The 265,374-nt window shown below is 39.1% G+C and overlaps 1 protein-coding gene across 1 annotated transcript; it reads left to right on the top strand.

The window, feature by feature from the left end:
* Window positions 1-43,239: 43,239 nt before the first annotated feature.
* Window positions 43,240-193,779, top strand: efnb1 (ephrin-B1). Its single transcript, XM_088344437.1, has 5 exons — window positions 43,240-44,032; window positions 108,323-108,600; window positions 161,519-161,611; window positions 176,883-176,999; window positions 184,143-193,779. Exons 1-5 carry the CDS (start codon window positions 43,917-43,919, stop codon window positions 184,535-184,537), a joined length of 999 nt encoding a protein of 332 aa, XP_088200563.1. The 5' UTR covers window positions 43,240-43,916; the 3' UTR covers window positions 184,538-193,779.
* Window positions 193,780-265,374: the final 71,595 nt, after the last annotated feature.

Genomic DNA, 265,374 nt, shown 5'->3' with positions numbered 1-265,374 from the left:
ATTGATTTAAAATCCCTTGTAATTTACATTTTTCTTGAAATTTACTGTATACAAGAATATTAACATAGTTAATCCACTTCAGGTAGAGGTCAACCCAGAGAAAAGATTTCTTAAAGAGACAATGTATTATTTAGTTATTCCTAGTGTTATATGAAACGGCAATCATTAGAAGATATTGATTTAAACTATGAACAAAATACACATGCTATCATATAAACATGATTTTTTACTTCTATTATTTTATATAAAATGAACCTTACCTTGGGGGAGCTGAATTAATTGTCTACCTTGCTGCCAAAGGTACCCCAAATAAAATTGGTCTCGAAGGCTGGGTAAAAATGGAGTCTCTATATTTTATATTCTTCATTTTGTTTTTTAGCACTCGATTTTGATTGTTCCATAATATGGATGCCAAACTCAGTTTGGGGCTTGATCCAGTCTTTCTATTCTGAGGCAGGCCAGATCAGTAAAAAAAACACGACAACTCTAAATTTTGAGCATTTTTTGATTGTTTTGTTTTAAATATTGTAATCACTCATGACAAGAGGTCTTTTTTAAACACATCCAATTTATTCACAAAAATTGTGGGGAAAATATTTTGATGTTTGTTTAGCATTGAATGTGTTCACTGGTTTATTTTAACAGTTGAGTGAATGCAGTTTTACACCTTATCCAAGTCACCACGCTATATGATCTCAACACTGCCCTCTAGAATTTGGTATGCATTTATTTATGAAATCATAACTTATAATAGAAATGACCTGGAGCCTTTTTTTTTACATACTCGGAAATTTATTGCGGGCCAGATTAATTCATCTAATGGGTGTTTTTATGATAGTATGTGTATTTTTGCTTATTATTTATATTAACATCATTTTTAATTAGGTCATTTTAACTTCTAAAGAACACACAATGTCCCTTTAAGACTTTTTTTGTATTTCTAATTTGAATACATTTTAAAGGGCCATTTTTTTTTACACCTCAAAAATCGCTGTATGGCTCAGTGCAACCAAAAAGGGGTGCTAAAAAGCACAAGGAAGAATACAAAAAATGGTCACTCAAAGTGACCAAATCAAACAATGTTCTTCTCACTTTTTTGACCAGCCTTTTTGAAGATCAGGTCGCAGTAAGATGGCGGGCATTTCTGTCACCTTCGTTTAGGTGGGGCTCATGTTATGTCCTACAAGTATTTTAAAGAATTGCTTGATTATATAATAGGTCATAGATTTTTGCTTATTATTTATATCTTTTTTTTTAATTAAGGTTTTAGGTTTTTTTTACCACTAGGAGGCACTCAATAATACACACTTCCTTTGAGGAATTTAACAAAAATATTGTAAAATTGTATGCCAGTTACTCTACATTGTCTAATTTTAAATGATTAAAAATGCATTGTTTTTGTCTCCTCAATTGAAGACTGTTTTTTCCATAATTATAATGATTTAATATTAATTTGAATAAAATAAAAATTCCATTTCAAAATCGTGTCGCATATTTCACACTGCTTGATTATAACATCACATCTCACATTCTGCATACAAAGTGAGTCTTGTCCTTATCTGCTCTCACATCGCCCTCTTGTGAAAAGCTTATTTCTGAAAGCGAAACCAGTTCTTTGTGTCGCTCAAGCCGTCAGGCCAGTCCTCAAACATTCCAAACCCAACATTATGTCCTCCGCCTGTGGCAAAACAAGTTTTATTTTCTCTTATTCAACACCACATGTGTCAAACTCATGGCCTGCAGGTCAAGTGTGACCCACCACATAATTTTATGTGGAGCTTAGAATTTCTGAGCCTCTAAAAATAAATCGTAAAAAGAGTGTTTGGACCCAAAACTGCATATCCCACGATACCTGATGACTACGATATTCGGGAATCTATGGCTCAGCGCTGCTAGACGCTAGTATTTCCATACAAATATCAATGAGTGGAATTGGAAAATAACTAATCCTAAAAATATCTAAGAAGATTTGTTAGAAGAGTGATCCTTCAATACACGATAATTTCGTTCCCAGGTCGTGCTCGTATCTGGAATTGCTTGTATACTGAGCGAATATTCCCATTAGGAAAGAACTGAAAATTATCAATCCGTTCCCGGGCCTCCCCCCAAAAAACAATATCTATAAATCACATCAACCTAATGAAAATAAATATGAAAACACTTGTAAATAGTAATTTAACATAAAATACAGTAATAGGAGAAGACTCCGCAGTGCATTGTGAGAACAGAGGAAAAGGTCATTGGTGTCCCCCTCCCGCCCCTCCTGGACGTCTACAACTCCCGCCTCACCCGCACAGCCACCAGCATTGAAAGTTATCCCCACACACCCATCTCACAGCCTCTTCAACCTGCCGTCAGGAAAAGACTGCAGTCCCTCAGAGCCAGAACCAGCAGGCTCAAGGACAGTATCAGGACTCCCTGCCCTACCCCCTTCCACCCCTCTGCTTTCTGCCAAACGATTGCAAGACGGCTCTGTTTAGATTCCGGTTGTACTTTGCACATTTTCTTTGTTAAAAACCTATATATTATTTGACATTTGTATATGCATACCTTTTTATTTTTATTTTTTGCGGGCACAAAAACAGACAAAAGAAAACTTGTTTTTTTTTGTTTTTGCCGTTATTTGTATCGTGCCTTATTTATATCATGTTTGCATGCGTCGAAGAGAAAGTAATTTATTCTGTGAATTTTTAACAATTAACCTTCCTTTTAGTCATCATCCTTCCGATCTCCTCTTTCTTCCACTCAGTCGCTTTACTTCCACATCCTCTCACATTTAGTGACCCGATAATTAGGGTTTGCGAGACCTTTCGGTCTCCCACCCCCTTTTCTTTGCCTTGCTGTCTCTTAAGAAGTAGAGATTGATAGGAGAGGATTCTCAGTCTCCTCGCTCCCTCAAAATATTGCCACTTTAGTCGCCTCTTACGACACGTATCGGACCACGGTGGGAGAATTCTCTCACCTCCCGTTTCATCTGGAGGGACGGAAGCATGACCAACTTGGGTGCCGAGGTGCTTAAAATGTTTCGGTGTTTGGGCATTTGGGTTGGCCATGGTCCCAAATAAGTTTGTGTGTGTTTTTGCTACTTTTTCCCTGTTTTTTTATGTTCTTTGTTTTTGTATGTGTTTGTCTTGCTTTGGTCACCCCTCTCAAGGTATATGATCAGGGTAAATGGATAGATAGATATTTGACAATAAGTTTGACATAAGATGTTAGTAAAATTCCTTTAAGTGGTAATGTCGGAAAATTCTCGTAACTTGGGCAAATTCTTAGCTCAGAATACATCTCATATCTTGAATTTTGTAGCTTCATTAGTTCATATGTAGAAGTATCGCTATATTCATTGTTCATGTTGTATATTTGCGGTGAGATTTTTTTTGATACTTCTGTGATGTTTGTGAGTTGAATCTTTGATAAATTCAGAGTGAATTTGCATGAAGGACTTGTTACATTTTTTTGTATACCAATTACCTTTAGTTACATTTAAGTTTCATCAAGCCCTTCGAGGACAGCTTTTACGCTGATATACCACTAGGTGAAAATGAGTCTGAGACCCTTGTTTTAAAGCCGGGTCTGTTATTTCATGTATTTCATTGGTTGGAGGCAACAGCAAACCTAAATCAGAACCACTCGAATGGCTTCCATTTACTCATGATAACCTCCAGCCCTCTGCAGGCCTATCAGTGCCTGAAACGTTAAGCCTGAAGAGGGTCAAGGAGGACCGGGGACCTCGCTTCACACGTTCACACGCAAAAAACACCCCACGAGGAAAAAAAAAGCGCTCTATGAAAATGTAAAAAGCACATGCTGTGTGTTCAACACGAGCTTCCCTTTAATGTTGCGGATGGCGAATCTCGGAGGGGATTTCGAACACCCCGGCTGAGGCTTTCAAGCGTCTGCGGAAAGATAAAGCCAGAAAATGTCGAATTCCGTGAATAAATCATTAATGAGAGCGCTGGCTGTAATCTGTTTGTAAAGGCAGAGCAGCTGATCCTGGAAAATCATTCACCAAGACCTGCTCTAGATTAGAAACACACACACATGCAGTGTTGAAAAAAAGCCATTAGTTACAGTTACTAGTTACTTTATTTAAAAAATAATTGATTGAAGAGGTACTGCAGTGTGCGGTGCAGGACCACCAGGCTCCGCAATAGTCTAGTCCCCCTGGCCATTAGACTGTTAAATGGTCAATCTAACATATAGTTAACTTAAATCTAAACGGCTGCTAATCTGAATTTTTGCACTACTGGCAGTTTTTTATAGCTTGCCACTCCTTGCACATTGCTCTCTGCACTATTGTAATTACAGCGTTATTGTTACAGTGTTAATGTTACTGTGTACCTGACTTGTTAACCTGACTGCCCATTTTGCACATCTGGTTAGCTACTCTTCTTGCACTATCGGCACCATGGTAAAATACTATACGTAGCCAAAATACAATACAACTTTATTTATATCTGTACATTCAAGGAAACTGTGGGGGTCAGATGCATCGACATTTCGTTCTGTATACACGTGTACTAGAATGACAATAAAGTAGATCTGAATCTGAATCTGAATCTGAATCTGATTTACCACCCCAGATTACTGGCACCCAGAGGTGGGCCATCAGAGCATGCTCTCTGCTGGGCTAAAAATATTTAAATCATGTTACTTTAATAATATTTTGACTATAATTACCTATTAAACAATTCCAAATTGTCTTTCAGCTTCTTTAATTGGTTTTCCCTTGGTTGTGCTGCTTCCAGATGTGTGCTTTAATATTTAGGCACTTGACCAATCACATGTAAGCCATCAGTTTTGGGCAGGGTCTTAAATCTATGCAAGCGTCTTGACAATTAGTTCAGCAGGCACTGAGGCGTGAAATAAGTGATGATCAAACTGTTGGTTTAGCCAACCAGATTTTAAGTTGGCAGAGCCAGGGCCTTCTAGAAGGCCAAGAGTAACGTCAGCGGTTTCATGATTGGCTAGGGGGTGGTAATGGAAACATCACAAAGAAAAGGTAAAAAAATACAGTATCCCGTGTCCACTGCTTCTGTCGAAAGGACATTTTAATCCCTAAATCAAATAGAAACCTTTGCCAGAAATACAACAGGACAGGCTCGGCTTTCAGCATTAGCTTCGATGGCGAAAGAAAAGAACTTCTTGACGGAATTGTAACGCACGGATAATCTGTATGGCAGAGTAATTAACGGAGAAAGGAGGATGGATTTTGTGCACAAATAAAAAGGATTATTGGTGAGTAAAATGTGGCCATATCTCTAAATATATTGCAATTTTATGAGTTGATTATTGGTGTGTTTTTAAACAAAAATATGCGTCACAGATATAGCAGCTTTAAAAGTGTTCTAGCCATGGAATAGTTATTTAAGGTTGGATTGATTCAGACATACTGTAGCATTGCTGAAAGCCTAGGTGTGAAATGCATGACCCGTTACTGCTGTATATACAGTAGGAAGAATATCTACATGATGAGAAATTCAGCACCCTCGTACTCTGTGCTTGAGACAACGCCACCGCAACTGTGTTCAGTTGTACTTTGTAGATAGATATAAACACGGATTGTATGTGACATGGTGAACGAAGCAGTAATATCTATCAAGCAGATGACACCGTATCTCATGATCTGATTTTAGTAAGTAGCAAAGTAACGCGCCATGTTGAGTTTCAGATTTCATTACTAATGCGTTACAGTATTCGTTACCGAGAAAAGTAATTGCGTTCCAGGAACGGGCTCCTTTGTAATCTATTAGTCCCAACACTAGTCACAGCAATGAAAATAATTCAATATATAACGGCTTTGATCTTCATGTGAATTGTGTTCTTTTTGTTTTCTTAGTATTATTACGCGCACAGGCCTCGCCTTGTGGTCCATCCAGCAGCGTTGGATTCCCACCGCTGTCAGACCCAAACATGGATAAAATGGATCGTGGGGATCAGGTGTAAAAACTCTGCCAAGCTCTATCAATCTTAGCGACCTTTCTTTATTTCATGTATTTTGGATGGATTGGTGTAATTTAGTTTGACAAAATCCTGTTTAAAAAGAAACCGGATATGGAAACTCGGATTAAATCCAGTTGACAGTAGTGAAAGGAATTTCGGCTCGTTTTAGACAAGCTGCTCTTTCGGCTCCCAAACAACTCTTCAGGTTTTTTTGTTGCGTTGAAGGGACAGTGTGTATTATTTAGCTCCTCCTACTGGTAAAAAAAACGTCATTCATTAAAAAAAAACAACAACAACAAAACTATATTGATTTAAATAGTTAGCAATAATACATAAACTATCATATAAACATGCAATATCTAAAATACTTGCAGGTTGAGAAATTATTTATTTGACATTACATAAGCCTCACTCAAAGAGAGCGGTCATATTTGTCGTCTTGCTGGTAGGGTACCCAAAAACCTCAAAAAGGCTGGGCAAAAAAAAATAAAATGGTGCTTTCTGGTCACTTTGAGTCACCGTAGTTTGTATTCTTTCTTTTGCTTCTTAGCACTAGTTTGCAGTTGCACTACAACATATAGTGACATGTAGTGGAAAAATAATACACACGGTACCTTTAACGGATATATTACCAATCGTCATGTAACATTACGCTCAAATGACTTAATCATTGAATTTATTGTACTCCCAAAATGATATAGCATTTATTTTTTCACTCCACAGTTAACTTTTAACACATTTAAACTTTTAACTCCTTTATACTAAGCATGTCACGACCGGAACGGAATCAGGATCCAAATGCGTACCGTTAACCACAAGTTTATTAATAGGAAGAGGTCAGGGAGCGCCCGCGATCGGGTACTCGCTGGATGCGGGAAGCAAGCCGCTTATGCAATCGGATTGTGATCCGAATACGGAAGGGAATCTTCCGGGGCGCGAGATGGCGGTGTCAAGGACGGAAAAACAGGTCAATAGCCAGGACAGGAGAGCAAAAACGTGCTCGGGATCAAAAACGGGTCGTAAGCCGGGACGGGACAGAAAACGTGGACGGAATCAAAAACAGGTCGGAGCCGGAGACAAACGGGGAGATCAGGAACGGACGGGTGGAAAAATGGGTGCAAAAATGGGACAGGCGGGAGTCAGGGTCAAAATGCTTGCCTTGTAACAACAAAGGTTCGCTGACGGACTGACAACCGGAGAGTGAAAGGACTGGGCTTAAAAAGGGACAAGGAACCAATCAGGTAGCCCGCAGCGGCTGACGCCAAATGAGCGGACACAGGTGATACTAATCCGTAATCATGACAAAGCAACTGAAAAACACATGAAACAACAAACCTTAAATTGAAATATTTATTTTTCATCGCTAAAACGAATAAACTATATAATGCGAGAATACACTTGAATGTTTTTCTGTTTAAGAAAAAAAGCTGCTGGTAATTGTGAAACACAGTATCCCTGAAAAACACAGAAAAATAAGATTAGAATATTTACAAAAATATGAAAATAAATTATAAAATACAAAATGTTTTACTTTGTATATACTTACATATTTCTCAAGGATAGGGCCCCTGATTGAATGTAAAAATTCAGCTAATGTTTAAAAAGGAAATCCATAAATCTCAAAGTTAAAAGAGAAAAAACCTTAACACTAAATGAAAAGAACCATGTATGACATTTTTATTTTCATATTTACATAGTAGCAGTTGATGCGGTGCACGTCACTGCACCACATGATGTACTTCACAATACACAAGTAATAGTCATGCTACTATGTAGATATGAAAATAAAAATGTCATACATGGTTCTTTTCATTCAGTGTTAAAGTTCTTTCTCTTTTAACTTTGTAATTTATGGATTTCCTTTTTAAAAATTTGGGAGCCTGTTAATGTCTTCAAAGAGAGAGCTCATAGCCCTTTTATACTGTATTTGTATTTTATTTACATTTATTTTTTGTTCACTTTTGCTTTGATTTAGTAAAAGTACTTTATCTTAAATAGTGTTAAGAGGATTTTCTTATATCACGACAACCCTGTATGTAACCTCCCACATGCCGACATTTCTTGTGTAAATACCATGTAAATTATAACTTTAGCCTTATCCCCCTTGTCTTATAACATTATCTTCTCTGTTCCTTTATCTTCTTGCTCATACCTCACTATGAATGTGTAAAACTGGAGTGTCATGCCCAATTTCGTTGTCACAATATGTTAGCCCATTTGTAACAATGACAATAAAGGTATATTCTATTCTATTCTATTCTATTCTATATTGTAATGTTACACAACTATTTGCACTTTTATAGTTTATTTTCAAAATATTGTGCCATGGAAGGTATTACAGTTGTCATGTTGACATTGTTATATTTACATTTTAGTTACAATGCTGCTTTTTTGGTTGGACACTGGTTTTTTGTTCAGAAAACCGTTGTAAAAGAAATATTTATTGGTACTTTTTTATAATGCTTTCATTATAATTATTTAACGATGTTAATTAGTGCCTAATTTCCTTGTGTGCTGTCACAAATGTAACTAAAGGACATTTTGTGTGTTTGTTTTATTCAATGATGAAAAAACTATCGGTAACGCATCAATATTAATCAATACTACCCTGTATTTACTTGGATCAGATAAATAACCAAAAACTCCCATCATCGTCCAAGGTTATAAATGTTGTGCTATAAACCAGCTAGCTAGCACATTGGCACAATACATTCCCACGCACCCCTGTAGTCATCTTCATGCTTTGGAATGATCCAATCCTGTGCTTTTTGAAATATTATTCCAAGCATTTTGTGGTGTACATGTGCTTTGTATTTTGTTTTGGAAAATGGGGAAGAGAACAATTGAAGTGAGTCATTCACCACAATCAAAATGACAAGCAGAGTTTCCAATCGCTACCACATGAGCTAAGGATTGTTAGCGTAGCCTGTTGTTTACCCTGCACAGCAGTACTAGTTCTTTCCTTTTTTAATTTCCTGGCAGTCTGGATGCCTTCAGGCATGTTCTGGATTGGGGGAGGAGGCTCGGTTATCTCCAGCACACCAAATTAAGGAAAACACACTTTGCGAGAGTGTTCTTGTCATGTGTGAGGTCTCTCTCATTGGAGCAGTTCCTAATGCCACCTCAAAATTGTGATACTGGCTACTAGGAGTGGGCTGAGATTTTTTAATTGATCTGATACAAGTAAATACTTGGTGGTATTGATCGATACCAATCCGATACTGATACATTTTGCTTGGAAATGAAAGCCTTAAAAAATTGAACCCTAACCCTTGAGTTGGTTAATATTAATGATAAAGATAGTACAGAGATTTTAGACACAAATAATTTTTACCTTTTTACTAACCAACTACAATTCAAACTTTAACAATATAAATAGAAGTACTTATGTTACAAGCCGGCACGGCGGATAAGTGGCTAGCGCGTCTGCGGCACAGTTCTGAGGTCATGGGTTCAAATCCAGCGAGCAAGCTTCCTCTACGGAGTTTGCATGTCCTCCCCGTGCCTGCTTGGGTTTCCTCCAGCAGACTGGTTTCCTCCCACATTCCAAAAACATGCATGGCACGTCAATTGGTGGCTCCAAATTGTCCCTACTTATGAGTGAGTGTACGAAATATTGTCTGTCTCAGTGTGCCCTGCAACTGACTGGCATCCAGTTTAGGGTGATAATAGATGGATGGATTTATAAGGTTTTTTAAAAAAAGCCAAAAGAGTCAAATAAAAAAGTAGCAATGTAAGGAAAATACAAATATAACAATCTCAACATGTCAGCTCTACCTTCCATAGCACAATATTTTTTTAAAAAAAGTCATTAAGTGCAAATAATGTGAACCATACAATCTAAACACTTTTAATAATAAAAAAAAAACCCTTCTACTACAACAACTCCTACAAAGCAAAGGTCCAGAGAGTCAGAGCAAATAGTAACGAACAGGCCGTTTGGCTATTTTGCCACTGTGACAATGAATTAACTGGTTTTTGTTCAGGAACAGTAACAGGTCTACACTTTTGGTTGCAGCATGTTGCTCTGTTTGGGGTAAAAAAAATCTTCATTTTTATGTTTCATATTTCACGCATGTAAACTTTCTGTTCAAATTCGAGCCAAAAATAGACCAATGATAGATGACTTCATAGATGCCGCAACAACCTTCATCCAACACAAACTTCTGCCGCTTTCAGCCTATGTGGGATTGGTGTAACAAGGCTTTAATTCCTCAGCATTACAGCTAGTGTTGGTTCCTACAGCTTCCTGGCACGGTTTTTGTGACCCATTAACTTTAGCATTGCAGTAAAAAAAGTGTTGAGCAAATAAAACCAAGGAATGTGTTTTGAATCATGGGGCGGAAGCACAGTTAATGCAACTGTAAAGCGAGTAAAGGATCAATGCCCTTCAATGGCGAAGAGCTGCTTTGGCGAGACAGGCCAGAACAGGTCGGAGATAATGAATAAGAGCGCCGTGGGAACTTTCAAGTTTTTGTTGCGCACTGACATGCAGGCGTCAACGCGGCTAAAGGTGCGCACGAGTGACAGGACTGTTGACCTTAGAAGACTCAAGCAGTGGGATTAGCGGCGAGGTCCGAGATGGTCCGAGCGTGTGGAGGGAATCTGTCATCAGCGGAGCTGCAGGTGGTCCAAAGGTCTGAGCGGGCCGTTCAGCCCCGCCGGGCGAGAAAACAAGAAGACTTTTCAGCGGGGACAAGAAGGATATTTACCCTGGAATCGGATTCTCTCAAGCTTCCCGCCTGGTGTCGCGTTATTAGTGCCGGGCCGCTTTTCTTCCTTCCCGCTGGGTCTTGGCTTAAGCGACGAGGATTATAACAGTTCCTCATGCAGAAAGGAGAAGCACTACAGTCATTTTACAGTTTAAATCAGGCATGTGAAGACCTCCACTTGTGCGCTTTCTCTTCCCTGATCTCTCAAAGCTTACTCAAAGGTGACCCGTGGATGACTGAATGCCTTGCTGGGCCGAGATGCTCGGCTAAATCATGAGTCCCGCTAAAGTTTGGATGAGTGTCTTATAAGGAATGATGAGACAGGTCTCATAAAGATGACGAAAAGCTCCGAGTGTCACTAAGCCCTTGCCAGGAAACGCCGGTGATTAACGAGAGCCGAGACACCGTCGCTAATAAGACTCGTCTCTTTAATTGGCTCGATGGGGTACGTGTGTAATGGCCCAGGGTGTAGATGTGGGTTAATGCAACGTCTGTCGGCTTGTGTGTGTTCTCAAATTGATTCCCTTCTTAGGACCAGTTCAGGATTTTTACAACCATTGTGGGGAACTCTAGTCCTTATTTGGACATTTTGGTAGTTCAAATGTGTGTAGATCCCTATTTTAAAACTGAAACTTGGTTTGAGAGTTTAGGTTTTGTTTGGACTTTGGTTGGGGTAAGACTTACGGTTGGAATGATGCAATCTATCAAAATGGTCAAAGTTAGAATAAGGACCTAAGAAAACCATTAGGTCAACGGAATGTCTCAAGTAGGACAAAAAGACAAAACTCAAGTCAAGTCACATTTGTTTGTATAACCCTCAATCACAAAGAGTCTCAAAGGGCTCCACAATTATATTAGCCCCTGATCCGAAACATACATGAGGGCAGGAAAAAAAAACAGCATGAGTAAAATAAGAAACCTTGAGAAGGGGCTGCACATGAGGTAATCCTCTTTTAGGTTGACCAGGCTGCAATGGGTGTTGCATAGGCACCAATAATTTGTTTTTTCGTCAACATGAACAAAAAACACAAGTGATGAATGAAATTGTGTACAAAGTTTCCCTTCTCATTTAACCAATACAATCTGATGAGCGCATGCTTTAGGTCCAGGATGCTGGTCCGCTGACTCATCCTGGTTAGTCTTCTCTCTCCCTCAGCCACCAGCCAGGCAAAGGCAAAAGACAAGCAAGCAATACTATGAGGTCGGCATCGATCATAAACTGTAGAATATACGTGTGTTTTAAGTCTAGATTTAAACACTTTTAAACACTGAGGTTGCATCTTATCTCAGAGGGCAACTCTCGAACCGGCGGATTTCTTATTAACTCTTGAAATCACAAATAGGCCAGCATTTTCTGATCAACCCTTTTTGTCCTAGTTAAAAGCCTCACTGTTGCATTTTGATACCGCTGACAACTTTTGATTCTAGACACCGGGAGATCAGAGGGAAACACATGACTCTAATGGAGCTAAAAAGTAACAAACGCATGAATTATAATATCAGCATCAGATTGAGACAGCATTGGGGGGGATCATTGCAATATTGCAAAGATGAAAAAAGCTATTCTGGTAATATATTCACATGCAAATGAAATGGCAGATTAGAGTAAAATATTTGATGGATTTATGACCAAGTCAATCTGCCAGATATTACATCTGTCAAGGTAATAGGATGTGTGTCCTTCTACATGTTACTTTGTGAGTACTAGAATAAGTTTCAACCCACTGTGTGAGGACATACAGTATTTTCCAAGTAAGAACATTTTGGCTGTAACAAAACTTGGTCTTAGAGTTTAGGTCTGAGTTTAAGAGTAGAGGTAAGATTGGGCCTAAAAAAAACCTCAGCCTGACCAGACCCAGGCCTGCATGCAATAAGGAGACCATAGGAGAGGTGATTTATGATAACAAATTAAAGCCTGTTTTGTAAACGAAATCTAAGTTAAACGAGACTGTATAAACATTTACATATTGTATAATTCTGTGTCTGCAGAGGTTACATTAAAGGACACTTTTCCATAATTGATGGATTTTTTAAAAATAGAGTTGACTGTAAAAAGCTGTCAATTCGACAGGTTGAAAATTGGGCCAAACACAGCTCCAGTATGTCCTTAAGAATATAGGGCGGCGCTTTAAGAGAATGAAAGGTAGAGAGACAAAGAAGAATGGTGAATAATGAAAACATAAAAAGTCAGCGAGAGAGAGAAGCCTGGCCAGACCGGATTGTGATGATTGATGTTTTAGGTCAGGTTCGGACTCGATCTTGGTCTTACGATCCTACCTCTAGTTTAGGGTAGGTAATCGTTTGTGGTGGTTAAGGTAAAGGCCTATGAATGTCCTTACAAAATGTGTTCAAAAATGTGTGTGTGTGCGTGTATGTGTGTGCGTATGGCAGACCATGCACGTGCCAGTGATTAGCTTTTCACTTGTGTGTGACTGAGCCAGCGATGAGGTAGGCTCGCCTCATTAGAAAGGGTGCACTTCAATGGTTGGCCGGGATTTAACACCCTGAGAACTAACAACCTCTCCCTATACGCGGCTTCATTCAATTTATTCTCCACTATTGCACACGCTGGTAGACAAGGGGTCAGATGATGCAATAGTGCCTAGTTTGACTGTGATATGATGATGATTATAAATCCAAAGGAGGGGACAGATGGTGAGGTACTTTAAAGGTTCAACGACTGCCTGGCAGGAGAAAGGGGCGGGTTCAAATTAGCCAGAGCCAAAGACAAGACGAGAGAGTCCAGGCACAGTAAAATAAGAGCTGTTCCTTGTTAGCACGCAATTCATCAGTCTTGTGAGGTCAAGGTTCACGCAGGCCTAAGGGGCAGAGTGTGACACCCCCGCACCTTTCACCCGTGACCCCGATCCCAGCACCTGGAGCCGAGGTATTTCCTCATAACATTTATGCGCAACATTTTGTCTCAAAAAACACATTTGAGACCCTGGGGGTGCGTTTTTGGGGGGCTCTTGTTCACTTTGAACAAGCGGGGCCACATACTGCAGGCCGGTAGCTCGATATCATAGCAGGCGCTGGTTTTTCCTCGGACTGGGTAGCACGGAGAGAAGCCGGGTAAAGGAAAAGCAGGAGTAAGGATGGGGGTTGTGCAATAAAGAGGTCACAATGAAAGATGTTGCGCCGGTGTGGGTGTGAGCAAAATAAACACCCCCCCGGAAAATAGTTTGTAGACTTGTTCATCTGTCACCTGTGTCGTTTCTGTCATGAGTGAGCAATGTGTTGCTTGATCACAAAGCAGGAAATGTCTAACGTCTCGCAAAGTGGGTTAACAATGTAAAAAATGTGTCCACCGGCAACGGTAGCAGTCAGGTCAAATAGATCAAGGAAAAATAAGCATTTTTCTTTCACTAATCTATGTTCGATGAGAGAGCGGTTTGCACATCTGACTTCTGGTTCTCAGGTTTAGAATGCAACATTGGCTTTCCTGTGGATTTTACATGTCTGTTGTCCAACATTAGGGTTGCGCGGATCGATGCAAATATTGATATTATTGATCCTAAGTAAGTACTTAGATTGGATCGATACTATTGTCCTAGGATCGATACTTTGCTCGTCCACAAATTTCCTCAAAGCGCTGGTACTTTCTCACCCTCGGCCACTCTCTAATTTTACGCCTGAGTCGTGACTGACAGGCAAACATTTAGGACATCTTCCGACCTGGCCTGCTGTGCATCTTGCCTTCCAGCTAATAGAGTGGGCCAAATCTATGCCCTTTTCCCTACCAGAAGATAAAAATTAGGCAAACAGGCAGCGCAGAGCAGTGTGGACTTTTTTTTATCAACTACAAAAGGACAATGCTGAGTGTAATTTGTGTGTTAAAGTGGTCCGCTGTGGCAACAACACAAATCTACATACACACATGAAAAAAATAAATACTGCAGAGAGAAATGAGCTGCAACCCAAAAATATAAACATGTAACTGTCCCTAAACCAAAACCTGTAAATCCATCATCATAGTGGCTAAAGAGCCAATGAGAGACAATCGTCTTTATTTTTTTACATTCCTTTCTTTTCTAGATATTGTGCAGTTGTAAAATGGATATTTATATTATTTTTGGCACTGTTAAAATTTGCATAATACTTATTCAATAAAACTGATTGTTTTAAGAGCCTAAAATATTTGTGCTATGTTTATCATGGGGGAGTGTTTCAATTATTCAATCATTTCCCAGCAAAAAAATTGGTACCAGTTCAATATCGATCGATACTCCCACGTATTTACTTGAATCGGATCCATATTCAATTCCCAGTATCGCCATACCCCTGGTTAGCACATCTGACTTCTCGTTTTTAGGTTTAGATTGCATCGTTGGCTTTCTGTGGATTTTGCATGTTTGTTGTCGAAATGGGTGGATGTTAACCACAATGCCCTAAACATGGCATTCTGATTCATTTTTGTTTGTGGGATATGAGTCAAACAGCAAAATATGACGGTTCTGAGTCATCATAAGAGGTGCCATTTTGTCACTCTCTGTTAGCTGAAAATAACATCACCATTCCTCAGGGTTCAGTACCGTTCCATACACATGCTTTCTTTTGACCCTACAATAAATTGGAAAAGGCGATGACAGTAGCTTGCCTGGAGATAACCCATGCTAGTACTGCGTCTGTTTTTCCTCTCATGTATCCTGTGAGAATACTGAAATCTGTTACTACCAGGGATAGGCATGCTACCGATTAACAGTAATTAGTTACAATTTCTAGTTTCTTGATTTTAAAAAGTAATCCAGTTACCGCCCAGATTACTTTAAAAGTAACTGTCTGGTTCCAAATTAGCGTGTATAATCACATAGGAACCAACCCCTTTAAACTGCTTTAACCTCTCAAGACCTGGCATCCACATGAGTGGACATAAATGGACATCAAACTAGGAGCTTGGGTCTTAGGGAATGAAATGGCCATTTAATAAAAAAATACTAAAATGTCTACTGGAAGCAGTAAAGCCTCATATTTCTTGGCCTGTGCATTCTTGAAAGCTTGCAAATTAACACTTAACTGAGACCGTCCATCTCCATTTTCTCTCTGGGCTTCAAACCACTCAAAGATCTTTTTCTTCATTTCTAGGTAAGGACCAGCTATCTTTTTGTTCCACTTATGATGTATTACAAAATGTATTTTTGAGATAAAACATTCCAAAATTTCACCGTCAGTTTTTGGTTCCTGTATAAGCATGGCCCAAAGTATTTACGGTAGGGTAAATATCTCCATGAGGAGAAATTCATCTTCCTTGTATTCTGTGCATGAGGGGCCTCAACTACAAATTTATTTAGTTGTACTCTGTGATCAAAATTAACAATCACATCCCAAATGGTGCTTGACTGGTGGATTGAAAGTTGTATTTGACAATGTGAGTAATACAGTAGTAATCAATAAACAAAGGGCACTAATACTTAATGTGCATTAAATAAGTAGGTCAAATATCACTGTAACGCACCATTTAGTAACGACAGTAGAGTTACAAAATTGCATTAATAGCGAGTTACAGTACTTGTTACAAAGAACACGTTACAATGGAGAATGTTAGTCCCAACACTGGTCATTGTCATAATCGTGCGAGTTTACCCGTTATATCCTTTCGGCTATTCTTTTAGATCATCCACCAATATTTTGCTCTAGTTAATTATTTTGGTGTAATAAATAATCATCATTAGCCATGAATTTGAATTTACGTATTTACTTTTTATCACATGTCGCCACAATGCAGCAATTTATCTACTTTTTATACAGTCTCTACATTCTTATAAAACCACCAACTGGATTTAGTATGGACAAAGGACTGGTTTGGAGCCTGGGGAATTTTCCACTAAAAACCGTGTTGTGGCCCTTTGATTTGTGAATGATTGTTGGGCATTTTGAAAGCGCCCTTGTGAAACTATTACAGCCTTGTTCTGCACTCACAAGCCCCAGAATATTCCCTTTTATTTCTTTTATTGTAATAAAAACTTCAAACTGATGGCAAAAGCTCTTGTTTTTCTCAGCCTAGTCTTACGACCCAGATGTTGATTCGAACACATGAAGGAATAAAGTCCGTCATCATTCAATTGCAATTATAGTGATCACTACACACAGTAAAATAACATTAAAAATGTACCTCAAGCAAATGTCAAATTCTAAACTGCTTCCTTGTTATGAAGTGTTGGGCTGTTAGCTAGCTGTTAAGCATCACGGACACTTTCAATACTGATCCCTATTTCACATGCATCATGACTATTACTTCTGTATTCATGTGGTGCAGTGACGTGCACCGCATCAACTGCTACTATGTAAATATGAAAATAAAAATGTCATACATGGTTCTTTTCATTCAGTGTTAAAGTTTTTTCTCTTTTAACTTTGTAATTTATGGATTTCCTTTTTAAAAATTTGGCGAATTTTTACATTATATTATGAATATTATTCATATGATTAGTATGTAAAGTATTAATGTGCAGAGTGTGCAGATGCAGAGTGAGGCACACAATTCTTTTGCATCATGGCAGAGGGCGCACACATCAACCTCAAACTATAAAATTAGTGATAGTATTAGCAAGCTAACAACAAATCAAGCCATCCCGTATTTTTTTTCTCGTTGCATGACTTTTTTTCATTGATGCTTTAATTCAAAAAGAGCATTGCTTGGACTTCATTCGTAAGTTAAAATAAGAAAAAATATATTTTTTCTATGATAAAGATTGTACATTGCTTTTTTTTGCTCTGCCAATCAAACAATGTAGGTTTATTTATTTGTATATCTGACTGTGTCTCACTGACACATGCCTCACTTCACGTCACTGATGTGGTGCATTATTATGGTTGATCTGTTTTTTGGAGCTTGGATTGGCTGTTACTTAAGTAATAGCAAGTAAAACATGGCTGCACATTAATTGGATTTTGGTACCTCTATAGACAAAATAATAATCAAAATAAACTTGTGTTAAAAATCGTCGTCTGTATGTAGCATATCAAAAATATGTTTGGCTTAACCTCCTTTTTTAAGAAAATCCTGGTTGTCATAACATCCTGTTTGTGGCACGCTTCATCAAAATATCCCAAGGATTTAGAATAATTTATCACATTTCTTGCCATATTTAAATTAACATCTTCTATGGGTTGATTTGTCAAGTGCAGTGAGCCATCCTTCATTGCGGCCCACACAGTGCCTGCAGCACCACTCAGTGTGACATATAAAACCACCAAAAACAAATATAGAAAGCACTAAACTGACTGTTATTGCAACAATTTTTTGGAAAGGTAATGCAAGTTACGCAATCAATGCAGTTAATCCTTGATAACATTGTAACCCTTAAAGTTGGGTGTACTTTTTGTCATGGAAGCAGTACCATTGCATTTTAGCTACATTGGTCATTTTTGCACACACTAGGCAGTGTTACCAGTTAAGGGGTGAAAGTGGCTACAGGGCTGAAGATTTGTGTAAAGAAGCTGAGAAGACAACCTAAACATTCCTGTTAGTTGTGATATTTCTATTACCAACTACTAGCCAATCATAATCAAACCACTGACATCACCCTTGGCCTTTGAGAAGGCCATAGCTACGCCAACTCGGAATCTGATTGGCTAAACCAACAGCTTTATCGTTACTTGTATTATGCCGCAGGGCCTGCAGAACTGATTGTGAAGGCCTCCCGGTAGATTTCTGACCCTGGCAACAAGTGATGGCTGAAATGTTATAGGTTAAATGCTTGAATATGAAAACACATATCTTTAAGCAGTGACACCGGGGAAAAAGCAATGAAAGAAAATTGACAGACATTTGGTATTATTTAATAGGTATTAATGGACCAAATCTAATTAACATCACACAATGAAGTGTACTAAGAAGGCTTATTAGGAGCTTCCTCTGGATGGAAACTGAACATGCCAGAGAGGCATAGATGATAGACTCTTCTTTCTGGAATAAAAATTTATCGAACTGCATCGCGTAGTCGGCCACGAGAATTTGTACTGTTTGCAGACAAGATGGCTAGACTGCGAACCCGGATATAATAGCAGACAAAGGTTAACATCTCCCTCTGGGGGCCATTGAAAAAACTTCCGGTCCAGCTTGACGGCCGCGAGGGCAGGGCGCATCACACAACAGTAGCAATGTCATATAAATGTCCTATTTAAAAGTACCTCAACCACATTAGATGAGGTGAACACAATGACTGTATTTGGACTAAATGTTGTCTTCGCTTCACTCAACATAGTTCTAGACATCAATTTAGGGACTAAATTATGTCTAAAATGGACCACAACAAAATTAGCACAAAACCTAATGCCTAAAACACAACAAGTAGTGCGTGGGAAGAAGCATTTATGGAACAAGCATCTATCAGTTCCATAAATGTACAGTTAAAGACACATAATATTAAATCGACACCTCATATCAATTAGTTAAAACAATGAAGATGTGAACAGTCAGCCATCTGAGAGTGCTCATCTGACCCTTAACACTGAAACTTAATGTCTCAGGGGGAAAGTGCGTTATGGTCGTAGAGTGGATGCAGACACGTACATGTCGGTAAAAATGTCCCAAGGAGGACAAAGAAAAACGACACACTTCAGAGAAAACCAATGCAAACACTAGGGAGGGAGATTAGATTACATCGTCGTTTTATGTCTTGTTTCCTTGTTTGCCAATATGACGGTCTTTGAGGTTGACTCATGAACACAACGGCTGTATTTTTGTTTGTTCTTTTGTTGAGTAATGGTAACATTGAAACAAGTTACCGTCAAGGTAGTGCTCAAGTCCCTACCTGTAATTCAAACGATGATAGTACTGAACAATGTTGAGGTTCGTGTGATGTGATGCGTTTGGACTGAGACATGTTTGTTGTGCCTTGCGGCTAGCAAATCCAATACTGCAACCCCGGATTATAAGCACCAAAAGACTGCCAAAACCCAAAACAGTTCTGAGTGTGTCCTTGTATTAGGAGTTTGCCAATCGATCGCAACCTGGAACCAGATCTAAGGTCGTCCTCTGCAGGAGAGATTTTACCCTTGTTATTTATTGAAAAGAAGCCAGCACACTCCGGTGAGGCAGAAGGATGAATTAACTCTGACGTGAATCTCCTGGACACATATTTCTCAAGTGTTATCTTGTTCAACCTAAAAACTTTGAATGAAACCTTGTGGTTTGATTTCACAGAGGAACTTATCTGGTGTTTATGTAAAAACAAACCTTCCTTGTTAGCCCCTTTTTAAAAATGTTTTAGAGCCCCCCCCCCCTCAATCCACTGTTTATTCAACACAAAGACAAAAAAACAACTTCAGGGCTCCAAAACTCTATTGTTATATAAACAAAATGTCGAAAAACTTCCTCTGCCCCTGTTTTTGGTTTTAAAGAAGCGACCTAATTGAGATCACAGACCTTTTCGCAGACAACCCCGCTAATAAATATGACACAGTGGCCTTCACTTGCATGGTCTCCACCCACTGACTGTTGAACTCTGACCTTCTACCTAAACCAGGGTTGTTGACATTTTCTTTGGTGCTCATCCTAGTTTCCTGTGAAAAGTATTAACTTTTGAGAAAAATAGATTTGGCGTATTATTTCTTGTAGATTGACAGATTGCAATACAAATGAGCCAAAATGCTTGGGGCTAATGAGACAATCAGAGACACACCCTTGTGCATCCCTCTGCCTATCTTTTTTTCTGTCTGCTTCTTGCTATGCTGCCTTTTGGTCTTTTCGCCGCCCCTCCCACTTTTTTTATGCCTGCAGAGCCACTTTGTTGTGCTTTTAGAGGTTTGGTTTGTAGTTGGAGCAGATGCTGAGGCTGATATTCCCAGATCCTGCAGCGAGTGGAGATAAGAGCAGATTTATGCCAGAGTCAAGGAGCATGGGAGTAATTGCTGACGCTTTGATGCTGAGGCTGTGTGTGTTTGCGTACCTTCCGCTGTTTACCAACAAGGACACCTCTAGATTTAAGTTTAAACAACCTTATTTGTGTCTGGAGCATTAGACACCAACGATGTGTCCATAGCCCGAAACGACATCTAAAACAACACATTTCTCTTTTTAATGTTTAAAATGCTTAGTTTTGGAAAACAAAAGTATCCATATGGAACACTTAAATCAGCAAACAAATGAGCCGATTCAGAACTGGGCAAGACCTGAGCAAAATATGCAGCAAAAAAGGGATGGAACAACATAGATGCCTCTAATCGTCATCGAGACAGTGCTGCTAATCTGCAGTTAGGTGCATGTGTCCTTCTAAACTTTTCTATTATCTTAATGTTAGCAGGCTAAACTTGCATGATTTTCCAATATTTTAAAGAAACATTTTCAGAAATTTTAAGACCTTAACTGGTTAACTACAAGCGTTAAATAATGATCTCTTTTGCAATGGTGATTTCTTTTTCTTTTTTCTGGAGATGATTCTCAAGGAAGAGAATTCTGTGTTGTTTATGGAAACCACACTTCTCTTAAGCAAAACACTCAGTGGTATTCTGCACTGTACTCACGATGCGTTCAAAGACTTGACATGCAGCCGGTACTTTTAAATATTCAAAGTGTATACTCCATGGCATAGAAATTTCCTTTTTTTTCCAAATTATGTTTACGATTTTCAATGTCAAAGAAATTCTTTTGACCATAAGATTCACTCAATAAAAGCTAAGGGTATTAGTATATTGCATGCATGAAAGAGAAAATAAACTCCTTGTAGAGGGTCTCCACAAAAATATGCACCCAGACATTTTTACAAGCGAGAGATCACTGATGATTGGAGCAAAACCATGTTGACTACATATTAAGTGAGGCAATGGCCAAAAGCTCCAAAATGTTGATTCAGCTTGATATGTCTTATTTGATCTTAATTTGTTTATCTGAGGTCAGCACAGTGGTTGGCGTGTGTACGGCACAGTTCTGTCTCCCTGTGCTTGCGTGGGTTTCCTCTGGGCACTCCGGTTTCCTCCCACAGTCCAAGAACATGGATGTCAGGTTAATTGGCCGGTCCAAATTTTCCCTAGGTGTGAGTGAGCGAGTGAGTTGTCAGTCCCTGTGTGCCCTGCAACTGGCTGGCAACCGATTCAAGGTGTCCTCTGCCCACTGCCCGAAGATAGCTGGGATGGGCTCCAGCACCCCCTGTGACCCTACTGAGGATAATGGATGGATGTTACTGTTATTGAAAAAAGGCAATGCACTGTCATGATTACTCATTGCCCTCACCTGTGCCCGCCCGTTTGGCGCCAGCTGCTGCCTGTTGCCTGAATGATTCCCCTCCTATTGATACCCAGTACACCAGTCACTCCTTGTCAGTCCGTCGGCGAACCTCTGCATACGCAAGGCAAGCACTTCGACTCTGGCTCCCGTTGGTCCCCTCTTCCTCTGTTTCCTACTCGTCTGTTCCTGATTTTCCCGTTTATCTCTGAATATTGACCCGTTTTGTCCATCTGACCACGCTCTGATCTCCCGCATTCCGATCCCGCTCCGATCCCATGAGCTGCTTGCTCCTCCTGTCCAGCAATCACCGGATCGCTGATGTTTGTATCCCAATAAACTTTTGTATGAAACGTTACGCGAGTGGGTCTACCATTTGTTCTGGTTCTGACATGCACGTGGCAATTCTACTGAAAGTTAAGTGAATTTTCATTGCATTTCATTGAGTGGATATCGGGTCAGCATACATTAAGGCGTGAATAACATGACTCTTTTCCTACAACTTTATACCTAAACAAACTCTTCAATTGGCCTTGTGTAATGAGAAACATTCTGATTTATTCAGCTGCTTTATTTTTATGCTATTTGTACTTTAAAATTGTTGTTGAACAAAAGATGCTGTACTGCATCTGCATTTGGCAGTACAACAGACCTATTAAACTACAAAATTAGTCGGAAACATTTTTCTATCAGGTAGCGCCAGAGAAGTTCAGCAACCAGGAAATGACAGCTAAAACAAACATTTTGAACCACGAATCAACTTTTATAAGCACTTATTGAGCTCATTTATCTTTTTTAAAGCATGTTTTGAGGGCTAAACAGGTTAGTTCTCACTTTATTATTTTGAAGTTCAAAAGTGCCTATCCCAGTGTTTTTACCTTTTAGTTCTGGTAGCCATGTGCAGAAACTATGAAAACAAATAGAAAGATTCTATGATATCTACTTGAAGAATGTTTATACACATCACCCCTCAACATTCATGAACCACGAATACTTTTCAAGATAGTAAGCCTTGAACCTTTTGATTGCAATTTGGTGGAACTGTAGGTTTGGGGTTTCTCCATCGGTAGTGATTAAGCTGGAGCTAGTTGACGTTAGCTTTCAGCTAGCCATATGGGCTTGCGGCTTGATTACTGCTGAGTTGAGTTAACAATTACAAAAACAAGGAGTCTTGCTAAAACAACCATTGTGTTAGGAAATGAATGGGAACTGAGCTCTAAGTGTACTGAAAATAATTAAAATTACATTTCTTCGCAGGCCCATGCAGGCCAAGTCACAATCCTGCACTCACGTTCCTGTTTTCTGTATGTTTCTCCAACTCGCTCCTCTTTCCTATATCTCTCGACCTTACCTTATTTTGCCACTCACTTCCAGGTTCAAATTTCCTCCTCAAAGGTTTAGTAACATCTTTTGATTTCTCCACGGTTTTTCCCATATCACAACTCTTCTTCCCTTCATTAGTACTCTATCCCAATGGTCCCTTGCTAGTTTGTGTTCTTCCTCATCTCGTCCCAAGCACCCTTGTCTTGGCTCCTTGTTCTTCACAGTGTACCACTCCCTGCCTGCCCTTCTGGAATGTTCCCTTCAATGCTTGGGTTTACTGGAACACCGACGACTTGCCTCTTTCTTGGATCACGATTGTTGCCTCTGGGGTTCCAAATACTGTTGCCTAGCTATTCGACTTGTGTGTACCAAACCCTGCCCGAATGAAAGACTGGAGTTTAATAAACTAATGTGAGTTTCTGTGCTTCCACACCATCCCAAGTGGGTTCTTGACAATATCTGTGGAAAAGCTAATTACAGTCATAATAAAATTGTATTTATGAATCAACAGCAATGTTTTTCTAATTTTAGACCAGGGTGTGGAAACGAAATTCACATAAACAAAGAAGAAAATGAGAAGATTTCTGTAAAGTTATAGATTTACATATACCACACACGTCCCATCATGTTACAATTAAAGAAAGGGTCATTCACATTCACAGTATCCAGTTCGAGTATCCAAACTATATTAGATAAATATTTCCCGATAAATTCACTAAGTTCCTATTGGAACTGATATTACTCTGTTGAATGTGCTCCGGCTTTATTTCAAGAATAAGACACTAGACAGTAATGTAATGATTTTATCTGTTCGTTTTCAGGTTATTCTCAAGTAACTGTGTCAACTCGCAGTTTTTTTTCCATTATGTCTGGCCATTTACATCATGTGGGCACTGCCTTCAGGAATGTTTATGGCTATTGTATTTATAGCCACTGTGGAAACACATGACATCATCAGAAGGACAGATAACGTATCTTATGATAAGGTTATCTCGGTGGGGATTTTTGGTGGCTCAAGTACAAGTGTATTTTCCCAGAAGCAGATGATGGATGTTGGAAAACATTTTGGGGGAAAATATACAATGCTAGGTTTATTAAAATAGAAAGGTTAATCAAACCCTACTATTACTTCTTGGCATTCAGTTTATATGATCAAAGTCACAGTCGACCTCTTGTCAGCACCTACCGGCGTAAAATAGAACTCCGATAAGGACACTTTATTCAGTCCTCAGATTAGAGGTGGAGTATTATGGCTCTCGAATTCAGTTAGGCAGTGCAGTGAATCATGCGCTCCTGAATCCCGAGTGATGATGTCACCAAGGACGTGTCGCTGACACCAGGCAGCAAAGATGACACGTTAATCCCACAAGCTTTGGAAGCCAAACCTGACTCTTGACTTGTACAAGTGGGCTCATACTGGACAACATACACAAACACATACACATTTACCGTATTTTACGGACTATACGGTGCACCCAAAAAAAAAACAATTTGGAACATGCACCTCTTAAATCGGTGCGCCTTACATGCAGGCATGATTGCACATACGTTACAATTTGTGTAATTATTGATCAGTCAATAAAGTTTATTACTGATCAAAAGTACATAACAATTGTAGTAGCGCGAATTGAACCAAGGTGGCAGGGGCAAAGACCAAGGATTCTGTTTACTGAACACATAGTGATAGAAACAATCCATTGTAAGCCATAAACTGATTAAAATTAGTACAACGTTTTGTTTCAATTTATCTCAGCTCAAACTAAGCATTGTAACTAAACAATGTGCGACCATGAGTATGTTCATATCTTTCAGGGGACTGGATTACTTCCCACAATGCCTTCTGCTTCATTCAGTTCAGAGTGGCCGGATTACTTCCCAAAATGCCTTTCTTATTTATTTCTGAATCTCACTTCGTAAAGACTTTGTGACTCAGCGATTCAATACTGGATTCCAATGGTCCCCAAACCTTTCCGTACCACATTCCTGTTTAATATCTGACAATATTCTCATGGCCCGATCTAATAATAACATCAAGAATTTCATACCGTGACTAAAAATAGTTTGATGATCAGATAATACCTAATACCTTTTCGTTTGTTATCCATTGAGCTCCCTTCCCTGGTCCATGTTTGAGCCTTGTTACTTTTTGAGAAGGGTTGTTCAAACCTCACATTGTGTTTGCTGTTAAAAACGTCATATTGAAATATAATAGTGTGAATGTGCTTAATTGCTGTTGAGATTGTCATGATTGTTTTCTGTTATCAGTGTCAATAAATTTGTTCAAACCAAAAAAAAACAGGCAATGTCATATTCGAAACTACCATCCATGACCTTGGCTGCCTGATGGATGGGACTTGATAATCTTACCATTGCTACTCAGTTTGATCCTGCTTCCCCCATTATTAAGATAGGCCTAACATTGCTGTCTGGAGTACTACCAACCACTATCCGGGTTTGATTCCCATTGCATTCAGTCTTTTCCCCTTGTGATCAGTGATTGTTCCAATAGATCGAAAGTAAAAATACTGAACTTTTATATTTATTGAGCAACCCTAGCCCTGTGTGGTTTTAATTCAAAATACCACCTATATGAAAAATAATCACAACAGACTAATTTTTGAGGAGGTGCGCTTTATAGTGCAGGAAATACAGTGCACAGGCGTGCACACACTTGTTACAAATCTTATCTTCCTTCTTTCGACTTGGCCCTCACCCTCACCCTTTCCTGTTTATTCTGGAGTAGAACTGCGAGAGGAAACATTTTAAAGAGAAGCTGGAGAAGAGTGGATGTTCAGAAGCTCAAGCTAGATGGAATAATGACTAATTGGATGACTCACTACGTGAGATCTTGGAGCCAAAATCAGCAAGTATCAAATGAGATGCGAAATCCCTCCGTGTCATTTAGTGGCAATCATGTCTTCAGCACGTTAGCCCTGCGGGCTTCTTCTTTTTCTCCCGGTCATGCCAAAGAGAAACGGAGCTCAGTATAGAGAGAGCGATGTGAAAAGGGGGAGTTGGTTTGGGGTTTGGGAGCAATGAGTCAGATCCTCCGCTCCAATTATTTCTGCATCCTGCAATGCACCCTTAAAAGCATAACAACCTCCTGACTAAGAAAAATACACATCCGCTAAGCAACATTTACTCTGAAACGCATTTTTGGTTCTTGCAGGAAAACAAAACGAGAATCTGACACCTTTGTTGGGTGCATTTCTGAAAAAAAGTTATTAGTTACATTTACTTGTTAATTAATTTAAAAAGTAAATGTTTTACACCCCAGATTACTGACACCCGAAAATAGCATGTATATCTGGAAGTGACTAGTTACAAATTACCGTATTCAGATTCAAACTACTTAGAAATAACCTCATATTAAAATAAAGAAAACATGTACTCCAACCAGCGGCAGCACTGCGGCGCGGTGGTTAACGTGTGTGCGGCACAGTTCTGAGGTTATGGGTTTAAATCCAGCCACCAACCTTCCTGTGCGGAGTTTGCATGTTCTTCCCGTGCTTGCGTGGGTTTCCTCTGGGCACTCCAGTTTCCTCCCACATTCCAAAAACATGCATGTCAGGTTAATTGGCCGGTCCAAATTGTCCCTAGGTGTGAATGAGCAAGCGAATTGTCTGTCCCTGTGTGCCCTGCGACTGGCTGGCAACGAGTCCAGGGTGTCCCCTGCCCACTTCCCGGAGATGGCTGGGATGGGCTCCAGCACCCCTGCGACCCTACCGAGGATAAGCGGTGCAGATAATGGATGGATGGATGTACTCCAACCTGTGGAAGCAGTAAACCCTTTATATTTCTTGGCTCTTGCAAACTTGAGGGCTGGCAAACGGTTTTTGAGTTTTTCCTTGTTTTAGATCAGGGGATGGTGTAATAAGAGTCTGTAGTTTGCAATAGTCTGTGGTCTGTGCATCCCTTTGAGACTCCTTGTGATTAAGGGCTATACAAATAAACATGACTTGACTAAACACCCCACATTCATTTTGTTTTCAATCCTGTGTAACTTCCACGACGTTTTCTTCTGTTTCTCTAGGCATATATAGCAAAAATCATTTTACAAATAAAAGGAGGGAAATCCAGAACTCTTTTACTGTTAATTCTATCTGCTTTTGGCCAAACGATTTTGTAGTTCCTGTTTAGGCCACGCCTCCTTCCTACGCGCTGCATATCATTCGCTACTGGTGATACACAATCAAATATGCACATATAAACTTGACCGCCTGATTTCTGTATTGTATAGTGGTATCTTGCCTTTAGATGAGAGTATATTCAGCATGGTGAATATCAGAATATCAGTAGGGAGAAATTACACAACTGCATACTCTTGAGACTCCCCCACTATATTCAGTTGTATTTTGTAGGTACGTATAAGAGGCCCTCCCTTACCGTATTTTAGTGTTGTGATGCTAGTGTATTGCTCCGTGAGCGATGGAAAAACAGTCAATGATCACAAGACAACCTCATCAACGATCTTCTTTAAAAGTAGCGGAGTAACACATCATGTTGTAAAAACAGTTGAGTTACAGAATTTTATCAATAAAGTGTTACAGTACTCTTTACTGAGAAAAGTAGTTGCGTTTCAGGAACGCGTTTCAGGAACGCGTTTGTTTGTAACAATGCTTGTTGGGACGGACTTCATATGGAGAATATCAAAAGATCAGTGCAGAGAATTTACGCATTCTTGAGATGGCACCACCGTAACTGTATGTAGTTGTATTTTGTAGTTTGATATAAACACACCCACCCTATGTATTAAACAGAAATTTGTTGCTGGCGGATTGAGGACGGTAAAATGCTTTGTGGGCGAGGAAGGAAGAGTAGAAGACATTATACCTTGATCTGCTTTTTAAAAGTAGCGGTGTAAAGCCCCATGTTTTAATGACATTTCAGTGGGAAAATTTGATGAGTAATGCCTAACCGTGCTTGTTACCGATAAAACTGCGTTCTTTTGTAAAGCGTTACTCCCAACACTGCGCAAGAAAAGTACACATTCGCTAAGCAAGATAGACTTTGAAACACGTTTTTGTTTGGAGCCGGAAAATAAAATGAGAATCTGAGACACACATACACCCACGCAGCACTCAAACAGGCGTTTGTTGATCATCACACGGCCGAGGGACCGTGATGGGAGGGAAGGGGGCTAAAGGGGAGCGAGCAAGCTCAAAGAGGTCGCTTTGAAGTTTCTATTCAGGTCTTTGTCCCATTCAGCCTGTTGGCAACGGACATCTCTACTTGAGGCTTGTCCCTCCCATCCTCACACCGGCCCTCCATACTCCAAAAGAATAGCAGACATGTCTGGAGGTCCTGTCCATCACGCTGAACGTAATTAGTGTGGATTCAAATGCGGGCCTTTTGTATCCCTTCTCACTCTCTCGTCCTTCTCTCGCCCTTCCAACCTTTGCTCCCGGTTTCCCCTCATCCGAGCTTTTCTCACTTTCGTTGCCTTCTTTTCTTGGCAGGGATCGAGACACCTCTCTCGTGACGATGGGTTGTTCGCAAACAAAACGGCTTTATGAGCCGACTCTTTGAAGTGAAACGGCTCCGCATCAATAAGGAGCCAGCTCCCGTTGAAACGCTCTCCTGCCCTCTCTTCCTCGCTCTTTGTCACTCTCTCTCTCTCTCTCTCTCTCACACTCTCTCTCTCTCTCTGTCTTTCTCCCTATTTGTTGCTCTCTCTTTCTCTCCCTCTCTCTTAATATATAAATATTTCACCATTTATATCGATCGCTATCTATGTTTTTCTTTCTTTCTTTCTCCCCCTCTCTCTCTTTTCCCCTGTTTCAATCTCCTTCCTTCTCTTATTCATTCTCTTTCTTTTTTTCTTTCTTTCTTTCTTTCTTTCTTTCTTTCTTTCTTTCTTTCTTCCTTTCTTTCTTTCTTTCCCTCTTTCTATCTTTTTCTCTCTCTGTTATATTCTCTCTGTTTCTTTCTCTCTAAATCTCCTTTTTGCTTTCTATGTCTTTCTATCCCTCCCTCTTTCTTTATCATTCTCTTTTTTTTCTCATTCTCTCTCTTTCTCTCTCTCTCTCTTTCTTTCTCTCTCTTTTTTCCCTTTTTCCATCATTATCTCTCCCTCTTTATTTCTCTTTTGGTTCTCTCTCTTTCTTTCTGTATTTTTATCTATTTCTCTCTCTTTCATTCCCCCTCTTTCTTTCCTTTTTTTCTCTTTCCTTCTCTCTTCTTTCTTTTTATCTCACTCTCTCTTTTTCTCTCCAGCTTTCTCTATATCTCTCAAATTTGATCTCTCTCTCTCTTTTTCTCACTCACTCACTCACTCACTCACTCACTCACTCACTCACTCACTCACTCACTCACTCACTCACTCACTCACTCACTCACTTACTCACGTTCTCAGGCGCTCATGACTGGTCAATATGAGTGACGTCATCTCTATGTTGGTTGCTTAGTATAAACAATTTTAAAGTTAGAATTGGTTTAATGTTCATTGTATATTCAAACAATAAATCTAAAACAATATAGTAGCATTATTCATTCTCAAAATAAAAATAATTTGATCAATAATTTTTCATAATTATTGGTAATATACCATTCATTCATTTTCTGCACCGCTTATCCTCAGTAGGGTCGCGGGGTGTTAATATATCAATAAAAACAATTAAAGCTGAAGAACCGTTTGTGTACCTTTTCAGTGAGTTTATTTCTAACACCACTCTCCAGACGTTTTCTTTTGTCTGCCCGCAACTCCCCCTCGCTCCTCCTCTACTTTGGGCCTTCTACCACCCGTTTCGGTGCTGAGTGTGACCTAATGCTTGACAGACAAGTAGCCGGGGAGAAGAGACGCATCTCTCACAAGCTCGTAATTCTATTAGAATGGGCAGGGTGTCCCCAGGGTAAACGTTTGGCATATAGTCTCCATCAATTTTGCTCTTCTCTAAGCCCTCCAGGCCAAAGACCTGGAAAACAGAGTTTGCGCTAACAAATAATCAGCCAGTTAATAAAACGTGTGTTTGTTTGCCTCAACTGCGTCTTACCTTTCATTGGGTTTGTGGTTTCCAGTTTGAAAGGACCATTTATCTTCTTTAGATCTATTTTAAAGGAGACATATCAAGCTAAATCAACCGTCAACATGGTGTTTTGTTCTAAACACCCGTCTGTGAGAAATTCCAGAACATTTTTGCGCTCTAATCAACACCCCCTACCATCAGGTCAGCGACGTATGGTGAGGTTCATGTCTGGTGAGGCTTATAAATGAAGTTTATGAGCCGCTTCTTTCGAGTAAAAGCATCAATAGATACGTAATCCTCCAACGAAAAAAATTCCATGCAATAAGAGAAAAAATACCGGATGGTATAGTCACGCCACAAAATTATCAGGACTGGCCAAGATAATTCTCCAGGACACAGTCAAAGGGAGCAGGTTGAGAGGAAGACTTAAAAAGAACTGGGCTGACAACATTAAGGAATGGACTGGTGCCAACTCTGCCATGATCCAAAAAGAGGCCAGGAAACGTCATCAGTGGCAAAAGCTGTTCATAGTTGTATCCTCATTGGTGCCGGGCGGTTAAAAGATCCGTGAACCGTGAATCTTGTTGGGGCATCAGATGATTTGATACAGATAAATCAATAGTTTTTTTTTGCCACTTCGGCCCCTATGCCAAATATTGTAAACCATTGAGGCCCTCGACTCAAAAAGTTTGCCCTCTACTGTTTTATTGTTAAAAAAAACAAAACCACAGGATGTGTCCTTTAACTGCTTCATCCCTTTCATCAAATTTTGATTTCTATCTTCAAAGGACTATCCCTCTTCTTGAAATCTCGTTTTGAGGAGCTCTAATGGCAGGATCAGAGGAGAGGTAAGATTAGAGGATCACTGCCAAACACTATATGGATCGCTATCAAGATGTTTATATGTCGACAAAAACGGTCACATAGAAAACATCTATTGTGAGGGCTGACTATCAGATCCGATTAGCGATATAACAGCGGAAACGGGAGCTCGCCGGGATGTTCCGACGAGCGTATGTTTATCGCTGATGATTATTTCTCTGTAATCAGGCACTAGAAGAGTCAGCTGCCAAATGACTATTGGGGAAGATGCAGGCGGAAGTGAGCAAGGCAGCGAGCAGGAAGATGTCTGGGGCGGCAATCAAGCGCTGCACAAACAGGAAAGGATTGTCCGAGGACGGTGGCGGCTGTTTTGTTTGGTCTTGCCGCTGTTCCAGTTCAATCAAAGCGGAATGAAACAAACAGACGGCAACCAAAATAGCCAGTTTACATTAACTGAGTTTTCCCACTGCTTCAACGGCCTCTTGTTTGGAAAAAGGCCATGCTGTTTATGGGCCGTGTGTATCCGCCAACATAATAGAAAACGCTTAACTCGGCGTGAGACAGATGGCAAATTTGTGCATTAGAGTGTGTTTTAGAGGATGTGTTGTCTCTCTGGTTAATGGCTGTTCGATATTGATTACAGCTGGAACGTCCGAGTCACATGTTCCTTGTCCTCTCTCAGATAACAAGGGTTAACCACTTGACCTCGTGCATGCCGAAGGCCTCGCCTCATACCTGCGTCTGCCCGGCCCGATTATAAGGCCCGGCTCACGCCCGGCTTACCACCCGCCCGGCCCGTAGATCACGGGGGTGTCACACAGCCACACCGCAGGGAGACGTGCCAGACTTCATTAAGTGCAGATTAAAAGCACGAGAAGGCTACTTAAACCGTGATTTATTTTCCCTATGAGGTTGCTGGCTTCCTTATCCAAGAATGATGTCATGGTTTCTGTGTTTGTATAGTGCAAATATCAGATTGAGCAGGGACTTTGTCCTTGGTAGCCAGGTTTGTCTCGGGGGAAACACAAGTGTATCACCTATGCTATTAGGCAGAGGGAAGAAAAGCTACTGAACTAGTTCTGGGTTTGATTAGTGGTGAAAATAAAAAAGGAAACACCAGAGACAAATTAATTTAAACAAAAAAAGGCTATTTAATGAACTACGGACAAGACAATAGAGAACATTTAACACAAATTATAGTAAAATAACTTATTTGATTCAAGTTGTTGGATGAGAAAAATCAAGTTTAGTTAATATTGGCTTACTAACCCTGTTTTATTTCTATTTCAGTTTAATAACCAGTAAGCTACTGTAATTTGGGTTGATAAACCTATTATGTACCAAAAATGTATTTTCATGCGCACCCGTAGGACTTTTAGCGTCCGTGAACAAAGCGCGGGGAATGATAATGTTTATAATGTTTACATTTGGGATCTAAGTAGGGATATCTGTCTATTTTTGTTTGTTTGTCTGATTGTGTGTCTGTCCACCCAGGGAAATGTGGAAGGAATTTAGTTATGACCATCATCTTTCAAAGGCAGGCAGCCATGTAGGTTACCCTAGAAGTGAACAATGCCCCCCAAAAAAGCTTTTGGTTCTATTGACTAAGCACTTTCTCCAGAAAGACATTCCACTCTTCCAGAACACAACAAAATTCAATATCAACATCACCTTTTAGAGGCAGTAAGGTAGGTTACCCCAGATGTGAAAACTGTCCAGAAAAAGCTCACTCTGCATTTTTGGTTTTACTGACTCAACAGCTTTCCCAGAAAGACATTCTAAAATATCAGCCTGGAACAGATTTGGCCAGGATCCCAAACTTTTATAAACAATCAGGTAGATCACTACAAAGGTGAATCACCCTGCAGAAAAAGGAAATGCCACCCAAAAATAGTCTTGTGTCTCAATGCGGGTGATGTTTGTATGGCGCACAAACTAAAGGAATTTTAGTTTTAGAATTTAATGTCACACAATAATACACTTCAAATCAAAATGACAGTTCAAATGAATGACAAGAAGGGTTATCAAATAAGCAAAGCAAACACAATTTATATGTTCTCCAATTCGGGAAATCATAAATCCATGGTTATGTGCTATGACCACTCCTTGATTCTCAAAGTTCATCAGTCCACAGTTTAGAATATAGGAATAAACCAGATACATGTGTGATTCCTAGACTGGGTAGCTCACTGCTCCGAGATATCTTATCGTCTAAGCAATCGGGGAATTTTCCCAGGTGGAAAAAGAAGATGGACAAAACCGTGTTTTTCTTCCATTGTTAATTAATTTGCCGGCTTTTTTCGAACTAAGTTTGACCAACAATGGTCTGCTGGTTTAAAACTATCTGAATTATATTATGAAAATTATATTATGTCCATCAATACTTATTAGATCATTCAAAATTGTCTGTCAGCTTCCTTTCATTGCTTCCCCCTGGTTGCCCAGTGCTTCCAAATGTGTGCTTTCATATTTAAGAACCAATTACATTTCAGCCATTAGTTGTTGCTAGGCTTAGAAATTTACCTGGGGGCCTTTAAAAAAATGTCCCAAAGGCCGTGAACCTTGACATCAGTCTTTGAGAAAGCTGTTGGTTTAGCCAATCAGATTCTGAGTTGGCTACTGAACCCCTGCTAGCAGATGTAGAGTAACGTCACCGGTTTCACAAACTATGATTGCTAAGGGTTGGTAATCCACCAAAGTGATTGCGCCAACAGCTATTAAACTCGAAGAGACCTAATTATACAAGAACAAAAATTGTGTTGATTTAATAGCGAAAGGTCGGACAACCCAGAAGCGAGCAGGCCTTTGGCAAGCGGGAAAAAATTGTGTTCGACACTTTCAACCTAGAGTTGAGATCTTAGGCCCGAGCCCGAGCCCAAGCCTGACCCAACTCGATCTGAATTTCGGGCCCGGTTGGGAGATCAGGTCTTCTCTCTCGCTGGCTTTTTTCAAAAATCCGTCATTGTTTTTCTTTGCCTTTGTTTAAATTAAACCTAGATTTTGTTATAAAAGACAGCCTTTACTTGTTGCGCCCCCCATTCCTTCTCTGGCGCAGTCTGCTTTTTTGACTCCCAGAGTGGACCACGCCTGGCGGCTGCTGTGTCCGGTGGCGTTGGACCCGGAAAACTGGGTGGACGATGGGTGCCAGGGTTGGCAATCACTTCCACTCCACCCCAGTCCTCACAAATAAAATAGGATATTTCACTTCCAAATAGAGCCGGTTTTGCGAACCACACGTCACTAATTGAGACTGGAGCTGGAGGCCTGAGTGTAAACTCCACCGCCCACCACTGATTTTCACTCTTGTGTTTCCTCTAATAATTTGACCAACCATTACACCTAGAACTAGTACCAAACCCTTTCTTCCTTCTAACTAACAGCATAAGGGCTACACAAGACTCAAAAAGCACATACAGTATTCTGCTTTCATTTGATTTGTGTAACTATTATCAGAATAATGGAAAAACCTTTTTAGCACATTAACACGCGATTAAAATCATGCCTGGTTGTTGTGTCGGCTTCTAAGTTAATCCTGAGTATTAATAGAAACACTAATCAGTGCCAAGTACACACATTAACATAATGACCTCATTATAGGGAAATGCCACCATTTCTCTTTGTGAGCGTGTGTGTGGGGCCCTGAGTAAGGGACCCAAAAGCATCATTCAACACCTTCTATTTCTCCATAAGCAAATCGTTGTCTTTAAAACCGTTGTGTTTTTCTGTAGTTCTTTCACATACTTTTGCTAATCCCCAAGAAATAGATACGACGACTTGTTGTTCTTGTTCCAGTGCCACGCGTCTCCATAAACGCCTGCATTCATTTTCATTGCTTCCCACAGCAAATCTTACTGTAATATTGCCCTTGGCAAACAAACAGCTTATTCGGATCCCATGCTACATCTCGACGGTGTTAGTGCTAGATGTGGAATATTAACGCCTCGGAGTCCTGTTCCTATTGGACGGTCGGCGCAGGCTGCGGTAGACCTCAAGCGCTTCCACGCAGGCGGCTTTCTGCAAAGATCAGGTGTCAATCTGAGGCTCGGTGAGGCAAAGGTATCAGGTTAAAGCCCAAATGTCTATGTCTTCAGAGGCTGATATAATTAGTTTCTGGGTATTTGGATAATGTCACTTTGTATTTTTACTTTACAAAGGAAAAAAATGTTTTCAAAAAAACATTTGAGTTTTTTGGACCGTCAGAACGTTTTGAATTTCTTTGGCAGTATCTTTAGAGTCATCATTCATCTCACAGCATAATAAAACTCACACCGTTTACAAATACAAGTTAGTCCAAGATTAATTCTCATACCTCACCTCCATTAGTCTTGATGTGTTATGATTTGGATCAGCGTTTCTTAACCTTTTTGAGCCAATGCACACTTTTTTTTTAATTAAAAAAATCTCAAGGCACACTGTCCATCAAAATATTTTAAAATTATGTCCGTGCACCAATTTTTTTCCCCATAAAAGGTTAAATTAACATGTTGCCTAAATTTACAGTATAAAGTTTTTCGTATCTTTTGAGGGTCATGGGCTCAGTTGCTAATACAGATTATTATTAATTTGGGGGAGTTTCTTTGTCCCGCCCGCTCTCCTTTTCCCTCCCTCTTTCTCTTACTTCTTTATCTCTCTTTTTCTTTCTCTTTAATCTACTAGTCCGGCCCCCGATAGAATGTTTGTTCTATCGTGTGGCCCCCGAGTTAAAATGAGTGATTTGGGATTTCACTACTGTGACACCTCTACGTACAAAATTAATTCATTCTACAATCAGATCGTATCTAGAGCAAATTTTCCCAATATAAAAGCACAGAAAACCAATTAATTTGTTCCCAACCTCTAAAAAGCATCCAAGTTAACCCCCAAAAAAGCTATAAAACACATCTTCCTGATCTTTAAAACACATTCAAATAGTATTTGACGAAAATACAGTAATAAGATAAAAAGGTGATGATAAAGTGACTTTAAAGCACCAGTTTATAGTCATAAGGTCTGGATATCCTTATAACTTTTTTCTAGTATGACAGCAAAAAATGTTCTCGAAAGACATTTCTTGTCTCGAATTTCTCATAGCTCGAATATCTAGTATCACTGTATATTTTTAACCTGTTTTTCATGGGTTAGGTTTATTTTTGTTTAGTAATTTTTGTAGAAAGATGACAAAAATTAATATTTAAAATAGGAAAAAAAGTGTCTGCCAGTGGAAAAAACTACTAGATCTACAACAACTTGCCGGACCCCATCCCAGCTATCTTCAGGGAGTGGGCAGTGGACACCCTGAACTGGTTGCCAGCCAGTCGCAGGGCACACGGAGACAGACAACTCACTCGCTCATTCACACCTAGGGACAATTTGACCGGCCAATAAACCTGACGTGCATGTCTTTGGAATGTGGGAGGAAACCGGGGTGCCCGGAGGAAACCAATGCAAGCACGGAGAGAACTTGCAAACTCCACAAAGGAGGGTAGGTTTTTATGACCGCAGAATAGTGCCGCATATGTGCTAACCACTACGCTGCTGTGCTGCCGCCTGCTCAAATTCCATATCTCCAATATCTCGTAGCTCAAGGAGCTCGTATGTAGACGTATCTTTGTATATATTTAACCTGTTTTTCAGGGGTTAGGTTCATTTCTATTTTTATTTAAAATAATAATAATAATAATATTTCAAATGAGCTGCCAGTGCAACAACAAATGTTTTACTACATCTAAAACAACATTTTTGTTTATTTTGGTATAATAGGTTTTACTTTATTTATTTATTTTATAGTTTTTTGCATTTAGGTCTTAAACAGCTTCATCAAACAAAATAAGTTAGTAGCTATATGTACACTTACTGCCACATGAGTAGATAATTAGTCTATAACAAGAAAAAAACCTTTAAGATACCCTAGTCACTAAAACCGTTTTTATTTTATTTATACAAAAAAATGATGATAATATTAGAATAGGGATCCTTCACAAAATTTGACCACTATATTCGTTTAATAATACAGAAATGCAAGGACAAAATGTGAGTGAGTTAATCACAGAATTCAATCATTATGTTAGTTTGTTTTAAAATTAAATTTCAAAACTGAAAGTGCATCGTGTCATCTGCGTATCATGTGTACTCTCTTACATGGACAAGCAAAAAATTTTTTATTATAGATGCTTTTCCAATTTTTGTGATCTTTTTGTTTGCCGTAGTGAATGTTTGTAGTTCCTATGTGTCATCTTTGGCCGATTGCTCCCATTATTTATGATTTCAATTCCCCACAATAATCGATAATAAACCTTAAAAAAAAAACTACATGGCAAGATAGAGTATGTGGACAAAAAACAAAGATGAATTGTGTAAACGAGTTTTTTTTTAATTTACCAAATAAGTAACAAAATCAATTCTTTCAGCATCTTTCTCAGTTATTTCCTTCCTTGCCGTAAATTCAGTCTTGCTTATTATTTGTGGCTGTCCCGGATTTTCCCGACTTCATTGTTCTACAGATGGTTTTAATCTGTAACAGAAACTGTCACCACTTAGTTTAATTTGCAACAAAGATGTCAGAGTACGAGTTCCCATTGTCTTCCTGTACTTATTATGTACTTTCTCCACATAGCTGAAAACTCTCGCTGTTTTCATTTGAAGTGAGGAAGGCAGAGCAATATCCAGGAAAAAATCAAGCTTGATAGAGGATAATAATTTCTTAGTTAATCGTTACAATATTAGAAATTTACATCAAAGTTGTCATCTGCTGCCAAAGATCGAGACGATCGGGATTAAAGCCAAAATGGGAAAGACGAGACCAGTCTAACAAAAAATAATTTTCCCCCCGTAGAAATTGTTACACAAAGTTCACAATTTGTAATGATCAAAAAACTTACAAAATATGGGGAAACTTATACGTTGACAGGTATGGAACTTACAAACACAACAGACTATGTAAAAACAAAAACAAAGATGATTTCCAGAATTATTTCCAGAAATGACTGCGACCTTCCAGGTGGATTTCTTCCTTTAAGTCTATCATAACAAATAATGTCTATCTTCAAAGTCACTCAAGCTCCTGATACCTTTTCTAAACCACTGATGCCAGCAAACAGGGTCCTCTGATTGGTGCATATTTTTGAATGCACTGGGAAGTTTTTCACATTTCTTGTTATTTCTAACAACCATTTTTTGGATGCTCTAGAATGGGATAGATCGTTCCCCTTGTTATCAGAGGTTTAAGATATTTTATTGGCTTAAAAGGGGAAGTTATATCCTGTTCATTGAGAACCGAATCTCGTTCAGCATTGTTTTCAAACCAATGTTCTCTAAGTTTACACATTTCAGATGAAATATTGTGGTAGTTAATGCATCGGCGTAACGCACCCATTTTTGGGAGTGCTCAAGCAAATTCAACCAAAACACTCCTCAAAACAATAGCATTTATAAATCTCTCTTTTCCTTAATAAATTAAAGGATAGGCTTAAATATGATGAAAAATGCTAGCTAAAATATAAAAAAGTAAAACAAAACAAGAATGCGAATGACACAGTGTTGGAAAAACACGACTGCCTTAAAATGGTTCAGTCCATTTGATTCCTAGCACCGCTCTCTTCCCCCTCCCTGCTCCCTCTTTTGTCCGGCTAGCGTCACTTGCGGCAGAGTGACAGAGTCTGCGGAGGCTGCGGTGTATCACGTTGAGAGTACGTTATTATGGAAGCCCAAAAGTGTCATAATTGGATTACCAAAAAGAACATTCAATTCATAAATACACGCTTTAAACGAACATTCAATTGATAACAACAACCTTTTGAAATAAAAAATCCTTTAGCATAATATTTTAACTAAAATGTTATCATATTCTAAACTCATTTTAAGTGAAAATGAAAACAAAGTTTTTAACCAGCCAGACACTCTGGGTGCTAAGCACCACCAAACCAAACTTAAAATCGCCTGGGTGAACTCCTGAACGTTCCACAGGCCTGCCGCGTCACTGAAATACATCAGGCCGAATAAAATTGGAAAGCTTAAACTCTAGGTATTCAAGGTATGATGACCATTTAAAAATATGCTCATCACAAGAACATCACGATCAAGCTGAAACAAGATACTCGAAAATTATAAAGCCAAAAGTGCGGTTAATCATGACAGGAAAAAAGGTCTGGTTACATTCACAAGAGTTCAGTGAATACTACCATGTACAAAATTACTCCAAAACACATACCGAAGAAGAAAAAAATCTGCCTGAAAGCATTTCTGATTCGTTTGACGATCTTTGTTGTAATCCATCTGTTTGGCTCAAAACTCCCCTTTAAAAATACGTAAACAGACTCGTCAGATGACGTCCAATATAGCTGTTATTCTCTGAACTTTTGATTGATAACCCTTGGCCAATTGAAAGCCTTTTTTCACGGTCCTTTGCTTGTGACAACCTATGATGGCCTGTATTGAAAAACATAAAATAAAACGTTATGATCAATTCGGCTTCAAAACTCTTTAGCCACTATTGACCAATTCAAATGTGGATTGACACATTGTTTAGCCAGTGAAATTCTGCAATCAACATGCATAAACATGCATAAATGCAAACCTGGATCCAATTTTACTCGCGAGTATCACGCAAAAGTGTGCACACTCATGGATTGACTTCTAGAAAGAGAGGTCAAACATTTGCAACTCTTTCCCAATGTCTAAAAGGGGGGCTAAGTAAAATACACAAACGCAACGTTTTTAGGGATGTGAACTGGTTGTCTTCAAATGGCCACTTTTGGAAACAGCTAAATCTGACAACAAAAGGTGTAAAATACAATGTTTGCTTTCTAGAGTTTGATCAAATTTGACAAGGTACAAGATGGCCTAAGTCTTCAGCTATTGTCTCACCTGTTTTTCACCTAAGGTGCCTTTACTACATTAATCTGCAGACATTACATTGGGAAAAAACAGCCTATAAGCCTTCTATTTCTGTGTGTTCCAACTCAGATTGCTTAATGTTAGTAGCATTTGCAGATATCAATGTTTGAAATGATACCAAAACCGTCCATATTCTTAACACGGTTCGAGAACAGCATTCAATTTACTTTGGGTACGTTTTGGATTGGGATTTAAGGCGAATTTCACGGGTACGATAAGGGTTTAAAGTTACTTTCCATTTGTTTTTGGGTTTGATTCGTTTGTTTCCGTTTTTTTTTGTTTGCCGTTGAGAACGCTCTCCTCGCATTCGTTCACTCCATTTCGACCGTTAGGGGGCAGCATTGCTCGACCAAACCCGTTCCGAAATGACTCGCGTCTTCCAAACTAAACACACACACAGCACAACTCACAATGGAGGCAAAGACATGGACATGATCAATTATGTGTCAAGCATTTCTTCCTCACAGAATGAATGGCCTGCCCTGACTATAGGCTACCGGGCTTCCATTGTCTTTAAACACTGGAGGATAAGTTCTCATGCACTTCATTATCCCGAATGGGGACAAGTCGAAAGAGATCCAAAGAGGCCATTAATCACTATTCCCTTCAAAGAAGAAAAAGGCAGGACCAGAATAACTGCCACTGTAATCCAACACTGCCACTTGGAAACATTTGAAACACTCCAAGTGATACAAATTTAGACGTTTTGTTTACATAGAAATGATAGTCGCTAGGTTAGATTTATTTCAGAGTCAACACGAGAGATATGTTTATGGGCGAGTGTTAAAGGGCTATTCCGGCGAAGTTGAATTTATAGGGGGCAGAGTTTAAAGTCCAGCGGGCTGTCACGCACGATGAGGTTTTGATAAGACGAAAAAGTCATAGCAAAGTCCGTTTGAATTTGGGTCGCGGAGATGGTAGCGTGGGGAAGGGCTGAGGATGCGTGGGTGCGTGCGGAACTGGACTCGATGAAAACTGGTTCCAGTGATGTGTCGTTCACAAACAAAACGGTTCCAAGAGCCGGCTCGGTGAAATGAACGTCGGGAGCCAGCTCCCCCACAATCAAGAGCCGATTCTCTTCGAGACGCTGTATTCCCTTCAGTGATTGGTCAACATGCATTTTTTTGTGTTGTTGACTTTAAATTGGTTATTTTGAATGTCCGAAATATAACAAGAAACGGCAAAAAACAAACAAAAGTTGTCCCAAAATGAAATTAATTGACCAAAAAGAAGAAAAGTGACCAGGGAACAACTAAAGTATGACAAAAAGCAACCAAAAAAACGAGTCTAACAGACCGTCACCTCCAAACTGACCAAAAAACGAACAAGAATCGACCCCCAAAAAATGAAGAAAGATTGATAGTGGATAAAATTTGCTAGTTAATCGTGACAATATTAGCAAGCTACATGGATGTTGTCATCTGCTGCCAAAGATCGAGACGATGAACCACCCAAATGCGAAAAGAAACGACAAAACAACAAGAACATTATCAATGAAAATCAATGAAATATATATATATATATATATATATATATATATATATATATATATATATATATATATATATATATATATATGTATATATGAGTGTAAAAGACCAAGAAACAGTCAAAATATGACAAACACGACCAAAAACAGACAAAAGGTTACCAGGAAACATCATACAACACGACAAGAAATGTAAAAAATTTTTTTTTTAAATTGTTCCAAAAAAACAAAAATAATTTTCCCCCAAAAATATTTTTTTTAACCAAAAATGAAAAAAAAGGGGACCAAGAAATGACAAAAATACTGTCAGAACCCGAACAGACGGTGGACCCAAACGCGTAACGTTTTCACACCAAGTTTTATTTTAAGGAAACGGGGCAGTCATGTGTGGGAAAAAAAACGCCAGCGATTCAGCGAACATTGGGCAGAAGAAGTGAGACAGAGAAGTCAGGCGCGGGAAAACAGAAAGCCAGGACAGGACAGAAGGGATCTATACGAGATACAGGCAGGATACACAAGCAGATACCGGACAGGACGGGACAGACGGGATCAATTCCGGATACTGGATACACGAGCAGGACACCGGACAAGACGGGACAGAGTCAAAATGCTTGCCTTGCAAGTGCAGAGGTTCATTGACTGATTGACAAGGAGTGAATGAGAGCACTGAGTTTAAATAGGAGGGGAGCCAATCTGGCAACAAGCAGCAGCTGGCACCAAGCGAGCGGGCACAGGTGAGGGCAATGGGCAATTGTGACAAAAACGACAACCAAAGGACGAGCAAAACAAGAGCAAAACTGCAAAAAAACAACAACAAACAATTATAAATAAAAAAATACAATCATAATCAAGTACCTCAGGAGGTAGAGCGCTCGTCTTGGGATCAAGAGGTCGATTCCCGGCTTCTCAGTGTTATATGTCGAAGTGTCCATGGGCAAGACACTGAATACTTAATGCCCCCAATAAGCAGGTAGTTGCCTTGCATGGCTGACGCTGCTATGGGTTAGTTCGTGTGTAAAAGGGAAAATTGTGAAGCACATTGTAAAGCGCTTTGGGAGGTCATTGACTTGAAAAGCGTTATAGAAATGCAGGCCATTTACCATTTAAAATAATGGATTTTAAAATAAGATACTAATTATGTGCGTAATGTTGCATTATTATGAGTAATATATTTTTCAAACGGACCACCAAACCTGTTTTTAATTTTTTTTTCTAGGTTTTTTTGTTACTTTTTCCCTCTATTTTTGTTTATTTTTTTCTTCTTTTGTTTACTGTTTTCTCAACTTTTTACTACTTTTGTCTTTTTTTAATTTTCCTCTCAGTTTTCCTCATCTCTCATCTCATTAGCTGCACCGCTTATCCTCATGAACTGTGCCGCACATGCGCTAACCACTGCGCCGCCGTGCTGCCCTCTCAGTTTCCTTTCTTATTTTATTTTTGTTCCTTCTTTTTATTTGATTTCCCTCTTTCTTTCCCATTTCTTTTTTGTTTTATTTTCCCCCTACATCTTTACCAGTAGTTTTTAAAATATATTTTGTTGTCCTTCTTTTTTCTCTCCTTTCCCCCTTTTTATTGTATTCTTTTTCTCCTTTGTTTCTTTGTTCCATTTTTTATCTTGTTTGTTGACTTCATTTCACCCCCTTTAAGGGGTAATTTCTTGCATAATGTTACATTATAATTAGTAATATTCGGCTTATAGAAAGAAAAGCAATCTTAAAAGACGTTTGGGAGCTGAAAGCGTCGGCTCTTCTGGTGAGCCGAGCCGAGAGAGCCGTTCCTCAAAATCCAGTCGGAATTTCCATTACTGCTCCTGAAGCAGAGTTTCACGCCCCCCTCCTCTAAATAATCACTTCCTGCTACGAGTCGAAACAGAGTGATGTGATTGGACAATGGCCGCGCGGTGGGCGGTCCCAATGCTTAGCTCTCTTCAACTCGGGTTACAGTCAGGCTTGAGAGCAGCCGTAGTGCGTGCGTTCTGAACACGGACAAAAAAAAGAAAAAAAAAAAAAAAAGAAAATACGCCGGCAAGCAAGGAAGCGGCTGGATTGTGAGCCACTCTGCTTGTGTTTTCCAGGTTTTCATTTTTTAAATTCCGGCACAGGCACGTACTCCATTGCTATTGTTAATAGTTATTTTCCCCTTGTAATCTGGAGCGCGTCAGAGTCGGAGCACAGATCCGGCGGGACTGCACGCCGAGCAGCCCCTGGAGACCGGAGAAATACTTACAATAGAAACTCACTTTATTCGCAATTAGAACAGCGGGTTGTAAAAAAGACCCTTGGAATTTCTTGGAGCTGCTGGACCCCCAACCGGACTTGAGCCTGATGGATGGATGTGGAGGCAGCGACAGGTACCAGTAGATAACCACAGCGAGATTTGACGAAGCTGTAGTTTCTTTTTAGTTGGCTTCTCTTGACCCACAAGACTCTTTATCAAGGCCACTGAGCCCGGACTAGATTTCACCAAGTTGGCCCCAAGGACATGAACGCGATCGCCGGCTCACATGCTCCCGACTGACCGACTCTCACCTTCCCACCCGCCCGCAATCTCATAAAGGCTGCCCCGATTCCGCGCTGCCGTGCTGGGCGTTCGGCTTCAATCTTCTCGGCACACTCTGCACATTCTTCAGCATGGCAGTACTTGGTTGTTGGAAGTATTACCTTTGGATCTTAATCTTGACGTGCAGAACGGTTCTACTTTCAGCCAAGTCTCTGGAGACCATCATTTGGAACTCGCAAAATCCCAAGTAAGTTTTTGCTCTCGTTTATTTTAGTTCTTTACTCATGTTAAGGTTATTAGAAACCTTGCAAGAGTGCAGTCTCTGGTTAAATGTTGTGTGAAATGTGGCAATTATTCACAGCAAATTTGAAACATTGCTTTTTGTGTGTTGATTACATACCTGTCAACTTCAGGCGATTGCTCCCATCACCAACGATTGCAATTCCCCGTTTAAGCGATAATAAATCTTACAAAGACAACTTGGCACCTATTTACTCAAGGCAGACTATGTAAAACAGGAGTCTCAAACACTATTTTCTTGGTGGCCGTCAGAGCTTGGGTTTGGGTGAAGTTGGGCTACAAGAAAAGCATACATAAAATGTTCACAAATATCCTTGAAAAATCTCTACACCAAATTCGTTCTAAAAATGAAAAAATATATACTGAGGACATAGACGTTACCAGCCCGTTTTGGGGGTTGCTCAAAACCCTCTAAATTCAACAGAAGCCTCCCCCAAAATTATTGCGTTTTAAAAATTCTCCTTTATATATTAAAGGACAGGATAGGCTTAAATATGATAAAAAAAAAAAAAAAACGCCAGATGAAAAAAATGTAAATAACGCAACATTGGAAACACTTCACTGCCTTGAAATGGTTCAATCCATTTGATTCCTAGCACCCACTTGCCCCTCTCCCCGCAAATAGAAAGTGACACTCCTGAACAGTGTAGAATGATCCTAAAACCTTTTAAATGAGATATAAAAACAAAAACCAAAAATTACGAGCCAGACACTCAGAATGCTCAGCATCCCAAAACCCTGAGCCTTAAATTGCCCCAGATTGAGAATAAGTTAGAACATAAATAAATAAATCGGGAAACTCTTTATGTGTGAGTCGATAAATTGAAATATTAAAATCGGGTTCTAATGACTGCCTTTTAATGAATGCCTTTAATTTTCTGAATACAAACTGTTCTGGACATAGCTTCTTTTAAAATTATTACTCTTAACATCTAACTTCTGTGATATGTGATGATACAAATAAACCCAAGTTGTTTTTTTATAACCACGATCGAGTTTTTGACACAGAAGAAACTCAACAAAAGTTATACGAGAGGTGCATCCACTGCCCTTTAAGCCTCAGTTCAAAAGCTGGGACCATATCATCCTCGGACGAGGCATCAATATTGAACTCTTACATTAAACTCACATATCAAGGCAGGAGCTACACAACCGGCCCTCCTGCCACATGTATGAGACCCTTCATTTGAATAGAAACAAAGGTAATTCGTGTGAAACATGTTTATATTTGTAAACAACACAAACTTTTTTTAGCATATTTTTTAGCTCTTTCCCTACCTGCAGTAAATACAGTGTTGGTTATTGTACAAAGCAGTATAGATTAAAATGTTAGCTTACTGGACAAAAATGTTTTACGGGGTACTTAATTTGAAATCATCAAAAAATGTTTTAAATAAAGGGAATACTGATAAGTTGACAGGTTTGTGATTAATTTCAACCACCAGCTAGGTGCGCACACACTATAAACAATACCTCACTACAAGCGGCATGATAAATGGTTCATTCTAACAATTTGTATACGCCACATTAAGGACATTTGGGCTGTAATCAAGACTCTGGGCGTTCTCTGAATTTTCCACTCATTTCCTCCTGAATTGTTGCAATCAACAGGATTTCGATTATCAGCGGGTTATTAAACAGTCCAAAGTTGCTGCCCCGTTCAAAAGAATCAAATTTGTCCAAGGTTTTCTGAACTTTGGCTCTTGGAAGGGAAGCTTTGCACCTATCCGACATTGACCCACACATGCGTATGAAGCCGAGGTTTCAGATGGATAAGGGAATACACACTGGGAGCTGAATTGCACTTGTATCTGGCTTGTTGTTTTCTGATCTTAGTTTTCAGATCCTGGGAAAAAGATTGTATTATTCTCCACAAAACGAAGCAGTGTGAGCCCAGACTGCTTATCATAAAATACATTCTGGTAGCGATTATCACCCTCTCAAGCTCAACTCCCGGGTTTTCATGGTGTTGGATGGCGCATGCCTTGTGGGAGATTTCAGTCAAAAAGAAAAAAAAAACACAAAACAAAAAATAACCTCTGTATGCTTGTAGATAGGGAACTGACCTTCAGCAGAAACTGAGGCCGGAATTGATTTATCCCTTAAATGTCACATGTCATAAAGCTCGTTCTGTATACACGTGTACTAGAATGACAATAAAGTAGATCTCTCTCTCTCTCTCTCTCTCTCTTGTTGTGCAGCCGCTGGGTAAGAATATTAGTTGTGTTTGTTTGTGTATTCAAATGTGCACAGAATGACCGCCGACCAGTCTACCTCCATTTACCTTCTAAAGCAATAATCCAACGTCGGATATCCAAGTTTAACTCAATCAAACACCCTCGGCGGGTTGGAGACAAATGAAAAAACAATGTGACATTTATTACTTTTATTGATGTATTGCTGATGTCACCTGAAGGAAATTTCTTCAAAAGTTGCCACGCCGCTTCGGGCGGTCAAAGACGATCCGTCCATCTGTTTCCGGCGTCGATTCCCCAAGCCGGTCGAATATTTCATAAAGTTCACAGTGGAACAATAAAGAGGCTCAGCAAAGTGTTCCCCCCAAATCTAATTATCCCGCTGCTGTGTGCTTTGAAAACAATAGACAATTATCTTGCCGTTCGCAGGCCGGGCAATAACAACAGACAAACCTGTTTTTCTTCTGAAACATATCCGTCAGCAACGCTTTCTGACGGCTAATAAAAAAAGGAACGCTTGTACAGCAATCAGCATTGATGTTGTTGTGTTTTTTGTCTTTAATAAATCCATCTGTGTGCTGGTCTGTATTACACCACTGTGATAACACAGCGCTGTACAATACAGTACACTATCAGGTGACTTATCTGGATTTATTATGTCTTACTTTCTGTTTCTAGTTTGGGGAGAGCTGCTGTCTCAGCTAATAAATTAATACAGCCCTTTGCTTGGACAAAGTACCACGTAGACACCAAATATAACAATACCGGCACCTCCCCACAGGCTATGAGTTATGAGCCTAAGTATAGGAAAGCAGGAGGCCTGGCCCTGTTATTTTTGTTTAGGTGTGAGTGTGCGTTGCTGCTGGTGCGCCATTAGTTATCGATTTGAATGTTTGGAACTCTGGCGCCTGTCTAATCAATAACTGAAGTGTACCTAATTGATTTCTTTACAAAGTCTTTGAAAAGCAAACGTACGTAATGACAAAAGTGCAATGCGGGTGTCATGTTCTTTAAAAGGTATGCCACACAAATTTAAAGAAAGAAGGAATTCTAGGGACTATATAAATAGGACTTACAGGTCTTAGTACTTTTTGAATCATTATCTACTTTCCTTGCTCGGTACCATCGTATTTCTCTGTTGCTCGCGCACCGCCATCATTCCAATCGTCCGGTAAATTTGAAATTTCCCTCTGTTGTTGTCATTAGCTTTCTTGTTATTTTTCAATCAACGCGTGAATATACATTTTCTTGTGTTTTTGATTTTTTGAGGGGTCATAGGTAGCTAGTGCTGTAACACTTCAATGACTGAAGTCTCTGGGAAACATTGATAGACTTTAATTTTTTTCATCTCACACTAATTTCCATTTTGTGAATACATCATTTTCAAAAATATCATTTTATGTCTAAGTTTATGGGATCCACTTTTCTGGTCACACTGGAACATGATAGTGGGAAAGGGTCAAGTGGTTTTCTTCGGGTAATGGATGGTTAATAAGTCAGAAAATTAGGGGGTGAAATGATGACTTGAGTTATTCATGTACCTTGCTGCCTATACCTTATACCTGCTTGTTTACATGCACCATTTAAAACAAATTCAAACTGAATGTAGCAATAATCGCTAATCTGTTTGATACTTTTATAATATCATAATAACATGATAATATTGTGACAAAGCCAACTTGATAATAAACCTTGCTTTACAAAATAACACAGGGGCATCAATGTCTTGGCACACAATTATTTGGAAGTTGTTCTTGGCAGTGTCTTGTTTCGTAACAGCTGACTTGACACAAACTGTTGTGGGGTTTCCCCCAAGTGCTTTTTAAGCCCGGCAGGGCACATGATTTTTGACGTCTCCTGGGGGGGGGCTATCAACGAATAGTAATGCCCAACCAACCACTTTTGTCTAAACTCCATGTTCCCATCCACAACCCCTCTCTTTGTTTTTAATACGTCTCAAGCATCAAACAGAATTTAGGATATGTACGTCTTTTCGAGTTGTTATTTACCAGACAAGGAAGTAGCTTTTTAATTTGTATTCATACATTTCTAAAATAATTTCCTGCTGCTGGATTATTGGAATTATTTTGTAACAATCTTGAAACACCGGTTAACTCAAACCAACTTTGGTGCTGTTGGCCAAGATAGTGGTCCAATGAAGAGCAAAGTAATTGTTCAGAAAACCAACTAGATTCACTGCTCAACAACTGTTTTGAAACAGAAGTTTGCAACGTTCACATGTCCCATTTATGGCAGTGAAGGTAAAATAACATGTTATATTTGATTCATAAATTATTTATTTTATTTTCGAAGGGACGCTGTTTAATATTTGACCACTATATGTTGCTGTATTTTGTAGCGCCAATGTTTTTGAACCCCAGAGCTTCTATTTTGTTACTGAATAGTGCAAAGCACTACCCATTAGAAATGCATTTCCAAAATAGCAACTTATGTTGTTATTGTGTTATTACCAGGTTGCAATTATTAGAAGGCGTTAAAAAAGAACTAGAAACAGACCAAATTTGGTCGGTTGAATTTTTGTCTCAACTTACACGAGACACCAATCGGATGTATTTTAGATGTTTATTGATCAATGGGATTACTTCACTCTAAATGTATTATATCAAATGCTCATTTTTGAAGGAACTATAATGTTTTTCATCTGCCTGAACAAAAGAGTTCTGGAGATAAGTGTTTTTCACATGATTTGCTCTCCGAACTTAATCAAAATAAAAGGTTAATTATGAAAATTATGTTCCTCGCGTGTTTATCATGTTAATTAAAGAGACTGTGTGTTAGAAGATTACAGATACCGGAGACTCAGAGTAAGCAAACTGCTCTACTTTTTGCCCAGCCTTTTGCAAAGAAAGAAGAAAAAAGTAAAGAAAGTTAAAAAAAAACAGAGGAAAAAAGTGAATAAATGAAAAAAGAAATAGAAAGAAAAATAATGAAAAAAACAAAGAATTGAGGAAAAATAAATAAGAGAAACAAAAGAAGAAAAAGAAAGGACAAAGAAAAAAATAAGCCAAAATAAGGAAAAAAGGAAAAAAAGGAATGAAATGGAAATAATCAGTTTTTGGGGGTTCCCGTTGCAGGAAGATGATGAGCAAACATGTCAGCTCCCACTTAGTGAGCCTCATGTTATGTGAAATAAATACTACTATCTCAACCAATGAGAATAAAAAATGCACTCATATATTCATATATAGTTTATATATTTTTGGTTATCGTCCAAAATTAATAGTTTTTTTTCCAACCATTTGGAGGCAACAAATTATACACACTGTCCCTTCAATTAAGAAATTAAAAATTACAAACTTTAAATTTAGTTACTATCTGTAATCCAAGACATTTTATTATCACCTTTTACACTTTTATCACTCACTATCAAAATTTACTTCCTCCTTTGATAAGATGTTAAAGATGAGTACTAATCAAAACCGCAATAGTCATCAAACTTACTGGAGCATTAAAGTCAAGCATTTAAAAGTGAGTCAGACATTGAAGGTCAACACACAGCAACACTCCAAAGGGAAAAAGTTGCAGCAACAAATTATACACACTGTCCCTTCAATTAAGAAATTAAAAATTACAAACTTTAAATTTAGTTACTATCTGTAATCCAAGACATTTTATTATCACCTTTTACACTTTTATCACTCACTATCAAAATTTACTTCCTCCTTTGATAAGATGTTAAAGATGAGTACTAATCAAAACCGCAATAGTCATCAAATTTACTGGAGCATTAAAGTCAAGCATTTAAAAGTGAGTCAGACATTGAAGGTCAACACACAGCAACACTCCAAAGGGAAAAAGTTGCAGCAACAAATTATACACACTGTCCCTTCAATTAAGAAATTAAAAATTACAAACTTTAAATTTAGTTACTATCTGTAATCCAAGACATTTTATTATCACCTTTTACACTTTTATCACTCACTATCAAAATTTACTTCCTCCTTTGATAAGATGTTAAAGATGAGTACTAATCAAAACCGCAATAGTCATCAAATTTACTGGAGCATTAAAGTCAAGCATTTAAAAGTGAGTCAGACATTGAAGGTCAACACACAGCAACACTCCAAAGGGAAAAAGTTGCAGCAACAAATTATACACACTGTCCCTTCAATTAAGAAATTAAAAATTACAAACTTTAAATTTAGTTACTATCTGTAATCCAAGACATTTTATTATCACCTTTTACACTTTTATCACTCACTATCAAAATTTACTTCCTCCTTTGATAAGATGTTAAAGATGAGTACTAATCAAAACCGCAATAGTCATCAAATTTACTGGAGCATTAAAGTCAAGCATTTAAAAGTGAGTCAGACATTGAAGGTCAACACACAGCAACACTCCAAAGGGAAAAAGTTGCAGCAACAAATTATACACACTGTCCCTTCAATTAAGAAATTAAAAATTACAAACTTTAAATTTAGTTACTATCTGTAATCCAAGACATTTTATTATCACCTTTTACACTTTTATCACTCACTATCAAAATTTACTTCCTCCTTTGATAAGATGTTAAAGATGAGTACTAATCAAAACCGCAATAGTCATCAAATTTACTGGAGCATTAAAGTCAAGCATTTAAAAGTGAGTCAGACATTGAAGGTCAACACACAGCAACACTCCAAAGGGAAAAAGTTGCAGCAACAAATTATACACACTGTCCCTTCAATTAAGAAATTAAAAATTACAAACTTTAAATTTAGTTACTATCTGTAATCCAAGACATTTTATTATCACCTTTTACACTTTTATCACTCACTATCAAAATTTACTTCCTCCTTTGATAAGATGTTAAAGATGAGTACTAATCAAAACCGCAATAGTCATCAAATTTACTGGAGCATTAAAGTCAAGCATTTAAAAGTGAGTCAGACATTGAAGGTCAACACACAGCAACACTCCAAAGGGAAAAAGTTGCAGCAACAAATTATACACACTGTCCCTTCAATTAAGAAATTAAAAATTACAAACTTTAAATTTAGTTACTATCTGTAATCCAAGACATTTTATTATCACCTTTTACACTTTTATCACTCACTATCAAAATTTACTTCCTCCTTTGATAAGATGTTAAAGATGAGTACTAATCAAAACCGCAATAGTCATCAAATTTACTGGAGCATTAAAGTCAAGCATTTAAAAGTGAGTCAGACATTGAAGGTCAACACACAGCAACACTCCAAAGGGAAAAAGTTGCAGCAACAAATTATACACACTGTCCCTTCAATTAAGAAATTAAAAATTACAAACTTTAAATTTAGTTACTATCTGTAATCCAAGACATTTTATTATCACCTTTTACACTTTTATCACTCACTATCAAAATTTACTTCCTCCTTTGATAAGATGTTAAAGATGAGTACTAATCAAAACCGCAATAGTCATCAAATTTACTGGAGCATTAAAGTCAAGCATTTAAAAGTGAGTCAGACATTGAAGGTCAACACACAGCAACACTCCAAAGGGAAAAAGTTGCAGCAACAAATTATACACACTGTCCCTTCAATTAAGAAATTAAAAATTACAAACTTTAAATTTAGTTACTATCTGTAATCCAAGACATTTTATTATCACCTTTTACACTTTTATCACTCACTATCAAAATTTACTTCCTCCTTTGATAAGATGTTAAAGATGAGTACTAATCAAAACCGCAATAGTCATCAAATTTACTGGAGCATTAAAGTCAAGCATTTAAAAGTGAGTCAGACATTGAAGGTCAACACACAGCAACACTCCAAAGGGAAAAAGTTGCAGCGAGAGACGCTCTTGTTGACCTTTTCCCAACACAACCCTCTCTTATGCTTTTTTTATTTTTTTTATTTTGTGGGCTTCAAATTTAAGAGGCCCAAAAAAGAGTTTCCAAGCCTCAGCAAAATACGAGTTCAACATCGGCGCAGCCAGTCTGACTTTATTTTTTTCGGAGGTGCGCAAGAATGTTTCCCAGCCTCTCCCATTGAGCTTGTTTGCCTCCTGAGCTGCAGCAAACAGGCTGCAAAGACTTCAGGTCATGAAGTAAATATTAGCTCGGAAGGGGGTAGAACCCGAGGACACTCTTGGCAACCTTGTCCGATTATCGTTAAATTGGCATCGCTGCGGTGTTCCGGGCCACGGTCGGCATGATTTTGTGTGTGCAGCACAGCAAAGGGACGTGATCAGTCATAACAAAGTGACATTTTCTGCAGTAATCCCACTCAGCTAAATGAGGGCTAATCCGATTTGCTGTAATCAAATGCTACTGTCTTTTCAATTTATTTATTATTTTCATTTTTTCCATAAACCAACAAAGACATAGACATATTCAAGATTTTTTTCCAATTTGGTAATAGATAAAAAGATCGGTTAGCTATCGTGATGTAAAAATGGCCAATTATCCAGCATGAAATAATACCATACAATACAATGTAATGTAATGCAATATAAGATATTCTATCCATCCATTATCTGGACCGCTTATCCTCAGTAGGGTCGCGGGGACGCTGGAGCCCATCTCAACTGTCTTCGGGCAGTAGGCAGGGGAAATCCTGCTCGCGGGAGCGACCGAACGGCACCTGCGGTGCGCGCAAGTAAAAACCCTGTCGTGAATTTGTCCCCGATCGTCCCGGGCGGACGTAAAACCGCCCAGCTGTACGACTCTTAGCGGTGGATCACTCGGCTCGTGCGTCGATGAAGAACGCAGCTAGCTGCGAGAACTAATGTGATTTGCTGCTGCGATTGGCTGGCAACCAGTTCAGGGTGTCCCCTGCCCACTGCCCGGAGATGGCTGGGATGGGCTCCGCCCCCCCCGCGACCCTAATAAGGATAAGCGGTGCAGATGATGAGATGAGATGAGATTTTTATTTTTTTTGAAGGGGCGTCGCTACTTCGCAGATTTTCACTTTTAGCGGGTGGTTTTGGTCCCCATTATCTACGATAACCGAGGTCTCACTTTAATATATAAACATATTTGAGTAATGACTGATCAGTCGAAAAATATCGCTGACCACATTTGCCGCGGGATTCAAACCCAGATCGTGGCAGTGAGAAAGCTCATTGTTGGACTTCTAAGAATTTCGAGAGATTTAAGAGAGAAAAGGCTTTAGATTTAACCTCGTCATCACACTATTTTTACCCGGTACCACGTTGTTGAACATGTGGGGCAAATTATTGACAACGTAACCTATGAATACAATATGAAAATTACATTTGACTTAAAATAGTGTGAAACAAAATGCCTTTTCCTATGTCACCTACATCAGTAAATTTAGGCTTATTCTAAAATTATTTTTATTGTTATTATTACTCTTGTTATTTGGGAGTGGCCCACAAGAATATTGCCAGACCTAAAGCCGGTTCCTAGTCCAGAAAAGGACCACTGTTGATCCATTAATGCTCAGTTGGAGTATTTCACCCTCCCGAAAAAGACGAATATGGAAGATATTTTTGTTAAACACGACAGCGACAAAATCAATATTCAAAACACTCCGGTGCTCAGGCGGTTTTAAAAAATGTGCTCGCTAAAGCCGAAACCGCCAGAACCTGTTGAACGAGAAGCAGAACTAGAGCCGGCCCAGCAACAGGATTTGCTCGGTTGCCCTGCCTGCTCCCTTCCACAGGGAGGGTCAGAAGCCTGCTGGCCCCCTTCAGCCCCCGCGATATGCACCTCGCTGCCCCTTTCTCTCCGATTGTGTTTCCCTCCGATAGCGATCTCATGACATGCCGAGAGGACTTAGAGGCCGGCGGCTCCGACCAATGAGGGGAACCTTTGCAAAAGCAACTGGCGGGAGCGCCGCTGCAGGGCCACCCTGCGCCGCAACAGTACGACAGCTGCACAAGCTTTTATGTGCGTGCACTTCTGTTGTTTCAGCCCAGCGACAAACGCACCTGGGCTCCAAAAAAAAAAAAAAAAAAAGAGTAGCAGCTCCTTGGGATACTTTTCTTAGGGTGCAGAAGTGTTTTCTTTTCCTTAATGGTTTCAATCCAGATGGAGTCACTCTATCTGCCGCCACTGAAAACTGATGATACAGATTTCTTCTTCCGTGTTTGTAAACAAGTGTGACGTAGCCAAACTGCGCGCGCATTTTTGAGGCAGAATGGGGGGATTCATGTCAGGTTAAACCTGCTGATTGACAGAAAGGGATCATAGATAGTAACCTCTCAAAAAGGCACAAGGTATCTGCAAGCAGCAAGATAGCCACTTAATTTTAGAGACCAAAGTAAAAAAACAACAAAAAGTTCTTTTGATCGGCGTTCTTTTGATAGTTTTGCGCCTATCCTCAGTAGGGTCACGGGGGTGCTGGAGCCCATCCCAGCCACCTTCAGGCAGAGGGAAGGGGACACCTTGAACTGGTTGCCAGTCAGTTGCAGGGCACACAGAGACAAACAACTCACTCGGTCATTCACCTCTAGGGACAATTTGGATTCAGCCAATTAACCTGACATGCATGTTTATGGAATGTGGAACGGGGAGAACATGCAAACTCTGCATAGGAAGGCTGGTAGCTGGATTTGAACCCATGACCCGAGAACTGTGCCTAACCGCCCTATGTTTATGTGTATGCAGACATTTCTAAAGATGTCCACAGTCCAGTCAGTTGTTTTATGGCTTGCAGCCACTAACTCCTACGGTGCATTTGAAAAAGTCTGTTTCCTATAGAAATTTGAAAAAAATAATGTTCCATAATATTGTGATTTATGCATCTGTACAAACAACAGCTGGGCATGCTGTTTTTGTAAATTGTGACTCCCCGACTCAAAACTCAACTCACCATACAAATCTTCCTTTGCTCTATTCAAACTCGTACTGCGACACCCTGTTTTGGCTCATCAGTGCGCACGCATAGTGTGCTGATCTGGAGATTGCATAGGCTAGAAAGGGTATTTGTGTTTCTGAAGCAGTTGCGTATTCAGCAACTCTGTTCTGTTAAACGACTCATATAATGAAATAAAATAAAATATCTTCCCACGGTACATACTCTGTTCCCGCCCGTCTGATTTGACATGATCTACGGTTTGTTTTTCTTTGAAGGCATATCAGACGACTTATTCCAAACTGGAACAAGAGCTGAATGGAATACATAATTCGAAAAGGCAGGGCCCTTGCCACAATGATTCATCCCATTTTAATTACTTGATGGACAGAACATTAATTGAAATGATCAGCGGCCAATTCTTAAGTCATTCATCACAAAAAGGTACCGTAGTTGTTTATGTAGCAGGTCATTGAGTCTATTTTTCCTCTGAAAGATCTCTCATACAAATTGAGCAATGAGAATGTTACTAATACTGCAATTTTAAAGGGAATGTGTATTATTTGACCACTAGTTGTCAATGTATGGTGTAGTACAACTGAAAATAAGTGCTTAAATTCACATGAAAGAAGACACATTACGGTGGCTCAAAATGACCCAAATGTTCTTCTTTTCTTGTTCTTGTTTTCCCTTCTTTTTTCATTTTTTTTTCATTTGGCATGGAAAGAGACAAAAAATGTTGCGTTTTGGTCGCTTTGAGTCTCCGCAGTTTGTATTCTTCCTTGTGCTTCGTTACGCTCGTTTTTGCTTGCACTACACAACACAGTGACATCTAGTGGTCAGATATTACAGACTGTCCCTTTAGGATGACTATGCCACCAAACTTATGATGAACCCATTTTATTGAGAATGCATTTTTACCACTCAAAGAAAAGGGTGGTACAATACAAGGTCAGACAATTATATTATATTACATTACATTAACTACTGTACTATGGAATTAGAAAAATGTACATGCACTGTACCTTGAAAAAATATTTCCGCTTCTAGATGTTTATACAAAAGCAACAGTACAACAATTATTTTTTTGCCAATTTGGTACAAGTACTTTTATTGGTGCCTTTCAATTAATAATGTTTCCGTTCTTAGATAATATGGCTTATTTTAAATAGTATTATTCTTATTTTACGATATTTCTTCTCTTACTGAACGATATATTTTTCCCTCGAATTTTAACTGGAGTTTTTGCAACAAAAATAACAAAAATGAGAAAAATGTAAAATAATGTTTTGAAAAAGGATAAGACACATTTGTTAAAATGAGCACGATTTTCTAACAACATAACAAAAAACGGGAATATATTCATCGGAAATATTGTCTTGCTTCACTAGTTTCCTCTGATTTTTTAACTTCAGATTTTCACAGCGCTGGATTTTATGAGAAAGTGGAGTCCCCCCAAACGGCCATTAGAGAACCTCCAAGTGCTAATACTGGAGCACTTCTCGGTTGACTGTTGAATTTTGCACATAAAACTACACCTCAACTCTTTACAATCCAGCACATTATTGAGAAGGTATAATCACCATAAAAAGCTGCCAATTTGATTTAAGTGCGCCCGAGGGCCACTCGGAACAAGCGGCGTTGGTACAATTTCTGCTACTGTTGCCGGTTTACGCACACGAGGGCCGCGTGTGAAAGGGGCAAGTGTAAGCTTATGACGGACAGCAAACGAGCGCTTGAGAATGTCGCCAGCCTATTGTTCTTTGTTTAACCGCCGTGCAAAATTAAGGAAGTGTGAGGAGTGTGCCATTGAGGCCTTGTGAAAGTGTTAAGAAAGAATGAAGAGTGGCTATTGCTAAGGGGGTAGTTGATACGGATGAAATATTGTATACCGGATTTATTTGTGTACACCACGCACTCCTGATTTTGGATTCAAAATCGGTATACATTTGTGATTCACTTTTCCTGGGCTCAGCCTTTGCAGATATATGCAACACTAATTGAACCCGGGTCATGGTGGTGAAAGCGCCACATCCTAACCACTGGAGCACCAGTGATTAAGACGTCATCATGAAAGGATTTAGATTTTGTCTCATCATCACGCTATTTCTATTCACGGTCAGAGAAGGAAATTAACTTTGTTTTGCATTTTACATAATACAATGACAATTTATTGTTCTATTTATATTCTTTTCTTTTAATTTGAGCATTGTTGAGTGACGAACGTTGAATTCGTGCGGCAAGGTTTAAAATCATTTAATGACAACTATGAACAACATCAAATTTATTTCATTTAATGTCCTTCCAAGTCCGATTCATGATCAGATGCACCAAATAATTGTTTCCTTCTCATGGTTTTTTGTCTTTCTTTATGTCTTACTTACTGTTTTTGCCATTCTTTAACATTTGTTTTTGGTACTGTGAATAAATACAGTGCGATGATGAAATATATAGGAGATATATATATCATGCCTTTTCGTATATCATCTTTATCACTGGTGGTCCAGTGGATAGCAATCGGCGCTCTCACTGCTGCAATCCGGGTTCTATTATTGTTGCATCCAAGGTTTTGCCATCTTTTTCGACTGACCACTCATTGCACCAATATGGTAATATTCTACCATAAGAGAAGGGATATCTAAAGAAAAGTTGTAAAACAACAATAAAATTAATAAAATGTACAGAGCCACAGCTGCAAAAATATATATTCTTTTGACCCATGAAAAACAATACTTAAGCTCTGAAAGACATTTTTTAAACCATTTTTTACAGTTGCATACATTCCAACATTTTGACATTTAAAAAGCTGTACATGTTATCACACACTCTATTTTTACATCAGAAACAAAATCCGTCTCCAAAATATTAAAAAACAAACAATCATGTGCTTGTTAAAAAAACAGAAGTGGCAAACTTTTGCCAAAGTGGAAATCTAAGACCTCGTCCCGCTCCAAAATAAAGCATCCTTAGACAAAAATACTGGTCTCGAGTCAAGATTTTTGTTGTTGCTTGAATTGAGAAAGCGGTAATTAAAAAAAAAAAAAAGCAGTCGGCGTTTTTAAGAGTAGAAAACTAGTTTGAGGATCTGGTATGCCACCTTTCCCCAGAGGGCTCCTACCGGGTTTGGAACAGGGCACAAGTGTGTTCAATCACCACACACCCGTCCCTAATTATCCTGACCCTTTATAATGACATTTTGGATAAAACGCATCGTCGGGTCACTGTAACTCTTTCTGTCATTGTTACATCAGGTTTTAGTTTTCTGTTTCAGGTTTATACAATTTCATTTTTGTAGATTAGTGCCCTTGTATTAGTTCATCTTTGTTTCTAGCTAGGATTTTGTCAAGTTTGATTTCGTTTTGGACATGCCATTAGTTTTGATAAATGTATACCATCCTGATTTTGAACATCCTGCCTCAGTTCCTGCTTCCCCCCATATGGGTCCACCCCTAAAACCTAAGGGCAGTAGTCTAACGTAAAGTAGTAATGTTATTAGGCATGAGATAGATGTGCCTTGTGATTTCTAGATGAAAAAAAGGGTTTCTTGGCTCACAAAAGGTTGAGAAACGCGGCCATGCATGGTTTGTAATTTTTTCAATCAAAGCCCTTAACATTTTGATATCATCATTGCCCACCATTTTATGTTAGCTACCTGCCTTACTTAAGTTGGCAGTAAGTATAAAGAAGTTCCTTAGGTCATTTTTGCTCGTCTTCTGGTAGACGCTCGGGTATTTAAAAGTGTCACAGCTCAGGGTAACAGGAAGAAGGAGAAAGTTGAATGCGCAAAGTGGGCCTTTGTTTGCCGTTTTCGTCTTTTCCAAAAACGAAAGGGATTAAGCGGCAGAGGAAAGGAAGCTAATATGGAGGGTTGCAACACAGCCCTGGGCTCAACCGCACATCCTTTCAGAGCGCCGTTCAGCTCCCAGATTGCTTCCATGTGTCAGCGCGAGGTGGAAGGCGAGCGAATAAAGAAGGAGAAGGACACGCGGAGAAAAGTTGAGCGCTTGAAAAGCGAGTGCATCGGGATTGCCAGAGATCAGCGCCGGTGTTGGACAGTGGAACGGATCTGTGTGACAGCCATCTCTAAAACCATTACCCTTGCGGCTCCCGTTAGAGAAATCGCCACCTCCTCCTTCGGACTGACTTCATCCGATTTGAGACCCCTTCCAGAGCGAGCGGGGACCACTTCACAGCCAACTGCGCCGTTAAGATGTCACGAGCAGTGTTGGCCGTGTTACTGAAATAGAGTAATTTGTTACATAGACTCGTTATTTTATTTAAAATGTAACCAGTTACCCCGCAGATTATGTATACCCAAAAGTAGCGTGTTATTTTGTAAAAAATAAAAATAAAAAAAATACCTTGTTTAAAAAGACCATATCTACACTCATTTTGACCCCCTAAAACTGCTTAAAAACTACCAACTAAAAAAGAAATAAAAGAAAACGGGTACACGAACCTGTGGAAGCAGTAAACTCTTCATATGTCTTGCCTTGTTCCATCTTGAGAGCTTGCAAACTAACACAGTGTAAGGTTTTGAGGGTGGACCTATTTGGGGGGGAGCAGTAACTATGGCAGGGTTGTTCAAAAAGATGTATTGTGAGAGATGGAGGAAGAGTCAATTAAATAACAAAAGGAGGTTCAAAGTAATAATCAAACAAGTGGTCACAATGCAATGAAATTTCCAAACAAAACTATACGTGACATGATATTCTAACTGAGACAACCACTGAAATTGGAAATGGAAAGGCAAAAAGTCACAAAAATAAAATACAAGCAGGCGCAGAACAACTCAAAAAATGTCTGAAACTAGAAACAGAAAACAAAAACCAAATCAGATGTAGCAACGATAGGAGAAATGAAAAGGGACAGGTGTGTGGTGGGCCAAACCCGGTTGGTGCCCTCTGAAGGGAAGGTGGCATACCAGACTCTAACACACAGCTGAGACAATCCATATCAATTTTGTCTTTTGTCTTCAAACTTCTCAAAGATTTCCTCCATTTGTGGGTAAAGTCCAAGACATTCTTATTTTTCTCAGGCATGGTTATGTGAATGTAATGTAAATGACATGGTGTATTGCAAAAATATTTTTACAGATAAAGGCTAAAATTCAGCCCCCTTTCTCAGAGAAATTTGCTCTCACGTTTGCCCCATTTATTTGGTTGCGCTTTAAACCTACCCCCTGCTTTCAGGATTGTTGTTAACATGGCTTAAAATGAGTCGGAATGGTAGGGTGAAGATCATCAGTAGGGAGAAATTACACTTCCTCGTACTCTATGCTTGAGACAACGCCACCGTATTATAATGTATCTGTAGGTACATATAAACTCCCTTAAACTCCTTTTAGTGTTGTGATGCTGGTGAAACAGGGGTCATATATTGCTTTGTGATTGATGGAAGAAGAGTCAATGAACAGAAGACATCATACCCAACAATTTGCTTTTAGCGGAATAACACACAGTTACAAAATGAGTTACAAAATTTCCTTAACAACCCGTTAGAGTACTCTTTACTGAGAAAAGTAATTGCATTCCAGGAACGCATTCCTTTGTAACACTGCTCGTTCGGAGTGACTTCATTCAATTTGAGAGTTCTTCCCGAACCGCTTCACAGCTGAGTGCGCCGGCCGCATGGTTAAGATGTCGCGATTTGTAGGCAGCAGATGTCTTTTCCTCCGGTTTGTGACACCACAAAGACTTTTGTGGGGACGTTGGTATTTGCTGTGCTTGGACTTGAGAGAAGGGGAACTACAGCGTCCTGCAAAGTCTTGGAAGGACAAATTGTTTTTAGAAATGATCGTTTTCATGACCTCTCTCAAAAAAGTATTACAGTCGCGGAAAAAAATATTTGCCAAACTTTGGAAACTCTGTCGCTATTATAAGAGTTTATGACTTGGAAGTTAAAATACATGCCAATTGATTTCTTCCTCCATAATATAGAAAAAAAAGAAAAAAAAACCCTCATCAATGAAAATTATGCTGAGTACAGGGCCCCTAAAAGGACACTGAGGAAAAGATGGAATGTTCCCTTACAAAAAATGTTTCCATTCTTAAAATAACCTATTCCATTGTAATGATGATGATAATGTCTCGTTGTCTTGTTTTAGTAGGATTTTTTTTTTTTAGAACAGTTTCTTGTTCTAATGAGGAGGAAATAGAAAATATTTCTCACCCAGTCTTGAAACCAACAGCTTACCAACAATTCCAGTAAATGTATTTGTTATATTTTGATACTTTATTTTAAAATTATTCTTAAAATCAAAAGAGAAATAAAAAGAAAGGCTACCCTCCAGAAACTATTTTATCATTCAAACTGGACAATTTGATTTGATTTTCTACAATAAACTTCCTAAGCATTTGGTTTAAATACTTTTTGTATTCACTGAAAAATTAACATTGTGCAAAAGGTTCTGACAACAATAAATACAGCAAAAATGAGCAAATCCTATCCCGTGATTAACTTACTTAAATGGTTTAAATTAACTTACTAAACATGGTTTGATATTCCACACCAGTTTTGAGTACAACGAACTGAATCTTGGCAAACTGAACTTTGCTAAATTTTAAAATAGTTTTTAAAAAGACCAGTTGGCCTGGAGAGGGATGGGCGCCACCAGACTGTACTTGCCCAAGAGACAGGAAATGTCTCTCTCTCTCTCTCTCTCTCTCTCTCTCTCTCTCTCTCTCTCTCTCTCTCTCTCTCTCTCTCTCTCTCTCTCCCCCCTATCTCTCTCTCTCTCTCTACATATATACAAAAGTCAATTCCATTGAAGTTGGGAAAAAGTTTAAAATGTCAGTAAAATTAGAATAGAATGACTTGCAAACCTTTTCTAACCCATATTTAAATGAATACACCACAAAGACAAGATTATCCATGTTCAAACTCATAAACTTTATTTCCATAAGCAAATAATGATAAACTTAGAATTTTATAATTGCAACAAGTGCCAAAGTAGTTGGGAAAGGGGCTTCTTCACCATTGTGTTACATCACCTTTCCTTTTAATAACACTCAATAAACGTTTAGGAAGTGAGGAGACTAGTTGTTGAATCGTTGATAGTGGAATCCTTTCCCATTCTTGCTTTATGTACAGCTTCAGCTGTTCAACAGTCCGGGGTCTCCTTTGTCTTATTCTGCGCTTTATAATGCGCCACACATTTTCAATGGGAGACAGGTCAGGACTGCAGGCAGGCCAGTCAAGCACCCGCACCCTCTTACTACGAAGCCACGCTGTCGTGAGACGTGCAGTGTGTGGCTTGGCATTATCCTGCTGGAAGAAGCAAGGGCGCCCATGGTAAAGATTCTGTTTGGATGGCAACATACTTTGTTCCAAAACCTGAATGTACTTTTCTGCATTAATGGTGCCTTCACAGATGTGCAGGTTACCCATTCCTTGGCCACTCATGCACCCCCATACCATCACAGATGCTGGCTTTTGCACTTTGCGTGCATAACAGTCTGGGTGGTTCTGTTCTTCTTTGGACCGGAGGACACGACGTCCACAATTTCCAAACACAATTTGGAAAACTGACTCATCAGACCACAGAACACTTTTCCACTTTGTATCAGTCCATTTTAGATGGGCTCGGGCCCAGAGAACCCTGCGGCTTTTCTGGATGTTGTTGATGAATGGCTTACGCTTTGCAACATAAAGTTTTAACCCACACTTACGGATATAGCGTCGAACTGTATTGACTGACAGTGGTTTTCCAAAGTGTTCCTGAGCCCATGTGGTGATGTCCTTTACACATTGATGTCGGTTCTTAATGCAGTACCGCTTGAGGGCTCGGAGGTCACGGGCATTCAATAATGGTTTACGGCCATGCCGTTTACGCACAGTGATTTCTCCAGATTCCCTGAACCTTTTCACAATATTATGGACTGTAGATGATGATATCCCTAAATTCCTTGCAATTGTACTTTGAGGAATGTTGTTTTTAAACTGTTCAACAATTTGCTCACGCAGTTGTTCACAAAGAGGTGAACCTCGCCCCATCCTTGCATGTGAATGACTTAGCTTGTTCGGGTCTCCCTTTTTTATACCCAGTAACAACTCTCACCTGTTGCTAATTCATCTGTTCACCTGCAAATAGTTGGTTGATTTCCATTCATCCACTTTCTGAGTAGTTATTGACACCTGTCCCAACTATTTTGGCACGTGTTGCTGTCATCAAATTACAGAGTTGATGATTTTCTCCCAAAACAATAAAGTTTATGAGTGAAGACAATAAATATGTTGTCTTTGCTGTGCATTCATTTAAATATGGGTTGAAAAGAATTTGCAATTTACTTGGATCAATTTTTATTTGCAATTAACACACTTTCCCAACTTCATTGGAATTGAGTTTTGTATATATATATATATATATATATATATATATATATATATATATATATATATATATATATATATAATATATGTATGCGTGTGTATATATATATGTATATATGTATCAAGATCGTTTCAGGGGCAAAAGGTTTGTAGAACATTTTCTCGTGGGCCACATCCAGCCCCCGGGCCTTGACTTAGACATATTTAGAGTAACTAAATCTTTGGAACCTTTCAAAGCACCTGCGCTCTGTAAAACAGAAAGCACATGAAATAAGCACCACCGTACTTTGGGTTAAGAAAGACCTACAAGTATCTCAAGACAGAATGAATCATGGTTTCCTCAAACGAGCTTTGAACATCTCATCAATGATCATCACGGAGCTCTTTGTTCTTGTTATGAGTACACTAATGGAGCCACAGTCTAATTGAATGGAGTGGTAAGATAATAGAATGATAGAATGATAAAGCAAAGGAATCATGTTGTGTAGTATCTCCGCTTCTCCTGAGGGATCGTCCAGTTAAGTGTGTCAGCATGGGCAGTTGGGTGGTCCGCATAACGCACACATGTTCATTAGAACACATCATAATCCATCTACGGCATACAGAGGCAGAGCATGGAGACTATTAGAGAGAGCGTGAAAATAAATGACGCAGTGTATAATCCTCACGACTTTGCCACCATTCGGCTCCCTGCGCCCCACAGCAAAAACATCACTCTTCCGGTCATTTATTTTTTCCCCTTGAAGCTCCTTCTCGCTCATGTGTGAGGCTAGAAATGTTGCCCAAATTTATGGTTGAGCCGATATCCCTCATGCCTGCTGGCGTTAGCCCTACTACCTTTGAATGTTGCCTTTTATGTAGGCACAGCAGAGAAAATCCCGTTAATCATTAATTACAAAAAACAACAATATAATATATGTGCAAAAACAGCTGTTCAATAGAATAATATTAGACATAAACATGTGCCTAAAGTGAGTAGGCTGAAGCCAAAGCTTTGAACTGCTTACTCTTATTTTATATTTTACCTTGTAGTAAAGACATATTCAAAATCATAACAAAAATACAGAACCTTAAACCGCAATGGAAAATTAGAAAACAAAATAAATTACATGTCAGATTTATAATTGTATCGCCAGTGACTCTGTGGTCTGTGCAGCCCTTTGAGACTTAAGAGCTATACAAATAAACATGACTTGACTTGACTCCTATGACTAAGGCTTTCACGATTATGAATTTCTGGGGACGATTATTGTCACACAAATAATCACGATTGACAAATACATTGTCCCCCCCAAAATCCTTTCTGTATTAGGTGCTACTATGATTATATCAGCTTCATGTATACTGTACACCAAGTAAATCATTTTCAGAATTAATCAAGAAATCATTATCGACTTAACATTCTGTTCCTTTTATTAAAACAAATGCAACTGTGCAGCATTTCAGCCTGTTAGGTAAAAACCTTTTGAGGAGCAATGCACAAGTCTTAAGGTCTTTGACTCAACTTTTCAGCAAATACTTAAAGCAAATACAGCAGCAGAGCAGCTAAATGTCTCTGTCTCTTTGCTTCTCTTCAAGTCTGAAGATTTCAACACTTTTAAAGTGAATGCAGCAGCAGCAGACAAATGTCTCATTTCTTGAAGTTCTTAAGCTTTGAAAACAAAGACTAGTAAAAAAGTAAAAGGGGGTATGTAACTAAGTAAACATACAGTTTTTTTTTAGAAACTGAAATAAACAAGGGAGCAACTTAAGTTCTGTTGACATGACATCAACTAGAATATAAACTTGTAAACTTGTTTTGCCTGGTGGGTCGTACAAATGATCAAACTTGTAAAGCATGTCTCTGAACGCCGCTTTGGCAACCCTATCGAACGGCAGCGTTTCAGTAGGAATGTAGGGTGTAATACTATCTGTTTGCGTACGCCATTTTACACGGTCTTGTTTGTAATTCGTGGACGTGTGTAAACGTCACGTATATCCAATTGACAACCCCGGGATTGTTTGCCTTTCTTCCTTAGCTGACTAGTTTGTTGAATTGTACTGTGTGCCTGCTTGAGATTAGTTGTGTTAGCTCCTTTCACCTTCTTGAAACAAGGTTTGCGGACCGCTTCTTCGTTATTTTGGGGCTTACCGCCGTCGCTCGATATAAACCCAAAATGTGTCCAAAATACTGAAGTGGTTTCGAAATTAAAAGTTGCACTGCCATGATGACCACATATAGAGTGCCGATGTTGTCTGCTTGTGCGTCGCTACATGCTGACGTAATTTAATCGACATTTCAGTCAAAGGTGGTCACAAAGGGTGGTTGGAAAGAAAAAAGACTGTAGTCACAAATGTGAAAAACATTTGCAAATATGAAAAATATTCGTGAATAGGCTAGTCTGTCATATTTGCGACAGACCTACCAATAACATACAATACCCCAAGAAACTCTTGATACATGAGCCTTTTTTAAGCATATTTATCTAAAATCTGACTTTTTAAATTGATGATCATAAGGGAATTCTTTAAGGTCATCATCCACATCGTTCCATAAATAAATGCTAATTCAGGTGGCACAATGGCTTTTCAATGTTGTGTGAGAATATTGGACCTTGAAGTTATCGATTCCAACTGAGATAAGGAGTTTCTGCTCTTTTAACATGTTGGATTTTATAAATAATTTATTTGTATGTATTTTCTACCCAGTGTTATTCACAATCCTAATAGCTTTTTTTTCTGTGATTGAATAAGCAGTTCTATATTGCTCTTTTATATGCGTTCCCAAATCTTCATATATATATATGGCAGGTAACCTATGGGTCGCGAGCCTTATATGGCTCTTTTCATAATTACATATGGCTCAGAGATAAAATTAATCTTGTGCAATTGTTAATTACATAGTTTCATGCTACGCCAAATGTAGTACGTGAAAACGCATGACATTACTAATTACAATGGTTTGGTCAAGTATACATAAGACACAATTTTCATAACAGTTTACAGTCAGGGTGTCACACCAGCAGACCCTGTTTTGGCTGTAAATCGCTGTGAATAATCCTTTTTATGGAAGCTCGTTAAACAATTTATGTTCCCTGTTGAGACACTTTACGATACAAACTTTTACCTTAAACAAACAAAATTTTAACCAGAAGCTCAAGCAAAGCAGCTAGAGCAATTCGATTGGAGAAACGGGCGGAGCTATACACTGGACAGGACACAAACACACTTTATCTCCTCTGCACTGGAGGTAAATACGTGTGTATACTCGTTTGCAGTATTTTGTGACATTTTTACAAACTTTGCTTGCACCTTGTTTTGAAAGCGTTATTTATGACAAACATGACAGACAAAATGAGCCTTAACACTCTCAAGTGATTGCGGGAGGGAGTTGAATTTTAAGTGGTATATTTGTATTGATATGGGACACAGCCTCTGGCATTATTATTTCCTAGATTTTATGAAAACATCAAGCATCTCATGCGCTAAAGAGTTACCTTTTGTCAGTAGAGCGGGTTTGATGCTTTTGTTGAATTTTTCTTTCCGAATATATGTCATCGCTCTCTCTAAAAAAAGTAACAAATATATTTGTTTTTATGGCTCTTTGGGTCTAAAAGGTCCGGAACCTCTGTTTGACGCAATTCCGTAAATAAGGAAATTAATGAACTGTACATTAAATGACCGGTTTTTGGTCAAATATGTCTGCATCTACTAATCACTGCAATATTCTTTGCCAATATGGATTGTACTATAAAAATTCTGATCCATGAGTGGTTTTGTATGTGACCTATAGGCCCTGAAACGGCTGAACCCATTTTTGTGAAAATGTACATGGTTGTACTTTAAGCCTCCGTGAGTGTCTTTAGCTAGGTTTTGTGTAAAGGCACCCCCAATAAACACCAACAAAATCGATAAACATCTTCTTTCTTGTGGTCTGCATTTGTGAGGCCTCTACTGCCCTCTGTCTGTCAAATTAGGTCCTGCAGCCTCAGACCACACCAAGCATTCCAATCCCAACTTTTATCAGTTTGGCTGCGCAGGACCATTTTTGCTTGCATACTACAAAAACAATAATGGTCCTAACACAGACCCTTGAGGGAGCTTTTGAGTAAGTCCATGTGTGTGTGTTTTGTGTATGCGTTGGTTAACCCATTCTGCCAAGTCTGGGCTCAGGCTTTTCTAAGCAAACTCCCAGCATGAAGCCGCTCCCCCTTGTGTTAGTGAGGAGTGGGAAGAAAAGGCCTGTGGGGCTCCCGGCACTCCCAGGCCCGGGGCCCAGCCCCTCTACCCCGCGTGGGCCGGTCTTGGGATTTGCTGCGCGCCGGGGTCTTGCCGGGACCCTGCCGGGGCCCTTCGTGGCAGCTGTGACTGACGCTTCAATCGGCGCTCCCCGGGACGCCGCAGCACCAGGCCGCATTCCCTTTCACACCTCGGAAACGGCAGAGAATGACAATTACACACATATTCAGCGACCTCCTTCTCTGCACGCATCTTTGATGTACGGCCATTTAGTAAATCTGGGAAACGGCTCCGAACTTATGTTTTGTAAATAGCAGATATCTCACAAGTACTACTATTCAGTATTTGAGTAAAAGTACTGTTACTATGGTCCTTTCATAAAAAAAAAGAAACACAACTAAAAATGTAGGACTTACGCCAACCTTTTTACATTAAAAAGCAGCAGATTTTATCGTGCACTCTATTTTTACATGCGCAACAAGATCTGTATCCGGTATTTGAAAAAAATATAAAAATAACATGTGATTGTTTGAAACCCAGAGTGACAAACCTTTACCAAAAATGCAAATCTATTTTTAGGTAGAAATGTTGTTATTTTAGTGAATATTGTTTCTAAAATAAATTCTAGTTTCCTATTATCTTTTGAATAGTCTCCCCTATTTCCTTTTTCGCCCTTATCCTACGTTAACGATGTACTAATATTGTTTTAGCCTTTGAATGGCCTCCTTTATTTACTTTTTAGAATCCACGCTAGCCTTACAACATCTTAAAGAATACTATTTGAATATACGGTGCAGTGAATGTAATTGTTTGCTTACTGTATTTAGTTTTACAATTAACTCCAACTAAAGTGTCATAAAACATCTCTAATGTTTCTTCTAAAGCAACGCATTCTCACTCTTCGACTGCATGGTTACTGCCAGGCCTTGTTTTGAACTATCTACTTCTACATTGGTGCATGGGGAGAGGGTGCTACTAAAAATATTACTTTTATCCATTTTATTTAATGTTATATGAATTATAACTCGTGTCTGATGGGGCTTTCAGCTCTTTTGCCACTGAGCAGAAAGGTCCTTGGAATCTTACTGTAGCTCCCCATATAATTGAGACACTTGTTCAGTCATTCCATTGGTATTTTAAAAATATGTAAAAGTAGAGTTGCAAACCACTTAAGTAGGGTTTTGAAGTAAGCGTTCTTAGTATTTTTCCACCTCTGTCAAATGAGTTGAGCTGTCCAGGCTGCCTGTCTTCAGTTTCATTAAAGTTGCCTTTGTTTACCTTTTCCCTCGATTTGTTCCCTCCCTAAGTAAACAGTTAAACTCGGCTATTTCCTTTGAATGTCCTGGGATATTTAGAAAACGTCAGTAATGGAAAAACATTTGAGCCTTAAAGTGGAGTTAATGCTATCATGTATGGATTGTCAGTAAATTGAGTTTGTCTCTGGACTGTCGGAGCAGGCACTGGCAAGGCAGCAGGATTTAAGTCTCTTAATTGAATTATTTTGATTGCCGACTTGATTGATGGAGTCAGATGCGGAGCATTTTCCGCCGGTTTTTGTCCCGCTAATTCGTCTTCCAATGCAGCCGCAGCGGACAGATACAATAGGAACCTGCTATCAATCACACCGACAACCCGGAGCGTTTTGTTTATAGAGAAATGGGCCTGCCATGAGGTCTGAGTTCCACAAGCCCTCCAGACTATGTAAAACCAACAATGACATCAGATAGCTCAGCACACTAAAGTCTAATCTTCTCATAATGCCATGCTAAACCCTGCAGAGACCTACGGCAGGGAAAATGTTTTTTTATCCTTTTTTTTATTTTCAGCTCTGTTGTGCAGTGGTCCCCAACTTTTTCTGCATGACAAACCAGTCTAATGTGTGACAATATTCATGCGGCCTGACTCAATAGTAATATTAGTGATAATAACAATAACAGCAATAATAATAATACGCCTAGATCCACTGTGTAATCACTAGACCACTAGGGAGATAGATTAAGGGGGATCAATCCAAATCAATTTTTATCAATACTGTCTTCCCACTTTAACTATCACAATAATAATTATGTTATTCGGTTGTAACATTACACATACATCAAAACTTTTGAATTCGATCCAATTGTGTTTAAATTTTATTTGAATTATTTTACATTGTTGCTTTTTTACTTTATTGACAAGCATGTGGTATTTCCCTGTTTTACCAAATCATTTTGAATCATTTTAAATTCTTTTATTCCTTGCCCCACATTATCTTCAATGTCATGTGATTATGAAATAAACTCTAAACCTTTTTCCTATCTCGTCTACAACCCTAGTCGTCTAATCGTTAAAAATCAGTGCTCTCACTGCCGTGATCTGGGTTGGATTCCCGTTTTATCTAGTGTTTGTGCAAATGTGGTCTGCAAGTTGTTTGACTGATCCCCGTTGCTCAAATACAGTATAAAATGTGCTTTAAACACAAATATGCAGGGTTTGTATGAGTGCTGGAAATCATTGAAAATGCTTGAACTTTAATGTTGTATTTTCAAAGATTGAAAAGTGCTTGGATTTTGGGTGAAGTGATTGTAAATGCTTGGACTTGTTGTCATGTTTCCCCAAAAGTCTGCTAAAAAAATTACACAGACTCTTTTGGCTTCTCTATGCTATTGTCGTTCTTCTTCGCTTGTAATTAACTGCAGCTGGCATTCGTTTGTAACGCATTGTCCTATTATGCATCATTGCCCCCACACGTCACGCCCAAGAAGACAGGTGCATGCTACATCTAAACAGGGCACTATAAAATGGGTATTTGTGCAAGTAGTATGTATCATTAATGGACATTTATTATAGGTCTTGCAAAACATTTCTGTAGTGTTTACCAGTGGTTAATTGTAATGGAAAGAACTTCCTGTATCTGAAAATGTATGTTTACCCAACACATATACGGACAGAGATGTCTCAAACACAAATACATTTGAGATTTATTCAAGTTCCAAAATGTTTTGGTCTTGATAAATGTGCACGCAAGAATACAAATTGCATATGTATATCTGAAATCTAATTCGGCTTTGCAAAATACACGATTCACACCCGATTTTTTTTTTAATGGTACTGGAGAAATTGTAAAATAGGCCTTAGAAGTCCTTCATAAAGTGCTTGAATTTGGCAATGAAAAAGGTGTATGGACCCTGTATACACACAAAAAATATGGTAAAAGCAAAAAACATTTTGCTTTCTCTCTGTGCACTTAGTACCAAAGTCCCACGCCCAGTACCGATCCGCAGGCCGGTGGTTGCGTACAACTGCTTTTGTGTGTGTGAGAGTGTGTGTCCTCTCATGTTCATAGCAGCGACGAAGAATTCAGGAGTGAATGGAGATGTCACTGTCAGACACAGGCCTCCTCGTGAATCCCCTCTAGAATGACCATATTGGCAGCTGTGTGCATGTCTGCAAGGGAGGGAATGGAGAGGGGGGTCTGTTGCCCTTCCATACCACTCTCCCCCCCATGCCAAGTTCTTACAGCGGTGATTGCAGCGCAGTGGGGCACTCGTCTATATTTCATCCTATTCATATGAGAGGAGGCTGCTTCATCTCTTGCACATGTGCTTCCTATTATACGGGTGTTTATTCTCCCCCGTGATGTGCAGGGCCATGGCAGGCTCTCATTGCTCCTATATTGGAAATAGCAAAGAAAGCCTGATAGAGCAAACACAGTATTTTCAATCTTTGCACCCACCAGATGGAATGCACAGAGGATTCAAATCCAGAAATGTTGCTTGGATGTCCGCAGTTTTGTACGAAAGCGTTGACTGATTTTCAGTACGGGTGGGCGGATCAATCCAAATATTGATGTTATTGATTCTAAGCAAGTACTTGGATCGGATCTATACCCTTGTCCTGGGATCAACACTACTTCATCAAAGCGCTTAGAACAACTATTTCAATAGTTGACAAGTCACCGACTATTGAAACGATTCGCCAATAATGGGATAATCATCATTTAAAAACAATAAATTTATCATGAACTAGATTTACTTATGTGGACAATGATAACAAAGATCTAAAACCAGTTAGGCACAGTGCTCAGTCAGTAGAGAAATAAATCCATAAATAAATCTTGATTTTTAGGGCATAGGGAAATCAGTAATGAATTATAGTCAAGTAAACATTTTTATCCCATTTTTATCCCAACTATTTTAAACCAACAACAGGCTCATTAACAGCAGTAGAACAAAAAATAAAACAAAATAAAACAAAAATTATTTGCATTTTGTGAAGTACATTCAGTGGTCAATTGCAAAGTCTATAACAAAAGAACGTTGACGGTGAAAAAAACAATACAGTAAAAGCCTGTTTTTAACAACTGATGTTTTTAATGTTTCAAAAACTGACGTTTGTTCTTGGTACTGCATGCATTTAATTTCAAGTACCGTATTTTCCGCACTATAAGGCGCACCGGGTTATAGGGCGCACCCCCAAAAAATAGTTTCTGGTCCTATATCTTCCATACATAAGGCGCACCGGATTATATGGCGCTACAATGGGAACGTCGACAAAACAGTCAGATAGTTCAGTCAAACTTATTACCCCCTTAACATTCCGAAAGCTTGCAAAGAAGCAAATACGTGTCGTAGACACGTGCGGCTGCGGTGTCTGTACGATGTCACTCAAATGCATCGTTTCAAATATCATTCGGAAGGTTAAAGTCTTGGGATTCAAGAAATGCCAACCATTCCTTACTTTCTATTTTCTTTTTTGCTCGCAACTTTTCTGTGCATATGACATTAAACACTTGGAATTGAGTTAAATTTAAAAAAAGACCCATCACAGAAACATCGATATCACTCTGAAACAAGATACTGGGAAAATATATAGCTGGAGTAGCTCACCGAAGTCGTTGTGTAAAACGAAACACGTCCGCACGCGATAACAGTTGGTCACGAAAAGAGCGATCTACACCCGTACGCCGCTCAGCATCGCACCCTAGCGTACGCACTCACGCATTAACGGCGTTCGAACTCCAATTTTTGGACCGAACAGCGACGCAAGAATTTCTCGACATTTTTGGTCGGACTCTGATTTGTTCGAACTGAAAGGCGTTCGAAAACTGAGGTTCCACTGTATCACATTTGTTGTAAGCCACCAAGTTGTTAAATCAATGCAAATAAGAGTGCATGGTAGTTGAGGTACCACTATGACCCAAACCGTTTTTATCAAAGTTATCTTACTACTATTTAAATACTAAATATTAAACATTGCATCATTCTTTACAAAATTCACATGAAAGTTTCAACTTTTTGTTCTTAATCAAACAAAGATAACAGTTTTCAAGGGAACAGACGGTTCTGCAGAAATACAGAGGTAAATAAAATAAAGTAAAAAGATAAATAATATAGCATGCTTAAGTCTACACAAGGGACAGATTCCTAAGCATATATCATTTTCATGTTGGGACTGGTCATATTCCAAGATTTAAAAGTGGGTGTTTACATTTTGGGTATATTTGTTATGGATAAAACAAATGCAACACATGAAATAAAAGGTATTGCTTTTTCTTTTTTGTTTTATATGATAAGTCCAAATTTTATATTATCTTTAGATAAGGTGGTAAGAAATGAGTATCTTACATATTTGCAGGTATAAAGTATACATTTTCAAGTTTTTTGTCAAGTTATTTGACAAACACTTTTTTCTTATTGTTTTATATTACAGAATGTTCTGTTGTCTTGTGCACTATTTTTCTGTCTGTCTAAAGCTTCAATATTTGAACAAACAGGAGGAAATTATAATGTCTTCTAGAAATCTGATTAATTAATTAATCGGAATTAAAAAATAAAAAAAATAAAAAAAAAATATATTATATATATTTATTTATGAATGATATTTCTATCATCAACTTTTGTCGACAACGTTGACTAATGGTAGCAGCCCTACTGCTTTTAAGTGTTCTGCTCGTCAGTTTCCCATGGCGAAACATGACAGCACGAGCCGTCACATCACTCCTTTACTCTCCTCCTCCGTCTCTGAGATGAAAGCGATTCTCTGCAGATGGTGGCTTCGTTCACGCAGGGCTTGGCCCGTCTTGCTGTGTTTTGGAACTCCCTGTGCTGTGTTTTTCTCATTTATTTAGGTACGCCCGATTGTTGCACCTCGCGCACATCAGGATTGGTGTGTGCAGGATGTTTTGTGAAGGTTGTGATGTACCGTATTTTTCTGCATTCTGGGGTGCATCTAAAGACCCTAAATTGGGCCGGGACTTTGAATGTGCGCCTTACAACCTTATACCGCAAAATTCTGGTGGATAAAATCAAAATGCATGCAGTATTTAGTCGTGTGAGTTACTACACAAGATTTTACTGTGTACCTCCGTATTTGTGGAATGATTGGTCTTTTGAAAAACATTGCTGTCCAAAATCGCAAAAACCCAGCTCGCGGCGGTGAGAGCGTCAAAACCTAACCACTAGTCTACCGGTGATATAGACTACATACAAAAAAAGCATTGGATTTTATTTCATTATCACACTATCTTTACGGTGCCAAAACAACTGTTTGATGTATCAGATGATAAAACAGACTTTGCAGTTATTTGTATCTTTCAGGAGGACTTTCTGTTTCTTCCATTCTCTAACATTTGTTTCTGGCACCGTGAGTAAAAGTATTGTGATTATGAGATCTGACGAAGATTTGTGTGGTCTGGTCACCAAAGTCTCTGGAGTTTGTAATCTTCCTTGTGCTTTGTAGTACTAGTTTTTAGTTGCACACAGTGTCTACTTAAGCCAAATGAAAATGTTCTTAATTTAATGAACAGCGCAATACATTTCATTTTTGAGTTTTTAAACCCAACATTTTTTGTGTCGATTAGGGTATACAAATGATTTCTCCTTAGGTAGGTTCCTCTAAAAAAAGGATGGGAACAGTGCACACACAGACACTGATTTAGCATTTTACCCCGGGCAGAAAAAAGTCCTTAATTCATTTTATTCAACGTACTCATATTAGACAAGGACTCATTTCAATTCTGGTTGTCAAAGTACTCACATACTGAATGTGCAACTTCAATGATGAACTTCAAGTTCCTCTGCTATCATTGTGGAGGTGGAGGTGAAAAGCAATCGTTTCCATCCCTCGACAAGCAATCTGTGCAACATGTGCGTAAACCATGCGTATTACGGATCAAAGATGATCCGTTGTGCCGCTGATGTATTGTGCAGAAGCCACCGTGCTTCCGAGAGTTTCTCATATCCTGCCACTGTCCAGTTCTGGAACAGATTGGCTTAAATCTTGGAATCCAGCAAAACCAAAAGCACAAAGGTAAGGGAAAGGGAAATGGACCAGGAACACGCATTGTTTCTTCATTTAACACTAAAGTTACAGTCCCCCATTGGGATTCCAGCAAATATGCTCGCACTGGCTAAAAAAAAAAATAGTAAATTGATTTTACTGTTTTATTGATTACTCATTATCCAAATGTTGGAAAATGGATGTATTTTGCTTTTATAACAAAAATATTTTTTTTTTATATTTCGAGTTTGCATTATATTATTTTGGAACAAATTGACTTTGAATAATTCACTTGTACTTTATTATTGTTTTGATTGATCGATTGACATTTTATTTTTTCCCTTTTTTGTCCAAGCACAAAGTAAAAATAAATCAAAAATCAACAGCTTTATGAAAAATTCAAGTCAAGTCATGTTTATATCACGTAGTAATGATGGGAGAGTTAAATGCTTTTATTAATAAAGCATTACAGTATTTGTTTCTGAGATAAGTAACTGCGTTTCGGGAACTTGTCCCTTTGTATCGTGACAGTCCAAACCCTGAAGGTGAAAATGCATAAAGAAAACTAATAAAATACAGTACTTATGCATGAAAAACTAGAAGTCATCTGCCTCTTTTTTTGCCTGTGAGCTGCTGACTTACTATTTCTTAAGTTTAAACTTAAGTAGACACTCAAAATAAGCAGAGAAGACATAATTTGATTTTGAAAGTTGCAAAGAGGAGTACTAGAGGAGCCTTCAGACGGGAGCATTCTATCATATCCTAAAGCACTGTACCCCCCTCTTTTTATTAAATCAAGTTTGGAATAGAAAGAATAGCAAAATGATTGGCCAATTGTGACAATGATGTAATAGTCAAGACAACGAACAACAGTTTGCATCCATCCATCCATTCATTATCTTCACAGCTTATCCTCAGTAGGGTCGCGGGCTGCTGGAGCCCATCCCAGCTATCTTTGGGTACCCTGAACTGGTAGCCAGCCAGTCGCAAAGCATAATAATGGTCAAAATAAGGAAATGGCATCCTATAAGATGTCCTCTGCAGGTGTCCAATGTTAAAAACACTGTAGGTTTGGACTACAGACTATGCATTAAGGCGAATAAACAATATTTCGTTTTCTGTTTAAAACTCACAAAGCAGCGTCAGTATATGCAAACGAAGTTAAAAAGTTCACATTTGTACCAGCGTTTTAGCGGGAATACATCATGAGTCCATCAGAGTCCATTATTACTCCTGCATTGGAGACGCTGCAGCCGTTGCTTCAAAGCAAGCGTATCTGGCTGAGGCTTTAAGCGGCCTTCCCCTTGCATTAGACATGTTGAGCCTTTGAAGGGAGCAAGCATTCCCTGCAGACTCGGACCTCTTTGAGATTGCCCCCTCCTCTCTCTATGAGTAAATGTGTCTGAAGCGAAAACTGCAAAGTGACAACGGAACAGCTGTCGTGTTCGGACGTGCACGTACACTGAAGGTGGCATGGATGCAAGCTCTCGCTCAGCTGTGGTCTGCTCGCAGAGATTAATTCTAGAGCACACGCTTACAGATGGCAGTAATAACCATCAGATAGCCCTTGTAATGGAGACGGCCCTGTTCGTAATGGCTTCCTAAAACAACACATGGAGCGTCTTTACGAGGCCACAATCCGTTCGACTATGGCGGTGCGAATTTGAATACCGTCATGTCAAACAAGCTACAGTGGTACATCTACACATGAGCTTAATTTGTTCCAGGATTGTACCCATAGCTCGGATTGCTGGAGTAACGAGCGAATTTTCCCATCATGAAATAATTTAAAACTAATTGACCCGCCCCCGTCCCCCAAAAGGATCGAGGTTAACTCTAAATAGCCTCTTTCTGATCACCAAAACATTCAAAAAGTAATTTGACATAACAAATACAGTAATAAGTTAAATAACATTGTATGAATGAAATAAATGCGAGTTTATTATTAGAGAGTCACTGTCACAAAGGTGTGTGCGGGGTGCAGAGGTGCGGGAGTAGTAGGAGTGATGGTGCACGACTTTTGATGATATGTAAACAATTTTAAGTGTGCACTTATAATGAGCGTGAGCACACACAATTGTTTCAAAGCACAATTGTTCCATTGTTAATTCATCACTTTCGTTTGCCTTTCTAACTGGACTCGCAACGCTATCACTTTCTACAGGTCGTTTGAAAAGAAATTTATCCAAGGAGATTTGTCTTCGTCTACCCTTAAAAGTTTTACAGAAATGCGTGAAGCAATTGTGAATAAAGAGAGCTGTCGGATGTATTTTTTTTCATCGAAAGCAACAACTTCCTCACACCTAGCCAGCCCCTCTCGAATGTCATTTGTCACTGGCTCATCCTCCTCTTCTCTGTTTTTTGCCACAAGAATATAACCGCCCTCAGAATTTTTTACAGCATAGCGCCGCCTTAATTCTTCCGTGGCTTTGCGATAGGCACTCGTTGCCTCCCGATTGCACTCCTTGGCGTCGTTACTTACACAAACACCGCATATTGTTTTTCTATTATTTCTTGCTGTGTTTCAATTGTCACTATTCTCCTTTTTTTCCTCAGTCACCTTACCGTTTCCCTTTTCAGAAGTCTCGGCTAAAGTCACTAAACGTCAACCACAGGAGATGCTATTTAATGAGAATTAAGAGAACCGATTAAAACAAACTTACTGCAGAATACAGGTGCTCAACAGCTACAACCAAGGAATCAAGTGCCTGATGGCGTTGAATTGACTCGAGTGATCTCTTGTGGTAGCCTCTGGGACTGCACGTGAAATGGATTTTCCCTCGTAAAGCGTGCAAAGTTTGTCAAAAAAAAACCTCGTGTATTGAAAATCTCGTGTGTACAGGTGCTCGTATGAAGAGGTAAAACTGTATTTATTCACACACAAGCATGTTTCATTTTCCTACTGGCAGCCTGCATCTTGCCTGCTGAGTGTTATCAGGCTGCAGCAGTCAGGCAATCCGCCCCCTTTTGCATTGACTGTTAATGAGCCTAATGATGTGTGTCTGTGTGATTGCATCAGTCAATACGATGTTCAATAAGGCCTCTAGAAAGCCACTGACGACTTATGTATGTCTGCTGGGATAAGATCTCCAGACCAACGGAGGCACGGAAGATCAACCAAAATTTGTCTGGTAAGACATGTGTAACTGTCTATTTCTATCAAGAGTTGAGAGTAGCCAGAAAATAGACCTGTCACTCAAATTGCCTGATAAGAGGCTTCTTTTAAGACACACAAGGCAGCTGTGTATTAACAACGTCCCAGTTAGAGGAACACAGCCCGACAGTCTCTCATATGCAGATTTGGTGTTTGTTTCATGTAGTTTGTGGAATTCGACCTGTTTTATGTTTTGCATTTCAAACCGGGCCTTCATTTTGAATATGTCGCCGAGGTTGCTTCAAAGTTAGTTTCGATCTTTAATGTGAGCTAGGAGTATAACACGTCAAGTTGAAATTCCTTATTTGGTTGAAAGGGAAATGGTTCAAGTGAAAGTTTTGCAATGTGTATACAGCCTTTTCTTTGGATGTTTCTTTTTCTTAGGCAGATCAAACACATAAAGCCTAGTATAGTATTCAAATCACACATAAGTTTCCAAACGTGTACAAAGGCACTATATAAAAAGTGGTAAGTTCTTAAGACCGAGCCCGACCCAAATTTCATTCAGGGCCCAAAATGTCAATCATTATGTTCTGGCCGGGCCGGGCTCCTCTCTCGCTGCCTTTTTTTCTTATTATCCACCTGTCATTGTTGTTCTTTGCCTCTCTGACTCTCTCTCTCTCTTAAAGTTACACTCTTAAAGACGTACTGATGCTGTGGTTTCTGGGTCAATTTTAGACCCATCAAAATGAGAGACGGCCTCATAATTTTCCCAACAACTCTTGAAAATAATCTGTCAATCATGGAACATTTTACTTTTTCTTTCAAAATAATGTTTTCTTTTCGGGCAGTGGTTAGCACGTGTGTGGCACTGTTCTGAGGTCATTAGATCAAACCTTCCTGTGTGGAGTTTGCATGGTTTCCCCGTGCTTGCTTGGGTTTCTTCCGGGCACTCCGGTTGCCTCCCACATTCCAAAAACATGCATCTCAGATTAATCGGCCAGTCCAAATTGGCCCAATGTGTGAATGAACGAGTGAGTTGTCTGTCCCTGTGAGCCCTGCGACTGGCTGGCAACCAGTTCAGGCTGTTCCCTGCCCACTGCCCGAAGACAGCTGGGATGGGCTCCAGCTCCCCTGCGACCCTGGTGAGGATAAGTGGTGCAGATAATGGATGGATGTTTTCTTTTCTTTGAATATTGGCAAAAATATTTTAGAAATTTATTTAAAAAAAAAAAAAAAAAAACTAGACAGCAATTCATTACTGCAACGCGGTTTACTTTTCACGGTTTAGCTACTTCACAGAATTGCATAGCTCATTGTGTTCTGCATTCTGTTTAGCTAACCAGTCTCCCTGCTGCTTTAATCTTAATCGTCACTGATAGCAGACGGCAATGTCATCGCAGATTTCTGATATTGTCACAGTATTCCACAGTCTTTCTGTGAGTAAACAGGTGCCGCGTTGTGTTTGTAAGGTTAATTATAACTTCATAAGGGGGAATTTCAATCATTATTAAGGGAAGCATTTGGTCAAGGTTGACAGGTATGATATTTATTTCATGTGAAAGCAAGAAAAGTAACACTGAAAAAAATGCATACACATCTGTCAACAGTATCTTTTTTGACTTGCAGTGTTGCTTTATTTGTATAGTTTGCTTTCTTACCAAAATAGACCCCTTCCCACAATAAAATATAGCGAGCAAATACCCCTGTGAGTGTGATAAAAGGCTTCTATTATAAAGCACACAGCATTTGATTGATCCGTCCTGCGGTCTTGATCCCTGGGCTCGGCTGATTAAACCTATCCATCAGCTTCCCTTATCAGCGTACTCACAGATCGACCACAGGACACTGAACTAACCCCCGTATTGTTGTTACATAGAAAAAGTCAAAGGCTAAGGACAGTGAAGGGAGAGCTTTACCAGAACTCTCTTCAAGGCCGAAACGAAGCAAGAAAAGGGAAAAAGTCAAGCTGAGACCCTATTCAAGAAAATAACCTCACTTTGAAAATGTATTGAATTCAACAAGTGTGCAGTTCAAACAATAGATATTAGAATATATTTCCATTCATTTCGAAATTAAAAGACCAGAAAAAAACAAAACAACTTAAAGTAATAGCTTTGAAAAGACAGTGTGTATTATTTAGCAACTCCTAGTGGTAAAACACGTTTTTTAAATACTGTATGGAAAAATAACACAATGTATTTGAATAATTTGCACGTGTAATACATAAAAACATGCATTACTCAAATACGGCCATCTTGCTGCTAAAAAAAAAACCCCCAAAACTTGCGAAAGGTTTGGCCAAAAATGATGCGGTTTGGTCACTTGGAGTCTCTTTGTATCCATCATTGTGCTTAATAGCATTCGTTTTCGTTTGGACTACATAATAGAGAACATCTAGAAGTCAATATATACACAGTCTCTTTAATACTCAATTAACTCATTTTTAGTGAAATCTAAAATGCTTTAGTAGCTTTGTCTTCAATATCATAAAATTCATATTTCATGCCTTTTACGCTTTATCTGTGTTTGACAATGCTCAACATGTGTAAACTATCTTAGCAAGTCTTTTTCTTTGGTTTAGAATGACTTGTGACAACTCTCATTTGAAGGGCAAATTAATCGTTTTTCGCTGGGGTTGTGTTCCAAAAAGGTCCTGCCATAGTCTAAACTTTCTCTCCTGATGGCAACTCTTCCCATACCAGTTTACAATTCACGGAGAACCTGGTGGCGATCGGCATTTCTTTGTGTTGTCTTGCCTTTCCTCAGAGTCCGATTTAATTTGTTATGATTTTCTTTTCTCAGCATTATTTTGCCTTGGCAAAGGTTTGCGACCAACCGAAAACAGGTCCGCAATTCAAAAGTGGGTCGCAGTTGAGAAACCTTGGTTTAAAAGAAATGGCCTTCTGTAAAAAAGGGGTTTCGGATGAGTAGCCGTCATGGGTGGCGCATTCAGCAGTGAGCGAACACACTTATGCGCCGCCCATATTAGAATAACCTTTCGGAAGAGGTTCAGCAGCATCACTGCACACTGTGACGAGAGTGTTTCCCCTCTAGAGGGAAATCAGAAAGTAATGTTTCCTGTCCACACTGTCAGCTCGCCACGAGTGATGTGACCCTGCACCTGCTCGCCACTCATGCACACATCACACAGATAATAACGTTTCTTTTGCAGACAGCCCTTCACTCACACGCCCCGATCGTGCACGCTCCGAACTGTGCACGCGCAGGTATCGGTTCTGGAATGAGGGCAGACAGTCGGCGTTATGAATCATCGGCTTGATTTGCAAGTCAAATTGCTGCTTTTGTAAGACGTGACAGTTATTTTTATGAAAAACATTTGAATTTCACGTCTTCCCAGTGACTGTTAAGGCAAATGCATCCCGACTACTAAAACCGGGATGATTATATGTCGCTTTACTCTCGTTTAGGTGAAAACATTTATTCCCATCATGTTGTCAAGTAAATGAAAACACGCTTTAAAAGCCTGCAGACGGGCTTTTATGACTTTTAAAGGATGTTTCACAACCACTTGTTTTCAAATCAGTACCAAAGAAGGAAAGAAAGAATGAATAAAAGAACAAATGAAAGAAAGACAGACCCAAAGAAAGAAACAGAAAGAAAGTAAGAAAGAACAAAACGACAAAATAAATAAAAAACAAAACAAAAGAAAGAACAAAAGAAAGAACAAAATAAAACAACAAAAGTAAAAAGAAAGAATGAAAGAAATAATCAAATAATGAAAGAAAGAAAGAGATAGAGGGAGAAAGAGGAAGGAAGGAAGGAGGGAAGGAAGGAAGGAAGGAAAGAAGGAAGGAAGGAAAGAAGGGGGGGAGAAAGGAAGGAAGTAGAAAGAAACAGTAAAAAAAAGAAAAAGGGAGTAAGGAAGGAAGGGAGAAAAAATAAAGAAATAAAGCAAGGGAGACTAGAAGGTAGAAAGAAAAAACAAACAGCTAAACACAATATAAAAAGTTCAAGTATATATATAATATATATATTTATAAATTATTTATTCATTCATTTAAGCTGTATATATTTCATTTTTGGGTTCCGATTGGTTTAGTGTTTGCTATTTTCAAAGGGGACAACGCCATTTGACAAAAGCACGCAATACATTATTAAAACTGATTTATCCTGAAAGGTATTTCACCTGTATTACCCCGTCCAAAACAAAAGGAGACAGAAAAAAACAGTAATAACCATTAAAGAAAATCTCAAACCAACCGATCCCGAATCTTTCATAAATATTAAATAATTATCAAATAGCAAATAAAAAACATCATATTGAAGAGAGTTACATACTTGATAGATAGAATCATAAGGATCGTACCACAGCTTGCATCGCCTCATTGAAATCAGATAATGGTTTGGCTTCCTCACAATCAAAACACTTAGCCGGAATCTGATGTTGACAGGAAATGCCTTATTAAAATCAAGTCGCAGCGTGTTTGGCGCGGGCAGGTGGGGGCCTGCCGGCAAAGCTTTGGGGGCTTGAAGGGGGATTGTGTGAACTTTCCCCAAATGTGAGCCTCCAGAACTCGCCCGCATGGCATATTCATTAACCTGGGAGCCGGACTAATCTCTTTGCCGATTCATTTAGTCCTCGGAGAGCTCCTGTGTATTAATATCCTCTCTGTGTGGCTGCTCACGGGATGCAAAAGGAGCGTCGCCATGGCGATGATTGTGTCATTATTTCGCAGTCAGATGAGTGATATCCCAAAGGGCCGAAGCCGGGTTGTCCGGGGCTGGTTGAGTGGGACTGATTAGAATTGCAAATGTCCGCCAAGTGTTGTGTTTATTGTGTGTCTCAATATTGGAGACAATCAGGCGAATCAAAGCCCTCGGCTCGAGAGATGGGACCGAGGCACTGTGGGCCTCTCTGCTTGGCACCGGCTTCTTCGCCTCCGCTCAACCCCCGCCTCCATCAACCGGGTTGTGTGGCGCACCTAAAAACTCAAAATTGGCCTGAATGTTAGGTTTTGCAGGTGGACCCAAGTGAAGTGAAGCAGGAGCGGAGGCAGGGGTGCTCCAAATGATGATGTTATATAATAACTATATATGAAGAAAATAACAAATAAATTAAAAAAGTCACTAGACAAATAACATATTCAGACAAAAAAAGAACAAAAAAATCAAATCTAACATGCTTGGAGAACGGGCAAATGCAATGACCTAACTCCGTGTGCAAACAGTCATTGGGGGAAGGTTGAGTACCGCATCTTAACACATACATTTGAAAATAAGCTTTACTGTATAACATGGGGGGTGATAGATACAAAATAGTTTAAAATTATTAAGATTAAAATTACCCTCCTCTCTTTTTGCCTGCGCCCTTGGCCACGCTAAGTAAATGCCTGAGTGTGTCACTGACAGGCACATATTTCGCATCCCTCCCTAACTGGCCTGCTGTTGCATCCTGCCTGCAAGGCAGAAGAGAGGGTCAGATCTCTGCACACTACCCTACTAGGAGCTAAAAATGGAAGCTCCAAACAGGAAGCGCAACAACAGAAAGGACAATGCCAGGTGTAATTTGTATGGTGAAGCTACAGTGGCAACACGACTAATTTACATTAACACATAAAAAAGCTCACCCTGGAGAGAGCAATGATCTGCATCCAAAATGTAAACATTTTACTGTTCCTGAATAAAAACCTGTCCATCCGTTGTCACTCTGGCAACAGAGCCAATTACTGACTTTATTTTCAAAATATTGTGCAATGGGATGTATTTTCGTTTTTTAGTTGAAACTGTTATCCAGTTTCTTTATTTTTGTTACAAATGTTGCTACTCTTTTTTGGACTTTTTGGGCTTTTGGTGTAAAACAATTGTAATACAAATATTACTATTTATTTTTTATGCTGTTAGGTTTGAATTGTTAGTTATGGAATAAAAAATGAAATATTTTTAATGCCTAAAATCTTTTTGCTATGATTATCGTAAATATAAACTAATGAAATTATTCACTGATCAAGGCATTTCAAAGAAAAAAATATTGGTATTGGATTGGTATTGGATTGATATATTCATACTACCATGTATTTATTTGAATTGGATTGATACTATAATTCCCAGTATCAAACAAGACTAGTTGTTCCCCTTGTTGTGCTTTTTGCGTTTATTTTCATCCCTTGGGACGACTTTCTGTTTCCTCCATTCTCTAACATTCGTTTCTGGCACCATAAAAGTAGCGTGCTAATGAGATAGAATTTAATGCCTTTTCATATGTTATCTAAATCACAGGTGGTGGTCTAGTGGTATCATTTTGGCATTTTCACTGCCGTGACCTGGGTTCCATTCCTGTTGCATGCAATAATAAACAACTTTTTTTCAGAGTTGCGTCTTATAGTGCGGAATATAAGGTTTGCAGACACAACTGGAGAAAGACAAAGAGACGTAAAAAGAGCCACTAAATCCAGCGTGCTCAATCACTCGTGGCATGGTCGCCCTATCGCACGGCTCGGAAATACTAAACACGTTTTATGATAATGAAAACGCCAGCAATCGACATAAATATGCCCGGCAAAGCTCTAAAGGAATTTAATGTCTTGTACATTTGTTCAAAATAGACATTTGTCATTGATTCCTCCCCTTTTCAGATAATTCCGGGCATCATCATTAGCTTTTCATCGATGGAATTTCAATCTCCAATCCTCAAAGGCCTGCTCGCGTTTAAAGGGACAGTGTGTATTGTTTAATGCTTCCTAGTAATAAAAAACAATATTTTTCATAGTATTAGCCTCATCCAGATGGAGCTGACAGCACTGTGGTCTAGTGGTTAGGATTCGGCGCACAGCCACAATCCAGGTTCAACCTTAATTGGATGCAACCGCAAAGTTGGAGCTGAGATAAAGTGAAACTATAGTTTATATATTAATCAAAAATTAGTTGGTCTGCGTTATACAAGAGTGTGCGTTATACATGAATAAATGCGGTAGGTATGTGATAACAATGCCCACTTAAATTAAAAGAGCCTTTATTCTTGACTTTCCATTGCGCCTATCTCCTTTCCTCTTACTTTTAGCAAAGCTGTTCAGGTTTGAACATAATAGGTAGGAGGTATGGGGCGATGTGGGGAGTGGTGGAGGGTGACATCATGCTCTTCCCCACTGGTTTTGTTGATTTACATGTGTTGCAGATTGTTATTTTTGTTTCATCCATAAAGTGGCGCAGGTTAATTTTTATGTGTATAAAGTTAAGAACGCCTTTGTTATCGTACAGGTATCTTTCTTGGAAGGGCAAAGGGTTTCAAGCGGTATGCTAACATGGAAGCTGGCTTAGTGGTGTCTATTTGGCTCATGTGTGTCTATTGTAATCGGCATATTTTAACAGACTTTCATTCATATGAATAAAATAGTTTTTGTTAACTTGAAAACTGTTGTGTTTCACTTTAGATTGCACTAACATCCACACAGTAAGTACAGTGGCTTGCAAAACTATTTGGCTCCCTTAAACTTTGTGACCTTTTGCCACATTTCATACTTCAAACATCAAGATATACAACTGTAATTTATTTTGAAGAATCAACAATAAGTGGGACACAATCATGAAGTGGAACACACTTTATTGGATATTTCAAACTTCTTTTACAAATAAAAAACAAAAAAGTGGGTGTGCAAAATTATTCAGCCCCATTGAGTTCATACTTTTAGCGCCACCTTTTGCTGCAATTACAGCTACAAGTCGCTGTCAGTTTTGCACATCGAGAAATTGATATTTTTGCCTATTCCTCCTTGCAAAACAGCTCGAGCTCAGTGAGGTTGGATGGAAAGCGTTTGTGAACAGTTAATAAATTATTTGAACGAATAAACAATTCTTTTCAAAACGTGCCTATTTTCGGAGCACCACATTTGTTTTTCAAATAATTATATCAGGGAAACAAACTCTAAAACCTTTTCAGTCTCATAACTTGAAGGATTGGCTACACAAGAATTTTAAGTGAATTATTTTTACTGTTGTTTTTGATAGTTCAATATACTTGAATCAAGAAACACACACTCCTTCAGCAGTCTCCAAGAAATGCGCGTACATCATGAACGAGCTGAAAGGGGCTGCAATGACGACACACGCCAAAAGATGGCCGACATGTTTTAAAAAAGATCCAAATTCCGTTCGGACCCTTTAAGGAAAATGGAGTGTGTACACACTCAGGCGGTATTAAGAGCTCAGGACACCTGCATGCTGTTGTGGAAATAGATCTTGTTGGCCTGGTGCGGTTGTTACGGTGGCTGACGGGCGGTGGTGCAGAGTGCCCTGAGCAAATCACTTGTGAATGTTACTTCCCCGACGATCGGCCATTACCTCATTATTGACTTGCTGTTTGTACAAGATTCCTACCAAATCCATCTGAAAGCCATCCAGCAGTGTTGTGCAAGTCAGCGAGAAGCTGCTTGGGCTCCAGCCATAATTGCGTCTGTCAGTTGCACTTTTTCGAGGCTCTTCCTTGCTGGTGCTGTTGCTGGTGCGCGTTTGAAAGGAATTTGCGGGCACCTACTGTGACGTCATTGCATACATAAGTGAAGGGGGGGGGGGGTTCTGTGCTGCAAATATATTAATAATGTCACATTTGCACATTCCTCACTATTTTCGATTCAGATTGCAGAGTCTTACGAAATTGAGTCAATTAGTAAGAAAACATAACAATGTCATAATATATATATATATATATATATATATATATATATATATATATATATATATATATATATATATATATATATATATATATATATATATATATATAAGTGTGTGTGTGCGTGTGTGTAACTTTCATTTAATTTTAAGTGTATAGTTAGTTCTTACTGATCAACAGTCTAGCGCTCCCTAACTCCTCGTGCACCACGCATACACCTCCTTTATGTTAGCACATGCCGACTTAATCCATGGTAAGTGCTTATAACTTATTATAGTTTAAAGAAGAAAATATTGCTTATTCATCCAATCCGATTTGTTAGTTTTTCAGTAGGTTCAAATCGTTTTACTATATGCACAGTATTGAAGATTTTCAACATTCCGTCAGTCCGTGGCTTGTAGCAACTTTTCTTATTCGTCCCTTCGTCTGTTTGACTTTGACAACCGTGCTTTGAGTCATGCTTGCTGCTTTTATACAGTAGAAGTGCATGACTGGTCCTAACAGGCAGGTGGAGGCCCAGGTATGCGTGCAAAAATATTTCTTCACACTTGTTCCGCTTAAGGCGAAGTGAAAGTTGCGTGAAACATGTTTCCATGGCTAAGACGACATCGACGTTTGATGTGAAGTGATCAAGGATCAGCAGCTACGTAACGCAACAGGAACTTTTGCAGCTTGTGGCCTGTTTCTTGCCTCTGAATTTGACAAGCAGTCAGAAAGAATCCTGGAATTGTTTTCGACGTCTGTGTATGTTCGAGGAGAAAAAAAGAGAATGAGAGGGAGAATTGTGTCGGATTGCAGACTTTGCTCGTGTGTGAAAGCGAGAAGAAAGTTCACGGGGTGACATCTCATCAGCTGTTCGACTTTGCCTAGTTTCCCAGGAAGGAATTTTAAAGAACAATGAGGACGGGAAGAAAAACCTCAACAACAAACGACGATTCATATGCCACACAACGTCACTGTTTGTCATTCGTCTGAATTATTGGCGACGCTTAAAGATTACAGGCATGGGAAACGCATGAGACCAGGCCTGGGTTGCAGTTCGGTATCAGCGAAGCCCATCCAGCTATCCATCTCCCGGTGCTGCTCACAATAGCCGGAATGCATTAAAATAGTTTGTCTGAAGAGAAGGGCACACAAGATAAATATTGTATGTTCCTCCCTCTCACTGCTGTCCCTCATACTGACAGAAAGACAAAGAAAGTATTTTGAACTTTGCTCTCTTGCTATTTTACTTCCATCTTCAGTACAATGAAACCATTGGAGTCTTTGTTTGATTAAAAGTAAATTTCATTTCTTTTTAGTAGTCTAGGATTTCGATTTACTTGTAACAAATACCAGCCACAAAAAAATTGTACTGTATTTTTTTCAACCTAAAAAAACTCAAAGTTTGGGTGCGCATCATACATGAGGTTGTACCAACCATGGGATTACCAGATGACAGATGAAAAACCATTAGGTTTTATCTCATAATCACACAATTTTTAGGACCAGAGACAAATGTTAATTTTGTTGTACATTGACAGTAAATGTGTCACTTATAATACTTAAAACAGAAGACATGAATAGAATATATTGTCATGTGAAATGCACATCAAAATTAACATTTGTTTCTGGTACTGTCACAAAAAATAGTGTGATTATGTGATCAAATATACCGCCTTTTCGGGTGTCATCTTTACCATTGGTAGTACAGTGGTTGGGATTTGGCACTTCCACATCCGTGACCCGGGTTTGATTCGCCTTCCACCCAATTGCAAAGTTTGAACTGAGAAAATGTGAAACCAAACATATGCTTATTTTTGGTCCCCCCAAAAAATCGTGGTGCACGTGATACAAGAGTGCACATTGTACATGAATAAAAAGGGCAATCAAATTAAGAAAAAAATATTTTTCTTCTCAAGCAATACCTTTGCGAGGATTGAAGTTTTTATGAATATTGTTATAGGAATTTACAATGTATAACCAAAAATAATTTCACTAAAATCGTGAAAATAGTTATAATAAAATCACACCTAAAAATAGCAAAATACCTGAGTTTTAAGGATTTTTGGTAATTTCGCTTTTTCTCTACAAAAACATCTAAATATACAGTCCTTTAATTTAAATTGTTAGTTCTTGTGAAAAACGCTTAGTTCTAAAATGCGCTTTTAGGAATATGAAGAAACCCCAGATATCATTCCCCTTGAAATATTTTTTTGCCATGGAAGCAATTATACACTTCATATCAATCACTGTTTAGCGTGAAGGGCTACAAGTTTAAAATGCATTTTTGAAATAATAAGTTATTGTCACAATCACCCGGATCTGGAACACCTGTGCTCAGGATTTGGCGCCAACAGCCAGGACAGCTGATTGGCGCACCCTGTCCATTTAAATCCTCAGCTTCCGGAAACAAGCTGTCTGATTGTACTACGCTACCTGTTGCCATCTGCTCAGAAAGCGCGTACCTCAGACTCTTTGCCTGCCTCCAGTTCTTCTACTTGATCTCCGTTGCCGACCCGTTTCCAAATTTGCCTACGACCTGCCCTGCCCGTCTGATTCCTGATCACATTTCTGAACACGACGATGCCCTTCTTCTACAGCCCCGACCAACAACACAACAATTCCACCTGTCCGCGACAATTCCCGCCAAGCCTTCACCCCCCCTGTCAAGCTTCGGCAATCCGTCAAACAACGGATCGAAGAATCACGCCTTGTCATTCCTTCCTTCCAATAAAAACCGAGAAAAGAGTGCAAGTGATCTCAGTTTTCCTTCCGTCCCACCTGACAGTTATCATGTTATCACTATGTCATTATTATGTGATTGCCAGGTGGCACTAAATAGAAAAATGGTTAAAATAGACTCAGTCAACCACTAAAAGGTCTGACTTGTATGACAGATTTACAAATATAAAATTTATAATAAGTTATTTAAAAAAATATTTCTAGAAGAAATGGCCATGTATGTAAAGCCACTGGTTATGTCCATGATCTCTCATGGCAGTTAAAAAATAAAATTTCCTAGAAATTTACAATGACCTGAGAGCTATTTTCAGAACCGGTCTGCGGGCTATTAAGCTGTTTTTAGAGGGCACAAAGTCAGTGACTCCTGCTCTAAACCGTTAAGAGAGGATTTAGATGAACAAATAATAACATATGATAAAATAAGTATAATACAAATTAGCATCCAAAAGAATAATAACCTATCCATTGACATCCAAAATTAATGATAAAGTAGATTCTGTTGACGTTACTATAGTTATCAACTCAGTCTTGATAATACTTGATATTAATACTCAATATTTGATACCCCATTAAAATAAAAAATATTTGCATTAAAAATTAAATCGCAAAAACTTCATGAATTAAATATGAACTAGAAATCTTCAAATAATACGAACATGAGGAGCCACAAAGGGATTGTAACCGAAAACCTTTAAAATTTAAGCATAAAGGACTTTTTTTTTCTTTTCTTCTTCAACATACAAAGCGCTGTTTTGAGTGGACCGGTCAGCGTTTTCCTTCAGTAAAATCCAAAGTCTGTCCAGACCTCATAAAAATCCATGTTTTATACCGCATTACTTTTATTGAACCTTGTCAAATTGTCGCGGAAGAAGCAGGTGGTAGCAAAGTCAATAAGTAGGCAGTAATACAGAAGAGTGGCTGGATATTTTCAGAAACTGCTGGCAGAGATATTTTCTATTCCCTGATGGCACCCGTTCGTTTCTGCGACTTCACACTTTTGGTTTCACCACAGGTACACATACCAAGTTCTAAAAATAAGTGACTATTATTTGGCTGTCTGGAGAAATCTCTTTTACAAACTCTATATTCATGTCGCATGCATGCTTTTTGATTGACTTCTGAAATCAGAGGAAGATTTACGTGAACTGAGTTTTCTACACAGAATGATGTTTAGGCATGATGAAGTACAATTAGCTGGTAGTTTCAGTGCATTCATCAGACATACACCAGAGCTCTTCAGGTTTATGATTTCGAGGCATTGTTTTATGTTTAGCTATCATCTAAATTGAAACACGCTTCTCTGTATTGTATGTTACTTACAACACATTCATTTTTTCTTTACAGGCACTGGTGGCAGATCATTTTGCTGACTCCTTTTTAATAGGAGTTTTAATGTAATTGGTAATTTTGAATGGATTGGATAGAAAAGGTTTTTCCTGTTGTTTTTTTTTACAACCCACTTGAAAAGATTACATAGAATTATGAGCTCAGTACTTCAAAACTACAATTTTTATTTTACATTAATAGCAGAGAACCTTACAAGGACGCTGTGTAATATTTGACCTCCGGATGTTGCTTCATTTTGTCGTGCAGCTGAAAACGACTGCTACAAAGCACAAAGAAGAATACAAACCACAATTACTCAATGTGAGCATACTGCACCATTTTTCTCATCATCTTTTTGGCCAGCCTTACACACGTGTTTGGGTTTTGGGGGTACCCACAACAGCAAGATGTCGAACAATTATGTCAGCTACCTCTAGGTGAGCTTTTTTGTTTGAACACATCTCTTGACCAAGTGTATTTAAATAATGCACCTTTATATGATTGTTTATGCATTTTTGCTTATTACTCAAATCAATATTATTTTCATTTAATAAAGTTTGTAACTACCACTAGTGCTAAAATATACACAAAGTCCCTTAAAGGAGAAGGTAGTCTAAAGGATTTTAGTATTTTATTGTTTGGGCCCACTCATATATATATATATATATATATATATATATATATATATATATATATATATATATATATTTGTAGAACATGAGTTAGGAAGCAAAATCTAGCCTTCTGAATGGATAACCATTTTACTGGCCCCTTAAAATGTATAGCAATGTTGTCAAGGGCTCAGGGAATCACAGTTCACCTGTTTTCAAAACCTGAGCCTTAAATAGTTATTACTTGAGGAAAGAACAATTATGATGTCATTTTAAGTGGACAGAAAGTAGCAAAATGGCTACTTCATAAGATGAACAAAGCAGGTCTATGTCAGTGCCCATTTCATATATAGCAAACAAATAGCTAGAATGCTTCATTTAGACCTGTTGGCAGGCATTTTTGTAGGAAGGGGAAAAAGGTGCAGGTAAAACCCAGTATTTGAACTGACATATAAGAATTGTCATATCTGTTGAATCTTGTTTTAATTTGCTTGAAAAAAAGCCCTTAAAATGATAACCTTATCAGTAAGTCAGCTAAGCTGAGATAGCTATCTTTGAGCTGTCGACATAGTGTTGATATTATCTGTCGTCTCTCTAGATTCTTGTCACTTAAAAGGATTCACAGCGTGTGTTGTTACATGTCCTGGTGGGTAAAGTAGCCATAAGTTATACTTAAGTAAAAGTAGCTTCTGTTACGATACCTAAAAGAATAACTCGAGTCAAATAAAATTAAAAAATCGGCCTTTAATATTCACATCACTAACAGTTACTTATTTTGTTTTTTCGACAGCTTGCTGAATTGTAAAGCATCTTATTTCTTTTATTACTCTTTCCAAAAATAGTCCAAAATTCCGTGACTCTATGGTCGTTAATATCAAGATTCAACAAATCTGGGGAGAAATTTTGAATAAGCATTGTAGAATTTGGCCTCACCTGAAATATATTTTCTTAATTTAGGCAGAAACAGTATATCTCCTTATATTTTTATTTTTCACTGACTAATTTTGTTTGCTACGCTGTGCTTCAAACACACTGAAAACAAACGTGATTTTTCTCCTCGCTGAAAAAAGAAAAACATCTTCTACAGCTCAAAGTAGAGTAGAGTCTGTCATCTGTGCATTAGGTTTATAGCTGATAAAACACTCAAAATTAGGAGAGAAAACATCAATTAATTTTGAATATGCAAGGAGAGCAGGAGAGGAACAGACAAAACCCTCAGATAAGAAAAATCCAACGTGTAATCTTTTAGATTACAAGTAGCAAATCGCCTCTTAAGGGGGTGGATCTCAAAGAACAGCCACATGTTTGGCCAATAGTAATAATGATGTAAACAGCGCATGATAGTCAAAGTAATGACAACCCTGGCATCCTCTGCAGCTGTATGATAGTAAAAACAGAACAACAGAATAAATGGTTTACTTATCCTCATCTCCTTTTTATGTCACAATAACATAAATTATAGGCAGTTGTATTGCCAAAAACCAAAATATCAAACAAAAAAATATATACTTAACATCCACTTCAGTGCTAATTATGTATTTTTAGCTTAATGCAACTGGAGAAAGATATGCTTTGTAATTATTGTCCTGAAATAAAAATAAAATTCAGTCTCGGTTTATCAAGAAAGTTAGTACATTTATTGAGAAAACATAATTTACCCCTCTAACCTCTGATCTACTCCTATAATGAATATGTAAACCCGGTTATCCTCACCTATTGTGTAAGACACACTCATATTCCGTAAAACCATGTATACTTTGCTTCACCTAATGTTAAAAAAATTATATATATATTTATATATATATATATATATATATATATATATATATATATATATATATATGTAAATTGATTTACATAATGTTGCTCCATAATTGTTGCATCATCACGCTGCAAAATTATCTCCACTAGAATTAAATTAATTTGGTAAACAATTGTTTGGTTTTATGGTGAAGTTTGAATTTTTGTTGAAAAAAAAGTTCCTCTGATATTTTTCAGTTGGTATTATTTGACCAATACATGTTGCTGTATCGTGCAGTGTAACCAACAAATTAATACAACTATGGATAGTCACCAAGTGACCAAAAAGCAATATTTTTCTTCTCATTTTTTGCCCAGCCTTTCGCGACATATAAGGGTTTTTCGGTGAGTTTTATGAAATAAATGCAAAGAATTAACCTACAAGTAAGTAAAAATGCACATGTATATGCCAAACATGCTTTGTGTATTTTTTGCCCGTTGTTTGAATAAATTTAGTTTTTTAATGAAATAAGTATGTTTTTTGCATTTGGAAGCACTAAATAATACTCACCGTCCCTCCATTCGTGTTTTTCCTTATTTAGCTTATATTTATGTATCGATTTTATATTTTTGACTACGGCTAAACTGCCTGCTTTGAATATGGGAATGTTAAAAAATAAATAAAGACTATACATTTTAAGATGTATGAATACATTTAAGTGCAATAATTCCTTATTTAAACCTTTTTAACATTTTCCACAGTGCCTTGAGATTTAATCAATAAAAATAGTGTAACTTGTTTGAGAATTACTGTATTAAACTTGAGAAGTGGAACATGTAAAATATATTCAGTCAAGCAAATTAGGGAATCTTAACTTGAAAATGCAGCTTTTTACCCAATCGCCCTGAACTTTCCCTCATTATTCATTCCAAAAGCGTGATCCCATGAGTTTAAATGAGCCATGTTGAGATAGCAGGGTCAATTGTAAAAAATTGAATTTAACCGTGACTGGCTCTATTGAAGCCTAAAACAATTAAAACTGCGCGGCCGGCTGCGTCGGTACACGAGCGTGCAACGCTTTTATGAGTACACCGATGTGCTGATTAGCTTGCGTCATTAAACGGCTGCTTCATTTTTTGCGGCGATACGGCAAAGAAAATGCCTGCTGGTTAACAGCCTATTCTGTCTGCTTGTCTATGATAATTAATGTATTTTCCGCACTATAAGCGACACTGGATTATAAAGCGTGACCCCCAAAATATTGTCTGGTCATGTATTTTCCATACATAAATCGCACCGGACTATAAGGCGTACTTACATGATCATTTGCAACACATCGTATATAACGGTAATCAAACCTGAGCAGTGATGGTGAGAGGGTTGACACTTTACCACTTGACCACCAGTGGTACAGATGACAGAAAAGGTACTATCTCAGTGTCACACTATTTTTACTCACAATGCCAGAAACAGTGATTTGCATAGTGCATTCCGATGGGAATGTTGCGGGTCAATGTGTATTCTTACGTCAAATAGTTTGTATAGTATTTTGTTGAAAGACTTTTTCTCCACTCTCTAAAACTAATTGGTGAAGAAGTGAAGAGACTGTTTAACCTCGGGTGTCAAACTTATTTTTACTGAGGGCCATCAGAGTAATAGCTGTCCTCAAAGGGCCTGAAGAAACTTATTGACGTAACAAAATGTTATTGAATGATATGTAAAATAAATGGAATTCCTGTTTAATGAAAATAACATATCACACACATTACATTTGCTTTGAAACAAATGTACACACATGCTACACATAATAAACTAAATATATTAACAAAATCTTGGACATTTTTGGCATAATTTCTTTCTTAATTTAACTTATTGGTATTGATACAAAATAATTGCCATAGTGGTGCTGAGCTGTCCCCAACATAGTTCTCAGGCATTTTGGGAAGTGTCGATATTGGTCAAATCCCTCTTGACTAATTTATTTTTAGATGCTCAGATATTTTAACCTTTCGTGGGCCAAATAAATTGATGTTGCTGATCACATTTGGTCTTCAGGGCGTGAGTTTGACACAAGCGAGCCCTTTGAGACTCTTTTTGATTAAGGGCTATACAAATAAACATGACTTGACTTGAGTGCACTATGCAAATCAGTGTTTCTCGCACCGTAAAAATTGTGTGATAATAAGATAACCTCTAATCTCGTTTTGTGTAGTATTTGTACAAATGCTTGTCTAGTGAGAAAGTGTCTGTGCTCTCACCGCTACTACTCGGGTTTGATATCTTTGCTCCAACGTTTTGTGATTTGGGTCAGGGATGTTTATGATTTGAACAATCCTCGCAAAGGTATTGCTTGAATACCGTAGCACCCTGTATAGTAACGCGTATCTATAATTACTGTATTACGTATTCTGCGGTATATAAGCCACACAGGATTATAAATCACACTGGCCAAATTGAGGTTCTTAGGTGCACCAAAAAATACGATATTATGATTCTTTCCCCGTATTTTCCCCCTGAAGTGAGAGTGAAATCCAATCTTTTTGGAACGCGAGATGCTGTTGTCCGTCCGGGAGGTCTTCTTCCTCTCTCTGTTCAGTGCTGATTACAACTTCACATGCCCGTCCAGCTCTCTACTTGGGCTCTGCAGTTCCCGATCCTCAGGGGTCCATCTCTATGTGACTTTCAAGCAGACCTTCTCTCACTCTCTCGTTTTCTCTCCAACTTGCTCCATCACCCGCTCTCGCAGACACCAGTTCTATCACTTCCCACACGGGTGGCGGCAGGCTAGCACAGAGCCGCTTAGACATGTTCGGGCACACATATATCTGCAAACACAGTCGCACATTGAGTGGGTTCTAGCCAGGCGCGTTTTGGCAGCCACTGTAGACTGGGCCTGTGGAGAGATCTTTACGGAGCAAGCAGAGCCCATCTGTGGCTGCTCCTTGGGGATGGAAGGCAGCTGGCTGTATGTGTGTTTGTGAGAGAAAATGTGTGATGACCAAACTTATGTGTGTGTGCGGGTCACAGAGAATGCCCAGAATGAGGCTACACTTGAGAAGAGGAGGCTTTTGCATTGAATGAAAAAGAGTGTAGTGCCATTTTTCACAATGGATATGTGCCTTTCCCACCCACAAATGTGAACATCTGCAATATGGAGAGACAGTGACCATATAAAGCTTTGTCTAATGTTACGTTTGCTTGATTAGGGCAAAGTTTAACGTCATATTTTTGATTGAAAAGCGGTAATCTTAAAAAAAAAAAAAATTCAAATATCTAATATAAGTTTATATATAATATATAAGTTTTTGTGCTCTCCTAAGGTGATTTTTGTAGAAAAATAACTTTTTTTAACTTGCCAACATTAACATTTACGCATATAACTAATGTTTTTCAAACACTGTGGCATAGTAATTAATTGTCGTACTGTGCTGTGGGAAACTATTTGTTTGGTGTGTCTGTGCGGTGTAGCAAAAGCTATCTTTCATTTGGATTTACATTTACCAGGGATGCAACTGCTGGTGTCTGCTGGTGAGTTTTTCAATGAAAGAAAAAACTTTGAAAAGAGCTGCAATCAACTCACCCCTTTCTCCCCTTAAAACCCTTACCATTTTAAAAAAAGAGTACCAATACGAATTCAATCAACCAAATACTTGACTAGAGAGTTCTATTTTTTTCTACAGCTGTTTTATTTCGATGCGAGAGTAAGTCTTTGTTTGTCTAAATAACTCTAACAATTGCATTAGATTTCTTTTTAGTGTTTTGTGTGTAGAAAAATAGTTCGGGACAAAATCTAACGCTTTTTAATGTCAAAAGGTTGGTATTTTGTTCAACAATGCTAAAGTTAATTCACCCTGGTCATCCTGAAAGGGGGATACCACTTGTGAGGTCCATTCTCAAGGTTTCTCTTTTTCCTCACCCTGAGGTTTTGAGTTGTTCCTTGCCCGCATGTTGGTTTAAGATCAGGTAATTGTGTCATTGTAATCCTGTGCAGTCCTTTGAGACATTTTTGTGATTAAGGGTTATATAAATAAATTTAACTTGACTTGACTTAACATTGAACAAAGAAAATTATACGACAAATGTAGGAATGTTGATAAGTTTATAATTTAGTTGACACTCAAAATATGGAGTGAAGGCAACAATGAATTTTAAACGAGTAAGAACAGGAGAGGACTATACAAAAACCCTCATGATGCAAAAATTACAATCCGTTCTAAAGGTCCTTTAACAAAAAGAATCTGATTTCTCAATGTAAGGCTTTTTAATCTGTCCTGCAAAATGTTATTTATCAACAACTTAACAGGACAAGCCAAAATAAACATCTGGCTTTCAAGGAAGGCTAAACAGACGGTCTGTCTTGTAGTATTCAGAAAACGGGAACAGCATGTTTGAAAATCTGTGGTTTTATAACATTGCACAATGCCAAATGTTCAAGCTTTTCTTTCAATAAAACTAAGGAAATTTGGCCTCTCGATATGAATAATCTTTTGTTTGTTTGTTTGTTTGTTTCTGGCTTTATATCCAAGCGCAGCACAAAAACAACATCACTCATTAATTAACAAAAGGAAACAATAAACTATTTGCACAAAAAACAGCTGTACAATACAATAATATTCACGTACAATAGTATTCTTTTTGCTTTATTATTGTATTGTTCTCAGCTCAGGGATGCTGCTGGAAATGTGAATTTCCCTTCGGGGATCAATAAAGTATCTATCTATCTATCTATCTATCTATCTATCTATCTATCTATCTATCTATCTATCTATCTATCTATCTATCTATAATATAACACACAAACATGTGCCAATAGCTTTCATTTGAAATCGAATAAGAGTTTCTATATCAGTCTTTGGTGCATTTCCCCAAATATATTTTCAATAACTTAAAGAAGGCAAAATAACGTATCGTACATTAGGGTTTTTTTTTTGGTAAAATATATGCCTGCATTTACTCATCATGGAAATGTTTTTTGCTATTTCGATTGCATGCTATTTTCATGGGCTCTCCAGCTAATATCATGGCTAAAAACACACCAAGGAACTTAACTTTTTGTATTTTAACATTACCTGTCTTTAATTGTATTTCAATGTCTTTTTGGGGATTTCCCAAATACCATAACCATTTGTTCCCTTTCAAATTAGGACACGTTTACATATTGCGTTTTGCTTGACCGCATGTTTCTTTCTTTGTAAACGGAAGTATTGGAGGTCAAAGATCGCCTATGCGTATTGGGCTGATGGATGCTAAGTGGAATCGCAGCGAGTGAGCGTCTGGGCCTCTTCTCGCTGTCACTGATACGGACGGTGACATTCAATCATGACAGAACGTGGCCGCTCCTGGCGAGAGATGCGAGAAAAAACGCACAGGCCACCAGAAGAAACAGATTAAGCGCCTAGGACTCTGCAATGACTCCTGACACTCGTCTGCCTCTTCAGACTGTGGGTGTGCAACCCGGTCCACTCGTTCTCTCCTCGTGGCGAGGCCATCTGGGTGTCATCTTGTTAGCTCATTACGGCGCCATGTTAGCCCCCCTTGTGACAGTGATGGAGAGCGAGCAAGCACGGAGATTGTTTGGCGAACATGGGAGTTGTGTGCGTGCATGTGCATATGTGCACGTTAAAGCTTGTCCGTGTGCGCCACACAGAATGCGATTTGCTCTGCGTGCCAGCCTGTTGACTAACTGAAGTGTGCGCGTGAGAGAAAGTGAGAGTGTCTGGCTTCACACGTACAAAACCATCTCTCCGCAGGGTGGGAAGCGATTTGTCTTCTATTTCTTTTATTTGTCTATACTCTTCAGTCTCTGGCTGCATTTTACCCATAATGTAGTTTTAGGGAACCGCTAGGTGATACGGTTTTGTAAGTGAATTGAGTCAACAACAATTCCACAGACGTATCGGGTTTTTGTTTTCTTTAATCTGAAAATGCTTGTCTCCACGGCCTTTCTGTGCACTCCTGTCGAGTTCACTTGTTTACTGTGTTTAACGTGAGGAAATCTGTTTGTGTACGCTGCAGGCTGCGTATTTATCAATGTGTGTGTGTAGTCCAAGGGAACATCTGCCCCTGCTTCAGACTGAAACAACCTGGTTATATACACAAACTCTGGTTGGATTTCTGGTCACAAGCTTGAGGAGCAGCATACTTTCCGAAGCCCAACCCTTTAGAGGTCTAAAAATGCCTAATTTTTAAAAATATATTTATACATGCCAATAGGGAAATAATTTATATAAAACATTTCTTAAAAAATATAAGAAAAAATTTACAAACATAACATAAACCTGTAAGAAAACATTTTACAAGAACCCATATCTGTCAACTTACACATTTCCCTCGTATTTTACTGTTTTTTTTTTCGTTGTGTATGCCGGAATACAATTTTTATACGGAAATAAATATATTTTTAAACTCAGTTTTGTTAGACCTATGTGTTCTTGACCATTTTGGCTCCAGTCTGGATCGTCTCTGTCACTGGTAGCTGATGATAACATCATTGAAAATCGCTAATATTGTCTGTTATGCTGTGAGTACATGGAGGCCATGTTGTGTTTGGAAAGTTTATTATTGTTTAATAAGAGGAATTAATGAGGGGAGCAATTAGTTGAGGTTGACAGGTATGGGGATTTTTTTTGAGAAGAACATTATGAAAAGTTTGCAGAATGTCATAAAAAACGTGAATAACAAAGATCCTGAAGAGCAAAGAAAGAATAACAGATGTATAGGTTTTGTTTAAAACATTTTACAATTTCTTTGTAAACATTGGACCACAGCTAGGATGTGAAATCAATGATACACAAAACAGCACAGCCAAAGTCAATACAATCAATACACTGTTAATGTATGCTACATATGAAAGTGAAATTGTAAACATTCTAGAGGATTTTAAGTCTAAAACAATCAATAACTTGGGCATGTCGGTTATTGAGCAAGTAATTGAGAACATTGTAACCCTTCTAAAATATACATTTATTTATCATATACAACTGAACAATTTCCTGAACTAATAAGAGTTAACACGATCATTCCTATATTTAAAGTTGAAACATTCACTCGTTCACAAATGATTGGATGCTATTAATACTTCCCAGCTATCAACAATTCTGGAGAAGCTATCTGTCATACGTTTAAAATGCTTTATTAATAAGCATAAATGACTAAATGATAGTCAATTTGGTTTCAGAAGAGCTCTGGTGGTAATTGATCTTGTAAAAGATATAACTCATAAAAAAAACAACACGTTATATTTCATTGGTATTTTCATATATTTTTTAAAAAAAGCTTTTGACACAATAAATCACAATATATCACTTGAAAGTCACAGCTTTATGCAATGTGAGGACATACTAAGCACTGGTTAAAGTTGTTTCTATCCGATTGCAATATGTACAGATTGGAGACATTGATTCAAGATTTATGATCATCAGCTGTGGAGTTCCTCAAGGGTCTGTGTTAGGTCTTTCATTGTATATAAATAATTTGTGGACGGTGGAATCACAATTTTACAAAATACACACCTGTGCATTGTGTGTGATTGTTGCAGAGTCCTGTGATTCAGGCATCCACCACTTGGCATCTTCCACCCTGTTCTCGTGGCTTTAACTGACCGTTTTTTCACTCTTTTCCCCTTGCTAGACACTTTTTTAGGCCCTTGACCGCGGCTAACCACGTTTGGTATTCTTAGCTGTTACAGGTTGAAAAAGCTTCCCGAGTCTTGAAATGTCACTAGTTGGTCATGCTAGTAAACCACACTGAGTCCCATGATTTATAGTCCTCGTTTACTGACCATTCGAGTAGCTGCTCCTGCTAGCCGCTTAAGTTTTAAACCTAAGTGCAACCTTCCCGAGCTTGTCGCTCTATTTAGCGACTCAGGGTATACCCTGTTTGCGAGTTCTTTCTTTGTGTATTTGCTTTCATGTTCTGTCACTTGCCAAAATTAATCTTTACTCAAGGAAGATTTTATATTTCAGGCTTGGAAATTTTGTGAAGTGGTATCATTTGGGCGTCCATAGCGAGGCTTATTTGAATGTGTAGCTTTGGCTCCATTCTATGCTACAGCAACCTCTAACGGTGAGTTGTAACACGCTGTCACTTTGAGCCTGCGATTGCTGAAGGTAATAACCAAGGAGAGTGGCAGCTCTCAAGACGCGAATGCATCAATCTAAGAGTTCCGAAAGTGACAGCTTTACCACGCAGTCCTGCACCATAATGTGAAATGATCACAGCAGTCAACAAGTCTGTCTTGATCTTAACCACACATGAAGTTCACACATTTTGCTGCTTGAATATCTTCATTGTGTGAGCATCACTGTATCTTTTGTGGATCTCATAATCGTTTGAACCTCAAGCAAGCCCGGACGGGCAAATAATTATTTCGCATTGATCGTGAAGAAGGATAGGCTGTACTTTGTGTGGCTCACGATGAGAAAAGCCCATGGCCATTAGGAATCATTTAATTTGGGTGTCTGCTTATACATGTTACACAAGACTCGAGGGTAGCATTGCAACTGTTTAACGAGCTACATAGACTGGAATGGAATGACTGCTTTCCATGCTAAATTTGACATTAGGTTAAATCAATTCTGTTAATACAACTTCATATACTTTTTGATAGTGACGCCATAATGTAAAATGTTACATATTAAGTAGTTTGAAGTAGGGGAATGATTAGAGAAAATTATTAAAATTATTATTAACACTTTGTTGTGAATGACAGTCATCATGTTTTAAGAAATCCAGGCAATCCTCTTCACCAGGTTAAGACCATCCCTGAAGTAAAGCATTACGGTGGCAGTAACTGGGAGACAAGACAGGATAGAAGGACGGACAATTGCAGCCAGATACAGTGACATCCCAGATGAAAACCTGCTTCAGCGCACTCTTGACTTCATATTAGGGCAACTGTTCATCTTTTAGCTGCGAACCTAAGCCCAGAACAACTATATCAAAGAAGCAGTTTCAGGAGAACTCTCTGAATGTCATTGAATGGCCCTGTTGGAGTCCACACCTGGATCCCATTAAACACCTCTGGAGAGATTTGAGAATGGATTAGCTTTGACGCTTCCCATCTAATTTGATGGAGCTTGAGAGGTGCTGCAAAGAAGCATGGGCAACATTACCCAAAGATAGTTCAGGTACTAGGTATCAGTACTCGCGATGGAAGCCAATGTCCTGTATATTTTTGAAATAGAAGTCCTGGTATACTACCAGCAAACAAATGTATTACTAAAAAATGTGTTTGGGAATTGTGTTGTTTTAAAATGTGATGTTTTTCATATATTGCGGATAAACTGAATTTTATGTACTAACAGTATTGGCATAGTGTACAGGTCTCCATGACTCCATAACACTTTGGTATTGGGGCCAGTCTGTTAAAATATGGCATTGAGCCTCTCATCCCAGACATCATTTTGCACAATCTAGAAAAACCTTAAAGATTTAGCAGATGTTTCGTAGTTTAATGGAACACAGTTAGTTGTTTGGCGCATATTTTCAACTTCAAGTGTTGAAGGATGTGAATATTTTTGTGTAACAGAAATTATTGCAATTATAATAATATTGAACATGGCATTTGAATGAACAATCTCAGATTTGTTAAATTTGTCTTGTTCCCTTACATTTGAAAAGAAAACTACATCATTTAAAAATTGAAATCTGCTGGAAGTTTTGGATTGGAACTAAACTCCATCCTCTGAATTAATAGAATATCGATTGAAATGATCTTAACGGTTGCCTTTGTTTACGTGTCTTCTGTGATAATGTGCAAAGCGGGACTTGGAACCCACACTGATGGTTTATATAATGAGCAAGCGAAATGGTAATTGGGTAGAGAAGATTTTCCTGGTGTGATAATTACCACACTGAAAACGGAGAGCAGTGGAGTACCTGGTATGGCGTTGATTGCATTTGTGTATGTGGGTTTGTTTTCACACTCTTGTCTTCATTTTAAAGGTCACGCAGTAATCCTGCCGCCATGCTGGAGAGAGTGCTTTTTTTCTCGCTTAACTATACCAGCATTAGAACTGTTGGCTGATCACCCTTTGGATGTGTTGTCGTGGAGGTAATTGATTTGTATTGATAAATGTGACATCTTCATGCTGCTGCTCAGGAGGAACAAATCAATGAGATGCTGTTTTGTGGATGCGGGGTGTCTAGGGCTCTTCCTCTCCTAGTTCCTGTGTTTCTGGGTCCGTCCATTCAAGCGATGAAGGCCGCCTGCCAGCACGGCACTCGGGGGCATAGGCCTGAGTTGACTGGATGGGGGGGAATGGGGGACTGAAGAAGAGGGCTGCTTTGAGGCTCCGTGAGGGGTTCTGAGTAGGCTTTCGTGTAGGCGGCGCTTTATATGAAAGTCGTCGAGGGCAGAGCGGATGAATAGGGGTGGCTGGGAAGGTTCAGGATGCACCCCACAGTGCTTTTGTACGTCCTCACATCCATGCGTGTGTATGGGAAAGTGGGCGGGTGAGGCATATGTGAGATCATGTGCTCATATTCACCATTGGAATGTATTAAGATAAATGTTTTTATGCGGGTTTTGGAGGCAGGGGTCGACTCATTTCCACCACTCGGTTGTTTTCTGTGCTGTTTTGTGCTGTTTGTTTAAGTGCTTTACAGGATTGAGCTCACTTCGGAGGCTTCCAGATGAAACACAGCCATCCTCATTCGGTTGTTAGGAAAATAATTCCTTCTATTTTGTTTGGTGAGGGAAGATCCACCTAATCTGACGTTTGGGGATAAAGGCCGGGATTCGCATTGAGGGATTTGCCCCCCTATGAACTTGAGTTTGTATCAGCGGACCCATTCCTTTCTTTTCATCGACATCCTTTGCAAAGTCTCTCAACATCATGAATGAAAGATGCAATTCAACCTCCCTTTTCAAAGCTTCTCTCCCTTTTGACCCCCTCCAAAATACAATCATCTTCAGTCCCGCATCCCCTCCTCTCTGTTGCGTGGCTGTTTTACTGCAATGGATTGCCGCTGATTAAGCCAGCTGAGAGACAAACGGGAGACAAAGTGGCAGCCCCGCCAGTTTAGTTTCACATCCTGGACGCGAGTTGGCATGTGGCTTGCCAAGTGGAAGGCTTTTAAACTGGGCTAAACGCTAATTGCTGCCCCGTTTCTTTTATGTTGCTTCTTTCCCATCTGCGATGGCGCTTCCAGACCTCCGCAACAGCCAGACCCTCATTACAGCAGACAGTCCACAAAGGCTGGGAAACAGAAGCGGGATAGCAATCTAACCGCCGACTCGAAGACAAGCTCGGAAAATTGAATCAATGACGAGGGGGGCCCAGCTTGTGATTAAATCCTTGAGGGATATTAAGACTTCCAGATTTTTAGGAATCTTAATTATTCATCTAAATGGTTGTGGATAGCTTTGATACTGGAACAAACGGTCTGTGAAAACGAAGACTGGTGGCCTTTTTAAGGAGAACACTTACAAATGCAATATCTGAACAAAAGATGAGAAAGGGGCTACTTGTTGAGTGAGACAATTGGAGGTCTAATTGTAAGCTTTCTCAGGTTTTACGCTTATTTGCTGCTTTTTTTCCTCCGTGTGCCCAACCGCAAAGGGTAAGTGGAAGGGGCGCAGCGAAAAAAACACACATAGAAGGTGAATGGGGAAAAGAATAAATCGGGCAATGAAGGGAACGTTTAAAGAAAGAAATCTAGACGATAGCGAGCGAGGGACGGAGCGAAGGCGGGGAGTAGATGGGCCGGTCAACAACAAAGCCTAGCGTTACCATGGAAACATGTTTATGCCTCACTGATGCATCTCGTAGATCCAATTAGGGACCGATTGTGTCCGTGCACCTCACAGACTCGTGCAAGTGGACCCCCACACACACTTGAAGGCCTGCTGTTGCTGCTGAAATGAAGAAAATTATTATCAGAAATCAGACAAAGGAACGGCAGTGTTCTCACTCTTCTAGGCCCTTAAATTAGCGCAAACGCCATACCCTCACCCTCATGTGCAATGGATGATAGCACGTTTGATTTGTGCTCATTCATCATCAGTACAAAATTAAAAAAACATGAGCTTCGGTGGACCTGTGTAGCAGCATGTTGTCAATTTCTTTTACATTTTGTGTGGTTAAAGGAGTTGTATTCAAGCCGAGTCAAGTTATGTTTATTTGTATAAACCTTAATCACAAAAAGTCTCAAAGGGCTGCAAAGACCACCATTACAACATTCCCCTGATCTAAAACCCACATGAGGACGAGGAAAAACTAAAAAACCTAAGGCCAAGGGCCACACATGAGGTAATTCTCCTTCCAGGATGACCAGGCTGCAATGGAATGCTGTAAGGGGATCAACAGACAATACACAGACATCAACATGAAATATAAGTAAAAACAGAATGTCCAGTTGTCAGCTTTTTGCCCCAAAATCTTGACTGATTCAGCAGGGTTTAGCTGACGGCATACATCAGGTTCAAGTGCCAGTACGATGGCTAGAAATGCATGCACTCTGCAGCAGCCAAGCTGATCATTTTCCTCCATGGACAGGAAGACAGGAATATGAGTTAAACATCACTCATAAGCTAGAACATAAGTCTGGATGCAAACACTTCCATTGAGGTTGCAGATTGAATGGAGAATGCTTTTGAACCTGCGGACTTGTTTTTGGCTCTTGGAATCACTAGAAGACGAGCATTTTTGGAGCGAAGCCTCAGAACATAGGGGGAAATGAAATCCGAAAGATATGAGAGGGCAAGTCCATGCATAAATTTGTATAATCCCAACAGAACCTTAAAATCACATCAAACCCTATCAGGGAGCCAGTGCGAGTTAGCTAAAATCATGGTAATGTGATCAATCTCTCTTGTCATAGTTAAAAGCCTCACTGCAGCATTAGGTACCAGCTGCATACTTTTGATCCAAGACATCGAGTGACCAGAGAGTATTACAGTACTGTAGGAGGTATTCAGTAAAGTCACCCATGTAGGATTCTTGGGAATTGCTAAAGACCTTAATCCGATCATGTTCATTTTCACGGGGAGTTATCCTGCTAAAATGCAACATTTAAAATGATTGTTTTTTTTACCTGTCAGCAATATACACAGGAGGCGTAATATCCCCATTATAAACTACTCACATGCTCTTCTGTTTTAGTCATATTAAAATAACTCTCCGGACTCAAGCGAGGTGTCGGTTCTTTACTAGGCCATGATGAAATGCGGGATGCAGATAAGTGAGATTATGCTCTCAAGAGAGAGAGACAGTTCTTCAGCCCCTGATGTCTTGTTAAAATGTGAGGGATCAGAAATAACAACAAATGCATTGCACAGAGCTAAATCCTGCTTAAATCCGCTGGCATGGGCAGATTTTACAGATAGGCGCTCTTGCTGTGCTCACTGTCTGCGACCATAACACACACTGATACACACACGCACTACACACATAAACACACACCCGTGGTCAGTCCGGCTGTCTGGGTTAATGCTTGGCTAACTGGGACAGCAGAGCTGAACCGTGCTGACATTTTAAGCCTCAAACAAGTCCAGAACAATGATTCAGCCCCCCCTGTGCCTCCCCCACTCCCCTTCAGATCGCAACCTCAGCCCATTTTCCTGAAAAAATATTGCACGAATACGCATCAATGCATGCACACGCACACTAACCTGTATGAACACACACAAATACACGACAGCCCAAACACACCGGGTGAAACCGCACCCCCTCCAGTCACATGCATACTCGTCTCCTGCTCGCGAGCTTTAGGCGAACAAAAGAGAATTGAAGCTGATCTGATTGAGTTGGCAGAAGCGAGCGAGGTGGATTGGTACAGTGAGGCCAAATGGATTATCTTAATCCCTGAGCAGATGATCAGGCGGTGGGAAGGTGGACCAGGAAGCCTGACCCTGCGCACCGTTGCCTTCTCATTCTCTGACCTGTGTGGTCAAATTGATATAATGTTCATACCGGCCTCATATGTAAACCTATATTTGTTTACAGTAATGCTAGGATCATACCATTTGACCACTGACCTGCAAATCCATTCTGATGGGTTACTAAATGTGTTTTGTTATTTTTTTCAAACACAGATGGTTCGTGCTTGTAATAATTTTCTGAGTTAAATATTGCACAAGGGGTACTGAGCACTGAAAAAAGGTCGAGAAGCATGGATACTCCATATGCTGCTGTATGCGCTTTGCCAACCCTCATATTCGCTCAAAATGTATTGAACTGTAAATATGAGGCAGAGGAGCTGGCACAGCTAGCTAAATTATATAAAACATTCGATTTGCATGGCAAAAGGTATTGTGAAAAAATTCCACAGTCCCAGTTCGTGCAGTTGCTGATTATAATTAAACAATAATAATAATAAAGTTTTAAATTTATTAGTGTCATGTTGTACTAGTTAGCTATGTCTAAACTACTACTGTCAAGGTGTGCCTCTCCTGTGCAGCATAATGCTAGGATTAACAGCAAAGCTTGGCTGATTTTTTCAACTGGATGCCCAACACTGTATGTTGAGGAAATTATTTACTGTTTGTAATTCTTATTTTCTGAAAATAACAACTGCTATATAATATAATATGCAATATTATATAATATAGTATATTATGTGCTATTTGCACCTTTATCACTCCTGACCATCATGTTGCAAGTCTTTGATTTCCACACCTCTTAGGGTTAAATATATTGATATAAAGAAAAGGGCTCTGGGGAAAACATTTTAAAACAGGTTGGAATTTCTTGTTTGAGGATTGAATACTGTCTTCTCCTGTTCTCCCTGCAAGTTCAAAATCCATGGATGTTTTTTGTCCTTATTTTGAGTGTCTAAAAAACTATAAACCCATTAGTTTATCGTAATGCTCATTAACCAGCTCATCCTTGGTGTAAAACCACAGACACATTTCGGTGTCACATATGCACAGACTTTATCATGTATTGCTGTTTAATCATATCTGTAACATGCTAAGATGTGTTCAGCTTTAATATAAAAGTCTGGCTTGAGACCAGTTTTTAACAGCCAATTAAATTAGAATCTCACTTCAAATGAGCATCTGTTTTGTCTACAGCCCTTGTTGACGGAACATTCCATGCCACGTTTCCTCCAAGCCTTTTTATGGCCACCATTTTGCGTATGGCCCAGTTGTTTTCTTCCTTTGGAGTGCTTTTTTCAGACCTGAGTATGAGAAAGACCCTCTCTGTGCCTGAACATGGTCAAGCCGTAACTTGTCATGTTTTGGGTGCCCGAAATAACAGCTCTGCCTAAAAGCCAACGCTTACACACTTAAAAAAAACATTGAAAAACAAAGAATTAGGATTGTATAAACTATTTGAAATTATGTGGCTGCTTACCAGACTTGCTTTTTGATGTGTTACTTAAAGTCTGTCTTTTTCTTTTGGTCCCACAGATTTATTGCTGGCAAAGGCCTGATTATCTACCCAGACATTGGCGACAAGCTGGATATCATCTGTCCCAGAGCGGACGAAGGCCGAGATTATGAGTACTACAAGCTGTATTTGGTGAAGAGGGAGCAGGCGGAGAGCTGCAGCACAGTTCTTGATCCAAATGTTCTGGTCAACTGCAACAAGCCGGAGAAGGACATCAAGTTCACCATCAAGTTCCAAGAGTTCAGCCCCAATTACATGGGCCTGGAATTCAAGAGGAACGTCAACTATTACATCACCTGTAAGTTTCCTCTGAAATATTTTGAACTGTCATCACAATCACTGTTTGTCATTGGTTTACCACAAGGGGTCTTCAACTCAATTTACCTGGGGGCCACTAAACACAGAGTCTCTGAGTATGGGCGGCATCAGCTTTTTCACAGGAAAATATCTTTATTTTTTATCACAAAATAAAAAAAATGTATAAAAATGAAAATGCATAAGGAAATCAATCAATCAGGTAAATAAATACAATAATAATAATTATACAGGAGATGCAAGCGACTGAAGAAACAACATATAATTATTGACGAAAAAATATATATCTCTTATTATTTAGTTTAATTGCCTGTTTTAACAATTCTTTAACTTATAACTTTTTGAACATGTATTTGACAGTAAACTTAAATTGTTGTGAACAAGGCTTCTCTTGTTTACTTCATCCTGCCATAAAAATGACCCAAAATGACTAATAAACAAGCCTAAAAACTACAACAAAACGACTGAAAAATGAACTTCAAAATGAACTTAAAAATGAAAATCAACCAAAAAATGACCAAAAAACGAAAAGACCAAAAAGGACAAGACCAAAAAGGAGAGCAACGCCCCCCCCCCCAAAAAAGCAAAAAGTACTAAATGTAAAAATGTACAAAATGTACTGAAAGTTGAAAAATTAACTGAAAAAGTACCAAAAGGTACCTAAAAGTATGGAAAATTTAATATCACTCCGCGGGCCACGTGTTCCTCCCCCCCTATTTACCCCATTCTTAAGGAACAAGCAATTCAGTTTGTTTCACGGTCTGTTGATGGCCGACATGTGTGGCCAGGGGGCTCCTTAGTTAAACTGTCCTTTAAAAGTGACTGCGGCATTACTGTGGCAACAGCTCAAAGTGATGTACTTGAAGATTGTTTAAGGTCAAGTGGAAGTGGATTCTTAGTTGGTTTTCTAAATGTTTATAGGAAGAGAATGGCAAGAAGAGTAAAAAAAATCACTTTCATAATGCTTAGCCTTAAATATTCTGAGGTACTTGTAGTGTTCAGGGGTTTTGGGGAGGAAATATTGCAGTGTTTTTACAGCACATAAAGAAAAACATGCATTCCACCACAGCCAGCGCCAACGTTTTATGAGTGTTTACATTAGAAGCCACCCGTAGGAAAAGCAATGAAATCCTACACAATGTTTTAGCGAAAACGTAATGAAACTCTCTGCTTATCAGCATGTTAGGCTCAAGAAATATTTAATGGCCACTCGTAAATAAGATGACTATTTGCTGCCAGGCCGGGGCCATTGTCGAGGTGCCTTTGAGCAATTCAATGCACTGCTTTTCTTGCATGCCATCATTTGAGTGATGTGATTCTCTTTGAGTGCAATACAAATAAAGCAAGTGTAAGTTGAACTCATCCATGAGGAAATATCATCTGCAAAATTAACTTGTATCTTACTATGATTTATTGTTTCATCTCAAATGAATACCTTTCGCTCTCTGCCAATAAAATCTGAGTATTTATACCCTTAGACATGACAGTTAGAGCCATTGTACAGCTTTTCTTTTTGATTGAGCTGGTGGTCATAACATTTTTTGCCACTATTTTAATTAAATGTTGGGTTATGTTTTTTGTGTATAACACAAAATAAATTGGCCATAAAACTGAGCAGTAGGATTACATTGACATATTTAAAATTGTTAATTATAATGTCTTTAATTCAAAAGAAATAATGTATTAAGTTTATTTGACCTGGTGCAGATATTTTTTGCACAATGATTAAATTCTGGGTATATTTCTAGTTGTTACTAGTTGGATCCCTTAACCTCCAGGGTTTAGGGGGAACCATTTCCTCTAGCGTGTCTTGGGCAAGTACAGCCTGGTGCCCATCCCTCTACAGGCCAATTCATGTCTCCACCCGGTCTTGAACTGGGGACCTCTGGCGTGTTAGGCAAATGTGCTAACCACTGCACATTGAGCAATAGACGCTATCGTCTCCCAATGGTAAAAAACAAAATGCAGCGACAACTAGTGGTAAAACTGTACACAGTGCTCCTTTACGGCAAAACTTTTATTCGAATAGCGATTTTTATTACTATAGCTAACCTATGAATGTTATCTTAACTCAACTTTATTCATTAAGCACTTTAAAACAACCACAGCTAAAGACTGAAGTGCTGTACACAAATAAAACATAGTTAACATAAGAACATAAATGGACCATAAAATAATGAAATATGTAAGATGTATGAAAATGATAAAATAATAAAACAGGAACAAAATATAACAAGTATATGTTAAGTCAAGTCAAGTGATGTTTATTTGTATAGCCTTAATCACAAAGAGTCCCAAAGGGCTGCACAGACCACAGATTATTGCAAACCACAGACTATCACTACACCATCCCCTGATCTAAAACCTACATGAGGGCAGGGAAAAACTCAAAAACCTCAACATGAGGAAAATGAAGAAACCTTGAGAAGGGACCGCACATGAGGTAATCCCCCTTCCAGGATGACCAGGCTGCAATGGATGTTGCGATAACAAATAATACACAGATATTGTCAACATAAAATATAGGTTAATCATATGCTATAGAATAGAAGTGTGTTTTAAGCCTAGATTTAAACAGTTCCACTGAGGTTGCAGATCGAATCTCAGGGAGAAGAGCATTCCACAGCACCGAGGCCCGAATGGAGAACACTCTTGAACCTGCGGATCTCTTCTTGGCTCTTGGGATCACTATTAGTATGTTAAAACTGATTCAGAACGAGTTACTGTATTCTTGGATTTATTTTTGCACAGGGTGTTTTTTTAAATACTTTTACATTTCTTTTTCTTTTTTTTTTTATCAAAGTGTCTTTCTATATATGTTTGTTGTGTTGTGTTTATTTTTTTTTCTCTGAAAAGCAATTACTACTGTAAGCACCAAATATGATAAATTAAATTGAGATTTTAATTGTTAGGCTCATCGTTTAGCCCCACTGTGTCATATAACACTATATTATGTATGGTAGGATTTATTTTTTTTAGTTCTTTTAATAACGTTGATTAAGTTTTTTTCCATATTCTGCTTTTGCTGCGGTAGGGAATTTTTATGGCATTCACTTTTGCTGCATTTAAGGAAGTTAGGAATTTGTATTTATCTGGGATTTACGCAATTTTGGCCACAGAGCGTTCACTGCAACTAAATTAAAACAATACAAATCTCGCATTCCCATATATTGTTTGCTTTGCTGATTACATGAACCTCTGCTGCATGTAACATCAACAAAGCATTCCTTCACTTGGAAAAAGGCAATACAATTTTATCAGGTAAAGAACAACATTTCATGTCGATAACGAAATCTTCAAATTTCTTCAGGTTGGACATTTGAATAATTTTATTTAATGGGTAAACTGTACTTAATGTGCGTGGTGTGTTGTATTGCTGCATCACACATCCGCCGTGCATCCATTTTCTTCACTGCTTGTGCTCACCCTCATCAAGGTCACGGCTAAGCCGCATCCTATCTTAGGCGACCTTGAGCGCGTGACGTTTATATTCAGACCGACCAAACAAAAACTCTTTTAGATGTCTCGAGAAAGGAAAACCCCTCTGCTGTTTGTTTTTTAAATAACTCTCACAGTATGTCAGCACCCTGTAAAGTATAGGGTTACTGTACATTAATGCTAATTTAAACAATGTATGCTTGTCTTTTGTTCGGAAGAAATTCTATTCATATTTTGGAACGCTACCTCAAAGGCAGAGTTTAAACGATGCATGACGATGTTTTAAAAGGCCAGGAATTATGTAGGCTCAAAAATGAAAATAACTTTTTATTTTTTTAATACTGAGATGTTTTTAGGAAACACTCGGTGTAATAATACCTCATAGCATATGTTGCTGTTCTATGCTTCATTGACTTTATGATCCCAGCAGTCAACTTTCAGGCCACTCTGGATGAAACAGGATGGGCGTGAGACGATGCTTGTGGGTACAGAATGGCAAAAGTTGATGCAAAGAAAAAGTAGTTGATAAGTTTGTAGTTTAGTAGACACTCAATATAAGGAGAGGAGACGTCAAAGGGTTTTAAACTAGCAATGAGAACGGGGAGACAAGCCAAACCTCAGATAAAAGATTACAACTGGTTCCAAAGTCACCCCCCTGAGCCCTTTCTTTTAAAATCAAAGAAAATCAAAGAATATCAGAATGATTGGCCAATCGTGATAATGATAACAAAGTAATTTTTCATTTATCAATTTTTCTCATTTTAAATATTAGTTTTGTCATTTTTTTAAGAAAGAAATGGATTAAAAAAAATACAAACTGGTAAAATCCCAAATTACAGCAGAATTATTCACCAAAATCAATAACTTGTAATATCTTCAAAGCCATGGTGACCATAAATGGTAATAAAAACATACTCTCAATATAGGCAACATGATAATTCAACCTTTTAAAACAATGTTTTTCAACAGAAATATCAACCTTGGCTTAAAAAAGATTAGGAAACTCTGGTATATCCCATACCATTTGGACTATAGAGTGCACCCGATTATAAGCCGCACCCAGTACATTTTTAAAGGAAAAAAAACATTTTCTACTTACATATGCCACACCTGACTATAGGCCGCATGTGCCCACATTGAAACATGAGATTTATACAAAGAAAGACGGTACACAACAAAAAAATATATACAGTACCTTAATCCCTAGTGTCTCGCCGGCCCGCCGGTGGGCCACGGGACTTTTGATGAACGAATACGCATCTGTATGATGTCACCAGTCACTAAAACATGTCATGCCATATATCATTGGTAAGCTTAAACTCTTGGAATTCAAGATACCTGAAAACTATACAGCCAAGGTGACTCACCTTATGTCCCCTGGCCGTCTTCAACTTCTTTGAATGTCCGTGAAATTGTCTTTGGTACATTAAGTACTATCCATTCCAAAAAACATGATAAAGTCGACAGATACACAGGAACCCGCCATTCATTTCACCATACTATTTCCGCTTACAAATAAACGGACTTAAGAAATGATTCCCAATATGGTAGTTAGCCCTTCCCTTTTGATTGACACCTTTTCCATGATGAGAGTCTGTTCACGATAGTTTCATTCGTGCACAAAGCACCAAGTTACATTAAACACATATACAGAAATATTCCACCTCTCTCACTCTTACCCTTACTGCCCGGGCGCCCCTGACGGTTGTCAGAAAAAATGCCTAAATTAGCCGCATCAATGCCTAAGCTGCAGGGTTTGAAAGCTCGGGGAAAAAGTTACAGCTGATAGTCACAATTTTATGGTAGTTTCATTTAGAGGTGCAAGAGAAGAGAAAACAGACCGTATTTCTAAATCCTTTATTTACAAGCTTATTTACAATAAAAACACAAATCTAAGGGGCCGGTCACACAGACATTTACGGCTGAATCACGGCCAGAAATTTCTGCCTTTGAGGCGGACGCTATTGGACGCATTGAGCTCGCCATTCAGACGAGATACAGCGGTGCTTAACACGAGGTCGGAAATTCGCGCGCGGGTGGCAGCGCGAAAAAGTCTTGCGCTGCTCAATTCTTCAGAGCGCGGGTACACAGCCTTTCACGAACGTATTGAGGCTGAACCACGGCCAGAAATTTCTGGCCGTGAAGCAGATGCTGTTGGGCGCTGTTGGACGTTTTGAGACCGCCATATAGACGAGATAGAGCAGTGCTTTACTCGCGGTCGGAAATTTTCACGTGGTTGGCCGCGTTCAAAACTTTTGAGCTGCTCAAAAGTTTGAGCACGTGTTAAACCGCGTGCCGCACACGTGGTCAACACGAAGTAATGACGCGGAAATGACGCGGAACGACGTGCTCTGGCCGCGGCCAGGGCGTGGTTACACATGGGTAGGACGGGAAATTTCAGCGGGTAATCGTGGGTGGAGCATGGTAATAGCATGTTCTGCGCCTGTATCGCGGTGTTATTACGTGGAATTAGCGTGTTACGCGTGTGACAGTCAAACGCCTTTCTCCGCGTATATACAGCGCGATTTGCCGAGCACACGTCATTTGTGCTCGTAACGTCAAGGGGGTGAACATGGATCCCCGTCAGCGTAGTTTCTCTTCATTTCGAATAAATCTTTCGGCGCATTCGCAGCAAGGCTTTAATTCTGGGACCTTAGCTTTGCCTTTTGGTTGAGAGTAAGAGTCCCGGCTCCAAAGCTTTGTAGCGTATTATGAACTTATCGATAATGGATAATGAATAAAGAAGATAGCACAACACCGGCTCGGGAGCTTTTATACCCGTGGTCCACACGAGAAAATGACGCAGAAATGATGCGATGAGGAAGCGGAACAGTCGGCGGCGTCTGTTTTGCGGGCATACCACCGATGAACAGCGGGTTAGCCAATTTTGCGCATTTTCCATCCCGGGCAACCACGGGCAAAAAAAACCGCAAAATTTTAGCCGTGATTCAGCCGCAAACGGCTGTGTGACCGGCCCCTTATATTAAATTTGTAGAAATCAAATCCACAGTTTAAATCTGTATGTAAGACCAAATCTATCTATACTTTGTATTGATGACAACTTGGGAGCTGAATACTTGGACTGGTATTGGCCTGGAAAATTAGTGTTATAAAATTTGTGGGATTCTACTTAAATTGTTTTTAGTTTTGGAGACTCCTCGCAAAAGGGAATGATGAGAAAAAATGTATTTCGCAAAGCAGGGATATGAAAGATTTCAAGAAACTATTTGTATTTGTAGAGCTGTCTTGACAATAACAACTTTATTGGACATCTCTAATGCGTCCGCCAGGGTATTGACGGCAGCAAGTCGGAGCACTTGCCTGCAGTCTTGCAGCAGACAGGCTGGCTCCACTCAAGTGACGGTGCATCATTATTAGCCTCATATACTGTAAGTCGTCCGTGTCAGCAATAATCAAGAGTTGTATTTGTCTTGCTTGTATGTTAACGCCGTTATCCATTGCTACAGGACAAGCTCACTTTATTTATTACACTGCACAGGCCGGCGCTCGCTTCATCTATCATGTATTCTGTGCAGTATAACAGCTGTGCCAGGTACATGTCAAGTATGCATTTAAAGACATGGAGATAGAGCTGAAAGCATGTTAATGATTTTTTTTGTACGCAGTGGAGTATATTGTGCATGTAAGCCTGCTTCCTTGCATTCAGTGGGCACCTTGTGCGCCTACTCAAACGATGTGAATTCAGGTGTTATGTAGCCTGTTTATTTATTGTAAACATGGGAAAAGGATGCAAAAGTCCACCTGCAGTTTGACCCTCTGGCCCTGTACGGAATGTTTTTTGTGTTCCTCTATTATATGCGGCTGAACAAGCGACAAAAGGCGCGGAGTAAAGTAAGCAACAAATGGTGATCTCGGCTGCCCCCGTCTCTCCGCAGGGGGTGTCCACCCCTTGGTTCCGTGCGTCCCAGGTTTATGTGTGGTGGAGTGCGTGCAGAGGGCAAAGGGACAGTTGTCTGGCTTTTAAGTCAGAACCCACGGACTAAGGGTCAGAGGCAGGGCGGGGGTCAGTAATGATAACCCTGCTCTGATCTAAACTGCAGACTAGCTCCGGCCTGTGCCGTCCATCACTATCTACGTAAGCAAACATCTAACGCATTTCCTTGCGTTGTCCAAACAGAGGATTTAGAAATGAGGTGTTTGTGTTGCAAATTGCAGTTCTAGTTGTAAAGGGTAGTAAGCTACGTGGGGGAGTGACATAAGGAGAAACACACTGTTATTCACAATAAATTAGAGATAAAATTCATAAATATTACCTCTGTGCAAGGCACTGACCTGGGGTGAGGTTTGTGTCTGGTTAGGCACTGTCATAGTTGCAAATAAATGAACCTACATCTAATCATTATTTGTTTGGCAGAGCAAGAAAGCAATATATAAACTTCAGCATAGAAACAGGTTATTTTGTCTTTTAACTTATAAATAAATTTTATGAACTGCTCCTCTTAAATAAAAGCATCAATAAATTACAGTAGGTATGAAAAGGTCTGTGTAACGAGAACAAAAATACTGGATGGATTGACTAGGTGTTAGCTTGCTAATACCATCACTAACTCTATTGTTTGGCGTCCTCTGCCATGAGATAAGATACTTGCGTGCCTTACTCTGCATCTGAAAACGCTCAGCACAGTAATATGTTACATACTGCTCTTTTTGAATAAAAGTGCAAATAGATAAGTTATCCTCCATTTTGGAAAAAAAGTATGTGCAATGAGCAAAAAGTACTGGATGGCTTGACTTGCTGTTAGCTTCCTAGTCACTAATTGTTATTTCAATTCTTTTAGCTTAAAGAGTGGGACAAATGGTATAACTTGGTCTCCCTATCACCACCATTGCATGCCTCACTCTGCAACAGTAGCCACTCAGCCCAGTAATATGTTGCACACTAATAGTATTAAATGTATTTATAATATAAAGTATAAATTTAGCGATTTAGAATTTTAAAAAAATCTAATAATGAATGAGAATGATCTTTAACATTGAAAAAATACCGCTATTTAATATATTTTACGTTTTTATCTTATTGATGACAGGTGAGGCAAAAAAAACAAAAAAAAACAGTATTATTTTGGTGGTGACGAGTTTTGCCAGGAAGTAGAATGGTTTCTTCAGGAAAACTATTCCTCCTCTTAGCAAAACAGACTGGCATTCAACTCAGGACTTGTGCTGCGTTCAAAGACCAGACACACAGTCAGAATGTCCAAATATTGTAAGAGAAATGTCTGTATTCTTAATGTATTTGCTTAAATTATAGTCTAGATGTTTAAAATCTACAAAAATACGTTTTGTTCGTATAAGCTTCATGCCATTAACGCTTATTGTATCCCTGTGAAGCGCATAACTGGGAAAACAAACTCACATTGTAGGAACTAAACAATTGTAGTTCAAAGGTATGCATGAGATGGGAGTAAGCACTGCTTGGAATGCAAGAATGTGCTGGAAGTTTTACAAAACAAAGTTGATTCAGCCCGATATGTTGATCAAGGCAGATGTCAGGTTTTCGCTTCTTTCTGTCTCCTTTTAATTTATTTTCTCTTTCATATTTAAATAAATGAAACGAAATCTAATGTGTTCTTTAAAACCGCAGTTCTCATCTCATCTCATCTCATCAGCTGCAGCTTATCCTCAGTAGGGTCGCGGGGATGCTGGAGCCCATCCCAGCAATCATCGGGCAGTGGGCAGGGGACATCCTGGACTGGTTGCCAGCCAATCGCAGGGCACACAGGAACAGACAACTCACTCGCTCAGTCACACCTAGGGACAATTTGGACCGGCCAATTCACCTGAAATGCATGTTTTTGGAATGTGGGAGGAAACCGGAGTGCCCGGAGGAAACCCACGCAAGCACGGGGAGAACATACAAACTCCGCACAGTAAGGCCGGGAGCTGGATTTGAACCCACTCAGGAGGTTCCCACGACCTCAGAACTGTGCCGCACACGCGCTAACCACTGCGCCGCCGTGCTGCCCAAAACCGCAGTTATTAGATTAAATTTATCGGGGTTAGTCGTACGTTGTATTTTTCTATACACAACACCAAAGCACATTTTTATTGATTCCTTTTGAAAATGCACTGAATGACTACAAAAAAAGACATCTTTGTCATCCTAAAAATGTCTGCATTTCAGCCTGGAAATGAAAAATTCCACTTGTTAGCTGTCTCGGTCTGTGTTTGTATAACATAAAAATCCTCAGAATAAAAACAGCTGGTCGGCCACTGCAGGTGAATGCAAATTGCAGTTTCACTGACCCAATCGGACGTGCTGGAGTTCTCCGTAGTGAACTGCAAAAACTCACTCGGATCCGGTAGGAGTTTTATCTTAAAAAAAAAAGCATCGATATGCAAATTTGCTGCACTAGTGTTGTTTTGGAATAATGTAACAGATGTCAGCAATGGAGGTAGATGTGAGTAATTCACCTGTTGAAGTTGTTTATTACATATTGATACTATAATCATCACAGCTTGGTGAGTCTATTGGGCTGATTTGCAGGAAAACAAAATTAAATTCATTAAAGATTATTTATTGCTCTGGAATTAACTGTTGATATTTTTAAAATGTGTTACTCACATGAAAGAAGCCCCTTAAGCTATTAATTAAATGAAATTTGCTTCTCATTATGACAAGATGCTTTCTAAAGATACAACTCAATAGCAGTTTTTATATGCTGTCACCACATTTTTCATCTTTTACCCCTTTTCTCTCCTCTCTTGGATACACAAAATCCTTGAGGAAACAATTACTTTTGTAGATTTGTGGATCGTTATAAAAGTGTAATTTATCTCGTACCATGCAGTTTCCTTTGCAGGTATCTAATGTTGAACCCCAAATTTTTGAATGTGAGCTGCTGTGACCCTGGTTGAAAAAAGAAAGTCCTTATCCTGACTCCTCATCCAAGTATCAGAACATACTGCTGCTGTGGTTTTACATCCCAATTTTCAACTCGTCTAAATGACGGAAAGCCTTAAAATGTTCCCGTCTTCTCTTAAGAATAAACTGTCAGTGATGGAACATTTTCAGTTACTGTAACCTTGACCGACACAACAACATAAAATGTGTAAATAATGTTAACTTGTTTAACTTAGATTTTATAAGAAAAGACAGGCACTAGTTTGTTATCATAAATCACCTCTTCTCCCGAGTCCTCACAAATAAAATATGACGTTTGAGGTTGGCTTCAGGCTCGGTCTTGTACACCAAGTTAATAGTTCTGGTCCGGGCTGGTTCAAGCTTTAATAACTTTGGGCCTCGCTTGGGTCATCTTTGATTTTTTTAGGCCCAATTGTACCTCTGCTATGTTTTGGTGTGTTGTTTTGAAGACTCGAGGCCATCAGGCAGTAAACGGGAGCAGGCATCCCGTCCTCACGCGCCCTCTCCCCAGCTTCCCCGTGTAGCCGACAGGTTAAGCCTGATCTCACCTGACAGCTGTCACTCTGCATCACAGTTTGCCGTGGCCGTATGAGACATTTGCAGACTTCCACACCTTAAAGCTGCCTCGGCGATCCCCCAAAACTCGTAATGACTCGCAGCAAACGCCAGCGATGTTTGTTGCACTCATCAATCACTTGACGCAAAATCACAAGAATATAGCTCAACTATGAGCTGCAAGGGGACATACGTGTGTCCTGTGACATAGCAGTTACGCAATTGTATCCCCTTTCTCTTTTCTTTTTTGGTGAACCTACGCATGGTTGCTCAAGCTGCTGTTAGACAAAAGAAGACTTTTGACAGCTTTATTTGAGAAGGTGGAATGATCTCAAACACCTGACAGGATTAAAAAAACATTGTGTATTATTTAGCGCCTATTAGTGGTAATTTTATTAAAATTAAAATAACAATATTGACTTGAATAGTACGCAAAAATATTTGAACCATCATATACAGGTGCCAATTTTCAAAGTACTCGTAAGTCAAGAGGTTTTTATTTATTCTAAATAACACTGGGAGCTGCCATGATTGTCCTGCATCTTGCTGCTTCAGGTACCACCCAAAAATACAAAACTTTATGAAAGGCTGGGCAAAAAAATAAGGAAAAATGGTTTGGTTAAGACACTTTGAGTCCCTGTAGTTTGTATTTTCATTGTGTTTAGTAGAACCTTTTGGTTGCATTACCAACATAGCGTCATCTAGTGGACAAATGTCACAGCAGGAATGTCAAACTCAGTTTGGCTCTGGGGCAGGATCCAGACTTTCTGATCTCAGGCAGGCTGGGTTATTGAAAGAATGCCAACCTAAAATGTGCAGCTTACCATTTCTTTTCAGTAACCTACCTTAAATATTATGATCACAGATGATAAGGAATCTTTTCTAAACCCAACACATGTATTCAGCAACAATGGGAGAAAAAGATTTTGATGTTTGGCACTGAATGTGTTAGCTAGTTTTTTTAACAGTCGAGTGGATGCCGTTTTACACCTGAGCCAACTTACCATGCTTTACAAACTCAATACTGCCCTCTTGCAGCTGGAAAGAGCATTTGGTTTCCATTTATTAAAGCAAAGCCCAGCAATACCCGGGACAGCGTGTCGGCAGGATACCGGACAAACATGGCGTCGACTTAAGTGGGGATTCCATGGTGTAAAAGAAATTTCTCGAGCTATGATTTTTTTAAAAATATAAAAGTTAACATTGGCATGACAGTTCTGCCTTGTGTAAGGGCACTGAGTGATATACATATATAAAGTATAGGCTGATTTGAAAACAAAATGTGTAAGAAATAATCAGGGGTTTAAATGAAGTGATCATAAGTTATTTTTCAAATTAAATTTACAAGAAAATCATAATGTCACATCACTGGTGAGCTACTCAGGTCTTCTTAGGGAGCACGTTGGTGACCCCTGCATTACAGTAATCCCCTCATTTAATGCTGGGTTTACGTTCCGAAAATAACCCCTGATAGCAAAATTCGTGTAGAAGAAACTTTTATTTTTTTTTACAATTGCATACTCCATTACACTAAAACCAATGAGCGAACCACCTTTACAGGCTCAAGTATTTGTCTAACAAATAAAGGTACTGTATAAACCTCCAATACAAATCCGTGAAGTTGCAAAACCGTGAAAAGCAAACTGAGTTATAACAATGAATCACTGTATTCCTGTTTTTTTTCTCCCATTGATTTCTGTATAACTGTGCGGTACAATTTTATTTCCTAAAGTAGCTTGGAGTTAAGGTGAAAGGTCAAGTTCTTAATCTCGGACTAGTGTTACATCAATTCACTAAATCCTCCTTATCCTACAGTCACCAGGAATAAACAAATAAACCAACAGGTTCAAATTTGGGCTTCAACAACAAATTGATAAAATCGAATAAAATTGATATTAAAAGTGTTGGCAACGAATTCCATCATTGATTTGTTGCGTCGCACAATGTATGTGTCAGACGTTAATTCAAATATTAGTGCTCTGAATTTTGTTGGGCTGTTGAGAAGACATGCTTGTAGTACTACTTCGATCCAGCACACGGCGACTCAAGATCACATTCTCTCGCGCGATGGCCTCTTGTTCTGGTGACAAGCTGATAGTAGATCTTTGGTCCATCAGAGAATGTATTTTCATCCACAAAGTCCTATTGTTCCAACGAAATACTCACAATTTCCTATGTTGTTTTTTTGTTGCACTTAGTGTCTCAACACTTTAGCGTTCATGGGAATTACGTCAGGTTTAGATTGAGAAAAAAAAAATCTTCTAAAACAAAACCCCAAGACATCAGCTTTTTGCATGAACATGAAATTACCATAATCAAATCTCAGCCTAACCCCTTCACGCCCCCTCCCCATTCAAAACGGCATGCATTTGTCAGCTGCACTCTCTAAAAGACAAAGGCATTTTGAATGTCAGATTATAGAGATGCAAATGACTCACACGTTTTCCAACTTGCTATTAAATGGCTTTTTAACATCTGGTAGCATCCCTCAGTAAAATCACGCAAAGATTTGAATTACAGCAAAGAGACTCTGCTGCAGATTTTCTTTTTGTTCAAATGGTTGAGCCTCATGCATGCTTTTTATCATTGGAGAACAAAGGGAAGACTCTATTATTGCACATTCATCAGGCTGGAGACATTTGAAATTTCTGATAGAACCAGATGCGATATCAGATGGTTGTACTTTTGACTCAAAAGCTAATACGTACAAAAAATACATAACCAGTGTTTCCATAGATACACTGAAAAGGTAACTGATCAACTTCACTGATTTACAAATAAATGAACCTACAATGTGCAATAGATAATAATTCTTGGTCTCACTATCGCCCTCTATAATGAGAAAATTGTGTGTCTCACTCAGCATCTGCAGGCACTCAGCACAGTAATACGTTGCATACTAATTGTATGAATAATAGTCATAATATAATGGGAACATTCAGTGATTTCGAAAAAAGAAAATCCCAAAAATGTTAAGTTAAATGCGAAATTTAATACTGAATAAATGTAACCATTTCATATAGTTGTAATTTTATACTCCATGCTGACAGGTGAGGCACAGCCTCCCCTGACCTTTTGATTTTTTGAGTTACGTTAATTTTACATGCCAACTTTCCTCCTTATTATAAAAATGACACCTGCTTTTGCCGATTGCACGTCAACAAATTAAATTGGAAAAATATGAAAATTTTACTGTAGTAAAATTAGTTCCACTGGATGATTATTTTGATCATTTTAAAATATCTTTAGAGTTTTTTTTTAGTTAAACAGGAAAACAACATTGGATAAAATGAGAATTATTATGTATTTTACAATTTATTTGGAGATTTGTATTCTGTGAATGACCTGAGACTGGGGCGCATGTTCACCTGCCAACAAAACAACGATGCTAAACACAAAGCAAAATCTAAAATTAAACCCAGACAGCAAAGGCGATAGTCTGAAAGTTCATCAGACGGTACTCGAGATCCAGAAGGGGAGCAAAGGATTTGATATATTTGAAAAACAAAAATCTGAGAAAAGGATGCTTGAGATGTGACAGAGAAGACAAGGAACTAGCAAGGAACCAAGGGGAAGGAATACTAATAAAGGTAGAAGGACAAGAGAGAGACACAAAAAACAACATGGGTGCGGGATCGTGACAGTGTGTCAATAACATTGTTGTTTAATATGTACACGTATATGCCAAATTGGGTTTTTGTAACGTAACCCCCGCGACTAACAAGGCTTCACTGTGTGCAATATAGGTGGGTAATGAACAGCCCGATAGCAGGTAGTTGCCCTGCATGGCTGACGCTGCTATCGGTTAGTTAGTGTGTAAAAGGGAAAGGTGTGAGTAAAGTGTTTTGGGAGCTCTTCATTGACTTGAAAAGCGCTATATAAATGCAGATTTACATTACATTTAAAGTACATTACATTTATATTTGTTGGTAGTTAAAAAAAAAAAAAAAATCTGCCATGTGCCACGCAAAAGTTTGGTCGCGATAAGTTTCTGTAGTTCTTTTAAGCGCACTGCAGTTCTTGTTTTCCGTTGCACTACAAAGTAAAGTGACATTTAGTGGTCACATTTTACACAGTATCCCCATAAAATGAGTATAAAATACTGTTTAATTATCTTTTTCAGTAAAATGAAAAACTTTAAAAATAAGGAAAACATTCTTCCATCTGCAAAAATAATTTGTTTAGCTAATTTGAAGTATTTTTCTTTTTTTGCTATTAAAAACATCTTAAATTTGTTTAAAAGAGGAGAAATGATATTTTGAAACATTTCAATTTAAAATATTCTAATTTTTACGGGAAAAACAAGTAAAAGTATACTTAAATGAGAAAATTAATACTTGGATTAAGCAAAACAATGTGGAGATTTGTGTTATTTTTATTCATTTAATTTTAAAAAAATGTGTTGTAAAAGAACAGTTTGTAATATTTAGTGCCTCCTAGTGGAACAAAAAACCTCAAAATCAAACATCCATGGTTTGCCGTGCATCCCCGTCTAGTGGTCGACTATTAAACATCGGAGCCTTAAGTATTTTAAGAGTTACTTTTTTTAATTGAATATTTTTGGTGGTAGAAAGTACTCAATTAGCCTTGAATTCAAACATCACCTGAAAAAAAAAATCCAAGTTGCTCAATGACTTGGGCTAACTGTCATTGATGTCACCGATTAGAGTTTTATGTCGCTAATCAGTAATGCTTAACGGATTTCCTCTTCAAAGTAAAACGGGTCAGGTTAGCCCCAGCGGAGCAACACGGCCCGGCATGAGGAGATTTAACCTCCTTCTGTCTCAGTGTTTATGGAGCAGCAGTGTAATATGTGGCTTTCTGCTTGCTTTGCAAATCTATCCAGCCTGCCGCTGCTACTTCTCCTTTCGATATTTCATTCTGAAGGGGGCATAGCAGGGGCTGCGTTATTGCCTTTCATTTATTACAGAGGAGTTTGTTTAGAGTGGGGTACGTCTCGGGGAGGCGGTAGGCATCCTCGAGGATTCGGTTGCAAAGGAGGGAGGAACCGCTCAGTAGATCGTTGTCATTGGTTACGAGCATAGCTTTCAATCCCAGATGATATATTCATGTATTCGTCTCAATTAGTTTGCAGCACATCCCCTAACACGGGAACTCGGCCGAGATCCACGCTTACCTTATTAAAATACTTTGCCCCCCGCATGGTTCCCTCCCCTCCTCTAATCATCCCAATCGTCATTATTCAGATCTCCAAACGTGTTTACGCCCTTTGCTAAAATTGTGTTTCAGTCATTTCCTCTAACTCGGGGTTCGGCAACCTGCGGTTTAGGAGACACATGCGGCTCTTTAGTGCAAGTGAGTGGCTCCCAGGTGCTTTTCCAAATATGTATACAAATTAAGAAAGATGAGTGTTGTTTTTTGTTATTCTCTCCACTGAAAGGGGCGCCAAGAGAGCAAAAAGCAGGGTTACAGCTCGTAGACTAGTTTTATTTTATTTTTATTTGGATTTACTAGCAGCAGTCACTCGGAAAGACAGACAGTCAACAAGTCTTTTTATTAATCTACAATCCAGTAAAATAATGTATTTCATTGTCCAAGTACCAAACAAAATAAACAAATGAAGCAACTCAAATCATGTTTTAAAAGCAACACCTACTCTCTTAGATCCCGCAACAGCCAACTACAATACCAATAAGCAACCGCAACCCAGTAGTGCGGTCATGTGATTATTCCAATTTTTAAAACATTTACACTTTGTTAACTGCAGAACTCAACTCCCAACCCCGCTCACATAAAGTCAATAGTATCCCAAAATAGCAACCGCTAACCGCATGCTCACAGAAACAATATCAATACAACAATTAGTTAAATCGGAGCAGAATAAAAAAGGGAGAGACTTACTAGTGGTGCTTGTCCGTCTCAATGAGACGCCATGTACGCCAAAAATGCGTGCTCCCATTTTAAACTTTTAAACTCGATGTTCTGAAAGTTCATGGAAGCTGGCTTGCTGTGAAGGCGTGAACCAACCTGTAAGAAAACCACCCACTCACTCATTGGCTATGGTTCTTACCATAAACAGGAACCATATGAATCACAGCCAGGTGAATCCCGTTACAACTCCAGTCACACAGTGAGCAAAACATTGGGGGAGAGAAATATATATTTGTTTTATATGGTCTCTGTAGTAGGACAAACATGTCACAAACACTTAATGTATTCCAATGCTCATAAAATGCAGTGAATACATTTAGAATTTCAACTAGGATTGTAACTATGCAACTATGAAACGAGAAGGAAGATCATCTGGTACAAGTTCACGAGTGGGAAGTGACCAGTTTGAATGCTGCCTCTTACTGGTATCAAGTTGTGAAAACATGAGTTACAGGTGGTTGCCACGAAGCCAGAAAAGTCATATATTGTGGTGTGAAGTTGGGGCTCTTGGGCTTGATCTCCTGCCTGGGGAAACTTGGCTGCAATGCAAAACTGCGGGGCTGCTCTCCTCTGCTTGTTTTCCTCTTTCCCCATGGTCGCATTTTAGATGAGCTACGTGGGGTAAAGTTCCGCCTTTTAAAGGGGCAGCGTCACAAGCCAGGCAGGTAGCTGTTTTCAGCCAACTGGCAGCTGTGTGATCAAGAACCAGGTAAAAAGAGAAAAAACATTGCACAAAACCATACTTAAACTTTATTAATATGATTTTACCTTTTTAAAAGCCTTCTGTTATATTTAATACAAAAAAGTACAAAAGCGCAACGCCTCTATTCTTTGTGTTTGTTGTTTGTTTAGTATTTCTTCTCAACCTTATTTGCCAACCTTGTGCACGATGTTCTTTTTCTCCCTGAGCATTTCTTGAAAGTTGAAAAGAAGCCTTTTTTAATTTTTTTCAATGTGCAATGTCAAAATCCATCCCTGTGCTTTTTTTGGGAAAACCTCAAAATAGCTCCGGGCAAAAAAATAGGAAGAGGAGACGTTTTAAGACCGCTGGAAAGATTAATGTTTGAGGAAGTGATTGTGAAGAAGAGAGTGTCACTGACTTATGGAGGAGAACTTATAATGACGAAACAAATGCGGCTTTTTAACTCATGCAAATAGATGTGTCCTCTTTTAGTTCAGATGTCTGAGGTTGTTCTCGCTGCGCTTTGCTAGCAACGCTTATCCTTTCTTCCTAGGCCAACTTAAGCAAAATCATAGCTCTCCATCGGACTGGGCTTGTTCCCCCCAAGCGGGCCGTAGAGCAGCACTTTCTGTTTTCCAAGGCGCGTTCCAAAGTGACTTGGTTTCCAACTGTCGTACCCTCCTGCCAAAACGTCTTCTGGAACAAGAGCCTGTTTGCTCAATTTCATCGGAGAATTATGGATTTATAATTATGGAGGTTATTAGTTTTAATGTCTTATCCTTTCTGAGGAAAACCGCTGCTGTGGCCACAAATGAGTACTGGTGTGAACATTACAGCAGAAAACCATTTTTCTGGGGTGGGTGGGGGACCAAAAAGAATAGAGTCTGTGTGATGAAAATGAATCTGTTTGGGGAAAGCAAATAAACATGAATCACAAGGCGGTGATAGAGATTGCTGTGGTTCTCCCAACGGATAAATAGGGAAGATAAATACCATTCAGCAGGCCAAGAATGAACTCGTTTCTCCGAATCCGTAGCAAAATGTCGATGTCCCATTCCGGCCTTACCACAGCTGCGGGAACGCGGCAACAGGAGCACACAAACACATGAATGAATAACCTGGAAGCTATGTGAGGACATTTAAACTGGACTCATGATGCGTTCAAAGACCAGACTCGTTGTCATAATTTTCGTTTATTCAAATTAAAAGTTCTGGTAAATTGATGAGTTTATTCTGTTTTTTTTTTTTAATATTGGACACCTGCAGAAGTGATTGCATAGGATGCCAGGATTGTTCGTTATTCTGACCTTTTTTGGTCACTGATGTCCGTTATTTTCATTGTTTTGCACAGTTTACATCTTTGTCACTATTGGCCAGTAATGTTGCTGTTGTTTGATTTCACACTCTTTAGGGCGTATCTGCTTTTGGTAACAAAGTAGATTCAATAAAAAGAAAGAGCTCAGGGGAGGATGTTTAGAAATATTTCAAATTTTGCATTGTGATGATTTGTACAGTCCTGTCCTGGTGTTCTTGCAAGTTCAAAATTGATTCATGTCTTCTCTAGCATTTTATCTTTTGTGAATCTTTGTTTTTATTTCTTTGTTATTTCAGATGTTTGACTTCTTAGTCCTTCTTTATATTTTGTTTGTCATATGAATTTCACTTGATGAATCAAAATGTATCACTTTCACGAGTATGTCAGGGACAACAGATTTATAATCAAGGGTCCTAACGTTTCACCAAGTTTTACCCTTTTGCACTTGGTTTCAAGGGTGCTAGTGGAGCACAGGAATGTGCTGGAATTCTCACTAATGGGTTGTTGGAGAAAAAACATGTTTTTTGTGAGCAACTTGCATAAGATATACAAAGTTGACCCAGATGATAATATGAGCTAAAATGAGGCGAGCAACAAGACTGAAGCTAGCAGCTAGTGGATAGATTGGCAAATGTGTGCGCTAACTCCAGGCCAGAGCTGCCAGAACCAAATATAATAGCCCCCAGAGACAATTTAACAATCTTTCGATTTTTTTGTAATCCCTGTTTGAGTCATTTATGATCTAATATCATCATCTCACCCACCCCCTAATGTGAAGTCACCCATGAATGGGAAAAAAGCTCTGTGCCACGAATAATTTCTGCATGCATGCAAATCTAGTGTGGTAAAGACCAGATCTTTTTGCATTTTGAGTGTGAACGTCAGCGACCGCACTTTCTTCATGTGGATTGACGGATACAGAAAGAAATTGTCATCGAATAAGTATGTGCCTCTTACATGATGCTTTGATTAAAATCCAAACCCACAAGTCCAATTTGGTTCCTTGGTTCTCCTCCTTTCCGCCCCCCCTCCGGCAACATAATCTTGCTCAACTCTCAGCAGCCGCCGCGCTCTTTAGATCTTCCCCACCTCGCCACTCCTGCTGCACACTGACAGATCCTCCAGGAAATTGTTTCGTATCTGCCAGACATTTTTGTGTTGTAGCTGTTTATTTGTATCGGGGTGCTTGGGGAGCCACCGTCACTCCCTCCTATATTGGGAGCGAGGTTAAGCCTCTCGAACTGCGCCAAAAACTGTTGATCCTCGATCAGCGCGGCTTTACCTCGTAACCGATACCGGGATGAGGAGAAAGGAGCGGCGGGAGGACGTAATCAGCGCCTGTTTGTGCACCGGCTACTTGCTTTGTGTGTATTAGTATGTGATCAGCAGCATTTTCTCTCTGGTGTTCTGCACCCTCTGATTGGGCTATTGTGAAAACCGAGTGAAGGGAAGAAAAATCATTTTATTTTCGCCGCAGTGACACTAAATGACCGGAGAGCCTCGCTGAAGTTGGTTAGCTTTTCTGTCGTAAAGGAACATTTGGTTGTGTGCTTAAAATAGCCTGTTCGGTTTAGGTTTTTATTTCATTTCATTTAATTGTTTGTATTTAAGAGACAATGTACATTACGTAGCTTGTATGAGAGTGATTTAACGCGCGTGCTGGTAGTTTTCATTCATTCGAGGATGAAAATGGTCAAATTAAGAAAAGGACTGTTTCAAATATAGTCCAAATACCAACGCAAACTCACAAAAAAATTGTTTATTTGAGTGCTCTTAAGAGAGACGCGCACACGGCAGACAGGCCTCTGATGATTTTAGTCAGAGGATGGCGTCAGTAAGTAGACACTACCTTTTATTCTGTCCGTAATATCAGACACCTGTAAAGGAGTTTGCTGAGGTTGGCTTACTATTTGCTGTTATGACTCATCTCATCTCATCTCATTAGCCGTACCGCTTCTCCTCATTAGGGTCGCGGGTGGGGCTGGAGCCCATCCCAGCCATCTCCAGGCAGTGGGCAGGGGACACCCTGAACTGGTTGCCAGCCAGTCGCAGGGCACACAGGGACAGACAGCTCATTCGCTCATTCACACCTAGGGACAATTTGGACCGGCCAATTCACCTGAAATGCATGTTTTTGGAATGTGGGGGGAAACCGGAGTGCCCGGAGGAAACCCACGCAAGCACAGGGAGAACATACAAACTCCGCACAGGAAGTCTGGAGCTGGATTTGAACCCACGACAGGTTCCCGAGACATTAACTGTGCCGCACAAGCGCTAACCACTGCGCCGCCGTGCTGCCCGCTGTTATGACTGTTGTTTGTTATTTTAAAAAATATACGTTATTTACATCACTGTCATTATTGCCCAATCATGTTGCCGATCTTTGATCTTTTTACAACAGGTTGCAATGTCTTATACCGAAAGCTTTTCTCCCTGTACTCCTCGCAAGTTCGAAATTCATTTATATCTTCTCTCCTTAATGGTTTACAAACGTATCAGTTACAAACACAACTGAACTAAACATATTTTATATTGATAAACAGTCTGTGTATAAGCATACTGTGCCAAGAGGTCCATGGAGACATAGGTTTGTCTCAGTTTTGGTAAAAATAAGATGCTGATTCGTATATTGAGTTGAGGATTTTTTTTCCAGATGTTCTCTCTACAAACCCAAAGGACTCAGTTTGTGCAAGTCCACATGTTTAGTTACAGTGGTTACATGAAGATGCTTGCTAATAAAAACAATTGCTCTTCGTGTTGGATCACTCATATTGTTTCGAAGGAATTTGTAAGTGAACATGCGGTCATGCTAATAACTCAGCGAATAACTGTGCCACTGTTTTCGGTTCAAAAATAATGTATTCCATGAACGATTCTGTGTGAATGAATGTGCTGCTTTTTCCAATTCATTAATGATTTACTCAGTATACGTGCCTCCATTTCCTGTCTATAGACGAATCAGTGAATGAGCGGGATGTCATTTCTGCTTCGCAGACCATTCAGTAAATAGATGTGCTGCTTTTTGGGGGTCTGTGGACAAACCAGTGAGCAAACGATTCAGTGAACTAAGCTGCTCCCGTTTTTTGTTCATAAATGATTTAGAAAGTGGACGTGCTGCTATTTCCGATTCATGAACAAATCAGTGTGTGAATTTGCCGCCATTTATGGTTCCTGGACGATTCAGTGATGGACCATGCTGTAATTTATGTTCCTCGGGCGATTCAGTGAGTGAATGTACTGTCGTTCTCATTCCTGTTCACTCAGTTAAAGCAGAGATTCCATGAGCAACTCAAAATACATCAATAAAACTCTCACCAAAACACGACTCCTTTCTCATTTGCATATACAAGTTTTTATTTGCATCAATGCTTCTCCAAGCTAACAGCTAATATAGAGTCTGTCGAAATACTGAGGGCTAGCACATGACTCATGCAAACAAAAATACAAATGATAGTCGCCGTGAATGACAGTACTGCCATTAATCTTTGTACTTTCTTCATTGTTTTAATAGAAATAATCCAATCACAAATACGATTTGGTAAAACATTATCTTGAACGATTTTTAACGATGCTGTTCACTTTAAAACACTGTAAAGCTCTTGACTAAAATTTACACTCCCACACAAACCTGTTTTTGTCTTTGTTTGACCTACTGGTCTTATTCTCTTCTTAGACTAGATGGAATCTTTTTAGCCCCATCACTTCTTTACTTTTTTAAGCACCAAGTCACAGTAGCAATTATCTCTTGTCTTATAGAGCAGGATTAGCTGCACCATAAATGATTAAAAATATTCCTTGAGTTGGCATTCCGTGACTGTGGAAAAGGAACAATTCTCTCCAGCAAAGAAAAAAATACGAGACTGGGAGTTCATTTGGCAAATATTGACTCATAATTTCCACTTCCTTTACCTTAGTTATTTTTGTAAATGGAGTGTGCTGCATTTGAAAACGTATTAAACAGCAAAGAACCAAGCTAATATTGACTTTAGAGTCCTCGAAGGTACCGTATGGAATAGGCGTCACCATTTATGTGTGGGTCCTGTAATATCAAATCTAGAATCCTAACTTTCAACCTTTTCAGCTTTCGTGCACATACAGTTCACGCTTTACGGATCCCATAACCGGCATGGTCGTCGGGGATACACCTCCTGTGATGTGTCTTAGGCAAGTGAAGCCTGGTAATGACTAACCCTCTCCAGGCCGTTTTTTTGGGTAGGACTTTGCTCCCACACATAAAACAGTTTCCAAGGTTAGCAGTGGCAGGTGAGACCTCTTGATCTGACGCCGATTCTGCAACTTTATCATCTGGTCGCTGTTGGTTTTCGGAGTAAAGCATTATCCCGCTCTTCAGTGGTGAGCCGGAACTTGGCATTGACGTGCAATGGCGTGTAACAATACTGATCTTAGATTCTAAATCACTGTGGTAAAACGATTTTGTTCCGAAATTTTGAGTATCGCATTGTACTAAATGTATTGCATCACTTGGGTCTTTATATTTTTGTTAAAATATCATCTATGTGGCTATGACAAATATAATTTGCTTTGTGACATATTAATGGCTCAAAGACCCTTTTTCTGGGAAAACATTTTGCGTTTTGTATATTTTTGTGCATATATTGAAGCTATTCATGTATTTAATTAAATAAATAATTACCTGGATAAAAATGACAGTTCCTTCAAAAATAAAGAAATAATTATGTAAAATGAGTTAAATAAATAAATAGATAAAACATTTCCATTAAAATGATTTATATAAATCATTAAATTAAATTGTTTTATTAAATATACATAGATGAATAAATATCTAAATAAATACAGTAGATGTGAAATGAAGACTTATTCACTAAGTAACTGTCCACAAAAGTTAAAAATAAAAACAAGAGGACTTAAAAATAATGATTTTTCTTCTACAGTATCTTGTAATTGGTGACTACTCAAGGGTTAAAACAGTGGTTTCAATCGATGATCATTGTACAATTTGATGATGATGCAGTGTCATAATGCGTTTAAGAAAGGATTGTTTCCTCCACTGTTGTTTTCTTTTGTCTTACTTCCTGCCATTGAAAAATGTTTTGCAACCGCCCTGGGTGTTTTTTTCCGACCCCCTGCTCGCGCCGACCCGCAGTGTGTGTTGTTGTTTACTCACATGTTTGTGTGCCATCCTTGACGTGCGTTACTGCAGCTAGGATGGCCCGACTCGGTTGTCATAATTCAGCCTGAAAAGGTCAGTGACGATAAAGTGCCCTTCTCCTGGGTGCATGAACAGAAGCAGTCTTGGGAACAGTGCACACAAATAAGTCACGCACACACATACGCCGACATCAAAGCTCATTTGCATAAATGCACACACAACAGCATTATTTTTTTACACACTTAAGCACTTGTGGCGAGTGGGGATATTTTGTCTTTGTCTCTTCCTTAATGTGTTCCAGCTCCCCAGCTATTTTTTTCATATGTGTTGGGAGTGTGGGTGCAGGGGTAGGGGTTTCACTGCCGCGGTATTGCTCACAGATGAGCTCTTTAGCACGATAGATTTTTGGAGCCTTGTGGCCTTTGACATGCCACTACTATCTCTCATCGCATTCCTATCCATCCCACCGCTCCTTTTATCAGCAACATTGGATGATTTGTGGCTGTTGGACCTCTAGATTGGAGGAGGGTGACTTCTTTTTGGACTCCAGAGTCTTAAACCGCCTTTCATTTTGATAACAAAAAAAATAAGACAAAAGAGGATGAGGATCAGTTTTATCATGTGGAGGGATTTAGCGAGTGAACCGGCGTTCACCTCGTGTGATTATCAGTGCAAATGAGGCTTAAAGAGCAAAACTTCAGTTAGCCTCCTGCTGGGAACAAGCTCACCAGGAGACCCTTTGTCTGCATGAATCTGCCTATTACATAACCAGGCAACAGAACACGACCATCAAATGTGTAGTTTATTGTTGTAGGGAACAGCAATTAGTGTTTTCAAAAAGGTTTACTAAAATAATCTAGTCTGAAAAAAAGTAATGCCTCAAACAAACAAACAAAAAACTGCATTGATGGAAGAACATGCTGAAAGGCAGACATATCGACAAACTGACAGGTAAATTGCTATACATTCCCCCTAAGTAATTATATTAAATTTATGACCTGTTTTCTTGACCACAGACAGACGGGCTGTTAGATTGATAGACAGCTAGTTAGCCTAATAGATTGATGACGGACAGGCAGAAAGACAAAAATATAGAAAGCCAGCTAGATAGTTTGCCAGATAAAGAGCTAGCTGTCTGACAAGAAGATAGACAAACAACTAGGTAAATAGGTGGTCAAGTAGTTGGACGGATGAAAAGCTACTACAGGCAAGCTACTGTGGGTCTGTCTACCTGTGTAACTGTTGGTTAGTACGTCAGACGGACAGACGGACGTACAGACGTACGGATGGATGGACAAGGGGAAGGATGGACAGATAGACAGACGGACGGTTAGTAATTAGCTGGCTCGCTAGCTAGCTAATGAGCCTGTTCTGTATCTCTGATTGAAAGACAGATTTATAAATAGCTATATAGTTTTGACAGACAGACGGTTAGGTAGGTAGTTGAATAGCTAGCTAGGTAATGAGCCAGATTGTTCTGTCAAATAGATATCCATCTGAATAAATAGCAATCTAGTCGGACATAGACAGACTGTTAGGTAGCTAATAAGCTTGATAAATAGTTATCTAGTGAGGCAAAGACAGACAGACAGACAGACTTAAAAAGATACCAACAAGCAAGGTAAATAAAATAACATGTGTAAATCAACGCTGACCAAATTCTGTTTTGTAAGCTAATCAGGGGGTTTGTTTGAATGAAAACATCACTCATAATAGTTTTTTATACCTAAGATTCCACAATTGGGCACAGTGGAGATTTGAGCCTCCTGCTATGAGCGCCTGTAATGAAAGGTTGTCATAAGGAAAATAAGGGTTTTCCATTTGACAGGAAGGCATCGTAAAAAATGAAGGCCTGGATTTATTTGTGCTGCAATAAGAACCTGTCGCCTGCAGCTTGTCATCTCGTCCCCCTCTCACTGATCTGCGCTCTAAAAAAGACGATAAACATCTGTATCGCCATATAAATCAGCAATTCCACACATAGTACTTGGTCTGTAGCATCTCCGGTGTCTGAAAGGAAATGTTTAAAATCCACGACACCTTTTAGCTCCTCTTTTATTCTTCTACATACCTGCTTTGAGCTCGCACACTTTTTTCTTCGAAAAGTCAAATTGTCTAAGGAGGGAAATTAATTCTTCAGTGAGGCTGATAACTCATAATACGTGGCAAGGGGTCACTTACGATTCATTTTACGAGGTGTGTTAATATCACCATGGAAAAAGGACCACTTCTCTTCTCAGTAGCTGCTCCATAATAAAAGGAGTGCATATGCTCTCTTGAAAAGCGCCACTTGACGACCAGAACGTTCTTTCAACATAAAAAAAAGTGCTCCAGCTAGAGTGTGTGCCACGGCCATGTCAAGAGACTTCATTGTCTCTTTCATATGCCCCCTTTGCTGATTTTGTAGTATCAAAGCGTTCTGTTTTTGATTGTTCTGGAAATATTTACTGCAGCCGCCACGAGCAGTTTCGTTTCATTGCAAGGCTCTCTTAGTTTTCCCTCGGTGATACTTTCCTTTCGCCATCAATTTTCTCCCCGCAAGTGTGTTTTTATGCTTAATAGAGAATGAAAATATAATTACATGCTCAATTTAACCGTGTTCGCCATTTTTTTTTAAGGTGGCGGGGTAGACTTTAGGAATTTATCAAAATGTGCATTCGTGTTGCCGATGATGACGACGTGCCAATGATTTCAGATCCCATAAGCTGATGAGAGACTTTTTCATTCCTTGGTGCTATCTCTTGTAAATGATTCAATGGACAAATGTTTAGATACTTTGGCAAATCTTTATATTTATTCAAACAACCGCTGTAGACTCACAAGATGAGATAGAGATAAACAGTAACCAGTAGACCACATGAGCAGTATTAACCTTTTGCTCTTGAGTGAGTGTTTTTTTCTTGCGCCTCAACATGCCTCCAACCAATTGGAAGGTAAAATGACATTTTTTTTTCTCCTGCGTGACCCAGTTTTTCCCCTGCTTATTTCTCTGAACACGCAATATTTCGACTGCCATTAGTTAAACCATGTCACTGTCTGAGGGGGGAGTTTACAAGCAATGTGCACGCTAGTATTTTTCAAGTGCGCTACATTTGCAACGTTTGTTTTGTGTATTCAAGGGCACTCTTGTGTTTCCCCACCAGGACCATGCCCTTTCAACTAAAAAGTAATGACGGCCAAGCGTAAACTAAATATGTTCAAAGGTTATTGAAGTCTTTTTATTTTATGGAATGCTGATCATCAGGACAGTTTGGGCTTGAAATATCCCGATCAGGAATGTTAGTCCCGGATATTGAGTCAGGGTTATATTTCTTTGAAACCAATGCAGATATGGTATTGATCCCGTACCCCTAAATCTGCTTTTCAGATAAAAAAAAAAAAAATCAGATTAACAAAGAAATACATCTGGTATGTGACATTTATCTAGAGTACCAACCGACCTGCCTTTCTACTTACCTAGCTACCTACCTACCTACATCACTTGTGTGTTCACATAAAAAAAATACTTTAAATGTAGCACCAAAGTGTTTCATTTAAATGAATGCTTTGTCCATAGATCTTAAGTGTACAAATAAAACAAATTATTTCTCTTCACCCCAAGTATTTTAATGAATTCAATGCTTTTTATGTTTGGATTTACAGTGGCTTTTTAGGGCACGCCAGTATGGATTGTTGAAAAACTCTGAAATAAGAAAACGTTACAACATTTCAAACTAAACACTTCATGTTTTTTTGTTTGTTTTTATAGTCATATGCATGAGCAAAGCAGTACATATGTGTTCTCGTGATACCTCAAGAGTGTTGGGTTAATTTTTGATAGGTGGATTCAAGGGATAACAATGTTTGGATGAAGAGCTAAATGTAATCAATCCCCACCCTTGTCTTCTTGTCATTGATTTTCAGGCATTATTTTTTAGGATTTTGGCTGTTTCACTATTAGTGATCAAACACTGTTGTTTCACCATGGTTCCTATATTTTAAGCTGTTTTCTATCTTTTAAAATGTACATATCTTGTCAAGCTGCAATATATAGTTAGCTAGCATAGCTAAACAATACATGCATGGTTTCGTTTGGAAATACAGCACTGTATAATAATTTCCTTGGAGTCCGACCCCCAAAAAAAGCTTGCAGATGGCAGATCTTTGCACGGACTTTCTGAAACTAGGCGTAAAGAGAAGTGTGCACCCCCAAATATTGTGAAAATAACACTCATATATTAATCCAAGTTTTGATCCAGAGACCAATTTTATTAAGGATCGAATCAGTAACTAAGTAAGTGTGCCTGATTTCCAAAGTTGTGATCAGATTGGGACATTCTAAATTATCGGGCTGCAGCATCGTTCCCAAATGTGGCGAGGACATTAACTTTTGATGGAGCTCCTAAATCCCGACATCACTCACTAATGTATCATTCAACAACCTTAGTGGCTGGCAGTGTAGAGTATTGTCAAACATTTGGGGAACATGAATGCCTGCTCCAGCTGGCACAACCTCTGCACGACTAACTTTAATGTTTGTTGTGTTGTGACAAGTTGTACACAGTCATCCCCAACTTTTTCTGTGCCATAGGCCGGTTTAATGTCTGACAGCATTTTCATCGCCAGGCCCAAGGTTCGAAAGAAACAGGTTTGCGCTTATTTTCCAAAATACAAATGAATAACATCCATTATGCTAATAATAATCACGCACAATATTTGAATGTCTTTTTAACATTGCACCAACACCACAGGGAATGCGCAACTTTGTGCCAACTCACTGCAACACACTATGTGTCACGATCGGAACAAACAGTGGACCCAAATGCGTAACGTTTAACACAGCACTTTATTACGGGATCGGGGGGATCTGGGAGAGAGGAAAAAACAGCAATCCGGTGCTCGCTGGGCAGGTGGAACAGGAAGCACCGGTGGCAGGTGGCGAGGCGGACAGCCGGGCCCGAAGAGCAGAGCGTGATCGTGCATCGGAGCAAGTCGGGTAGCCGGGACAGGAAAATAGAGTGTGGTCGTGGATCGGAAGCAAGTCGGGTAGCCGGGACAGGAGAACGGAGCGCGGTAGTGGATTGGAAGCAAGTCGGGTAGCTGGGACAGGAGAACGAAGCGTGGTCGGGGATCGGAACAAGTCGGGTATCTGGGACAGGAGATTGAAACGTGGTCGGGGATCGTAACAAATCGGGTAGTCGGGACAGGAGAACGAAGCGTGGTGGTGGATCGGAACGAGTCAGGTAGCCAGGACAGGAGAACGGAGCGTAGTCGTGGATCGAAACAAGTCGGGTAGCCGGGACAGGAGAATGGAGCGTGTTCGTGGATCTTAACAAGTCAGGTAGCCGGGACAGGAGAACGGAGCGTGGTCGTGGATCGATACAAGTCGGGTAGCCGGGACAGAAGAACGAAGCGTGGTCGGGGATCGGAAGCAAGTCAGGGAACCGGGGACGATGGGGAAGCCAGGGGCAGGTTAAACAGGAAGCCCCCGTGGCCGGTGACAGGTGGCGAGACAGACAGTTCGCTGACTCACTGACAAAGAGTGACCGGAGAGGAAGCCCTTGAATTGGGAGAGGGATAATTAGGACACGAGTAGCAGTTGGGGCTGAAGGAGTGAGCGCAGGTGAGGGTAATCAGAGGGCAACTGACAGGATCGTGACACTATGTTTGGTTTTAAAACATTTAAAACAAAATTTCACTTCGAGGCATCTGCCAAATAATCAAAATACACACTCACTCAGGCAACTAACTTAAAATTTCGGTGAATTCAACTATTAAGAAAGGCAATCACTTCATACACGTTCATTTTCAAATAATTTAACACCAACATAATGAACTTTGTTTGCATTGAGATTGGCACTCCAGGGTAAACACCTAATAAAGACATAAAAGAGTAAAACAAAAGAAAATAATTTAAGAATAAATAGACAAGAATATTTGTATGTTAATGTTTGGCAACTGGCCAAAGTTGTAATAATAATGCAATGAATAGTAGTGCAAGAACTTTTAGCAGAAACAAAACATCTCAAAATAAGTCCATGAATATGAATACCCCTTTTGCAATGCAATTTTGCCAGATATACATTTTTCACAGATTGCCGCACTTGTTTAGCGTGGTGATGGCCCTCGGGTAGAAACTGTCTCTGAGATTGTTAGTCCTTGTTTTGAGGAACTTGTAGCGCCGCAGGTAACAGGTCAAAGAGGTGATTGCTGGTAAAGAAAATAGTCCTTTATAATGTTGATGGCTCTCCTGCGGTATCGCAATTTCCTACAGACTTGGTGGAGAGCAACCAATGTTTTTTTGGGCTGTTTTGATTACTCAACACATGTTTTGCCTGTTTGCTGCCATGCGCCCAGCATAAGACACCGTGAGGATGCTCTACAAATGATTTTATTCTACAAATGATCCCATTGCAATATTATTATACTCAATATTGCATTTTCCAAGCATTTTGAAACCCAAATAGATCCCAAGTGAATTGTTCACAACCTAATGCTTATATACGCATTTTTCAGTAAAGTGTGCCTTTACAAAACTTTCTAAACTTTCTTGTCTGCTGAATGGAATCAATGAATCAAAATAGGCATGTACCGTAGTATGCATTGTATTTTCCCTCCGTTTTATTATTATTATTTAGTCCGGCTGCTCACTTTGGCAGGTTATGATTTGCTTGAGAAACCTGGCAAATACGTCCCCCCTTTTTATTAGACCCCTGTCAAGTTTGTAAATGTAGCCTTAAACTGCAAAACACATTAGCGCATTTCTAAATATCACTGCCAGCCTCAAATTGCATGATTTGGATAGAAAGGCTGAGGTTTGTGAAGCCAGGGCTGAATGGTAGCAAAAAGTGCCATTAGAGACAATTAGCTAGCTTGTCATTAGAGAGGCTTGTGTAGGCTACTGCCAATACATTATCTCATTGCTGAAAAAGCCTGTAGAGGTGAATGGTGAAATCACATACAGGGCGATTATGATATTATTAGTGAATAATTCAACTGATGTCGCTCTCTTCCATTAATATGTTGCGCAAGCATGTTAGAATCTTTATAACGTCCTGCAGTTTTTTCTTCTTACTTATTTTCTTAATCTGAAATTTAATCAGAAAAAAAGGTTTATTGGCTATTTAATGTCAAAGTTTGCCTACATTTTTTGGAGACACCCTGTATTTGTGATACAAACACATGGACACATAATACTTGAATTTATGACATAAATGCAATTCATTCATTCATGCTTTTTGTCATGTATTTTGTCACAACTTAATGTGATTTAAATGAGGAAGTGGCCCAAATGCCTGAGCTTATCACCTAATGGTTGATCAGTGAATCAGTGATAGGTGAAACACTCAGCCAGTTTGACCCACCCGCTCATTTGAATACCATTTTGAATAACAAAGTACTAACAAAATAGCATATTTTCCGTATTAAACAGTGCATCAAATTATGAGGAGCACCTTCAAAAAATAGTGTTTTGTTATACAGTTTTTCATATATAAGACAGATTTAGACCTTTCCTGCAGTGCACTCATAACACCCTCTATCCACGTCAATTGCGGCCCTCCTCTTGGTCTCATACCATTTACATCTGCATATATAAGACAAACTGGAATATATCATGCATTGAATTAAAACTACAGTAAGAGCTGCCATAGTTACATGCGTATAATCATTGCACATTTTATATATTTACGGTATATATTAGTGCAATGTCGCCGACCAATATCGCAAAATATTGCATGCAACAGAAATCGAACCTGGGTTGTGGTGTTGAGTGCGCCAAAATCTAACCACTAGACCACCAGCAATACAGATGTTGGATGTTGGACGTTTATTTAAATCTTTCAGGACTACTTCATGTTTTCTCAATTCTCTAACATTTGTTTCTGGTGTGGATGGGCGCCAGTTGGCTGTACTTGCCCGAGACACACCACATGAAGCGGTTCCCTGACGACCAAGGTGGTTAAGCGATCTGTTAACTGTGAACAATAAAAACAGAATGATAATGAGATAAAATCTAGTGCCTTTTCAAATATTACCTGTATCACTGGTGGTGTAGTGGTTAGGTTTATGCACTGTCATCACCACTTCCGAGTGAGCGTTGCAAAGTTTTTGTGTTAAACCGTACACACAAATAGATACTGTATGCATTTTGAATTGTATCCACATATAAGGCACACTGGGCTTCAAATTTATGTCCATTTTTTTTCCCTTTGGTGCACACTATAGTCTAGGAAAAACAGTACGACACAGAAATAAATGCAAAAATACATGACAAAATACACACAAAAAAACCACGACTAAATAAATACTGAAACAAATAAATGACAAAATGCATAAATATATGTATATTTTCAATTTGTGTCATTTTTGGGTATTACGTTACTTATTGATGTGTTCATTTAAATGGCATATATTTCTAGGTATTTAATAATTCATACAATTATTCCTGCATTCGCCTGGGTTGGTCCTCCTTATATCCTACAAGATTTTGTGTGCAACCACACACATTTTAAGCAAGTCTCTTTCGTGCGCTTGCATGCATGTGGATGTGTGTGTGTGCAGTCACACAAGGCAAAGCTTGAGGATGTGATGAGTACGTCCACATCTGTCATATACGAGTGGGCCCAGTCTGCTCCTGTTTGAGATGGATGACTTATTCTGTTCCCCACGTCCTCTCGCTATTCTGCATCCTTCAACCCCCGCTGATCTGACGGGCATCCTGCACCGCTGTGATTTCTTCTCATCCGCGCACGTGGAAAACTTTAAATGCTTCCTGCACAGGACCACCGTCCATCTTCAGGTGTTTGTTTCGCGGGTGCTTTGAGAGCAAGAGGAGGGTGGTGGGGGATTTTGCAGCATGCTGAGTCGGGAAATGGAGAGCGGAGAGTGGCAGGGTGTTAAAGCTCTCCCCTGCCGGATTCAGCACAAGGTGACACGGAGACACGAGCAGCTAAATGATGCAGAGTCTCTCTCTGTCTGCCGGCTGATTCCGCCATTCACACACTCATGCACGCGAGCATAAACTCTGCGAGGTGACGACAGGTCCTCCATGGAGGTTAGAAAGCTTTTATAGGCAGCCATGACTGGTCTTAGAACATATATTTAGACTTGGAACACACATATTGTGAAGAGTCTAAATATACAGACTCACATTCTGATGCATGAAGCAATCTGAAAATAGAGTGAGTGCAGGGTGAGAAAATTGGATTGTGTGAGAGGATCCAATTGGCAGACTTTTATTTTTCTCCCAGACAGAGATCACCTCCCACTTAGTTTTCCTCCCAAACGAACTCGCCTCCTCTAGACTCCTCACTTCATCACCTTTTGAATTTCCCTCACCACTGTCAACTTGGACGCACACCGCCATCATCACTCCAGTTCAAGTCTCACTCCTCCCTGACTTGCACACTTAGCTGTGCTAAAAGAAAAGGAAAAAAAACCTTACATTTTGAAATATAAGTTGCACTATAAATGCTAAAAGGGCCAGACATTTGAAAGTGCACCTTGTTTACCACAAAATATGTTGGATAAGATCAGAAATGCATTGAGTATTTATAGTTTTACGGCATTCTACTGTATTTATACAATGATTGTTTATTGTTAAACATCGCTGACCAAAATCGCAATCAATTCCATGCAACGGGATTCAAACCAGGTTGTGCTAATGTGGAGACTTTACCACTAGACCACCAGTGGTACAGTGACATACAAAAGGAATTAGAGCTAATCTCATATAGATAGATAGATAGATATATACTTTATTCATCCCCGTAGGGAAATTCACACTTCCAGCAGTCTACCCCGTTGTTTATTAACAGATTAACATGATGCCCGAGGGTGCTTGTAGCGGAGTGGATGACGTCACGCCAGTCCAAAAGTTCGACATTCCTGCGGCAGATGGAAATCTTTTCTTTGTGAAAATCCAGGGATACACCACCTCGTGTTAGCAAGTCCGCCTCCTCTCCGATTCCCCCCGGCTTTCATGTCTCTGTTTAGCGACGTTGAAGCCGGATTTCTCCAGGTGGCTCCGGGTGGCTACACGTTAGCGTCCGGAATGCTAAACGTGAGCCACGTTTCCGCAAAACACAGCAACTGCGCTCCCTGTGCGCTTCGATGTTTTCAAAAAGCACTCGATGATCCTATTTGGTCGTGAGTTCGCATTTACCATGATTACGGATGGTACCGAAGACTTATAACGCCGCTAGCCGCTTCGCTAGCTTCGGCTTTTCTTCCACCATGGGCCCCTTCATCACGCCGGCACGAGAATTCCTCAGGGCAAGGAGTTGAAATACACGCATTTCTTGTGCGTTAAAACCCATGTCCATAGGATAGAAGTAATCCATAGTGTAGTTGTCAAAACGGGAGGAAAAAACACCGAAGATAGGAGCAGACAATAAAACAGTTGGGCAGCTGCTGGAAAAGGCAGCCGCTCGTGGCAGCGCCGCTTTGATCTTTTATCACACTATTTGTACCCATGGTGCCAGAAACAAATGTTAAAGAAGGGAGAAAACAGAAAGTCTTACAACAAAATACTATACAAGCTATTTTACTTCCATATACATATTGAACCGCGAGTTTAACTACGCACAGGTATAGTATCGGTTGTACATTGCAGCAATTACTCACAAGTCGACTACTTGTACTGTTATCAGTATGAAAAAACTCTACGATATGGATATATCTATTCAACAACAATTGTGGCATCTGTACTTTGTATATGTATCTACTCCAAACGTTTTAACCTATCAGAATGTACGATGCAAATCAGTGTTTTTGACACCTTAAAAATAGTGTGATAATGAAATTATAATCTAATGCCTTTTGTATCTCATCTGTACCACTGGTGTTGTAGTAGTTAAGTGTCGGCGCTCTCACCACTGCAAACTGCCCCTTGCATACTGTATTTTGCGATGTTGCGACACATAATCAACTGATCAATTATTGCATAATGTCAATAGTGTATAGTGAGTGTAGAAAAGCCCAACAGTTTTACATAGATAAACAAGGTAGCTTTTACTGTAGTCTCAGTTTCCTGTCTGTTTGTATGAAAAAACAATGAGAAAGGACTATTTCTAGGGGGTGCGCCTTATAATCCATTGCACCGTATGGTGTGGAAAATACTGTAGTGAAGGAACCACCGGCTTCCCCCCTTTTACTGATAATTGTCACCGAGCTCTCCTATTTCAATCCATCTCCTCGTCTAGCTCAAAAACATTCACAAACGCAGCCCTCTTTGCATCCCTTACCCCTCCCATCCCGTTCTAGCTCATAGTGCTCTCTGCTGGGAGGATTTAGAGGTACCCTGTAATTTCGATGCCCGGGGAGCTCTTAAGTCCCTCCTGATCTTCTGGCTATGCAGGCAGTCAGCCTGTGGTGTTTGTCCGGCTGTGTAGATTTGAGTGTGTGCATGATGCATGGCTACATTATACTCCCTTTCTGCCGTACGTTTAGGGAGGGATATTCAAGAGGGGTATGGATATCTGGTTAACACCTTCTGAAGGTGTGACAGTGGTCGCTACTGGACAAATCTGCCATTTTAAGTCAAGTCAAGTCAAGTCAAGTCATCTTTATTTGTATAACTTGTTTATGTTTTGTGCAGTTTTAATTTTGGTCTCTAAAAGACAAATAATCATGTTTGTTATTGTTTTTTTTAAAAGGCTCTGTGTAATAATTGTCCACTAAAATTGCTTCATTGATTAGTGTCACCAAAACAAGTGCTTCAAGTGCTAAACCACACAAAATGTATTCTTATTTTCAGCCCTGCCTTGAACCCTGTTAGGCCCAGATACAGAAAATCACTTTTTTTTGACCTTTCAGATATTTCTTTAGGAGACCTCTGATGCAGGAATGAAAGAGTTTTCAAATAAATTGTGGTTTAGTAAGTTTTAAAGAAACATGTTGCCATATGGCATTATTGGGATTTGAGGTGGGCAGGATTTCTTTACCCGTACTCACTTTTGTCTGAACAAATATAAAGAACGTTTTTTTGTTTTTTGAGGGTACCCACGATGTCAGACAATTAAATCTCTTGGTAAATACAAATGAACGTTTGTATGATAGTTCATCTATTTTTGTTTGTTATTCAAATCAATATTGCTATTGGAGGTGCAAACTAATACACAATGCCCCCTAAAGTCATTTGGGAGGTGGATTTTCCTCAAATTGACAAGAAAATCAAAAGAATAGAAAATTTACGAATATGTCATGTTATAAAAACAAATCTATGCTATACAGCTGTACACTTTTTTTCTCTCCTTCAGCGTTGGGGGAAATGTAATGCTTTAAAAATAATATCTCGGGTTTTTAAACTCCTCATACATGAAAATATAGTGGTATTTGATAACCTAGTTAAAAACACTGGTAGTACAGGTATGTTGTGTACTGTTCCTGGTATGGAAGAAGTTGCATTAAACATTCCTTCCCTAACAACATTAGTGGCATCTGTAGCGGAGTACTCATTACTTGTATCGGTATAATAAAATGGTTTGTTAATCAACAACTCTAGTGATTTTTGGGTTTTGTTTGTAGGAGCTGGGATTTGTATGTGTGACAGGATAAATCCTGTGGTAAACAAGATTCCTATTAAACGATGCTATTGTTATCCATGGTTGGTGACGGTGTTTTAATATTGGGATCAATGATATAAACATAAAAAAAGAATCCTCATTTTTGTTATGCTCAATATGTGTGCATCTGTACAAGTTTGTGCTCTGGAATTTGTGTTTTCGTGAATGTTGAAAGATGTGCCCAGTTTGCAAGCAACAGTTGCATACTTGTTGACAAAATGCTTTGTACATCTTAGTTTTGAATACGTTTTTTTTTTACATTTTTTTTTTCAAGCACTGCCAGGATTCATTATAAAAAAGAAACACGATAATGAACTCCAGGTCTGGCTGCGCATTCCTGATTCATCAGAGCTGATATGAAAAGTCGAATATATTTTCCTTTGGGTTTCGGTAAAACCTTTGTGGAAGGCTGTGGCAGCAGAGACGGCAGGCAAAAGGCTGTACGTTGATTGCATATTTCCATTTCTATTTCTAGGGCATGAAAATGAAAGCCTGATAGGATGGGACATCTATTTAGATCCATTTCATTCAGGCGTAATCAGGCTTTGGCCCTGCCCTAATACTCGGGATTAGAAAAGGTTCAAAGTGCAAACATCCATATCCTTCATATTCCAGTCGGCCCATTCTGCTCTTAACATGTCACGTCATGTGTGTACGTGCTAGCATGTGCGTGTGTGTGTGCGTACATGCTTGTATGCATGTCAAGGCTTCAGAGGGGAGGGTTATCTCTGGAATCATGCCCGTAAACCTAATCTAACCCTCTCTGTGCTCATTCATGAGTGAAATATTTGTGCAAATAGCCTCTTTTCACCCTCTTTCCTCCCCCGCTCCTCTTTTGCTTTGTGAGCATAAATAAAAATGAGATGGAAATGTTTGCAGGTATGAGAAGTGGCCATTTCTGTTGTGACGCCATGTTTAATGCACAATGCGCAGCCTTGAGTGCCGCCTGCTTCACATGAGCTGGCCGGTGCTTTGCTTTTATGCTAAGTGTGGCCGATCGCATCGTAGGATTTTTTTCTGTCCATATCGCAAAAATCGACAATGTGACGGGCGCAGCGAGTCGGAATGCTGTGCGGGGCAGTTGTGACGGCGATGTTGGGGCTGAGCACTGTATGAAAGGTAGCCAATGAATGTCACCTCTCATCCACTTTCTCATTAAACAACCTGTTCTATGTCTGTCACAAGGGCTGTCGCTATCTTCTCGTTTTGCGGGCAGATGCCGCACACAACGAGGGCGGGTGTACACACAGGCACCCACACAGACACAGCCGACTGCGCTGTATGGAAGCGAGGCCCCTTGGGCTGGACAGGAATAGTAAGCAGCAGATGATTCATGATGGAGATAGGGAATGTATTCAGTGGGACCACCTGAGTGACCTCATTTAGCGGACCTGAGAATAAATATAGACCAGCGCGATGCGTCGCACTCCGGCCTCAGCGGGTGTCGTGAGGGTCAGCTTCCATGGCGTCTATTGCAAGCATTTGCATCGGAGTGCTCAGACCGCCCCAGGGTGGAGCCACCCAACCTAAAATTGGTGGAATCAAGATACTGTGAAATGTGTCAAGTCAGGTCAGCTTTATTTGTATAGCCCTTGATCACAAAAAGTCTCAAGTGTCACAGAGCCCAATTACAACATCCCCTGATCTGAAACTTACATGAGGGCAAGGTAAAACTAAAAAAACCTCAGCATGCGTAAAATGAAGAAACCTTGGGAAGTGGCTGCATATCCTCTTTCCAAGATGACCAGGTTTCAATGGACTTTGCTAGGGCATCCAGAGACAAAACACAGTTAAACATTGCGTCTGATGAGTCGGATTTACAAACAACGTCTTTATTCATCACTTGATTGGCAGTCTAAGAGCAAGAAAAGAAAAACACGCAATAGGCTCCTGTAACCATCGACAAACTGTAGTAAAGAACATATACATTTAAATGATGTCGTATTCCCTTTACTTATAAAACAAGGCCATGCATTGTTCCTTTTGAATAAAAGTGTCTGTAGATAGTCATGCCACGGATTCTTGTTGAATCCTCAGTGAGCGCTAGCTTCTTCTAAGTATTTAAATGGTAAAAAAAATCTAAAAGGTGAATTTGAAAGAGAACTTAATCAGTGAATATGATTTTCATTTTATATTTCATAAAGAATAGACTGCACGTCAGCGGTGGAATTGTTTTTATGAATAAGTCATGCTAATTCATTTACACAACTGTGCCAAAAGCTTAAAAATTACTGGTTTGGCAATGGCAAATTTACAAACGTAAACTACTGCTAATCATTGAGCTATATATAAATGGGATAAATTGGTTTAAAAGTGGAGCAATTAAATATTTGAGTTGATTCAACTCACCTTGCTAAGATGTTTTGCGCACACCACCCCCCAAATTTGTTTGTTTCGTTCAATAACAAAAAATGGTTTTGTCTTGTACCAAATCAAATGATAATTGTGTTTTTGTTTAAACTCATAGCAAGACATTTTTTTTTTCAACTCAAGCGTTTTTAACAGCGTAAAATGGAGGAACCTTGCGTTGACCCCAAATTGATAACATTGTTAGCATTTATACTCATCCAGCTCTTTTATCATAATGTCAAAATGACTGCTGAGAAAAAGGTCAGCAGCAACCCGTGACTTTTGCACAATAAAGAGAAACCTTTATTACCCGAGAGCACTTTTCACACTGCTAGCAAGACTCGAATGTAGCCACATTTCACCAGAAGAAAAACATCAAGCACACAGACATTAATGCTGCTAGCATGAGGTAATGGTGGAATACTGTAAAAATAAAAAATAAAATATAGAAATAACTTGCTGAATTATTATTTATTTTTGATATACATAAATAATATACACTTTTTAAACTTATCTTAATATATATTTGCTTGGGCAATCGTTTAACACATCTGTGTGCCTAGTTTTGTAAAATATGACACTATTTAAAAAAATTTCAAGAAAAATTCAAATTAAGTTAGTGTCCTATACAGATACATTTTTAAACATGATTTTATTTGTAACTATTTTACTAGGAGATAATTGTTCTCATGTTTTTTATGTTTTTTTTTTAGGAAATTGATATAGTGAAAATGTAATAACAAATATACCTAATAAAATAATAACAGTAATTTGTAATATCTTTAGTATAATTTATATTTCTTGGTTTTTGATACGTTTTAAGCATTATTTTTAGTCACTGGCAAATTGTTGTGGTTATGTTATACATACCGGTAACTTTATTGTAAGACTAATTATGTATTACAAGAAAAACAATTCTTAAAATGTGAAAGCATATCTGCCTTAGAGCAGATAAGTTGGGCTGGAAAATAAACCAGATTTGCGCATTTTATCTTTTTTTTTTTTTTCATTTTAACAATGTGTTAGAAAAAAAGTAATATTTACAAAAAGAAAAATAATAGGCCCGTGTAACAAAAACATTTTACTTTGAGAGTATTTGATTTGTTTTATAGTACTTTACTATAAATTGATTTTAGAGTGCACATTTTTCCTTTTTAGAAACTGAATGCAAACCATCAGACTTCTTGAAAACACTTTGTGAGGACAAATCTATCATGTGGTAGCAATACATTCCAATTATTCATTTTTAAGTCATCCATAATGTATCTGTTAAGTTTTATGAACATGGACCTTAGTGAAGAGTGAAGCAGGAATTGAGGCAGGGAAGTTATTTATCAACAAAACTAGGAACAAAGTAACGAACTAATAAGAGGTCACAAAACAACAAAATGTCCACAAAAATCAGACCTGACAATAGCCCAACCTGAAATGGAAATGCTTGGTACAAAGTAACGAACAGTGGGCGCAAAAAAACTAACAAAATGTCCAAACCAGAAACGGGAAATAAAAGCAAAAACTAATGGAGCAATGACAGCGGAATTGAAAATACCAGACAACTTGGGGTTAGGTGGTGTACCAGATCTTAACAGTCCTTCTTTTACTGATGCTTTGAATGACATGGCTGAACATTACACACATTTTTCAATTTGTTTTTTTTGTTCTCATGTGTTGAATCATTTTTTGAAAAGGCAAACGCTACAAAATTGAATCATACGGAAAAATTGTAAACCTTTGATCATTACTGACTCGAAGTCTCGCCTAAATATGCTGACACGTTCCAAAACTACGACCAAAAAAGTCCTGCTGTACTCAAGACGGATGTCGGCACCGATCAATGCTTGTACGCCGAGCGTTGGAACAGAAATCTGCGCTCAAAGCCGTCTCTTGGCTTCGGCATACAATTTTGGATATTTCCCATCGTGGACATTTGGCACCTGGTTTCTTTTATGACTCCAGCAGCTGTAGATTTTTTGTTCTTCAACCCGTCACTCGGCGGCCAACTATCCACACCCGCAACCAAAGCCTTAAATCATATGTGCATAAACAGCTTCGGAGCTGACTGTTTCATTTTATAAAGCAGCCTTTCTCCATGCTTTGACCACTTCTTTCACTATTCCGGGCCACTTATGTTAATCCGTTTTTCTAAGCCATTATGAACAAATGTGCCTGGCGCCATTTTTGCGGAGAGTGGCTTTGGACCTGCCCGAGAAAATTAGAGCTTTTCTCGGAAATGCCTGATAAATAAAGGTTATCTCATTCTCTGAAGCTCATCAAAACATAATTCCAAACTGTTTTGTTGTTTAAATATGTTGCTTCACAAAACCTCTAGCCACATTTTTTGTTTATTTCACCAAACCTAAAACCAGGAAATCTAATACAACAAACAAATGTTGGGCAAATATTACAGTTATTACACGTTTCACATTATTTGTTGATTAAAACATTGTGAATAATATTGTATATTCTTTGTACTTCGTTTTTGATGGTAACACAGTAAAGATTGTTTGCAATGAGATTCTAAAAGGCCCTCTAGGAGAAACTTGTAATAAAGACGTGAAACAGAAAAATAAGATTAAAAAATGTCAGGATAAATAGGTAGATGTATTTACTGGAAACTGGCCCTAAGTAGTAATGCAAAATAATAATAATGTAATAAAAAGTAGTGCAATAACATTTGGCGTGCTGGATTTTTACAGTTTGTGTGTACTGTAATCACTCATTTTTGGTATGTGTGTTGCATCCTAAAATGGACCCACAGTAGGCAAAATCCACAAAAATAGAGTTATTTTTTTTAGAATTGTTATACAGAGTTGTGGATGGTGCGAGAATGGCGAGTTGTCAGCAGCGACTCTGGACAGGCGCATGGCCCCTTCCCGTGCATTTCCCAGCTAGGCTACCGGACGCTTTAACCGGCGCCTAACAGCTTAGAACTGAATCTCACTGTTAAAACATTAAAACAAAGAATGCTGAGGGTCCGTTTGTCTGGACGGATGGTGATTCCTGCTCTGTGCTCTGAATGTCAAAGTAAAGAAATTCAATGACGCACAGGTGTCTGAGTGTTAGCCAATAAGAATGCAGAGCACAATGCACGATGAAAACTGCAAAAAGTAAATCCCAAGGAATACTGTATTTACTTCGGTGCAATTTTAATCAAGTGGTATTTATTCGTTTTCCAGCTTGTTAGTAAGTTGTCAATCTTGTTGTCCAAAGTATATGTACAGTCAACAAAAGAATCAACGCTTCTTTGAAAGTCCGCAAGTGCTTTTTGTTTTCTCATTTTCATAACTCGCACAAACCGGCAATGAACTCCCACCCGAAAGGCAGAATAGCTCCCTTTTCTTGTCTTCATTCCCGCTTGTCTGCTTTTTTAATCTAAGCGGAGATTCAGGAAGCCCCACTTTCTGCTTTTCAAAAAAACGACATGACCGAATGTTAATATCTGGAAATCCCGATTGGGATTAGCAAGAGTGTGCCGGGATGAAAAGAAAGCGCGGCAGCATGTTGAACGAGGGGAGAAAAAAAGGAGGAAGAGGTGATGGAGTGATTGAGAGGCTTTCAGATTAAATGAAAATCTGACAGCGTGTCCTTGCTGTGTAGTCTGTCTGATGGTTCGCAATCATCTTTTCCCGGGTGAACTTTTGACTTGATCGATGTAAATACGCTGATATCTGACAAGCTTTAATGCCAAACACACTTTCTAACAGTGTGTAAGTCATTTTTCCTTTTGTAAGCACATGATTTGAGCAGTGTTGGTTGCTGAAAAGCACTAGTTAGTTACATCTAATGGTTATTTCATTTAAAAAGTAATTCAGTTTCCTGTTAGATTACTGACTCCTAAAAGTAAGAGAGAGTAACTATCTACTTATAAATTACCGTATATACTCCCATAGAGGCTGACCCCATTTCTTGGCTTGTCGATCTTAAGAGCGAGCAAACAAGCACTTAGCTGATTTTTGTTTTACCTCTTGGCTTCAAACCACTCAAAGATCTCCTCGATTTCTGGGTACTATCCAAGATGTTTGCCCTTTTTTCTCCGGGCATGGTGAATCGAAAATATAATGTTAAAAAATAAAAAGACAAAAAATCAGCACACTTTTACCATAATTTCACACATTTGCACCATTGGTTTACCGTTGGTTTTATTGTTCCTGTATAACCCATGCCCCTTCCCCATACACTGCCTACCATTTGCTATTGGTCACACACAGCCAAGTATGCACAAATAAGCTAACTTCCCGATTTCAGTATTCCATTCTGGTTTAAAAATTCACCTTGAATACAAGTATATACTATGGGGAGAAATTCACCACCCTTGTACTATACTATGTGCTTGAGACAGCGCCTTACTGTATTCAGTTGTACTTTGTAGGTATATGTAGACACACCACCTTTGAGAGAAGTCTGCTGGCAGATTGTATGTTGTTAGGGATTTTGTTAATGATGCAGGAGCATTCAGCTATCAGAAAAAAACAGTAATTCATAATCTGAATTTAGTGGTGGAATAACAAAGTAATGCACTATGTAGTAATAACAATAGAATTAAGTTATTTTTAATCAATAACACGTTACAGGACTTGTTAACGAGATTCTTTTCTTTGAAACACGCTAGTTCGGGTTGGGAGATACCTGGAATTTTGGTATCGATCTGATTCAATTAAATAGGAGTATCGATTTATATCGATCAGACTTTTTGCTTGGAAATGTCACAATTATTAAAAAAAAAGCGACCTCTCTCTGGTTTTGGTTTACTATAATTATTATAGACAAGGCATAAAGATTTTTTTCTATTAAATAACTACAATGCAAATTTTAAAGAGACAGTGTGTATGATTTGACCACTAGATATCACTGTGTTGTGCAGTGCAGCTGAAAACAAGTGCTTAAAAAATGCCAAAATTTTTTGAAAAGTAGTTACATTTGTGATGGCATTTGTGGATTAAAAAGTTTTGCCATACATCAAATAAGATGTACAGACAATTCATCTTTTTTTCTACCACTAGGATGCATTAAATAATTCACACTGTCCCTTTAACAGTGTAATGAATACATATTTCTACTAGATTAGTGTTATTGTCATTACATGTCAAATGCATAATGAAAATAAAATTCACAATTTTTCAGAACAAGAGTCAAATCCAAAAAAGCAGCAATGTAACGAAAATACAAACGTACCCTTGCCAAATTTACCTTCTATTGGACGATATTTTAAAAGTGCAAATAGTGTAAACAATACAATTCTGCGCAGAAAAGTGTCACTTTAGGAAATTGGATGGAGGAGTGATGTATCAATCCCAGGTCAATAGTATTGATCCAATCCAATTACTTGCTTAGTATGGATAATATTAATATTTGGATTAATCTGCCGAACCCCTAACCTTAGTCCAACACTGGAAGTGAGGAAACGTGTTTTCAGAGTTGCTGCTATCCTTATTAATACTCAAGCGTGGGGGCTTTTGCATGTAATAACGCACAAGGAATTGTGGTCACATTTGGACACAGTTAATCTGATTATCATTTCCGCTGGCACAACGAAGGCCGGAATTGTTTGAAACGAACGCAAACATCATATAAAGTGATCGCTTCTCCATAAATTCGGGCTGCCTCCGGCTGTTGGCTCGAACCGGCGCCTCAAAGGGCAAAGCTATCATGGTGCCACATCGGTAACGCTGGAACCTGTTCAGCCTGCAGGAATCGTTCATTTAGACGACAGACTCAAGTTAACACGGGGAAGATTTGCTCTCCCCGAGTGGATATAAAATTCACAGTCTGACGCGCTACTCAATGGCTTTGAGCTCCTTCTTCAAAGAGCTAATTTTTTCGGTTAACTCGGCTTGGCAAATGTAAAAAAAAAGTCTAAAGATGCAAAATTGGGTGGAAAATGCATGACCAAGGGCCCCTGCTGCGGAATGTCAAAGACATTAAGACGGCGGAGAGCTTCACTGTCTTTAACAGTTGTCCTGACATGCTCTTGCCACGGCCTTGAAAGTAATCATAAAAATTCCCCATGTAAAAAAAGCACTTTGGGGGAACAATGACAGTGGAAGTAAGTAACCTTGACTTGAATCACTTTTGTTTTTTACAGCTAGGAATTATATCTGCGTTGTACATTTTGGACCCAGGAAATCTTATAAACAGATACCCTGAAATATATTTTTTATTGTTTTGCTTTACCTTCGTTTTATTTTATTAGAATGATTCATTGAAATTTATTTCACGTTAGTATCTGTAGTGCTATGAAAAATATCATTATGTTTTACCATCAAACGTAGTACAGTAATTTTTCAACACCAGATACCTGAATTAAGCGCGCAAAACTTTTTTTTGGGGGGGTCATTTTTGTTTCTGTTAAATGTTTCTGCACTGCTTTATTTTGCTCTATTGTTACAATGCACATTTTTTTCCATTGAACTCAAGGTTTCTTCATTTTCCTCATGTTGAGGTTTTTGAGTTCTTCCTTGCCCTCGTGGAGGTTTTAGATCAGGGGATGGTGTAATAATAATTTCTAGTTTGCAATAATCTGTGGTCTGTGCAGCCCTTTGAGACTCCTTGTGATTCAAGGCTATACAAATTAAACATTACTTGACTTACTATTATTATAAATAAGACCACTCTCTAATCACTATGTTGAAAAATTTTGCCTATTTATCCAAACTGTCTATTATCTTATTTTTCTCTTCAAAGTCTACTACGTGTTTGCCTTGGAGTACCATGTCTAATATCGTTGCATATCAACGACATTAAAGACAATAGCATCTCCATCCTTGCGGAAAAGTAGTTTTCATCTGCACGAAAAAAAAAAATCTTCTTCTCCCAAATAGCACTGTCTTTTTCCTTGCCGAAAGGTGAAATAGATTTTCTCACTAATTTAACACTGTTGTTACTTGAGCTTAAAAAAATACAACTCATTCATCACAGTAATTTTCTTAAACTTGATTTTTTTTTTAACAATTATCTAAAACAAAAAATACACTTAAAATTGCCAAGATTATCCGCCTTTGCTCTATTATTTTTTTCTCAATTTACCAGAACAAAATCATCCAGCAGAGCTGAGGTAGATAAAAGGATAACAAACCAAACAACTTTAAAGTTAAAGCGTGGTAAAATAAGAAGAACGATAACAATAACTTAAATAGACAGAAATAGTGCCGTGTGCTTTAATGTACTGTTGATATATTTTTAGACACAGTTGAAATAAACATAGCAAATTCTGAGGATGTTGTTCTGTATTGGCTTCACAATCTCCCCTGTTCATTATTTTTTGATGATATAGAAGTTATATGTTAAAAAGAATGAACAACAAATCCTTTTATTAGTGAAATTCATGCTTGAGCCTGTAAAAAGGGTTTGTTCTTGGGTATTTAATTGTTTACTAATTGTAAAAATACTAATGTTTGTACTTCACAAAGTTCTCTCATCACAGGTTTTTTCCGGAATGTAACCCCCTCGATAAACGACGGATTACTGTATTTTACACAGCAAAAAAAAAAAAGATCATATTTTCCAATTTGGAAATATTTTAATTTTCTTCTGAGAAAAATAAGAAACTATACATAGATAATATAAGCAAGATTGTCTATTGGAGCTACTGATATATAATTTTGCTCATTTTAAGTCCTAATATGAGAAAAATTGATGTGAAAAAAAAGATGATTTTGGTTATTTCAAGAAACATTTATTCAGTTATTTTATCCAGCAAAGAAGATTTTTTTATAATGTCAAACACATTCTGACGATGGGGCCATATTTCTTTTGTACTGTGTACTGCTGAAGCGGACTCTTTTTCTAACGTTGATTGCCGCAATGATGCATCAAGAAAGAATACGTTTGATCACAACATACTAACAGAATAGCCTAAATATTACAGATCATGGAAACCACTACAATGTCCAAATATGTTTGAACATATTTTTTTCTTGCCAAATTTCTTTTTTTTTTTACAACCCTGTATGCTGTCTACAAGTGAGGAGTTGCGTCATTGCATTCATTTGCACAAATTACCGCATAGTCAGGCCACACCAATAACTAAATGTTGCGGCTCTTTCCAGAATTTATGAGCCCGACTTAAGATCTGATAATACAACACAATATTACAGTGATATATCATGTTGTCGTCCAAAGCCGAAACTCACTTAAGTCAATATTAATTATGCTTAGGAATGACAAGGCACAAATCAAACGGATGAGTTGTTGAAAACCGCAGACTCAGAAATCCATTTTAACCTGACAAGAAGTTCCAACTACTTGTCGAAAGTGTTGGGTGCATTACTGAAAATCGGTAATTAGGTACCATTACTAATTACTTATGTTTAACCTTTAAAAAGTAAGTCCTTTACCCCCAGATGACTGACACACAAAAGTTGCGTGTTACTCTGAAATCTAGTGACAAATTACCGTAAATACTCCCATTGAACCCGACCCCATTAAACTGCTTCAAAATAGCCACATAATAGAAAAGTAGAAGAAAATGTGGACACCAACCTGTGGAAGTGCTGAATTCATTTGTATTTCCTGGCTTTTTTAATCTTAAAAGCTTGCAAAAAAACACTCATCACATCAATTTTGTCTTTGGGCTTCAGACCACTCACAGACTTTTTTCTCTATTTCTAGTTACTGTCCTAGATGTTTTCTTTTTTTCTCCAACAATACTGTATTGCAAAACAAGAGATTTTACAAATAAAAAAAACAAAACCAAGCACTCTTTTACTGTTAATTCTGTGCTCACATTTCCTCCATTGATTTTGTTGTTCCTGTATAAGCCACGCCCTCCTCTCTACTCTCTGCCTAGCATTCGCTACTGGTGACATACAACAAAATATGTGCATAAAAACGGACCCCCTAAATTCACTATTGTAACTTATAGTTGTAAATACGGCTTGGCTGCGAGTATGTACGGTAGGGAGAATACCTCCGTAAGCAGAAATTCAGCGGCTTCCTAATCAGTTCTTTAGATGGCGCCACTCTGTTCAGTAGTTTTTAACCTTTGCTGGTGAATTTGGGGTTATCCGTCACAGCGTGAGTAAAGGAGGAACAGTTATCAGTCAGAGGTTATTGTAACACACTATGTTGTGACGACAGTTGATTTTGTTAATTTTGTTAATAACGTGTTACTGTACACGTTACAGAGAAAAGTAATAACGTTGTCAGGATCTGGAATACCATCTACCATCTAGAGCAGACCTGGGCACTCTGGTCCTGGAGGGCCGTATGTTCTGCATGATTTTTGAGGTTTCTCTGATCCAATACAGGTGATTCCAATCACCAGTATCGTTAACGAGCACTTGCTAGCTTGCTAACGAGGTTATAATTTGTATCACCTGAGTTAAAGAAGAGCAAACTTCAAAATCTGGCAGGACGTATGGCCCTCCAGGACGGGAGTGCCCAGGTCTGATCTAGAGGGTGCCGGCTGGAAAACAAGACACACCTGAGCCCTAATCATCCAAAGACTTTATAACGACTGCCCGGACACCACACTGGGTCGGGTCATTGATTTTCCCTTTCGGTCCTTGTTTCTGGTTTGGGCATTGTTAGATTGTTTTTTTGTTTAGACGTGTTTCGTGATCTTCGTTTGTTTGTTACTTTGTTCCTTGCATCTCCATTTCAGGTTTGGTCTTTGTTTCTGGTCTGGATATTGTCAGGTTTGATTTTGTTTGGACGTGGTAATTGTTTTGTGACCCCTTTGTAAGTTACTTTGTTCCTGGTTCTGTTATTAAATATCATCCTTATTTTGAGCACTTTAGATCTTGCTTCCAGTCACTTAGCGTAACATGACTTCCAGGAACGTGTTCCTTTGTAACGCCTTAGTCCCAACACTGCTTGCCATTGCAATGACGCATGGAAGAACTCGTTGTATGAGGTCACCCTTTTGCCCAAAACTTGTGTATTTTTCCCTGCTGACTCCCACATGTTTGAAGTTCTATCCGCACTCAGCCACGGATGCCAATACGTTCCCTCCCGACCCGTCACAATCTGATAGTCTCGGTCACCTTTCTCACGTTCTGTCACGATTTTCTAGAAATGAATCATGTATGGGAAACCGCTTGGTTGCACGTTTGTGGCCAGGGCAGTGTCACATAAAACTCAACTGTCAGGCCAAGCTCCAGAATTGGCGTCAGCGCCACTCAATAAATGTTTGATACCTCCTCCATGTGCTGCTACAGCTTATTATGTACTGTCACTTTTACTACTGTTTTGACAATTCAAACATTCTGCTAGTTTTTCATCACGATTACTGCTTATAAAAATTGCTTGTCGTGTAGACCCAAGCGAGGGCCACGGCCGTTTCCTTTTGGCTTAAATTAGGGGCCGTATGAAATCCTTTCACACAAAGCTGTACAATTGAATAGTGTGATCTGATCTAATGCCAGCAGACTCAGTGTATTCCTAAAATCATAAAAAGTCAACATGGGAAGTTTAAAAAAGTTTGAATGTTTGAGGGAATCCAGCGTTTTGTGTTTTGTCTTACAAATCAAGTTTTTTTTAAAGCGCTCAGTGCCGTTCTTATTGGCATACCTCGTAGTTCTTTTAGCATTTAAGTGTTGTTTTTGGCGTAATCTCCTCCTGAGTGTGTCGGTTTAATTTCCTGTTCCTGTCTGCTGCATCGTCCAGATGCAGGGCAGTCATCACCTAATGTAAGCCCATTAACTCATTGCCACACAAAATATTTTCAAACCATTAGAAAATAATTACTATTCTAAAGTACACATTAATTTTATTGTAGGAATTATTTCAGAGAAATATAAATACTGTAGTTGAAAACAATAATGTTGGATTGGAAGAACACTTCATTTTTAAATGCCACAACTTTAAAATAATAAAGTCTTTCAGTTACATTCAAATATACAACTTTTTTTTTAAAGTATTTTTATTTCTTTAATTTCCTGTATTTTGACTGACCTTGTGACTCAACAGGCATCTGGGTTTATAAATGTTTTAAATAAAATCAGTAGTAAAAATGTTACATAGTAGTCAAATGGCTTATTTTATTCAGTCAAACATCTTGAATCATGACTTCTGTGAAATTCATTATTTTTTGTTTAGAAAGCAAATGCACTTGGCCCTTAAAAGACATGTAATGTTGAAACAGTTTAGAAATGATAATTTGTACCAATAACAATTCTGGTAATTACAGTAAGTCATCATTACAGAGTAATACAATAACATTTGTAAAACTGATAGCATTGATTTCTTAATTTTTAAACACAAAATAATACTTTGATTTTAGAGTAGACATTTGTTATGACTTCAAAGAGGAACATGATAATTAAATTTTGTGCCCAAGAGTTTTTTCTTTCCAATATTTTTGTCAATTTCTTTTGTCTCAAATAATGTCTCAAATGTCCAGGGTTTATGAAATATGCTCAAATCACTAAAGCAATTTTTATTATCAACATAATAGTAGAAGTACTTTGCTAAAAATATATTTTACAGGTATCCGTGAAAAAGGTTGTAAAATGCCAACTACTTTTTGAGGTTATTTTTTTTGCCGTGATTAAATAATGTCCCTTTTGGATTCTATGTCTTTCACACGCTGTTGTGTGAGGAATTTTTAGAAACCACCTTAGGCAGTATGAGAGCATTCCACTTTTATCCCCTCATAAAACTATAATATCTGTTTTAAATGAAATAAATACTTTCTGAGTTTTCTGTTGTAACCATCAGGAGGTTGTGCAGCTTTTTTTGCGTTTGTGAGTAGACGCACTGAAACAAACCAAAAACTGCATTGCTGAACGAAAACGTGACTAAAGACTCCCCAAATTATGCGGCCATCTGAAGTTCCTCCGGCAGATTTTGCCGAAGGAGCACAATGAAATAAATAACTCAACGTTAATGTGTAAAAGGAAAAGTCCAAAAAGGTTAAGGCTGAAAAGGAAGAGAAACAGTTTCAGTTGAAGGGAGTATTGTCTAAACAGCACACCCGACGGAGATCATTTGGGGGAATTCCAGATGGAGAGCTTCCCTGCACACACGCATTTGCACAAACTGTCTTGCGCTTAACCGTGCAGCGTTAAGGTCATCGCTCTAGTCCGTCTCCTCAGGTCACTATGAAGGGCCCTAAAATAGACAGCCAATTGTGTGACGGTGCTCGGAGTGAGCGTGACATTGAATAAACAAGCCCTCGACCCTCAGCCCCTAACTCATGTCAAAGCAGAACACATTCTTGAAAAACAAACGGAGAAGCTGACACTCACAATCTGCGCAACTGGACACACATGTCTGCAGACAAATATTATTGTTGCATTTAGTTCTCCGCGCTACCAGCCGCCCTTGGCCCTTGTGGCCCCGAGCTGGGAAAACTGGAGGTGCCGGAACACTGGCTGGCGTGCTTCGTTCCTGCAAATAGATCAGTGCCTCTCAAATAGGGGTACGTAGACACCTTGGGGTACTTGGGGTACGTGAATATGGAGGAACAATCCGGCCATATGTAAAAATGTACAAAAAATATAAAAGTACAAACATATAAAGCATGAAAACATAAATAAATCATATAATACCTAAATGTCAGCTCCAAAATAGCTTGGCTGGGCACGGACTCACTTGGTCTTGCCAGGCACTCGTAACTCATTTCCAATTATTTATATGGCTTATATTTGTAGGCATTTATTTATACATTTAGTTATACATATGTCAGATCAAACACATATAAAAATATTTAAAAATAATTATTAAAATACTTAATTATTTTAGGGATGAATGCTGTTTCAGATGTACAAAAACATAAATTGCTTTTTTAACTTAAATTTACAATAATCCCCAAGGAGAACATTTAATGGTATTTTTTAATGTTTACAACGCAAAACAAAATCGTTTTTGGTTGATTGAAAATTTACCTCTTAAGAGGTATTGATTTTTCGATTAACCATTCACTAAGTGATTGAAGGACAATAATACATAAATTGAGTTAAATGATCTAACATACATAGGAAATATTTGTGTATTTATAGTGTTTAAGTGACGTTAATTCCATGCACACTATACAACTGTACTAATGGAGATGTTCTTGATTAAGTTTACAAATGAATAGGTAATTCCATTCTATTTGATTTTATTTAATTCGATTTGATTGAAATAGTATTAAATGGTTTGAATAATTGTAATTCAAATGATACGTTCCATTATGTTATATTCTTCTAAGTTATTTTAATGTTTTTAAATTATTTAAATAATTGTTAGGTATTCATATTTTAAGAAATCTAAATTAAGTCATATTTTATTATAATATTTTCACAATTGATTAAATCATACATCATATTATATCTCTTCTTTTTAATATTTTTGATATTTCTATTCTATTGTATTTAATATTCTAAATTATTTTGAATAATTGTTAATTAAATCATACATTCTCTTCTATTATATTTTATACTACTTGATTACTCTAAAGTTTAAACTTACTAAAATAGTTCCTAAGTAAATCATACATTATCTATCTATCTATCTATCTATCTATCTATCTATCTATCTATCTATCTATCTATCTATCTATCTATCTATCTATCTATCTATCTATCTATCTATCTATCTATCTATCTATCTATCTATCTATCTATCTATCTATCTATCTATCTATCTATCTATCTATCTATCTATCTATCTATCTATCTATCTATCTATCTATCTATCTATCTATCTATCTATCTATCTATCTATCTATCTATCTATCTATCTATCTATCTATCTATCTATCTCTATCTTCATCAATCTGTCTGTCTGTCTGGATGTTTGTAAGAAAGACAACTGCTGCAGAAATTAATACATTAGATCAAATGTTTATCATTTTAGCATCTTTAACCTCACACCTGCTATAGGTACTGCACTGAAAAAAAAAAGTTTCAAAGTGGCACGTCCCTGAAAAAAGGTTAAGACCGCCAAAATAGAATCACTAACCCTGCATACACCCGGTGACATCCCCCATTGACTCTAAAAATGCCAATCCATTCATTTGGCTTCACTTTATTGTGTTAACAAGGGGATACGGTATAAAGCACCTGACACCAGTTTGAGGGCCAAAACGACTAATCGCTGGAACGGCTAATCAGCGCTTGTCGTAAATATTGATCGCTTCTGCGCCTTGCTCATTAACCGGAGTGTCATGCCTTTCCTTTTCTTTGTAGCCACCTCCAACGGCACCGTGGAGGGTTTGGAAAACCGCGAGGGAGGCGTCTGCAAGAGCCGAGCCATGAAAGTCATCATGAAAGTCGGGCAAGGTAAACCCAAACGCACCTCCCATGTCGGACACAAAGCGGCCGAGCCGGAGCCTCGCGGCCATGTTTCACTTTGCCGTGACATTTTCATTTATCGCCATGTGTGTGTCGAGCGTGACTCTGCCTGGTGCTTGACTCCACCAGGGATACTCCCTATTTTATTATTTTTATTTATATGCCGCACACTTGTCCTGTTACAACACGGAATAGATGGCTGATCTGTCGGGCACACCTGAGTAAAGCTGATAAAAATACATCGGCCCTGTGTAAAAGTGACAGTGTGTGTTATTAGGCCGCTAAATGTCGCTGTTTGGTGTAGTGCAACTGAAAACAAGTGCTAAAAAGCACATGAAGAGTATAAAATATGGAGACTCAAAGGGACCAAAACACATAATTGAACTTCTTGTTTCTTTGCACAGCATTTTTTAGGTTTTTGGGTACAGTTCTTTTATTGTCTTTCTTAGTTCTCTCCCGACCTGCAGTAAATCTTGTGTTGCTTATTATACATACATATGTTAATAATAATAATAATAATAATAATAATTTCCTTTGTATTGTCATTCTTTGTAACAATGTACACAGAACGAAATACGTTTGGGTGTGCGCGTCTGTTTTTCCCCCCAAAAAATTGTTATACTGAGTTCACGATTTGAAATGATCAAATTACGAAAAAAAAAAACAGGGAAAAAGTAGACGGATATTATGTAAAATAATTGCTGTTTTTTCAACCAACAAGTGTTTCCAAAAAATGTTAATTTACAAGGAAGTTAATGTACTTTATGTATGTATAAGCTTATTATTTAAATCAATCAACATGGCGCAAAATAATACACACGGTTCCTTTAAATCCAAGCGTCCATATTCAGATCAATACATGCATTCATAAAATGTATACAACACATTTAAGATTTTTCACAATGTACAATTCAAAATTGGCTGATGAATTTGTTTCTATTAAGGATTATCGTTCTTTTCTTGTTATATTTTTGATGTATTTCTTGATAAGGAATAAAATCCTTAATTGTAATGAAATAATTGTACTCCGAAGATAGCAAAAGGACTGAAAAGGAGTTGAGCCAGTGGTAATAAAATTAAATGAGTAAACAAATGTTTATTTTATTCCAAGAATTCTGAATTTAACTTCATAATCCTTGATTTAAAAAGCAAAATTATAAAATATGACATTATGAGAATACAGTCAAGATATATAATATACTGGACTGTCTCAGAAAATTAGAATATTGTGATAAAGTTCTTTATTTTCTGTAATGCAATTAAAAAAACAAAAATGTCATACATTCTGGATTCATTACACATCAACTGAACTATTTCAAGCCTTTTATTATTTAATATTGCTGATTTTGGCTTACAGCTGAAAAAAACTCAAAAATCCTATCTCAAAATATTAGAATACTTCTCAGACCAAGTAAAAAAATAATTTTATAACAGCAAAACTAAATCAAACATTTGAAAATGTCCATTGATGCACTCAGTACGTGGTTGGGAATCCTTTTGCACGGATTACTGCATCAATCCGGCGTGGCATGGAGGCAATCAGCCTGTGGCATTGCTGAGGTGTTATTGATGCCCAGGATGCTTCGATAGCGGCCTTCAGCTCATTTGCATTTGTAGGTCTGGTGTCTTTCATCTTCTTCTTAACTATACCCCACAAATTCTCGATGGGGTTCAGGTCAGGGGAATTAGCAGGCCAATCAAGGACAGTGATGCCATGGTCAGTGCACCAGTTACTGGTGGTTTTGGCACTGTGGGTAGGTGCCAGATCATGCTGGAAAATGAAATCCTCATCTCCATAGAGCTTTTCAGCAGATGGAAGCATGTAGTGCTCTAAAATCTCTTGGTACTCAGTTGCATTTACTCTGGACTTGATGAAACACAGTGGACCAACACCAGCAGCTGACATGGCTCCCCAAACCATTGCTGACTGTGGGAACTTCACACTGGATTTCAAGCAACTTGGATTTTGCTCCTCTCCAGCCTTTCTCCAGACTCTGGCGCCTTGACTTCCAAATGAAATGCAAAACTTGCTTTCGTCTGAAAAGAGGACTTTGGACCACTCTGCAACTGTCCAGTGCTTCTTCTCCATAGCCCAAGTCAGACGCTTCTTCCGTTGTCTTGAGTTCAGAAGTGGCTTGACCATGGGAATACGGCTATTGTAGCCCATTTCCCGGACACGTCTGTGAACTGTGGCTTTTGATACCTGGACTCCAGCTTCAGCCCACTGTCTTTGAAGCTCCCCCAAATTCTGGAAGCGGCTCTTCTTCACAATTTTGTTAAGGCCATCTCTCTTGGTTGTGCAGCGTTTCTGGCCACATTTTTCCCTTCCAACAGACTTTTTGTGGATATGCTTTGAAACTGCACTCTGTGAACAGCCTGCTCTTTGAGAAATTTATTTTTGTGTCTTACCCTCCTGATGGAGGGAATCAATGATGGTCCTCTGGACAGCAGTCAGATCAGGAGTCTTCCCCATACTTGTGATTTAATTTACTGAACCAAGCTGAGTGTTTTTAAGGCTCAGGATACCCTCGCAAGGTGTTTCGAGTTAATTAGATGATTCAGGTGATTAGTTGAATAGCCTACTTGTATACTTTTTCATGATATTCTAATATTTTGAGATAGGATTTTTGAGTTTTCTTAAGCTGTAAGCCAAATTCAGCAATATTAAAATAATAAAAGGTTTGAAATAGTTCAGTTGATGTGTAATGAATCCAGAATGTATGACATTTTTGTTTTTTTAATTGCATTACAGAAAATAAAGAACTTTATCACAATATTCTAATTTTCTGAGACAGTCCAGTATGTGACAATACTTCACAGACTTGTTTTACTTTATTCTCTAAATTGCGATTTTCAAGACTGACTTTAAGGTCTTAGTTCTGATTTTCAAAGACTTGCTTTTTTTGTCAGAATTTATCCTCATTTAATTCACAGAGAATTATGGTCTCCAGAGACATTCAAAGTTGTTTTGTGCCTGAGTTTATTTCCTCACATTTAGTTACATTCATTTATTTCTAGTCATTGTGATTTTTACCTGCTTACTCTCTCCTTTGCCTGAGGTAAAGTAGTACAGTGATTGCAACAATAGAAAAAAATTCAAAACACTAAATTTTTTCATTGTTATGTTATGATAACGTTCAAATTCATACGTTCCATCCTTTGTAGCAATTAAATGTAAAATCATAAGTTATTAGCATTTACAACCACAACCACATTTTTCCAATAAATCGCCTGTCTCTTCAATAATATAAAACTATTTATCTCCACAATTATGTTGTTGGTAATTAAAACACAGAAAATCATTTGTCCACTATTAACAAGTCACAGTACAAACTTGGTTGCCTTCATTTTTCATCCGGCGTCATTTAACAAGCAAACACTGGCTCGTTTCAGAAAAATAAAGATTTATGATTGCATGCAAGTCACCAGAAAGAAGAGAACGTTCTTGAACTTATACCTCATTATGATGAACATCTCCACTTTTGTACGCTCTTAATGTGCATGCATCATACATCTCGTTTCGGAATTGAGTACAGACAGACAGAGCCAAAGAGAGCGAGGGAGGGAGGGAGGGAGGGAGGGAGAGAGAGAGAGAGAGAGAGAGAGAGAGAGAGAGAGAGAGAGAGAGAGAGAGAGAGAGAGAGAGAGAGAGAGAGAGAGAGAGAGAGAGAGAGAGAGAGAGAGAGAGAGAGAGAGAGAGAGAGAGAGAGAGAGAGAGAGAGAGAGAATTTCCAACTTGCAGGAAGAACAGGAGGGGATTGTACAAAACCCTCTGATAAGAAATTCCAACCTGTTCCAAAAGCCTTCCCCTGAACTCCTCTTTTTATTAATTTCTTCTATGTTAAAAAAAAGCAGATCCACATATCAAAGAACAACAGCATTATTGGCTGTTAGTGACAATCGTGTAGACTGTGCATAATAGTCAAGATAACAAAAAACAATCAGGAATAATTGTCAAAAGAACGAACTGGGATCCTGTACAATCTTCATTGCAAGTGTTTAATATTAAAAACAAAAACAAGCAGAATAAAATTATCACAACCCAAAACATATAACTGTCGTATTAGATTATGTTTCTCATTTTAAGTGCATTTTTCGTATTTCACAAAAAATAACTGCTAAAATTTTTACCTTGAAAGATGAAAGTCATATTAAAATGTGGATAACGATTCAAGCTATCAAACAAGATTTTGTCAAACCAGACTTGTTTAGTAGTTGATGTTTAAAGGTTCAAAAATAAATGTAAATTATTTAGATTTTTGTTTGGATATCTTAAGCCGTACTACAATTTACTTCAAAATCGGTGTCACATTTCCTGAGTAAACAAAAAGAAAGTGTAAACGTGAGCCATCTTCATCACACCCACGCACGCATGCTTGCTAAAGTCGATCAAAGGGCAAGGTCTTGCAGCTAGGATTTGCCTTAAAAGAAGGCAAAAAAAAAGAGTTTGCGTGTTTTTGCAAATTGACGAATGCCGGATAACAGTGTGAGAGCAACATATCCCGGCAGTCGATTGTAAAAGAGAATCTAACGAGCTGCTGATGTTAGCAAGGTCGGAGTCGGAGCAAATTCAGCCGATCCTGTGCAAAAATGCCCACAATCATTTTCGCAAACAAGCGGGCGTTGCAATATTCTCCCATGTAGGTCACTTGAAGCATCCTGCAGGCTGAGATCTCGCCACAAAAAGACAACAAAGCTGCACAGGCACAGGCCAGGTTCCACTTTGGGAATTTAGTGAGGGGAAAACAAATCTGGGGACCTAATGGAAGTTGAAGCAAACATCTGACTGGAAGAAAGTTCTAGGAAAGTATTTTGCAGTTCTTTTATGGGCATGTTGCTCCCGGCTGTATCCCATCTTTTATAGAGTGCGTGCTTATTTCACTAAATGGTTTGAAGTGGTCTGTCGCTTACAATCAGTGTGCCCTGAAAACCTGATTTGAAACATGCAGCCAGCTCCACTTGGTTTCAAACAGTAGATGACTCGCCCGTCCGACAGAGAAACAGTTTTTATATTGGCCTTGGCGTACGTTCCGCTCTTTTACTTCTTTTAAAGTAACATTCAGTAAACCAGTATGCCAAAAATACCCGAAAATGATTAACCATCTATTTGTTATTTGAATTGATGAATGAATGAAACTTTCGAACATGACAAAAGCAAAAACAAAACAACACATCGAAAGAAAAAAAACACAAAGTAAACGTACATGTTTAAAAGGGAGTAGGAAGAAGCATATCCTTATAAAATCCTACCCCCAGACTTCCTTAACAATTGCAGTCCACATCTAGATCCCCTGTGTATTTACATGTAAAAAATAACTTGTAAATATACATATTCACATTGGCTCTGTGGATACACAGTCCCTTCATTGTCATCATCATCACCATCACTACTTCCATTAGTCCTTTTTTACCATCATCATTATCATCATTGCTGTCTCCATACATTTTCGGCATATTATGTACCGGAAATTAGAGTATCTATTATGATAACAATAGTTCTCTTGGGTGCTCACGGGGAAACTGAATGTTTAGTGGTGCATGTTGCCCGTCATACAAGTATCTTTAGGCCTGCTACCTTAGGGGGTCCTCCCCCAGGCATCAGGACCACCATTATTAGTGTCCTGATCCGTGCATTAAAAAGACAAGGTATGGGAGCTTGAGGCAGATGCCTCCAGCCTCAAGCTCCCACTTGTCTGACCTAACTATGAGATGTGCAGATATGTCTAGGTTATGTTCTTTATTAAATATATATCTATGTGATTGTATCCTAATTTATTTAGATTTTGTTTGTTTTTACATGGTGACAGTTATAAAATAACAATGTTCAACAATAGCAATAATAGATATATAGTTGATAATGATAATGATAACAACACTAAACATAATAGTTACATTATGGAATATAACTTGATCAGATGATAAAATGATAAAAATAAACAACTTAAAGGGATACTGCAGCTGGACAACAAACTGGACTGGACTGCCAACACAGAAGCTCTATGTAGGAAAGGGCAAAGCCGACTTTACTTCCTCAGAAGGCTGGCCTCCTTCAACATCTGCAAAAAGCTCCTGAAAATATTCTATGAGACAGTAGTGGCAAGCGCCCTCTTCTATGCGGCAGCGTGTTGGGGAGGCAGCGTCAAGAAGAAGGATGCCTCTCGTCTCAATAAACTGGCTAGGAAAGCGAGCTCTGTTGTGGGCAAAGAGCTGGACAGCCTAACAACAGCAGCTGAGAGACAGGCACTGAAAAAGCTGAGGTCAATCATGGACAATCCATCGCATCCGCTTCACAGCATTATCTCCGGACAGAAGAGCAGTTTCAGTGACAGACTGCTGTCACTGTCTAGTACTACGGACAGACTGAAGAGATCTTTTCTTCCTCATGCCATGAGGCTCTTTAACTCCACCCGGCAGAGTAAAGGCCCACATTAAACCACACCACCTACATTGGATCTTACTGCATTATGTGTTCTGTGTAGCACTATTTAGTTAATCTATACAACATGCTAAAGTGGGCATTTGCACGTCACACTGGGTATTTGAATATTGTTTTCTTTTGGCTTTATTATTGTATTGTTCTCAGCTCAGGGATGCTGCTGGAAATGTGAATTTCCCTTAGGGGATAAAGTATCTATCTATCTATCTATCTATCTATCTACTGTGTATTATTTAGAGCCTCCAATAAGTTTGAATAATAGTAGACACTCAAAATAAGGAGAGAAGATATCTTTGGATTATAAACTTTTAAGAGGAACAGGGGAGAGAGCATTCAGATAAGAAATTTCAATCTGTTCAAAAGGGCTCCTTAGCCTCTTTATTTTTATCAAAACCCCCAGTTTTTCCCTAAAGGCTGTGGAACTCAAAGAACAGCAACACGATTGTCCCAATGTAAACTGTGCCTAATAGTCAAAACAACTAACAGCAATGTGCAATCATAGTCAAATTAGAAAACAGGCACTGGGCAAATATTACACAATGTTGAATAGAGATTGTTTTATTTTTAAAGAATGGTCTTTGTTGTACCACTAGGAGGCACAGAATAATACACACTGTCCCTTTATACAAAAAGTACTTTCGGGAGATTTAGTTCTTTTTCTAAATCTTATGTTTTGTATTATGGTACTAGTAGTGTCTGTGCCTGGTATTGGTGTCTACTCAAGGATTGAGTACTTATAATGGTGTTGGTATTAAAAAAATCGTAACGAACATGCATTTTGGAATCCATGTAAAGATGCATTAGGTAATTGTTATTGAGTTTTCACTGCGTTCTGCTTTTTTTTCCAAATATGTAATAAAATACTTCAATCGATATTTATAGTCATCCATATTTACAATAATAGCTTTAAAAGAAAATTAAGCCTAACAAGTGTAAAGAATGTGCCTGAGTTAATGTTTTCATACTATGGACTTTCTGTCTGTTCGTAAAAGGTCAGACAGAGAGAGACATATTAAATCTCTCGCTCGCTTGTGTGATGTTTAATTGTCAAACGTACACGGCGAGTTAGGGAGGCATCTCCTCCCCGCCGCTTCAATAAAGTGGCTTGCCCCGCAGCCAATTCCTGCTGTGTGGTCTGATGTGCTCATTTAACACCAAATAATATACTTTCAGTCTGGCTCGTCTTCACTGAAGATGTCAGACTGTAAAGTCTAACCCGCTTCCTCATGGTATGACATCCAACGTTCACGATGCATTTATGCCATTTGAATTCTTCCGTGTAGTGTAGTACCGTGAAATAACCTGTATCAATAAAACACCAACAAGGGTCAATTTTAACCCTACCCCAGTAAACATATGGTCTTTATCTACAGTGTAAATGTACACTGAACATAGAGTTACCTTATTTCTGCACTATAAGGTGCACAGATTATAGGGCACACCCCCAAAAAATGATCTTTTGTGATACAAGCAGAACAGCTAGCGTTGTGTTTTGTTAAAACATACAGAAAAAAACATTTGCATGTTTGCAGATGTTAGTTTGATAAAAGATTGGATTCGGCTGCTTGGAATGATCTGTGGTCGGGAGCTGCAGTACCCGATTTTGCCGTCAGAGAGCGTTAAAGACCCCCACAATAGCAGACCACACAAAAGCAGATGTATATCGATTTAGTTGGTATTTATTGGGGGTGCCTTGACTTAAAACCTAGCTAAAGACACCCGTAGAGGACAAAAGTACAACTGTGTCAATTATCACAAAAATCGGTTCAGGAGTTTTGGAACCTATAAGTCACACACACACACACACACACACACACACACACACACACACACACACACACACACACACACACACACACACACACACACACACACACACACACACACACACACACACACACACACACACACGGGGAGAAGTATCCCCATTTTTGCTAGCTAGACAGCAAGTGAATGATGTCCCGAATAACCGGACTTCTTTTGCTGAGTTGCTGTTTATTTGGAGAATGACCTCGACCATTACTCAAACTTTGCGTAAAACTAAAAACAAAGTACAAAATAGTCCCGCTACCTTGCTAACTATAAAGATACATTTCAAGCTAAGCTAAGACATGCTAACAGCTTCTGTACAAAACTTTTCCATATTCAAATATCTTAATTCAAGTAAACGCAATAGATTTCATACTTACAATTATTTGTTGAAAGCAACCACAAAAAGTGCGCTTAGTTCTTAAGAGTCAATTATCTTTTTACACATTCAAGTGACAAATGTGTTCTAAACATTAAAGAGTCATTTATTTTGTACTCTGAAAAGGTGTTTTACTCCTGCTGTTGTTGTATTAACTCTAAAATGAATATGCGAGAGTGACAGTGTAAATCCTATGTCACTCTAGTTGGAGGTGATTCTGTTCCCTTTGACTCTGTCCAGGAGTAAAAACACTTTGACTATGCATATTTAACTCTGGTAAATTTACTGTGTAGCATTAAAAAATCATTTGTATTCGACTTATTGTAGCTTTATGTCTGACTCTTAATCGAGCAGAGTTGTTAATGTTTGTAGGGCAGCTCACAATTCTTCATACGCTGCATTTAATGTAGATGAGGTTGTTCCCTTTTTATCACCATGAAAGAAAAATAGAACTTAAATATGGCGTCATAGATACTCCATAAGTCCTGAATCATAGAAGAATGTCTTTCATCTGCTCCACATTATATTTTCTATCCAAGTGGTTAAAGGGTCAGCGTAAAGGCATCCCTTAATAAAATAGTAGAGCCCATCTAGAAGGCATTTTTGTCTAATTACAAAGCGTTGCGAAATCCGACTTAATTCTCCCAAGATCGGGCACCGCCAAATCATAACAAGGAGCTATCTCAGAGCGTGTTTGATTTGGTCCAAGGTTTGAAACCACACTTCTATTTTTAAGAAAAGCCAAACGCAAGTCAAAACGTCCTTTTTTTTTTCAAACAGGAAGGAAGAAGCAGATGGACTCGAGGCGGGGCAGTCATCTGCCTCCCCCGGCTTGTGGAAAATTTATGAGCTTGGTGTCGTCTGTATTTTGTATTGTGTTGTATAATTGAATATAAGTGGGAGTCCAAAATGCGGAGCCGTGCTTGGCTGTGACCCCAGATGTCATTGTGTTTAATCCACATTCCTTCTGTGTGTGCATCTCCAAGCCAACACTTCCTGTGGCCAAATTTCCCATATGTCCACTACTCTTTCTTTTGCATTTTTCTGTCCAGGCCGCAATTCAGTGACCCGTCGCCTTGTGCAATATGGACATCGTTTTTTTTAAAATGGCGAGCCCCGTGCCGGTGAATCATACCGGATGAAATGATTTTGTGTCTCAAAGTGTTTTTTTCACCTTCAAAAGCTTTGTGTTTAATGCCGTTTAGAAGAGGAGCTGTCCAAATCTCGGGTTCTATTTTCGGTGGAAATATGTTATGATGTGTTGTTGGCGAAAGTAACGGCTGTATGAGCTCTTTGAAGTGAATGACTTCTCACTAATCAACAGCCTCCCTTCATATTTTGTTTCTCCTGTGGATTGGTTAATATCCATATTTTTGCAGGGATTGTATGTTTTTGACTTTATATGAGGTGTAATAAATTTTGAGCTTTTTTACTCGCTACCGTCAACTCATGCATTATCAACACATACTAAATATAGGAAATATTCTACTTTTATCTTTTTTAAGGACACCTTAAAAGACACACCTCTTTTAAACTTGTTGAGTATATAAAAATCAAAATAGTTTTGTATTTTATAATTTACTTTATTTTAGATCTGTAAATATTTTCATTTTCATTTTGTGCCTTACAATTAGCTTTTTTTTTTAATATGGAACAAATTTATTCTCGTATTTCATAGTTTATCTTTTCACTGAAAAGTAAACATTTAAATTTTGTTAGGTCTTGTGTTTTTCAGGTATTCTGTTTTGCTTGAATTTAAAGGTCAGGTGGCTTCAGAAAATTGAGTTAGATATTTTTTTGTTTGAGATCCTGTAGAGTGAAAAAGTAAATGCTATTATAACTTAGTAGTACAGTATAATAGATGTTTTAAATTAATAATTAGGTAATATTATGCATACTGTTATTAGTAATTTGTCATTTATTGAGTAAAGCAACTAAATCAATCTGAAGAGCTCTTTGGGAGCCGAATGAGCTGGCTCTTTTTCAAGAGCTCTGCCGAATTTTGTTGACTCACCTCGTCGCGTGTCACCTTTTAACTCATGCAACTTCATCATAATAACCCCTCCTTTTTGGCGCCTTGGCACTGCTGAGGTAGTCGCCGTTGTTATAGCTAAGGGAAATGTCAGTGCTACGCACGGAAAAATGGGTCAGAACACGCTCGGAAGCAGGATGCACACACTCATGCGGGCAACAGACAGTATTGGGGCGAGTGAATCAGATCGGCATGTCCCCTCGCATGGAGCGTGATGTGCCGATGTTTCCACCTCGTACTCCTGTCTTCTCTCATCAATTATTGACAATCCTCGCCGGCTCACGGCACCGCTCACCAGCGCTAAGCTCCCGGTAAAGTGCTGGTACGAGCATTAGGAAGACAAATGTGTTAATAGTTGGAGGGTGTTTGGGTGCTGGCAAAATTAAAGAACCTGGGCACTGTGAAAAAATATCATTTGATATAAGCTATTTTATACAATAGTTCATGATATACTGAGATACATTTTCAGTTTATATCTATTCACGTTTAGCGCGCACACTTGTATTAAAAATCGGTATAAAATTATGTTTCATGGTTTTTCGTAAGAGACAAATGTTGAAGGGAGAGGGGGGTGTGCAATGGTATGCCCTTGTGGCACTGTTGTGGTGTACGACGTCATGTCGTACACGCAGGATTTCGATACAGTCCAATTTAGCATACACTCAGGTTCTCTGCCTCATTATTATTTTTGCAGATCATACACACACAAACATTGGGGCAAAACAAAGGCGCGACAGGTAGCAGCAGGTAGTGGTAGCAGCGGGGTCGCCAACTGTCTTGCCCGGACAGTTTCTTTCCCCCTATTCTCACCCTCCAGTCCAAGTAATTTGGGTATTGTTACTAAAAATGGTCAAGAGATGTGGCTGCATTCAATGTTTTGCAATTGTGATCAGCTATATCCGACATGATAAATCTTTTTGCAAATACTGTAATGCAAATTTTGATTTTTTTTTAGGGAAAATAATCAGCGCGCAATACTCAAAAAGAGATAAGGATATGTATATATACATTTATATATCGTAACGTGCTATGTAAATGTAACTAGTTTAACAAAAGGAATAGTAGTTTTAATGTTTTGCACACATACTGATTTTCAACTAATTTGGAGTCATAAAAATATAGCTACTTTACTTGTCTACAACAAATTTACCTCCTAGCTAAACAATTAGCTTACGTTCTCTGTATTTTCCTCCATTATTGACTTCTCGTGATCTCTTCAGGAGAACATTAATGCCTCCTCAGAGGACCATGATTATTGAAGTCTCACCAATATGAAGCGTATTTATGCATAATATTAGGTGGCTAGAACTGGTTGCTATCGCAAGCTGCTGTGGTGTAGGTAGCAATGATCTTGGCTTCTAATTTTTTTGTTTTTAGAATGTTTTATGCTACCTTCAAGTGCTATTGTGAAAGTTAGACTATATCGCTCAAAAACATAGGACAGAGCTGTTGTAAAAGATAAAAAAAGAGACATTTACACACTGAATCCACTCAAATAACCACCTTTGGTGCTGCCTCTTTTGTTTGTATAATCAAATATGACAACTGCTAATGACATATATGCACTGAAGTGTTAATAATTCTCACAGTTTATGTATACATTTTTCTTCCACGACCAGATTATTTCGCAAATTTTAGCCTGTATATCTTATCAGTCCATATATATTTAACTTGCTTTTCTTGTAAGGGCCCGGTCACACAGCCGTTTGTGTCTGTATCGCGGGTAAAATTTTGCGTTTTTTTTGCCCGTGGTTGCCCGCGATGGAAAATGCGCAAAATTGGCCAACCCGCTGTTCATCGGTGGTATGCCCGCAAAACAGACGCCGGCGACTGTTCCGCTTCCTCATCGCGTAATTTCCGCGTCATTTTCTCGTGTGGACCACGGGTATAAAAGCTGCCGAGCCGGCGTTATGCCGAGAAATGCATCCTTGCCGAGATTTGCATCCCCTCGCTACTGCAACCACTTTTACCTCGTTTCATCTCACTTTTATATCACTTTTAGGGAATTTAATGGCGAACATATAACCAAAACCACTTCGTCTTGCATTTGTTGGGAATGTAATACAACTTAAACCATTCCGTCTTTGTATTTGTTGTGAATGTAATCGAACGGTAATGCACGCCGTATATAAATCACTTTTGAGCAGGTAACGTGTTTATTTTGCCTTTTTCTATTCAAATCGCTCATATTGAAACTGTTATACATTCTACCATAAAGCTTATTTCTGCATAATAAGCTTTACGGTAGAGTGCATAACAGTTCTCAAAAGTGATTTATATACAGTGTTACTGTTACAACTTGTTACAATCACGTTCTTAAAATTGCCACAAACTTGTTGTGCGTTCGCAAAAATAAAAGCCAAACATTTTGGTTAGAATGAAGTTTATTTTATTTTTTTTGCTGAAGTTTACACGCCCTGGCCGTGGCCATAGCACGTCGTTCCACGTCATTTTCGCGTCATTACCTCGTGTGCCACCCGCGGTTAACACGTGGTCTAAAGTTTTGAGCAGCGCAAAACTTTTTCGCGCGGCCAACCGCGTGTGAATTTCCGACCGCGTGTAAAGCACTGCTGTATCTCGTCTGTATGGCGATCTCAAAGCGTCCAACAGCGTCCGCTTCACAGGCAGAAATTTCTGGCCGTGATTCAGCCTCGATACAGACGCAAACGGCTGTGTGACCGGGCCCTAAAATAAGGCAATAAAACAAAAATCACAAGTAGTAAGTGCTATTTATCTTATTTTATTACATTATTTTTTTAAAATATTGTACTTTAAATGAGCAAAATCAAAGATAGTTCCTAAAAATCTCCATTAAAATATATTGTAAAAAATGTTAATGCGCGCAAAGAAATCTGCCAGCTAGGTAATTTCACTAGTTTTTCTACATGTTCTTTTCTAAACCTCAGAAGAGGACCTTTTGCAGTTCCCTGTGCTGTTTGAAATGAAAAATGTTTTCTTGGGTAAGAAAATCAAACATTTTTTTTTTTACTTAAAAGTGGTGTTCTTGTTTGTTTCGATACCACATGAAGGCATTATATTTTATTACTTTGGTCTGTTGGTGTTCATTCTGCCACCACTGGAATGAGTATAAGTAAAAGCTGTTGTCCAATACACAAAAATAACGATGTCATTCAAATTGTGGGAAAATAGATCAGTAAAAAGGAACATTCACGTATTTATTTGAATTTTTATATTGCCTGGCATCACTGAACTGATTATTATGATAATTTCCCCCCCTTTCTTGTTTCCTGAGGACAGATAATACACACCCCATTGCTCACACGCTTGCAAAACCTGCCTTAAGGGAGTCGCTTGCTCACAAACACTCGTCCTCACTCGTATCCCCAGAGCAAGCCTGGGGCACAAGCAGATAAAAACCCGGACAAACCAAAAGCATCTGATATGGTAGCTTGCGCGGAACTCGCACGGCCTGTCCCGGATAATAGTTTACAAGCGTCTGCCGCCCGTGCCCTCGTAAAAGAAACACGGCCGACCTGCCTACGCTCGCCTTACAAAGACTTCAAAGTGCACGAGTTGAAATCACTACAGACAGACTGATAAACTACCGTATTTTCCAGACTGTAGGGTGCACCTAAAAACCCCAAATCGGGAGGAAATTTGGAAGTGCAGTTCTTAACCCGGTTCAACTTATATACCACAGAATATGGCGGATACGATTGGAAATGCATACGGTAACTATAGGCATGCTTAACAACACAAGGCTTTATGATGATACCATATTTGGGCAATTAATATGCAATGACTGATCATATCAATAATGCGAACCTCCTTTTGCAAAACACTGGAGGCAGCAGGAATCAAGCCTGGGCAGTGGCAATGAGACCACTGGCACTTTACCACTAGACCTCTAGTGGTACAAATGACACATGGACACTGATTTGCATAGTGCATTCTGATGGGTTAAAGGCACTGCATTGATATACTCTGGTACATTTGGAAGCTCTGACTGTTGTCTTAGATTAAGGCACCGTATAGTCCAATGTACTTTATGAATGAAATGTATGTACGACAAAAGGCATTTTTTTAGGGAGTGCTTCTTATGACCCTGTGCGCCATTTAGTGTGGAAAATTCGGTATCTGTTTCCCTCACGTTCCCCTCAGTATTAACCAACCCCCCCTTTTGCTGTTCATCTCACCCTGCCCTCCTTGCTCAAAAGTGTGCCTCTTTTCAGGTCCAGTTAAAGCCTGTGCAATAAATAAGACATATTACGGCCTTTTAACGCGATGAATAATGTAAAGCAATAAAAAGTTAATATATAACTACTTCACCCTCATTCTGCTGCGCCTAAGTGTATTGTAAGTAGAGTTGAGGTTTGCGCCGGTGTCTCGGTGTTAGAAGCGTCTGCTGATGTAGATGTGAGCTCAGTTTTTTACGACAGGACGGGGGATTGCACTGTCTCGTCCTTCCTCTTTCTGTTCTTTCATCGTGACGCTCGCAGCACGTGCAAAGATAGCCTTGTCGAAACAAGGCAGATATATCAAAAGATAAAACGAACCATTCCTCTCTCTTGGCGACGAGAAATGGGATTGTACTTGCACTGCCAAATGCTGACTTGTTTTTTGTTTTTCTCGTTTCCCACAGTTCCAAACGCGGTCAACCCCGCAGTGCCAGAGGATCCGCAAGATAACGCCATACCGGAGTCCAGTCCAAATCCTCCTGACCAGGCTCGATTGGGACCAGAGATTCCTGGAAACCCTGGTAAACACTCCCAATACAATACAATCAATAAAGTTAAAGTTGCAATATTCTTTGCTTTCTTTATTTGGGAAATATTAAAAAAATATCATTAGAATTAGATTATTGGTTTGACAACTTACACAATTTACTTAAATAAGAATGTAATGCTTACAATGAGCAAAATTATCTTGATATAGCTCATGGCCAAGAATGTACTCCATTTTATTTATTATTATTGTAGTTTCACTAAAAATAGTGTTTCTTGAAATAAATCGTAAGAATCTGATTTCATATTAAGCATAAATTGATTTCTTAATCTTTTTTCATAAAAAAATATGTCATGTGACTGTGTTTACGTGAATTTGAAATGGAAATAGTTTTGATAATAAGATGTGATTCTTTATTACATTTTATAATTACATCACATTACTTTGGCAGAAAAATGTAGTTTCCTGAATGAATTCGTGTGAAAAGGGTTTTGACCGTCAAGGGGATGGGACTAATATAATCTCTGGGTTTTTCCAGTCAGCCCTTTCTTCCTATTTCTTCAATTATTTCATGAAATTGATGATTTTCAATTAATTTTAACTTTTTATTTGGATGAACAGAGAGAAAAATATCAATCAATCAATCAATGAAAAATGAATTAAGTATGATATTGTATTCATTTTTATCTATTTATTGTACCTGTGCAATTTCTTATTATTTAGTACAATTGGAAAAATAATACTTACAATTGATTGTCTATACACAGTTTTTCCTCATTTTTACAGAAAATGCCATCTTAAAAAAATCCGAAAATGACAAGAAAAATATTTGCCGCTCTCTTTACTTTAGAATTCCATATATTCCTGTAGAATAACCAAAGTCACACGTAAAATGAACGAAATTATCTGCCATTGAAACATGAACTTGTTACTTAAAAGTAGAACATTTTCCCTTATTTCACTACATTATTAGAATTAGAACGCAGTGTCATTTATAAGTATAAAAATGGCCACCAAAATAACCTGTGTCCTCATGTTATAAAATATCATCAATTTTTTTTTGTTTTATAAAAATAGGAATGTATCGAATTTTTGTCTTGCACTTGCTTGAAACTGAATTACATTCCAGAGACCCAAAAAAAGTTGGTAGCTGCCACTTAGTGTTGTCATGCTGACAGACTGCCCCTGTTTTGGCAACTAAAGTAAAAGTAGTGAAAAAGAAAATTTCACACTTTGGATAGAGCTAGTAGTTTGATGGCAAGTGCAAAAAAAGTTTCTAGTGATGAAATTAGAAGTATCAGTGGTAAAAGAAAGGGGATATTCAATGGATTGTTCATGTAAAGTTGGTTAAGTCAGCAATATGGCTGGGATGGGCTCCGGCCCCCCGCGACCCTAATGAGGATAAGCGGTACGGCTAATGAGATGAGATGAGATGAGATATATATATATATATATATTATATATATATATATATATATATATATATATATAATATATATATATATATATATATAGCGGGCGCACACACACAAAAGCTGCTTCGGTAAAGCTCAAGACAATTATCTCCAGCTGTTGAAATTGCCCAAATGCAAAGAAAACCAAAGTAGAAAGGAGTTTTATGAAAGGTGCTATATCACATCACACCTTTTTATGACTGGCTCCAATTAAATCAGAATTTAAATCAAGGGTAGGCCTCAGCCTGGGGTCCTTTTTGTGGGGCCCAAACTGTTTCGGCTATTTCCAAGATCAGATGAAACCCCCTTATTGCATAGCTGACCCGCCAACTCATTATTCATGCGAGGCTGTGGGTGCAAGAAGTAGGCGTGTCCCAATTGAACGTGTTCCGGGTGAGTTAACACCTACACTGAACTTCTCTCCTAAGTAACAATACACTGACAACCTTCCCAAAAAAATCTCTAAGCCAGGGATCTCAAACTAAATTGACTTGGGGGCCTGGGTGAGGTTGGGCTAAATCTGGTTTTCCACAAGAACAACTCAGTTAAAAACATTCCACTGTTCTCATAAATCGTTATACAAAATTACCTCGACAAAATAAAATCTGATAATATATAAAAAAAACAACATTAAAAATTAATATGAAAAAAAGCAATTTTTGATAATAATAAGTCCATATCCTACTCGAGCGTCACTTAAAGAGACAGTGTATATTATTCAGCACCTCTTAGTAGTAAATATGTCATTTGTTAGGGAAAATAATAATGATTAAAATATTTAACAAAAATACATGATTTATCAAATAAATGTGCATTTTTTTCATTACTCATTGGTCCAGAAATATCTATTCATTTTAAATAAGATGATCCTCACATAAAGTGAGAAATATAATTGTCAGCTTTCTTGCTGCTACGGGTCCCCCCAAAACCCAAAACTTATTGAAAGGCTGGGCAGAGGAATTAAGAAGAAAAATTGTTCGGTTTGATCACTTTGAGTCTCCCTAATTTGTACAGTATGTTTCCTTGTAATTGTTAGCACTCATTTTTGATTGCACAAAAAAATACAGTGACAACTAGTGGCCAAGTAATTCCAACATCTTCGCACAAGTGGAAAAGTCGACAGCGCCAGCGCAATTCGCCACGGGTTTGATTTATAACTTTTCATGAATGAAATAGATCGCTTTGCGTATTCGCCCACTTCATGTACAAAATGGAATCAGTGGCAAGATATACAGTGCTGTTTATCAGACCTTGTTTTACATCCGTCTGCAGCCAATTTTGCCCACACAAACCTCAACTAAACCGAGCCTAATTAGTTGTTCCTAATTGTTTGATTATCTTATTGAGTCCCAACGAATGAGGGGGAAAAAAGACACCTCATTACCTTTTACATTTCTATTGGAGCTCATTAGCTTGTGCAGTTGCATTTGTGTGTCTGGTGAATGTTTATGTTTATTAAATTAATGAGACCAGCAATTAAAATTACACATAGGGATGGTTGAAAGTCATCTGAGGTTTTTTTCCCCCTTTTTTTCTCCACCACTTTTTATAAGATGCTGTCCTTTCAAGATGACCTTCGTCACCTATTTTTGGACTCATAACTTTTACTGAAAAACAAAGATACCGTACACTGATTACTACACTGCAAAAAGCAATTTGATCCTCTGGCAAATTATTTTCCCAATTTTACGTATTGTTAGCCATCTTTTATGATTTAACTTGTTTTCCTATAAAAATCCTTTTGCGTTTTCAAAGTAGAAATATCCTCATTTTATGAGAAAAACAAGGTAAACCTGTCCTAAAACTAGAAAAAATTGATCAGAATGAGTGAAATGGTAGGATTTTATTTCATGGCAGATACATGTGTTAGCAGTGTTAATATAACGGCCTTTTAATGGCGTGATTAAAAAGAAAAAGTGTAGGCATTATTTTGCTAATTTTATGTATTATTTGTCCTTTTTTACTATTACATTTTTTATCTATGAAATCATTTTGCCTTTAAAAGTATAAATGTCCTATTTTATTTGAAAAAAAAAGCTGAACTCGTTAAGGGACAATGTACATTATTTGACCACTAGATGCTGATGTATTGTGTAGTGCTACTGAAAACAGTGTGAAAAGGCACAAGGAGTATTACAATCTATAGGGACTCATAGTGACCAAACCACACGTTTTTTCCATTACAGAAATAATTTTACAAAAAAAGAAATTAAGAAAAAAATCATGCACACTTTTACCGTATATTTTGGGCTTACGTTTGCCACATTTATTTACCGTTGGTTAGTTCTCTCTAAATGAGTCACGACTCCCTCCCCACACGCTGCTTATCATTCGTTCCTGGTTACACACAACCAAATATGCCCGATAAGCGGACCCCCTGATTTCAGTATTTTATTTGTAATTGCAAATTCAGCTGAAACGCGAGTATATACGATAAGGAGAATATCTGCATGAGGAGAAGTTCACCTTCCTTGTACTCTAAGCTTAAGACAGCACCACTATAACTGTATTTAGTTGTACTTTTAGTAAATGTAAACATGCCGATCGAAGGTTGTAGGTGACAATGTAAGTAATGCAGAAGTTATTAGCAATCCTAGAAACACGGTATTTCATTATCAGTGTTTTATTAAGACTGGAATAATGCAGTAACACACCATGTATTAATGACACTGGAGTTACAGAATGTTATAAATGACACCTTAGAGTATTTGTTACTGAAAAAAGTAACTGTGTTCCATGAACAAATTCCAAAGGAACACATTAGTTCCAACACTAAATATACATACCGGATTTATTAATATATAACTTGCACTCTTTGGTAAGCAGAAAAGAACAAAAAAATTGGGTGCTGTATTTGAGCAATTATTGATAATTTGAGAAATATTTCTGACCAAATTTGCTCAACATTTGATGCAAATGAATTGGAACACGGATCACGGTAGATCTTAACCTGGATTTATAGATGACATAGTAAAAGGCTTTGGTTTTATTTCAATATCGCACTATTCTTACTCAGTACCACGATGTTTATTTTGTGGGGCCGTGATTTAAATAATTTGTTAGAATGTAAACTTTGAGCACAATACTAAAATAAAATGTATAATATATTTATTTAATGTATTTTAAATTCGGATTCAGTGTCAATGAAGGATTTTAATCATGGCCCCAAGTATTCAGCAACGCGCGGTATAAATAGTGTGAGATAAAATCAAATGCCTTTTCCTGTGACATCGATTACCCTCGTGGTCTAATGCTTTAAAATTAGCGTTCTCACCACCACTATCCAGGTTCAAAATCCATTGTGATAGTTCTCGAAAAAACCTTTTGTGACCTACAAATCTTAATTTGAGCTGAGAGAAAGTAAAGCCAAATGTTATCCCGATTTTTCTTCAAAAATTAGGGGGCGTGCGTTATACACAAATAAATATGGTATATCTTTTTCCATCCTTTTTTTCCTAACATACGCCACCCCACTTTTATAATCGCATATTTGACTTCAGATGCTCTATCAAAAGATTTCTGAATATCCCTTTTCCGAATACTCGGGCTTTTACCTGTCTGCCTCTGTTAGATCAGCGATTATGTCAAGTGAACAGGTGAAAGGTGGAATGAAGGAACTGTCACCGTGGCTTGAAGGGCTGATATTTCTGAAATGAAATTTCTGACAGACCCGTGTGTAGAATGTATGAAAGTCCTGCTGCCTCTGATTGCACAGATAAGGCGAGGGATGGGTCGCTTTCAGTCGTGTCATTTTCTTGTCATTAGCTGCAAGGCTCAGCGTTCGGCCTCTCTGCCAACGGTTAAGTGCAGAGTGGCCGGTGGAGTGTGCAGACACGGTCATTATGTTGGGCGCTTAGGCTCCTCGACATGTTGCTGGAGCTGAGGCTCGTGGACGGCAAGAGGCGGTGCGGCTGGAAAGGGCTTTGGGGGGGCTTTGGCAGCAGCTGCATGCATGCATGGAAAAGAGATTTGCTTCTCAGATTTCAGTCACCAAAGGAGCCAATCATTCTTTCTCATGTCCAGTAACAATCTACCACCAATTGCAACCACCGTTCCCCTCCTGTTTGAGATTCCTTCCACCCACAACCACAAATGCCTTTTTTAAAATAAATGCAGGATGCAAATCGGATGTTTTCATATTCTCGTTCATTTTGTCAAAATATGTTGCTGTCCACTAAAACAGTGTTTCTCAACTGGGGTGTCGGGACCCAAAAGTGGGTCGCCAACACGTTTTCAGTGGGTCGCGGGCATTGCCTTGGTATTCGAAGAAAAGATCAAAATAACCGAGGGTCATTTACACACACTTTAACAGTAGATAGAGATAATTCCCTGCAAATGTGATTTGACACCCATCATTTATCACCAAAGAAAAAACTGATTACGTTTTTTTACACAACAAGCAAAGAATATACGAGATACGAATTTTATTATCTTGAATACAAAGCCACTTAAGTGAGCGTTTTGTATTTCTTTAAAAATGCAGCTAATTGAGCATTTAAATGAATATTATTATTATTCAAAGTTGTTTTGATTTTGCTGGTCATTTTTTGTGAATTTGAATGTATTTAACTATCTCTGGTTTTACCTGCACTATCATTTTATTCACTAACTTTAAAAAGTGAAAATGTTTATCTGGATTAAGGTTGCGACTTTCAATTAGGGTGGAATTGTAGTTCCAGAAGTCAGACCACTTGAGACCTAATGCACTAAAAACAAACTCCCAGGTTTTAGTTAAATACTCCTTTTAACCGAAGCAAGCTTCATTGTTTGTATTGGTGAGTTTGCAAGGTTACACAAAATCTCTTTAAAATGATTAGAAGGCCCTTCTACTTTGCACAATAACTAATAACATACATAAAAAAATAAATAAATAGGTTCAATAAAATCAGATTTTACTTTAACTTTGAACTCAATTCTCAGGAAAATAAAATAAATATTCTTAAAATATATGTTAAGTAAATCATGTGTTTGCTATTCTGTTTATTGGGCAATGAAATAGGCTTATAATTTCTCTGTTTATTTCATATTGAAAAGGGGGAATAATAAATACATATTTTAGTTTGTTTTTACTATCAGACACTTGCAAAAACGTTTGCTAGGTTGTCAGGGTCGTTCGCTATTTTGACTAATATTACAGACAGTTGTTTTAGCTTACTGTTTTTTGTTGTTTCGATTATTATGCACTCTACATCGTTGTCAGCACTGCCAATTATGTTGCTGTTCCTTGATTTTCACTCCCCTTAGGGCAGTTCTGAGTTTTGTAACCCAGTAAACCTAAAAAAAGTCTAGTAAACCTATGAACTGCAAAATACGGTGGATAGAATTGGAAATGCACACAGTATTTATACTTGTGCTTAACTACGCAAAATATTATGGTATTTTTGGAATTATTATTACTATTTTACTATATACATTGGGAGTTAAATCCAGGTCGCGGTGGTGAGAGTGCAAAGTCCGATTCATCATCAGATACACCAGATAAACGAAGTTGTCGCAATAGGTTTTACACAATGTATTGTGAATTTAGTCAATTGCATTTTAATGGCAATTTATAGTATTGAATTTTAAATTGCGAATCGACTTTTCGAGGATCCGCGGGAACCCTGCTGTTTGTTGGTGGTGCACCTTACAATCTGGTGCACCTGACAGTGCAAAAAAACTAGGACATATTTTAATGTCAAGGTGTGAAACTTATAACACATCGTTCTCTTTCCTTCCCCCAGACACCATGAACCAGGACCAGTCGGGTTCCTCCGCCGATTCGGACGGCATTCTAGGCTCTAAACTGGCGTTGTTCTCGACCATCGGGGCGGGCTGCGTCATTTTCCTGCTGCTCATCCTTCTTTTGGTCATTCTACTCATCAAGATGCGTAAACGGGCCCGCAAGAACAAGCATTCTCAGCCACGGCCCTCGGCGCTCTCACTCAGCACGCTCTCCAATCCCAAGATGCCCGGAGGCACGGCCGGCACCGAGCCCAGCGACATCATCATTCCGCTGCGGACAGAGAACAACTACTGCCCTCACTACGAGAAGGTGAGCGGCGACTATGGCCACCCGGTCTACATCGTTCAGGAGATGCCTCCTCAAAGTCCCGCCAACATCTACTACAAAGTCTGACTGACTCAGCAGAGGGAGCAGGCCAGAGACGATTCGGATCCCTCTTCCGCTTTGTGTTTGGGGACTTGATTGTTACTTCAAGCCCATATATTTTTCCACCGCCTGCTGCACAAATCTGGAGAGATGCGCACGGACCAGTATCCGCTGATTGGACTCTCAAGAGAGAAGTTTATTCTGTGGGTTGTTATTCTTTTGCTTTTCTGGAAATCCCTGCCCTTCCATACTACTCCCTTCATCCCCCCAACTTGTGCACCCCCGCACCCCTTCTTCTTTGGCGTCGGGGGTGAGGGTTAGCTGGGGCCAGTCAATGGATGGAACTTTCTGGTTTGCTCTCACCGGATGTAACCCTAACTGGCTCCCTGGCGCTAGTACACATAAACCGTGCACACAATTCAAGAGGTTAAATGTGTGTGCGGGCGTGCACCAGAGGTAAGATCAGGCCTAAAAAAATCCAGCCCGACCCAACCCAGGCCCACGGGTATTAAAGCCTGACCCAGCCTGACGCAGCCCGAGCCCGACAAACTCGCTAAGTTAAGTTAATAGTCAATTTTCCATCTTTGACGATTTTTTTTCAGGAGTTGACGGGGACATTTTGAGGCCATCCTTCATTTTGACCGATTGAAATTTAGGCCATAAACAACAGCAAGGAACACATCCTTAGGAATCTAGCGTGGCACTTGAAGAGAAAGACCGAGAGTTGCAGAGAGACAAAGCAGAAAAATGACGTGCGGATAATAGACAGAGAAAGGAAGGCGTTCTCTGAGAGTTTAACACAGTATGTGTTGGTATAAAGCGACTTCTGTTTTTTTGCCGACCACATTCTCTTGTGGGCAAAACTACTCACGGCTTTAAAGCGCCTCAGCGCACTGTGATGAATAAAAAAATCAGCAAAAAAGAAGCCGGACCCAAACGTCATGATTGACATTTTAGGGCCGAAACGTGGGTCGGACTCGGGCTTGGGCTTAAGATCTTACCTCTGGCATGGACCTTTGTGTCAAAGAGGGCTCGGGGCCGGGACACTCTCCAGATAGCTCAGGTATCAGACACAGTGTTCCTCTCCCTTCGCACCTCGGATCTTTGCCTTACTATTTTTGAAGAAGGACTTCCCTGATTTAGTTCACAAAGCAGTTGTATTTTGTTAGACTTTTCCTACAAGTGCACAATGTATAGAGTTGAATAGATGATCATAATTATTACTCATCGCGGCACCACTCATGTCATCCATTACGCTCGAAACCCGCACTATTGGAATCAAGGCGTGTGTCTTTTTTTCCATTATACTCCCTTGTCATTACTCTGGTATTTATGACCTACGCGTGTGTATTTTAGGGGGTGTGCTACGTGTGAATGTGTGTGTGCTTGTTTGGGCATGTCCAGACCTTGCACCTAGAAGGACCTACTTGCTTGCGGACTTAAAACAGTGAGTTTTTGTATTGCACGGGTGTCAAACTCGATTTTGTAACAAGCTACTTTGTATTAAGCAGTGAAATGTCAGTTAAATCAAATAAATGTTGAATATTCTAAAACTGTGTGGAAATAAAAATGTGTAGTCAGCATTTTCAGCTTACATGAAACTGTATTTAAACCTTTACAATTATGTTTGAATGAACTTGTTGGCTAGAGGCTAAAACATGAGAATTCTCTTCCACAATGCCCTGTGCAATCGACTTGCCATTGTGCAAACTCTGTGGCATCGTGGGAAACAATGTCCAAGAGAAATCATACACTATGAACAGAAGCCCTACAAAATAATTACAGTCACAAACTTTATGACTAAAAGTAAAAGTTTTTAAATAGGTTAATAGTTCCTCTGCTATATACCTAGGAGCTACCAATTTATGGAAAAATACATTTGTGATTTCACAGATGCTGAAACAAGCATTACCTTCCTTTGTGCCATAAATAAACCAAATTCCTTTGGGTAAAAAGCATGCATCATGTTCTTTTGAAAACATTCTTTGCAACATCTTCTGCACAGTTTTTTTAATAATTCACCTAGATTGAATCATGAGTTACAAAAATGCTTCTTCATGCTTGTGTGATTTAAGTTTTTTTTTACCTAATTATGCATTTTTTGCCTATGCAGAGACAAATGGGCTAGAAATATCGATACCTAACATTGACTTAATTTTTGGAAATGTAAGATCATTCCCTGCAAAAATGTTTTCAAACAACTGCAGAGCGCTTCCAGTAAAAACAAATTCATAGATCCACAGTTTTAAAAGCACAATTTATCGATAGAAATGTATTATTAGAATTGGAATATTTGTTTATCTTACAGTAAAAAGGTAATATAAACCATGCAAAACTAAATGGTGCTGTCAGAGTTGAAGGTTTAAAGCTTTAAATTCAGAGTTAATGCTTCATATCTGTTTTAATTTTTGAGTTAATGTTACAAAGCATCTTTAACTCTTGAGTTAAAGCGTTAAGCTGCTGTGACTCTTCAGTTAAAACTTTAAAACTCCTTTACCTTTAGTGTTAAAGCTTTAAAGCTGTTTAACACTCTGGGTAAAGAATTCAAACGGCTTTATCACTTGTGTTAAAGTTTTACAGGTGTTTGAACAATTGAGTTGAAGCTTTTAAGTTTCACTTATTTTTCAGTTAAGGCTCTAAACCTTTTTAATAACCTTTAAGCTAAATCCAACTTTTAAGAGAACCATCGTAAGAGAATTGAAAAAGTTGTTCAAAGTTTTATGGATATCATTTTAGTTGACAAACATGCTTTCACGGGTCAAATTATATTGCTGTTGTGAACCTGGTAGGATTTCCAGGCCTTGAGTTTGACACCTTTGCTGTATCAAAAGCTTTAAGAAAACACAACATTCTTCCCCTATGTGGACCTATTTGAAGATACCATATCTCTGGTGAGTGTGGAAGATTTTTTTTCCCAGACAACGGACATGTTGCAATGTGTTTGCTATAGTTTTTAATTGCAACAGGACAAGTAGGCAATTTAGGTTAAGGAGAGGCTGGCCTACATTGTTGGGTTCCTTTATATATATGTTGAATGGGTAACCACAGATGGCTTCACCATTGCCCAATGCCAATCAGCTGCCATCTCGAGACGAGTCATGAAGTTCACACGAAAATGTGCCATCTTTGAGTCCACATTGACCAGCCGAGGAGGGAAATAAATGTCCTGGTGAGTCGGCGTCAATGTGCCAGGGTAGTAGTTTTCCTTTTTACTGGATAGCTCCGGTTCTGGTGTCAATTAGGGGGAGGAAAAAGTTGTGCATAAACTTCCACTATTCAGGTGCGAGGATACCGCAACCCATTTTATCAGCAGCACCAGAAGCTTGTGTTTGTGCATACTGCAGCTGTGGCGCACATGTGGTGTAGGAGCTAATTGCTTATATTTGCAGTCTGTGGCTGAGAGTTTGTGCATGTGTGTGTGCGTTTCAATGATTTTGAGGTCTAGCCGACCTGTTTTGTGACAGGAAGTTCACTACTGTTGAAAAGTTTTGGGTCGCTTGAATATTTTCATATTTTTACAAGAAAAAACATGTTTTTTCAATGAAGATAAAATAAAACGAATCAGAAATACACCGTGTGCTCTGTTAACGTGGTGCACGTAAAATTTAGCTGCAAATGTCTTGTTCTTAATGCAATAGCTACATAGGTGTATGGTGGCCCATTTTCAGCAAGCAGCACTCTATTGTTCTAATAGTACATTAAGTTTGCTAAAGGAGTCAGAAAGCTAATAGAAGATTGACAACCCTTGTGCAAAGATGTCAGCACAGTTGAAAACAGTATAGCTGGTTTTATTCGCAATACAACTGACCTTCCTTCGATCTAGTCGAGTATCTGGAGCATCACATTTGTGGTTTAACTTTCAGGAATACCAAAAAAGAGACTTGTTGTTCTAAGAAATCACTATTCCATACGACAAATTGCCGAGAAAACTGAAGATCTTCTAAAATGGTGTGTAGTACTACCTTTGGAGAGCAGCACAAACAGGCTCTGACCAGAGAAGAAATACAACAGGTAGTACATGAGAGTCTCTAGTTTGAGAAACGGACATCTTGTAAGTCCTCAACTAGCAGCTGGGTTTCAAGAAAAAGATTTTTCTGGGACTAGCAAACAAAACAAAGAGATAGATATGGGCAAAAGAACAGACATTGGACAACTCGTTTGATGCATTAAAGTGTTACATTTTTATGGAAAACAAAATTGTTTGGGTGATCCACAACTTTTAAACTGTAGTGCAAATGCTCCTTAACGACTGTCTGCAAAATCAGGAAGCAGTCTCTTGAAACATCTTGTGGGAGGGTAGGACAGTCTTTCTCTGCATGCTAGCAGGCACACTCCTGCATGCACAGACGTATTAGGAATGACGGGTCCGGGGTTGATCTCCAGGTCAGAATGCCGCTCGGTGTTTACTCACCGTCAGAAGCAGCTATCATCCACCGCCACATCCACGGACGTTAGCCGCTGAGTTAAAAGTCAGACGTTCTCTAGAAGCTCGGGAAAGACCCTTGCGTGTCGTTAACTTCCGAGTTAATAACCTAAACAGCTGCCCGGGCTTTTGTGGCCCTGCATTTCAACTCAGCGCTCATTCCTCTGCAAAAAACATTGACATTAAATATTTTGCTTTCGGATCAGCGTTGCCCCCACCTTCGCCTGCCAAGGGAGTCATTACCACTTCACCACAAACCATCTTTCATCTTCATCCATGATCGTGACCACTTAATGTTATGGAAATTGGGGGTGAGACGTCAAGTCAGAAATGTAAATATATTCGTCAAGCCCGATTTAATATGTAATTTCACCTGAACACTGCTTATAAGTAAAAAAAAAAGAAAAGAAATAAAACTAGAATTTTGTAATGGAGGATATTTGTATATAGCTGTCTTTTTAAAGTGTTTTGTATGACTCCCTCTTGTCTCAGTTGGCAATATGTCTATTTTCATTTCTTTCAAAGTAAAAGTTATTATTACAGAGGTGTCTTATGTTGCAGTGTCCAATATTGTCTTTGTTAGCACAATTGGTGCTAAAAACAAGGGTTCAGAGTTTTGACATAGCCAATGGACAAACTTATGTTGTCAGTCCGCTTACATGCAAGGGATGGTTGGATTGAAATCTGAATAATACTGATATAATTTTGAGTGGGCCATACAAACACAAGCTGGCATTCGAATATGCTCTTATTCGGCCTGCTTATAGTCTGACCAGTAAGGTAGAGTTTGTACGTCCGTCGTCCGATTTTCCACAATGAACTTTGTTCTTGTAATACAGATACAAATGATACACACTAACCCTGGCTCACTCACTTAACAAGCGTCACGTGAATTGGTTGTGAAATTTTTCTTTTATTTTCTGTGGCCACTGTGAAAATGCCGCATTTGTATTATTACATATGAATTGCTGATAGAAGCTTCTGACAAGTGATTTACAAGCACAGCTTGTAAGCATGAGACAACAAAGCATACTTTTGGAGCGAGGAGGAAACAACAACGGTGCCTCATTGATTGTGGTTAGTGACACACATCAAGTCATCTTTTATTTAATGTCGAAAGTTAAATGTGGAAACGATGTCTATTTGCGTAATGAGGCCACTTGTGCTTCGGGTTTAATGCCATTTTCTATTGGGTTTACTCTTGTTTGGTCGTATTATTCGGATTGATACAAAAATCTAAATTCTGATCTCAATTTAACTATTCCCAACATGTAAACAAATGCTCTGATATTGAGCAAGCTCAATCCAAGAACAGATTACATTGTCTTCCTCATATCAAGAGTTCACACTGCACAGCAAGATTTTGACATTGTTTTCTCATTTTTTTATTATACCCTATACTCGATTTTTTTTCCACATGAAAAAAAAATACTATAAATGTGTGTGAGAATTGTTGCTGGTGGAAAACGGTGTTACACTGCACGTTCACCAAATTGGATTATTCCAATACCAAATATGCTAATAAAAGACAAAAGAAACTAAATATGAATAAAGTGACTACATTTTGTGCAGGCTTGGGGAGTAATGGAATACATGGAACGGCAAAAATGATGTTGGCAAGCTGTTTGGATTTATTTTAATTTTGCTTCTATCGCATTTTATGTTAGTTTTGCCGGAGATCAAAGAGATCAAAGCCAGGAGAGAAAGCTTACCAAGTGTTGTGAGTCATAATTTTATTCATATTTAGTTTCTTTTGTCTTTTATTAGCATATTTGGTATTGGAGTAATCCAAAAGTAATTGAAAGTAATCCAGTTAAAGTAACCCTACCCAACCCTACAATTGGTGCAGAAGCTACCCAATCATCTCATATTACAGGTGTCAGTACTAGAATGATCTTAATTTGCAAAATTCTACCTGAGGTCTTTTGGTGGCCGGCCCACATGCATTGGTTCTTTATATTAGATCAAACGCAACAGTAGACAGATTTTATTAAAGGGACACTGTGCACATTTGGCCACAAGATGTCGCTGTATTGTGTTGCAACTGAAAAGGAGTGCTAAAAAGTACAAGGAAGATTACTGTACAAACTACAGAGATTCAAAGTGACCAAAACGCACCATTTTATTTTTGCTAAATAATCCAAAATGTCCCTCCAGACCTCATCAAAATGACATACAACATATAACCACATCATTTGTAATTCCTAAAGTAATATTCCCACAGTAAAAAAATATATAAATCCAATGGCTTAAACTGGCATATTTTGAACTTCATTAAATGTTATATTTACTAAATACAAACAATATCGTTTGAACTTTAATTTTAAGTTATGTTTAATTTTATTTATGTGTATTTGTTTTTGACATACCCATTCATAATTGAATTAATACTCTGCTAACTATATGTTTTTGAAAAGCACTTTGAGCTGCAATTCATTGAAGAAAACCGGCAATACAATTACATTTTTATTTTACACCAATACATGGTAGAGGCCTCGATGAATAATCTTACTCGTATGTATATAATAGATATTCTTTTAATTAAAAAGTTTGATCAAACTTATTTAATGACATTTTTTTAAAAAATGTTTGCAGCTAACATTCCTTTCCTGCAGTGACACCGTGGCACTAAATGTCATTCCATTGTAAGTCTGAGGGAAGCAAACTGCGCAGCAGTTTTATTGTACTGACACTTGAATAGCAAAGCGGAATGAGCCTCGCATATTTGCAAGAAACTTGCTTGTCAAGCACTTGGTGACATTATGCGATGATGACGCCATACCTCGATGGATATGGAGAACCAATCCTATACATTTTCACCAACACATGCCACATACATAAATGAACACATAAATAAGCCATGTAATACCTTAATATATATAAATAATGCATTGTGTCATTATTTTTGTACTTATTTAGACATGCATTTTGTAAAAACAAAACTTTATTCAAATGAGGGAGCAGGTCCCACTGCCTATTGTTGTGACAATATACACTACAAAATAGACGACCAAATAAATGAATTAAAAAAACACGACAAAATACCTGAGAAAGTGCAGTTATCCCTCGCTATATCGCAGTTCGTCTTTCACGGTCTGCCTGCTTTACGAGTTTTCTTCATGCATTGCGTTCTGCATTTTGATTGTCTTAAGAATCACTCCAAGAAAAGGTTTTGCTAAGAAAATAAATGTAAATATTTTCAGTTGCAGTATACAATAGTTTCATTTGTTAAACGATTGCTTGGCCTTTAAAATGGTTTGTTCTATGGATTCAGTGTATAATAGAGCATTACATTGAATAATACTTTTCTGCTTCACAGATTTTGCATATCAAAGCGTTTTTGGCATACACGAGGTTTCACTGTGCACAACAAAATACACGACGAAATTAATACCAAAATAAATCTGTAGCGTCATCTATAGGACACAGAGTTAAACCACCAAAGAAGGACTGTGACAAAAGGGGGCCGGTTATTTAGGCAAAAATCAAGTGGATAGACTTAACATCGGTCTGACCCCAAACAAAATGTAGTTAGACATCAAATACACATTTTAAGAAAATTATAGCATTGTATTTTTAACATGCCAACATGATTAGAGATAGATTTGTCATGAGACTGTCAGCGTGAGGCTTCTGTTTACCTCGATCTTGCAGAACCTGAACGGACGTACTATTATTTTTCATTATGTTTTTAATCTAAAACTCAAATAAACACAAAACATTTATGTAGAACACTTCCTAATGAAATGACTTCAGTGTTTAGCCTTGTGCTATATTTTAAACACAGTCGATTGTTTGATAAAGAAAAAATATTGCCCTGAGGGCAATGCAAAATAAATGACAAAATGCATAAATAAATGAATACATTGCATCTATGACATTTATTTAGGTATTATGTGATTTATTTATGTATTCATTGATTTATATGGCATACAAGGGGGTAGATTTTGCATGGGTGTCCCTCTATGTTTTGTGCCAACCAATGTTATGTGATCGAAAAATGGCAATTTCCGCACTAATACCAAAACCAAACCTACGTCCTTGATGGGATGGATCTGTAGGTATTTATGTTTTTATACATTAATTTCTACCTATGGCAGTATCGGCACTCAACAACAATTTCACAGTGTCCCTGAATCACTAATCTTGTCACATAGGTTATGCATCATGTGTCAAATATTATACTAGTTCAAGAGTGCCGATCAGTCGTCCCCTCATTTCAGGCCTGAAACAAGTGGAAAGGGAATCAAAATCGAGCTGCAGTGTGAACATAGCCCATGTTTCAGACATAACCCCGCAAACGCATAATGGTGTCAAATCCACTCATTTGTAGCTACCTATACTTCCGCATCCAATTCTAAGAACAAAACAAGTGCACACTTTTACACAGGCACCCACACAAAGGTGCGATGAGGGAAAAGAAAAGAGGCCATGTATGACAGCGTGACCGCTCTCCAATAAATCATCCGCTTTCCACTACTCATTATCTCTGGGCTGTCCTTTGTTTCACTTTTTCTCTGCCGCCACCTCCCTCGGCCCCCTGTCATACTTCCAATTTAGCACGTGGATGTTGCTCGCCAAGAGGGTGATTTCTGCCATTGTTCCAAGCCACAGTGTTATTATTATTTTTTTTCAGTGTGCATGTATAAGCAAAAGCTGTTTAAAAATGTTTCCCTATGTTTGAATCATTTTTGTCGAGTTTTATTATCCGGTTTCAGTCGTTTATTTTGTTGTTTTTGCCGCTTCTCAGCGTAACCTATCAGCACCAGCTACAATGGAGCGTCAAATATCTTGCCAGTTTGGAAAGTACTGCATATTGATAAATAAATTTTTCCCGTGGAACTTGGCCTTTCTTTGTTCTGTCTTTGTTTTTTCCTGCAGGATTCAAAAAGTCACTTGAAGGTTGGGGTGGACAATACTTGGAATTTTGGTATTGATCAGATCCAGTCTAACGCCAGGTGGTATCAATCAATTTTGATCCCATACCGATAGTTTTTGCTTCGAATCATAGTTAATTATTTGAACCCCTTAAGAGAGTGAGTTTATAATCACGCATGCAATGATTTGATAATTGTCCGACCCGCCGTAAATTTCTGTGTATGCCATAAAAAGAAATTAGTCTCTAAGTAATTTCTATTATAATTATTTATACATATATATATATATATATATATATATATATATATATATATATATATATATATATATATATATAGTGTGCAAACCAAATGTTCCCTGTAGCCGCTAGGGAACAGTGAAGGATAAACTCTTTTTTTAGTAGGTCGAGATTAGTAGTTTTATCTGATGTAGTCTAATCCTATTGTACACACTTTGCTTACACTTTATTTGTCTTTTTCTTATTCATTTTAAACCAGTACGAAAATAAGGCAAGAAACATATTTTTCTATAGTCCCCACTTTAGTTTGTATAGCTTGGTGAGTTGGTTCAGGTGTAAAACTGCATTCACTCAATTATTGAAATAAACCAGGTACTGTAATACCTTCAATGCAACAAATTTTGTTTTTATATTGTTTGCGAATGAATGTGTTATGCTTAGAATACGATCCCTTATCATCCATGACTATGAAAAAAAAAATCATAATTCTGAAAAAACTACGGTAAGCTAAATTTTAAGTTTACATTGCTCTTCTTATCCGGCTTGCCTGAGAACAGAAAGTCTGGATTAGGACCCAGAGCCAAAACAATTTTGACATCCCTTTTATTTTCTATTTTTATTAAATAACTGCAACGCAAACTTTAACATGGTACAACAATTCCAATAAACATTTCTATTCAACCTGTTTGAATACAAAAGTCAAGAGAGACAAATTAAAACAAAGCAGCGTAATGAAAACAAACACCTTATAACAATGTCAAAAGACAACTAAAACACCTTCAAGAGCACAATATTTTGAAAATAAAGGCAATAATGCAGATAATGTTATTTGGCTTTTATTCCCAATTTTTGGCACTCTGCTTCAAGAAAGCAGCTCTGTTGCCATAGTGATAATGGACTAGCAGGTTTTCTTTCAGGATTAATTACATGTTTACATTTTGGGTTGTAGATTGTTGTTCTCAGTCGGGGGAGCTTTTCTACATGTGTTAAAATAATTTTGTGGTGTTGCCGCAGTAACGGACCACTCTAAAAGTCCACACTTCATTGTGCTATTGTGCTTCCTGTTTGCCTCTGTTGTTTTTAGCTTCTGGTAGAGATGGGCGGATCAATCTGGCTGCTATTTTGGTCTCCCCTTGCCCTTTTCTCTGCAAAGCAGGCAGTAGGTGATGAGAATGGACAGGTAGAGCAAGGGGCTAAAAAATGTGTATGTCAGTCATTCACTCAGTCATAGACTCAGTGAGTAACAGAGGGCACTGGGTGAGAGGGAGAAGGGGGGCATGGCGGGCACTATCTGTGCAGGAAAGCAGTGAATTAAGAAAATTTGTGGAAGAATGGAGTATAGATCCGATCAAAGTACTTGCTTAATATCGATAATATAATTACAATGATAATTACTTGTTTTTTGCGGGGGTCGCAGTCCAAAAAAATCCTGTGATAGTGGAAACATTTATTTGTTTTATATCAGTAACATAAAAGATACGACCGTAACAAAAGAAAACATCTAAACCTAAAAATAAAAACACACAACACAGATTGCCCGACAATATTGAAACAAAATTGTCGGGCGTCACATTTCAGTGCAAGAAATAAATGTAAGAGCGTCCTTATCCCTGCACGCTAGCATATAAATACAAGAGTCACGGATGTAGCGGTTTCCCGCAAGTTGTAACCTGAAAAGGTAATGGATTTGCCGTTGGTGAGATATCGGCTCAGCAGGGGTTGCTTAAGAGAACTGTATGTGCCCAGCTGTAGCAGTAGGCCTGGCAGGCAGCCTTGCTATTGCTTTCTATCCCATTGCCTCCTCAGTCTCTCCCCGGACCTGATAACAATCCACAGAGCACCCAGCGGTGACTAGCATTTCTTTGTCCTCTTCAGACTTTCCACAGATTCTAATTTAATCAATTAATTTATTTTCATTGGCATGTTCCGCTCAATTACTAGCCGTGCTTTGCAGTTTGCTCTGGTGGAGACAATGACTTGTGTGCCTGCCCTGCTGTTTGACTGACAGCATACACCAGCTTATCAAAGTTCCGCAGACAGACAGTCACAACCAACCAACCCACACACACAAGAAAAGCCCTCCCCAACCTGCCACCATAATAGTATTTGCTGTGTGCTGCAAAACAATGCACCGTACGTTGCTATCAATGACAAACAATTTAATTCAATAAAGGAAACCGCAATAGAGTGAGGGATTACTGTGTTTGGATCAGTCTGCCCACCTGTACTTAAATGGGAATCCAGGAATTCGGCCGCCGACTCTCCGGGTAGCTCCCCCCATCAGTTCACCTCAGAGGTCAGCAAGACACAGATGGATTTGTTCTGATACATTAGTCAGATTGAAATCACCAAACGGTCTTCGTAAATTCATATTCGCCAGGCGTGGTCACGCTTCTTAGCCGGGTAACTAACATCCACATCAAGCCACTCTGTCATGTTGTCCTCCCAAATTACATTTCTTCATACATGATTACATCTGATTGGTTGCACTTTGCCTTTCCGTTGAGTTGGTCTAGAATTACAATTGGAGTTTATCTGAATGAAGAGCAAATCCTCCGTCCTTGGTTGGAAGCAGAGATGGCGTGAAATGTTATTAAACTGGGCTGGGAATTTTCTCCCGACAAACACATTCGTGGTCGACAGTGTTGGACGTGTTAGTGAAAAAAGTAATTCGTTACAGTTACTAGCTACTTCATTTGAAATGTAAATCCTTCCCAGATTCACGTTCACATTGACAAATCCGCTTACCAACAGGGTTGTTGGGGCACTACTTCGTGTAGTATTTCTTGGGAAAGTACAGCCTGGCGGTGCCCATCCTTCTCCAGGATTTTTTTTTGGGTAGGGATTTTGTCCCCTGAATGAAACACTACTGTTTCCATGGTTACCAGTAGCAGGAGAAGCGTCCTGATTTTACTCTAATACGGCACTTTCATCATCTGGTCACTATTGTTTTTCATCATAGAGCATCTTCCAGCTCTTCAGAGATGTGCCAATCCTCGGCAGACACCCAAAAGTAGCGTGTTACACTGACAGTAGCTATCTAGCCGTATGTACTCTCATTGAAGCTTGCCCGCTCAAATACATTTAAAATACTTACTTACTTACTTATTGCTCCAGCGAAGGTCGGGGGGTCCCGTCCCTGTGCGTTGAGCCGACCAGATGAACCAGGTTTTTCCAATGCTGGCGGTCTTGTGCCAGCTGTTCTGCATCCTCTACGGCAACTCCGTGTTGTTGGAGGTCGCCCGCAACGACGTCGAGCCATCGAGTGCGGGGTTTCCCTCGTGGTCGTCTCCAGCCTGCGGCCTTTGGGTCAAACTGGAGAATGGCTCGTGTCGGATGGTCTGGTGGTAGACGAAGGACATGGCCAAACCAGCGGGTGCGGCGTTGTGCGACCAAGGAAGATGCTTGGGGCTGGCACGTGCGGGCTCTGAGCTCTTTATTGGAGACTCGCTGGGGCCACCTGATGTTCTCGATGGTTCTGAGAGCCCTGCTATCAAAACCATCGATTCTTGTGGCCAGGGTGTCGTTCAGGGGCCATGTTTCTGAGCCATAAAGCAGGATAGGGAGTACGGCGAGGTTGTAAATGCGGAGCTTCGTCTTGCGTGCGATGGTCTGGTGCCGCCAGAGTGGTTTCCAGAGAGACTGCAGAGCAGATGCTGCCAGGGCTCTTCTGCGGAGAATCTCTGGTTTTAGGTCCCCATTGTCTGTCACCATGGACCCCAGATATACAAAGCTCTTGACAGGCTCTACGATGTCGCTACCAATTTGGATGGGAGGTGGATCTGGTCCATCACCGACATACATGAACTTGGTTTTCGTCCAACTCACTTGCAGGCCAAGCCGCGCTGCCTCTTCGCTGTAAATGCCCAGAGCGTCTCTCAGCTGGCTGTAGGAAGTGCTGAGAATGATGGTGTCGTCAGCATACTCCAGGTCAGTCAGGTGGTAGTTGCCGAAAGACACTCCGGGGATGCGCTCACTAACCCTGAACATCAGATGGTCGATGATGCAATTAAAAAGGTCGGGAGCAGCCACACAGCCTTGGCGAACGCCGCTGGAGATAGCAAACCAGTCGGAGTCAATGCCGTTGATACGGACACAGCTCTCTGTGTTGCTGTAGAGCAGCTTGAACAGGGCTATGATCTTGGGTGGTGCTCTGAGAGCTTGGAGGATGTTCCACAGTGAAGAGTGGCAGACGGTGTCAAAGGCGGCCTTCAGATCAATGAATCCGATATATAGATGGCGATCTTTACGGAATTCACGGGTCTTTTCTATCAGCAAACGGACGGCAGAGATGTGGTCCGTTGTGGAGCGGTTGGGCATAAAGCCAGCCTGCTGGGGACGGCGGCAGCTTCTGATTGCTGGAAGGGCACGGCTGAGCAAGATCCTGGTAAAGACCTTGCCCGGGATGGAGAGTAAGGTTATGCCTCTGTGGTTTCCACAGACAAGCCTGTCGCCCTTGCATTTCCAGAAGGGCAAGATGACTCCTCTGGTCCAGTCGGTGGGCAGCTGCTCCGATTCCCACACCTGGTTGAATAGGCGGGTTAGCCACTCCACCATGCCATCACCGCCGGCCTTGAGCATCTCGCCGGTAATGGCACAGATGCCGGGGGCTTTCTTGGTGTTCAGCTTCTTCAGAGCAGCTCTCACTTCCTCGGGTGTTACGGGGTCTGTGCAGCAGGTGTCGTTAGGAGGTGCTGTGCTCGCAGCCCGTAGGAGGGTGGGATCAGCCGGGATGGTGCTGTGCTGCAAGAGGAGGCTAAAGTGCTCCTTCCAGCGCTCGAGGCAGTTGGCTTCTGTCATGATGAGGTTGCCGTCTGAGTCCTTTACCAGGGCTGTCTTTATGTGTGGGCCGCTACGGGCTTGGCGTAGTAGACTGAATACGCGGCTCATGTTGTTGTTGTTGGCCGCGGACTCAAGCTGTTGGGCTTCTGCCTGCCAAAACCTCTCCCTATCTTCAGCAATGGCCACATTGCGCAGGCGATTCAGTCTCCGATACTCTGTGAGGTCGCCTCGGAGTCGGGCCTTACGCCGCTGGTCTATGATGTTTAGTGTCCTCTCTGATATCCAGGGCTTTCTCGGGGAGGATCGCGGGCGTCCGAGGACATTGTGAGCAGACTGGAGGACACTTTCCTTGAAGGCCGCCCAGTCTGTCAGCTTGTCAGGAGCCAGGGTATCAAGAGAGCGGCGGATGGAGCAACTGAAGTCTCTGGCGATGTTGGGGTCGCTGAGTCGGGAGGAGTCGGGGCGAGGCAGAGTCTTGTGCTGGTTGGCTCGGAGCTTTAGCTTGAGCTGGGCCACCAGCAGACGATGGTCTGTGTTGCCAAGCTGTGCTCCTCTGAACACCCGGCAGTTGGTTACAAACGACTTCCAGCGTCGTGATATCAGGATGTGGTCCAATCCCTTCCTGGTTCTGCCATCTGGGCTGTACCACGTCCAGTGATGGATGCATTTCCGGGGAAACCAGGTGTCAGCAACACAAAGGTTGTTTTGGTGGCAGAGGAGGAGGAGGCGGTTGCCATTGTCGTTTGTTGTGCTGTCAACGAAGGTGGTGCCGACAGGTGAGCCGGGGGACCGATCAATGCTGGATAGAGTGGCGTTGGCATCAGTGAGGATGATGGTGACGTCGTGTGGTGGGGCTTGGTTGACAGCCTGGTGGAGTTGGTCAAAGAACGCGTCCTTCGCATCCTCATCAGCGACATCGGTGGGGGCGTAGGCGACGATCACTGTCATCTTGCCGTGATGGTGGAGGAATCGAGCAGACAGTAGTCTGTCACTTATTGGTGTCCAGCTGATGAGGGACCTCCGGAGGGCTTTTGGAATGGCAAGAGCCACACCGTAAAGGCCGGTCCGACTCTCGGGGCCACTCCAGATGTAGCAATGGTTGCCAGCTGTTGTTTCACCATTGCCTTGCCATCGTACTTCACAGAGCCCTGCCATGGTGATGTTATAGCGACAGAGCTCTCGGGACAGCAGGGTGGCAGCTCCGGGGCGAAGGAGTGTCTGGACATTCCAGGTGGCGACACGGGTCTTATGACGAAGATCGATCCGTACTCGTTGGTCGGGGGCAGGCTGGGGTCCGTTACCGTGTTGGTCAGTCCGGCTTCTTTCTCTGGTCAGTTTCGTAACAAAGTGTGTTTCTCCTGGGTGAGTTGTTAGCCCTCCGCAGGATAGTCGGTTGGTGGGGCTGCCACCTCACAGCGTACCGACACGCTGGGGTCTTTGTTTGTCTGGAACCTACCCCGGAGACCGGCCCGCCATGGGTGACCCTACCAGGAGCAAGCTCCCGACGGTATCGCTCTCCAGGGTCACTGGAACACGCAAGCCCCCTCGCCGCATCAAGGCCAGACCCATCCGAGGGGGACATTTAAAATAGCCAAGTAATATAACAAATAGAAATAAACGTGTATAACAATCAGTAAAGCCCTCATACTCATTGGCTTGTGCAATCTGGAAAGCTTGCAAACAAACACTTCAGAGAGACAAACATTTTGTCTTGGGGATTTACACCACTCGAAAATTTCCTTCACCATTTCTAGGTACTGTCTGAGAAGTTTTCTTTTTATATCTCAACAAATGTTGTATTTACAAAAATGATGACCAAAAGTCAATTGTTGCTCCTTGTATTGGCCCCATGCACTACTTACCATTTGCTACTGGTGACAAACAACCATATATGGGGATAAAAATGTACCCCGGATTTCAGTATTTTGTTTTATAGATTTAAATTCAGATTAGATATGATTACATATAGTAGGGAGAATATCTCCATGATGAAAATTTCAGCATACTGTGCTTGAGACAGTGCCACTGTAACTGTATTTTGTTGTGGTGCTTTCCAAATGATCAAATGAGCAATTTGTAACTTGCCACTTTTACTTTTTATTTCAAAAGTCTTAAACAGGAGACTTTAATACAGTAAGACCTCGGTTATCGCGGTTAATGGGGACCAAAACCACCCGCGATTAGTGAAAATCCGCGAAGTAGCGGCGCACCTTAAAAAAAAAAACAAAAAAACATTTTTTTCCTTTTTTTTTCCCTTTTTTTTTTTTTTAATTATCATTTTTTAGACCCGGTCAATGGGGAACAAACCCACCCGCAAAAAGTGAAAATCTGCGAAGTAGCGACGACCCTTCAAAAAAAATAAAAATAAAAATTATTATTATTATTATTATTATTTTTAACCATTACAGACCGCGAAGCTCTGAAGCCGCGAACGTCGAACCACGAAGTAGCGAGGTCCCACTGTACACTTCAAGTGATTCCCAGCCAATGTTTCTGTCATAAACTGATGCACTCTTATAACTTTTTCCCTCTGCAATAAGGGTCTCAAAATCTACTGAGGTGGGGGCCGTTGAAGCTAGGGTCCAGGTGAGGTACCAGTATGTCCTTTTCTTTAGCAATGACATGCTAAATGAGCGTATTGTCCTTGGTCATTTTTTATGTTATGTTTGAAGAAGGAGTCTCCTCCTGCTACTAATACCCTAAAAAATGGCTTGGGGTGGGATAGTCGCCACCAGGCTTTACTTGCCCAAGACACACCACAGTAAGTCGTGCTCCTACAACCCAAGTGGTTAAGGGATATGTGAACTGTGAATTTGCACCCTACTTAAACATTGATTACAGATTGAGTTAAGGAAGTTACATCATAAGAAGAACAGTCAACTGTCATTGGACATTAAATTGATCATCTGCTTTTAATGAGTAGCAGAGTAACGCACTCTTGTAATGACAGTTGCGTTACAACATCCAATTAATAACACGTTGCAGTATTACTTACAGAGAAAAGTAATTGATTTCCAGGAAAACGATCCTTTCTAATCCCTAAGTCCCAACACTGGTGGTCCGTGGGTGTGATACCTTGGTGGGGGGTCTCAAGCTGTGGCTGTGAGTGGGAGGACGAGAGGACAAAATTGATTGCCGGAGAGCAAAAGAGTCCCGGAAGAAGAGGTATGACATGCCCATGGCTGTAGTGCCCCTACCAACAAACACATGCACACACACACAAAGTGTTACCTTCGAGGTGCTCCAGGGCCAGCGCTGTTTATCTACTTTTCTTGCTCAGTCTTAAGACTTCATGATAGATGCACTTTACTGTGTGTTTATTAAAACCTTCCCGACACTGAGCCATCATGTTCTTGTGAGTGTGTTGCCACAGGCTTCTTCTGTTGGTCCGATCGACATCACGTAAATTAAGATTTTCTTTACTGGAAACGGATACACAAAAGACTATTTTTTCACTCCACTTTCTGGATTGACTTGATGCACATGGACCTGGTTTGAATTATGCTAAAATTGACCACTCTTCATATTTACGGGGACAATGTGTGTTATTAGATTATAAGGTGACCCTGTATTGTGTAGGGCAGGGGTCACCAACCTTTTTGAAGCACAGATCGACTGTATCATTATTACTATGTTTTCACCTATGTTGTACCTAGTCGAACTAGGATCGAAAGTGCCCCCGTCAACTTCTAAAAATGTTGCCTTGTATAAGGGAGTAATTATCATGTATACATTACAGTCTGACTTCAAAAATATTTTTTGAAGAATTATTCATGTGTTTAAATTCACTGATTATGTCAATGATTTCTCATGCCAGTTATAAATGACATTTTCTAGATAATCACAATGATCCATCACTGGTGAGCTATTTTCAGAACCGGTCTCCGGGCTTCTCAGATGTTCTTAGAGGGCTACCTGGTGCCCACGAGAAGTATGTTGGTGACCCCTGGTATAGTGCAACCGAAAACGGGTGCTGAAAAGCTCTAGGATTAATACAAACCACAGAGACTCAAAGTGACAAAAACGCACAATTTTATTCCTTTTTTATCTGAGTTTTTTGGGTACCAGTAGCAGCAAGATGAGATGAGATGAGATATATATATATATATATATATATACGCCATTTTTTTTCTTTTTCCACTAGGAGGTGCTAAATAATAGACACTGTCCCTTTAAATAGCAGCATATAGTTAAAGATATTTTAAATGTTATTCGTACTTGGCATATGCCCAGAACCTCTACATATTTGATCAAATTTTTTCTTTAAAACCCTGAGAGTTCTCACTTGATGTGAGCATGTGCAAGTCCCTGAGCAATTTTTTGTCTTTGTCAGGTAACATGTAGGTTTGCGCGTCTTTTTAGATGGAACAAGCCACCTGGGAGGGAAACAGCTGCCAGCAGTTTGAAGCGGCTTGGGAACAATTTCTTTTTTTTCTCCCATTTGTGTCTTTGAATTAAAATTATAATTGATAGATTATTTGCATTTGTAATGTGCTATATGTAAAGAAACTTAAATTACTTTAATAGTTGAAAGAAAATACAAATGGGATCAGAAGTAAGCTCTAAGCTTCCATGGGTCTGAGCAATCATACAAAGTCTGTGAGCATCGCTTGGGACTAACAGTGAACAACATCAATCCTGTGTGTGGCAACAAAATAATTATCACACATGTCGGGATCCTGAGATCAGATCAAGTTACATATTGCCGAAGTTTCCCAAGAGTAAATTTTTTTCACATATTAATGAATTAATGTACTACTACTTTTTCTTGAGATTTCCATTTTTTTTTTAAGTATTGTTTTTTTTTGTTTGTTTTTTACATTACACTATCACATTTTGCGTCTAATTAGTTGGTCGCATGATACAGAAGCTTAATTAATCACACATTTTTAGTGGAAGGAGCGTTGGTAAAAAGATTATTTAATACATTTGCAATTGTTTGAATGTAAGACCAGATTTTTCAGCAAACTATAACCTAGAAAAGGAATTCTTTTTTTTTTTTTTGCGTAAATGCAAAGTCAGACTCCTGTGACATTTGACAACACAAAAGAAGCAACAAATGTCAGGTTGTTTTATAATCATGGTTGAGAAAAAAGAATCCTGTTTACCACACTGCGCAAAGGCAGAAACCTACTGAAAGTTACGTAAAAATTGCGTCCACCAGTTCAACAGCCCCGCCTCTTCAGTTACCCCACCCCCACTCTCCTCTCTCCAGCTCTAGCTCACATGCGCATGTACTTTCCTTAACTCAATCTCATGTTGATATTGACTTCAATATTCTGCGTTTAAAACACACAGAAGAAACCGGCATTATTTTTACCTGCAAACACTACTTCTAGACAAATTTGTAAGGGAATTCATTTTGAGATTTCTAGCCCTGATTTTTATGCGCTCTATAGATTTTCTTGTGCGCTGAGAAGGTCTGGCCAGTGCACAGTTTTGCACACGCACAGCTTAGAGGGAACAGTGATCAATACAGGGTTATATTAGTACAAGGTTAGGGTTGTAGTCAAATTTCTGGAGCAATCTGAATAAATCTTTAACATAACTTTGAGAAAAACGAATAACCCCGTGTACATGGTGTTTGAAAGTATTCTTACCACTAGTGCAAATTAATAGAAAGCATTTCCATAGTTAACTTTCAACATTAAATAAAGGTTTATTATATTCATGTCACTCACTAAAATCTACAAAATACGTTTCTTTCAACAAATTTTTTGGCCAAAAGCTTGAAACTGAATTTTCCGAGGGAATTTCGCAAAATAAAAACGTTTTCTTGACATTAATATCTGTATTGCAGCTCAAGTGGTCTTAAGAAAGTATTCTGACTAATATTGCTGTCACATTCTTGCACTCTGGTTCCTGGGTCTCTGTAGTTCCCTTACTATCTCTCCCTCTCTCTTTCCCCCCTCTATGTCTCTCAACCTTACCTTATTTCGTTCCCCAGCTTTTGGTTTAATTTTCCCTCTTATCACAACTCTCCCTTGTTACTTTTTATACACTTTGTCCCATTGGCTCTGTGCTAGTTAGTGGCCTTCTTATTCAGGTCCAAAGCACTCTTGTCTGGTCTGCCCCTTTGGATCACGAGGACCGGCTGACAAACTTTTTGGCTGTTGCTATTGTTGATTGAGGTGTTTGGACCACAGACGTCTCACGATTGTTGCTTTGCTACCTGACCTCCCGTGTACCGAATCCGGTCCGAATAAAATAACTCTGTTACTACACTAATTAGTGTTTCTGGACTCTGCTTCTGCACCACCCTTGTGGGTATTTGACAATTGCATATTTTCCGTGAAAAAAATTATTATCGAAATTCGTTTTTGTTTGCTCATTATCTAAATCGTCTTTCAATGATGAAAGAGTTATTTGTAGGATAACTATTTTGAAAATACTTCAATAATAAAGTAGCTGTATGGAACCTGGATCTTTTAAACTCCCTGCCGCCATCACCTGGCTTATAGTCAAGATTGCAGCCTTAATCAGCTCGTTCATGATGCTCATCCAAATACCTACTTTTCTCAGACTTGTTTGAATAAACCTTCTAAAAGTTTGATAAAAGCAGATAGGCGCCTTGGGAAAAAGTTATCACGGTTCTTTGAAATTAGTTAATAGAGAAAATGGTCTACTTTCAACTTTTTAAAGGACCCCTCAAACGATGCACCCCACCTTTAAATCGTTGTTTTAAAAAAAAAAAAAACTCAAAATTGATTTTGGGCTAGTCAAAGTGTTTTTCATCAGCCATAAAAAAAAAACACATTTTGGGGATAAGTGTTTTGTGAAATAATGATACTTTTCATCCTTCTGGGAAAAAAACCAACATGTGTTTCTTCACGTGACAGCGACGATTTGTGAACGGTGAGATAATCAGCTAATTCCACCTGCTTCCATCCATCTCAGTCGGCCATTTTGCTGCATGTTGTCCATGAAAATGACATCACAGTTGTTCAGGGCTCAGCGAATGATCAATCACAGTTTAGCTTCAGAAAAACGATGAGCCATGATGATTAGTCCTTAGATAGAAATAAGTTGTCTGGTGTTAGCAGATTAACATACACGAGTGTGTCTAGATCCTTTTTTTGTCTTCACCAATGCCTGCACTGTATTTTGTTTTTGCACCATGTGAGGTACCGCCAACAGAGCCCGGAGGGAAGCCACAAATGGAAAATAAAGTTGTCAGTTGAGTATTCAACACGATAGTAAACCAGACAAGGGAAAGAATTCAATAACTGGTACAATTCCTTTGACGACCAGGTTTGGCTCCAACTTCGAGTTTCAACTCCCCGTTATTTTACACTGTGAGTTTCCCGCGCAAAAATCGTTTTCCCGCGCGGGCGCTCTCCTTGATCCCTGTTCCCGCTTGTGAGTTCAAACAGGTCAAGTCCTCCGCGGCGGCTGCACACCCGCCGGGAAGTTGTCGATAGCTCTTAAGCCAGTTGGTGCGCCGTCTCCAAATGTTTTTTCATGTGGATCGTGCGGCGGGCTCGTAACTCACACCGGAATCAATGTGATGCGTCTTGGGAATTGTTCTTCGCTATGTAATGCAGGTATCAATATTTAACGAGTTAATGCATCACTCACCGTTCGTAAATAATGCATACAGTCTAATGCCTTTCATCAAATGTGGTTCATCAACTATAAGAAACATTTTTGGGCTGGTGTCCGGCATCACAGGAAACAGGAGATGACACCAATAGAGGAGAGGACATGAATAGGGAGTGAAATTTAGAGTTTAGTAGACACTCAAAATAAGTAGAGAAGACCTCAATGGATTTTGAACTTGCAAGGAGGCCAAGGAGAACATCTTTCAGATACCACTACTTTGGATTCCGCTTTGGGTTCTTCTTGTTCTTAGACAAAAACATATTTTCTGGTCAGAAAGATGCCTGTGACATATCTTAAAATATACCTGATTAGGTTTGGGAAACCTACCATTTTAAGACTAATCATTTAAATAAGTATTACTACCAGATTAAAAAGATTATTAAAAAGATTAGATTAAAAAAATACTCGGAACGGGCAAAACAATCATAATGTTCCTACTTTAAGTATCTCATCTCATCTCATCTCATTAGCTGCACCGCTTATCCTCAGTAGGGTCGCGCGGGTGCTGGAGCCCATCCCAGCTATCATCGGGCAGTGGGCAGGGGACACCCTGAACTGGTTGCCGCACAGGAAGTCCGGTAGCTGGATTTGAACCCACACAGGAGGTTCCCAAGACCTTAGAACTGTGCCGCACACGCGCTAACCACCGCGCCGCCGTGCTGCCTTACTTTAAGTATAGTTTTTCTAATTTAACAGAAACCAACAAAGTAATACACTAAAAACATAAACAAATACATTTAATACAAGGACATTTTCTCCAAATTACATATATTATTGCACATTATTGTACATAAACTCTAGTTTAGGGGTTGGGAACCTTTTTGACCCAAATAGCTGTGAGAGCAAAATATTTTTAGTTGTTTTTTTTGGAAGAGAGAGCTATTTAAGACAAAACTGTGCAAAGCAGGCGAACCCGCTCTTCAGACAAAAGCTTATTGTTCAGCACATTTTATTTCTCTGTGTGACGTTAGGTGATTTGATAAGAATTCTCAAATATCAATGATAATAATACCAGAGCTTCAATCCCATATCAACAAATTTACCACTTTAACTTTTCTCCCTAAGAGTTACCTAAGATCATTAAGGCTCATTTTGACCTTGATTCTTTTCGTAATTAATGGTTTCCAAACAAGGTGCAAGTAGAGTTCTTTTGGATATATGTCACCAGAAAATGCTAATGAAAAGTTTATTGATGCATTTCCATTCAGTGCAGTCGGCATGTAGCAGAGAGGGGAGAGTGCTGTGCTGCATAGCCGACCCCACCATTCACCGAATCAAATTTTTTTGCTAGCGTTTCTGAGTAATTAGAATGTGTTGTATGGTTTTTTATCATAAAATGTCCCAACAGTAACATTGATCCATCCACTATCTGCTCTTCTTATCCTCAGTAGGGCGCATCCAAGCTATCTTCAGGCAGTGGGTAGCGGACACCCTCAACTGGTTGCTGGCCAGTCGCAGGGCACACAGAGACAGACAACTCGTTCGCTCATTCACAAAAAGGGGAAATTTTGACCGGCCAATTAACCTGACATGCATTGTTTTGGAATATGGGAGGAAACCGGAGTGCCCGGAGGAAACCCGCGCAAGCACGGGGAGAACATGCAAACTCCACACAGGAGGTTCAATCTCTTGACCTCAGAACTGTGGCACACACGTGCTAACCACTGCTCTGCCGTGCTGCCCTCAACAGTAAAATACATTATTTATTTATTTTATGCCATACTATTTTTAAACCCTATAACCTTCATTTCTCAAGTATCACAATGTTTGTCTACTTTATGAAACATTTAAGTAAAATTACTTCTCAGAACAATCAAAGATTCATAAGTATGACCGCATGTCTTTGATTTATAAGAGAACAATGACCCAGTTCCCAGATTGTGGTTTAGGCTTCCGTACCCTTCAATCTAGAAATGCTAATCTTGGATGACACAGGAAGTGGGTTTGCACACCAACTTTTTATCTTTCATTTTGTGTACAGACACACATGCGTACTAACCTCAGCCATAAATTGGTGTCACTGTTATGACCACAACGTGACAGATCGTTCCTATAATGCACGGCCCCTCTCCTCAGATTCATCAATCATACATAGCGTGACAGACTATGAAGAGCCACCTCTCTGCCCCCACTACCACCCCCGGCACACACAAACTTGCGATTTAGGTGTGCAAATAGAAGTGGGAATAATTCCATCACTTTGAGCTGCTCCACCCCTTTAAAAAGGAACAGCTTGCTCTCAGACTTCTCACGTCTCACATCACATTTCCACCCATCCCCGATCCACACATCTTTTACCTGCACCCCTCCAACAAGCAACATCACCAACTCTCTCCTTCTCCAACTCTCAATTAGGCCTCGCCAGGGATCGTAGACATTATCTCTGCTGGCCATTTCTATAATACGACTCCAAAACGCATTTGCACAATTTTCCAATTACCGCATTATGCCTTGAAGCTTCGCTTCCTTGCGACTTTCTCATTTCCCCCTTTCACTCAAACTGCTCTCAATGTTTGACACCAGCAAAGAGTCACCTTGCAGAGACGCAAGAGGAATAGAAGTTCCACATTGGCGGCAAAACTAATGGAAGGGAGTTGAAAGACAGAAATGATAGCAATGACATCCAGTCCAAATTTGATATGAAAATGTTAATTTGTTTACAGTAGCAGTATTTGGCAAACTATAATAAAATGTTACAGGTTTTTAAAAGTGTAGAACAGCCTTTACTGAGAATGTCCAGACTGGGCACTGTTTGTTTCCTCCAAAGTATAACATTAGCAGTGTTGGCCCTATTCTTGAAAAAACAATCAGTTACAGTTACGAGTTCCTTTCTTTAAAAAGTAATTTAGAAAACCGCCCAGATTACTGAAACCAAATAATAGCCGGTTACTGAAAAAGTAACTATTCAGTTAAAAATTACCAGATATACTAACATTAAAGTGGACCCCTTTAAACTCTTTCCAAAACAGCCACATCATAAAATAAATAGAAGAAAACATGTACACCAACCTGTGAAAACAATGAAACCCTCATTTTTTTTTTAGCTTGTGCAATGTTGAGAGTTTGCATACAAACACTGCTGAGACCCTTCAAATCAATTGTATCTCTTTCTTTTTTTCTGGGTGCTACCCACTACTTTTTCATTTTTTCTCCAGGCATGGTGTATTGCAAAAATATTTTACATAAAAGAATACCAAAATTCAGCACACGTTTATAGTAACATAATTAGTCATGTTTGCCCCACTAACTTCCCATTAGTTAAATGTTCCTGTATAGGCTATGTCCCGCTCCCCATGCGCTGCTACATTTGCTATTGGTGACACAACCAAATATGTGCATCTAAGCTGACTCCTTTATTTCAGTATTTGATTTTATAGTTTAAATTTTGCCTTGAATTCGAGTGTGTACGGTAGGGAATAGATCTGCATGAGGACCAATTTAGCGTTTTTGTACTCTGTGCTTTAGACGATGCCACCATAATTGTATTCGGTTCTGTTTTGTACGTAAATAAATACACCTTCAGATATTGCCTCTAAGGATTTAGGGATGAATAAGATATCCTGAGTGAATCAAGAGTACTCTACATTTAGAAGACACTATAATTATAGATCTGCTTTTATAAAGTAGCGGAGTAACGTAGTAATGCGAATGAACAATATCAACAGTAAAATTACAAAATGTTATTAGGAACACGTTGCAGTACTCATTACAGAGAAAAAGGTAATTTATGTTAATAGAGCTTGGGTGTGAATGGAGCAGATGTGATCTATTAAGTAATACCAACACTAAACACTTTTACTTGGAAATTACTTTTCAATATGTAAAACCCCTTCCTCTTGCTTTATGGAGATGGCCAGTTTGTGACCAGAATGTTGACCACTGACATGCAATCAGGGGAAGCAAGTGAATTTTCACCTTTTTTACTCTATTAATGAGATTATTACTGTACTGAACATCTAAGGCATGCAACTCTCTTGCCTCATTTCAGAAGGCAAGAGTGAGACCAAGGGTTCTGATTTGGCGTACACTTCAGCCCTAATCAATGGAATTAGTGATAGTACCATCAAGCAAACAGTAGGTCGAGCAATACAAAATGTAATTTCTTGTTGCATGGACTTTTTTCATAATGGACTATTACTATCTAAAGATGCTTTTATTAAAATTTAGCAGAGCATAAACCAGGGGTAAGCAACCTTTTTGGTGTGGAGTGCCACTTTCAAATGTCCTTGTAAATCAGTGTGCCACACCAACATTAATGACTTACACAACATTTTTTTAATATCCAACAGAGCTGTCATTTTACACCAGTCCAAATATACAACATGGATATACATTTTAATCCTATAACTTAGTGTTTTTCAACCCTTTTTGAAGTAAGGTACACTTTTATTTATAAAAAAGTTCTGAGGCACACCGGCCGTCGAAAAGTTTGAAAATGAAGTTCAGTCAAATATGTCACTGTACTACCTCATAAGTATATAATTAGTATATAAAAAGAAGAAAATAATACTTCAAATAAAAAAATAATGATGTGCTTTATGTTTTTATTTTTTACAGTGCAATCTTAAACCGCTTTGCTAAACAAATTAAGTTATTAAATGTACTGTGCAACCTCAAGAGCAGATAATTAGTGCAGAAAAAGTATATAAAAATCTACTGCCACCTACTTATATGGATGACTATTACAGTTCCTTGTCTGAAGATTGCAAAAATACTGAATAACGGCCTGATTTTTTGAAAAGATAAAATTGTGCAAATTCCAGCAGCACACTAGACAAGGTCTCACGGCACACTGGTTGAAAAACGCTGGTATAACTGACCAATTTATCCTCCACTATTTTTGTTCATCAATTAACTAAAAATGAATGTGAATAACAAGTGGAAAGGCCTGTAGCCATCCATGACTTCAACTTTTTGCCACAAGAATTAACCATTCTTCATTAAGAATGAACTACGATCAAATAAACTGCTATGGACAGCTACCATACCATTCATCAATAATATCTTGTTGCACACACGCATACACGCACACACACACTTCTTAAAAATATTTGTCATCAGTAAATGGTTTTCTGTGCTTTGCTACGCAGTGAGCAATGTGATAGTGTTTTTAGCGGTGACAAAGGCCGCAGAGCGAAATCGCACCCCCCCCTCCAACCCCTACTCAGAATAGTCAATCTATCCCTTTTTTTCATATCCTTCAGCCGAGTGATAGAGAAAATGAGAACCAAGGCTCGGTATTGCCATGTTTCCTGGCTGGGGAGACAAGGCAGTGGCTTCAGGCTTTGTTGTTCGCCATTTTCCTCAGCCGACCCAGGCCGGCACGGAAGAAATAAAGAGCGTTCGGAGCTTTGCCTTTCCTCCTATAGGTGAGGGAAGGCCCAGTCAAGAGGTCCGGTCATCATCACTGGTAAGTTCCTGCTCTTCAAAATGAAGTTCTCTAACTGGTTGCTTATAATTATTGTAATTATCATAATAATTATCATTATGCAAAATGTCATTTTGACACGCGGTGAACTCATTTCTGGCATGAACACGACGAACAGATGCAGATCATTAATCTTTTGATTTCATTTGAACACTTTGGAGTTTTAAATCTTTATCTTAATCCGTGCATGGCTGTTAGTAGTTGATGGTGTCGGCTGGGGGTATTTCCTCAACACGTTCTTGCTCTGCCATTCAAATGATGAATAAGATGTAGGTTCATTTATTTGTAAATCTGACCGTGCCCCACAAGACACAAACCTCACCGCACGTCACTGATGTCGACATTCAACGCGTCACCCACCACTCTGAACATAAATAAACCAAAGCCTTTCCCTACATTCGCAATTTTCATCAGCACATCAGGTTTCTGCTGCAATCTAAAACCAATGAGCTTTGGTTTAATACGGCAAGGTTGACGTAGTCTGTTTGGATTAGAGAGAACTGCGCTCTGGGGTGGCCCAAGAGCTGAGTGGGTTTTTGTATCAATTCCTGGAAATCCAAGCCCTCCGACACACAAGGGTCGCTGACCACCCATCTGCATCATAACTGACCTAAATATTGGCAAACATCTGTAGGAGAAGAAGTGGTGGCCGTGCTAACAGAGTTGCTGACCAACTGCAACCTGTTAACAAACAAAGTGCGATTAACTTAGTTTGAAATAAGGTTCACATTGCGAAAACATACAATAGATATCTAAGTAGAATGTAGATTTGGTTTTACAGATCCTGAAAATGTATCGAATGTATTTTGGCACTGCCCCTTGGTTAAATATTATGGATGTAAAATCTAAAATTTTATAGCTGATAAAAATAACAATGATTTAAAAGTACTTGGGAAAAATGCACTGCTTGGAATAGATGCCACTGAGATACATAACTTAAAGGCCCAAAAAGTTATTATCATTATAGCTCAAGTTTGCAAATGCAATCTCACAGGTAAAATAACTATTTAATTGTCTTCAAATGTTAGGTTAAACAGTATATTTTGTTCAGAACCAGAAGGTCTTTAAAACTAATACTATCTGTGTCAGGAACCAGAACAGGATCAGGACCCAAACACGTGGGGAATCATGCACGTTAAGCAGCGGTCTGGCGTGGAAATACAGGAAGCCAGAGACCGACGAGATCGATTTCAATTGCCCAAGTTGATATTGGACAGATGGGGTCGATACCGGACAGGACGGACAGACAGCATTGATGATGAAACAGGATATCGAAAATAAACAGGAACAAAAAGGCGGGAACGAAAACTGGAGAGAGTAATAAAGAGGACAAAAATAGACGGGAACGAAACTATAAATTGATATTAAACAGGACAAAAATAAATGGGAACAATACCGGAATGAAAATACCAAAAGGAAAACAGGACAAAGTCAGATTCCACGTTTTGCGGGGCAGAGGTTCGTTGACGGACTGACAAAGTAAGAGAGAGCGAACTGAGCTTAAAAAGACGTAAAGCCAATCTGTTAATGAGCCACAGCTGGCGCCACACGGGCGAGTACAATTGGGCGCCATGGCAACCGTGACAATTCGTAAACATTTTTGGCATTTTCATGTAACTTTTTTGATTGCATTGTTTGTGCAGTTTGTCTAAAATGCTGACGCAACATTGCTTTGGAATATTTGTATGGGGATTGTTAGTTAATAGTTTTAGTTAAAGTTTAAAGTTTAGTAGACATTCAACATAAGGAGAGAATACAAAAATTGATTTTGAACTTGCGTGGAGAACGGGAAACAACTGTACAAACCACTCTCAAATTAATAAATCACAATTAGTTCTTAAGGCCCTTCCCTGGGTCTATCTTTTTATTAATTCGCCTAGGTCTGTGATTCTCAATTGGTTTGACATCAGGACCCACAGTCCCACACTAATTACAAACCACGACCAAAAAATAAAATAAAATTCCACTTCTCAAGTTTATGTATATGCAGTCAAAACCAGTAATAGTGAACATTTTCAAAAACAAAATACAAACGACCTGCAAAAACAAAAATACTTCGAGTAATAATATTCCCTTCAATGCTCACTTTGCTGCATTTTTAATGAAATAGTGTCACTTTAGTGGCTTTCACTTCAAGATACTAAAATCCCTATCTGATATTTTCTCGGCTGTATTTGCGTTTAATCATGCTCAACAAACTTCACCAGTCTTTTTCCTGTGGTGTGAAATAGTGGGTGTCAACTCGTTATTTACAGGGAATTGGCACAATTTCACTTAAGGAGTTAAAATGACCCATAATAAAGTTTTTCAAAGTTTTTTTAGTCAAGTCAAGTAATGTTTATTTGCTTAGCCCTTAATCACAAGGGAGTCCTAGAGTGTTGTAAAGACCAGATTATTGCAAACTACAGACTATTATTACACCATCCCCTGATCTAAAATCTACATGAGGGCAAGGGAAAAACTCCAAAACCTCAACGTGAGGCAAATGAAGAAACCTTGAGAAGGGACCACACATGAGGTAATCCCTCTTCCAGGATGACCAGGCTGCAATGGATGTTGTAATAAAAATGAATACACATCAACAGGAAATATAGGTCATTCATAAGGTATAGAAAAAAACTGTTTTAAGCTTAGATTTAAACATTTCCACTGAGGTTGCAGAACGAATCTCAGTGGGAAGAGCATTCCACAGAACCGGGGCCCGAATGGAGAACGCTCTCGAACCTGCGGATCTCCTCTTGGCTCTTGGGGTCACAAGTAGACCAGCGTTTTCAGAGCGAAGGCTCCGGACCGGGAGATAAGAGGAAATTAAATCTGAAAGAAATGAGGGAGCAAGTCCATGTATGATTTTGTATGCTACCAACAGAACCTTAAAATCACATCTTAAGCTAATAGGGAGCCAATGCAGGTTAGCTAAAATCGGGGTAATGTGATCAAACTTTCTTGTCTTAGTTAAAAGCCTCACTGCAGCATTTTGTACCAGCTGAAGGCTCTTGATTTTGAACTTCGGGAGACCGGAGAGTAGTGCATTATAGTAATCGAGACGGGAGGTAACAAATGCATTAATTATAATCTCTGCATCCGACTGTGACAGCATAGAGCGAATTTATTCATTTATTTTTTTTTAACATTCTTTCCTTAACATTATTTTGCCAAGGCAAATGCCTGTGACCCATTGAAAAGGAGTCTGCGACCAACTTCAGGGTCCTGATCCACCAGTCGAAAAACACTGTCGTAGGTTACGAAAAGCAGACCGGCCCAAAAGGGTGTGAAAATCAGATAACAGCAACAGTATTAGCCGATAATGACAATGATGTATTGTAAACAATGCACAATAGTAACAATCACAAACTGGCATCCTATGCAATCTTCTTTGCAGATGTGCAATATTAGAAAATGAAACAAGCAGAATAAGCAGAAGTTTATAGGCTCTTATATCAATTAAAAATGTCGCTTTTAAATGTCGGGGCTAAAAATAAAAAAGTCATACCAAATGGCGAGGAAGCTGACAAGCACAGTGGAGTGGCGGCAGCGAGCACGCTTGTCGGCTTGCATTAGACCACGCTTCACTTGGGGATCTGACCTAAACACGGGACCCCGGGCTGGCCTACTTTGAAAGGGTGCCACATGTTTGTGAGGATCCACCAGGAGTCAAATATTGCACATTTTTGCAACGGTGACGACAACTGTGAGGGAGCGCAGTTACCAAGGCGACATCTTTTCCGTTTTACGAATTTGGGGGAAGGGGGCCGGAAGCTGCTCGGGCGGGTTAACTGAATATTCATGAAGGGCAGGGACTCATTTCAGTCCAATAATCATATACACTTACACACACACACACAAACTTAAAAAAAGCACACAAGAAGTACAAGGACTTTTTTTCCATTCCAGTAGGCACATATTCATCTCACGCCTCACTGCACTCATTCATAGCTAAAGTGCACGCTCAAATCGTAACATACACACACACAAAGGCACACATGCATGCACGCCATCCAGTGAAGATTACTTGAGATACACATGTGAATCACATCATGGTGGCAGTTGTTTCTGCATCTATAAGCTCAATTAGTGCCTCTCTTGTTTCGTTATGAAATAAATGCCTCCGGGCTCAATTCTCCATATGCAAAAAGGAGCCACGGTAAGATGCTACGATGCACGGAGCAGATGGTTCCCTACATGCACTGACAGCTGGATTCGTGTTCATGCCCCACATTGTTATACACTATAATTACTGAGCAGAGCCATTTACACGCCCTCAAATAAATTCCTTACACATCGGAAGAAAGATTTTCTTATTTTACACCCCAAAAAGAAATTCATACCCCATTGGAGGAATTTTTTCTCATTTTGGACTCCCAATGACAATTTCTACCCCATTTGCAAAAACCTCTGCATATTTTAAGGTCATATATTTTTGATTTTAGGATATTTTATCTTGTTTATTGAAAACATAATGAGAAAATTCAAGACAAACACTACGCCATCTTCCCAATCAGACAATTTTGAATGAATGAATGAAAACTTTATTTCGAACATTAAAATAAAAACAGGACAAAAACAATGAGTCAACAACAAAATAATGTGTCACGAACCAGAATGGAATCTCGTTCGTTTTAAAGCAGACCTGGGCACTCCGGTCCTGGAGGGCCATACGTCCTGCCAGATTTTGAAGTTTGCTCTTCTTTAACTCAGGTGATACAAATTATAACCTCGTTAGCAAGCTAGCAAGTGCTCGTTAACGATACTGGTGATTGGAATCACCTGTATTGGATCAGAGAAACCTCAAAATCATGCAGAACATACGGCCCTCCAGGACCGGAGTGCCAAGGTCTGTTTTAAAGGAATCTTTATTGGATTGAGCTGACAGAACTTGCTTTGGAAGCCGATGGTTGTCGGTCGCTAGCGGCGTTGGACGGAATGGCAGTTCCGTGACAGGTAGGCCGAATCGATACAGCTTAGTGGGCAGGTCGGTGGCCAGGGCAGGAGAGTAGATCGTTAATGTGGGACAGAAACAGGTCGAAACAGGAGGCAGGCAGGAATCAAGCAGGAGAAGTCTTTGGTACTGGTAATCTGGCGAAACACACAGAGAGACACAAGTGTGGTCTGACACTCCCCTCTGGGTGCTGACTGCTTAAGAAGGGAGTTCCAGCCAATCAGAGAGGGCGCTCCTAAGGGCCCGGTCACACAGCCGTTTGCGTCTGTATCGCGGCTGAATCACGACCAGAAATTTCTGCCCGTGAAGCAGACGCTGTTGGACGCTTTGAGATCGCGATACAGACGAGATACAGCCGTGCTTTACACGCGGCAAGAAATTCACACGCGGTTGGCCGCGCGAAAAAGTTTTGCCCTGCTCAAAACTTTAGACCACGGGTAACCGCGGGCGGCACACGTGGTACACATGCGGATATGACGCGGGACGGACGCGGAACGACGTGCTACGGCCACGGCCAGGGCGTGGTTACACGCGGGTAGGACGCGGAATTTTAGCGGGTAATCGCGGGTGGAGCACAGTCATAGCACGTTTGTTCTGCGCCTGTATCGCGGCGTTATCACGTCAATTAGCGTGTGTAACGCGTGTGACGGTCAAACGCCTTTCTCCGCGTATATTCAGCGCGATTTGCCGAGCACAGGTCAGTTGTGCTCGAGACGTCAAGGGGTGAACATGGATCCCCGTCACCGTAGTGATCTCGTCTTAATCCATTTTTATTTCTTTACATTTCTTTTCATTTCAATAAAATAAAAGAAAAAAAACTATTACAATAATAACATATTGGCTTCTTCTTCGGTGCCATAGCTTGAAATCTTGATCTTCACGGGATTGTGTCTTGAGCGGTTATGATTTCTACAGCCCGGCTCGGCAGCTTTTATATCCGTGGTCCACACGCGGAAAGGACGTGGAACTGACGCGATGAGGAAGCGGAACAGTTGCTGGCGTCTGTTTTGCTGGCATACCACGGATGAACAGCGGGTTGGCCACTTTTGCTCATTTTCTATCGCGGGCAACCACGGGCAAAAAAAAAATCGCAAAATTTTACCCGCGATACAGACGCAAAAGGCTGTGTGACCGGGCCCTAAGCGCCAAACGATTGTCCCAGGTGTCTTGAGTTTGGCAATCATGACATAATGTCACATAACATGTTCGAAAAGGGGTAGTCAGAAGCAGATGCTTATTTTTCCTACCCCTTTATCTTCCCTATTAAATACATTTTACAAATCCTCTTCTCCTCTTGTGTCTAATATGAAATGAAATGATCTGCATTTATATAGCGCTTTTCAAGTCAATGACTTCCCAGAGCGCTTTACAATGTGCTCCACATTTCCCAATAGCGGCCTTGTATTGCAGCCATGTAAGACGCTAACCTGCTTATTGGGGGTATTAGGGGTTCAGTGTCTTACCCAAGGACACTTCGACATGTAACACGGACGAGCCAGGATTCCAACTGGGATCCCTTGATCCCAAGACGAGCGCTCTACCTCCTGAGCTACTGCCGCCCACAAAATGAAATGAAATGATCTGCACTTATATAGCGCTTTTCAAGTCAAGACTTCCCAAAGAGCTTTACATTGTGCTTCACATTTCCCAATAGCGGCCGTGCAGCCATGTGAGGCGCTAACCTGCTTATTGGGGGTATCAGGGGTTCAGTGTCCTACCCATGGACACATCGACATGTAACACAGAGGAGCCGGGATTCGAACTGCGATCTCTTGATCCCAAGACGAGCGCTCTACCTCCTGAGCCACTCTTCAGTAGGGTTGCGGAGGTGCTGGAGCCCATCCCAGCTATCTTCGGGCAGTGGGCAGGGGACACCCTGAACTGGTTGTGTTTGCTGTGTAGATGATGTTAAATAGACTATACTGCAAAAATGAATTTGTTACCACATTGGCAGAACACTTGAAAAAAACTCTTGAATAAAAGCAAAATTATCTTATCAAGCAGATGGTAGATCATTTTTCTTTTTTTAGAAGAAACACTAGGAACTAAATTTACTGTAAGGGCAAGTGTTCAATTAAAAAAACATCAGAAAAAAAACTAAATCGTAGACATATATATTAGGAATTATGGTTTCACAACTTAATTGACTTGATTCATTCATAAATTCTTACCTTTTTCATCATATTTCCGATATGTAAGGCGCACAAGATCATAATGCACAATTCTATCAAATTTGGGGTATTTAGGTGCACCTTATAGTCTGGAAAATACGGTTACCTTTTTATGCAGTAGAATACACTTAAAATGTGCGGACTTATCTACCAATGGGGTAAGATTTTATTTATTGCAGTTCTCCACAAAAAGCTGCTGGTGCGGAGGCTGAGGCGGTTCGTAAAGCGGTAGGAGCGCTTGACGTGATGAGAAGACGAACTCGAGGGCAGCCAGTCAGTCTGGACGTTTGGCATTGAGACAGCGGATTCCATTTCCATGCCAATCTGCCTTGCCTCTCGCGGAATCGGACTTGACCTTCACAGGCTGAAGACTCCAGAGGCCTGGACTTTTTACCTACAGCCAGATACATCGCAGCACGCGGCAAGCAGGCAGGCATGATGGGAAAAACGGAATGCACAGACATACCAAAAGTCTCCTATAATTTAGTGTAAAGAAGTGATACAAAGGATTGAGGAGACCAGATTGTCTTCAGAGAGCCAACCCTCGGCGCAGATGGCTCTGTTTTTCATCTTTGCTCTCATGAGATCTTAATTTGGGAGCTCTGTTCAGTAATTTCACTGTTTTTAACAGTTCGAGTTTGTTTCTATAAAATCCTGGCGAGATCCAGTTTTTTAAAACAAATAACAAACAAAACTAATTACTCTCCAAGGCTGGTCTTATTTTCTTAGCTGCTTAGAAGGCTCCACCCGCCCCATCTTTATGGATAACAGATACCCAAGGTCTAGACAACCAATACCTAAACTGTCAGTTCGCATTTGGTTGACTGTGTCTACAAGCAGTCAATACAAGAGTTGAAGCAGTGATTATCAATTATTTTCTTTCATGCCCTCCCTAGGAAGAAGAAAACCTCTCGCGTCCCCTGCAGTAAGAGTGCCACTGTGCCCTAATGTAGTGAAGGTGCAATTGTCCTTTATTCTATACCAGTTAAAAGATTAGAAACACTTGAAATCGAACACGGTCCCTTTGACAGAGTCTCGCCCAATTTGATACTCTGAGATAGAAAAATTTGTATTTATTCAAAGTAATATGAGCTACACCTAAAGATGACATTATTGTCCGCCATCTTGCTGCTCTGCTACCTCCACAACCCCAAAACCCTGGTGCTTGTATTGTCCTTTATAAGGCTGGTTTTTGGTTGCACTACACAATACAGTGGTCAGTTATCTAGTGGTCAAATATTATACAATGTCCCTCGAAAGTCTCGATTGGCTTCTGAAATAACCCGATATGTCCTAATTTTTTTCTTTGCACAGCAGCGTTTTTTTAAAAACGGCAATATATACAGAGAGAACAGACGAGGCCTCAAAGTATATATATATATATATATATATATATATATATATATATATATATATATATATATATATATATATATATATATATATATAAGCTGTGTTCAGCTTTACTTCAAGTTGCTTTGGACACATGTTTTCGGATCATGTGACTGTTTTAGAAGGCAACTACAACTGAGTTAAAACGTGATCATAAGACGAGCACATATTTACTACTGCGTCAAAGGAAATACATTATATTTATATTTCTGGTCAACAGAGCCAGGGCAACCAACCTTTGGAGAACAGTGCCAGATAACAACAGAGACGTGAGAAGTTGTTCTTTTGTGTTGTTGTAACTGGGGTTGCCACGATAACTGACTAAATTGGGATAAAAGGGAACTACATATACTTGACAACGATTTATAATGTATTTTATACAGTGTTGGGAATAAAGTTGTTATAAATAACGCTCTTACGTAACGTCGTTATCTTTTCAGTGACAAAGTAATCCAACTAATTACTTTTTCCATCGTTACAACGCCGTTATCGTTACTGACGGTCAAAAGTGGTGAGTTACTCTGGCTGCAGTACGGCAATGGCGGCCGCGGCCGCTGGTTTGATCGGTGCGCTTCTTCGCTCTCTTCTAACTTAATGTCACCGTTCAAAATAGCGACTAAAACATAGATGGATAGCGATTACAAATATCGTATTGAGTTAAGAAAGGGTAAATTGGTGAATGCAGCAGGAACAGACTAGTATCATTCGACAACGAAATGGCTTTATGAGCTGGCTCTTTGAAGTGTTAGCCGGCTACTCACCAATCGAGAGGCGGTTCCTTTCGAGGCGCTATTTTTCTCTTGTGATTGGTCAAAATGCATTTTTTAGGGATTCTGTGATGTTAAGTATAAAAAAAAGGTTAAAAAAATTGTATTTTGTCCTTTTTCATGGATTTATAAATATTTTAAATTATGTGTCCTGTGTTTTTCAGTGTTAACGTTCGAGTGTTAATTTTGCTTTATTTTTTCCCCTTTTTAAGTAATTCACAATAACACATAGTAAATGAAAATAATGGATTAAGCAACCCGAAGAGCCATTAAGGAGCCGGCTTTTTTTAGTGAGCTAGGCTGAAAAGCCGGTTCTCTCAAAAAATTCGGAATTCCCATCTCAACAACGGCCCATTCGAGTGAGATTGAATTTATTAAACTCACTTTATATTGTTTACTGTTGAATGTTATTATTATTATCATTATTATTATTGTTAATTAATGATATTTTTTACTTCAAGCTTATGATAGATCTGTTTGTTGCGAGTGAAGTGCTATAAATAATAAAAGTTATGTCTGTTCTTCTCCGTTCAACTGACTCGCAAACTGACTCGCAAACTGCTCAAAAAATTTCAAATCCTTTGACATACAATTTCTTTTTAAAGTAACAAAAATAGTCGCTTTCCCTGGTAACTAGTTACTTTTACCATAGAGTAACTCAGTTACTAATGCAGTTACTTTTTGGAAGAAGTAGAGAGTAACTATTACTAATCACTTAAAATAATACTGTAAAAGTATCGGATATATATATATATATATATATATATATATATATATATATATATATATATATATATATATATATATATATATATATATCTCATCTCATCTCAGCCAATCGCAGGGCACACGGGGGCAGACAACTCACTCGCTCAGTCACACCTAGGGACAATTTGGACCGGCCAATTCACCTGAAATGCATGTTTTTGGAATGTGGGAGGAAACCAGAGAGCCCGGAGGAAACCCACGCAAGCACGGGGAGAACATACAAACTCCGCACAGTAAGGCCGGGAGCTGGATTTGAACCCACTCAGGAGGTTCCCACGACCTCAGAACTGTGCCGCACACGCGCTAACCACTGCGCCGCCGTATAACATGCATTTCAGGTGAATTGGCCGGTCCAAATTGTCCCTAGGTGTGAATGAGCGAATGAGTTGTCTGTCTCTGTGTGCCCTGCGATTGGCTGGCAACCAGTTGAGGGTGTCCCCTGCCCACTGCTGGGATGGGCTCCAGCCCCCCCGCGACCCTAATGAGGATAAGCGGTACGGCTAATGAGATGATATATTTATATATTTTATATATATATATATATATATATATATATATATATATATATATATATATATATATATATATATATATATATATATATATATATATATATATATATATATATATATATATATATATATATATATATGATGTTGACAAAAACGTTGACTAATTTCTTCTGTAGAAAGGCCACTGCAGTGTTTTGTATTTAGAGCAGATGATTGATGGTGTTCATGGCACCTCGCACACTGGAGGAATCTGGTGAATTTGGTAATGACACTCCAGTGTAAAACTGGAGTGTCATGCCCAATTTCGTTGTCACAATATGTTAGCCCATTTGTAGCAATGACAATAAAGGTATATTCTATTCTATTCTATTCTAATATTAAAATCAAAATTTTCTGCCACTCATGCAAAGATTTCCTTTGCAGTAAAACATGTTTAGGATGAGCTCGTTTCACAATCGGTTACTTTTATTTGAAATAGTTCACATTGAAAATAAATGTACTGTTCCTTCTTTGTTAACTTGGTCACCCAGTTTAAACGTTGTCTAATGAAAGTGACTGTGGGCCCTTTGGTTAATTGAGCACCGTTAATGAGTGTCAAACTGTGTCGGTCATTAGAGTTAGGGGTCACTCAGGGTCACCGTGGGGAAGAAAGAAAGAACAGATGACAAAAAGAAAAAAAGGAAAGCTGTAGAATTGATGAGCGTTGTCGTGAGTTGCGGTAAATTTGTGTTTGTGCTCCCGCAGCGTGACGGATGGCGCGGCGAGATGCTGGCGTGCTCGCCGCCTTGGGGCAGTACCTGTCCCGCTAAGTATCTCTGACATAACCGTTGGAGCAGAGGATATTCTTTCATATCGACCACATCCAGATTTGCCCTATTTTATCGTTCCACTGTCGTCATTAGTTTTTCTGCCTCTGCAGCAGCTGGTCGCTTCTACGCAGAATAAATCTCATAAACAAGTCAGGGGATACAGGAAAGAAAATACACCTAGAGTGCTCTGCAAAAAATACATTCTTACCTTGTTCGTGTAAAGAAATGCCCATTTTAAAGGGACATTGTGAAATGTTTGACCACTAATTGTCATTGGATTGTGTAGTGCAACCAAAATGAGTGATACAAAGCACAAGGAAGAATTCACACTAGGGAGAGTCAAAGTGACTGAACTGCAACATTTTTCTTCTTTTTTTTTGGAAAGCTTTTCACAAGGTTTTTGTTTTTTGGAGGTATCCGTAGCGGCAAAATGGCGAACATTGATGTCAACACCCTCTAGGTGAGCTTCATGATGGTGTGCATAGTTTTACGCGCCCTTAAAAAGTTTCAATTATTTTTTTTTCTCCATTAACTATTTGTAAACAATGTCTGACTGAGGTTCTAACAGCCGGTATATATATATGTCCACTGGGCATATTTACTCTTATCTTACTTTTACCCTCGGTGTTCCAGCCACGGAGCGCATTAACCGTAACAAAGGAGGCAGGCGAGGAATTTCATGCTGGTGTAGGCGGTTTTATTTTACTTTAGGATGAAAATGGTAAGGGGAAGAAAAGGATTGTTCCAAATGTAGTCCAAATGTTAACCCAAACCCAAAAAAAGATTACAAAGTGCTTGCTGTTTACGTTCCACCGGATGCTAATGTTAGCATAGCGCTAAATCTCTTGCCCGCTGCTATCAATAAACAGCAGCTTGCACACCCCGACAGAGCTTTTATCGTCACCGGTGACTTTAATCGAGCATGTTTAAGGACTGTACTTCCCAAATCCATTCAATACGTGGACTGAGCAATTAGGGAAAAAAACATTGGATCGTGTGTACAGTTAGATCAAACATCTAGTTGGATCCGCCCATCTCTGTCTGTCCTTCACCCCCTCATACACCCCCCCCCTCCGGAGGAAAACAAAGCCTATACAACAAGGACAGTAAAAACATCTTCTTTGTTCCTTTATCTCTCTGTTTTTCTTATCCTCATTTTAAAATGTGGACCTGGAGTGCCACGTCCAATTTTGTTGTCACAATATATCCCATGTTGTAACAATGACAATAAATGTATTCTATTCTATTCTATTCAAAGGATGAGTTGATTCAAGCGGTTCTAAAAATTTCACATCCTTGCACGCGCAACAAAAGGTGTTTGACAGAAGCTGCAATGATGATTTCAGGCAGAAGATGGCGTCAGCAAGTAGAATATTTTGAAGTTATTCATATACATATATATATATATATATATATATATATATATATATATATATATATATATATATATATATATATATACATATGTATATGTCAAATATACTGTAAATTATGTCGTTTTAATGAAAGATTTTTTTTTACCACTAGGAGACGCCATGCATATAAAAAAGTACCGTATTTTCCGCACTATAAGGCGCACCAGGTATTAGGGCGCACCCCGAAAAAATAGTTTTTGGCCCTATAGTTGACATACATAAGACGCACCGGATTATAAGGCGCTACAATGGGAACGTCGACAAAACAGTCAGATAGTTCAGTCAAACTTATTACCCCCTTAACATTCCAAAAGCTTGCAAAGACGCAATACGTGTCGAGAACACGTGCGGATGCGGTGTCCGTACGATGTCCCTCAAATGCATCGTTCCATCATTCGGAAGGTTAAAGTCTTGGGATTCAAAAATTGCCAACCATTCCTTAGTTTCTATTTTCTTTTTCGCTCGCAACTTTACTATGCATATGACAATAAACACTTGGAATTGAGTTTAATTTAAAAATAGACACTCCATTCCATCCATTATCTGCACTGCTTATCACAGAAACATCGAGTTCAGTCTGAAACAAGATACAGGGAAAATATATAGCCGGAGTAGCTCACTCGTCGTGTTCAATAATAATGTGCAACCATGGTCCTCTTATACCCGTGAGTGTAGTAAATCCAGGAGAATAAAATATTTACAAATACAGAATAGTAAAAAATGCTTTCTCTATGCCGTCAACCACGTGCTATTCACATTCATCTTTTTCGGCCAATTGCAGGCTTTGTTTTGCCGCTTAAGCCTATGCCAGCCTGTAAATGATAAAAAGGATCCGCCCCTTGACCTCCGAATAACTTTAGCCAATAGTGATCGATTCAACTGATGATTGACACATCTTTTTCGGCCAATTACAGGCTTTGATTTGCCGCTTAGGCCTGTGCCAGCCTGTAAATGATAAAAAGTATCCGCCCCTTGACCTCCGAATAACTTTAGCCAATAGTGACCGATTCAATTGATGATTGACACATCTTTTTCGGCAAATTGCAGGCTTTGTTTTGCCGCTTAAGCCTATGCCAGCCTGTAAATGATAAAAAGGATCCGCCCCTTGACCTCCGAATAACTTTAGCCAATAGTGATCGATTCAAATGATGATTGACACATTGGTTAGCCAATGAAACGCCGGTAAATAAATCCCAGCATACACCGTGGACTACTTGGCGTTCGGGGGAAAATCTAGTCGGCGGCTGCAAGTTAGTTGGAAGACTTTGCGACATAATATTGATCCATAAATAAGGCGCACTGTATTATAAGGCACATGGTCAGCTTTTGAAAAAAATAAAGGCTTTTAGGTGCGCCTCATAGTGCGGAAAATACGGTATAAACAATGAGTATGAAGTGTAGATACAAAGTGGAGCAGACCCTCGAGTGACCCGTATAAGGATAGAGAATCTTTCGGGGGGACCGAGAGGATTTCTTCTTCCGAGGTGAGAGGCGTGACAGAAAATAATTGAGAAGCACTGCTATAAAGTAACTATAAATGAACATGCACACAAATCTTTTTCACGGCACTGTACTTTTTGCACGCACAAACTTGAACGAGCTGATGCTGGCTGCAAACAGTCACGAGGGATGAGTGGTCTTCAGTGCTCTCTAGTGGTAGCCTCTGGGAATGCTAATGATCTCGATTTTTTTGTCGTATACAAAGCAAGATATTTTTCTGAATAAATCTTGTATATCAAAATTTTTGGGTTCAGTGTTAGGGTTTAGGTAGAAGTACCACTGTATTAATTTTCAGTTAGAGTCCACAATACAGTGATATATTGTGGTCAAATATGACATAGTGCCTTGTTGAACAAGTAGAAGAAGCTAACATTTTCCAAACGAGATAAATTTGATTAGTCAAGTTAAAATATGCGATAAAAAGGTTAAAATAAATATTTTAAAAATACCTTTTCACTTAAAATAAGCATAAGCAAGATTTTTATTTTTTGCAGGTTAAGGAGAATTTCTCTTTTTGAGCAAACAGATTTAGATAGATACAATCATTTCACTTATTATAACTATATAGAAGTTTAAGAAAAAAAGCAAAAATGCCTGTCAATTGGGTTACAGTGTAATTTTGCAGTGTTGTTTGCAGGCCCTTGCCAGACCTCACCTTCATTTTCTATTTCCCCCTCCTCCGTCATGTGATTTTAAAACCAAAGGCGGTAAATGAGGGCTATCATAGAGTGTGTCATCGCTGATGAGTTTTTGACTTTCCGGTGATAGCGGCTGCTGCCCCGAGAGGCCCGAGATGATTTTCGAAAGCATATTGCAAACAAACACAACGTCCTTGTCCCCAGATTGGACCCGGCCAATGCGGGCACTTCAAGGGTACGCACCCGTTCGCTGATACATGCGCAGCAAATGCACACACCTTCAGTCGCTACGTTATTGGATTGAAATGGACCCCGCCGTTCATTCCCTGGGAGTATTGATTTAATCAACAGCGTATCATGTTGGGGGCCCGTATCATTTGATGAAACACACGCTGAAGCCGGCCAAAAGAAGCCATCCATCACTATTTAGCCAGACAGGCCTATGTAGTCTAAACACGGAACCATTACGCATGGTTTAACATGGACACTTTGACCTCTGGGAGGTGACAAGGTCAATGATATCATTAGACAGGAGTCAGTCTGTGTGCTGGAGTGGGACTAATTGCTATCAGACCTCATCCCCTGCTAATAAACTTCTTGGATTTGCTTCAATACTCACACCATGCAACTTTTAATATCAGTTTTGCTGTCACTTCCAAGGGAGCAACCCCAACTCCCACCCACCCCCACCACAATTTTGATGCTGTATGGTAGCTTGGTGCATCTTTTTATCCTAAGGCCCTGTTAATCTATTCAAAGGTGGAAAAGCTTACAAAATAGCTCCTGGGCGATTACCCACACACAGATAAATCCCACACTTGAAAATCACTTTCAAAGCAACAGAGACGCTTTGAAGCCCAAAAGAAGAGCACTTTGGGAAAAAAGGAATAGCGGCACATGGGACCTAGACATCGCTCAGGATGGTCAGAAATATTAAGACTTGGTTATCATTTCTTGGCTCATGAATTGGAGCCTCCGTCCCTTAACTTGACATTGTGACACCTACCTATATTCTTACCCTGGAAATGCCACATGAACCCATACACACGCTCACACACATTCTTGTACTTCCTGCTTAGAGAGGACTTACATTGATAAGTTCAATATGTTTGTTTCTTAATATGTTTTAAAATTTCAGCCCTCCAAAGGAGATTGCATAGCATGCCAGTTTGTTATTTTGACTATTTAATTTGCACTATGTACATCACTATCAGCCAATAATCTTGACGTTCTTTGATTTTGACTCACTTTTGGGTGGATCTGCTTTTGTAACCTAATTAAAAGAAAGGGCATAGATGAGGGCTTTTAGAATAGATTTGAAATGTTGTATCATGAGGGTTTTTGTAAACTCCTTTCCTATTTTCCTTGTATGTCGAAAATTCATTGATGTTTTCTCTCCTTATTTTGAGTGTCTAACAAACAAAACCCTTAGCATTCATTGGCATAAAGCATTTCCGAGCCCAGTGTTTCTTAACACTATTCTTTAGCCAAAAACCTCTCTAGTCAGACAGACAGACAGACAGACCGACGACCGACCGACCGACAGACAGACAGACAGACAGACAGACAGACAGACAGACAGACAGACAGACAGACCTTTTAAGCAAGTTTGTTTTTGAGTGTAAATTTTCTTAACTGGTTAAAACGATAAATCCTTGTAGATAATATTTCTAAAATTACCAATACTATCTACCATTTCATAGCATTAATTTGCTTATTTTAAAGGGACACTGTGTATTATTTATTTAAGTCATGTTTATTTGCATAGCCCTTAACCACAAGGAGTCTCAAAGGACTGTACAGAGCAAAGGCTATTGCAAACTACAGACTCTTATCACACCAAGTCAAGTCAAGTCAAGTCATGTTTATTTGTATAGCCCTTAATCACAAAGGGTCTCAAAGGGCTGCACAGACCACAGACTATTGCAAACAACAGACTATTATGACACCATTACCTGATCTAAAACCTTCATGAGGGCAACCCCCTGATCTAAAACCCACAGAGGGGCAAAGAAAAACTCAAAAACCTCAACATGAGGAAAATGAAGAAAGTGTTAAAAAACTTCATTTAAAAAAGTATTGATATAAATAATAAGCAACATATCATAAAACATGCCTTTTTAAGAAATACAAAAGGTCAAGAAATTTGTATTTGTTTCACATAACGTAAGACTCACCTAGAGTGAGCTGACATGATTGTCCGCCATCGTGTTGCTACGGGTACCCACAAAAACTAAAAACCTTGTAAAATTTATGAGAAAAATTGTCTGGTTTGGTCACTTTGAGACTTCGTATTCTTCCTTATGCTTAGTAGCTCTCTTTTTCGTTTGAACTGCGGAAAAATAGTGACATCTAGTGGTTAAATATTATGCAATGTCTCGTTAAGGATTAATATTCAATTCTTTGAATCGAAAAGTGAACTCACACATTTTTACTTTATTTATTGGTCTGTTGGTTAGTTGGTTGGTTGGATTCCTTGAGGACTAGGATCGTAGGGACACCATCTCCTGTGGTGTCTTTGGCAAGTACAGCCTGGTGGCGCCTGTCTCTCTCCACACCAACAAATCATGATATTTTTTTTTTACATTTTTGTCTTTTATCTTTGTGTTACTTTGCGAAAAAAGGAGAAGCCCTCCAATCTCGTTGAATTCCTGTATAATGACAAATAAGCCATCTATTCATTCAATTATACAATATCTTAGAATGATCATTCAAAGCAAAACTCTAAAATCATGTGTTGACCCTTGAAAAGAGGTTTGGCAATAAAACGGCAAGCTAACATATCCTCAGTGTTGATGGAAAAACTGTTGCTGTCCTCAAAAAGTAGTACGTACAAGAAATACACATTCATGTCTTCAGCCATCACGGCTTTGTCAGCGACCTCACTGGACCATGAACACAGACAGAGCACTCCCGGATGTCAGCGGGGTCAGTATTGACTTGATGCTCAAATGGACACAGATGCACACACACCAGGAAAGGAAACTTGATCTGATGACACGAGAGCCGGCCCAGTGTGCAACTCTGCCCCTTATCTGCCTCTGGCCGCACTCGTCTTTCCTCTTGACATTCTTTTAGGTATTTGGCCGGGACCTTTCCTTTTCTTTTTGCTTGCCCTTTTCAAAGACCTTCTTTATGTTAAGAGTCCTCCAAACCACCGTCTTTTCTGCCCCTCTTACCATTTTTGACTGGGTATCGCTTTCTATCTACGCAGACGTGCTTCCTTCTCCCCCACACACTCTGATTTTGTTGAAAAGCGTTACCACCTGAGTTGATTCCAAGCAGTGTGTGTGAGAATGGCTTGCATCTTACATTTCTTAGAACAATTCTATTGCATTCTCACTTCTTTCTACTTCCTTATCCTCGCCTTATGCTCGAATAATCAGGGGTCGGCTCCCATTCACACAGGCGCGACTGTGTACAGTAAATGATGCGACGATAGTTATATACCCAACCTATGTCGCTGGGAGTCACAAGATGACTAACCCCTCCGATTCCAACCCCTAATGCCGAGCAGGGAGGTAAGTCTTAGGTATGACCAGGCCGATGCACAAAAAAGCAACCTCTCAGTCTCAGGGCGGGCGCCCCACCCAAAGGCCACCAAGCTCACAATCCATCAAATGTGTGTATACAGTTGTGACGTATGTTAAGGTTGGTGTCTGGTGAGGCACAATCTGATTTACAAAAAAATGAACTTACATCATATACATCAATCGAGTAAAAAAAGCTATATAGAGTATAAACCAGGCCTGTTATAATCAGTTTGCTTCTGTGGCCGGATCCAGACTTTATGTTCTCAGGTGGGTGGATTACTAAAAGAATATCAACTCCAACTATTTAGCTTTATTTTTCAGTTCTATGCTTTATTAATCAGCCTATATATGTAGCCTACCCTACGAATTATAATCATGGATGAAAATATATATTTCTTAAGCACTGCACATTTATTAACAAACAATGTTTGGCATTGAATGGGTTAGCAATCGGTTTATTTTAACAGTTGAGTAAATGCAGCTTTACATCTGAACCAAATCTCCACAAACATCACAAACATATACAAACTCAATTGGGAGGTATGCATAAAGAATATGCTTGCATATCGTTCTGAGGTCATGGGTTCAAATACAGCTAACAGACCTGCCTGTGCGGAGTTTGTATGTTCTCCTCATGCTAGTGTGGGTTTCCTCTAGGCACTCCAGTTTCCTCCCACGTTCCGAAAAACATGCATTTCAGGTTAAAACATGCATTTCAGATTAATTGGTCCAAATTGTCCCTAGGTGTGAATGAGCGAGTGAGTTGTCTGTCTGTGTGCCTAGCGATTTGCTCGAAACCAGTTCATGGTATCCCCTGCCCACTGCCTGAAGATAGCTGGGATGGGATCTGGCACCCCGCGATCCTAGTGAGGACAAGCGGTGCAGATAATGGCTGGATGGACAAAATTGTTATTTGAGTTTTCATAGTAAATGGGCAATCACAACAGATCAAACTTGGCCAACTGCTGCTGAGAAAAAAATGCACAATATTGACTTTAACATTAAACCAGACAGGACGTCAGCTCTTTTCCACCTCTAAGTGGCGGAAAGGAGCATTTTATTCTTTTTACTTTTTCTAGAAAATCATAATTTTTGATCGAAATTAGCCAGACATACTTTTTTCTCGACATACTCAGAAACTTGCCGTGGGCCCGGATAAAATCATCCACGGGCCAATATTTGACATGCCTGGTATAAACTGTAGCATAGAAAAAAAAATATTGTCTTAACTTATAAATGTAGTCTATGCGCTGCTACTTTACCAAAAAGGATCAATAGATAGGCAATCTTCCATTATAAAAAACAAGTCCATGCAACCGAAAAAAAAATACTGGATGGCCTATTAGCTTGCTAATACTATCACTGTTTGTTTTTGGGGTGGCTGAAGTGTGCGCCAAATCAGAATCTTTGGTCTCTCTATTGCTTCCTGCCATGAGGCAAAAGAAGTGCTGCCTCATTCTGCATCTGTAGATGCTTTGCACAGTAATACCTTTTTTTCTGCAGTTTAAAGCATTATCTCTATTGAAGCTTTATTGCGTTAAAATGTAGCACGTTAACTCTTGATTTAATGTTTTTCAGCTTAAACTCTAGGTACACTTGATCGTACAATGACATTTTTATGTAATTGCTTTTAGATATAGTATAAAACATCATGTTTTCTCTTATATCCTTAGCATATCTTTCACAACACTTGCAAATAAACATGGATTTTTGTATAGATTCCCAGATCAAGTGTAAAAGTGTGGAATACATACAGTTAATGCGACAGCCCTATTGTTTTGTAATGTTTCTAGTAACAATTTATATGATATATTGTACAAAAATAGGAGTGAAAAGAATCAAACCTACATATTGTACAGTTATTGGATTTATACTAACCTTGTGATTTGAGTTTCCTTTTTGGTATTTTATTTTTCAATATATTTGAAAGAAAGTGAGATATGTTATTTTACATGTTTCACTTTAGTTGGGCTTCTGCCTCAAAATAATATACCATGCAAAATCTTATGATTAGCACTTGCAATAATTAATACTTGTTAATGTTTAGAATTAGAATTAGTATTGTCTTTATTGTCAGTGATAACAACGTAGTGAAAATTGTTTGCAATGGAGTTAGACACTTCAACATAATTATGTAGTAAAGACTTAATCGAGATAAATCATAAAACACTGGCAACCAGATTTACAAGATAGTGCTTTGAGAACGGCTTAGGTTGAAAGGGCATCAGAATAAAAGTGCAATGTAAAATAGTGCAATAACAGAAGAAATAAAATTCCCAATTAATCTGATAAATTGGACAAAAAGACCCATTTTTCAATAAAACTAGCAAGATATCTTGTCACATTCTTGCAGGCTTGTTTAGGATGGTGATGGCCCTGGGGAAGAATTAGTCCATGTTTTACAGAATATATTGCGCCTTCCAGAAGAAAACAGTTTAAAGAGGTGACGGCCCGTGGTGACAAAAGTCCTTTATTATGTTATTGGCTCTTTTGCACCTTCCTGTGATTGTTGAACTCTTATGTGTTTGTGTTATATTTCATCATTCTTCTAGCATGCTAAACATGCTTTATCTTTGTACCAGGTTTGTTTCTCATTTTATTTCATTAGTGTCACATTTTCCATAAATCAAACCCCGTCTAATTTCACTATCCTCTGTAGTCAACGTGTGCAATGGAGCGTTTCGAGCCTAATCTGGACCTAGACCTGAGGTTAGAGTAATGGTCCCTGTGATTGGTTCTTTGTAACGGAGAGAGAACGTCTTAGTTTGAAGAGACAGGTGGAGTGTTCCTGGATACATACGTGGGCGGATCGCAATCAGCTTGCATCTGTGGAGGGTTGCCCACCAGCCTCAAAGAGCCCCGCGGTAATCTGTCATGGGATAACCGCGACTATAGCGATCACACTTGAGAAAGCAATTGCACCCTGCTACCTGCACATATGCTCTTCACAGAGGCGATCTGTAGATTTTTTCTTTGCTGTTCCCGCGTGAGCACAATCATCACAATCAACACAATACCTGAGCAGCTTTTGGAGAGCTTTCTGAATAATCAGCTCTGACAGGTGGAACAAAACCATTTAATACAGGGCTGATTTCACATCTGAGCGGCTCGTCATTTACATAAGCTTTGACAGTCTGCTCAGTGAGCTGCGACAGGCATGCGGTGCGCTTAGAGAGACGGAAGGCTGTTCCAAATATTCTACCCCTGACCTCATCAAGGAGAAGGCTACGTGTTCTTTGGTACATGCAAAGGCTCATTAGGGTACACGTGTGCACGTCTCTGCACATGCCTCACCCCCAACCCCTCACATCAAACGCATACTGTATAAGCGGTAACGTGCAAAGGTCTTGAGCCACCAGAGGATTTATTTTGGACCTTTATAAGGCAAGGAGTCATGGAACAGGCCTCACTTGAAGTTGTACAAATATACCATTAGGCCTTCAACAGGAAAGGACAACAATGATCATGTTATACTGTTAGTCACCAAATGCCATCATAACAAAAGGATACTGTTATTTTTCAGCAAAGTGTTTTAAAACTGGATTATTTAAACTGTTGTGTGGATTTATTATTTGTCTTAAAAGGGACAATGTTCATTGTATGACCACTAGATGTCACTGCCTAGTGCAACCAAAAACGGGTGCTAAAAAGCACGAGGAAGGGTACAAATTATAGAGAGTCAAGTGACCAAACTTCACTATTTTTCTTCAATTTTTTTTTCTTAGCCTTTTTGGGCTTTTAAGGTAGCAGTAACAGCAAGATGGTGAACAATTTTCTTAGATACCTCTAGGTGAGGCTCATGTTATGTACGATAGATATAAATTTCTTGGCCTACAAAAACTGCATGTTTATATGATCATCCATGTATTTTTGCATATTATTCTCATTGGTTAATTTATTTTTAACCAATTTAAGGAGTTTATTTGAAGTGGTATTTTATTTTTTTGATGAAACAAATGTTTAAAATGTAGTTAAATAAGAAAAACACCATTACATTTAATATTATATTTAATTGGTTTCTAGTTAAAATGCAAATTTTTACTGATAAAATACTAATAAAGAAAGTAATAACAATCATACAAATACTGTTACACCAGGAAAATATAGTTAAAAAAAAAGTTTTTTAATTTTTTTTAATTTTATTGTTTACTTCAATATTGACCATTCCTTTTTTAGACAAGATCACTTGACAGAGCACATGTCAAACCTTTTTGGCCAACTCTCTATTAAACATATTTTTTAAAATAAAACATAAAGAAAGAAAAGTATTAGTTGGATTTAAAACAAGCAGAATAATTTCACTTATTGTACAACATTTTCTGAACCAGACGTCTGGTTCATTGTGGATTAAAGCTGTCTTGACTGATCTGTTGAAAATGAAGAGGCCTGTTGGAAATGTGAGGCAAATAGTTTGCCATTTTTAACACTGAAAAATATGTTTCAAAAAATTCACTCTACGTGTATTGTCTGGTCCCAATCTTGAAAATATAACTGATTCTGAAAAAGAAAATCCCAAAATAACTTAATCGAGAAAAAACTTTATCACTGTATACATGTAGCCATTTAATATGTTTTAAAGTGAACATTTCCATGATGCCTCCCCTGACTGCACATCTCTCTTTGAAAGTAAAAGTAAAATCCACACAGCATGTGTGATTTGTACACTTTCACATGTAAATGCATGTATTCCCAAATGCACTCCTTCCAGAAATTAGAAGTCCACTCCAGACATTTTAAATAATTGCAAATCCCCATTAAAGTATTTCTAAAACAACTAATCTAATGATGGCCATTTGCACGCTCATGCACACATAACTCCGCAAACACATTTTAGTGTCCTGTGGTTTGCTCTGAGAGGGAGCAGCGGTGCGTTTCTCCGCTGACTTAATGTCTTTAAACAGTTTGGCTCCAGGACCAGGGCTTGGCCAGAGCTCAGCTGAAGCCAAAACTCGGCCTGATCATCTGTGACGGCTAAAAAAAATGCTCGGGGCGGAATTTCGGAGAGAGACTGTATATGTATGTGTGTGTATGTGTGTGTGTGTGTGTAATACGTCCTTTATCTCACTCTACTTCCCTCATTTTCTCTATTTCAGTCTGTGTGTAGCTGCATGTGTGTGCATGAAGTGTGTGCAGACGAGTGTGAGGGAGCCGTGCAAGCCAGAGGGGACAGAAACACCCGTCCACTGAATATCACCAGGCAGAGGCATTGACGGAGGCATTAAAGTGACAATGGAATATTTACGGCACGCTGCTGATTCACTCTAATCTGTAGCACATCAATAGCACGCCGCTAGCATACAGCGATGCGTTGATGGGGAAATTAGCAAAGCATGCAGCCGTACTGCTGACACACATTTGTCGTCATTGTTGGGAGTAAGACGTTACTATGAGAGGGCGTTTTAGAAGTAAATCAAACTTGCTTTCACATATAATATCTTACTCTCACATATTCACAACTATACTCTCATACAGACCTAGTTATACCCATTTACAAACAACACTATACTCTCTCAAACACACTACAACACTCTCAAACATAGTATTATACTTTCATCCACACTACAATACTCTCGCAAACATATTATTGAAATCTCATAAACACTACAATGCTCTCACATCCATACTACTATAATCCCATCCATACACTACTATAAACGTCCACATTTACTACTATTCTTTCTCACCCTCCATTAAAAATTCTGTTACTATAGGGTTTGTTCACACCTAATTTTATGATCACCCCACCTCTCAGTGTTGTTTTACATTGGGTACTTCTGGTTACTATGGCAATGCACACTGATCAGTGTCTATATGTTTTACAGTTCAACGTCAAACTGAAATTTGTATTGTATAGTATTATGTGTGAGAGGGTATATTAGTATATATGAGATAGTATAGTACTATGTGTGTAATTGCATAGAAGAGTGTAGATGACAGCATAGTAATATGCGTAAGGGAGAGTATAGTAGACTGTTTGCATGAAAGTATAGTAATATGTGTGAGGGAGAATAGTGGTGTGCATATGAGAGTATAGTAGTATGTGTGACTGAGTATAGTAGTGTGTATGAGAGTGTAGTAGTATGCGGGTATAGTGTTTGTGCAAAAAGTATAGTTGTGCATGTGTGAGAGAATGACATTAGCTGCTGTATACTATATGTGAGAGCAGGTATCATTTACTCAAACGGTATATCATGCGTTTCAAAGGAACTCCTTGCTGGAATGCAATTATTTTTTAAATAAAGTAACTACTTACTGTAACTACTTTTTTTCAGTATCGCGCCCCACACTGGTTGACACACATTCGTCTTAGGAAAGTCTCAACTGGGACTGACCTAAACGCAAACGTGGAAAAATTAGGAGCAGAGCAGAGGACAAGCACAAGCGGGAAAGGAACTGCTCCTTTGCTCGAGTGACTTTCTCTCAGGAATGCGAGGAGAAATAGATTCCCTGTGTGGTGCATCGCCTCCCAGGTGGCCTAAGACCAGGCTGAGTCACCTTGTCTTTTCATTTCACAAGAGGCGCACCTTATGAGTCCCGGAGGATTAGAGGTTCCCTATTTGTCCTCTGTGTGTACGTGTGTGTGCTAGGTGTAGGCAATATGAGAAAAAAGGTGAAAAATGGTTACATCATCTATACCGTTGGTACTCTACTTTTCTTATACTGCGGACTGTTTTAATGTCTGACCATATTTTCACAGCCCAGACTAAAATCAGCAATACACATGTTTGTACTTTTCTGAAAATGTAATATTAATAACAAATGATATGTCATGTCCAGTCAAGTCACATTTATTTATATAATCCTTAATTACAAAAATTCTCAAAGGGCCGCACACAACATCATTACATCCCCTGATATGAAACCTACATGAAGGCAAGGAAAAACCAAAAAATCATCAGCGTGGGAAGAAGTAAGAAAGGATGAGTACATTAATAATAACAATGACCGTAAATTAATAAAGTAATCATGCAAACAATTTGGGTGGCCTTTTAACATTGGACCAACATCATGAAACATGGCCAACTCATTGCGGTACACTCTGGTCACGACTCTGAGATTTATACATGATTACAATTAATGAAAAATACAAACTTAATAAATAAACCCACCCTCACGAAAAGTGTTTTGGTGTTGTGTTGTCTCCATGCACAGCTAGTTGTGTTCTCGCTGTAGGGATTCAATGAACATTATCCTCAAATTGCAATGAACTATTTTTCCTCCTCCGCCACTCGTTTGTTTGCAATCTTTGTAATATGACATAATAGAATGCAGTTGATCACTCTCCATGCTGATTGGCTTACGCGAACACGAAGGAATTTGGGCTCATTCATCCTCCTTAAACGCGTGAGAATCCTGGCCTCAAACGTGACAGTTGCACTGCCCGACAGCTATTTGCGTCTGCAAGTGCAAACGACTCTAACAATAATTTAAAAGTTAATGGTAAATGGTCTGCGTTTATAAAGCGCTTTTCAAGTCAATGAAGACCTCCCAAAGCACTTTACAATGTGCTTCACACTTAACCATTCACACACTCACACACCAATAGGGAGTCAGCCATGCAAGGCGCCTATCTGCTTATTGGGGGTATTAGGGATTCAGTCTCTTGCCCAAGTACCGCTTCAAATGCCTGGTTAGGTGTGACCATAGCAGTGTCACTAGAATTTTTTTTATATGCAGCTTGGTACAAAATTACCGGTCACCGGTCCGCTGGTTGGGGACCATTGATCTGTAGGGCCCAATCTATCCAATTTAGAGTTTCAAGCATTTTGTGGCCTGAATGTGGCGCACATTTCTGTTGACCACCATTTAAAAATAGTGTTGGATTAGCAATTAGCTTAAGAGATGCGGCTACAACGCAACAAGAAAAAAATGAATGTCTTGACTTGCTGTTAGCTTGCTAATTCTATTACTAATTCTATTGTTTTGGGCTGAAGTGTCTTCCAAATCAGAATCCTTGATCTCACTTTCATCCTCAGCCATGGACCAATAGAATTTCGTGCCTCACTATGCGTCTGCAGATGCTTGGCTCACAAATATGTTACATACCCTTTTTATAGGGACATTCATAATTTAATGTGAAAAGCCAGCGATTTTGAAAGGATAAACCAGAAATTGTGAAGCTAAATAAGAAAGAACTTCAACATTGAATAAATTTAACCATTTACCTTATGTTTAACTTAACTAAGGAAATAACTTCTTAATCATGTAATCACAAACCTTTTTGAAGTTGAGAGTGAAGGGCTACTATTTTGATACACATTGGTAAACTAACAACATATGTTATTACTATGTTGTTACGATGTCATTACCAGGTTTTTATTATTAGAAGTCAAGTCATTAAATAAAACATCACCCCGGTTAGAAATCAAATTTACTAGGAAAATCCCAGTGACCCATCACTGGTGGGCTATTTTCAAAACCTGTCAACGAGCTACTAAGGTGTTCATAGGGGCCTACCTGTTGCACGCAGGCACAAATTTGGAGACCCCTGATGTGGACATTCAGCACTTTTTTACTCTCTTTTTTTTAAATAAAAGACTGTAATAACTGACCTCAGTAAACCGAAAATAACAAGAAAAAAAAAAAGCTGAACTTCCAAAGCGTTTGGCACAGGTACACAACACTGATTTCAGTTATGTTTACTATTAAAGGTAAATAGTCAGAAAAGTGATCATCACGAAGAGAATGTGATTAGTCAAAATAACAAACTACAGTGGGGTATAATAGTCAAAATAAAGAATTGACATTCTATGCAATCTGCTTTGCAGGTGTCCAGGATTAAATATAGAGTAATTGTATGAATTTGAATGAGTATTTTTATTGTTTTATGATTATTTTGATACTTTTTGTCAAAGAAAAATTTGCAGAACATAATAACTAGAAGTAGTTAGTCTGTGTGATGATCTTGTTTTTTATTTAATGATTAGGTTATCTCTTTATAATTATTATTATTATTTTTGTTATTATTATTATTCCCAATTTTGTGTTCCAAGATGGAGGTGGATGGAGGTGAAAAATTAGGGGAGGGATTGAATGCTGAATGCTTTTAAATAGCACATTGTATTGCATTTCGGTGTCTGAAAAGTGCTATTCCAATACATTTTGATTTTATCAATTTGAAAATCATTTTTTAAATCACGCCAAAATATGTAATCTCAAATGCCGATATAACATTTTTGTCATAATACACATCGCCAGTGGGCATTCAGGTATATTTTGAAATCATTTCAAGACACAGGGTTACTTTCCCCCTCCATCAAAGGGTCAAAAGAAAATCTGCATCCGATCACACAAACACGCTTTTGGATTCCGTGACTCTGCCGTCCAAACCGCCGTCCAACGGCTTTCACAGCCGTTTAGATCAGCGCTCACATGCAAAGCAGACCTCTTTTGGTCCCGTCTCGCTTTCACCATGCAGAGCTGCCGAAATGGCCAACACATGTTTGGAAAATGAATGTTCTGCAAAGAGGTCAAACAGCTACGCTGTACACAGATTCAGGTTCGTTTGGTTAAGTACAGACCACCTCGCGTTCGACCTGATTACGGGCTTCTTGCTGTCGCTTGGCGCCGCTTTTAAAATATTTCATATCATTCATAATTCACCGTCTTCGGCAAGTTAAGAGCGCTAACAAAGGTCGTAACTTGAGAGTAGAAACAAGTGGAAGTGGGGGCCCACGTGGCGACAGTGATGGATTTAAGCAGCCCTAATTAGAAATGCACAAACGAAAGTTACAAGCATTGTGACCAAAAGGAGACAGACATATTATGTGTGGCTCTACCAGACGATGCATTGGATAAATAAGGTACATTGGTGTGTAATTAATTAACGAGCGTGGGCTTTTTCAAACGAGTCACTTTTTTTTATTTGGCACGCCATGTTGGGAATTCGGGAGGGAAAATAAGCATGCAATCTCTCTGCAGCTGTGAGTTGGAGTACATGATACAGACGGAAAGCTTGATCGACAAAAGTTATTGACTCCATGTGGGAAATTGCGGAGATTAGAATGATGAATCGAGCTACATGTGCCGCAGTCATTCAGTCTTAGAACTTAAACAAGCAAACGCCACAAGAAACGCTAACTTAACCCAAACAAGACAACTACTTTATTTCCAGTATATCTAGCAGCGCAGCAGACATGAGAGACAATGCAAAAATGGAAGATCACTTTAGGAACTTGGATTCCGTCTCTTCAAAGAAAAAGAGACTTTTGCAGCTCTGTGGTAAGAAAAAGTAGCAGCGGATTAATCCAAGTAGTGATAGTGAACTGGAAAATGATTTAAAGTTGTTAGAATCATTGTCAACATGCAGACTTTGTTGAAACGCAAATAATGAAAAACATTTGTCGGAAAAACATTTCAAATACTTTGTTCCACTGAAGCTTTACTATAAAAAAGTAAAAATGCAAAAATTATGTCATAATATATTATATTATAATTTAAGCTCATCCAGTGAGGGGCTACCACTGATTTCTCCAATAACAGCAAATTAAAACAAATGTCTTAGTTTTACAGCATAATATAAACAATACTAAATTGAAAAAAATAAAAAATAAATAAAGTGTACAAGTTGAAGTCATTCAGTTCAGTTGAGATAATCAAATGACTGGCAGAATGTAGGTAAAGTGATTTATGTGCTTTGGAGTCATGTTTTTGACATTTTTTAAAGCCTAGCATATCAAAATAATCAGAAGGTAGTTACAGGTGTGAAGCAAAGTCAAGTCATATTGATTTATATGGCCCTTAATCATAAAACTTCTCAAAGGGCTGCACAGACCACTATTACAACATCCCCCGACCTGAAACCTACATGAAGGCAAGAAAAAACAAACAAATAAAAAAAATCTGCAAGAAGAAAATTAAGAAACCTTGAGAAGCGATTGCACACGAGGTAATTCCCCTTTCGGGATGACCAGGTTGCAATGGGTATTGCAAGAACATCAACAGACAACACACAGTCGATATCAACAAAGCAACAAAGTGTACGCTGAAATCTTGTGTTGTACTCAACACATTTGAACTGACAACTGTAAACAGAAATCCTGATCAGTCATAATGCCTGTTTGCTCATGCTACCATAGAATCAAGTTTCACCACCCCCAATTGTTTGTGGCTTTATATTTTCTGCAGTTTTGAAGTGTCATCAGTTTATAGAAACCTATAACGTTTTTTTCTTAGAAAATTCAAAATATTTTCTGGGCATATACTCCTTTTTTGTTGATCTTTGCAGGAAGAGAGAGTTCAGCCCACGTGATGGCAAACAGTAGTTGATACATTGATACAGCAACAAAGTGTCTAATTTGTCCACCTTAGGAGTATATCACTAAACCTAGATAAGGGATTAAGCCCTCATGTTTTTTAATTTGGACTGTATTTAGTTTGAAGTCAGCGTCAGTAAAAGATGATGGCCATCACGTTTCTATTTTCCGATCCCGTGGGTCTCATTGAGAATACCTTGAACGCATGCTTCATCCCAAATATCAACAGCGGGCTTGACATAGCCGCGCTTTTTCATCTTGGTTCTGCGAACATGCAACCGATTAAGCCTAAATGCCCAGTCAGACTAGATCAGGCTGCACTTATTTAATCAGCCTGGATTCTTTTATCCCACATTTGTGCAATACCCCCATGAAAGACAACTATTAAAAGTCGAAAGATTTCTTTTTGACTTCATATAAGCTGCGAGGGCCACCCAGAGTGGAACGGGGCGCACGGGGTCCCCAGGTCCTATTTTGTTATGAGGCAAAACACAGCAAAAACAACACTTTTAGTACAAGTACAACAGACAGCAAGCAGAATTAGTCTGTGTAGACAAGAATTATGCCTCTTCGTATAGGAGTGAGAACATTTGAGGTATAATACATCTCCAGCTGTGAAATTGCGGAAACACATGTGGAGCGCGCACTAAGGCACAGTGGCCGCGTGGATCTCGAGGCCCGTGACACATGAAAGAGTCCAGCCTGGTGTCTGCTGTCCTTCATTAGAACTTGTTTGGGATGCAGATGGCTCTACTTACCTTTAATGGAGCTGATAATTAGCTCCGCCATTGGACATTCTCCTGATGTAAACACACTGCCACTCACACACACATAACTGCCATGCACACACACCACCTATTTCTTTTTGTACATGGAAGGGAATCATTATCGTGGATAATTTGGACACAATTTTGAGGCTCACCTATTACCTCTGTTTTGGTTCCTCCTGGTCATTAGCGGAGCTGTCAGGAAGATTGAATATTACACATTTAGAGGGGGGCGGTCCCTGACTCCAGGTGTCAGGAGAGGTTAGGTAGAGCAAACGCAATGACAGACTACCGCATGTTGTGGCTGACGGCTGTCCCCTCAAGAGCAGCCGTGTTTACCATCTTGCTTGAGAAATTAGTTTGATTAGGCATTTTGCAAGTTTGTCTATTTATTAACATGCGTGGGGGGTTTATGCTTCTGGTTGAGATAATTTGCAGTTCAGTGAGGGAATGAGAGCGTTATCTGTCAGTCCTGAACTGTCCAGTAACTACTAGGTTTTTTTTTTATGTCAGTGACCTCCTGTATTTGATTTTGATACATGCCACGTAAGGCTTTTCTCTCCAGGATGTCTGCTCCTCCTCCTATACACTTTTACCAGGGTTCTGGCGCCTGAGACATTCACTCGTCAGGTCATCTTTTTGGGCCATTTGTTCAATGGATTCTTTGATTTTTGATGTTTTATTTGGGACTATGGCATTAATGCCCACTAGCCAGAAGGGCAGCTTAAGCGACAGACTGCTGTCACAGTCTTGTACCACAGACAGACTGAGGAGATCTTTTCTTCCTCATGCCATGAGGCTCTTTGACTCCAACTGGCGGAGTAAAGGCCCACATTAAACCACACCTCCCTTATTGCATATTACCGTATTTTTAATGCAGTGTGTATTCTTTGTAGCACTATCTAGATACTCTATATAACACGCTACATTGGGTATTAACACGTCACATTGGGTATTTGTGTATTGTATTCTTTTTGCTTTATTATTGTTTTGTTCTCCAGCGCAGGGATGCTGCTGAAAGTGTGAATTTCCCTGCGGGCATGAATAAAGTATCTATCTATCTATCTATCTACCCCTTTACCTTCATTTTTCCACCTAGGGTAAAACCTCTTGGTGCTGGACTTAGGATGGAACATTCTTTATGCCAGTGGCTTCTATTTTCTCTTCTGGCCCGGTTATGATATCGGTGGCACATTTGATGACTAGCAAAGTATACATGTTAATGGCTTGGACCTTATTTTTTCCATTCAGCTGACTTTTCGGGACCTTTCTGGAGATATTTGGCTGTGGTAGGCTGCTGTGTGGTCTCTTCATGAAATCCATTAGCCTCTGGGATGCCATGATACCTGTAGCTGCTTGGATGTCACCTACGTTGCCTTCTTTTAGGCCGGGCCCCTTGGGCCTGATCATCAGAATAGTTAGCCAGAGCAAACACAAAGACAGACAATTGCATGTTGCGGCTGCCAGCTGTCGCCGCAAAAGCAGCCGTCTTTGCCTTCTCGCTTGAAAAACAAGTTTGTCTTTTTATTAACAGGTAGGGGGTTTTGTGCTTCTCGTTGAAATAATTCAAATTTCAGTAAGGGAAAGGGAGCCCGCCCAGCACGTCTTGCAGGTCCCCCCACCCCCACCGGTGAAAGATTAATCACTGTTCCAGGAGCTACGCCAAGAATATCAATAACCGGACCAATTATTAATTTGAGAGTCGGCCATTGTCTGCGCGAGACTTTCTCTTTACAGGATTAATTATGCAGCTGCCTTTTACCTGCTGATTTTATGAAAGCTTTCATGTCCCGACTTCTATCTGTGCTTTAGGTATTAATATGCAGATCAAAGAGGAAAGTGATTTTCTATTGCAAACAGTGAGGTCAGGTTTCAAATTAGCATATTACTCTACATAAAACGGCTCCAAAGACTCACCGCAGTCTCGTCAGACTCCACATGGCGGTGACAAGCCTGAGTGGGCTTGTTGTTATAAATGTTACACGATTAATTTTACATTGGTACAATTCATCTTTATGGCTGGCTATATTTTCACGAAAAGGTAATTTGTTCACGGCTTTGGATTTACAGCTCTCATTGGGTGTCGTCCGTCTTCTTTTTCTGTCACTCAAGTCGGCTATTAAGGTGAAATTGAAAGGCACAGAGAGACATCTCTGCCAATGTCTGAGGTCTGCGAGTGACAGAACAGACAAGGCAGGGCCGATGAATAATCGGCTCGACCGCTGTTGATATTTACAAGCCCAACGCAAACGGCATTGTTTCGATACATCATTTTCTCCGCTCCCGCCACTCAGCTCCATTTTGTATTCTCCCAACGCAATAGGGAGAAAATGAAATCACAAAATCATTAAGGAGAAAGGTCAGAACATACATATTTCATAATCCGATATTTTCTAGATAAGATTGAGTTTATGTTCAGCAACGTTCAGTTGTTGTGGAAAGAGAAATATCAGGCTACTGCCTGTTTTATTACCATTGGGAGCGTTGTAGTACATCAACTTATACAAACGTTTAGCTTCTGATGGCCGTCCAGCTGTCTTGGATTTAATAATTCTGTTTAAACACTTCAAGCAGGTCGTTGGGACCCCCGTTCGAATAAAACGGTCTGGTAAGCCAAGCGTCCGCAGCGTGTCCCGCACTGCATGCAAGCTCAGCTTCTCTTCAACCTTAATGATCAGGATTAGAGAGGATGGGGGCCTCTACTGTAGGAGGAAGCAGCTGCTTCCATGCTCATTATAACCTCACAACTCCATAGAATAGCAACAGCTGGAGCACACGTTTTGGACTGAGAGAGCTGAAGCCGACCAAGTTCTCATGTGGGAATAAACATTCCGCTGTGAGCTGCGGCAGATGACAAGCGGAATTTGGGTAAACTGATTTATGCATTGGTAAAATCATTTGTTTGATATACTTTTTTTAAAACCCATGCAAGCACAAAAGCATCTGGGAGTCTGGGAGTGAGTTACAGTTGGGAAACCTTACGTCATTCTCTATGAACCATGAAAAATATATGTGTCTCTTTTGTGTGTGTGTGGGTGGTGGGGTTTGTGTGTGTCCCTGCACTCTCTCTCTCTCATATATATATATATATATATATATATATATATATATATATATATATATATATATATATATATATATATAATCAGTAAAACAGTAAAAATAAGTATTTGAACACCTTGCTATCTTGCTATTCCACCCAGCAAGAAATCCTGGAGGGGTCTGAAATTGTCATCATAGGTGCATGTCCACTGTGAGAGAGACAAACTAAAAAGAAAAATCCAGACATTACAATGCATGATTTTTTTAACAATTTGTGCGATAAAGCTGCAAATAGGTATTTGAACACCTGAGAAAATGAATGTTAATATTTGGTACTGTAGCCTTTGTTTACTATAACAGAGTTTAAACGTTTCTGTAGTCTTTCACCAGGTTTGTACACAATACAGGAGGGATCTTGGCCCACTCTTCCACACAGATCTCCTCTAGATCAGTCAGGTTTCTGAGCTCCCTCCAAATATTTTTGGTTAGGTTCAGTCCTGGAGACTGGCTGGGCTATGCTAGAACCTTTATATGCTTCTTACAGAGCCACTGCTTGGTTTTCCTAGCTGTGTGCTTTGGATTGTGGTTGTGTTGGAAAACCCAGCCACGACCCATCTTTAATGTTCTGACTGAGGGAAGGAGGTTTTTCCCCAAAATCTCTACACGGCCCCAGCCATCCTCTCTTTAATGCAGTGCACTCGTCCTGTCCCATGTGCAGAAAAATACCCCTAAGGCAGCCCCATGATTCACAGTAGGGCTGGTGTTGTTTGGATTGCACTCTTTGGATTGTAAACACGTTTAGTGGAATTATGACCAAAAAGTTGTATTTTGGTCTCATCCGACCACAAAACTTTCTCACATGACTTCTCTGTATCATCCAAATGGTCATATGCAAACTTAAGACGGGCCTTGACATGTTCTGGTTTAAGCAGGGGAACCCTTCGTGCCATGCATGATTTCAAACCATGACTTGGTGTATTACTTACAGTACCCTTGGAAAAAGTGGTCCCAGCTCTTTTCAGGTCATTGACCAAATCTTGTTGTGTAGTTACGGGCTGATATCTCACCTTTCTTAGAATCATTGAGACCTCACGAGGTGATATCTTGCACTCCGATTGAGATTGACCGTCATCTTTTGCTTCTTCCATTTTCTAATGATTGCTCCAACAGTGGACCTTTTTTCACCAAGCTGCTTGGCAATTGCTCAGTAGCCCTTTCGAGCCTTGTGGAGGTGTAACATTTTATTTCTGGTGGACAGGTGTCTTCATGCAGCTAACGACCTCAAACAGGTGCATCCGATTCAGGATGATACATGGAGTGCAGGTGGACTTCTAATGGTTGGACTAACAAGTCTCTCAGGGTCAGAAGTTTAGATGATACAAAAGTGTTCAAAGATTTATTTGCAGCTGTATCACAAAAATAAATTGTTAAAAAATCATGCATTGTGATTTCTGGACTCTTATCTTTATTTTACAGTGGACATGCACCTAAGATGAAAATTTTAGACCCCTCTATGATTTTTAAGTGGGAGGAATAGAAAAATGTGTTTAAATACTAATTTTCTTCACTGTATATATATATATATATATATATATATATATATATATATATATATATATATATATATATATATATATACATATATATATATACACACCATAATAAAGCAAGTATACATGATTCCTTTAGATTATTGTCGTAAAATATTTTGGAGGAATCTAAGGGCCCGGTCACACAGCCGTTTGCGTCTGTATCGAGGCTGAATCACGGCCAGAAATTTTTGCCTGTGAAGCGGACGCTATTGGACGCTTTGAGATCGCCATATAGACGAGATACAGCAGTGCTTTACTCGCGGTCGGAAATTCACACGCGGTTGGCCGCGCGAAAAAGTTTTGCGCTGCTCAAAACTTTAGACCACGTGTTAACCGCGGGCGGCACACGAGGTAATGACGCGGAAATGACGCGGAACGACGTGCTATGGCCGCGGCCAGGCCGTGGTTACACGTGGGTAGGACGCGAAATTTCAGCGGGTAATCGTGGGTGGAGCACGGTCATGGCATGTTCTGCGCCTGTATCGCGGTGTTATTACGTGAAATTAGCGTATTACGCGTGTGACGGTCAAACGCCTTTCTCCGCGTATATACAGCGCGATATGCCGAGCACACGTCAGTTGTGCTCGAGACGTCAAGGGGTGAACATGGATCCCCGTCACCGTAGTGACCTCGTCTTAATCCATTTTTATTTCTTGACATCCTTTTCATTTCATAACAAGATAATAAAATAAAAATGAAAAACTATTACAATAATAACATATTGGCTTCTTCTGTGCCATAGCTTAAAATCTTGATCTTCACGGGACTGTGTCTTGAGCGGTTATGATTTCTACAGCCCGGTGTTATGCCGAGAAATGCATCCCTGCCGAGATTTGCATCCCCTCGCTACTACAACCACTTTTACCTCGTTTTATCTCACTTTTAGGGAATGTAATGGCGAACATATAACCAAATCTACTTTGTCTTGCATTTGTTGGGAATGTAATACAACTTAAACCATTCCGTCTTTGTTTTTGTTGTGAACGTAATCGAACAGTAATGCACACCGTATATAAATCACTTTTGAGAACTGTTATACACTCTACCGTAAAGCTTATTATGCAGAAATAAGCTTTATGGTAGAGTGCATAAAAGTTTCAATACGAGCGATTTGAATAGAAAAAGGCAAAATAAACATGTTACCTGCTCAAAAGTGATTTGTATACGGCGTGCATTACCGTTCGATTACATTCACAACAAATACAAAGACGGAATGGTTTAAGTTGTATAACATTCCCAACAAATGCAAGACGAAGTGGTTTTGGTTATATGTTCGCCATTAAATTCCCTAAAAGTGATATAAAAGTTAGATAAAACGAGGTAAAAGTGGTTGTAGTAGCGAGGGGATGCAAATCTCGGCAAGGATGCATTTCTCGGCATAACGCCGGCTCGGCAGCTTTTATACTCGTGGTCCACACGAGAAAATGACGCGGAAATGACGCGATGAGGAAGCGGAACAGTCGCCGGCGTCTGTTTTGCGGGCATACCACCGATGAACAGCGGGTTGGCCAATTTTGCGCATTTTCCATCGCGGGCAACCACGGGCAAAAAAAAAACGCAAAATTTTACCCGCGATACAGACGCAAACGGCTGTGTGACCGGGCCCTAAGAAACAGATGACAGTCACACATTTATGGTTTGTTCCTCAAAAATCCATGAAAATCTTGTTCTGCAGCTGTAGGCAAGGTTGCAGTTTATTTGAGTTGCTGAATTTACACTTCAGGGCACAAAGGTGATAGCATGGCAAATCAGGGGATTTATAAAAATAACCGTTGTGGTTTATGGGCAACCAGAGTCATAGAACATGGCTAGCCACCATTTGAGAATGATTGAACGAAGAATTAACATTAGCTGACATTTCTTGCTGGACCACAGACCACAAGATTGACAAACAATATGTCATTTTTTGTGTTAGAGAAGACTGTAATGCGACTTCCCTATCCCACTATCAGGCTTCCCAAACAAACCAGAAGTAAGTTGTACCACCTTTAATCTCTAAGTACTGGTGAATTCAGACTTTACCAGCTGTGCGACCTGTAAAGTAAATTAGCTAGGACAGGTTAGTTCCTTAATTTACTTCACCAAAAATAGTCTGGTGTGATATTTTGTCATATATACAAGGTGCACCGGACTTAAGTCACAAAATTAAAACAACGGTTTAGCCCTCGCACATAAATCATTTAAGTGCCATATTTGCGCATTGATCAATCAGCCCGAATATATTATTGATTACAATTGCATACAATTGCATAACATTGGATGCAATGGGAATGCAATCAAGATCGTGGTGTGGAGTGTGGCAGACAAAATCCACTAGGCCAGTAGGGATACGATGGACACATGAAAACGTATTATCTCATCGTAACCATATTTTTAGTCATTTTTAGGACCAAATGGTTTATGTTATTATTTGGCCCAGGACGGTAGAATATTGTAGGACATTAAAACGGTCTGTTGTACAGCCGACTTGCAAAGTCAATATGACGCTCTCAAGATTCTGAACTGAATGATGATAAGGGTATTATGTAAAGGATTTGGTCTTTCTAAACTGAATGAGAAGAACAGAATTGTATGAAGTAATTGGTCGTTCTGACCTAAATGAGGAAAATGGCATTGGGGAAATTAATTCAGTTTTATATATATATATATATATATATATATATATATATATATATATATATATATGTATCTCATCTCATCTCATCAGCTGCACCGCTTATCCTCAGTAGGGTCGCGGGGGTGCTGGAGCCCATCCCAGCAATCATCAGGCAGTGGGCAGGGGACACCCTGGACTGGTTGCCAGCCAATCGCAGGGCACACGGGGACAGACAACTCACTAGCTCAGTCACACCTAGGGACAATTTGGACCGGCCAATTCACCTGAAATGCATGTTTTTGGAATGTGGGAGGAAACCGGAGTGCCCGGAGGAAACCCACGCAAGCACGGGGAGAACATACAAACTCCGCACAGTAAGGCCGCGAGCTGGATTTGAACCCACTTAGGAGGTTCCCACGACCACAGAACTGTGCCGCACACGCGCTAACCACTGCGCCGCCGTGCTGCCAGTATATATATATATATATATATATATATATATTTATTTATAAAACGCATGGCAGTATGTATCCAAAATGTTTGTCACTTTCAACTCTTAGTTTGAGCTGAGAAAAAAACGTTCTCTGTACTCTAACGTATATGTCACCATGACTAAAATAGTGTTGTAATAATTGCCTTTTTATATGATGTTAATATTTCTGGTGGTCTAGTGGACAGAATCCAATGCTCCCCTACCACAATTTAGGTTTGAATCCTATTGCATTCAATGTTATGTGATAGGGAACAACCATCTATATCCCTATCCGTTTTGTGCACCGTTGCTACCAATAAAATGCAATTGGCTTCAGTAATAGAATGTATCGACTGCAATAGGACTATGTTTGATACATGGATACACTCAAAAAGCAGTTGTAAGAAAAATACTGTCCCTCAATTTTGGTCAAGAATGACCAGACCAACTACATTGATTGATCAGTCAAATATCAATCTAGAGTTCTTTTGCACAAACCCAAAATAGTAGCTTGTTCTGTAAAAAAAACAACCATATCCACACAAAAACCTCAACCCCCCCCAAAAAAATTGTCATACTTTTTCAAATCCGTATCTTTTGTATAAAGTGACACTAAAGTGTTTTTTGTTCTAAAAAGTTGTAATTTCATTTAAAGGAAAAGCTTCATTTACAAAGTATTATTTTGTGTGTCAAAGTTAGCAAAACAATGTAGCTTATGTACAGAAACCAGAGACTATGGAGTATGCTTAAAACACTCCCAGGAAATTTGGTAGTGTTGTACAAAACAACACTTTAATCGATGAATTGGTTAAGTTGTGGATTGTTATATTTGTACCCTATTTGGGCCATATTTGACCCACACATTTTGAATATACTGTAATATACTATGTACTAAATGAAAAACATTCCTCTAAATACTCAAAATAAAAGAATAAATCATTTGTTGTTGATTAATTTTTCAAACTATTTGGGCTATTTTTTACCCATACATTTTGATAGTGCTCTACTGTGGACTGGGAAAAAACTAACTCCTCTAAATAATCTATCCATCCATTATCTCTACTGCTTATGCTCAGTAGGGTCGCGGGGGTGCTGGAGCCCATCTTAGCTATCGTCAGACAGTAGGCAGTGGACAACCTGAACCAGTTGCCAGACAGTCGCAGGGCACACAGGGACAGACAACTCACTCGCTCATTCACGCTTAGGGACAATGTGGACCGGCCAATACACCTGACATGCATGTTTTTGGGATGTGGGGGGGAAACCCACGCAAGCACTGGGAGAACATGCTAACTCCGTACAGAATGGTAGCTGGATTTGAACTCACGACCTAAGAACTGTGCCGCGGACATGCTAATCACTCACCTGCCGTGCTCAACACTAAATAATCGAAATATAAATCATTTATTGTAAGAGTTAATATTTCCTTTAGGTAAAATAAATGTGTCATTTTTTGTAATAGTCAAAAATCTTGACATTTTCAATTTACAATAATAATGCTGTGTCTGAACAAGATTGATTTAAGATGATGGCCCAAAATATATGCTTGGCACAAATGTTCATCATCAATAGAATAAGAACCGACACTAAACATGGCGTTGGTAGGAGCATTATGCTTTGTGGATTATTCATTTGAGTTGGACTTCTCTCAAGGTTGACAGGATTATGAACAGTTTCAAATATCAGTACACAGAAAAACCTTCAAACTTCAGCAAGAAATCAAAAGGAGTTGGTCCAAAAAACATCTTTAAAGTTTATCAGAAGCATTTTAATGGTGCTTCCCTGACTGCCCTTAGGTATCATTTTGACGAGTGCCAATTCGAATTGTTTGACTACATTTCATGTCCTAAAATAATACCCTAAAAAGAAAATAAGATAATGTTTTGGTTCACATTTCAATTATTAAATTGTATGTCAGGCCTTTTAAAAAATATTATTATAAAAATGTTTCATTTGAACCAGAAGTACATTAGCATTGTATACATTTCCTAGCTTCATGAGAAATTCACTATTATTAAAATAGAAAAACTTACATGTTTCCCCATATACATGTACAATTATGTACCTTTTATTAAATCTTATATTACTTAAATGGATATTATTTAATGCTAAGTTCATCCCAATGTCGAAAAAAAACTGTCATTTATCAAGACAAACATATTTATTTGAAAAATGAGCAATAAATACATGATCTACCATATGAACATATATTGATAAAAAAAACATGCCTTGTAGGTTGAGCAATATGCACTTATTTTACAAAACATGAGGTTCCCCGAGAACCCTGGAGGGAGCTTACCCAACTGTCCGCCATTTTGCTGCCATGGAGACCCCCAGAAACCCAAATCCTTGCGAAAGACTGGGCAAAAAACCCTCAAGAAAAACGGTGCACTTTGGTCACTTTAAGTTTCCATAGTTTTTTAAAAAAAAACAAGCTAAGGGAAAAAAATCTGAATTGCAGTGCATTTCCCCCTCATATTTAATTGTGTGCAAATGTGTTTGTCCAGGTTCCGTCAGAGTTAGCATTGGTTCCACCACATAATACGACAACATCTTCAAGCAATTCAAACAATTCACAGTGTCCCTTTAGCCATGTATAGCAGGCCCATGTGCAGAGAGATTGAGAGAGAAAAATATTTCACAGTGTCCAAAACCCTCGTAACCTTTGAGAAAATATCCACCCTTGCACTGCACCCTAATCCCAACCTTCGAAACCAAAACTATCTTTCGAAAGCAAACTCTTTTTTTTTCGAGCATCAACTTGGGAATCATTTATGTGTTTTTTCTGACCATTTGAACCTTGACACGTTCCCGGAACCTTTTTGCTTGTATAAAAAAATAAACATTGCTGCAGATACTAAATATGCATATTTGCAGTCATAATAAGGCTGTTTCAAATATTATTTTTAGGTGTTGGTGTGGGCGGCTGAAAAGATGGTTGGCAGGCTGCCAGTGGCCCCCAGGCCGTGGTTTGAGCTCCATTGATCTATGACGCTAGGAGGTAAATAATTATCATCTATCCACCTTCTGTGGAGATTTTGCTTTGTTTTGTCGTTAGAGTATTTCCAATGTAAAAAATGTGCCTCAAATGGAGACGATTGTAAGTGTGATAACCACAGCAAGGCCTTTTAGGGAACGGCAATGTATGTATGTGTATGCCCGGGTCACGGATATTCCAGTTCAGTTCAAGTGTCTTATTGTTGTGGTTTGTAACTTTACAGAAAAATAAATCTTAGAACACAAGTTGTATCTAATTCACAATATTCCAATACACAGCATCATCATTCACGCACTTACTCTAACTGTATTAACAAGAGCATTGTAAAAAGTGCATAATCATACTGTCTCTGCATTACAGTGAAGTGCGGTGAGGTTCTTGTCTGGTGAGTCACAATAAGATTAATATATATTCATCATTTGTTTGGCGGAAGAAGAAAGCAATGTATAAACTGTTACATAGAAAGAAAAACTTTTCATTGTCTTACTTAAACTTGTAAATGAGGTACATGCGCTGCTCTTTTGGAATAAAAGCACTGATCGATAGGTGATCCTCCATTATGAAATCAAGTCCGTGCAACAAGGAGGGTTTGACTTGCTGTTAACTTGCTGATACTGTGATTGATTCTATTGTTTGGGGCCATATCAGAATCTTTTGTCTCACTATCGCACTCTGCCATGAGGCAAGAGAATTGCGTGCCTCATTCTGCATCTGCAGACACTTTAATATGTTACATATTTATGGGGGCTGCAGCAAACAGACCTTCTCCACTGGGACGGGATTGCTGAAGGTCCTTGCCGAGCACCACAGAGACAAGGGGCTTTCCTCTCGCTGCCAAGAGAGAAACCTGGAGCAGTCGAGGGACTTTTTCCTCACAGCGGTTACATGAAACAGGAGCAGCCGAGGGTTGGGTCATTCTGTTTGGTTTCTCTGGTGGATGTAAGAGAGGGAAAGCAGGAACTGAGGCAGGGGTGCTCAAAATAAGCATTGTATTTAATAGCATGAACCAGAAACAACATACAAAATCAAAACAAGGCTTAAAACAACAAGCGAGTGCCCATCCATAAACAAAAGCCAAACCTGACATGTTGAGTGAAGACAGGACAAATGTGGCATGGGAATAGCAAATCCAAGAAAACAAAGTAACAAACAACAAGTAAGTGCAAAACAACCAACAAAATGTCCGAACCAGAAACAGAAAACAAAGAACAAATCTGTCATAACAATGGCAGTGGAAATGGAAATGACCCGAAGATGTGTGCTGTCCAAAATGTCATTATAAAGGGTCAGGATAATTGGGGACGGGTGTTTGGAGTGCCCAGTTCCAACCCGGTTGGCGCCCTCTGGGGGAATGTGGGGTACAAGATCCTAACAATCTACAACCTTGGTGGTGGTCTTCGATCTTCTCGGTGCGCTTTGCGCTATTGCAGTATTCAACCGAATGCCTGTCATAAATTGTGCTGAACTTTTGATTACTGGCACGCCGACCCATAATCAAGCGAATTCTCCCAAGGAGGCCAGGCTGATTCATGACCAAACAGCATCAGCGTGTCACCTAATAGGGCACTTTAATCAACGCTTTGCAGCGCGGCCGCCAGACAGTTACCCCCATCGCGCCGCTATCGGCTCGTCATCATCCTAACAAGATGAAGTGACGCCGGTGCCGCGTTGGAGGAGGGCGAGGCACTGAGCTCCACATTTCTCTAATGACTTTGTTTGTCCTTTGAATTCGAAATGTATTCGGCGCCTTGATTAAGGTGCACAACAGTGGCAGTCCATCTACATCAAGGGTCTGCAATCTCTGGTTGCGGGCTGCATTCGGTGAAATAATTTGGCCCATCGGAAACCTATCCAAATTTTTTCATTATGAATAACTATGACATGCTGCCATTAATGTTTTATATTTTTTTTGTTATATATTTTTTTATTAGGTTAGTTTCATCAACTTGGTAAAATGATATATCAGGTGCCCGTTTTATGCACTATTTGATTTTATATGTAGTCTTGTAGTAATACTGTAGTTGTATTTTTGTAGTATTTCCGTAGTAGGATTTTTTCATTGTAGTGTAGTTGCAGTATTTCTGTAGTTTTTTTGTAGTCTTACTTTAGTGCTACTGCATATGTATCTTTTAAGAGTTTCAGTAGTATTTTTTTAGCATTGTTTGTGTATTATAGTATTACTGTAGGAGTATTTCTGCAGTATTTCTGTACTTGTGTAGTAGGATTTTTGTAGTATCTCCATAGTAGTATTTTTGCAATATTTCTGTAGTATTTTTGTTTTTGTATTACTTTAGCATTTTTGTAGTAGCAATTATGTATTATATATGTAATATTTTGTTCTTAGTTCTGTAGTATTTCTTTAGCAATATATTTGTAGTATTTCTGTAGTAGTATTTCTCATCTCATCTCATCTCATCAGCTGAACCGCTTATCCTCAGTAGGGTCGCGGGGGTGCTGGAGCCCATCCCAGCAATCATCGGGCAGTGGGCAGGGGACACCCTGAACTGGTTGCCGGCCAATCGCAGGGCACACGGGGACAGACAACTCACTCGCTCAGTCACACCTAGGGACAATTTGAACCGGCCAATTCACCTGAAATGCATGTCTTTGGAATGTGGGAGGAAACCGGAGTGCCCGGAGGAAACCCACGCAAGCACGGGGAGAACATACAAACTCCGCACAATAAGGCCGGGAGCTGGATTTGAATCCACGCAGGAGGTTCCCCCAACCTCAGAACTAACCACTGCACCGCCGTGCTGCAGTAGTATTTCTGTTTTATAATATTACTGTAGTCGTATTTATGTAGCATTTCCATAGTAGTATATTTTTAGTATTTTTTGAAGTAATTCCGTAGTAAAGTATTACCATAGTAGTATTTTTGTAGTATCAATGCAGTATTTTATTTTCTGAATAAAAGCATTATCATATGTTAAGTCCCTGTTTTAAGCACAAAATTTGATATTTAATTATGTAGTAATTTTGTAATATTTTCAAAAGTATTTCGGTATTAGTATTTTAGTTTGTAGACACAAAAGGGACAGTTGTGACAAAACAGGAACCATTTTAATTACTAGTATTAAATTCCTTATTTTATATTGTCATCATATTTTGACCGTTATTGATTGGTGGGCTGGATTAAAAAAAACTTGCGGGGCCAGATTTAAAAGCCTGCCCGGCCGCATGCGGCCCACAGGCTGTAGTTTGCCGACTCCTGCGCTAGAATTTCTTAATGATTTTGTTTGTCCTTTCAATTTGAAATCTATTCGGCGGCATGATTAAAGATGCACAACAGCAGCCCGTCTACATTCCTCTGCAATGACACTATTAGGTTTGAACCTAATAACGTTCTCAAGTGTAATAGGCAGGGCTTCCCCGGTGGACATTCCTTAAATGCACCGTATGTAGAAATTGAGTTTGCACCCATTTAAGTGCTTTGAAAGCTGTCTGCCCGCAGGCGGCATATAGCTGGCCTCCACCCCCGCTGTGAGAACGCAAATCGTTCCCTCTGCCGAGCCGGGCCAAGGCTAAAGCGAGACGGATTCCGTAAATTACCCAACCACCTTCGCCTTCCATAATTCTCCACTAATTGTCTGGAAGGCTCCGCATTGAGGTGTGGAATAATACTGACCGGGTGGCGTATTGAAATCCTACCACTCCCCCCCCACCCCTGGGGTCACGCTTACAATATCCAGGCGCTGCAGGGCTGTGAATCTTGACTTGAGCCTTCTCCATGAGGTAATGAAGGTATGTATGCATTCAGCAGAACTCCCTTTCTTCTGATGAGTTTGTGGCACCTTTGGGCCCATTATCGCAGTTCTGCCATGACAGGAACATCCCCCCTCCACGCCGAGACACCCTGAATTTTCATTACAGGACTTTCATGCTCCGACATTTTTCCCATCAGACTTGCAGCTCGGTTGAACTGTCGAAAAATAAAGGAAGTCAAAGAAATGATGCAGGGATTTAGCAAGACAATAAAAGAGAGCAGGCAAGTAGATGTGATTTTGCATGATAAAAATAGAAGCTAACAAAAGCTCCACAGCGGGCCTAAAGCAACTTCATTGGAGCCGCCAACCTCCTTTGTAACCCTTCCATTGAATGGATGGGCACCATGTGGATATGCATATTTCCTGTACCACTACCATCCTTTAGTGGCTAATGAAGTTGACACAGAGCTTTACAGAGATTTAAGACTTGAAGCCTGATTTATTTGTTGGCTTGGCAAGACCAAGCAAATTGTATTTTAGGCTAGGAACTTTTAAATGGGGTTAGATTTACCCCCGTGGGTACATGGAGAAGCTACAAGGTCTAGGTGAGATTTGAAAATAAATTTTAAAAAGAAAAAAATCTGTCAAAAAAGTACTTTTTTCCCCGCTAATATGTATGTGACCTGATCTACCGAGATAAGTCACAGTAAAGCAAATATCAAATTAGGGTTTTTGGTATCAATGGAAAGTATAAGAAATGAGCTTTATAATCATACCGTAGTCAAAACTTTATGATGAGCTATTTTGAGGACATGGCTGTTTGAATCCCAGCCCTTCCTCCACATTTTTCCGATCATAAAACCTGAGAAAATCCCGTTCAACGTTTTCTTTGGTTTTTAGGTGTGATGTCATTCAAATGTTTTTACAGTAAAACTGTCTAATTTTAAAGTTTATTTTTTAATAAAGCCATTTATACACATGTAGACCAGGTTTAAAGACATTTTAGCATATATTTGTTAAAATACACACTAAAACAACTTTAATTTTGTTTTCTAAAATCGGAAATATGACTTTTAATTGCTTTAATTACTCGGGGGGAAGTCTTTTCTAATGTCTCATCTATGAAAAAAGCGAAAATGTAAAAATAGAGTTATCAGCCTATAGGTAGCAAGAGAATGTTGTCACTCGCGACTCTGTTCGGCAGAGCAATGCTGGTCTTCTAGTGATCCCAAGAGCCAAGAAGAGATCCGCAGCTTCGAGAATGTTCTCCATTTGGGCCCTGGTGCTGTGGAATACTCTGCCCTCTGAGATTCGATTGGGAACCTCAGTGGAACTGTTTAAATCTGGCTTAAAACACACTTCTATTCTACAGCCCTATGAATTACCTATATTTCTTGTTGACAATATCTGTGTATTATTTGTTATTGCAACATGCGTTACAGCCTGGTCATCCTGGAAGGGGGATTACCTCATGTGCGCTACATTTTAAATTCTTTTTTTTTTAACAGACATTAGTCACAATGAACAACAAAAAAAGGATTAAAAAAATACTTAACATCAGTGTTTGATAACAATGTTGGTCTACCCAATCAGATTTCGAGTTAGCAACACAGGGCCCTCTTGCAGACGTAACTAATGTGAGCTAGGGGGCGGTGATGCACTAAAGTCTAAAATCTATTATTCTACTAAATTACAGTAGCTTTTTTTCACTCCACAGAGAGTGTTTAAAAACAGAGACTTCCCCAATTGGACCAAGGTATGTATGTGACAATGCAAGTGAAGGCTGAGTATGCAACTATCAGATTTATAAAGTTTAAAATAAATTCTTAAATTAGAGGAGTAACCTAATAATGCACCAAAAAGTAACAACCGTAGAGTTAAAACACGTTTGTCCCAACAATTCCTACCTTATCAGAAACTCAAGGTTATTCAAATCTGAAAGAATAGTAGTACTGTGTTTTACTGGAAATGCAGAACGAATATGTTATTGCAGACGCTGCCCTACTTACGAACGATCGTTTGTAAGTTGAATTTGCTTCAGTGCTATATTTTGTATGTTTAAGGTTTATATAAGTATGTTTAAGGCTTGTATAAGTACCCTGAAACTGAAAAACAAAATTAAAAAAATAATATGCTCTATAACGTTACAAAGGAGGTTGAATGATAAAGCATAGTACTGATAAACAAAGCTACACATTAGGAGTTGACATTCTGTGGTCTGTGAAGCCCTTTGAGACTCCTTGTGATTAAGGGCTATACAAATAAACTTGACTTGACCTTACTCTCCAGCACTCTAGCCCCTATTTCTTGAACCTAATGTGTTCCGTCCCAAACAGCTCTGCTAATGGTAATGTAAAAGCACGTAGGCGCAGTGGAAAATAACTCATAAAGGCTCTTTGACCTGCCCAACGCATTAACACATACTTGATGGAGAAAATATTTAGCTTTCAACTTTTTAAGGACACCTCAAAAGACGCCCCCTCAACTAAACTATAAAAACGATTGAGAACCACTGTTTCAGGCCATCGAGTCTTGAAGGAAAAAAACGAAGCATCCACTTTCCACTATGGGAATCCTCTGACGAGGAAAGACTTTGATTCAAGAAATGTCTGTTTCTTGCATCAAGCCGTTTGCAGCGACTCCTTGGGAGAAACACTTGGTGCAGCTGTGGGCACGAGGGAAAGTCGACGCAAAAGCTGAATCTTATTATGCATCTCGCTTACAGGCGTTGTGTGGATATTCTATTAGCCATATCTGAAGAGTAATTGTACCATTGGGGGTGGTGGTGGCAACGTCGTGATGCCGAGCTTTCTTTCAGCGACTAGCGAAGTGTGGTAATCTCGCGCACCATCTCATTACGGTTTAAACCCCTGGCAGCTGCTCACATTAGAGTTTTATTACGCGGCGCTGCTCACAGCTGGGCCTGTCGTATACCTCGACACGATGGCCAGAGATGGCAACAAAGACCAGTGTTGAGTGTGTAACTAAAAAAAAAAAAAAAGACTCGTTACTTTATTTAAAAATTAATCAAGTTACCCTGCTGATTCATGGTTCACGGATTGCTTGACCATAACTTCATGTGTTATGTCTCGGGCAAGTAAAGCCTGGTGGCTCCCATCCCTCTCTAGGACCGTTTTTATGTGGGAGTTTGCTCTACCATATGAAAGAGACAGTATTGGTTTCCATGGTTACCAGTAGCAAGAGAAGCCTCCCTATCCAACTCAGATACAGCATCTTCATGATACGTCTGTGTAAAGAATCCTCCCTCTCCTCAGAGACAAGCGGGACCTTGCAGCACACATCACCCCCAAACCCTTCTGGCCTTCTGACGCTACTTATGGGTTGTCCATACATATTGGCTTGTTGTTACATTGTCAAAAAATATTCACTTTTTAAAAACGTATATGTTGAGAAATTAGAATTTGTTTTGAATAATGTGAGGTTTATCTAAAGGGAGCTGGCATGATTGTCAATCAGACAGACAGACAAACAGATAGACACAGAAACAAAGTCCAGGATTCCAGTGTCGCCTATGGCACCGTCAAACAAAGTGGAAATATCGAAGCACATGCTTCTAATGAGCATAACAGCCTCTCAGTGTGATAACGCTGTCGTCCCCGACAGCTCGGAACGGGAAGCGAGGCCAAGGACGGTCGCGCAGATGGGCCGAGTCAAGCTCGCTCAGACTGGGGTTCAATCAAAGGCGCTAGGCCCTGCGGTCACGCTAAGACTCACGCCGAGACGCCTTCCACATGCATTTGTTTCATTTCTTGGCACTGCATGGAGCAAATGTTGCCTTGCACATCTGGGTTATGCCATGATGTGTGACTATGCATTCATATAAGCAATGAACCAATAGAAACCATTTCATTAAATGCAGAAGTGAAATGCAACACATTTTCCTTCAATGTAATCTCATACTCACCAATACCACCGCTTTATGAGTTAGACTATTGCTTTTCTCCACTTAAAAACACCTAAAGAAATATATTTTTTATCTGATGATTTTTCAAATTTAGGACAACAAAAGAACTAGACTCAAGACTTGTATTTAAGTCTATGCTTCATTCTGAAGCTTGACAGAGTCCTTGTGCATGAATAAAATGCTCTAACTATTGCATTTCCATTTTAGTAAAACTTTGCCACTTCCGATTTTAAACAAGCACATGTATTTTTTTTTATATTCTGGAGAAAGGTTGGCATGTATGTAATCCATATACAATTATCACACTGCAAAATATAAATTCTTACCCCGTTGGCAGAAATACTATTATTTTTGTTATTTTAACAGAACAGTGTGCTTTATGTAGTACAACGGTAAAAAAACATCATTATAAAAAATAGTAATTTGAAAAATAGGCAAAAACACAGAAATTCACATACAAACGTGCACTTTTTAAATACTCCTGGGTTGAAATATTAGCATTTATGTTACAAAACATGAGCCACGGTGAGAGCTGACATTGTCGGCCATTCTGCTACTACGGGTGCCCTAAAAACCCCCAAACCTTGCAAAAAGTTAGGCAATAAAATGAGAAGAAAAATGGTGTGGTTAGTTCAATATGATTCTCTGTGTGCTTTATAACCCTCATTTTCTGTGGCACTTGCGAGAGAGAGAGGGGGGGGGGGTGGAGAGAGAGTAATAGAGAGTGATAGAGAAGGACCTTGGCAATTCAAATGTTAAAAAAAAACTGGAGCTAGGAAACCATATTTTTTCACATTTTTCAGTGAGTGGTGTACCTGAGATCGCATTGTATTTTTTCCATACTAGCACTCAAATACTGATGTGTATTTTGATAAAATCCTGGCTGAACGGTTTTCACACACAAACAACTGCAGGGATCCCATCGGCATTATTAATGTATCCTCATTAGCTATTATGAATTCCCGCAAAAACATTAGGTTTTCATATGCAAACATAAAAACACATTTCCAAAGATATTTTTGTGATAGTTTGCACCCTTTATGTAGAGAATTGCATAATCACAACACTAGAAACAGTTCTCAGTAAAGATGAGGACGATGACGGAATGTACTTGTACACCAATGCAAACAGCATGCTATGTTTTAAATTATTCCACCAGCATTAGAATTGATCAAACATGAGCCATAGTGTCTAAGCAAAACCACAATGTTTTTTTTTTTGCCTCTCAGCACTGTTATTGCATATCTTTGGATTGTGTAGGCGTAGCTCATGTTTGGGCAAGTGAATTTATTCTCAACTGTTTCATGTGAACTAGTAAATAATTCCGATGAGAATAAAAAGAGCAATGAAAAGTTTCTGGGACACACAGTATTCTGCAAATGTCTTAAGTAATGTGAACTGTATTCCTTCGGCAATGAAAAAAAGAATACATTGCGGTCATGATTCCATACCGGTGTGGCCAAAGCACGGTATCGACTTACAGTAAGCTGCGTTTTTCAAAAAAGCAAGTACAGCATATAAATGTTGTTTTGCTGTCGAGACAGAGAACATACAATAACAGACTAAAATAGCTAAATAATATTATATTTTATGAGTAAAAAAGTTATTTTCAACCCATAGAGTTGAGATGTATGAGACTTATCTTTTTGTTCAAATTATTATTATTATTCTCACTATCCTGCACTTAGTTTCCTGTTTCTCTGTAGGTTCATCACTCTCTCTCTTTCTCTCTTGACCTTACCTTATTTGGCCACTCACTTCCAGGTTCAATTTTCCATCTCACTGCTGTTCTCACTTGTCTTGAATTCTCCATTTTTTTCCTCCTATCATAACTCATCCTCTTCCCTTTATAAGTATGTTTACCCTTTGTCTCTTGCTAACTTGTTGATGCCTGAGCTGCTCAGGTTTACTGTTATTGGAACACCTAGCCCTCACCTGCATCTTAGATCACAATTTTGTATTCCTAATTGTTTTGCCCTTTCTACCTAAATTTGCTTGCACCGAACCCTGCCCCAATGAAACACCACAGTTTACAGTATTAATCTGTGTTTCTGCACTGCGCTTGCGTACCACCCCGAGTGGGTCTTGACATGTTTTTTTATTAAGCAAACATGGCAAAACCTTGTCATTTACCGTTTACATTTCCTCTATATATATTAATATTTCCTTAGACAAAAATAATTCACGGGCAACACGGCGGCGCAGTGGCTAGCGCGTGTGCGGCACAGTTCTGAGGTCATGAGATCACTCCGTCTTGTGTGGAGTTTGCACGTTCTCCCCGTGCTTGCGACCCTACTGAGGATAAGCGGTGCAGATAATGGAAAATCGAATAATAATTCAGATTTCATTACTTTAACATTTTTAGGAATGGTTTTAATTACATTTGTCAGCTCAACGCTAGTAGGAGCAACCATACATAACATGAGTAGTGGTCTTAGCCACAAAACCAACAAAACAAAAAAATAGAATAGGAAAGGGAAAGAAAAACACTGAAGCAAAAACAAAGAACAAACAACACAAAAAAACGTTTCTATTTTAAATGCTGATCATTGCACAGAAAAAAGAATTCACATTTTTACTATATGTTTGGCCCCTAAAATTAAACTTTTGACACCAGGCGTCGCAAACTCATTTTATTTTAGGGGAAAAAAACTCACTGGGGAGAGACTGGTAAATTAATGTCCTAAAATGTGTGGATTAGCTGTAGTTAATCAAAACCCAAAAGGAAAAAAAATGCTGTTCATTCATTTTTAAAGCTGAGGAGGGAAAGGGTTTTTGTGGTGGAGCGCATGCCCAAAATCTAGCAAGAGTAGGACCAGAAATGTAATAACTGGTAATATTGCCACTCATAAAATGCAATAAAATCCAAATGTGCAATCATTTCACCCATAGTGTAATAAAAACAATTTTCAGGAAATTAAATTGTAGTGTGGGAACATGCCTTAAATACAACCCCACTGAAACGCTGATGTAAGGCATTTGATGTTTTGGCCAATATAACATGAGCAGACAACAAGTACCTTTAAAAGGAGCAGTGAGGATTATTTGGTGGATCCTAGAGGTAAAAACAAAACAATAACTTTATTGATTAAAAAATAAGCAAAAATACATGAACTGTCATATTAACTTGTATTTTTTTTAGATACCTGTAGATCGAGAAATCTTTATTTATCTCACATTACATGAGGCTCATAGAGAGGGGGATGACATAATAGCCCGCCATCTTGCTGTTCCGGGTACCTGAAAAAACAAAAACCTCTCGAAAGACTGGGAAAGATTATAAGTTAGTATTCCTCCTTGTTCTTTTTAGGACTCAAATTTCGGTTGCACTACACAATTGAGCAACATCCATCCATCCATGCATTATCTGCACCCCTTATCCTCAGTAGGGTTGCGGGGGCGCCCATCCCAGCTATCTTCGGGCAGTTGAAAGGGAACACCCTGAACTGGTTGCCAGCCAGTCGCAGGGCACACAGAGACAGACAACTCACTTGCTCATACACACCTAGGGACAATTTGGACGGGACAATTAACCTGACATGTATGTTTTTGGAATATGGGAGGAAACCGGAGTGCCCGTAGGAAAGAATTGTGCCGTGGACGCGCTGACCACTCAGCTGCCGTGCCGCCCGGAATTTAAATAAAATCTGGTAAATAACTCCAACGCTGACCATAATTTAGAACAAAAAGAAACAAAACACTTTCCTAACTGTGACATCCAAATTTTAATGAAAATCTGAAAATGCATTTGTCTCCAGACAAAAATGTGATTGTGGTTCTTTGAGTTTCGTGAACATAAAGTGAGACAAATAATAAGTGAAAATGTATTACTGTTTGTTTTGGGTTGTTTCTACAACCATGCAGTGTTCCTCTGAAAATTTTAAACATTTATAACTTCACAAAATACTGAAACAAATAGCAAATGGCTGGCAGTCGGTATTGAAGTGTGGCCCATCTCTCTCGTCCAAAGATGTCTGGGATGAGCTCCAACTCAAGTTCAATACTGGCAGGTGCATTGGAGTCTACCCCAGCTAACTTTTGACAAACAAGTGTGGGGAAAGGGGGATGAGGTGAGGGCCTTGTTCACGACCATTGAAATGCAATCACGGAAGGCATAATGGAAATAAAAAAAATACAAATATATTAAATGATAAAAAGTGTCAAACTAAAAAAAAATCACAGTTTTTAATATTTTCTTTTTCAAAATTGTTGAATTTGATTTATGAATATTATTAATACGTTTAGTATGTAACATATTACTGGATTGAGCATCTGCAGATACAGAATGAGGGAGTCTCTCTGTTATTTCATGGCAGAGTGTGATAGTGAGACCACGGATTATAATTTGGTGCAAGCCTAAACCCCAAAAATTGAAATTTGTGATATTATAAGCAAGCTAAGACCAAATCAAGCAATTGAGTATATTTATTTTCTATCTCTTTGTGCTTTTATTCAAAGCTTCATTTATAGGTTAAAGTAAGACAAAAAAATAATAACAATTATATGCTATAGTTGACAAATTCTTCTCCTGCTCTGCCAATCAAATGATAAATAAGAAGTTTGTTCATTTATTTGTAAATCTGACAGTGTCTCACCAGATACAAACCTTGGATGTTTTTGGTGTTGGATTTTATTGAATAAATGTTCCTCGAAATGCAACTTAGACTTAGAGTGCGACCTATACATGTTTTTTCCTTCCTATTTGTGCATTTTTTGGC

Source organism: Urocampus carinirostris, chromosome 9 (assembly GCF_059441175.1).
Source record: "Urocampus carinirostris isolate Australia breed hairy pipefish chromosome 9, RoL_Ucar_1.0, whole genome shotgun sequence".
NCBI lineage: Eukaryota > Metazoa > Chordata > Actinopteri > Syngnathiformes > Syngnathidae > Urocampus > Urocampus carinirostris.
The sequence above is the reverse complement of the archived record's forward strand: the minus strand, read 5'-3'. Positions and strand labels throughout refer to the sequence as shown.

Excerpts from the sequence above, each read along its gene's own strand:
- efnb1 (XM_088344437.1), top strand. The coding sequence starts at position 43,917 with ATGGCAGTACTTGGTTGTTGGAAGTATTACCTTTGGATCTTAATCTTG. Across the intron at positions 108,601-161,518 it reads CGTCAACTATTACATCACCT|CCACCTCCAACGGCACCGTG; the intron begins GTAAGTTTCCTC and ends TTTTCTTTGTAG. Across the intron at positions 161,612-176,882 it reads CATCATGAAAGTCGGGCAAG|TTCCAAACGCGGTCAACCCC; the intron begins GTAAACCCAAAC and ends CGTTTCCCACAG.